This window comes from Cygnus atratus, chromosome 16 (genome assembly GCF_013377495.2).
Source record: "Cygnus atratus isolate AKBS03 ecotype Queensland, Australia chromosome 16, CAtr_DNAZoo_HiC_assembly, whole genome shotgun sequence".
NCBI lineage: Eukaryota > Metazoa > Chordata > Aves > Anseriformes > Anatidae > Cygnus > Cygnus atratus.
Genome location: NC_066377.1, coordinates 6,896,882 through 7,142,588, shown reverse-complemented (window position 1 = coordinate 7,142,588; position 245,707 = coordinate 6,896,882). Strand labels below are relative to the sequence as shown.

At 39.9% G+C, this 245,707-nt stretch overlaps 4 protein-coding genes across 12 annotated transcripts; 2 read left to right on the top strand and 2 right to left on the bottom strand.

The window, feature by feature from the left end:
* Positions 1-17,254: 17,254 nt before the first annotated feature.
* Positions 17,255-229,374, bottom strand: BCAS1 (brain enriched myelin associated protein 1). Of its 8 annotated transcripts, none has more exons than XM_050714069.1 (13): positions 229,371-229,374; positions 60,793-60,866; positions 60,597-60,678; positions 52,368-52,948; positions 46,679-46,837; positions 46,058-46,102; positions 41,856-41,996; positions 38,744-38,779; positions 38,219-38,422; positions 30,558-30,722; positions 27,610-27,675; positions 23,726-23,995; positions 17,255-18,348 (listed from the first exon to the last, which is right to left on the bottom strand). In XM_050714069.1, the coding sequence occupies exons 2-13, from the start codon at positions 60,859-60,861 to the stop codon at positions 18,274-18,276; spliced, it is 1,893 nt and encodes a 630-aa protein (XP_050570026.1). In that variant the 5' UTR covers positions 60,862-60,866; positions 229,371-229,374; the 3' UTR covers positions 17,255-18,273. The 8 variants fall into 8 exon arrangements, with proteins under 8 accessions (XP_050570026.1, XP_035404346.1, XP_035404348.1 ...); XM_035548453.2 differs by lacking the exon at positions 229,371-229,374 and adding an exon at positions 65,427-65,568; XM_035548455.2 differs by lacking the exon at positions 229,371-229,374 and adding an exon at positions 64,068-64,191.
* LOC118248976 (1,25-dihydroxyvitamin D(3) 24-hydroxylase, mitochondrial) lies at positions 96,844-104,437 on the bottom strand. The gene is made up of 12 exons (XM_035548477.2): positions 104,159-104,437; positions 103,822-104,012; positions 103,457-103,550; positions 102,639-102,735; positions 101,351-101,442; positions 100,495-100,606; positions 98,968-99,113; positions 98,532-98,698; positions 98,286-98,364; positions 97,665-97,859; positions 97,444-97,555; positions 96,844-97,245 (listed from the first exon to the last, which is right to left on the bottom strand). The coding sequence occupies exons 1-11, from the start codon at positions 104,435-104,437 to the stop codon at positions 97,445-97,447; spliced, it is 1,563 nt and encodes a 520-aa protein (XP_035404370.2). The 3' UTR covers positions 96,844-97,245; position 97,444.
* PFDN4 (prefoldin subunit 4) lies at positions 115,636-118,783 on the top strand. The gene is made up of 4 exons (XM_035548355.2): positions 115,636-115,969; positions 116,738-116,845; positions 117,228-117,371; positions 118,130-118,783. Exons 1-4 carry the CDS (start codon positions 115,946-115,948, stop codon positions 118,259-118,261), a joined length of 408 nt encoding a protein of 135 aa, XP_035404248.1. The 5' UTR covers positions 115,636-115,945; the 3' UTR covers positions 118,262-118,783.
* DOK5 (docking protein 5) lies at positions 177,884-220,543 on the top strand. Of its 2 annotated transcripts, XM_050714070.1 has the most exons (9): positions 198,214-198,317; positions 198,976-199,083; positions 210,043-210,157; positions 210,237-210,377; positions 211,121-211,310; positions 212,626-212,761; positions 218,160-218,222; positions 218,452-218,572; positions 220,034-220,543. In XM_050714070.1, the coding sequence occupies exons 1-9, from the start codon at positions 198,309-198,311 to the stop codon at positions 220,099-220,101; spliced, it is 951 nt and encodes a 316-aa protein (XP_050570027.1). In that variant the 5' UTR covers positions 198,214-198,308; the 3' UTR covers positions 220,102-220,543. The 2 variants fall into 2 exon arrangements, with proteins under 2 accessions (XP_050570028.1, XP_050570027.1); XM_050714071.1 differs by lacking the exons at positions 198,214-198,317; positions 218,160-218,222 and adding an exon at positions 177,884-177,949 and having other exon boundaries at positions 210,258-210,377.
* Positions 229,375-245,707: the final 16,333 nt, after the last annotated feature.

Genomic DNA, 245,707 nt, shown 5'->3' with positions numbered 1-245,707 from the left:
ATTACATTTCTGCAGAAAGTTTGACTTCAGTTTGGGTTGAGATATACTGGATTACTGGATTTATTCCAAATGAAAAAAAAAAAAAGGGTCACATTTTTAGAATTGAAAATTGTATATTTTTCTTTTTAGAATAGATAGCACTGTAGTCTAAGCCATAATATAGACAGTTAAATAAATACCATGTTTTTCATCCTAAAGATTAGTTGAAATGTAACCTTGTCGAACCTTTCCATTTTTCCCCTGATTTTCTGGTTACGCTGATGTGATCTCATAAACCACTTTAACTCCAAGAGTCTTGCATATAACCAGCTGTTGATTTCCTGCGGGTGAATTGTCCACACTGCAGATTAAACCGGACTCTGCCATCTCCAGCATCACCCCTTGCTGCAGAGTAAGAGGCACACACCACGTGCTGCTCTGCCTGGCTTCATCTACTGTGGGATTACTTACAGGTTTTGAAAAAGGGGAATGTAATGTATATTGTTCTTATATCCTGACTCCTACTGTATATGATGGGTTTTGCTTTATATACATTTCTCCCTCCCGCCTCTTCAGTCCCCTTAATTACCAAAGTAACTGAACGACATTCAGCGAGTCTGATGCTGTCTGAGTTTGCTGACAGACACTGCTTGAGCATTCACTTTTTTCCCCTCAAGTATTTTCTTAATAAAAGTACCTCCAAAAATGTCTTTCATTAGGAGGCACACAATTAGCCTAGTGACCTTTGTTTTCTGTGTTATCTTATCTTGTGGTGTTTCATTTTCAATTAAACCAACGTTAAACATTGTGGCTGAGATTATTAAAAGGCATGTTATTTAGATTGCAGGAAACAAATGCAGGATAGTATTAAAGACAGTACAAATGAGTGATGACTGAAGAATACTTTTTTATTTATTATATTTTTGCTCGATTACTTATAGACAATAATGCTGGAACAATAACAGCATACCCACTGCAACTGAAAGACACTATCTTATGTGGTGCAGGTCTGCAGTGTTTCTGTGGCATTTGCCACATAGTTTCATCTCTAATTTAAACACGCCAGTGTGTGCATCACTTGTTCATGTAGTTGCACAGTCTTTATGTGAAATCCTAAACTCTCTCTCTGCAAGGAGATGAACTGATGTGTTGATGCATCAGATGAATAACTGACCAGCTGTAAGGTTCTGATATAAATTTTAAACCGAAGATGTAAGTATTACCCAAAAAAAAAAAAAAAAGGTAAAAATGCAGAGAACAAAGATTTGTACATCTTTGTGCTCAAAAACGCTGAAGAAAAGCAGCTACACCACAAGTACTGATGCAAAATAAACATTGGGTACATCAGTCAGAAGGAAACGTGTTCTTGGGACAATTCTGAAAAGCTTTTTTTTTTTTAATTTAATTTGCATAATAGATCAGATAATTTGCAAGACCTGCCATCTCTTAGTTCAGTCATCAACCAGGAAACAGAAATAACAGTGTGACTTGTGATCGATCATGTGACAACAAAACTGAACAATGCTGAATCTCTTCCTAGACTGTTCATGGAAAAATCACAGGACACAGTTCATTTGCACAAGCTATTTGACGAATCATTGTGAACAAACAGATTTGAATCAGGTGATTTAGAAACAAAAAGGTTAAATTAGATTATTGGTGAAGACTGTGATTAAATTCATAAGCAGCTCATTTTATCTCATTCCACAAAATATTTCTTCCCACCTAAACAGGTTACACAATGCCTAGGTTTAAGGCATTTAAGTGTCTCAAAGTGAGCCACGCTGAGTATATTTTGAGTGAAGGATGAGAATATTTCGAGCCTCCTGCAGTTCAGATTTGGGTCACTTGTTTTATTCAGCCTAGCCTCATTCGAAACCCAAACTTGACTCTCGCTGATGTTATAAATATTGCTTGTCCTACTCCAGGTACTGCCAGTCCCTATTTCCTAAGCACACTAATATTCAAACATCTGTGTGGAAACAAAATCAGCGGTTTCTCTTTCTATACCTGTCTGTGACAGATAGCACCAACAGCTTCTGGCACCAACAGCTAGGAGCTTTGGGATAGGCTATCAGCAACCCCACATGGGCTGGGTATAAATCCCCAAAGCTTCCTACACGTATCAGAGGTCAGAATTAGGGTATCTGCCTTGATTCCATTCCCACTCAGTAGGACCTTGAAGAAGGAACTGCAGTTGCTGCTTCACAATGGAATAAATCATCCTGCGAGATATTGATCACTGGGTTCCAATAAACCACCCCACACCCTGCAAACTATATCCTTAGCTGTACTTGGGAGATCGTTCTTTCAGTGCTCTCTCTCCCTCAGGAGTTTTATCAACAAGGCTAAAATAAGTGATTTCTCAGAGCAGAGACATGCTCTTTCTAAGAACACAGATATCTCTTAACAAAATCTGCACCAAGATGTTCAAACAGCATGGGTGCATGTGGGAAGTTGCATTTCACAAGCCTCTCACGACACTGCCTCAGTTACACGTGCCAATAAAACCAGGGCACGGGCCTCAGAAATAAGTGCTGCATTTATTTGTTCTTTAAGCTTTGATAGAGTATTAGCTGCTGTGTGATCTTTATTAGAAGCAAGGAAGCCCGGCGCAGTGTGTCAGGCAGTGGCAGATGTGAAGAAGGGTGTGGTTTCTTTTGTTTTGTTTTTTTGCTCCAAGCAAGTTCTGACAGCCCTGCGAACATTTGACCCTATGCTGCATATTGGTGTGCAACGTGCATTTGTTTAGGCTTTTTATTTCAAGCTTTCATTCACTGCGGTGGGGTTACAGACAGACAAGAACTGTCTGTGAATATGTCCAGCCTTCTTCACAGGGCTCCTTACTGCTTGTTAACCACAACTGTTACTCCGTCTGCTTGTACCTCACAGGTATGTTACACAGAGGGGAGAGCACATAAATGAGATCTGTGCTGGTTGCCCACATCCACCCTGATGATGCTCCCTGTTTTACACCATGCCTTGATACTTCCCTGCGGAGGAAAACCTGGAAGTTTGTCACTGAGTGGTAATCCAGAGGCAAGCCGCTGTCCCCACTCAGCTGCTCATTGCTGCCATCTCAGAATTTGCTGGCAAGCTGCTTTTTATGGCTGGGTTTAATAAACTTAAACAAAAGCAAGGTGACTTCTGCCAGCCTGGCTCATTGTGCCCACTGCAGGCTGGGCAGGGGGCAGCGACTCTTGAGCCCCAGCAGAGTGAAGGCATCGATCCTGAGCCTCACCCACGGGCACCCACCATCCTGCAGTGGAAGCTGAAGCCCTTGTCCACGGCTCCATATGCCCCAAGCATCCCACAAGCGAGTGCTCTCCCCTTTGGTCCGAGCTCTGTGCCACCTTTCCTTCCAAGAGGATGACCACATTACAGGGATGGCACTACTGAAAGCATGGGCTGGGCAGAAAAGCAGTTGGAATACCAGAACAGGTTATCCCACCCTTACTTATGCCTGGCAGCGCTATAGGGAAATGCAATAATCTTTACTAGGCCAACTGACAAATTCTGTCTCAAATTCTTTGTCTTTCCAGATAACCTCCTAAGCAGAAAGCCCTTTTTCATAACCCCAAAGCAGCAGCATTCATGCTGAGAGACTGAAAACTCCTCTACATCTAACTTCATTATATTGATGACTGTGTTTGAGAGAACATAGAGATGCTTCTGGTGGAATAGAATGGGTTGCTGGTAGGGACAGAACACGGAGCACACAGCCTCCCTGCAAAATGCACTATTAATTACCACACGTGAAACATTTAGAAACTAGCTAGGTCTGGAGAGGGGAGAAAAGACAGCATACTTGAAGCACAATAGCAGCATCTACATGTCCATGATTTCCAACATCCAGCTGAATCATGGCTCCAACAATCCAAATTTCTTTTTAGATTTTTTTTTTGTGGGTTTCCCTTGAACATCAAATTACACAAGACAAAGAAGCGGTGATTGTGTTAAAAAAAGAAAAAAAAGCATGTCAGCACACATTCACACCGGCTCTGCTAACTAGGTCTTTCTTTATCACATAGATCAAATGTACGGGGAGTCAGAAATATATACCAGTATACACCAAACTTTTCAAGGATGAAAACACAGGAGGTATAAGTACAAGGGCCTCAAATTAAATTTATTTTTTCCTGTTATCTAAGTATCTGCCCCTTTCCAATAACTTCTGCTTTAACCTGTGAGTTGTGATTAAATAGTAAACTGCTAATTGCTTCAGCCAACAGGCTTAAATACTTGTTCTTATCACCAAAGAAATCTCATGTGTCTGTCAGAACCAACTAACGCACCTGAACATTTGCCTCATTTACACAAAAATTTGATCTGGATCCATGACTCATATCTGCCTGAACCAGAATGCTGACACTGAATACCAGGAACTTCAGACACCACTTGAGTAGGAACCAACCTTTATCTGTAAAAAGAGAGTTCAGAATACATTTTTCCGTTATTAAACTGAAATATGTATTAGTCAGTTTTAGAAGAGTTTCACCATTTTTGGTCTCAGGAAATACCATAGCTCCTAAGAGCTGCGGCTACAAATTAGAACCCCATTGTGTAAACTACTGTAGAGCAAGATACTTTACAGAGACAATGCCTTCTCTGATTTATAATTAAAGTAGGAAATTAAAAATTTTCCTTTATGCCAAAAGGACTTAACTGATAATGCACACTCTATACTTGTCCTGCTGAGCGTACTTTATAAACCCAGATGAATTTGCACTAGAAATAATACAGGAAATGCTGGCAAATTCCTTCTGAGCTTTAGTTTAGGGCAGGGACCACGAATACTTTGGACTGGTGCAGACTGCAGGATGAGAATACTTCCTTTTAAAAGTCACTGATTCTGCTGCAGCTATTCTGCTGAGGTTACACAGATGACAAGTTCAGTATCCCAGTTGTCCCAGTATGGGCAAGGCTTTCTCAGTAATAACTCAGCTGTCTGTGTAAACTCAGGCTATTGTGGCAGGTATGACTGCACTCCTATTTCACTCATGCCAGTTATGATTGCATACAGTATTTAATTAATTATGTACCTAAGTAGGCAATTATGTATCTCAGTAGGTAGTTATACAGTTATCTGACTTATATGTGAACTGAAAACACAGAACTAACTGTTCAACTGTGTATACATTTATGACAGCCTTAAGTCACAAGTCAGTTGTCTTTGCTCAACTGTGTACGATTGTCAGCCACCAGCCCTGTTTATATTTGGTACCAGGCTTCGGTTACTTCTGTTATATAGCAGCTTTCTTGCTTGGATGGCAGCGTTAGGTGGGAAAGATTTGAACTAACATTTTGTAGGTCTTAAGCAGGTTGCAAGTTGCTTTCTGAGAAAGATATGGTGAGAGTAAACAGCATAGGTTTGGTTTTGTTTTCAAAGCAATGTGGTAAAGTACACAGGTAAGCATATTTTCTCTCAAACAGCCATCCATCCCAGCACAGGCTTTGTCCCTCTCTTGTCATTAGCATTGTTTTTATTTCATTCTTAATATGAAAAAGGTAGTAATAGAAGAACAATAACACTTCCACAATAGCACAAAAAGTGACTTCCGTGTTATGATGTCGACCAAATCTCTCTTGACCTTTTTGTTTCTTCTGTATTTGAAAGAGAAAGAGAGAAAGGAGTGGGGAATGTGTCTTTTCATATACACAGGACGCTTATTCTCTTTAATTCTTTTATTTTTAAAAACATCTCTGTGGTGCTCCCTTAACGTGCCTGCCACACTATGCATAGATTTTTAGGCATGCTATTATTTTTTTTTCCTGTCCTGACCACATTAGTTTTTGAAAGGCAGCAGATTAAGAAGGCAGAGCTCTCTCATTTCCCCTTTAGCTCATCATCACCCCTCTCCCCTTCGGTGACCCTCCTTCGCTTTTGTCTGCCCCACGCCCCCATTTACAGAAGCTGCTCAGGGCTGCCTCCGTGCACACACATCACACTACCTTATAAATCAGTGGGATCCCCAAACAGATACCAACCAGAGCCCAGCCTTAAGTGGATCCTGAGCAGGGCTGGCCAAGAGCTCTCTTTTGAGCCAAACATCAAGAATTAACCCATCCAGTAACATTTCTCTATTCTTTATGAAGGAAGGTAAGGTTTACAGCATCCCTGAACAGAGATTTCTGGGCACAACATCTAAATAGAGCAGTAAGTCCCGAGGGGGAGAACATATCAACGAGTAAAGAGAGGAAGCAGCAGCGAGGTTTGGAGGTGCGCCCTGGTGTCCTGGGCTGCAGTCAGGGGATGGCACCATTACGCTGAGGCTGCAGAAGCATTATTTACCCAGAGCACCGCTGTGAAGGAATTACCCCAAAAACATTTTGGAGGGCCCTTTCATTTTGGGAGGATCAGAAGGATCGTCCCAAAGAAAACAGGACTTGGAGCTCACCAAAATGGTGGCCCCCAGCTCTCCCCCCGCAGTGACACCCGGTGCGGCTGCACCCCGGGCACTGCTCTTCCTCCACCCCTCTCCGCACAAATTTTGATCGTATAGGGTTTTTTGTTTGTTCTTGGTTTTGGTCTCCAGGATTCTATGAATGGGACGAGAGGAAAAAAAATACTGCAAGTGCAACTGTTTGAGTAGTTTTAGTGACTGAAACGTCCAAGAACCTAAATCCAAGTGCCCTCTACTGGTGCTGGCGAGAAAAGCGGGGATGGAAAGCGTGGGAGGGGAGAGCAGGGGTGGCAGAAAGAGGAGGGAAGTGAGATTAAGCAACAGCAAAAGGAAACTGTGTCAATAAACTGGGTATGGCCTGAAAAGTATAATCACGGAACAGAACCATTGAATTGTTGGCAGGCCGGGTTGCTCGTGTAATGAGCAGTCCACACCAAAAGGCACAGTGCTCCCCTGAAGGCGGTACATGCCACAGTGTCAAAACTACTGCTGCTTTGGGGTGGTGTAAGGGGACATCATGAAACCCTTTTTAACAAGTAAAGTATTGCCTGTAATTCTGACAAACTTTTTTTTTTTTTTTGATGATGATTTTTAGCTTTTAAATTTTGTATTAAAAAAGTGTACGGAAGAGAAGTTTGGAGTGTTCAGTACTTAATGTCTTTACTTTAAAGCTGAGACCAGCAGTTGTGCAACAACGACATTACCACATGAATCTGGTCCTGGAAGAAATTATATCATGTGTGCTTATGGGAGCTTAATCCATGAGGTCCCAGGAATGCCGGGATCGTATGTGTGTACATGCACGCACACACACTGACAAAGCAGCTCGTGGAAAATCTGTTTCAGACAAGTTTTTGGATAGAGCAATTCATTCTTGCCCTGTAAGAAAAGCAGTTTGTACAGTTTTTTTTGGTATCCCTGCACTGTGATATACTTGTAATATACACGTATAGGGCACAGGGATTTTATTGAGATAAAAATCCTACAGATTACTGATCCACTGCCTCACTAAAAGTTAAAACAAACCTAACAGAAAATAGAGGAAATTCAAGAGGCAAATTTTGACATACATACTAATAGTTAAAAATGTGTAATTCGGGGAAAGTACTTTCCAGTTCCTGCAATAACAGAAGTGATTTTTTCAGATTTAATGAAGAGACCATGTCAAGAATAGAAGAGTCACCCAGCATGCAGAAGACACCAAGACAGTGGGGAAGCGAAGCCAGAAGCAGGAGAGCTGGATGGAGATGGGATTCAGCTGCTCTATGAGGAAGCAACTTGGGGAAGTGACAAATTTGTTTTTCTGCCAGGAAGGCAGAGGAGGAGACTTCTCTGCGCAGTCTGAATGGAGCTGGATGGGATCACAATTACTGACTGGAAGACTGATGTAATGACTGCAGATCTGTGTACAGTATCACTTTTTCCTTGCTACATCCAAAATCAGTTTCAGAAACATCACATGCTAAGTAACTCACTAAGTAGCTACAATAGTTATAACTGGGAGAGGATGAGCACCATTCAAGATCTGCAGTATTGGATCTGTTCTGCACTGTGTTTCCACTAAATTCAGTGTAGGTCATCCTGACTTAAACCCATTCAATTACAGTAAAAGCAAGTCAATTTCTGACACATAAATTATCTTAACACATTGAAGCCGATAGAAATGGTGACAAGACCTCATGTGAAATTGGACTCATGCAATAAACCCTTTTTTGTAAAAAAGCTTTGTATTATACTTTTGTTAGACTAGAAGTTGATGCAAGGATTGAGTCCCCAATAACCACCAACACCAGATTGACCTAAAAAACTTAAAGCCTTGGTCACCTTTCTGATATAAAAAATATTTCCTGCTAGCCAGTTAGCTTACAATTTCTTTCTGTATGAAACACATGTTGATATTTGATTACTCCCTCTAATAGTGTCCATCTGTGGAAAGGGCTGCAGTGCTAATACACATGCATGAAAGCAGTAATCTTATTTTCAATACCAAGGGTTGTTTTATCTGCTTCATCTTTAATATTTCACTGCTGATAACAGGTTGTGCATATGGTTTTGCGGCAGCCTGTTTGCAGTCATTTCATCATGCACACCTCCCTTTTTGCACCTTCCCTTTCCACCTGAGCTGATTCTTTATACAGTGCAGCCGCATTAGTTTTTATATAGTGTTCATCATCTGGCCCAAACCTAAACCTCCTCATGGGCCGGATATTAAATCATAAACAGCTCAGGACTGGTTCTGGTAATGAAAGTTGAATATCCCATCAAATGGGACAAAAAAAGTCTATCTTGCCTAAACTTGGATGTGCCTCACTTGAACAATGACTGCACGTGTATCAGAGCTCCAGTGAGGCTGGAAACTTTGTACCCTAGAGGCAGTTACCAAATCTGCCTTGTGAGACACGTCTCAGGTCGTACACAATGAGAACAGTCAGCTTCATGCATAAAATGTGTTTAATCTATCTTGTTACCTGCTCTGCTGTTCTGGGAAGAGCCCAGCTTGTCCCTGCATGGTTCAGAGCATCCGCTGGGCATGGAAGTCTCCAGTACCGAGAGCTTGCACAACTAGTGAAAGACGAGCAAACCCCACAGCCCCGCTTTGTCCCCTTACACGAGGTGGAGCACAAGGCCTCCCGCCTGCCTCACACTTCACCCAGAGGAAAGCAGCCACAATGCACTTCATTTCCCAGCGCTTCCCGTGGGATGGCAGAGAGCTAGGAGGGCCTGGTGCATGGCAGAGGACACCTCTCACAGTCCCAGGCCTCCTCCCCAGGGCCCACCAAGAAGGCCAAAAGGACGACCTGTGGTGCTGAGCTCCCTCGTGCCCCACAGATTTGTGCCAGGCCCACGCACAGTACTCTCCCCACACCACACATCCCCCTCCCATAGGAGGATATTTCAACACTGTGTGCATCTCTGGCTTTTGGGTGAGGAAACCCAATTACATCTATGAAGTACAGATAAGTACAAGAACAATAACACATTATGTTACTGGGGTATCTATTTTTAAAGGTAGCCACTGCATCAGCTTTCAAAAACTGATCTTTCCTGACAGAGAATTGCTTTTTGCTCTACAGATAGCTAGCAGCAAGATACAAATTCAGACTAGCGACTGGAATGAAGATCTCATTTCAAATATCTGAGATGTTTGCTGTTGATGAGTGGATTACTCTCATTGGTCTTAATTCTCATCTCAGATAGCAAACTAAGATCTTTCAGAAATACTCAGTATTTCATATTCACTTGTTGGTAGGGCAGAGGTCAAGTAACCAACCTCTCAGGAACCTTCCTCTTAATACTCAGGAAGTATTAAGAGGAAGTCAGACCAAAAAAAAAAAAAGTATTTAGATCAATGCACTGACTCTCACAATATGCATTTTTGATCCTGAAAACAAGTAAATAAAAATATTCCTCAGAAACAGATAATATTAAGTCATCCCCAATGGAAGTTCAATTCTGAACTAACTCACCATATTTTTTCAACATTTATAGGATCTAACACTACACTCTCATGAAGAGAGAAATTGGGAGAATAAATTCAAAATAAACGAGAAGGTTGGAAGTATGCTAATAATGTCAGTCTAGGGTGATCTTTACAGCACCTCACTGTCAAAGCATCACCATTCATAAAAAGTTCTTTGAGAAATTACAAGCCGAGTACCCCCAAATTGAAGCACGCATAGTCATTAGTTGCTTAGGAAATTCTTGGCAAACACGTACCTAAGAACAAAGATACATCTGTGAACAAAAACCTTAAGGAACACTTTTTGCAAAACCCTAAATACTGTTTCTATCCTAGAATACAGACATTTACAAGTAATTTTGCCAGTAACCAGTAGTAATTTTAGTACAATGTTTGTTTCCAAGTACTTGAAAGCACCTACTCTTGTGTCATAGACTAGGAATAGTAACTGCCAACTTCACCCTCCCTATAGAAATTAGTGCTTGCTTCCCTCCTCCCCCCCAAGCTAGAAAAACAAGGCACAGATTTGACAGAAAGTAATTTTTTTTAAATTCTTCCACTTTCAGCATATGGTTTAGTTTCGGTTTCCTACAAGCTAGAACAATATGCTTTACAGGAGACAAGATGATGAATGCTTAATTTTGGGTTCTGTTAAAACAAACAACTTTCTCTAAAAGCACATGCTTTGTTTCAAAGTGACATTTGTTAAAAGTCTCAGTGTCCATATTGTATTACATAACTTCAGGTCGGCTCTGGTGACTGACACAATGACATGGGACAATAACAGAAGGCAGCTTTGCCTTAACCCTCACCTCTCTGCATCTCCCACATGCTCTGGACAAAGCACAGGTTTCAGCTTCCTTTCATACTTTTTCTAAACTGCTTTGCAACAATCAAGGCAGACTACAAACTTAAGACAAGTAAAGACCTTCCCTTGTTGAGAAAGGGCTAAAAAAAAGAAAAAAAAACACCAAGATTAACATGGTAACCACTTAAAAAATATACTAAAGAAGTATTTATTATAGAGCACACACAGAGAAATAGTGTTTGTAATGCAGACATGCCAAAATCCAGCATCATTCTCCAAAATCAAGATGTTCAGTGCAAGCCTTGCTAGGGCCTGTTGGTGAGGCTCTAAAGTTACACAGCTCCTACTTACAAAACACCAGTGCATTTTATGGGCAAAGTCACTGAAAAAAAAAAAAATCTTGTTATTTCTGTGATGAATGTGCCTATGTACTTCTGGGCTTCAGTAAATTTACATTTTAGCACAGTCATTCATCTTTAAATAAATATTGATTGAGGTCAAAACTGTTTATGTTTTCAGGGTTGAAGTGAGGTGGCTAAGTCCACGTTTAGACTTCTAACAAAAGGAGTGTATCACCTCCCTGGCTTACAGGTGCACAGCACTCCTGAAGTGTTTTTGATAAGTGCATGAGCTAAGACATTGCCACAGCATTTCCAAACCAACCACACCACAAACTCCAGAGGAGACTGAAACCAGAAAGGTTTTATCAAGGGCCGGTGTCTCCTTGGGAGACCACAAATGGACCCCCCCACACACACCCTGAAGGACCTAACACATACTCCAGATCAGAAGACAACAAAACAATCCTACACCAGTCTGTCTGTGAGCATGCAGCCCCTATCCAGTTCTCTTTGAATCCAACCTTTCTTCTGGCAGCCAACACACTACCTTTATCTTCCTTCACCATCCCTCTTAAAGGAGGTTAAATCTTCTCAGCAACTCCTATGAAAACCAGCTGGGCTGACACACCCCACTGCAGCAATTAACCTTTGCTAGGTCTCTGTGGGACCTGTGGACCCCAACATGACAGCAGGTTGATGGAAGTTTTACTAGCAGGACTATACGGAGATCAGAGAGTGGGATAAGGAAGCCAAAAATGATTTTCAAGTACAGTCGTGATGTTGACAAAAACATTAGCATGGATTCAGTCACACTGGAGTTAAATTTATGTAGCTCATGCCTCTGGTGGGGTCTTTTGCTAGCACAGTTGTAAACACTTAAAATCACCAAAATGCTTCTGTATGCACCACTAGTGGGTTCTTTGGGTACAGGGAAATATTTCTACAACATCTATGACCAGGTTCCAATGCATGATTGGGGAACTGAATATAAATACGGGTATTTTATGTTGATAAGTAGGTGCTAATAAAATTGCCTAGCCTTGATTGTGGAATTTGATCAAATGTGCTTCTGAGTTTGTGCTGCAGGCATTTACTGTCTCCACTTAATTGCTCTCCTATTCTTATTGCAGCTGACAAATCCCTTCAGTCATCTCTGTTCATAGCCAGGCATTTCAATTTACTCTGAGATAAGTATGCAAAGCTGTGAAATACTTCTGAATATATCCAGCACAGATTGACTTTTGCAAGTCTCCTATAGTACTTCCAGTAAGAATCACCAGGCTTTAGGAACTTTCCAGGTACCTATTTACCAAGGTATTTATATGAACCTGATCTCCTCAGCAACCAAGCATGATGTACATTCATATGTAACATGGCATCTCCTCCAGAGTGGTGGCAACAACCACATATGTTCATATATTTACTAGAAATACTAAACGATTTACTAAATGTTAAATATTTAAATTAATTTACTAAACTATGCAGAGAGAGGAATTTATTGTCTCCTGCACAAAGGCTGAGTGAGAAGGCTGTGAGAAGGCTTTGAGAAGGAACAGATAGATGCAGGATCAACGGCAGGCAGCGGGACATCTGCAACCTGAACTCCTACTCTTCCTACAGACCTCACATTGTAGCAGTGATTGCAGTGCTGCCCCCTGCCCTGTTAGCCCACACTCCCTTTCAGCCCACGCTCCCTCTCAGCCCACAGAAGTGGACTCTGAAGCCAGCTGCTGGCAAAATCCCATGCATTCTTCCAAATCCTCTCCTTGTGCCCTCGAAGGGAGGCGTTGCAGAGCCCCCTGAACACAGTGCTCTGTGACAACCTGCCTGCTGAGGAATTGGGACAGCAGTGCTTTGGTTTGAGTCAAATGAAAGAAGGGAAGACTTTCATTTCTACCAGACATATGTTCTCATTTCTATTCTCTCACTTATCAGGGATTATATGATCTATCTGTGGAGGAGCAGGTAATTTGATAATTGCATGCTTTTCCAATACTGTGAATTGATGCTAAAAAAAAAAATGTTTCAGAGTCAAACTGAATTTTACAAGCAAAGTTTTGCACACGCAATTATTTTCCTCCACTCATGACAGCCACCGCCAGCCCTCAAAAGCTGCCAAGAGAAAGTTTCTAGTGATGACAGTGCCTCAACATATTGGGATGCTTCAATCTCATTTACTCAAGTAATGTAATTTCAGTTTATACCAAGAATCTATTCCTCCAATTAACTAGAAATTGCTGACAGAAAAAAAAAAAAGTAAAAAATTTGAAACTTAATCCTTACTTCCCTTGTTCTCCAAACAACCCTAATGAAGAACTCACAAACATCCTTAACATTTCTGAAATGCTGCAACAAAGATGAGCCTGCAAAACTCTAATAATATTTTAAATGTCCGAAAGATTGTGTCCAGGGTCTTTATTGTTCTCTGTGCACTGCAATAGTCATAGTAGGACCCTACTCCTACTCTGTGTAAAGGTAGGTGAAGGGGTAGTGTCAAATGCTGCATCACCTGATTACATTGGGATGTGATAAAGAAGGAATTTGGACTTTGTATCTTTCCGGTACAAAAAGCAAATTGTTAATGCTTCCTGTGCAGTAGGTTGTTTTCCCATAGAGTTTAGTAGATGACAAATTTAATAGGAAATGATTAAGTAAAAACAAAGAATGTCAATAACAGATTTATTCTTCTTCTTCATTGCTTTTGATAATTTGTTTTTGAAAAAATAATGCAGTCTTTAAGGAATTTATACAGTTCTTCAGCCTCTGTCAAGGCTGGTGCAGAATTTCCTGTTTTTGTGTTCTCAGAACTGCTAAACTGCTGAAGTTGCCAGTAAAGACCTGGGTGTGTTATCCAGAAGAGGTGGAGCCTGTAGCAAATCCAGATTCTTCACTGATATTCTCAGATGAGTATAAAAAAAATTAGAACTATTCCATCTGTAACCTCACAAGTAGGGTCAGTTCCCACAATCACAACTCATCCATGCACTAACCCTTTGTGTTTATCTCCTGCCACACTATCTTTTCTGTGTATGAAACCATTGATTTTGTTGTGTAAGTCATCCCAAAACCAGCTGTAAACATACAAAAGGATATGGATGTAGTCATAAATCATGTTCTAAACGTGGGGTGCAGAGCTAGCAGCGTGACACACGCTCACACCCCCTTGGAAGCAGCTTTGTCCTTCCCATGGTTGGACCCTGGTCTCAGCATGAGCAGACCTTCCCCAGTCATCTCCTAAAGCACAGCCTTGTGCTTACAAGGGGCAGGATACTGCTCACATTCCCAGCTGGAAACCTGCTCCAGCTTTACACCAGGTTGGCGAGAGATACAGGCCTGGCATGGTCAGGATTTGGCTTTATCTTTCAGAACTGCATTTAGCAAACTGCCTTATTACAAATATGATAACAAGGAGTGCCAGAAATACTCCACAGACTTCTCAGAAAGAGCAGTCAGGCATTGGAATGGGTTGTCCAGGGAGGTGGTGTAGTCACCGTCCCTGGGGGTGTTTAGGGAAAGGTTGGACATGGTGCTTAGGGACATGTTTTAGTGGGTGATATTGGTAGTAGGGTGATGGTTGGACCAGATGATCTTGAAGGCCTTTTCCAACCTTAATGATTCTATGATTCTATGAACATGTAGAAAGTACAGGTGTGAGGGAATCTCTGGGGTATTTCTCTCTTTTGCTTTATGTGACTGATTGGTGCACACAATTCAACAAGAGGTTTCAGTAGGCAAGCAATCCCACAGGAACTTCAGAACACCATATTATGCAGAAACAAGACCATAATTAAGATATTTTCAGGCATATAAGAACAGCTAAGACAATCTGGAGACCACAAGAAGTAATGTACCTCGAAACTCAGTGCCCCAGAAAACTGTCCTGCCTGACAGTCTCGTGCTCCAATGAACTCCTCAGGTGGCAAGCAGGCCGAGGGCATCATGGTGTGAGAGGAACAGGGTTTTGAGGTGCAGAGAGTGTCTGAGGGGCCCGAGGAGGCACCCTGGGGCTGCCTGCCTGGCTGCTTCTCGCCCACAGGGCCTCCTCAGACCCAACAGGGCCTCCTCAGACCCACGGGGCCTCCTCGGGGCCTACTCAGGGCCTCCTCAGAGCAGCAGCCATGCAGATGCGCACAAGACAACCAGCGCACAGGGCAGGCTGAAAAAATGGGCTGTAGGCAATGCTTATACCAAATAAGTAATAGCTGCTGAAGTGCAATTACCTATTTTGTGTGTGCTGGTAATTAGCTGCTGGTTACATGCACGATTAATGGGTGGACTCTCTAATAATGAAAATTACATTGTTCTACGCAGGCTGTGTATTGTACGAGTCGGTGCAGGGCAGTTTTGCGAGGAATTATCTATAAAAACCTTCTTGAAGTGTAATGAAGTTAAACATCTGGACAGATTCCAGGGAAGAACAACTGAGCTCAGATATACTTTCAAAGGAGATAATTTGCTTTCAGGTTACAGAAACGCATGGCACCCAGGCTGGTGAGAAGGTGCTTGTCACTCTGTGCTTGGACTGAGCATGGCCCACCCTGAGCTCATCCCTGAACTGCAATCAGGAGTGGAGGCCAGGGTCAAACACCTGTCTATTGTAGAGAAGTGCTTGTTACACAAAAAGCAGCAGTTTAAACCCATTCCTGGGTTATTTATATATTCCTGAGATGGCATTTGATTCTTAAACTTTTTCAAATACATGTGCATGAAACACACCTTAAGATCCCGCAAAAAATCTGATCTGCTTCAGTTCCCCTCAAAAGATCCTATGTATAAAAACAGACCTTGTTTGCTGACAACAAAGCCTAAATGCAATGTCTTGGTTTGCCTGCTCTTTTCCTTTGTCTTGGATTGCAGCCTTTTCCAAAGCTTTGATTTCCAAATGACTTGTTAAGCTTTACCGGGCCTGAACATAAAAGCTGTACTTTCATGTTTCTTATACAGCATGTGGAATGCGGAAGCTCAACTTAACTGTGGATGCATCTCCTAAGACCTTTCTTCCTCCTGGGGCTCCATGTGTTGCTGCTTTATGAGAAGGCTGACTCGCTTCTTCAAAGCTTGTGTTGTTCCTGTTATCAGAGAGGAATCAAACAAAACGGGGAGTTTCTCTGTGGGAGGCAGTGCCAACTCTAACCGTTATTTCATCTGCAATAATAGCTCCGTGGCACAGGGGCATCCACGGCCAAACTTACTGTTTTTCTTGTTTTTCTGCCAAGAGGATTTCCTGATTCCTGAAATCAGCCCTATTGCCAAGTGATATGGTCAAATCACATGGTCACCAGTCCTAATTGCCTCAGGAATACAGAACAGCAGTCAGTACATGTCTGCTCCTAAAGCAAGGGCCAACAGAGTTTTCTTCTACAGAAGGCCTGAGCTATCCACAATATAATAATAACATCTATACTATCTATAATACACTAATAATAACATCTATAGGATCTATAATACAATTAGCTAGAACATTTTTTTTTGAAAATAGATTAAATACAATTCTAATACAGAGGCAATTACACTAGTATGAAGTCACGATATAGCATGATATTTTATTCCTCTTTTCTGATGGCACTCACTATGCTGATGTCTGTCACTTTTATACAAGCATGTAACCATGGCGGTTGTCTCACTGTATGTAGCTTTACATGCATTGCTCTAATTAAAACTGTATACTCTTGTAGTGTAGACAAAGCCTGTTTTTTTTTGTGTTGCAATACTGGATATGACGATCCCAGTTCTTTCCTCATGCTACTATAAATGGGGATCTACAGAAGTCGCAGGTCCTACACAGCTGTAGAAGTAGGTTGTTACAAGTCAGGTTTGAAATCTGTAAGCAGTCTTGATTGATATCACTTTGTGTGGCATCAAAGACCCATTGTGCCAGGGAGGAGAACAGAAAGTGCTGTTATAACTAAAAGACCTTTTGTCTCTGCTCTCTACATTTAGAAACAGTGGCAAGTTTTAGTGTTATGCCTCAAGTCCCCGTGTTTGCAAGGCAAGTGCAAAAATGCCATCTTTCTACAGTGAATAGTATCGAGAAAAATAGCTCTTTTACCTCTGTCTATGACTATTTAGAAATGTAGTTCTGCAGATTTTACAGAATTCTCACTCAATTGCCAGTTGTAATCTTTCCTCAAATAAAGAAAGACAGATATTCACTCCACAGGCAGGGCTTTCATATGTTGATTTATACCTTAATGTCACATCAATCATCAGAAAACAGGGATGCAAATAATAAACTTTGTTTTAAGATTAAAGCAGCAAATGATTTTGTGAAAGGATTAGTATGTTTATTTAATCATAACGAGATCAAAATATACAATATATATATTTCAGATGCTAGTGTGACTTAAAATGTCAGGCGTACAGTTCTTTGTCTGAGTAAAGGGCTGAATAAACCACAGAAATCTTATTTTTCTGTAAAATTTATTAACTACAGTTATTACAGGAGCCTTGTGAAGCAGGGAGGTGCCTGGACAGCCTTGATTTTGATTTTATTAGGATTAATTACAAGTATAGATATAAACAAATATCTGATGAAACAACTAACTTTTTCTTCCCTATCATCTGAGAAACATTAATAACAGGATTGTAGGTACAACCTCGGAGTTAGGACTATGGTGGGGACGTGGGTGCCCCCTTGTGTTCCTATTAGAACCTTAAATAATTTTTAATTTGTTATCCCACCTCATCAAGACAGGAGAGAAGTTGTCTCAATCATGTAAAGCTTTTGCATTTTAGCATTTTAACTTACATTAATAACCAATATGAAGCATAACTTTATAACCACTGATTCTATCATACCGCAGACTTTTTGCTAATTTTAGCACTATTTAATACCACAGAAGGTGACTTGTTTTTACATTTAAGTATAACATTTATCAAAAAAAAGATTTTTTTTCCTGGCTGCTTTGAAACTCTCTAAAACTGAGGATTTGTTGCTCATGCCTTGCTGCACAAACTGCATTCCTTTGTCACATACATTTTTTCTGCTATTTTTTTTTAATTCACTGCCCCTTTCTTACCTTACTACCCTCTATAGACTGAAAATCATCCACATGACCTTTCTTTAAATATAATACTACACATTGCTTCTTGATGATCTTTACAGTTGCTTTCTAACATCTAATGAACAAACCCTGTAAATGATATACCTTAAATGATACACCAATGTTTATTTTAGCCTCCGGCATCTGATGACAGCCATGTAAAGGAAAATAATGAGTCATCTCTATTGCAAGTGAGTGTAGAGAGAGCTGCTGATCCTTCAGCAGCCAATTGTATTCATTACTTGGATTTCCCAGCAGGTAGGATAGACACTGGATCTGTTTGCACTTCGGCATCAGACATCCTTTTGGAACCCTGTGGAATAAGATATAGAAATTTATAAAAAAAATTGAATATTTCTAAACAGTTAAGTGGGGAATTATGTGTTAGAGCTTTGCTAGTAGATGTTTTCCACTCATTTCAGTTCCCTGGTCTTCTTAATTTGCTCTTTACTTAGTATGTAAGTACATGAACACCATCTATATCACAACAATCACAGAATGCTACTGCCTGCAATTTTGCCTAAATGCATTGGTTCATTCAATACAATTTTTATATAATTTCCCCAATCGTCATGAAAAGTGATTGTGCTTAAGAAAGTAGACTAGCTAACATAACAGAGACATGTTCCTGCTTGCAGTATTGTAGTTTTGGCATAATTCTCACCAAAATATCTCTGGTCTAAATGCTTCACTGAAACCACACTAAGAGTCCATCAAGCATGATTAATAGTATATTATAGCCAGCGTTGGTCTGGTCTAAGTTACAGGAACATTAAATACTTTTATGCATGACAGGTATTTGACAATGTTAGAGTGATAAAGCTTTTCTACACTACAAATATAATTCTGGTTTTGGAAAAAGTTCAAGACACTAATCTGGTTTAGATGAAGGAAATGCATAGATCTAGCTCTACTAACAAAATTTTGGACCAGTAATAAATAGAAACTTGGTTTTAGTTTACAATGCCTTGGCCCAATTTTACTGGCATTGAAGTTGCAGCAGAATGGATCCACAAACACTAAGAGGTCACTGTTAACAGCGTGTATGGATGCCAATCCTGTTTGCAGCCAGATGCCTAAATCATCACATACTGAACAGAAAAATACAGTGACAATGCTAAGAGTGGCTATGTGCTTTTCCTACAACATGAACTTTGCAGAATCATATATGAATTGTCCTTTCACACAGTACACTTCACACTGGGAACCTGCCTCACAACTGCAGGTCACCATGGGACTATTTTGTGTCAGATTGGGAAAGGGAAAGATCTCAACTTCCTCATCCCTTTCAGGGAGGTAAGATCAGTGTTTTTGTATATCGATTAGACTTCACCTCAGTGACATGCTTCAACTTTTCACCTTTGAAAATCTAAGTTTAAAAAGAGCAGACAACAATCACAATGGACTGAAAACAGCCCCTGCCTTAACCTAATAGTAATACTGTGCTGGGGTGGGCCAAAAAAAAACCCACTCCATTGACTGCAGTGGGTTTGCTTCTGCTTACACTAATGTTGAGTTTTGAAGACACTCTGGAACAGATTTTTTTTTTTTTTTTTGCCACTTACATGTGGCAGTAAATATAAGGCATTAAAAAACAAACAAACAAAACTAAACAACAGTTCTAATGTCTATCAAAAAAAAAAAGCCAAATGAGCTAGTCATTCCAAATTTGTCCAGCAACCCTAAAAACTTGCTCAACACTTAGATTTCCTCCATTACAAGATTAGACTGGAGTCTCTCAACCATAGCTATAAGTGAAGACATTAAGCCATTTCTAGGTTGACCTAGGAAATAAGATGATACCATTTGCCAGCCTTCCTATAAATGATGCAGACTGGGTGGAGACTAGGGGAAGCTCATTTCACATAATCCCCATTTTGACTCATTTAGTACATATGCAGAAGTGTCTCGTTGTTATTTGCCTATACTACAATCTCCCTGCTGCACCCATTTTCATGGTGGTTGCTGATTAAAGCAGGAAGCTTTAAGAGAGACCAGCTGATGATTCTTGTTAAACTGGAATTTCCAAGCCTGGTGTGAAATAAAGAACTTTGTTCCTGCCCTTTTAACAGACAAATTCCAGCTCTGCCCTCAGATTCAGAAGCACGGGTACCACTGGTTTACATCTTGCTCTTGATTACTCTGCATAATCTCTTTCAGTGCAGTGAAAGTTGCCTGCATTTGTGACAGTTAGGCTGGAACATATTTTGGGCAGAACACTTTAAAGTACACATGCAGAAATGTCCTGGTATTGGAGTATTCTTTTTTTTTTTTTCCCCCCTCAGCTTGTGCTCAGAAATTTATGTCAGTGTACCAGATACACAGATCAGAACAGGTCAGAATAGTTTCCACATGCTAAGCACTTCCAGCTTCTGACAACTTCAGTATGAGTTATTCCAGCTCAGAAAACAATACCATTAATCTTCTGTGTCCCCCCCCCCGCTTTAAATTTCTAATCTAATCTTTCTAATTTTTACTAAATACCTTTGCATTTTATATAGCTTAGAAATTCATCTCTTTTCACATAGGAACAGCCACTGGACCTTACCATCCGTGCCAAAACCACACCACCAGGCCATAATACTGTTTGCTTGCATAAGTGGCTCCATTTGTATCAAAAGTTTCAGTATTTTTTAGCCCAACTGGGAGCAGATGCTTGAACTGAAGCGTTCTCATCAGCTGCATTCCTGCACTATGACATCCTCTTACTCTGTGCCCTTTCCCAGACGAATCAACAGATTGAGGAGAAAGTGTTGTTAAAATAGCTGCTATTGAAACAGCTCATCAGAATTTAGGAGGAGCTCAGTGGGCATGGGTTATGTGAGCAAGTAAGACCTCATAAGATCTCGTTAAACATCTTCTGCTTCCATTTTATCAGTGTAAAGCTTAATATGTATATATATATGTTTTTTTCCTGAGTTGTTACCAGATACCTGAGCTGTTATCTTGAAAGGAAATTTCTGGCATTGGTTTGTGTCTGATCTAATACTTTTAGATTAATGATTACACCTTCCTGGGTCTTAGTTTGATTACTTAGGAGATGTGTAGATTATTTTTTTCAAAGCATTACAGAACTAGGTTTCTTAGGTGCGGGTAATCTTTGTGATACTGAAAAAGAGGTAGTCATTTCCTGGGATATATTTTCCATAAACATACCTCTTTTTTTTTTTCCACTCCCTCCATCTACAATTGCAACAGAAGACAAGGGGCTATACAGCCGAGCTGGCTGGTATACTACTAGAGCAACAAAAATATCTCACAGAATACCTCTACTTCCTCTACCTTTATTCTGCTTTTTTTCCCTCAGAACGGTCTTTTAACCCCTGCATAACCTTCTCTCTTGATGAAAAAGCTTTCCCCCCCCCTCTGAATCACAGATACCTTTCCTGCATCTCTGACTCTTTCATGAACTTGCACTTAAAAGCATTTTTCCTCACTAGTTTATAGTTCCTACTATCTCTGGATCCTTTTTGGAATAATTCTAAATTAGTATCTACTTTTAAACTCTACAAAAAATTTTTGGGCACAGTTCATATGAATGACATTATACAAAGTGCAGTTGTCGACAGAAAAACCTTTCCTCATACATTCAATGAGAATCATGATAAAGGAAAGCTGTCAGTGCTTAATTACAATAAATTACCAGACTAGGAAAAGAAAAAAAAAAATCTCAATTGTCTCCAGAAATCATAGAGGTAGTTAGTTAACCTTTGTCCCGTTTCTAGATAACCTTTAACAGGAAAGAAAAAAAAATGTTACCATCACGTACAAGGTTTAAGCCAGGATTCCTGATTTTACTGCTGGGATGGGGGATGTTGCAGGTCTCCATGTCTGAATACTACACCTACACACCATGCTTGGGAGCGTGGATCAGGTGTTACACACATGCACTGATGTTGTATGCCATGGAAATTTCATACAGAAATTTGGAGACAGAAGGAGGTGAGGAAAGAAAAGTGTTCATGCATGTGAACGTGCATGGGTTTGGTAACTTCAATTAAATAGTATAATACACAGATACATATAAAAACTACATCCTCTCTTTCTCATGCTGTGCTAAGCAAAAACAATAATAATAATAATAAAAAAATCTCTTTTTGACTTCACTGGGACCCAAGATGAAAGAAGCCAATGGAAACTGGTGGTTATTACAGATGAGCTCCAAGACTTTCTTGCTCCACTGAAACGCACAGGAACATTCCAGTGGTTCATGGTGGACCAGGATTTTACCCCAGCCCAACAGGGTGAACTGCAGAAAGCAGAAATGTCTCAACTGTTGCTAATCAATGTTTCAAAAAGTTATTTTTCTTTTGTTCTTAATTCCCCTGATAATGCATAATTATTTTGGTAATGCAAATAGCCCTCTGTAGGATATATAGTAATTCTGTGAAATGCGTGTAAATTAAATACTTCTTATGATGTGGAAAAACATCTGCCTCAGAATGAGTCATATTGGTCTGCATGGCAGCCTGATTTTATAACCCCATGTCCTAATAGGGCTAATTTTCAAATGTGTGTTACCCTTTCACTCTGTATTACTTGACATTTCTTCTTTCAGACCCAGGAGGGATGACTGTCTTTTTCATTTCGTGACAGCCTTAGAAACAGAGTAGGGAAGGAGGAAAAAAAAAAAAAAACAACCACTATATATCTTGCAAGAGGAAATAGATTCACTAGGAATCATTGCAGGTAATGTAGTCAAATCAGTTGAGTTTTTTTTTTTTTTTTTTTTGCACCACTTGAATTTTGTGATGAAGCTCAGGTTACAGACATGGTTCCCAAAAGATGCTAAAAAAAAAAAAAAAAAAAAGAGCCTGTAACTCTGTATTCATTACTGTTGTAGCAATGGGAGGAAAGAGAAGCAAAATGTTTCCTTCCAATTGATTTATAAAAAGTAATGAAAATCTGTCCTCTTGCAGAGAGGCTCAAGAGGTAGTCCTAGAAAAATTGATCTATTTAGTGCTCTGAGGAAGCACTTGTTGCATCAGTAATAAGAAGTCTTACAGAAACTCAGATTTTTAGTGTCCTGAATTCTTTCATATCTCTACTTCAGGTTGCAGTGAAGTGGGGGAGGGGGGGGGCATATCAAGTTTAGGGTACAATTTGACAAAATAACAAAAAGTACCATGTGTTTTTGTTTCTTTAACTAGTCCATAATTAATTACTAATGCTAGGAGCTTATCTTGTGACATCTGTGCTGGCTCCCATCCATCAAGAGCTCTATCTTGATTTTATCCTGCTGTTGGTCTACCGCTCCTTGCAGGGATGTCCCAGGTGCTCTGGAGCAGCATTTGAGCCACCATCACAGGAGGCAGGTTACACCAGCAAACTGACATCACCCTCGCTTTTCCTTTATATACACACCATAATTTGTAAGTGGTTCAGCACCTGCTACCGGAGCAGCTGAATCATCCCCATAGCCAAAGTATGAACCTATAAAAAGGGCGTGGGAGCAATTATGGCTGTCCCATAGTAAATTGTACCTGCCTGTGAATCAGTGCCCCGAGGTCCAAGTTTTCTCACCTTTGCCAAAATTTTCTGTTTACCCTTAGACCTGCAAGCTGCTTATGAAATTCCAGTCCTGACACTAGAGCACTGTGCACCGAAGCACAAAACTCGCAGGGTTAACAGCTTGCAGATCAGGTGCTTAAATCAGCTGAGAAATAACAGATAGGATTAAATTAACGTACAAGGCCCTTAAAAAACCCTCCAAGTGACTGCCTCTTCTCTGTCCTCTTGTAGGAGGAGGGTTCCTTTGAAGCGTCTCCTCCGTTCTGGATGGAGTCGGTCTCGGCTGTTTGCTGCTCCCTGGAGTCTGGCTGCTCTCTGGCTTCCTGTTTGCTGCCTTTCTGCTTGCTCAGCTCCACTGTCGACTTCTTGTCTTTTGAACTCTCTTTGCTCTTTTGGCCCACAGGTTCACTTTCAGCTGTGGCAACTGGCCTCTCTGTAGAGTTTGATGTCTAAAGCAGTTTCAAACAATGGTTATTTTTAGAGGGAAATGTAAACATTTTGGAAGGCGATCCATAAATATATTTAGAAATGAAAGGCCACCTGGCAGGGAGAAATCCTGCTGTCCAACAGGTTTTCGTCTCCAGATTTCAGGACTGACTCCTGCAGCCTTGACTCAGGGAAGTACTCCCAGGGAGCTGACAGAGTTACTTACATGAGCAAGGACTGCAAGATCCAGCCATTGCCGCACATACTTATTTACACACATTTATGCTCAAGCTGCTTTAGGAGCCAGGGAACATGCATGCAGAGATGCACAGAGCCACAGGCATGCACTCCCACTGTTACTCCCCCAGCTTTTGCATTCCAGGCTGTGCAAACACCCAAAAAGTGCTAGGCAAAGGTCTGGGGGAGGAAGGAAGTAAAAGACATATTAAGCAAAAGATTATAAATGTCTCTATAAAACGGCAACACTCCACCAAAAATTAAAAACATAGGGCTTGGCTATGGAATAGCACATAGAAAATCCCACGTATAAGTGCAAAAGAAGAGATAGTAAATATTCCAAAGACAAACACAATGACAGTGTACCTATTTATAGTAAAGGCAGAGATTCTGAAACTTAGAGAAGTATGGGATATGTTTGAAGTTCAAAGGAAAAAAACATAGACCTGGCAAACAACTGATAAGTCAATGAAACTGTCACTATTTCCATAGTAGCAAACGACTAGATATGTTTTTTCCTTATGCCAAAAATCACATTATTTATTTTCTAAAATAATATTTAAAATACTGTGATAAATGAACATACAAATTTACCATGTTGAAAAGCTGGAAATCTTACATCTGCACTTACGGCACAGCTAAGAGCTTAACGATATGTAATTTTTCCAACTTTGTGGATTTTGCTGTTACTCTTGAAATGTTTAGTGTTCTTCTAAAAGCCTGGACTTATACACTTATGTGAAGGTTAGCTTTCATTCAAAACAAATACTTATTTAGACACAATTTCAGACAAAAACCTGAAAGCAGAAACTCTAGACAAATAGAATGCAAATAGATCTCAGAGGTGTATTTAAAAACAAACAGAAACAACAACAACACAACCCTCAAGACACACTAATTTTCTGGGAAACAAGAATGAGAATGGTTAGCAATACTGCTACTAGCTTTTTTTTTTTTTCCACTTGATTCATCTTTCTTCCCCACCTAATCTTAAAAAGAAAACCGCCAAACACATGAAAGTTATAGAAGTTGCAAACTTGTTTGTATTGCAAACATTTAATACATTCAGTCTTGACCAGCTATCTTAAGTCCTCAACAAAATATGGGCTTGTATTTAACTATTTCCTTTTGCAGAGAGCAGATGTGGGTGTGTGTTTGCTTACATCTGGATTTGCCTGTTTAAAGGACAATCACGAAGCTAGTCTTTACACTAGTTCTGCAGGCAACTCATGAAGACAGCACATGAAACGTGTAGATGCAGCCCTGTACACCATGGGCAGACACCATCTGAGTGCCAATAGTTTATCAATACAATTTCAGGAAGCCCAGAGCTCAGGAGAACAGTCCAGGGAGCCGCACAGACATCGCACACTGCCTGCACCTTGTCCACCTCGCTTGAGGAAAGAGTCCTGCTTGGACACACCTCCAAGTACCCAAGCGATGTAGGAGCTCTCCCAGCACAGGGACAAACAGAGCTTCATAAGCCCGAATTTGTGTCTTTCATTTTGATTCATTTTAACTATAAAACAGGAAGCACTCAGATCCTTCTTACTCTTATTTGCCTTAGCTTGCTTTTGAAACGTTTCCCTTTGGTGCAATTGCAAATGTGCACATTCAATCCAAAAATAACCACAGCACCCAAAATACAGCAATGAGACTGGATATGTCAGAGTTCAAAGGTGCCAAAACTTCTAGCCCTTATTAACACACTGTGAAATCTGTGGGTTTATTCTGTGGGTGTTAAATTAGAGTCAAGTCTTGCTCACCACACATTTGATTGTGTAGGTGTCTGATAGTTGCAGTATTGCAGCCGAATGCAAACTGGATAGAACAGGGCTATTTCTGGGAGCAGGTTTGGGCCTTTGATGTTAGTCAAACAAAACACTTAAAGAAATATTCGTAATACATTTTCCAGGCAAAATAATAATAATAAAAAAAATCAATCAGATAATCTCTTTGAGGTGTTTCATATTAACCTTGAAAGGCAGGAAATTGGCATATTTTATATTGATGGGAGCAGCTCAGGAAATACAAAGTGAAACCTATGAATAATGAAACATGCTAATGTTTCTTATACTAAAGGCTGATCTGCACCTGACAGATTGCTTTTACTCTCTCAGCTTTAACAGTGCCAATGAAAGAAAAAAAAGAATCAACAGGATAGTGTTTTTCCCATCATGTTATAGGAAGCCTTAATCCAAGGCTGCTTTTTAAATGCAAAAGATCAACCCCATAAATTTTGAGAGACTTTGGATAACTGCTGTAATGCATTTCTGCAGAGTGGCAGTGATGAAAAGTGAAGAATCACAGAATTCTAGAAACGGTATGGCAAAATTTAAGGGGATTGTTACACAGAAAATCTAAAAAAGGAAGTCTACAGCAAATGAAGCCTTCCTTGAGCACAAAGCTGTGCTAAGTTATACCAGTACAAATAAGCAGCAGGACTAATAAGTTGGTTAAAAAAAGGAAGTAAACTGACTGCTAATTAAAATAATACTAAAAATAATAGATCTGGGATGGTAACTTTTAGCCACTTAACCAGATCATTTCAGAAAACTGTTGTATGAAATAAAGAATAAATGTCACAAGACCAGACCTCCTGTGTTCTGGGATGTTTTAAAGAAAGAATTCATAAAATTTAACCTCGGTATCCCAGAACACCATGAAAAAAATAAATAAAAGGGAGAAAATCATTTTTGCTAATAATTAAAAAGAAATATAAAACTAAAATTCTGAAGTGTTACTTATCAGTACAACCTTCACAGACCCTGAGTCTTATCTCTTGTCACTGGATATCTCAACCTGAGGATTTGACTTTTTCTGAAAGTAATAATATTTCCATTTCCAATAAAAATTTGATTTTTTCTAGGACATCTTTAAAGCCATAAGTAATAAAATGCGAAGGTCATATTGAATTTTTGATTCAAATTTTATGAACATAGAACAAAGCAAAAAAGAAACAATAAGAGAAAATATTTTCATGGCTTTTGTTAAATGGCAGTGAAGAGTTTTCATTCTCACTTCCACTTTTCTTCTACGTGAGTTTCCACCTAAATGATCCTTTCCTCTGCAGACACATGTACATTAAAGTAAAAATCATTCTATTTAGTTTCACTGCCTATACCAGCAGAAAATAAATAACAAGAAAAAGAGAAAAGTAAGAAAAATCATTAATTATTTTAACAAAAGAAAAAAGCATGATTTTTAATCTCACAGTGATTCTTTAAAATCTTGTTTAATGGTATAAACAGATAAAATAGAGAAAAATAAATAAGGAAATATATGAAAGTGAGAATACAATACTTTTTTTTTCAGTGATTTTTTTTTTACATTTCAAAAGCTGCGTGGAATTAGGTGATAGCAATCCATCACCAGAAGATGAAAAAATCTAGGCACTTACTTGGTGGCTGGGGCTTGGGCCATTTACCTCTTCTGAACGGGTTGTCCCTCCATCACCCTTGCCTGACTAAAATAACAAAGGATTATAGGAATTCTATCTATGTTCTTGTCTGAAACATTAATCAATATGAAAACACACAAATCAAAAAATGCAAGGTTTGATTAAGGATACTCTTTACAGTACTAAAACAAAAATAGACATTTCAGGACCTCTACCAACATTTTTGAAATACCTACAATTCAAAGTATTTTTTGTTGTTTTGTTTTTGGTTTTTTGGTATATGACATGACTGCCTTTTGCATGGTAATTTTCCCATTAAGGAGTTAGAAATTTCAATGAAGTCTCAGTGGACCAGAGATCATACGCAGTAAATAAGACAGTGCTATCAACCCTGCCACTGTAATGTTGTAGGAAAGAGCTTTTGCTTGCTTTTCAGAGACAAACCTGCCTTATAAGGTCTAGCGTAACTTCCTTTCTAGTTTACCATGACACTAAGTGTATATTCCATGAATAATTAAAACACACTTAACATTACTTTTTTTTTATTTAAACATTTTATCAGCATCCATTCTCTCCACTTTTTGCTTTTCAGTTTTTGGATTCTCAGTTTTTGGATTCTCAGTTTTTGGATTCTCTCTACATGTGTCTATGTCACAGCCCTTCTTGGTGCCCACTCTTCCCAGCCAGGAGAATCAAAGCAGACCCTGAGGCTATAGCACAGGCAGAGCAAACCTTGACTCTGAAATACATTGTCAAGGTATGATCACTTCTTTCTATCTAGACTTAAAAATGAGAAAAACCTGTTTGACAAACTATCTCAATGAGTGAATATTACAAGGTTTGTGACAACTAGATTAAGGTTTAGTTACAATTAGTAATATGAAAGTAAAGGAATGGCCTGTACATGTTTAATTAAAAAGTGTTAGAGGTTTCAACACAGTAGTCTCTTGAGTACCATATAAGCCAAAGAGCTTAGCAGTAAAGAATAAAATAAACACCAGAATTTCAAAGTGCCCAAATTTAAATGTCATTTTTTATTGCATAAGTTCAATGAAAACAATGAAAGGATGTGACTTTTGTTCTAAAGATAGATCAGGAGGATTTGTGGTTTTCTGCTGCTTGTAGATTTGTTATTTGAAGCACAACATTATCTGCTTGATCCTAAGTATGGTGTTATTGCAAGGAGTTTTTTCAGTCTCTGATTTTCTCATAAAGCCACAGAAAAATCAATATGTAGCAGCAGCATGGTAAAAAACTGAATCACTATGACAATTAATTACTTGTCACAAATTGTGGGGAAGATATTATTTGTGAAACATGCCTGTGCTCGGTCTCTTGCATGTTTATGCTCGTGACTCTTTATCTGTGTAAGAGGTTGTAGAAATGGAGGAGAGGAAGCACAGTGTGGTCTGTCTTAACACTGCAGGATAGAAACTCAGTCCAGAGTGCATGAAGATGTGTTGTGATAACATCTAGCTTACATTTCTATTTCAGCGAGTCTAGTCTGAATGCCTTCACAAAAATTTACTAACATTAAGAAAATTTATGCTAAAACAACCATCTCTTTTTAACTTTTTAAAATTTTCTTGCCCGATATCAAAAGCAGCAAGACACAAATGTCTTCTGTCTTTGTAGAAATTTATAAAGAAACCTTGGGATCATCATCTTCATGCAGAAGAGAAATCCAGTAGACAATCATAATAATGTAAAAGAAAATAATAATAATAAAATCAAGTTTCACCAGCCAGATAGGTAACTGATATAACTATAACTTGCCAGAAAGGAGACTGAACAATAAAGTACATCTACAGCAGGAGCATTGGGTTTTACTGCAGAAGTCCTGCCACCTTCCTTCCCATACCCAGCACCATTTGTTTCAGAGGCCATAACTTGCACTTGTTAAGATCCTATCTTGCAAGGTTTCATGGCTTGCTTCATCTACAGCAAGGCAAGAGGAGAGCTCAAAGATGATACACCAGATGAGTCAGTGACCTGCATCATAAGGATGGTATGGTTTGTGCAGACTGATAGCACTTTGAGGTATTTCCCACCCCTCCTGGAGGAGCCTCCTGCCCCAGTACCCCTGGTGAGAGATGGAACGCAAGATACATGTAGGCATTGGGTTGAGGTTTGTCCAGATTTCCAAGTGAAAGAGGTTGAGTGGATCATAATATGAGGTTATCATTTCATCCATTTCATTCACTTTCAGCATTCGTCATTAGCTCACAAGCATTACAGAAGCTAGTTGTTTAGCAGTGTTCCTCTTTCGAGGAACACTGTCTGGCTGTGCTTTGCGCACGGATTCATTGGGGTAGCTCTTCATACCTACAACTCCAGGACACACTCCAGCCACATTATCACCTCAGTGCCTTCCTTCTGCTTTCCAGTTTTCCTCTGGGGCAGACGATTAGACTCTACTTTGTGCCTTTCTTTCATCTAATTTATAACATCACTGAAGCAGCAACTGCATCTTAGTACGTGCCAGCCTAGCTAACTGAGCACAAGCTGCAATAATGGGTTCCAGTGGTAGAAGCACGACTCCCAGCAGCAAGCCCAGCGCTCACAGCGGCGCAGAGACATTTCACCTGCCTCCAGGAGCAGCACCCCAAGCCTCCCATCCAGCAGAAGCAATCCGTGAAGCTGAAGGCACGGAGGCACTTCAGGCTGCTGGGTCGCCCCTAAAGGGCCCTGCCCCACCTGGGCAGGGGAGCTGGGGCCAGCTCGGAGCCGGGCGAGCTGCGGCAGCCCCGGGCAGCCCTCGGCCAAGCCGCCAGAGGGAGCTGCAGGATGTCGAATGCTCTGGATGCTTTGAGGGAAGCAGCATCCCTGGTGCTGCAAGCAGGCATGCCTGCGCTCTGCACCTCTTAGGGAGCTCTGGAAATAACTTCAAACCTTACCACCACCCCCAGACTCGCAGTTCAAGCTGCAATTCACAGCGTCCCGCTTACCAGTTTGAAAAACTTCCTCAGGTTTGCTTTGGGGGTTTTGCTTTCTTCTTTTCTAGGTTTCACTTCTGCTGCTTCTGGGCTTTTCTCGTCTTTGTCAGGAGCCGCAGCTTCTGAAGGTGCATCTGCTTTTTCATTGCTTATGGTCTCTGCTTCTTCCGATGTGTTCTGGGGGTTAGTTTGAGCAAACATTAAAAATGCAGAAAAAATGTCAAAAAAAAATCAAATTCACTCATTAAGAGATTACAATCAAAGTGTTTCAGCAGTACAGGAAGGTGGGACAAGAGGAACAAATATTGAGTGAAAGCATTCCCTTAGCTTCACTACATTTGTACAGGTTCTTTAGGAAGTCTATTCATTCCAGTTCAAAAAAGTGTATAAGCCAGTGGGATTTTAAGCACTCATTACATTGAAGAAATAGCTTTTCTTGAATAGTGGGGTAACAGTTCCTAAACACAATTTTAAAGGAAATTTTAACTGCAATTATTTATAGCAGTATGTGCCGTGAGTAGGTGACACTTAAGTAAAACCTTTAAAAAATGAGAAAAAGCTCATGCCCAGGTGTTCACACCCAGAAGCAGTAATAAGATTAAGTAATTCAAGAAGAAACACACACAACAGCATAGACATTAATTGTTAAAATTGTTTAGCACCCTTCTTTGACAGTGAAATATTGAAAGTCAGGATCACAGTCACAGCGTTCTCAGGCCAGCCACATTTGCCTTGCTAGCTTCCTTTCCCAGTTGCAAAGACAAATGACTTCTTGAGGTATAAGGTACTCACTTAACTCATTTATTATCTCACCTAATCCCCTGGGTCACAGTCATCCTCTTCAATAATCTTGACCCCCATTTGAGTTCAAGAATATCTGCTGGGTACTCAGCAATGTTGCTTTTATGGAAGGATTTTGAATCCCACCGAGCTTTTGTGCATTACTAGAAAGTTCCTTCTATTATAACAAGACTTCAACAGGAGGCATGCAGTTTGTAAACTCCTTTGAAATATGGATCCCCCTAAGACTTATTAATCTCCTGCCTGGCTCATTCCACAGCCTTCTCAAGGCTGTCCTGGGAGCCCTCAATGAGTTTAAGGGGAGGACAAAAGCTGGGCAGTGCACAGCATGCATGAACAGGAGGCTCCTTGCCGGAGGAGGTGGAAGCACACCTGGGCAGGAGGCTGGGCATGCCTTCCCTTAGCTGATTCTTCTGCCTTTTATAAATGCCCTGGTAAATAGCATTCTCCTGTGCCCACAAGAACCACTTATTAATTCCCATCCCACTGAAACTGTATGAAGTGTCTTCCTTTCTGCCATAAAGGAGCTATTATGTTAATAACAAGGTAATTTGACCTGAAGCTAGCACTTTGTCATTTTGCAGCCTACCCAGAAAGGTGCAGAATATTATAAGGGCAGCTTAAGTTACACTCAGCCTTCAATATCAAATCAAACAAAAGCAGTCGTCCTCATTATTGGTATTTTAAACACAGACTTCTGTTTAAAAGTATAGAAACTACAGCTGAAATGCATACTGATTACTATAAGAAAGAAGTGCTGTAAATAAATCTCAATAAATTATATTTTACAATTTTTACATGTACATACAGTAACTCACATTTCATGCATACTCATAAGAATTTTGATGAAACTAATTTTAGCCACGTGCACAACATGAGAACAATTTAAAGGATAAGACCAAAGATTCACCACAGCCTCAGATCTTATCTCTGTGGTCAAAAAATGGTGCCTCCTGTAGCAGCAGTTTAAAGTACTACTGCCCTCAGATACTTTTCTGATCATCTTCAACTCAGTTATTCCCATGTAGTATCTCTGGTTTAACAGCTCATGTTTTTTTCCTACATAAATTTAGCTAAACACCTTGAGTTGCTGTAGTCTCCTGATATCCAGCAGCACCCTGTGACTAAATAAATAAACAAACCTGCAGCTGAAGTATGCATTATCTGGGAAGTACTTTTTGTGACCAAATAATTCCATTTAATACTCTATTGATTTTACTTTGAGCAAAAACAACTGATCTTTCTTGTTCACATTTAATGTTACAGTAGTCATTCTGCATTGCTGTCACCTTTGTTTCTGCCAAATTTTTTGAGCCAAAAAAAATCTTAATTTATGTAGTTCTTCTAACAAAGCCTTTCAAAGTAATTATGCACTTTTTCACTCTTAGTATTATACCTTTAGTTTAATGATATTCTTTTTGAGTTGGGGGGACCAGGGCTGCACACCACTCACCACAGACTTCTAGAGCAACATGACAGATTCTGCTTTGTACTTTCCTCCTTCCCTTTTGTGGATAAAGTGACTTTGGGGGAGTGAGGGAGAGCAATAATGCAGGAATAAATATTCCTCTTCTCCTACTACCTGAGGTGACTGCATCACAGCACCCATCCCCACAGAATTGTATATTTAATTTATATTTATGAACATTTCTGAGATAATCTATAATAATTTTAGCCTATACTTCTGCCTCATTCACATACATATAATCAATTCACCATCTATTTGCTTGAAGAAAAGATTCATTGCACATGTTAGAACACTGGCTCAATAAAGCAGCAACCTAGCTTCTGGGAGCTCATCATTCAAAGATTACAGTTTGGCGTCATATTACTGCTATGCTGTTACAGCTGCAACCCAAATGAGTTTTGTCTCTCAAGCTACTTCTATGCAACGACATTAGTGTCACTACTAACAAATGCACCCTGAGAGGAAATGTCAAACTCTGAAAAGCACTGTCTATTTAAAAAATAAAATAAAATGGAGAGCTAAGTGATAGTCAATTATTCAGAGATGGATTTTTTTTTTTTTTTTTAAAGTAATAAGTGTCTTCAATGTCTTTTTATACTTCTTGCATATTACACAGAAGGCTTAAGGAAGGTTTAAATCCTGCTTTAGAATACCTAATTGGTATATATATATTTTTAAATAGATAAACCATTTACCTGTAGAGTTACTTTCATTTTTTGCTCTATTAGGCAAAGTTGTTGTAGAAGTTACAGGTTATCTTGTAATTAAAAATATCATTTTATGCTAATTTGCTTGTAATTATCCCCAGAAATCATGCTTGTTTACCCTTCTCTCTCTCCAAGATGGAATACTGAATATTTACTGCTATGATTTTGTTCTTTCAGAGATCCTTGGCGAATAACGACAAACGACCAAGGCATATTACTTCAGAGATGAAGAGAATGCCTGTGTATAGTCTTTCAGCAGAGGAGAAAACCTCTTCCTGATAAGAAGGTTTTCTGACACTTTTAAAATTAGAATTTTTATTTTTTGTTCCCGTTTCCCTTAAGAAGCTAGAAGAAAAATTTGCATTTGTGCATTCAAGAGAATCACAAAGGTGATTCTGGCAGGAATTGAAAGTGTTAGGAAGAGTCTGACAAAGATAAATAGTCAATAAACTTTGAATGATGTTGTGTTAACCTAAACTGTTCTCTAGAGCAATGGCTAAATTTCCTCTTTGCTTCACCTGGGACAAAATCAAATAGTATCAAAGTTGTGACTAGTTTTGAGAGGACACCACTTTTTGTATATAATAATAATTTGCAAACAGCCAAGTTCTATCAGCTTCATATATCTTTTATGCATAAGTGTCCTCATGAACTTGTTATCTGCTTATAAGTATAATTACATTAATTGAGGTTGCTGGATTCATAGGTCTAAATTCTGCCTCCAGTCTCCTTAGATATAAACTGTAATAAATTCAACCTGAGTCAGCAGCTATTGTTATGGTAGGTTGTTATTATTTTTTAAAAGGCACTCTATGACAAGCTTAGAATACATTTAATGAAAAATTTGTCTGAATTTACATGAGAGCCATTCTCTGCTCTTCCTATTACAGAGCTACCACTGTTTTCCAAAATATTTTAATCTATCTTTGCTAGATGTGCTTTATAAGAGTAGTTTACTAGGGTCTTTCTTTCACGATGTTTGTAAAAACATTCTACAAGTTATTAAACAATGGCGTCCCTAATTTTCTTCTAGTAATAAGCTTAAACAGTTACCATTGAAAGTGTTTGTTCACCCTTTGAGTTCTCTTTCTGGTTCTTACAAACCTTCCTGTTTTTATGGGTAACTATTACCACACCACTTTCTTGATCGTAGAAATTGTTCCCTTATGATAATATAACTTATTTTGTGATCTGGATAACTTTGCTAAGAGTTTTCATTTTGCTTGCTGCATCTTTCCTCAAAATTGAGGTAAACACTGTACCCTGCTTTGATCTTGTGCTGGAGTCCACTGCATAAGAATCAAGGTATGGTTCTTCTGTCTTACCTCAATCATACCATCCATCTGAAACATATTTTTAAGATAAAAGAAAAGCTATGAGAGATGACCTTTTGCTCAAGAAGTTTCCCCTTAAAAGAGCAGTCACGCTTGAGGTCTGTTCCTGCCTCTTGCAGACTCGCAGGCAGGAAGCAGAGAGGGTTAGCAAGACTTTAACCACCTTCCTGCCCTTCTTTGCCAGCACAAAGACAGCAAAGGCTGCTGCAGTGGAGGCAGCTCAGCCTTAACCATCAGTGCAGCCTTGGACCCCCAGCCTAAGCCTCTTCTCACCTGAGGCTGCTGCCTGACGGTGTCACCCAGCACATCAGGAGCTATCACAGTTCAGACTAATTAATATTCATCACTGCCAGCTGATGGTGAAAATCACACTATTCTGTAAACAAGCCAGGAACATGGTGCTGACTCAAGTCCTATTGTTTTTACTCACTGGTTTGAAGAGGTTAAGGCTTTTCCCACCTATAAGAACACCAGCCATGCCAGCAGTCATCGTGGTTAAAACCAGACAGGTTTTGAACTGGCCATCAAAAATCCATTGTTTGTCATACTCACTCTTTGAACCAGAGGGAATTCTCTTTAAATTTTTTCTGCATCCATCCATCCATCAAAAAAAAAAAAAAAAAGAAAGGCCATAATCTCCTTCCCTCCTGTCTACCAGGTGGTATATTGCAGGATGGGAGCAGATAAACTCTGTCAGGAACTTGATAAGTCCTGGGTAGTTTTAACATTTGCCTTGCACACCCCACCCAAATATTTACCTTTTCTTTCCTATGACAGAGTATGGTCTCAGGCTCAGCAACAAAAGGTGTTGTTCTGCTTCACTGGACAGCTAACTATTTTGCTATTTGTATTATCAGTACATAAATACCTTCCAGTAAAAAGAGCACTTTTTCTGTGTCTTGTGACAACAGAATTGCAACTGCTTTTTTTTTTTTTTTAATATAACTGTTTTTAAAGATAATTTTCAGCAGTCTTAGTACCGAGTCCCCTCCTGCCATCATTTACTTGCATACTTTGATCAGACATAAATGAAGTGTTATGTTTCTCTGCCCTGATCAGATATCTGCAAGGTCTTGAAACCAAGTTTCCAACACAGATATGTGAAATTATTATCTGTAATTTTCCCTTAATATCCCTTAGCATTTGCTAAAAAACACTTATATGACAAACATTTGAGTAACACTTATGAGAATTCTCTTGTGGACTGATCAGGAAGTGGGCAAATACAGTTAAAGTGGTTTCCATCTGCAGAGTTAAAAAAAAAATCCTAATTCAACATACTTATTCAATTCAGCATTAACTGCAACATGTTGACAAGCACTTCATTAGCTATACTTTGAAGTGAAAGCTCATCAGAAGATAGATTTCTGAGAGACTGCCTGGAAGGAAAGAAGTGGGTTCTGAATTCTGGACTATTGAGTACCGTAGCTGCTATTTGTTACTTCAAAAAAAGAACTACACATGACTGAATTATGTACCTATTTGGGACAGTTGTTAGCTTCAATCCTCTGTCCTAACAGAAGAGCAGTACATTAAAAAAATCACTGCAGGAGAAAAAAAGACAATCCTCAAACCAAACTGAAATTTGAGGTTAACCTGTACTCTGAGGACTTTTATACATCTATACTTTTTTTTTTTTTAAACCCTCAAGTTGAATGGGTCACCCAGGTCTTTCAAAGGAAATACAGTATTATTCTCTGTCAAGAAAATCCTGTGAAGTAAAACCAGCTTTTTATAAGTAAGGATTCAATGCTAAAGTTTTTTTTTTTTTTTAATTAAAAAAAAATCCCAAGGAACGAATTCAATTCTCTATTGCAGAAATTATTTACTTCAGAAAAACTTACAGAAACTCTGGGTCTCAGGGTGATTCCAGAAAGAAAAAGTTCATACTAAGAATAAATAAGCTCGTTCTACAAAGCAGAATGTCAGATTAATTTTCTAATATACTTCTGTGTATTTGGTACAGTGTTATAAGTAACCCTTAGTATTTTTGGTAGCAACCAAACTCAGCACTGTGTTGTACATTTTTCTCCACAATGCTTTCCATTCACTGAGGTAAAAAGTTTTATTTTGGTGATGATGTAGGTAAAATTAAATGCAGAATTATGAACAGAAAAGCAAAAGATGGAGTTTTAGTAAAAAGTCCTGAGGTGCTTGAGATTCCAGAACTTCCATGAAAGTTGTTGTAAAGACCTAGACCTAGTTTAACTTAGCTGTAATATGAAATATTAGCTATAATATTAAATATGAACTTCAAACTGGATTACTCAGTTTTACATTGAAACTTCATGCAAACATTTGCCAGAAGGACTCTTACTTATGATGCTCAGCATACATCCTACTTCCCATTTGTTTTCAAATAAGCCAGACTACTCAGATGGAGGAGAAGTTTTCCGTAGCAATAGTAACTACATAGAAAAAAATCTCCTTCTCCTCCTCCTTTACAGGTTTCCTGTCATTCTAGATATTTGATTTACCCAATTCCACAGGAAATGAAGCCCCAAATAACAAGCATTTACAGCTTAGATCATTTTCAAGATTGTTTACTCTGTAAATATCCAAACAACTTTTTTTTTTTTTAAATATGCAAGTAACAAACTCAAACCATCTCTGCCCAGTAGGGAAAATACTGCTAAAGAAGCTGTGCAGGGCTAGCCACTCCTTCAGCCTCTGTGTATTTGAAAGCATTTCATTTCTGGGTTTTGAACTTAAACAGAAGCCCAGAAAATCAATTATTCAACATACAACAATTCAGCAAAGTTCAACACAGCTCTTCTCTTAAATGAAATGAAGAAAACATCCTTCAGCTCATAAAAAGCACTAAGGATCATGGAAACAGGAACGATGTTTTTGAAGTTGATCTTTATTTTAGTTAAAGTTGTTTAACCTGAGGGAGAGCATCTTTCTAAACAATTGACCTCAATCTCCAAACTTAAAGACTGATCCACTCTTGTATGACTTTTTTTTTTTTTTTGGTGTATTGAGTAAGAATAGACCCACCAGATTCCAGGTTTTCAGATATTCAGAAATAAACCATTTCTCAAAAACCAAAACCAAACCAACTAGTATTTCTTCAGTAATATTTTTCAGAAATACTACAGACAGGTTTTAAAGACTATGATTTTACAAGATTTTTCCAGAGGACTAATTGCTGTTATTAGCCATGTGTACACATGGCTGCTCGAAGCTCATACAAGGACTTGCAGCTATATGGAGTATTTATGTCCCTACACACTCAGCACGCAGGATGTGCTCAGCTGCACAGCTGTGACTGCTTTACTGTTGCTGTGTACTTCACAGCAACTCTAGACGCTGTGTGAAGAGGGAGCTGTGGGATGGACTAGCTTTGAAATTCAGACATACCTTTTTCCAAAAGAGTTTGCTCAGTGGCATAGGAGTGGATGATGCTTTCTCCTTCGTCACCTCTTTGGGGGCTTCAGTGGCTGTTGCCTGCTGCTGGGCTGCAGGCTCGGGGGCTTTTGTATTCTGCTTAGCTGTCTGCAGCTCTTGAGAGGAAGGGACATTTTTGTCTGATTTCACAGAGCTAACAGGCTGCTGTTCAGTGCTCTAGAAATAAACAAACACACAGGCTGTTGGAAATGTGAATGACAAGATAATCACAGCGTGTTTAAGCATCACCTGATTTAAGTGGTAAGTGCACAACAGGCTGCCAGTGCGCTGGACACAAAAAGCAGTAAGGTGCAGCTTATGAGCTGGCTTTGCCCTGTCTTGAACAGAGGAAACAAATTACAGAGCAACCCATCCTCCATAATAGAGATGATTAATTGATAAAGAAATTAAAACAGTCTTTGAAACTGAAAATGACAGTGAGAATAATCATCCTTTGATGGCATTATTCATTCAGATAACTTGAATCACCCTACTCACTTTGGTGTTAGTTGTCTGTTGGGTCTCCTTTGCAGCCTGGAGGGAAACAAAACAGACAAGTCTGACAATTTCAGCACTCAGTTACACAGTTCAGGAATTTTTTTTTTTTTTTTTTTTTTAATTTTTAGTGAATGTTTGTGGAAGTCTTGGCTCCTGCAGCCATGGAAACTGATCCCTGACAGAGGCAAGGCTGCCTGTAGGGACTGCCAGCCCCTGTCCTACCTGCAGCAACGCTGCAGCCTTGCACCGAATCATTTCATGCTCATTCTACTGTGCTTGCAGTCCTCAGCTTGTTCTCTAAAAAGAAAACTATTTCTACATATGCGTTTTCAGTCTCTTTAGGTAAGACATGACACAGGGTTTTAAGACATTAGCAGAGATTTTTCTAAGCTCTGTGTGTCTTCAGTGCACACATACAAGCCAGAGCCAGGTCTTTTCCACCAAGGGAGCTGCACGCCTGCCACGGATGTGCTAATGTCAGCCTTTGGAGCAGTCAGCTCTGCTCTCCAGGCTGCACAGACAGACGACTGCCTGGGAACGACGGGCACAGAACAGCAGCAGCTTTGTAACTTAGAAGCAGGAGTTGCAGCACTGCAAAGAAGAGCTCTGCAGGTGCAGTAGGGTTGTTTAGTCCATCCATTTATACTTTTCTCAATTAGGTGTAATTTATTTTTCTTTAAAAATTAATTCATGCTCACAGGTCCCTTTCATCAAAATGCATAAAGCCAGGAGGAATACAGTTTGTTAAAGTCATTTCTGGCCAGTAGTACATACAAGTACCTATTAACCCTGACATCCATCTTCACTTATACTGAAGTATCTGTACAGTAAAAAATAAGTTTTGTATGAAAGGGCAGCAGCAAGCCCCAGACACAGGTAAATGTCAGCCCAGCCCACTGGGTTTTGGCAGCCTGCTACACTCTTTGCAGCCTTCTTAAAAGAATAGGTGAGAAATATTTTGCAGGAGCCAAGAACTTCTTTTTGTGGTTAGCTCTAAGGATCAGGATCTAGAACAACTGGTAAAAAGCAATGTAAATGCCACAAGCTAGCTTCAGTGCTAATGCTGAAAATAAGTGATTAACTCTCTTCTTCCCAGTCAAAAGTCAGTATAGTTACACTACAAAACTGGCATGCAATGCAAGGCAAACATACCTGGATGGGAATAAAAGCATGGACACAGCCCCAGCTGTGAAATCCCATCAAAACTCTGAAGTCGAATTGCCAAATCCTATTGCATCAGCTTTGTAATGAATGTATATTAGGATGCATACATTGTTTGCAAACGATATTTACAAGCTGTAAGTATTTATGTAAACAGGAGACTGAGAAACAATGCTTTTGGTAACCTAGGAGTCCATCTCTTCTTAACTAAGATAAGTGCGGTTCGGAAGACTTGAGAGACAGAACTTCCAGAAGAACCTGTGAAGTGCCTAAAATTAATGAGAAAGACTACATATACTTAAATAAAATGATTGTTTCAAACAAACCAATTAATTCCCTATTCATCTAGTTAACACACAAGCCATTTCAAAGATATAAGCAGAACTTGTTTTTAAACTAGAGGTGACAATGTCAGGGCTTGCCTGTCCCATCTGTGCTCTGATTTCTGATTTGAATTTTCACTTTCAATCAGCCTTACAAGCTAACTTAACACCATTTTAATCCATCATGCTTATTCCTAATGTCACAAATTATGTCCCAGTCGTTTCTGTATTGTGTGTGGAAAGAAAGTTGTGTAAATAAAATAGAGGTTTTATAAGACAAGTTTTATTACTACAAAATATTAGCGCTGTTGCTTTTCTTAAAGATAACAGCTTTCATTCCAGACCCAGATATAAAAAAAACCTCTATCAAAGTCTAAAGGAAAAAGTCATCTCTCCCTAGAATTTCTCAAGATTGAAATGTTTTAAAGAGAGGCTAGCACCTTAAAAATGATAACTGGTTATGTTTTTACCTAGAAGCAAGCCCTAATGAACAATGAACAAATAAATTTGTTTTCATTTAATATATTTAAAATACAATCAATGTAGTAGATACTTTAACTTTCCAAGTAGTTGGCAAGAATTGTAGTATTAATGCATTGGGAAGTTTATTCCTTCAGTGAAAAGCAGATGATAGTTTTAATTTCCAAAACGAGAGGACAGTGGAAAGAACATTGTTGTTTTGGAAGTGTTAAAGAATTCCCTTGGCCTTGTGCTCAAATATAACTGTCAATTATAAAGCCCCCTACTCACCAAAAACTCCCTGTGGGTGTTTTGAATGAGCATTAAATATTAATTACTTTACTCCCCCGGTGAAAGGGGCTCTGCTTCTCCATTCTTTGGGCTAAACAGCCTCAATTCTCTGCTTCCCTACCACAGAACATCATGGCATATTATCCTCTTCAGAAAAAAAATAGAAATGCCCATATATGGGCCTTGAGACAAAAGCTGGTGAAATGTTTTCAGCAATTTATTAAAAATAAAAATTAAAACCACTTGCATGAAAAGTGTGCTCTTTCAACATTTTTAAATTATCCTTGAAAACAAAGCTTTTTGCATTCAAACTAAAATTAGATATTAAATTTTATGTTTCAAGTGAAAGGTAACTATTTGTGAAGGAAAGTTCTTATTCCTTCCCTGTGTCATATCAGTTATGTCCCCATTCATCAAATCACTAATTTCAACCACATGACTGTGCATATTAAGTCAACATGAAACTTAAAGCCTTAATTATAGTTGGGCTGAGCTCTTAAACCTTCCCTACAGGAGATGTAAAGGAGATGTACATATCTGCACAGTTCATTGTTTGTCAGTACCTTTTATTTTTATTTTAAGAGACTAATGAAGCTTAGCAGGTGTTAGTAAGCATAACCTGTGCAGCATGAAGCTCGGCAGGTTAGAGGAATTGTTTCAGAATCCTGAATTCACAGATGGTACAACAACAAGTGAAACATTGCACACTAAGCTTGTTTCTATAATGCGCGTCTCGAAAATGCTCACATTGTTGGTTTTCAGAGCCCTGCACAGCACAGCTGGCCAGACTGAGTTCAGTTACCAATTAAATTCCACTCTGTGACAGGAACCATCTGTTACTGCTCAGGGTTCTGCTCTTTCTAGGGTTTCATACAGACCTTATGCCTAAAGAGTTTGCTAAAAGTACTGTGTCCTAGCTTGGGACTCTCTGCCTTCTTTTTCTTGGCTCCTTTAGTCTGGGATTCTGGCACCGTCTTCGGAGCAGGTTGCCCACCATGGCCTTTTTCTGCTTTTGATCCCTTTTGTACAACATCATTTGAAGTTCAGTACTTGTTACAGAACTTGTATAGTTTGTTCACGAAAAAAATTCAAACACTCATACTTTGTTTTCAAAACAAACATTTCCTTTTTGCTCTGGACATTCCCCTCCCCCCCCTCCCCCCCCAAATTACTCAGTGCAACAAGTAGTGAATGAAAAATAAAAGCTATGGTAATCCACTTGACTCAAAGTTAAATCAATTTGCCCAAATATTCATTAAATTTAAGCTTCGGTATTATTTTATTTTTATAAGTAATCAACTGAATTTGGGGTTATTTGTAAACTGGGCAGATAATATCACTTTGAATATACCTTTTAAACTTTTTCCCCCCAGTTTTATAGGGGCTTTAAAGTGTTTTACATAATGAAGTATTTATGAAGAACACAGTATGAATATTCATGATGTGCTACATAAAAATATTACAAATCTGCATTAATACACAAAATTAGCTAGAAATAAAAGTATCAGAAATATTAATGGTATACTGATATTAAGGGTGTTGAATTGGAAAGCACCATTTCTCTTTTACTCCATTCCAAGCGCCTACAAAAAAACCCACTGATTTTGGGAGTCAATACCCATTGAAATTAGAGACAGGACCTCTAAGCGCCTCATTGAAAAATGCATTACAAAGGGCTAAGTATCAACGAAAAACATTGACATTGATGTCTATATGGAAAAAGTAATATCAGGTTATTTTAAACTAGTGGTAGCAGACAACCTGCAGCTCAATGCAGATTAAATTACCCTGCATCAAGCAGAAGTGGGTCTTTTCAATTACATGACTTTTCTACAAGTCTTGGGAAAGAAATTGAGTAATGTTTTTAAAAAAATGTTCTATTTAACTTTTCACAACATTAGAAAATAATCTTTAAAAAGCCAAGAACCTCCTCAAAACATCATTGTTCAGTGTTGTCTTTTTCCCCCCCTCCCCAAAATCTTCAACACAACCCTCTGCAAGGTTGTGTATTAGTGCAGAAAAAAAAGATTAAGTTTTACTGTTATGAATAATGGCTTTTTTTTCCCTCCGTCCTTCCCCATCACTTTCATAATTTTCAATAAAAAAATGGAGGACAAAAACATATCGAAAGTTGCTTAACTGAGCTTCAACATCCAAACAAGTTAACACAGGAGTCTGCACTATGGTAACAGCCTCGTACATATGCCCACAATATATGACTAATCACAAATACAGGGTAGCATTCTTCCCTCTACAGTGTTTCAGTGTCAGGTTTTAAAGATGATGTATTTGTGATTACTTAGGACAAAGTAGGACGTAATATTCTTGTTATTTAATTCTTGGATATAATATTCTATTGTTACTTGCTAGTATGCAGGACTTCATCCTGATTCCCGTAACATTTTCCTTAGGCTATTTAGTTCCTGATTTAATTAAGAATCATCTATAGGCCTATTTATCTATCTATCTATATATTTAAATCATTTTAATTATTTTTAAATGAAAGATGAAGTGTTCACACTCAGGAGAGCTTCCAAAGAAGTTGACAAAAATTCCAGGAACCACAGAAACAAGTGACCCAAACTCCAAAGAAACAAATTGGCCTATAATATCTATAATATAAAGCATCAAGCATTGTGGCTGACTACAATGAACAGGATAGGAGGAAAGGTCCAAAACACAGAACATAACACTTCTGAGCACGTTAAGCTGAGATCTTGGTTTCAAGATTGTAAGAAGCATCTAATGTCACTGAATGAAGCAGAATGCCATGTACTATGGAGAGGCTGCGGCCAGTCGCATCAGAATTGGCTGTACTTCCCTGCTGTAGTGCAGCGTTCCCACATGTACAGTGTCATAACTGTCAGAAGCAGTTACGGAAGGCTCAAATAGGTGGTCTGGAGCAGATCTGATCCAAATGAATGCCATGTTGGTTAGTATAAACTTGCAAAGGATCGATTAATCCCAGGATGTCTGACTCAGCTCAGTATTATTTATTATGTAGGCTAAACTCCTGTGTTTACACGGATGAAGTGACAATCATTAAGGGTGTGCCCATGCTGCTGAAAACATAAATGTCTCTAACCAGCAGATTAAAGCCAGGGGCACCGCTGATGACAGCATATTGCTGCATAGACAGCAGGTTTTCTGCATCAGGCTGAACTCGGTGATACTGCACATTTCTGCATTTCACCAGGAGGGAGGGTGCTGCCGTGCTTTGCTGAGCTGTTTCTCAGAATTACAAGAACACTTGTCAGTCCTCTTAGCCATGGGAGAACACAAAACAAGTAGGTGCATAGGCAGCCAAAATGAAAGCATGACCAGGATTTAAATACCTAGTGGTCCCAGTGCCAACCAACCTATCCAAAAGCTGGCACTTGGTAAAGGCTCAGCCTGAATGAGGCAGAAAGCCACACTTGAGAACACGACTGTTGAAGACAGAAGTTATTTTTTCAGGGGGGAATTGACCATTATTTCATTATACATATCAGCTATAAATTTTGCAAATTTTCTATGGCTGTTGACATTTTAACTACTTTAGTGTATTTTTATTGAATATAGTGAAAACTCAATTGTTTGTGTCAGGAAAGCAGTAGTGAAGATAAAGAATTTCTTTGTAAAAAAACAACTCCCATTAACCTGTATTCAAAAAGTTTGCATATCCTGCTAGTCATCTGGATTTGTTTACCCTCACAGGTGTGATAGCAAACCAAACCCAAACAGCATATTTGTTTCCAAATTACGATACGCCTGCACCAGTTACCTGTTATAGAAGCACACGATAAATTATGCAAACTGTACTGAACAGCTGGATTTTTCAGAATGTGTTGAAAGAGATACAAACCTCACTAAAACAGTGCAATTTGATAACTACCTTTTCTGGACATCTTAAAGATCAGCCCTGATTAACAGCTTCCAGAATTGAGCTAAAAGCATTGAATGTACTTACAAAGTCCTGTAAAAAATATTCACCATTTTAGTACCACACTATGCGAAGATTGAATAGGACAAAGGATAAAAATGGGATAGAAAACAAATGTTGATGCAAGTAGTGAGTTTTGTTACCTAATAGAAATAACTTATTTTTAGGGATTTGTTCTTTGTGTTATTTAAAATTTTATCACAAACGTTGCAAGAGAAAAAGAAACATTTTAGTTCTAGTTATAGCAACATCTAATTTGGGAGTTCCCAGTCATTGAGACAGTCAGTGACATGCCTGTAGGCTAATGAAACACTGAAGGAGGAGAAGGCAGCTTAATACAGATCATCTGGCAAACTCCTGCTTCTGTTGAAGCAATTACAAGCTTTGGCACTAGCTTAACAATGGGAAAGAAGGGAGAAGGAAAATACTTTAAACACCTACATTTTTCCATTTTAAAAGATTATGTTTTCACCTTCATTAAAAAAAAAAACACCTCTGCCCACCCCTTCTCCCCAGCCCACTAGCTCTAACTGTAGCATGGTACAAACAAGGGTGCTTCAGCCAGAAGAATCCCAGAGAGGAAGCACTGGGACCTCCCTTCTGCTTCCCACTGCTCCTTATTGATTTCAACACAAAGATGATCCTCCCCATCTTCCCACACCCGGAGATGCGGGGCAGGATAGCTATCCTGCCCCTGCCCAAATAACCCAGGAGCTGCTGTAGGCAGGAGGCCTCACATGTCCTTCCTGCAGTGCTGCAGATGTACAAAGAGGTAACGGAGATGACCACATGCATTACAGGATGCAGAGAACGATACACTTTGCTCAGCTCTATGAGAAAACGGAGCTTTTGTGGGCTCAGGAGGGTTTCACTGCAAGGACTTGGACTCTTCAGATCAAGGGCAAGTCAGAGTAACAGCCAAAATCATTACCAGGTCATTAACTTCACAGAAATGCTACAAATCTGATCTTAACTGCACCATATGATCTGAGGAATCACACTGTTCATACTCATCTTCCTTTCAAATTTATTCAGAAGGAAAATATTTTAAATTGTGACTGCAAATGATATTATCAGTAGGGGAAGAGGCAATACAATGAAGAATAAATACCTGTGTTAAAAAACAGTGACCGGTAACGGAACAAGGAATTTGCCTACCTTGTCTTCAGGTTCACTTTTGGTTTCAGCTTTGCTTGGTGAGACCTTAAATATATTTGAGGAAAAAACACCACAAAAAACAGTCATACCCAACTCAATCTTTCAAAAGATCTGAAAGTTCATCTGTTTGAAACTAGCAGGTTTTTCCCCCCCAGCACAGAGGTGAAAGTACTTTTTTTTTCCTCTCACATATGAGAAAATTTCTAAGACAAATATTTCTTAAGAGTAACTTAAAGGCAGTGGCAAAGATGAAAAATATCTGGAGTAAAAGTGTTACTGAAGATTCTACAACCAAAAATCCATAAAAATGAACTTCAAGATTTTACAAATCAAAATTTAAACATGCAAAAAATATTTAAGACAGCTGAATACCTACAGGTTTACAAGTACTTGTGGAGCAGAGGAAGTTCTCAGAGTCAGTCATCATTTTATCAAAACTGCAACGTACCTACGTCTCTCTATCATCTCCTGCCATTCTCTAAAACATCTATTTGGCTTCATTATTCCTCAGTGTTCATGACAGAGAGCACATTACATTTAGCTAAGCACATCCACAAGGGGTTTTTACAAGCACTCATTTTGAGCCATAGCCTTAAGACGTAGAGGAAAGCAATGGCTTACCAGCGTTTTAAAGAAACTCATGACGGAGTGGTTGTCCACTGCAGCAGCTGCCCGGGGGCTGTCTTGGTTTACCTCTGCCCTTGCAGGTTGCTCAGCAGTGAGACTGTTGACACTTGCCAAGTCCTGCCGTAGGTCTCTTCGGTTGCAGTCATCTATCTCCTAGAAGGAAAAAAAAAAAAATGGGGCAGTTTCCTCAGTCCCAGCTTGCTTGATTTCCAGTGGAATGCAAAAGTAACATTTGTGACTTGCATTATGTTGCTCAGTCACAACCCTAATTCCAACCATATTTCTCCAGCCTACGTATTCAGAACAATTGAGCATTTATACATCTCTTTCCCCTCTTTTCTAATATATTCAGCATTTGCTGTTGATTGGAGGAACATTGTTCTGAGCTACCAAGTATAACAAACACAAGTGAAGTTGCACACAGCATCCTAAACAACACTGCTTTTCTCTTTTCAAGGCTGAACTTGTGAATAGGAACAAACACTGAGATTTTTAGCCTTTGATGGCTCGCTCAGTGTCTGATTGTACCATACAAAGATTGCTTCCGACACCCTATTATTCTGCAACTCCAGAAATAATTTATCTAGTAAATACCAACATGGTATAGGTTAAAAGGAAAAAAAAAAAAAAAACAAGCAACAACACAAAGTAATTCTTCTGAGACAGATAGAGTTGTCTCCTCTGCTCCTGGAATTACATTCACCAGAGCCCCAAAATAATTTCCCAGTGCTCAAGCACTCACATGTATGCAATATTCTTAAAGATTACTTAATTTCTATTTAGAAACCTAGACAAGGGTCTGTTTTATTTTTATTTATTTATTTTTAAAACAAACAACATTTAGACCAGTTTTGGAGAGCTTGGCACCTCTTTGCACTATTTTTTTCTGCCATTCTGGACACTTTTGCTTTCAGCCCGTGCAGGTAAAGCCAACACAAACTTTTTGCAGGAGAGAACAGCTTGAGACAAATTCTCATGTCCAGTTCAATATTTCCTCTTAAAGAGCACTACACATAATTATTAATATCCAAGTCTTATCAACAACGCTCTTCCCTTTTGTTTATCTGTTTGTATTATAACTGACAGATCCAGTCCTGCATTTATCATAGCAGTGAAGTGTGGTGACCTTGGTAGGAAAATTGAGACTTTACTGAATGGACCATCGTAGTAGTGCCGTATTTCTCCAGAACTTATCTTCAGCTAAACTGAAGCACACATCTGCTCAGTTAGGAAGCAGTGACTAGAGGAGCAGATTTTAGGACACTAGATGCCCCGATGACTGCTTTCCCTGTACCAAGGAATTTAAAAGCAGTATTCATATAGGATTTTTAAAGAACCTATATTTCTATAGGTCACTGAAGGAAGGAGAATAAACACATATAAATGAGTTAAAACTTCAGAGGGCTAATTTGGCATCAGGAAAGATGAGCGTGGAGTGACCAGTCTCAATGCAGCATTTAAGGAGTTAAACACACGTTTGACTTGCAAGAACAGAATTCTGTTTAGTTCTCCACCCACCATTTTCCAAATTTACCCATGAAGAAACACAGCACAGTAGTTCAGAAGGTTTCAACAGGCTATTTAGGAGTTGCTCGCAAGGTTCTAACACACCACTTTGTCCAGCTGCCAGCTACAGGCCCGAGCCGTTCCAAGAACAATATGTCCCATGCAGAACACACGCGGCCACACCAGCTCCAGCAGCCCTTCCTCCGGGGATGCCATCTAAAGAGCTTTGGTTCTATGAAAAATGCTGGCTCTATTTCAGATATTAAATGGGCAACAGAAGCACAAGGCAAGGGATCGAAGAAGCAAAAAGCAGAATATATATTGCTAAACAAAATTTCATTAACAAGGTACTTGATGCTATCAAAGAAAAATAAATTATTTTCACAAACGTACAAACCCTGCTGAGGTGCATGCTGTTTAGGAGGAAGGGCTCTTTTTGCTAGACACTATAGCAAACAGCTATTATTAGCAGCAGATACCACCTGGAACAGTTGCAGAGGTGACAGTCACCATGACTGGCAGCACTAGAAATGCATCTCCTGCTACTGCCGCACTTCCCAGATGTGGCAGCTATTGCAAACCATGCAGAGCTTCAAGCACAACGCCATCCAAAAATCCCTGCAGGCTTGCAGAACACAAACGGGCCATGTAGTGACCCATGGCACAAGGAGCCCCTACTCCAGAATTCCCAGGCCAAGACTGCTGCTCCACAGACAGACCTGGACTTTGATAGATACTGTGATCCATCCTGTGCTTTCATAGGAATACTACTGTAGGAAGGAATACAGGCTCAGGCCTTCAGCATAAAAATCAAGCAGAGATAGTGCAAAGTCCTACAATACCACATTTTCTAAGCCACAGCCAAATAACCACAAAAACCTCTGCACTGTGTAATATGCTGTGCAAAGTCCCAAAGGCAAATAATAATGAAAGAAAACTCTAGAAATAACAGAAGAAAGTCAACTTTAGAAGTTAACAGTTCCTGTGTAAATGCTCAATTCATTGCTTTGGGGAGCCAAATTTGGGGGTAATAAACACCTTAAATACTTATACTGTAGCTTTAGTTCAGTCATTAGAAAAACATATCAAAAGAATATATTCCTGCCAGCACTTTTGTTTGTATGAATCATGGCTCAGTGAAACATTTCAGGCATATAATTTATCTTTTCTTTGGCTTACATAGTAAATGCTTCATGAATTCATGAATTCTGTCCTTGTTTTAATTATGCTGTCTTCTGAATGTAGTTTTGTAGACCACAAAAATAAAGAGTGGTTCACCAAACACAGAATGTTTGTGCAGCTCGAGCTACAACTGTGGAGTCTCTCTCTTACTTACCAGCAATGTTATTTGTTATGTGCTGGCACTCAATTCAGGGAAACTTTCCTTTAGCTTTTACAGATACTATAAGCCATAATCCACCAAAAAAAAAAAAAAAAAGACAGTTGGCAGCAATATCTGGATTTTTAGCATGATTATTTGGTAACTGTTTGAAGTTACTACAGTAACAGCAATTAAATTAGATTTGGTCATTCCTCCATCCTACATGAGAATGAACAACTTTAGAGGAAACAGAAGGCAACTGTGCTGCAAGGCAGAGCCACAGCCTTTGTTTTAGGAACAGAGTTAAGATCTGGCAACATGTCAGAAGTGTTTTGCTGCTCTATCTTTCCCAGAAAAGGTCCTTATCAACTCTCCCCCATCCCCAACACATATTCCTTTGTATATTTGAGGAATGAAAGACAAAACTTATAGACAGAAAACTTTAGGATAAGGTTAAAATTTAACTCTATGTTGTTATATAGTTTTGTGACTCATTTACACTAACTTAAACCCTGATTTTGTGAGCTCTCAAACATTTCCAATACTCCAGCTTTAAGCATGCATGTGAAAGATGTACAGACACTTTTGTTAAGTGTGACACCTGTGCTCAAGCAGGCACCAGGCATAAAAAAGCTGCTGTATGTGCTAAGATCGTGCAAATACTTACACATATCAAACACCCCACAGCTGAATAGTGCTTGGGATTTCCTTCTATCCCCATTAGAAGTTCAGCATATGAATAAGATGAAGAACAGAACAGAATTCAAAATGAATCAAATTTAGATGTTATTGATATAAAAATTTGGGTCTGAACGAATAGTGCTTCTAATATTTGTCTGGACTAGCAAAAAGAGTTTTGATTTTCTTGTTCTGCCCCATCCCTTGACAGACACTTATTACAAACACTTGCTTGAACTTTTCAAACATCACTATTTGCTACCAGCAGATGTTTAGCTCAGACTTCTGATTAAAGTTAGTTTAGATTGTTATTTCATTAGAGAAAGTTTCATGCTGTAGTACTTCCGGAGCATGAACCATGACATTTCACAGTCTGTAGTTCACAATCACAGCAAAATTGGAAATTATGAATTTTACATTTGGTTATAAAAGTAACTATTCTTGTGAGCCACAGGCAAAATTTATTCTTTTTTTTTTTTTTTATTAGTCAGTAATATCTGTGGGGAGTTTATAAAGCTGAAAAACTTTAGTTTATAGCTGCAAATAGATGTGGCAGTAACGCACTGAATAGGTTACTCATTCTGAATTATTGACCCAGTTCTGTTTCTGTAGTGAAACACTCGGTATTCTGCTAGGTTGAGGCTATAGATTCTTTAAAGGCACATATATAGCAGAGAGACTGGTGATGGGTGCCTCCTTTGAAATGCAGGGGTCAAAAGCGTAACGTTTAAGTCTTACAAACTAATTTGCAAAAATACTGCAATAAGTTTATACAACTAGCAAAATCTTCAATTTTGAGGAGACAAAATAGGAACAACAAAGAATAGAAATTGAAGACACCTTTGGGGATAACCTGCAGCATTGTCAGTACAAGCAGTGAGCTCACCTCAAATGTTCAACACTATTAAAAGCATTAGTGATTATGCAGCAAATGTTGTTTAAAAGCCTGAACTAAGCTAATAAAAACAATTCTCATTAGAATGGCACTTACACACACATTCTGATAGGGAGGCCATGAAACTATTTCTTTCCTCCTGTTCCTGATATTGGACAGGGCTTGAGCTAGATCACCAGGTAGTTTGGCTGACACTATTCCAGTGAGACTAGTAGGAGTTATGCCACTTATTCACAATCCAGGGGATGAACATTTTCAGTGGTTGCTGAAAATGAATCCTCCAGTGCATTTACTGATATTAGACTCTACAGGAGGTATAAAAATCTTATCCTACTGTCCTTAAAAAATAGATTTTTGTTTTGGGTATGCATCTGGGCTGAAGCGAAACTTTACTATAGTCAATGAACTATACCAGTGACAGATCTGACAATTGAGATGTTACACTCCTCTATTCTAGTAACATAGGACTACTGTGGACTTGGATTAGTTCTGACAAGTTGGTTTTGATGACAATAGAATAAATAAGGAAGAAGTTGAATAAAATCTCTCCTCTATTACTACCTGCCATTCTGCTTTAGACAAAATGCTAGCGTTAGGGCTACAAAGTGGCTACTACTAAAAGCAGCAACAAATTTCCATGGTGCTTAACAAGCCACACTGAATTCATGCCTATTTTCAGGTCCTTTCTTTGACTAGCAAGCTCTCTCAGATAGGTTATTCTATATTGCATTCTCCTCCTGTAAAAATCAGTTCTAAAGACTGCATTTGTTTGACTAAGTCACAATGAGCACAAAAATTGTTACTGTATATTATTCCTTTTGCTGGTATGTGCGGGATGCAACAAGCAGCTATTGTTCAAGAAGAGTGACCATCTTACACTAATTTATTTAAACCATCCAGTATCAAACTCCAAGCTCATCAAGCACAAGAAACAATTTTGCTTTCAGGTAATTTTGCCTTCATTTGTAGCTGGCGGCTGTTCACTATTAAGACTATTGGAGCACAAACACAGCTACCTTGTCTACACCTTTCACAGCAATGCAAAAGAACTGAAACCCTCAGCCAGGTGCCAGCACTGAGCCATGGAGCAGGCATCAGAGCTGCTATTGCTCTGCCATGGGTTCTTCTCCCAGCCACCCCTCCAGGGGTTACCTACAATAATTTTAAGAGCAACACCAATTCACTCACTGAGCCACCACAGCATCAGCTTGTCCTGTGCTACAATTATTATTCCTAGGAGGTGTCATTAAGTGTGACATGGAAATTCCTATCCCAGCACTTGCCTTCCCCGGTGGGATGCCATTTGAAGTTCTCTGTGATCCGGTGGCTTCCTGCACAGCACTGCACCCGTCAGGAGCGTCTGAAGCCCTCGTTTCCTTCTGGGTGGGAGTCTGCTCTTGGCTCCTTTCCTTCCCCTTCTCCAGTTTGAAGATCTTGTCAAAAAAGTTTACTTGTTTTGGCTTCAGTGCGGCTGCAGCCTCTCCCTCAGGTGTCCCAGGTGCCGCTAGGCCGCTGTGGTGAGGCACTGGTGCTGACTGGGCCTGGGCCAGGATTTTATGGGCGCCAGGCTCTGGCGCAGCTGCCGCGGGCAAGGCCACGCTGTCACTCAGTGCTTTGTTCACGTCGGGCGCCTCCGAGCTGAGATCAAGCTTCGCGGATCCAACTGATGAGTCTGACGCTGGGTCTTCAGTACGCCCTGGTACAGACCATGAAAACGCGAAGACAGAGCGGGATTTAGCAGATGGCAAGGCCCTGCTGGCAGTGCTCCCAGCAGCCTCCCCACCCGCAGCGCCGGCGCTCTGCTCCTTTGTCTTCGGGGAAGAAGCGGCCGCATTATCCCGCGCAACACTTGCCTTCGCATCAACTGCAAACAAGCATAAAACAGCAATTATCCCACACAGCAAAGTTATATGGGTTGTACAATTAACTGCGGTCACTTCGCTCCTTAATAAACTAAATAGTTCAGAACGTGGAGCCCCAGGGAGGACCACACACAGTGTGGCTTGTTTCAGGACCCCGTTGTTTTCCTGCACTTAACACGAGCTGCAGCTCATCAATTGGACCTGCCCATCTGATTTTCCTTCCTCTGTCATTCCTCATTGATGCTGGCGCAAATTGTGTTCTACGCAGCCCCTGCTCAGCTGTGTCAGGTCGTGGCTGAGGTTTTGGAGCGCTCAGCCTGGCGGGTGTGCTAGAAGAAAAAAAAAACAGCCCTGATGCCTTCAGCATTTTAACCAAGTGGACTGGGTGATTTCATTTCATCTGAGAATATGTTACTTTCCAATTAAAGACATTATATGTGAAAGCATCAATAAAACTTAAGACAGTTTTACATTAATATTACACTTGCCTTTGTCAAAGCTAGACATAAATAAAGACTAGAGACAGAGAGGACTGATTTTGTTTCCTGGATTGCCAAATTCCCCAAGGCCTGTGCAGTCACAACATATTTCATTCATTTTTCCAACGCTGTTGCCTTGCTGCCTACTCTCTATAGTGCAGTTTCTACTTTTTCCCTCTATTTTCTCTAAGTTAGTTTAAGCCTGATTTGAATAGTTACAAATCACATTTGAGCAAGGCCTTTTGTCCTTTTGTTTTTGACTTTTTTCACCCACAAGCAATATGGCTCTATCACATTTCTCTCCTAAACAAACAAAAAAATCTCGCAAGTAATTCCTGCTTGTGGCCTCACATAGCCATTACACTTTAGATTTAAAAAGTCTTTCATCTTAGAAGTATATTTTATAATTTATTTTACAATGGCACTTTAGTAAGACAGTTAAGGTAAATATTCCTAATACTGTATGTGCAGATGGGAACAGTAGGCTCTTGCTTTATAGAAGACAAAAGGAGGACAAAAAATGAGAAAAAAATCCCTTATTACTGCTTTGTGTATGGGAAGCCAAATCAGACAGCTTATGTGGTATGAAACCCCTGAAAACAAGAATCTTGTACAGAGGTAAATCTTACATTTTCAGCTTCTATTCTCTGCTTTGGCTGGAATATGTATTTGTTTTCCCTGTCATTAACCACCACATATTTCACGCATAAATTTAGGTCTACTTAATTATAGCTGTGCTAAACTGTCAGTCTCAAACTGACTTGCTAAATTTCAATTTAAAAATTGTTAGTTTCAGTGTAAAATAGAAAATCATTTCAAATAATTGTAATTGTCTTTAGTCAATATTATGCCATTTGCAGTTTACTGTAACGGAAATGAAACGCTAGTTGCCAATAAAACTTGACTAAAATGCTTGTCTTCCACAGTACACACTTTCAGCATTGTTTCATTTCTAAAATTCCTTTTCAATATAAGGAAAACTGAACAGATTAATTACAGCTTCTAAGACTACTAGTTAGCTTTTCACAGCAGAATTACACTAACATTCTGATCCTCCCCACCAAGGATTTTGCATAACAGACAGCAGCAGGCACAGTACAACATATGTCCTTATCCATTTCATGCTCTCCTCCTGTGGCTGTGCTCAGGGCTCCTGGCCACATCTTTGTGCAGAACAAGAGCAGAGCCCACATCCACAAGCACTGCCCAGTTCCCATCAGCAAGCATCCAGGGACTGGAAGTCCCTGCTGGATTCCTTGGTCACAGCCCAGGGTTTGTCCCACCTATCAGGAGGTGGGGGCTTCCAAAAAAAAAAAAAGGAGAAGAAAGAAGATGTACTGTGTGCTGGCATGCCAGCATTTACGTCAAGTGAATTTACTGAAATACTCTCCAGCAGCAGGAGCAACAGCTGACAAAGCAAGGCCTGCTGCTGCAAGATTCATAACTGAAGCCGGCACTTCACCAGCCACCAGGAGGGCTGCCTCTCAGCTTCTCTGCTTCCAACATTTTAAGTCTGACATTTGCTTTCTTATTGTTTTTTGTGCATATGCAAGCATGCAGAGGGGCCAAAGCACCTCAGTACATCATGTTCTGTCCAGGTAAATACATTTTCATTTCTTTGTGCACTCTAATAGAGAAAATTTCTTTCCCTGGATTCTTTGTTACTATTCATGTAAGAAAATGACTCATGCTGGCAAGACTCCTTTGCCACTAATATTCTTCTACAATATTCCATGAACACCTATTTCAACATAACGACATGCAAAGAAAAGGTACAAATAATTAGCTATTTTACCACCACTGTATCTGTCAGTGCCACTAGGCGTCAGTTATAGTTTCCTAAGCCTCATGTAGTACTATGAAAAAATAACTGAAGCACTGACTTCTAATTATAGTTGGAAACTTGGGAAGGAAGTAAAGAAGCAAGCCCTTCCCCAGCTAAAGTAGAAAAAAACATCCACTGGAAAATAATTGTAATAAATGCTGAACTTCTGTTTTATGTAATAGATTAAAAATGAAGTACAGAAAAACTGTCTTTAGTATAAAAATAGACATATAAGCTCATCATTAAGAAAACCAACTAAACAAAAAGTAGCTCATGAACCTATCAAACTCCTTTTATCTCTAATTATCATGGAAGGAATGAAAGACCTGGAAAATATCACTGGCATGAGCTCTGCAGCATGTCTTTTGTGTCAAAACAGTTCAAACAGTTTCAGGGAAAGTCTGCTCAGACACCAGGCAAGGCAGATCCTACCACCAGAGAGGAGACATTCATGTGGTGGGCTGAACAGAAGGATTTGACTCATGCCATATTCTCAGCAAACTGTGGAGGAGAAAGTTTTTGAAATCACATTGTTTGGATGAAAACGTTGCAGTTTTGACAACGTTTTTCAACCCCTCAACACTTCCATTTCAGCCTCTTTTCATTTCCACAAAGGGTTTCATTTTTAACCAAGTTTTTACTATTGCCTGTAAATGCACAGTGTCCACAAGATTTGGGAACATCTTCACAGATGCCTCTTTCCAACTGATTTCTCCCAATTAGCTGATTGAAGCTTAACCCACCTCTTAGCAAGGTCACTGGCACTTGAACTCAAATCCCGACCGCTTGTTCCTCTCAGTTGTTTCTATTCTAGAGCACTTTAAACCTCTGTACCCCCCCCCCAGGAGGCTCCCACTATCCCATTTATCTGTCAGAGCCTTGATAATAAAAGCACACCATTTGTTGCATTCATTCATATATAGACAGCCATAAGCCAGACTTGAAAGTATTTTTTTTTTTTTTTTAAACAGAAGTACCATTCTTTTCCAAATTACTCTGCAAGAGGCAGTTAGGAATAAAAGCAAAGTCTCCAATATTCTAGGCCAGTTCTGCAAGTGGATCAAAGCTGTTCACTCTGAATAAGATTAATAACAGCTCTGAAACTAAAATCAACACACAATTTGCAGCACTGCTGTGAGATTACATTTCGTACCACTACTACACAAGCATTTTGCTGTCAAGTGTTTATCAACAGATAACCACACTACAGGTTTATCCTTCTTTCCCTTTACTTCAGCGAGATATGTAAAAAAAAAAGCAGCACTTAAGCTGCAAAGTCCAACTTGAGTAAGGACACCCTGGAGGTAAGGATATTTTTCTGAAATTTGCTAGATTTGACATATAATTTTTTGATCAAAAAACTGTGCAGCAACTCATTTTTAGCTGCTGAATGAGGTAGAGCTTTCATTGCCAAGGTCCTCACATAGATGTCTCTTGCTGTGGAATTACTACTGTTGTGTAGAACATGCCATAAACTAAATGCTATGAGAAGATGTTTTCTGCTATTTTTGCTTTGGACAACAGAAAAAAAATCCATCTAGCGTTTGCATGGGAGACATTTCCCCCCCCGCCCCAAAAAAAAAAAAAAAAACACCAAAAAACCACTGTTGTGATGAGACTACATGAATTTTCAGAAGCATTAGAGTTCCAAATATAAGACTTTCCCCCCTTTCTTAAAAGGAAAAATACATTAATATTCTTTTGCAATCTTTCTTGTCCCATGTAAATAATGTTGACAACATATATGCCCTAAGAAAAATAATTTCACAAAGTTAAATAACATTGACATTTACCTAACAGATTTACTGATATTAACAAATATGGAGAAAAAGAAACTAGCAATGAGAATTGCAATGATCATTCTTTAATAAATAAATAAATAAAATGTATCGCATTTCACACTGCATAGGTGGACAGATATTGCAGTAAGCTCACTTGAGTTAGATACAGTCTGGTAAAAAAAAAAAAATTGCTGAAACCAATTTATCCTCTGGACATAAGTTGCATCTAACTAAACTTTTCTTCCCTGTGCAACCTTTCTGTTCATGAGCATTATTAAGCAGGTCATTTAAGGACCTACATGTTAACTACCACCCAAATACAGACTTTTTGCCCCATTTTGTCCTCCTGTTACATTTCTACTCTGTGCAGTGCAAGTCCCAGAGATAAGCTGCTGCTAGTTCTGTCCTTCTTCCCTTCGCCTGTCCACCAAGCACTTTTATTAGTATTCAAAAAGGCCAGCACAAAACTTTAAGAAGTCAGGATCAAATTTGCTATCCGTTTGCTCACAAAGGAAGATGTCAAGAAGTAGCAGTAAGGGCACCACTCCTGCTTCAATGGCTTTACAGGAAGAGAAGGTGGATGATAGCACTGTGCAACGTCTGCAGCCCTGGTAATCAGAAGCAGGAAAGGCGAGCAATGGAAAGAATCCCTGAGCCCACACATCTGTCAGCATGTTTGAGCAGAAGCAGCAGAGAACCAGTCACCAATCTGCTCACCCAGATGTGAAGCAGATGGTTACAGGGCCCTTCCAAATAACCTTACTTCCCCTAGTCATATTAAGTTAGTTCTCTGCATTATTTTTTTTCCCATTATATTAGCAGATATAGATTTCATAGACTCATTTATCAACTATGCTATTTAACACAGAGCACATGGTCAGATCACTAGCAATCACAAACATGCAAGCTAACAAGACAAAGGCCACAAACACACATCTATTAATGAAATCCTTGCTTCACTTGCCTTTTGCAGCTCTGTTGTCTTCTCTAGAAATGCTCACTTTATGGATATAAAATAGATCGCTACTTTTTTTTTTTTTTTTTTAAATAGAATTATCAACTACATTTTCTATAAGAATAACTTCTGTTTTCAAGAAACACTCACACTTCTTTATCACCAACACCTTGATTAAATTATAGAAACTAGTGCAATTTCAGTGCCATCTACATAGTTAATGACTTAACTGCTGCTTAAACATTAATAAAATTAAAATATGAGTAATAGTATCATAGGCCAGCCAATTTTTTCAACTTGCTACATAAAACAGTTTAATAATTACATTAATTAGGTAATCCATTTAAGTAAAACATACTTCATTTTATGTATTTTAAAAAAACAAACCACCACACACTTACTTCCTAAGACTTCAGACAGTGTAAATCATCTGGTTTTTATTTACTGCCCAGAACCCTGCTAGCTTGCATGATCAGAAACACAACTACAGGCTTTTATTTTTTAGTGGACAACCATTTGAACTGATTTCTTATAGCTAGATGACATTAAGAAATTAGCCACAGAGTTGGGATTCTGAACTGTAATCAATACCATCTACATATCCCCATGCCTATCTTGGTTATTTCTCTTATTTTTTTTGTTTAAAGATGTAACAGACTGATAAGTTTCTCTTAGCAACAAATAGAATATTTTCTCTCCCTACAGAGATTGGAGGGAATAGTTGGCTTTCATTATATTCTGAGAACAGAAATAAATCCAATACGAGGAAAACACTGACAAAATTAACTTGGCTGGATCTTCAGTGTTGTAAAATGTAGCAACGCTGCTACAAATGAGCACTGCTGAACACTGGTCAAGAAGGGTCCAAAGCCAACAAGAGGTAGTAGGAGAAATTAATGAGGTGCTGAAAGACAAGGAGAGAGACACACACATCTGTGGCTGAGAGCAATTGCCCGCGAATATGTGGAGACAACTTCTTAAGATTGTTTGCAGCCCAATTTTTAGTGGTCAGGCCATATACTTCACACCAGACTTTCAAAAAGGATGTGAACATTTAAAGCAGGTCTCAGCTGCTGACAGGCACCTCTCCCTGGGGAGCCCAAGGTTCAGCTTTGCCATCACTTGAAAGTCTGGTTGGTGTCCTGTTATGAAATAGGACCATGAAATAGGTCTGAAGTGGGATGCACTAACTCAGCAGTGATGTACCCACACCCCCGCAGAAGTACCTGATATCTCTGTCCTTTTGTTCTTTGCAATGTATAAAAAAGTACTGTGGAAGAGCCAAGCCATGCCAGATACCATTCTTCTTCCAGACTAACACCCCAAGTTTACACACAAGGGCATATCAACATGATTTTGTTAATGCAAAGATAAAGAGAAAACTCCACCCTTATGCTCCAGTTACCCAGGTACTTGCTGAATAACATCCAAAACATCCTATAACAGTAGAGAGGTGGTCATGGTTACAACATTAGTCTTTTATAACAGGGTTTGAATAAACTCCTAGTAAATAAGACTAACCTCTGGCAGTATTTTCAGCTGTACTACATTCTCAGCTTTCACTTACCTAGCTCTCTAAACTACTGTGCCATAGCTCAATTCTAGAAAATTTAGGGTGACACAGTTAAGTTTTATTTATGAAGATACCACTGCAGATTAGACAGACATGCCCCTCTCTCTCCAAGGTGTACTACCTCTAAAATGAGAGCAAAGTAGACTTCTGTGTATGCTGCTCTGACTGAGAATGGGCTTGGCAAAGGAAAGCATCCTGACCAAGAGCACAGACATTTGCCTCCTGGAAGTTACTCCTCCACAGAAGCTGGGAAATGTTTTAAAGTTTAACATATTTACTTTCTAGCCTGCATAGATCTACATTCTTAGACACATTCAGTAACTTCTTTGTTTGTTTTTTGATAATCTCCTACATCCCCTCCAGACTATCAGTTTCCACGCTAGCAGATATTTCAGTCTGGCATCTGAGCACAATGACCTCACTTGGTAACTCCCTGCTAGCATCAGGAATGCCACGAAATTATTTAAAGACAACTCGTTCTCCCTCAGAAACATGCACTTCTGCCTCCTTCCATCCTGCAGGACAGCTTCCCATCGTGTCCCCCATAAACACAGAGCCTCGCTAACAAGTCAGCTCATCCTTGCATTAGTGTCATTGACACGTTATGCCCCAGTTTGTGCTCTGAGACTCCTCAGAGACTTCTCAGAGGCACAGTTTCCTCCAGAACTCCAGCAGAACCAGTTTATCACAGGACACCCTGGAAGAGACCAGTGTCAAACCGTGCCTGTCCTATCATACCTCATGCTAACCGAATTCTATGGTCTAATAAACCCTTTGGGGGACCAAAAGCAGAACCAAGCTCCTAGAATAATTAAACAGGTTCCAGAGGACTTAGAATTAATTTCCTATTTCATTTTTTTAAGTATTTTAACTCTCAAGCTTCTGAGCAGCTGCATATGTTGATTCATAGGTAAGAATCAAAATATGAGCTCATCCTTTGATATGAGACTGTATATCATCATTTATTGTTGCACCAGCATAAACTTCTCTCTCTCTGTCTGGTGGAAAAAGAGGCATAAATGCTACCCAGTACATACCTCCACCATTCATTGCAGGAGGATGAGTCTGAACAAATACAGCAGATCCATTTTTGACACTGGTAGGAGATTCAGGTAGAGCCTGAAATACCAGATAAAATGGTTCTTAGAGTTAGATACACCAGGGCATTTGAAAGATATTGGCTTCTCAATAAGTTGTAGTCAAGGAAGATGAGAATGGGCAGCTCTTGATTACCTGATAATTTATTACTGGGCATGCATTGTCTTCTTTAACTTCCACTGGGACACTCACTGTGTTGCCCATAGCTCCTGTGAGATGGGAGAAAAAAAAATGTACCTTCTTTCTCATTAATAGATTTACTACCTAACTAAAATTAAGAGACAGCCAATGGTGACAGACTTTGATAGCCTGTTAAATTCCTTGTAAGCCCCACCTGCTTTCCCCAAAGCACCTGCCCTTATCATCAGTCTGCACACATCAGAAGTATTCAAACCAGATTACACACAGGGGTCACAGCTGCTCACTGCAAATAGCACAGATTAATGAATTCTTCTTTCTTGAGGAAAGCTAGATACCATCACTGCAGTATCATTTGTTAGGACTCAGTAGATAGGAAAGACGTGTGGAGTTAGTAGCAAAATAAAATGACAAAGACCAAATAATATGAATGAATTACAGCAGCTTTGTGGGGTTTCACTTTATTTTTTCTTTTTTAATTTGAGAAAAAGATGAACAGAAAGGAGGCAACATGCAAAGAAATCACACACGTTCACATGTTAGTTCTGAAAATCTGACCCTGTGTGGCAGGCTATTCTGTATAACAAATCCCACAGAGAAACTATCCCTTTGAATGCGGCTGTGAAAGTATGGGACAGCTCTAGGCAGCTTCACAGGTCAGTTGCAGCTCACAGATGCACCGAGTGATGTTTTCTCAGCTAGCTGGAGCTGCAGCGAGACAGAGGCAACACAAACCAACCACCACTGACTTCATCTGTGGTCCTGGATGCATTTTTCAAGCATGCTGCATCTTGTGTTGCCACAACATTAACATCACTGCTACCCAAACTGGGCAGTTTAAAATAGCTTTCTCATGTTCACACCTACTGGAGTCACATCTCTGACTGCAACAAAAGCATAATTAACATCAAGTCATTAGATAATTCAACGTTTATTTAAACTGTTCTTATTTCTTTAAAGTGTGTTTAAGGAGCAGTATATTTGATTCATTTTTAGATTTTTATTCAATTCAATTTTTCCTACATAGAAGTATACATTCAACTGTGTTGTCTTTTTCCCCTTATGTATATTTATGTGCCCTGTGGACTGTAAATTCTTTGGGACCAAACACACTCCCTGCAACATGGTTGAAGGCTGAGGGTGGAGGAAGGCTCCTGTTGACTTTGGCTCAGGATATATATACATATGGAGCATTTAAAGCTGCACAAGCAAACAATAAGGGGAGATGCATCTGAGCCACACCTTAAATGAGGAAGGTCTCCAGAGAGAGGAAGGCTGAGGGCTGCAGCATTATCCTGCTGGATTTCCTGCACGGGCACCACGGGTGCCAAGTGCTCCTCTGCTCCTTGCTGCTGTGCTGTGTGCCTATATGGACCAGTGAAGCTGCAGAGGTGTGGAAGAGCATTTTCCTTAGCGCTTTGACTAAACAGCCTTTGACTATTAGAGAAAAGGAGGAAAAGAGCAGTTTTGCGAAATCACCTTCATTAGAATTTGAATCTTGGAAGTGGGGGAAACCTCTCATTTCAGCCTCCAGTTACTGCCTAGAGTTCCAGCTGGTTATGGTTTTTTTTTTTGGTAACCTCAATCTACAAACTTTTGCTTGACAGGGGTAGTTCAGATCTGGTTTCTATTTTATGCTGCATCCTAGCTGACATGAAATCCAAGCTGGGCCTCTCTTCCAAGCATGGTTTTTGTTCTTTGAGTGCCCAGTGCGGAGCTGGACACTGAACGGCCCCGCTGATGCTGAAACACAAATGGCAGCCACATGCTGCTGAGAAGCGCTGCAGAAATAGTGGCTGTAGCTCTGAGCCTTGATTTCAGACTGCCGAGTTGTTTTACAGGGATTTTATCTTCTCAGCTGATATTTCCACTATAAATCAGAACTTCTGATTTATTGTGGAAAAGAGCCAACATCTCCCCGTGGATGTACAATGGCCTCTTGTCCTTGCTATGTAGTTCTGTCTCCTAGCAACATTAAGTATTATCCTATCAGAAGGGAAGAAAACAAGATTCAAATCCTGCTGCTTAGTCTCAATGGTAAATTTAGTATCTAGTTGAATCTGGAGGATTTACTTTTGTTTTCCATTCACAAGGCCTCCTGGTTTATGCCAGGAGACAACTTAAGCAGAGAGTAGAACATTTGCAGGTTACGTGCTTCCTTTTTCACATGTGCTGTGAAATAAGCATATATCTGAGGGGAGTGGAGAAGCAAATTCCTATTTTTTCTTATTTATTTCTACAATGATTTGTAGCTCGATTCTCAGTTACTCTAGTTTCCTGTTGATGCAGCTCTACTCACGTCAAGTAAGTTATCTTTAACTGATACAGAGCAGAGATCACAGGCTCTGATTTCTGGCATATTTTGTCCTAGAAAAAAATTACCTATTTTCTACAGTCAAGTTTATAATTCTGACTGAAATAAAACATGCACAAAGGCCACATGGAATTTTAAAAGATTTTCACTTTACCAGAAGCTGGAAAAATCTTGGAGGCTATTTTTGATAAAAGACCAGGACTAACTTCCTACATAACCATCTCAGAATATGTCCCCAGAACACCGAATGCAGCGCTCCATCAAGCATGTATATTATAATTCTTCAGACTTTTACCTTCTTGCAGCAGTAGTCGATTATTGCATTGCATTGGTTTTTGTATGGTGTAAGTAGTTGCCTTTTTATCATGCTCTGAGGCAAAAAGTGGATACAGAAAAAAAGTGACAAGTCTGTGGCCATTTCTATGCATACAGAACACACTATCCTGGCCCAGATCCTCCAGTAAAATTAGTAAAATGTATATGCATGCATGCTTCTGCCTTATTTTAAAGAAAAATTGAAAGGTCACTGCCACCTATAGACAAAACTGAGTATTGGCAGAAATGATAACAAATACAAAATGGTATCAAACTGGCAGAGATTCAAGATGCCAAGCAAGCAATGTCACAGCTATTCATTTCTGCCATAGCATCTAGGAATTGCTGCTGCAGAGACTACTGCTTCTGACTGCATGCATATGTGGCTCCAGATTTGCAAAAAAAAAAAGAGCTCTGCTCAAAAAAAATAAATGGCTACATTTTTCCCAAAGTGCTCATGCCTCTAGTTTATACAAATAAATCATTTTTCTCTCATTTGAAACATCTTCTCAGGTCTGCTTGAAGCTAAAATTATTAAATGTGGAGCCACGAGGATTTAGGAAAAAATAAGCGGCTCCCAGTGCCAACAAAAGTTATATACACAACATCGGTCTTCAGGAGCTCTCAAGATCTGGCCACGTACCTGTTTCTAGTGGGCAGAACTAGACATTGTCAACTGCTGGAAACCTGTGTCCTGCTGTGAGTCTGTCCTGGTAAACTAGCTCGGTCCCAGACAAACCCAGGACAGAGTCCTACACTGTCGCTTGGGTGCTGACTCGGTCTGTCTGCTGGGTATTCTTGGTATGTCTCAGATATTAATCATGGTTATTTATGAGTGGTGCAACCACCAGGCAGCCCTGTCTGTGCTTTTTGTCCTACATGTGATAAACACAAAGCTGGTCTCTGTAGTAAGCAGTGAGAATGGAGCAAACCCTCACCAGACCTGAGAGGTGTTGCTGGCAAGATGTCTATTTTATTCACACAGGACAAGGCAATTCTCAGGGATTGAGAGGGGAAAAGAGAGGACCCTGATGCAAGAACATATATATATACATATTTTCCAAAATGAAAAGAAACCCTTAGAAATGAAGAGGAACCAGAGTAAGCACATTCTCATCCCTGGGCTTCCTTTCTAGATACAGACTTTCTGATTAGGTTTCAAGGATTTTATCCTCGTGGGGGGCTTACTCAGACCCACTGGAATGCAGCCTGACTGGTTTAAAAAGGAACATTTGCTACCAGCCTCCGGGTCAGACACAGCCCAGAAACAGTTCCTGTCCCAAATTATGCTTCACTGCTTCGATTGTAATGAAGAAGGGAATCCAAAAGAGAAATAGGGTTTTTATCATTATTTTTGTGTTACATGAACTGTAGTATGCCCCGAGCATGAGCTCAAGACTTGGCAAAATTTGTCTTTTTCTCTCACTTTCGGAAGCATTATTTTGGTCTTTGCAATGCGGTAAAACTTTTGAAAACTAAGAGAGAAAATTACAACAAAATCTACTGTGTACTCTGTCTAAAGCCAGATAAGCCTGACCTTTTTAATGTATTGACCAACCTACAATATTACGATTGCCTGTGTCGCAGTGTTTATTAATATAAGTACATACAGATTCAATTAATTTCACACCAGAACTTGCCATATGTTATACTTAAATGTCAGAAAATAAAAAGATCAACTGTGCCTAGTTCACTTTGTATATAATTTCATTATAGATACATCCACTCTGTAAGCATTGGAGAAAGACCTAAATAAATTTGTGTATGTTCTAGAGGCAGTGGAAGGACCTAGAGGCATCAGTTCATGCAAAAAGGTGTCCCAGGGCAAGGACTGGATCCTCAGCTCCCCAGTACATCCCTCTCCTAAATCCTGCCTCTTGGAGAACAGGTGAACATGGGGACGTGTCAGCCAGTGGCCAGCTAGAGGAGCAGATCCTGCTCTGATTCATGTGGAGCCAAGGAAGGACTAATAACAGGACAGGGTTTTAGAAAGTCTCCTTACCTTCCTTCCGTGCAGCTCTCAGTTGCTTTGTTGCAGGCAAAGATAACTTGGACAGGTATTGGGTGTGATGACACCAGTGGACAAAGGCATCTGAGGATTGTCAGTGGCTAAGGCAAAGAAATGGACAGACAATAGACAACAAAGAAGTGACAGGAGAAGGAAGGACTGAGATGACTCACCCAAAGCAAACAAGAAACACCCAAGAACAATCTGAGCAGCAACCAGGCAGCTGGCCGTGCATTCAGGACATGCAAAATTACAGTCCTTGAGGCTTTACAGGCAGTTTTTAACACAATTATTTCAGCCACTCTGCATTGTAGTCAAATGGGAAAAGCAAAATTGTTCAAACATTCACACCCCAGGCTTTCAGGGTGGGAACAGTCCTGACCTGGCTGGTAGAAATGCTGTCAGAAAGCAGATCTTTTTTGTCTTCTGTCCTTTTGTAGGAAATGCCAGTACACAGAAAGGGAAAACTTATCCCACATACATTAAAGCCCAAACAAAATGAGCCGAGCACTTGTAGGAGCACCTAGAACCATTTAGCGTGAGAGCATATGCAGGGCTCACGCATGGGACAGAAGTGAAGAAGGAAGAGAAGCGAAGCCAAGAAAAGCCCAGAGAAGAGCAGCAGCAGCAGCATGAGTTACCTCGGGGTGGGTGGCCAGGAACCAGTCCCCCAGGAGCCGGAGCTGCTCAGGGCCTGGTGCTGCTGGTGGCTCTGCCTCTGCTCCGGCACTGCTCACACACTGGGTGCAAACACACGGAGGGTGGAGTTGTCCACCTTCCCGGCCCTTCACAAAATATGTTCTGCTCTTGAGCCTTCTGGCTACCCAAACCTGTTCAAATGCGTATTTACAATTACGGCTCTGGGGGCAGCCCAGTGCGGTCACTGTGTTGGACGTGGTGGCTTTGTGCTGAGCACCTGAAAACTCCTTCCAAACACGGGTGTTTCCCACAGCGGCAGAAAAAACAAAGTGCATTTATTGACATGGCTGTTTGCTCTACTCAAAGTGGATCTTAATATCCCTCCATAACATGCAAACGGACCAAGTGTTTGTATCTGAAACCTGTTGTCAGGATTTACTACGCCCTCACGTGAGTCATGAAGCCCACGCTCAGACCGGGGTGCCTGCAGCAGGAACAGGATTGTGTTCTCTGCTTTCATACCACCTCACACAAAATAAAACTTGGTTTCATGAACTGGTGTTCCCAGAGACTCTCATAACACAAGCAACAAAAAGATCCTTTATTTGATAGCTACAGAAAGCAGCAGCAAAGAGTCTGCAGCAGGGCTTGAGGGAGCTCACACCTCCCCAGTGCAGCAGGTGGCCGTGGCCGTGCTGGTAACTCTGGCAGGATGTGAAGATACTAAAAGCATAATGGCAAATTCTCCTTAATTATTAATGAAATATCCCGAGGCCAGGGGTTCCCAGAAATTCTCTTTAGGCTTCCTTTCATCGCAGCCTGCTGTACGTAGATCACTTGACTGTCAGCTTCAAGTGTTCAAACGTATTAATCAGCTTGTTTCAGGTTGTGCATTGTCTGCACTGTGTGTCTCAGGATTCAACTACATTAGAACACTAGTGCAATCCCCTCAATCTTTTCCCCTGTTGACTTGCTCATATCATCTAGATGGCACTTTTATTTCTCTGTGGTGCTTTGTTTTTGAATATAATTCTGTTATTAAGCACGATAAAGAATCAGAAGCAGATCTGTAACAAGGGTGATGTGCTGGTTGTGAATGGTGTCAGCTGTTTCAGAAGATGATGAAGAAACAATATGCATGAAACCAGAGCTTCTGATTACTACCAGCTCAGCAGTGCATGGGAAGTTGGATGAATGTTCTGATTCTCTTATGTCTTCAAGCATTAGGTCAAGCATCTTTGTTATTTTTTTGTCATTTTTTTCTCCTTATTTTATCACTTAGATATTTCAAATCTTTGTCTACAAGCTCAGAAGATGCCCAAGTTCAGTCTTATAATCCTGTCCATCCTGTCTCTGGATGATAAACGTGGTGGTAGCCAGGAAACTTATCTGCAGGCTAAGGCACAAAACATGAACCTGATTGCAAAACAAGTCATCTGTTCAGTGTCTCTGGACTAGCTTCCACTCATTTTTAAAAATTATTATTATTATTTTATTTTTTGGTCTTTCTCGTTGTGTTTAATTATTATTGTTATGAAATAATTTTGAGATGCAAGATATAAATATTTCATTCCAGGAATACTTCATTCCCTAAAAAATGTCATTAAGATTAATTAATTCTTGGAGTATATTTTGCTTTCCCATGCGTTCATCAAAGGCAGACCAGAGGTGCCCATGGCAAAGCACTGCCTGCTTTGCTGTCCTGGAGGGGAGTTGTTTTCTGCATTGTGCTTGGGAATGTCTTTGCAGGATGCCAGCAGAGGGAAGAAGACTTGGGCACAGAATTTCCCCTCCAAAGCAGAGGAAACAGTGCTTTTTCATGATTTTTCAGTATATATTTTTTTTTTAAGTCCAAAATCTATAATGAAACTGTCACCAAATAAATCTTTCTCCCCTGCAGGGAATGCTCAGCATGTGCATCTGACAGCTGCATAAAACTTCCTGTTAATTAATGGCACAGAGCTCCTGACAATTATATCTGATTAGCCAGTTTCTTTTATTACAGTCCAGCATGAGAGCCAACAGCATTCAAATATTGACAATTGAAGAGCAGATTAATATTGGTTTGTATTTCCACCTGGTTTTGCTGTTTGAGGTCTAGAAGTGGGTGATGTCAATTTAAGGTGACGTCCATCTGACTGCTGTGGTTTATGTCACAGAGCAGGAGGGATGAGCAGCAATACAACCTCAGCAACACTAGGGAGAGCTGAAAGAGGGAACCTGAAGACCAGCAGAGGGAAGAAACAATTCGGCATGACTCCAGTCAAATTTTGACAGCTTCAGACAAAACACAAATGACGCTTTGACTCAGCCTTTCCCATTTCAGTCCCAGTAGGATGGATGAAGTGAGTCATGGGCTTCCTTCTTCTTTCCCATGAGGGAGGACCAGCCCAACACTTACATTGCTCGATTTGCCCTGTTTCCAAGGCACGGCAGCTGCCTCGAGCCCCGTGCCAGTCCCAGAGGGCAGCGAGGAGGAGCAGAGGTTTGGATGGATGTCCTGAGGGGTTTCACACAGCTCCCAGGGTCTGCAGGGCCTGCCCCGTGCTCGTGGCTGAGTAACAGCTGTAAACACCGATGGGTTGTGAAATAGAAGATACTTCACTTACAGTGAAAAATTCCAAGTTCATTGAGTTCAATTTCATTTCTGTTCAAGAGGACAGTGGAAAGGGCAAATTGGGTGCATTTTTGTCTTCTTTAGCCACAGAAATAGGCTAAGGGAGGAGGATTCAGCTAGGGTTACAGGTCTGCATTAGGTGATATGGGGCCTCCAGGCCAGCACCAGAGGGAAGTGGGCACTGGAATCAAGCTGGTGATGTGGAACTGTTTCTCTATAAATCCATCAGAAACTACATAACCACCTCCCTTTCTGTGGTTTCAGCTTAATCTAAATATCCAAACTACATTTAACATAATCTGACTGTTTCAGTGGGAATTTTCCCCAAAGAAATTGTTTGCCAAATGCATATTTTGATACCCTGTGTCAGGGAAAGCCATCCTGGCACAGTCCTCTCAGGAGGGTGGGAGAGACCCTATCCTTGCTAACACTTCAGTGAGCAAATGGCAAATGGCACAGCAAGAGTCTGAGTCTTCAGATGGACTGTGAGGTTCAGCTCTGTCAGATCAGTGAAGTAACTTCAGTAATGGCAGAGCAGGACTTCAGAAGCTCGCAGGCAGTGCGATATGTGGCTGAGGTTTTTACAGACCTGGGCATTCACAAACTGGGATGTTGGCATTCCTGCACCTGATCCCTGGGAGGAAATCCGTAATCCTTGGGAAAGACATGGGCTGGAAAGATGGGCACAGGTAGTGTCAGACATCACACCAGTGATGTGAATATCCCCTCCTGAAGAGCAGGTGCTCTCCCGAGCTAGGCCCAGAAGAGCACGTCTGAACTCCTGTCCCTCTAAAGCTTGCATGCCTGACTCAGAGTTACAGGGCAAGCTGTTTCTGCTTAAATTATGCCTAAGTTTTAATCTTTATTGGATCTGGCTTCTTCACAGTTAGTGCTTCCTATTCCCAAAGAATTATGTTTTCAGCAAGTAGGTTTCCCCCACTGTCTCTGACAGAGCCCATATTAATTGCTGAATCTGTCTTGTATTTAAGCCAACACGGTCTGAACGGGTAGTGAAAAGGAGTGAGTGATTGCTTCAGTGCAGGGGGCCCCGGGGAAGCAGGAGGAGCAGCAGTTAGAGAGTTAGAGCCGTGTACTCCCGGTATCTCAGGGGGATGGCGAGTGCGGCTGCAGCCGCAGTTGCTGTGGCCTCATGCTGAGCCAGCGCCACCGGGCTGGGTGGAATCCCGCAGGTTCCATGCGATCACAATGCAGAATTTGGCTCAGATGCTTCAGCTGAATGAGAAACATTTGCTCAGGCTGCTTACCAGAAAGAGCCTGAATGTGGTTTTTCAAGCTATGTATCACAGCCTCTGGTTGCTCCAGACTTTGATCGTGGTTCGGAGTGCTGATGTAAGAAGAGAACTGGTGATCTGTTATTGCCTCTGCTTCCCCCATCACAAAATCAGGCTCCTGCTGCAATTTTTTTTTTTTTTTTTTGAGGGAGAATTACAAAATATACACCAGCTATTTCTTCATGTGGGAGCTTCTAGAACAGATAAAAAGTTACTGTGTCAGGATTGAAACAGAGAGTTATTGTATACATAGTTCCTTAGTGGGTGGGACAGGCATTTGAACCACAATTACTCTCCTGTATGAGCATTTTATGTTTTCATCAAATATGCACTGATGATAACAATACTATGTTAAATATTTCACTTCATTAATACAGCTTCTGCAAAGGCTGGGTCACCGCTTTTGCCAGCTGTCACAGCTTTGGAGCCTGTTGGTGGTGTTTTCCCCCAGCAGTCTATCACCCTTCCTCCTCCCAAGCCCGAAATTTAAAATGTGAGGAGCTTGGATTATTGAAAATAAGAAAGAAGAAGAATTAAAAAAAAAAAAAAAAAAAAAAAGGAAAAAAAAAAGGAGGTTCATTGCAGACTGTGCATTTCTTTTCTTATTTGACAGAGACTAGCAATGCCACAAACAGCATGAACCTGCAGCAGCTCTAGTAGTAAGATAAGCAGTTATCTCAAAGTGTGCTTGACCCATGTGGATCATGCCTATGATGCTTTGCTGTCCTGAGGAGAGCCAAGAGTGGGGGTAAGATTGCCCCAGCAGATGATGGGATGGGATGGGATGGGATGGGATGGGATGGGATGGGATGGGGATCTGCCTTGGCTTTTAGGGGAAGTGTAAGTCCCCAAGTCAGGTTTTGGCTTGGCAAATTCCTGGTGCCAGCAGCCATGCAGGTGACGTGCTTCCAGCAGTCCTGCCTTTCTGCCATGGCTTGTAATTAAATTGTAGTTCACCACCAGCCCTCATGGCTTTGGGCTGGGATACCGCTGAGGAAATTGTCCAGGTTTTTTTTTTTGCTTTGCTTTGGACTTCTCTCAAGAAAACTTGTATTTGACTGCATTTAGGTACATTTTAGGTAGGTTATTTTATTTATTTTTTAATAATTCAACTTGAAAAAAAAAAGTTGTTGATATGAGAAAAAAAAATAGGAGTTATCAGATTTTCAGAATTCATACTGCTGTTCAAGAGCTCTACAGTATTACTGCAACTCTATAAATCCAGTAATATTTTACATTTTCTGTAGGAGATAATATTACCAGATAATAACTTCACAACTTAATTTAATATTTAAAACTGTAAATTCTGAATAGCAAAGTGAGAGTTATGCATAAGAAAGATAGCAGCTAAGCAAATTTCTCTCATCTGTAGCTCTCATATTGCATTTTAGCTCTAACTTCCCACTGCAATTCCTCCTCCAAGAGATCACTGCTGCAGTGAAAGCTTTCTGTTATTAATTTTGTAGTGAGTAGCAGTATTCCCTGGGGCAGAAATGAAACTGCATTCATTGTAATTTGTTCTATCTCGATTCAAATTTAGGAGAAAAAAAAAAAAAAAAAAGAAGAAATAAATAAAGAAAAGATTTCTAGGCCTGGTGCAGCTTGGAGTAATTATTTCTGGATTCAAAATCATGCCTCAGTTTTTGTGCTTTAAGTGAAGATTCACCTAATTTAAATGGAGCTCTCCAGGAGTGACAGGCTATTATTTGACACACTGTGCTTTTCAGTGACCATGACATGGCTTGATCTATTGGAAGTGGGACAGACCTCGAGGTGGGATTTGTACTTTCTGCATAATTTTCAAATCTGTGCTTCATTTTCCTCACTTGTAAAATATAATGACAACTTTCCCTCCCAACCACACACAGCATGATTTTGTAAAGGTTTGGGGAGCAGTGCGATATTACTGCAAAAAGACTCCCAAGTGTACAAAGAGAAGCCAAAACTCAAGTCCTTGCTCTTGGGTTTCAAGAAAAAGACATCCAGACTCAAAGAAATGCAAAGACTTGTGTTCTTTCTCCATTTCAAACATGTATCCCCAAACACTGCTGATGGCTTGCTCTCTAATAGCTTGTTAAACTGTTTCCCCTGGATGTAGTTTTTTTAAGGTGACAACTTAAATCCAAGTCTTTTTTTCCTCTGTCCTTTAGGACTGGTTGCGATGATATTCTCCTACCTGTTTCCCCACAGCAGTCCTCCTAACACCCCAAAATCAGCTGAGAGCCAGGCTTTGGATGGCAGAGGCGAGGTTCTGGCAGGCTGTGGCACCCTTCCCATAAGAGGGATTTCTCCAGGGCAAACAGCGGGGAGCCCTTCCTGCGCTTCCCGGTGAGCATCAGAGGATTGGCCCGAGTTCAGGTGTTGTGTTAATCTGTCAATATGTGCTACGTTACATTAGCAATTGGATTAGAGGTGCTGAAATAATTGTGACAGAGGGATTTTTTATGCAGCACAGGTTGTGGGATTCAGAAAACACATATTTTGCAGTCAGGTTCTTTGGAACCAGCTCATTATACAGACGCCTGACCAAAATGACTTTTGCTTGAATTTCATGGATTTATAATGTCATAAAGATCAATAAAACTTAAGGTTTGTTCCTATTTTGTATCTCTAGCTGATATTGTCCAGATTCTTAATGCTGTGGTATAATATCACAAAGTCTTGTGTGGCCCTAAAAATCAACATTGAGGAAATACAATAAAACAATCCAGGTGATAGCTGAATGAGTAATGCACATAAAAGTAAGCAAATTGCAGATCAGATAAATAAACAAAGCCCAGGAGCAAACGTGGGCTGGGTGAAAACACCTATTGGTCTTGGTACAGAGAGATTGCACTTTGCCTTTGGGACAAGTGCCAACGGAAATGCCCTCAAGGTGGAAAAGCACATCTGCTGGCCAGCTTCTGTAAAGTCTTGGGTAGATGCAGTGCAGAGGAAGCCTTGGCTGGTCTGCTCCTCCATGTGGGGGTGAGAACTGTTCTGCCAGCCCTCCTGCAGCTGCTCCAGGCAGGAGAGCTGCTGCTGCCACCTTGCCAGACGGTCCAAGGCACGAACAGGTGTTTAAACGTTGTTAAACAAACCGCACGGATCTAGGCATGGTTGACTGCAAGGCGTGTGAGCTAGCCCTCCCCTGGCAATAAACACTGGCTGATAACTGGAAATGACCTGAACTTCTTGGCCAGCAAACCACGTGCTCCAGAAGGCGATGGACCAGTCCACGGGAGCACAGGGCTGATGTCTTCCTGTCTTCCAGCAAGCCCCTGCGTGTATCAGGCTGCACTGCTGTGCTCCCAAGGATGATTAACGATGCCTAATTGTATAACTGTGCTTACAAAAACACTGCAACACAGAGTGATCAGTTGCCAAATAATTTCAGCACAGCAGGAACTCTACAAAGGCAAGTGTTGTGAGGTGGCGTGGTCAAAGCACAGCGATCCCAAATTTACAAGCAACTGCCTCTCTCTAACTTGTTGCCCATGCAGTTGCACACCTTTTCCTGAGACTGCTCCTGCAGGGGCTGTGGCAGAGTGGGAGGTGTGTGTGCCAGCCTCCTGTCCTGCTGCTGCCTCCTGCGCCCTGCCCGCAGCAGTTTTGCTGTGTCCTGCTCAGAGCAGAGATACCTGGACTGGAAGCCTTCCAGCACATGTAACTCTTGGGGAGATCCAAAAACCCTTTCAAGAGGTCCTTGGAGTTTTCTGCACTTTACAGTGAAAAAAAAAAACAACAAACCAGCTTTAAAATATCACATTGAGAGAGTTATATATACATTAAAATATGAAATACAGAGTGCAAATATTTTACTTATCTACCAATTCTTTTTCTCTCAATCAAAACCAGGAGTAGCTGAAGGGCAAGAGATGTGCAAGAGATCGTCTTGTTGACACCTTTCTCTTATTGCTTCTAATGAAGACTCAAGAAAGTCTTCTCACTCCATGATTTATTTTAATTTAACCCTCCTCTGATAACCACCCACCTTTTCATCTGATACTTAAACATGACTTTTTATTTTTATTTTTTTTCTGTGTAGTTTGAGTCCATTTTGAGTGTTATTCTTGAGCCTTTCTCTCCTTTGCCAATTTGGAAATGACGTATGTAATCTAGATATATAAATGCCATTTTAATTCCAAAGAGATCACAAGAAAGTTACCTTGTTTTTATGAATGTAGCTTCATGTATATTTGAAAGCCTTTTATGTAGTTACAATGCAAATGATTATTTTGTTGCCTATTGCTACTCTTGTCTTTTCATATTTACTGTATCCTACTTTTATTCTTCCCCATAGGTCTCTATGTTGAAACATGGTTTTCACCATGGTTGGGTTTGTTTATTTTTTATAGCGTGCACAATTCTTTATCCTCTAAATGACTTCTTCATAGGCTACCAGCAGTGGTGCCAGTAAATAATGGTGACAGCTCTCCACATCACTTTTTCCTCCTAATTCAATAAAACGAAAGTTTACCTCGAAGGAGGTGAATCACTGTCAGGTGAGTCAGGGCTGGTGAGAAATCTCACAGATGGAGCAAAGCTATCACCGGAGCCAGGCTTTCTACAGCTCTATTGCGACAAACAGGAAAAACGCTGTTTGCATGCCAAGGCTCTCCAGTTCCTGAATTCTGGGCGTTTACATGCCCAAGCCCTTTAGAAGAGAGCCAAGATTTCACCTCAGATTTCTGTTGAGAAATAGGCTAGAAGAAATTCATTCTTTGCTACCACCTCTTCCACTACAGAGCTGTAAGCTTCCTCCTTAGAAACACCTGTATATCTCCAGCTGCCAGTAGGAATATTTACTTGGGGAAGTGATAACCTTTTGCACCTCCTTTCACAATTAGAAGAGGCCTATTGCCTGCTTTGCACCTTTTATTCCTCTCTGCCTTATCCTTCTCTTCAGTCTTACATGGCATGGGGTAGGAAACCCTGGGGGCTGGTGTTTGTATGGCACGTAGTGTGGGGGAATGCAAGTTCAAACTGTGGTCTGCAGGAAAGACATTACAAACTGTAACTTCTCCTAATAACAGTTTTTAAAAAAGAGACACCGGACTTTATTCATTATATAGAGTAAGAAGTTATTATCAGAGATCAGGCTGTTACTGCTACTGGGGTAATTCATTCATGGATAGAAATTAATATACCTCATAGATTTTGTTTAGAAGCTATCAACATATTAAATTACTAACATGTCTTTTGTAGTGTTGTTTTTTGTTTCTTTTTCTTATTTCTTGATTTGGCAGATGATGGCACATTTGTATGAAACAAAGCAATAAATAATTAAATAAAATGAAATAAAATAATGAAATGAAATGAAATAAACCACAATTTCCAAACTGTAGCCATTCTGAAATGTAAAGCCGGGGTGAATTCCCCTAGCCCAAACCTTCCCCCCCGGTACGGGGCGGTTCCTGCGGTCCCTCCCCCGGCAGGTGGCAGCCTCCGAGCGCCGTGAGCGGAGCCCTCGGCCCAAGGCAGGCAGCAACCAGGCGGCCCCCGGGATCTCAGCTGCAGCATCCGGCAGAGAGGTGTTGGTCTGGGATCTGCTTTGGATCTCAGCTTTTCTGCTGTGTAACCGCCTGGGACGAAGTTCCTCAAAGGGCAGAGGCACAGCTGGGGATGATGCTCTGGGCTGCAAATGCTAATGTTGAGTTTCCCTGTCTGCATCCTTGTGCATCTCAGCAAGTACTGTGACTGAGTTTTAGTCAAAGTAAGGTTAATAGCAAAGTGTCTGCTCCAGCCTCCAGCATGAAAGAGAGAAGTATTAAACCAAAGCCATGTAAGTAATGAGCATTCCAGTTCATTGAGTGATAAATTACTCAGGGATGACTCAAAATGAAAATACTTCTCAAAAAAAGTGAAAAAGAAATCCTCAAATGAGCTAGGTCATCTGGAAGATTTTGTTTGACCAGAAACTATGCATTACATAGCCCATGTTGAACTCATTAAGAAGAAGGAAAAAAAAAAAAAAAAAGAGAGAGAGAGAGAAGAAAAAAGAAAACCTTTGAATTTATTGGAATACTTTTCTTTACTTTTTGTCCTGCTGCAGTTGTTCACAGGACATAAGTAGCTTCATCCACATCAAAGAACAATCTTCCTCCAGCTCTACATTCCAAATGAAAGAATTACCTGCTGAAAACAAATTGCCCATCCTCATTGAGCATAAGATGTATTTTTGGCTAGACACACACTCAATAGACATATGCCATGTAACCTTTGTGTTAATCTATTTGCAGAATGACTGAGCCCACATGTGGCAGCACAAGACCTAAACATCTGAGGGAGAGACAGACAAAATGTCATTCTCTATTACCACTGCTGTGATGACAGCCACATAACTGTCACAGTCGCTCATATTTACAGAAAGAATGCCCTAAATCAATGGGAGCCTGTTGTCTGGCAAAGCCTTTAGTAAGTGCTGCTACTGCAAATTCTGCAAATGGAATTGGGAAAATATGTGCCTTGCTCCTTACAGCTGCCTGATGTAGGCAGCTGGACTGATCTCGGTCTCTGGATTACAAATGAGGATTCCCAGGTGCCTGAGCTCTCATTGGAGCTGCTGCTGGCATTGCTGGCTTCTCAGGGAGCTGCTGAGAACTGCAGGAAGGAGCTGTTCAGAAGAACACATTCAGCAGCGTAAGAGAGATGTGCGAAGGGCACTGTTAAGGAAGCAATATCTGGGGAAGGCATGGAAAAGTGGCAGTCAGCATTTCTCATTGATGTTGCCTGCTGTAACAGTGACTCATTGGGGTGTGTTTTGAACGCTGCTGCTGGTTTGCATTTCACTTTCCCCACTGATCTGATTAGAAAGGTCAGCTACACATGTCACAGGGTAACCCATCACAGCGAATGTTTCTTATGGACTTGGTTTTTTTTTGGATTTAATCATTAGAGCAATACTTCAGATATACATAGCTGAGTCGTCATTTGCCTCTTATACCCCTGATAAGCTGTATAAGTTTGGTAAATTCTGTTCCTCCTGCCACACCTGTCCTTTCAAGCCTTTGCACCTTGCACTTTTAGACCAGGCATCTCTCTTTTTTATTTTTATTTTATTTTTTAAAATGCCAATGTGTTGGTGAAGAGCAAACGTTACAAATGGCATAGACTGGACCACAGCACACACAAAGCTAACATTTCAGAAATTTTTGAAGGAGATTGGCTGCACATAAAAACAAACAAAAAAAACAAAACAACATAAAAAAGAAAACCACCAAAACAGAATAACAATAGTCATTGCTGGTGGTCTTTTAAAATAGTGTTAAATAAAACATTTTAGGATTTAAGATATTCTCTTAACAGTGATTAAGAGACCTTAATAAGGAACAGAGTATTTGGTACCTAGCTAAAACCATCTTTCTCCTGTTTGCTTTGAAGATCATTCCCGGAGTCAGCAAGATCAGTGACCAACCAAAGGTCTCATCTGGAAGAGTAGTTCCAGTAGGTCCATGGTCTGATCAATAATTTAGGTAGGATCTAGGTAACCATAGTAAAGAAGAATATTCCTAACAACAAGCCATTTTCTGGAATCATAATTCTACCAAATGAGAGTACTCTATCCACCAAAAAGTTCCATTTTTCCAAAAAGCTTCAATCTTGTCCATTATTTAGTATTTTCTTCCAATCCAGGTTCAGGTTCCTGGGGGACATTAAAGTGATTACAATCTGAGCATGTGGACGTCTGGCCTTCTCAACTCATCCTGCAGGTATGACTTTGGAAGTTTGTCTTTCCAAACCTGTTTAGTCTGGTTCAAAGCTGTCCACTCTGTTTATCTTTGCGTAATAGTTTTTGAGTCAGTTTATGAATTTTTGATTAGAAAGAACTCAAGACCTCAAGTCAAGTCCTGTTAAAACCACCAGATTTTTTCCAAGCCAGTAAGATTTGCATAATTTCCCCAACAGAAACCACCTTTCAGCCATATGCTCTCCTTGATGCCAAGCTGAAGGCCATTGGAAATGTCAGACCTAAGATTATTGAAAACACAGATTTGGAGTGTCTGGGAATTTGGCAAAGGTTGCTCTGCAGTGTGATCTCAATTCATTTGGCAACTGGTATAGCACAGTCTGAAACTAAGTTTGCCTAATCTGTCCTCAAACCTGAGTGTCAGCAAGAGGTTGAGGTTGAGGATGTACTTTAAACAACTGTTTTGGACATCTGCGTACTGCAACTTCCATTGCCAGGAAGTCTCACTAGGTAATCAACCTCATTTTTAGGTTTCTGAACATTTCTGTGCCTGGAAATGGGATATTCTCATGCAGCTTTGTGCTTTACAGTACCTGTGCCTGGTTTTACAGTACCTGCTTTTTAGTACCTACGCACAGGTACTTAAAACTTGCAGGCACTTCCTTCTGCAAGGGAATTTTCTATCTGCTTTCTTTTGCTTTCAACAAACTATGAGCTTGTCTGATTAATTGCACATGTATGTGCATGTTTGTGCAACTCCTACTGGAAGTGACATCCCTACTATTTAACTGACAATCCCTGAAAAATACTTGTCTTTTAAAGCACTCTCTTTTTTTTTCTTTTTTTTTTTTGTGTGTGTGTGTGTGTTCATGCTGTTACAGTACATGCTGTTTCCCTTGTGTTATTAAAATAGACAAACTGTGGTGACTGAATTGAGAGTGTGGTTGTAAAAGAGCTGTTAATGCCACTGACAAATTCATGGCTAGGTTTGTTTCTTAGTTTCTGAAATAAATCCATAAATTGCAGCTGTGAAAATAATATGTAGGTGTCATCAAGACAGGGCCATACACATATATCCTTAAAAAATCAGGTAGTCCATTGTTAGGTAACATGTTATCTTTTTAATTGCCTTTTAAATAAAGAAATACAACTAAAACCAAGAAAAAGCTAAGTATTTTATTTCACAGTTGGTTAATTAAGAATAAGGTACACATTTATTTAGCTGACTGCTATCAGTTTTCCCTCTTTAGCATAGAATAGACAGGACATGAACGTGTTAGTTGTTATGATCACCTCCTTGGACAGCCAAATTATTTCCTATTTTAACTTTTTTTTTTTTCTTATTTTGAACAAAAACTTTCAGTTGAGGCAAGAGAAACTTTCTGAAGATGACTCTACCTCCTCCTGCCCAGCCATGGACATGCATACACCATGACGTGGCTCAGGTTGTCTCCCAAGCCCCACGACTGGATGTGTTTGGTCTGAACTAGTCTCATCCTAAAGTTAGCTTTTTCAGATCAAGTTTTTGTGCTATTGAAGTTGTTCCCGGGGGGGTCAGAGAGTCCATGCTGACATTTTCAGGTGGGGTTAATGATTTAATGTGACTCATATGTCAGTGCTAACTCACTCAGGTCTCACAACAAATCCAACTGATGACTCAGGAAGCCAATTCATCGTTGTATTTAGATGATGGGTGCTTACAGTGTCCAAGATTTCTAAAAGAAAGAGAGGTGATATATATTTGGCCTTTTTTTGTCCCTACTATCTCTTTGCAACTTTGCAAAGTGATTAGATAGCTCTTATCAGAAATAAGCCACATCTTCCAGAAAACACCAGGCTGTGGCCTCCCTGCTGCTGATAGTGGGTTGGGTTTAAAGAGGACATAGTGGTTAATGTTTTTGCAGTTAGCATGTGACTTCAGCCAGAAGGGACACACAAGTAAGAAGAGAAAGGGGAGCTGTGTATCATAGGGTACTGCCAGGGTTGCTGAGTGCAAAAGACAGAATCATTTCTGGCATCATCTAGAAATGCTTGAACCCAACAGAAAGGAGCACACCAATTTTAATGTTTTGCAAACCACCATTACTGTCCATGAAGATTGATAATGAACTTTACAGAAATATTGTTGTGTTTTGTGGGTGATGGTGTGCACAGCTCTGACTCTCAGATTCATGCTCAAATGAAGGAATGGCCCCAGCTTAGATATAGGTCCAGGTCAGAATGAAACCCATGCACAACTCACCCTGCTAATGGTTTTCTTGAGGCATGGTACAGAAAGGAGCCATAGGATGTTCCAGGCAAATAAAGTTGTCAGTCCTGCCCTGCAGTTTAGATGTAGCCAAGAAAAATTACTAGTTCCACAGAAGAGACATTTATTCAGAATAATAAGAATGCTTTCAAACAAATTTCCTTCTTCATTCTGTAAATGAGTTAAAACAACTTTTTCTGGACATAGCCAGAAAGCCATTGGATGTTGCAGCTAGACACTGAAAACTTTCTTAGCTTTTTCTTTTGAACAGCACATACAAAATAAGAGCTTGGTTAAGTACCATTGAACTAAATTCATTTTACAAATGGCACTGGAACTGCAGTGGATATGATTATCACACATCACTATTCCTGTTGGTTTGCCAAAGACAGAGCTAGTATAAACAGAAGCTGAGGTTTTGGTCAAAAGTAAAAAATGAGCTTGAAATCCTGAGTCATAAGAAGTACAAGATAGGAAAGGTACGGGCACAGAGCTGAGACCTGGAGGTGGTTTGTAAACAGCAAACTTATTTAGCAAGTATTAGTAATAGCTTAAACATAGTGTCATATAAATGCAAGTCTTTGTTATGCTGGTGAGACATAGGGACTAATTTTATATTTTAATTTTTTTAAATCAGTCTGGGAATTCTAAGACTATCTTTATTGTATTTGTGGACTCTGCAATTTCATATGAAAACAATTCCAAAGAATGATCTTGATATTTATACAGCTCTGTTTCTTTTGAGTTATAAATAACTGGTAGGAAGTACCAAGCGTACCATTATTTTATATAATATTTAAACTAGGTCAGTGTGCAATGAACTCTTCAGGTAACGGAGTCCAGTAGACAATTATTGCCTGACACTTCAGTTTTCTATTTGGATAATTTGACCTTTTAATTGAGCACTTAACCTGAAAGTTTACACAGTTCAGGGCCACTTTGGGGGGGACGGGGGAAAAGCCACACCTCTAGTATAAATATTATTTTCCAAATTTCCAATTAAAATTTAAAAAATGGGAAAAAAGTAACTGTTTTCATGTAACTGATGCCTGATGTCAAAGCTCACAGTAAAAATCCAGGGGTGTTTTTTACTTCGAGCAGAAGTGACTGTTTTCTCTGGCAGGGCAGAGTGGGTCACGTACTCACTTCAGCGTTGGGATAAGCTGCACTCTTTGGCCTCTTCCTTATCATGTAAGAGATTCGTGCTGTGTATTTGTTCTGCACACCCACAGCAGGCCCGGTGTGAGCTAGGTTTGCCATGTTTATTACAAACAAGACAGCATTTTGTGTTTTCCGAAAACTTGATGCTTTCCTGGAAGCACTGTGTTCGCCATGTCTGTGCCGTCAGTTCGCTCAGCAAATTCCTAAGGCAGGGCTGGGAAGAGGGGAGAGGAGCGCCTCAGAGCCTGCCTGCAGCCCACTGCCCCCAAGGAAAGGTGTTTCCAAACCTGGGCTGGGCACTCTTGTAAGCGTCTCGATGGTCCAGATACTGCCTGGAGTTGTAGGCTGAGCTGCATACCTAAAGCTTGAGACTGGTTGTAACAGAATTCTGCCGAAACGTCTTACTTGTTTGTAAAGAGAAGCCACATCCTGATAAAATATAAATATTTCTTGTGTACTTTCTGGGGCAGCTAGTTAATTTTATGGCTCTTATGGGCTGCCCAGCTGGTAAAACGGGCTGTAACACAACCAAGGAGCTAGCACAGGGTTTCTGAGACCTCAAATTCCAATGTTTTTTCTTTTTTTTTAAAATTTTTTTCCACCTTGATATTGTCTAATATGAGATAAAGGTTGAGAGGCAAACTCTTTTTCTTTAGATCAAGGACTGCTAAAAGCAAGGGCAGTGTTCTTACTCATAAGTAAACTTGATAATCCTGGTAAAAAGTCTCTCATCTATTCTCTGAATATCCCAGTTCAGATCACTCAGCTCATTGCTGGTAAGGAGGAGGGACAAACTTTTGCAATAAGTTTGTATGAGCTGGTAGTCAGTTTCTACTAGCTTTTTCTAGCTAGTTGCCCAAGAAAATTAAAGAAGAACACAAATCAAAATTTCCACACTGCTGACTACACAAAGTTTTTTTTTGCCTGCAACAAATCTGGGCTTGGAAAACTGTGTGCAACACAGAGAGAAAATGGGCAGCAGGGAGAACAATTGAAAATGTAAAAACATACCCAGGGCTTAGTGTGTGGGATTTAGGATGCTTCTGCTTTGGCTGTAAGACAGAGAAAGAAGGAGGGAGAGAGAGGAAAAAAAAGAAGCTTGACAAAATCAGTTGTAGCAGAAAATAGAAAGTGAAATTATAGGGGATTCAGGAAGAAATGCCTGTGGGAGATAAGAAAAAAAATAGAGATGATCATTTCCAGCACAGATAGCCATATCCCCTTTACCATCAAAAGTAGGAAAACAATGTTATATATCTGAGAGTGTGTGTATCACAATAAGACGAAGGTATGCTCTGAATGGAGACATAAGCTTTAAACGAAATTAAATGTAAAGAATCTTGTGGATCAAATATAGTAACTCTAGCTTCCTCCTGCTGGGGCTGGTGGCAACAACCACACATATTTCCTCGTACTTGATCAGCTCTTTTTAATAATAAACCATCAGCTAAACCGTACATGGACAACAGAGAAAATGACTAAAAAACACTTGTCAAAGAACATCACGTAGCTACATTCCTTCTTTTCACACACCACTAATAAATAACTTATGCTAACTTTCCCACTGGGAGTCGGGGTCCTTTGGGCTGGCTGGGGCAGGGGCTGGGAAGACTGAGGGGCTCCTGGTCCTCATCCAGAGGCTTGAGGGGTTTTAGCACCAGGACTGCACACCTCAGTGTGATCTGCTTGTGTCACATGCCATGGTGCACCGGTCTGGTTCCCTCTGCTCCTGTCTTGTTGTCCGTCAGCCCTCTGGGTGAGGGCTAGATCCACTCCTTAATTCAGCAGAACTGGAGGAGCCCCTACAAACTAGCAAGGGAAAGTCAGCCTAGCCCAGAGACACAGCCACCCCAAAACGTGTGCTCCCACTCTTTTGGCCTTTTCACCTTTACCCAAGTCATGGTATCTGTGTGCTCTGGCTGATAAGAGCTGGTGGAAACCTTTGCTCCGAGAGTGCCCGTGAGAAAGAATGTGTGACTTGTCAGTGCAGGGAAGAGCAACAAGTCATTCTGTGTTTTTATTATTGGTGTCTTATCCTGTCCAGTTTGAAAAAAAAAAATAAAAACAAAAGATACTTTATTTCTTATGTGAACATAAATATGGATTAATCCTCCTAGCCTTACAGGAAAACTGGGGGTGTAGAGAGATCAAAAGGAGGGGAAATCCACATGGGCCTAGAAAGATGTTGGTATTTTTTTACAAATAAGCATAACGTGTAGTCAGATGATCAAAGTGGCTGAATTAGTTCAAATATTATTCTTGGAACAGAGTAGCAAACACTGCATTTGTCTTTCTTCCTTAACTTTCCAAGTAAAAATATCATTAGACATGAGAGTGTCATGTGTATCTCTGAAGTAAATGCAGCTTTCCTGGCCTGTTTTTTTCTACTATTTTTTCTCCTTTCTTATGAGGTGAGATGGCTACAGTGAGATGGGTGGTTACCCACCCTGACCCCCAGCTGCTGCACGGTTTGGTTTATGCATTTTTGGTTTACACACACGGCCCACATTATCTTTGTGCAACAAGGTGTCTGGGAGTCATCTGGATCTTTTATCTCCTCTTGTCATGACCTGGTCCAACTCTTCAGACTCAAGCAAACCCCTAAGAGAGCAATATTAAGAAGTTGAGGAAAAAATCACGGCAGAGACTTGTGAGCTTGCATCCACCTGCAGAGGGCTGCTGAGGTGCGCCCTGGTGAAGGCACCTGTCCCCATGTCCCCAGTGGGGTGTCCTCGTCCCCACAACCCCACGCCAGTGTCCTACAACAACAGGCAGGTTCAAATGGGATCCCTGTGGCTGTTTGGCCCCGCAGTCCTGACTATCCTGGCTTTGATGGATGGGCCACCACCATCTAGGGCAGGTTTGGCACCTGGAGGACCCTCCTTCCTGCCTGGGCATCCTGGCAGGGCCCTCCTTGTTTTGTGAGTGGATGTCAAGTCATAAAGTTCACAGGAGCAGATCACAAAGAAGCATGAATATATTATCGTGCACCATGAGACGGGTTACTTTTTAACGCTTTTTCTATTAATAGTAAAGCACCAGCAAGAGGTCAGGAGAGCAAGTTCAGCTGGTGCATTTTTCAACTGAAGGAAGCCAAAAATAGACACACAAAAGTCCAATCCTGATAAAACTTTAATTTATTTAGTAAAAAACACATACTATACTAACTCTGTGAACCCTGGAGGCACTGATCCCTGATACTCATTTGCTAGTTCCTTGGAAGCTATAGAATAAATATGGTGTTAACAATGCAGGTGAACATTACCTACCTTATTTTTAATCTCTCGTTTGGTAGTACATCCAAAACAATAATATATATCTAAGTTTTTTTTTTTTTTTTTTTTTACTTGTCAGCCTATAGGCTGAAATGATGTTCAAGAGTGTTTTAATATATTTTATTAAGTACAGTCAAAGTGAATACAAAGCACCTGTTAAGTCAATTCTAAAGAAAACAAACAAACAAACAAACAAAAAAACACCACCACCAACAAAGTAAAATATTTCCGTTTCAATGTTATGAAGCTGCCAGTATTAATGCTGTGACTGCAGTAATCCCTGGTTTGGTATGTGCTGATGTAGCTGACGAACTAGCTGGTCCAAAGTATATTCCACTTAAGACTCAAACCAACATTTTCTGCACACTTCCAAACTCACAAGAAAGTCAACAGATATTTTCAGCATTCAAAAAGACAAGATTGAACCCGGCAGTATATAAAGAATAACCAAAATATTGTTCTACATGTCTGAAAAACAGTTAACCACAAGCACAGAGAAAATAACATCAGATAAATGAAAGAGAAATTGCAATAAAGCACTCAAGCCAATTAGCAAAGCACAACGAGGTAGTAAATTGTTGACATGAGGGAAGTCCTTCCTCCAGCTGGAGCTCAAAGCAGTTGCAGAAAAAGCTTTAGAGATGGCATTCCCAGATACATCTTACTTCAGGCCTTCCTTCACATTTGGCTGTGAAGTTGACTCACTCAGCAAATGAGTTTTGAAATTTTTGTCTCTTAGGACAAAAGAATTCAGCAGGTGACACTAAGCAGTGTCACAGGTTATTTCAGGAAAACATTTAACACAAGTCAAACCAGTTTAGTGAACAAGTCTTAATGGATGTGGAGGGATTTTTTTTTCCTGGAGAGGAAATGTACATCACCTTAACTCATCCAACCTTGCCTTATCACATGGGAATTATAAAGGAGCTGTTGTCTGTATCACTAGAGACATTCAGATAAGCTCAAAATTAAAAATACATTGAAAAGAGAGTATTTTAGAAAGTTTAAATAACTTTTCCATGCAGCCGAGATGCACAGGTCATTGGCTGGCTTTCCAGTCAGCAGCCTTTATCTCCTGTAAATAAGAATCCATGATAGGTAGCCTCTCACCCAGTAATTAATGCCACTACAGCACCTTCTGTGTTCATTCAGTTGTAGACCATCCAAAGGTATTTCATCTCAGTGGGAATACTTAAATGTGGAGTCATGTCTCCATTCTCTTAAAATTCAGTCAAAAACGGGGCCCAAATCTAATGACTAAGAGGTTATATTAGTACTAGTTCTCATACAACTGTTTCTTTTTCACCTGAACTTTCAGAGCTTAACAGTGAACGAAGGAGCTACATCTCCTGGGATGTAGCTGGGATATGCGGAACAGCACAAATATTTGGCATAAGAGCTGCTCCAGATCTCTGGATCCACTCTTGATGAATTTTTCTCCATGCCTTTCTAGAGGAAGAAGCAGTGTCCAAAACAAACAGCAGAAAGGGCCTGGAAGGACGGAGTCATGCTGGCTGTACCCCATCTTCCCCTAACAGCAGCAGTTGCAAGGTATTGCAGAGATTATGAATCATCGCTTTGTCTAGACACATTTTGCTAATTTTTCTTCTCCTTGAGGAAGATCGAAGAGATATTGTGTGGCGCATTCCCTTTTTTTGCATCTCAGCTGCTGGATGTCGCTCGTGAATGGTAAGGGGTTCATATTCCTTCAGACATCCTCTAACACCAAGTTTCTTGGGCAATACCTGTACTAGAACAAACATTCTAGTCATAATTTTATAGTCCAGTCATGGACATGGGCAGAATATGTTACCTCTGCTGCTCTGCCTGGTTTTGCTCAGCTTGCCTCAAGGAAGATACAGTGCAGGCTGAAAAAGCAGCTGAGGGAACGCCAGAAAGTGGGCAGTTGGGTGGAACAGGCACATGGGGATTATCCAGGAGCAAAAGGGAGGGGGCGTCTGACAGGTAAGCACCAGGGGTGAGGATTGATTGAACCTCGATTTCTGTCCAGTCACACAAGGTAAACTGGGAAGGTGCAGCATGAAAAGAGAGGATGATACTCTGGGGCAGAAGCATCTTACTTCTCAGCAGCAGCTAAGAGGCCAGGTTTCCCCCATGAATGACACTGCCTGGTTAAAGCGTGATCCTCAGTGCCAGGAACCATATGAGCAAAGCCCCAGTTCTGGATTCACAACCAGAAATAACCTAGCCAGTTCGATATGCACACCCTAAGACAAGAGCATGTAGGAGAGGGAGCAATATTTCTGAAGAAGCAAGTGGTAGCCACACGCCAAAGTAAAGTGCAACCCTCGACAGAAGCCCAGTGTAAGGTTGTCTGATGAATACCCTTACTCAGATCAGTGAATGATTTTTATTTTATTATCTTTTTCCTCATAACTCAAATAGGTTTGTGCAGAGCTTTGCATATGTCTGCAAGCACTGTTAATAAATTCTCAGACTGTTTCACCCGGGTCTTCTGAACCATATGAACAGAACAAAGCTTCAGAAGGCAGTCTTGTTATCCAGTCAATAGTAAGTTGGTGTGGAAGGAACTAAATAAACCAAGAACATATCCATGGAGCTGTAAAAAGTATCTGCTCTTTCCACACACACAGCATCAACAGTTAAATCACCAAAAGTATAATTTTCATGGCTGTCACTTATGTCCCAATCACTAATGAAGGAGAAAAAGAGTGTGTACTGTACAGCTTGCAAAGACCTAAAATTCTTTGGGGGAAAGGTGTGTTCTAAAAGCAGACATGAGGGTTTCTTGGACACTTGATATTCAGAGCAAATTTATTCAAGGTTTTTACCCACTCTAATGTTGCTGAATAGTGCCCGGCGACAGTGAGCCTGAAAATGTTTGGATGGAGCTCTTTTTAAAATCAAAACATGCCAGAAGATTTAGCCAGTTTCCATGAAATATCCCTTCAAAATGAAAATGAAGAGCTGTTGACATAATAATGTCAAAACCCACCAGTTAGGAGCCTGACTGAAAGAAAAAAAAAACTTTGTCCAGGCATAATTTCCTGTAACAGCCCTGCTGTTTCTTAAAAACAATCCTGTTTTCTAAAAGATTTCCTTTCTCAAACCATAATATTTGTATTCATCCTGAAGTATTTTCTCCCTCTGAAACTTGATTTTACAAAGAAAATCTTTCATTTCATTTCATTTCATTTCATTTCATTTCATTTCATTTCATTTCATTTCATTCTCTAAATGCAAAATGATTTCAAATTTAAAGTTTTTTCAATAAATAAATAAATAAATAGCAAGCCTGATTCCCATTCTCCCTGAGTTGCAATAAAAAGTGCCAGCCCTGCCAGCGAGGTGTAAAGGCAAGGAGCTGTCAGCTCCAGCACACCTCACACAGAAGTACGACGTAGCCCTAGCAAGAAGGATAGCAAGTGAATGAGTGTGAGCATGGACAGCATCAGGCACGTGGCTTTATGGGGTTGCATGGCCACTGTTGTGAAATTTTGAGCATGCTGAGAGACCTTTAGGGAAGGAGAGGGAAGAGAGAGATGCAGGTGCTTCAGATGGCGCATTTTGTTATGCCCATACAAGCACGTCCCTGTGCATTTGTGTCCTGCATGTCCCAGCTCCTGAGCCATGTCCCCTGTTGTGACACTGCTGGGTGCGTGGCTGGGAGCTGCAGGAGCTGCAGGACTCATGGGAGCTGCAGGAACCGTGGGAGCTGCAGGAACCGTGGGAGCTGGGTGGATGCTGCCCCGCTCATGGGCTGTGCCCCAACAGGATCGCTCAGGCTGCTGGCTGGGGCAGCCAAACACAGTTCCCATTCCCTTTCATAATCCCCATAATTCTTGTACACGATCTCACTCTGTTGAGACAGGCGCGTTAGCGATTGCTGTGTGATCTGCCTGAACACCCTCTGCTTTAACTTCCCTTATGAGCATGTTATTTCCATTACGCAGAATTCACGCCTTTGTTTATTTGCCCAGGAGATCCATTTTTCCCCAGAACTGCCCGTTGCTCCTTCTATTGTTTTTTCCTGGATCCCAATGACTTCTACATCTATCCCAATACTTTCCATGCCCTCAAAAATCTGTTGTTTTTTCCATTGAAGCACTGGGCACCAAACACAGCCCAGGCAGGGCCAGGAGGAAGCAGTGGCTTCCCGAGGGGCTGTTGAGTATGCAGAAAAAATGTGTGCTCTGCTTCTCTAAGGGCATCTGCCAGAACCCTGTTGGATCAAAGCACAGATAAAATATTTGGCATCAGCTGTATCCCCCCTGCAACATCTCCACCTGCAGGTAGTATAATATGCTATTTTTAAATATTTATTACGTTCATTTGCATCTACACATAAATAAAACTTTCCTGCCCTGCAGTGAAAGGTAAGTGTCTGCACACTGTTGGCTAACAACTGGCTCTTTGATTCCTCAAGCAATGAGCTGATCTGGTTTCTCTTTCAATTCCGCCTTTGGGCAAGAGAAACCTTGCAAGAGTTATGAATCAACTCTATTTCAAGATACTTTGCTTCCTGGAAAATGGCCTCAAGCACATCTTCCCATGCATTAGCTGCCAGACTTAGCTCTGAGTGTGCCTCTTTGTTGGAATTTTGTTTTGCCATGGTTCAGCAACAAGGACACCTTTTGCAATTAGTTCTTTTGTGATTTGTTCAAAACAAAGGGCAAGTTCCTGGAGATTCTCATGTATTCAGTGTGAAACTTTGTTATTTAGGGAAAAAAAAAAAGTCAACTTGGTTTTAGATGCTTTCATTTCACCTAAGTATTTAAGAACCTGAGGATCTGCATCTCAAATTTAGTGGCCCAGCATCCATCTTTCTCTTAAGTGTCATCTGGAAAATCAATCTCTGAGTCATTCTGTGCATAAAGCCACAGTTACCTCTTTCCTTTGACTTACACAAAGCTATGCTACTGCTAAAAAAGAGTGGCATTGTCCTCTCAAGTTCCATGGTCTCAGTCCCTAGGTACATGTTCATGCCACTTTCCTAGTGTTGACTACAGCAACTTTGCAGCCAAAAGGTGAGTCAGAGCAGTTCTCTGATCCTACTAAAATCAACCCTGCAAAAAAGTTTTTGTCTGGATCAAAGTCTCATGGTTGAGAGAGGTCAGGACACATTGTCATGAGAGGGGTGGAAGACAACAACCCATAATTAGTCTGTGAACCCACAAAGTAAGTTCTCTTGGGGTGCAACCTTCCCAGTGCTTTTATTGCAGGATAAATAACCACATACACAAAATTCACACTGCTCCCCTATCTATTAATCTGAACTCGTGTGAATGGCTTTTATGGCCCTTTCCATTTGGGGAAGAGGCTGCACATTGTAACTCTGACAGCTAGTTAATGCTAGGGAGGCATGTGATGTCTAAATCAGTGATGACAACATCATTTATAAAGAGGTCTCAGAAACAAATATCCTTACGAATGTGGCCTTCATTCTTCTTGTAACTCTGCTGTGCTTTGTCTCCCTGAAGTGTCTTTTTCCATCTGCATGTAAATAGGTATTTAATAGGCAGGTAGGCTGAGCAGAAGCCTCCACAAAAATGCAGTACTGCTTCTAGAGTTAGTAAAGCTGATGAAGCTATATTTCACTTTACTGCAAGCATTTCCTTCAGTCTGCATTCTTTATTAATCCTTTCAAGAAAATATACTTAAACATGATCTTTGAAATATTCAGTTTTTTTTAGGAAGAGCAAACGCCTGATATCTTATGGAGCTGAATTCCCATCAAAAGTCTTGAGTAACATATCTTTCAGTTTCCTGTTTTTTTATTTTATTTTTTTCCAAGGGGGTTGCAAGAAAATAATGTGGTTATTATTATTCTAATTAACATTTCTTTCTCTTTTTCAAGCTTTGCAATGGATAAATCATGTTTATTGAACTCTCATACAGTGCACTGTTTTGAATTGAGCTGGTTGCCATCAATAACAAAGTATGTTTGGATTCTTGTTATTTAGAACAGTATCTTCTTTTCACTGAATAAATCATTCTTGGCCAAAAATTACTGTTTTTTTTTTTTTTTTTTTTTTTTTTGTAGAAGTTCAATGTTTATTCTAAAACTTCTCTTCTGGGAGGTATACTTTTGACCAGTATTAAAATCTGACTTTTTGATAGTTTTTTTGACGACAACCCAGAATTAATTTGCATTATCTAACAGATTTCCATTCCTCTAATGATTCGCCTACATTCTTCAAAGCTAAATTTCAGACACAGGTTGAAGGGCTGAAAACCTCTTTCCTTTATAAAGTCAATGCAATCCAGTGGCTGATCTTTATTGTGAAATGTTTGGTTCACAGAGTTTCTTGAAAAAAGTCATCAGTGAAACACTATTATGGGATGCTAAAGTAAATGCGTGTTTGTTTCTGCCTGTAAAAATATTCAAAGAGAACATTGGTTTCAATTTTATTTTTAAACAGAAAAACCTCTATTTTTACAAAGCTAGAAAATAGAGTTAACACCCAGAATGAGTATTTTATTTAATATAGTAAAGGTATTCTGTTGTTGATCAGGTAACATTAACAATTCTAATATGTGAAGAATTAAAAAAAAAAAGTAACAATTTTGTCATCTTTGAAGTTATTTGAAGATTTCACAACTCTGCAAGTTGCACAACCTGCCTCCATCCAGTAGAAAATCCAAGATACTACAGAGTTTAGTCTTTAATGATTAAAATCACCTTTCTCTAGCATTTCAACATCTTGTACACTTATTGTAAAGGAGAAGCTACAGTGGAAGCTGCCAAGAAGAATATAATAATATGTCCAGGTTGTCCATTTAACTGAGAAATTTGTACCAGTGTGTAGGAGCAATGTGTATTTAAAGCTTTTTGTTTCCATTGCTCTTTCAACTATAGCCAGAAGGAAGATGGGATTGTTCTGGAGTACCAAAACTTGGTATCTCCTGAAATGAGTAAATGACATATGTGAGCTAAACTATCTTAATGTCTTGTTCCTAAGGTCTTTCTTCTTCTGCTTGTGCTGTGCAGGTCCCATTCAAAATGACTAAAATTTGGATTCAAGCTGAGGACTTCTCCTATGTATTATGGCACTTCATCAATTTAATTCTATCGCTTCGCACTCTTGACATAACGCATGTGATGACAAACTGCAGTGTGTATCTGCAGTTTGTGGCTGAATGTTCACAGAGAGCCGCCAAAGCAGCTCCCAGTTTTAGGACTGAGGATGGCCTTTGGCCATGGATTGAGCTGGCTCTTGGCTGATCCCTGGTCAGATATGTGGGTACCTTTGCCCTGAACCAAGGGAAACTGAGCTTGATGCAGGCATTGACCTCATATGCAAAACTATTTGTGATTTCCATTGGTGTAACTGAGATGAGAATGAGGGTTTTTTATGGTAACTGTGGTTTTTTTTTTTTTGTGGTCTAGACAAGCGTAACCCATATTGTCTGTGTATGCTTTTAAAATTTTTTTAAATACTTCCTTCCATTTTTTCCATTAAATGCAGAGAACATTTTTCCTTTCTTCACCTTGAGCAGCCCAGTGCTGCTGGAAGTCCATCTGACAGTGAGGATACCCTTTAGTTCAAGGTGAGCAAGATCTGCACCATGCCTCTGCTTCCCTCCTGTCTCCTTCATTTTATGTGGAACACAGTTCAATAGCAGGATGAATCAGATTATAGTAGTGATTTATTTGATTTACTATCAAGTTTCTGGGCACCTAAGTTGATAGCGGAGGGTAAAGTATCAGGTGTGTGCATACCAATTTGGGAAGACCAGGGGGTAATTCTCGTACTCAGACTTCCCCTTTATGGCCTTGTTGTGTTGTGTTGCCTGCCAGCAGCTGCCTCTGCTGCCTTTCCTTCTTCTCTGACACGTAGTGCCTGGAGTTCATTCAACACACTTAACAATTAAAGGCAAAGAGTTAGAACTTGTCGGGAGGAACATGCCCAAGAAAGCAAAGTATAATTCATCCTGATTATAAAATGCATTCCATTCCACACTTGTTTTGACATTGTCCCTTGGAGAAAAATATTTTGTCTCATAAAGAAGTCTCATTGTTGCTTTCCTTGTCAGGAGGAAGATTGCTCCATAAGTGTTCAGCCCCAACCAAACCCTACAATGTAAAGATTTCTAAACTTCCTTCTGGAACCAAATACTGTAGGTTAAGTTTTACTGTTTATGTGGTTTCATAGCCACAGACTACTGATCATACAGCTAAGAGGAGAGAGATCAAAAAAACTATGATCAAGAGATGAAAATCAGTGTAGTCCATCCTCTGCTAGCACAGGAGTATACAGGAATATAGAATACAGGGTCCAGAGAGCGATTGTTTGAGGTTGTAGTGCACTTCCACATAAAGAAACAAGAAAGAGGTGAACAGTAATATTCATGTAGAGAGTTGGGTTGTCTTGAAACCTGTACACCGAAACACACAACCACATCCCAAGTGCAGCCTCCATCCACACCAGTTACACCTCTGCGCAAAGTATCTGCAGGCACTGATTCTCTTGTGGCTGATACCAGTTTCATGCTTACATTTCTCAGTGTCAGCAAATGGTTTATTTCTGGTTTATACCTCAGAATGTGAAAGGGGCGAAAGCTGTGTGTGATTGCAGCCCTGAACTACAGCACAAGAATGTGGAGAACCAACAACACTTAGAGCAGAGACCTCAGGAAGGCGAGGCCACATGTTGTTTCTGTGACAAAACAATTTAGCACCTCTCTGTGATTTTTATTCTCTCAAAGCTGATACTCAGAAGTCCCAAAGAATAAGTTGTGGTGAGTAATTATAATGCTCAGTTTCGCAAGGCAACATTCATACTTTTTCCCAAGAAATGCATGGAAAGACACACCAAAAAAAAAATGAATACAGACGCCCACTCCATGGTATATCATTCCACAAATTATCATAACACACACAACCAACATAAGAGATTAATGAGACTGTTGCAGTTTCAACCTCAATAAACTTCAATAGGCTCTTTTGTTTAAATTCTCTGAAGTAAAAAGGCAGCATTTTCTTCTAAAGCTACACCCCTTACATGAATTTTCAATATCTGTGCCACAAATGACATGCTGGAAATTGTTAAGGGTCCTCCTTTTATAAAAAGTGATAATTACATTAAAAACCTACACATACATATGCAGTCCCACAGAGGTCAATGTGATGTTTCACATATTTAAAATTAATCATGTGCTGAATTGTCCTCCTAAAATTTATTCTTTAAATAAACTTTAGCCATCAACATTTCTTAGAAGCAATTTCTGCGAGCTCGGGTTATTTTGCCACATCAGTTAAAGCACTGACAAAGGCACTAATTCTACCTCTAGTTGTTGAGAACAAATATCCTCCCCAGTAAGGAAAAAGTCAAACTGGAACACTATCTGTGGTTTAATCAGAGCGTTGAAAAGTTGTATGTAGAGAATGACTCAGAAAATGCTATAGAATAGCCGGTTTGTAATGAACAGAACATATATGAAAAATGCCAGATTGACAGTCCTGAAAACTGGCGTTTGCTCTCCCTAAAAAAGCACAGACTTGGCTCCAGCTTGGTCTGTATCATTCCCACCAATACGCCTAAAGCCTGAACAGAACTAACTTCCTTTTGGATGTGTAAACATAGTTCATTTCCTTGTTGAGAAAGTTAATGGGGAGGCCAACTAATTCCACTCATTTTATGATCCATCTACTTTCCTCTAAGCAGTAACTGTAACAAATGGTAGCTGCGAAGTAATATTGTCCTCGTCCTCTGAATAAGTAGTTTTGACAGAGCATAGCGTTTCAAAGAAATAAAGAGCCGAGCTGAATGTATCCAGATGACAGTAAGTAAGGTTTCCTAAACATTTATTAATCTCAGAAGCATCATGCTGCTTCTCACACTTCTGAGATATGACAATAAGAAGACCAGACATGTTCCTTGATGTGAAATTTTGGCTTGGTCATTCATTGTCTGTGCAGTTTGATAATTACCTATTTCCTAAGTAAATTGCTTTGGACATTTACTTTGAGGTAGCAGATTAATGAAGTTCTTTGAAAACTTTAGGAATCTGAAAATGCACAAAGCTTCCGGAACAAAATTTTCCAGATCAGTGGTTTTTGTACCTTTAGAAATTGAGAAGACAGCACACATTTGTACAACAGTTCATACAGAGTTGGTCAACACCTTACTCACAGCAGCACTTGTGTAGATCTTTGGTTCCACTAAATCTAAAGAGTGAAATTAATAAGCAGCCCAGTAAGCATGAACCTGCTATTTAAAATACAGAAGCAATAAAAGATTTCGAAATGCCAGATTACTAGACTGTCAAGGTCAGTTCAAATTGATAACACCTCTTCTCTTTGGTTGTCTTTAAAGGTTAAATCAAAACATTTTAAGGCAATGTGATATGCCTCGAATTGAACAATAATCCTGACTTTCTGCTAACACTTGTTTATAGTGGCACAGTTCCATTGCCTCTAATGGAATAACATTAGTTTCTAATGCTATAAGAAGAGCCTTGGTGTATATTATTAATGTCATAGCAGCTTGGATAGATGTCCCCACATGGACCTGCATGTCAGCACGAGCTGCCAGCCCTCTCTAGCAGTCAGATGAGCAGCCGTGCTCCTCCAGCCCACCTGCCCCGGGCTCCCAGGCACAGTGTTCCCGGCTGTCACATTGGTTTCAGCCGCACAAACTGCACCCGCCATAACGTACACATTGCAATATGGGGTTCAGAAAAGGAACATTCTCATGCAGCACTGTGCAATTTTTGTTACACTATCATTCATTCAGCCAGAGGGAGGCTTAACTTGGCAAAGACAAGGTGGTTCTGCTAACTGTCAGCTCTGCTTTTTGAGGAACAACCAGGCTGTCTGTCAGAGTGCTGGCTGGGTGGCTTTTTTTTTTTTCCCCTGTACATCATTTCTTTTGATCCCACAGAGGTTCAAATTATTTTCATCCTTTCTCAAAACTTTAGATTGATTTTATCTTGTCATAGTGGAAGAGAAACGTAACAACCCTATCCCTTGAGCCCGCGGTGCTGTGCATGGTGGGGAGAAACGTGTTCAGACTGCGCCAGGGATGCAGAAAGCCCTGTAATGCTCGCGTTCACTGATGCCCGATAAGATTACACAGATGGAAAGGAGCTGTAGGGACAGAGTTACATTCCTGAATACCCAGACTAGCCTAGACTGAAGGAATAGCAAAAAGATTAATGCTACAAGAGGCATTTGGCATCAAAGATGGGTGCTGCGGGGCTTTGCCCATGTACTTGCAACCGGGATCCACATGCCCAGGGCTGGTCCTGTACCAGGCAGTGCCCACTGGCCCCTCCATCAGGAGCTGGGCTTGGTGAGGGTGAGACAGGTCCTGGAGGAAAATTTAGATGGGAAGTGCTTGTGGGGTTAGGTATGGGAATGCCTCAGAAAGCTTTGTTAATAGAAATCTGGGACATCATGGGGCACTTAAGTGGTACTTAAGACTTCAGTCTACCATGTTAAGAATCAAAATCTCTTTGAGACTTTGGAGGCTAGAGGGTATAGCTATTAATACCCTCATTATCATTTAGCTATGTAGCCTTAGCCTTCATACACTGCTAATAGACAGAACTGAGCTTGTGCTGAAGCTGTATTTGTTAGCATCAATGGCTGATATAAGACATATAGCCATGCAGATAGCAAACAACAGATGAACAGAGTACAAGTTTTCTATTAGTCTTATCCCAGGTTGTTTCTTGTGTTGCAATTATAACACACAAATCAAGCATTGAGGGAAGTATCATGGCAATTTTTTCTTCAAGAAGTTACTATGAAATACACATTTTTTTTGTAACACAATGAAGACTTTTATTATAAAACTGTGGATGAATGTGTATAGAAAATATCTTTATTACAAAACTGGCTATTACAAAATTGTCTAGAAAGATTCAAATAATGCATGGATTCCTTTACACATACTCAAGCATGTAAATGTATGACAATATATGACAATAACTAACAGAGGAAAACAAACAGGCAAACAAAACCACCCTAGAAGACAACAAATGCTAAGAATCTATATTATTTCAGAATATAAAAAAAAATAATTCATGGATTTGTATATAAACCTTCACTCAAAACTGCATCATAGGAAAAATACACTAGCGGCCATAATAGTTAACATCCAGTATTGTGTGTGCGGGGCAGTGACAAGTTTAACCTTTAGATATAGAAATATCTAAATATTGAATATTTAGATATTGAAATCTCCCCCCCCCCCCCCCCCCAAAAAAAACACCACACTCCTGGAAATATTTAGGTTCCTTATTTCCTGTGATGCTTTAAACATGCATTTTATATTACTCATCTGCTGAAGGAACTATCCTGTTAGGATAATCATCATTTTATAGTGGCAGAACCCATAGGATTCCAGTGATTCCATTAAAGGATAAGGCCTCTCATACAAAAAAAAAAAAAAAAAAAAAAAAAAAGAGATAAGGACTAAGCAAGTTTCTTTACCCTTAAGCTGACTTCTTGAAGCTCTTCAACCCTGAGCTAACAGGACGAGAGCAGTCGTGATTGCTGTCCCCCCAGATTTCCACTGTGATACCCACAAACTGGAGATGAGATGAGCTTTTTTCAGGCTAGCCTGCTGAACAACTTGCGTCTGTAATAGTTTCCCTGTGCACTAACAACCATATCTAACACTCCATAGCTCATGATCAAGCTCCGTCCTGCACAGTCCCTCCACTGCACTAAGCCAGTGTATTTGTGTAGGTATATGAATGTGCAGACTATTTTTCTTTCCTTTTAGCATTGCCAAGTACAGCTGAATTAACCATGCTTTCCAATAAAACATTATAGGAGCTTTTGTTGGTACTGTTTCTGTTGTTTGAGGCATGTGTGTTGCAGTTTCTCCACCATTACCACAGGTTTTGGCTTTCCCAGTCAATGTATATTTTGTTCAGGAAAGGCAGCAGAAGGATTCTCATTTGTCAGTTTGCAAGCTGTATTAAAAAGAAAAAGAATCTATATTGTGATCTTTTGCAGCACATAACATGTTTTTTGTTAAAAGTAATGAAGAATGATGGCATTTAAAAAATCTCACATCATGAGAGCATAGAAATATGAGTATAAGCGAACAGATGATTTTAAATGAGGTTCAAAGAAAAGTCTCATTACTCAGGAGACCCTTATGCCCATACCTTATCGCCTGTGAAACGCAACGGGGAGCTCCCGGCTGGGAATCAGTATTCCTGAATGGAGTGTTTCCACCGGCTTGTCATCCGTTGCCACTATTTGGTATTTGCGAATGATCTGAAACACAACCATTTCAGTTAGCATGTTTTAGCTTCCACATCGTCTGATGAGATGAAGTGTAGAACAATCACACGTTGTGTAAAAGATACCATGTGAGAGTATTTACCCAGCAAAGGGCCAAGTGAAGCTGCAGCTCTGCCAACCGACGTCCGATGCACATCCGCTTCCCAATGCCAAATGGGACATGAGAAAAGGGATTTATCGAGTTCTTCTGAAGCCAGCGCTCTGGTTTAAACTGAGTCCAGCCATTAAAGTATTCTTCATTGGAACCCAAGGCATGAGTATTTATCATTAGTACTGTCTACAAACAAAGCAATAGAGACAGTCTCAATTTAGAATTGGCTTAGAGCTACCAAGTGAATCAGCTCGTTAGTGGAAAAAAAAAAAGCAACAGTGAAGGCAAGGCAGTTTTCTCAGAAGAACTCATGCAATTCTCTGAAGATTAATCCAAACACAGGAAAGGTCATATCTTCTTCAGAAAAGAATTGAAAATTTTGGAAAAAAATCTTGAAATAGAGCACCAAAATATTTTTGGCTAAATAACAGTGCAGGCTGTGATGGTTTTCCCACTTATGGGAATTCTTGTCCTGACTTCCTCACTTAGGCCTGATGCCAAAACCCATCCTTTGGCAAAGTCATTCTGGGACTGAAATTTCCAACTAACTTCAATTGTTTACAGGATAGTTAACTGATAAAATATTTTAATAAGCTAAATTAATTGACTTACCCCTTTGGGTAGTACATAGTCTCCTAGAACCATTTCTTTGTCAATAGTGCGAGTGGTAAAAGGTACGGATGGTGTTAATCTACAGTGAAAGAAAAAAATGGGTCAGATTTCTAGTATTTTTTCTTCCTATATGTATATTAAACAATGCTAAACAACCCTAAACAATGAGGTGCACAAAGTTAGTACACACTAGCTGGTAAAACTTTGTGGTCATGTTGCTTTCTGCAAGTTATTTGAGAATTTTACCTCATGGATTCTTTCAGACATGCTTTTAGGTAAGGCATATTTTTCAAGTTCTCAGCACTTGGATTCTCATTAGCAGCCAAAATACTCTGTATTTCCTGAAGAAGCTTCTGCTGAACACGTGGATTGCGTGAAATGTTGTACAAAGCCCACAGTAAACTATTGGCTGTCTGAAACGAAACAAAAAGAAATGCAAGGTTTCCAATTAGTGACAGAAAAAAGAAGTTACCAGAAGTTCAAAGCCACATTCATAGTTGGCCACTGCCTTATGGTATTTTGTAAACCTAAGGGATTAGGAGCCATCCCAGTTGTTCTCTAGGAATTTAGGCCACCGAAGCAACTACAGCGTTACCTCACTCTCAGGTTTTGCGTTGGTTCAATTATGGAAGAAAGCAAGGACACTAACTTTAAAAACTCTCTACAAGGAAGTTGAATTTACCGTTTCAACTCCAGCAATCTGGAGCTCTGCGATGGCAGCATACAGCTCCTTCTTAGAAAGTTGTCCTCCAGAGTAGATGTCGCACAGGAAATCCTCCTGAGGGTTTGCAGAGTGTTTTTCCAGCCGACAGTCAATTGAGTGCTTGGCTGAGGAGGGAGTAGCAGGACGTAATTAATGAAATACAATACTAAAAATACTACAAAAATTAAAAAAAACATGGCTCACATGCAGGATTTTGAAAGAGGATACCAATGTATGCTCTTTTTTTCAAGAAAAGAGCGTTGTATGTATGTATGCTCTTTTTTTCAAGAAAAGAGCATTGTGCTGAATAAATAATGGTGTTTTCATTTAGACAAATAACTCAGCCACAAAAACAAAAAACAAAGGAACAAAAACCAACAAAACAAAACACTATGAACAGAAAGAGTTCCTGTAAGCCGCTGGGAATTCTCCATTCTAAAATTAGGAAAGGAAATCAGTGATGTGTGAAGTGACATACTTAGCAAACAAAAATACAAGTCTGTAAAATTTATTGACTTGGATTTTCAGAAGAGATCAAGGTGTTAATGAATCAAAGAACTTTTAGTACTTAATTTCCTGAGGGGAAGTGTAAGCTTTTCATTTACTATGGGAAGGAAACAATAGATGCCAAATGTTACGTACTTCTTGTATTTAAATACAGCAAACTAGATTTTACCCATCCTTTCTCATGAACATCCCAATTGTTAAACCCAGTTCCTACTTAGGGAACTATTCATACAAAGCAAAGGCAACAAACTTTTTTTCCTGAACAAAACAGGTTTAAGGAGTCTTTCTTAACAGCCATAGACTAAAGCAATAAAACAAGTGCACGTGTGGCTGGCACGACTAGAACTCCTGAAGTATCAACTACTTGAATACCTAAGAAAAATATACCCCTCAGCACTACAATCATCTGAGTGCCAAAGTCTTTCTTAATCTTTAGCTAGAGCTATCACTGTCAAAAATATTGACAATATAAGCTTGCTTCATATCTGGAGTTAGAGTAATTTCTGCAGCCTTGGAGGTTGATTCATTTTAAATAGACAGGAAATGTTATCAAAAAGCCAAACTATACCTTATGATTTAAATTGTTTTTGTTTTAAGACTCAGAATTCTTTTCCAGGTTGCTCAGAAAATCTGTTATTTCTTTAAGCACACTGTTACATGTAAAATTCTTGTTTCTCAACAGCAAAGTCCTCTTTCTAACTTGTATACCTTGCTTTAGAGACATTTATACAGTTTCCAGTGATTTATGACAGATTAAACTGGGCTCTGATTTTACTGGTTTCCAAATTTCTGGGGGTTCCCTGTGGACTGGGTATTGCCACACAACCAGCACTTGAAGAAAGTAGTGCTCCTATGATTGGAATAGGTCTGTGGTTAGCTGCAGGAAAGGTGTCTTAATCTGAGCTGGAAGTAAGAATTAAGAGCAGTGTAGGGCAGTAACAAATACGAAAAAAGTTAATTCCAACAAGAGGGACAAGAAGTCAAGGTTAAAGAACTAACCAGTTTTGAATATGTCATCCCATGCTTTAGTATGAGCTTGCCAGACTTTTGTGTTCAGACCCTTGTGAAGCTCCACGGGGGTCACCATCATCATTCCAAAAGTAGCCATCATCTGTGGTGAAGAAAGTTTTTGAAATCTTTAAAATCTCTTTGTAATCTGAACAAAATTAGACCGTAAAGTAGGAGGTAATTTTCACCAGGAAGTCAGAATCCTGGCAGATTTTCCATCCTGGACAGAAAAGATTGGATTTGTCCTACTTAAGACCACCTCCAGCTAACATTTAAGAACAGTTAGTACAGAATAAGAGGTTTCTGCAGTGGGTGATTCATCCCGTCTATTTTAGGCACCTGTTATAGAAATGGACAAGCCACCCTTTGGCAGTGCCTCTCTTCCTTGACAACAGATAGAGCTAAAAAACTAGGCTAGACCAGATGCCTCTCTTTTAGTTGGTTAAAATTAGGACAATAAGCATCAGAGGCCAAGTTGCAGCAAGATGCACAGCAGCAAATCTGCATAATCCCACACAACTCCGAGTCACCCAACAAACAGCAGCATTGCACAACAGGTGCCTTGGAGGGAAAGGAAAGTTAACCACCCAACCTGACTACTATATTTCTGGGATTACCCTGTTGTCCACACAACAGTTATCCCCTACAGATTTAGGCACTTCATAAAAGGGACAGTCAGATGCTCAGCACTAGCTCTGCACATTCAAGTGTGGCATCAGGTGTACAAGGCTGCCAATACACATGTAGCACAGAAGCTTGAGTTTCTTTTTCCAGCTGACCCATTTAAACCAGTACCCCCACAGCAGTAGAAAAATCAGTACAGCCCCAGGTAAAGACTCGTCCATACCGTTTTTACAGCCTTGATGAAATTCAGACTTTCTTCTTCTACATCCCGCTGTAGGAGACCAAACCTCTTTCCATACAGCACCAGGCAGATACCTGTTGTTAAGCAATATTATTATTCACCCTTTCACTTGTATAATTTTGTTTCCACCATTTATTTTCAGGCAGTGGCTTTGGTTATCCTCCTGAAAAATGTTCTCTGTCCTGTGATAAACACTTCTGAGAACAGCACTCCAAAATACCTTCTGCACATTTGCCTCATTCCTGGGGCACTTTCCTCACAAATCAGATTCAGTACTGATCCTCTCACATGAGCAGAAGACCGTTCTGCCAAACAGGGCTGGCATATTTGGAAAATAAGCTATTAGTCAACCCTACTGACAAGAACCAAGTTGCAGGAAAAGAGGGTCTGAAGAGCCCATCTAGTTCAGCATCTCCTAGTTCTTTCCACAGCCAGAAACCACTTGCTAACACTGGCAGCATCCCACAGCCCACCCGTTCCCACTTGCTTTTAAATATAGTATTTTTCTGAGCCATCACTTCCTATTTTTCACTTTCCAAAAGCAGCCATCACCACTGACAGTGGAGAGGAGGGGAAAAATACCAACCAAACAAAACATCACACGCACTTTTAGGAACTCAGTACACAAGTTGCCCGATGAGCCAGCCACAAGCAGGCAGGTCTGGCAGAGCTCGCTCAGTTAAGCACTATGCCTGACCATCCTTCCTTGTAGGAACCATTGCTGCAGCTTGTCCTGCCCTGTCATTCCTGGCAGGAGGCTTCTTAGAGAGCTCTGAAAGGTTTCTGAAGATGAAGGCTCCTGTCTTGGTAACTAATTCCAGTGCTTCTCAATCTCAATGCAAAACATTTTAATTAGGATTTTCCAACCCTTGTCTACAATGAAGACTTCCTCACTGTTATTGGATCCTTTCATTGATCTTGTGCTGCTGGCAGTTAACAAATATCAGACAGAAGCGGTCATGGGCTACCTTACCCCATTCTAGAGAAATGCACTGTGATTCCCCCGAGTTTTGGATTTAAGCCACTATTAGTGTTTGAATTTTCTTACAAGCCACATAGGTAACTGGCCAGAATTGAAGAATTTGTATAACAGCTGATGATTTTTACATATATTAATGGTCCCCTGGCTTTTCTGCAACATAATTTCCATGATACTGTAGTTGATAGTTTGGAAATAATTAGCTTACAGTCATTACTAATTAGATTTCACTTGAAATGTCACTGCAGGTACAAAATGCATACTGTTCTCAGGCAAAAAAAAAAGACTTACTTTCAAATGACCATTTGTTGAATTCTGAATATACATCTTCCATTTGTCCATTGTGGTTACAAACTTCATCTATTCTATACATGAAGTCCTCCAGGACCTTCAAGTAGTGGAGAGAAGAGAGAAGGGAAAAAAAAAAAAAGATAACACCAACTGATAAAAATCCTATTTAATTAACATTTGAACTGTGACTTAAATAGATAGCAATCTTGCATAAAATAGAAGTACTTACGTTTCCTGTTCCTTTAACAATATTGTTTCCCGCTGTGTTAATGTAGGTTTGGATTTTACACTACTGATGCTATTACTGTCTGTACTTCAGTGAACTGAGCTTTCCTCCGCAGGGACAAAATGCTTCAGTCTGACACTGGGATAATGCTGGAGCTTCACAATAAAAAAAATGCTTAAGCTGTTTCTCACAGATGCCCCTCAAACTCAGTGAGGAACGTGGAGGTTAAAGAGGTGGGTGAGGTGTTCCCTGGCAGGAGGAACCCAAAAATTAAGAGGTAAAGGCAAAAAAACACTGAATGCATAAAAAGTAAGCAAAATCCCTGTTTGCAGGAGCCCATATCATTGTGGAATAATCTTTCTGCTCTGTGGAGGTAGTGAGTCTCAGCTACAGATTTGTGTGGTCTCACGTTTGGTCAGACCCGATAATCAGTTTGCACTCATTATTCCCTGGGGGATTTCAAAGCATTCACTCGTGATTTTATCGCTGTAGAGCAGATGAGCAGCTACCCAGGTGAACTGGGCCGCTTGGTCTGCTTTGTTTTTCCCTAAATTTCCAGGGCCATCGGGGGAGAGAAGGAATGTGTCAGTACCTCATTGATCGTGGCGTCCAGTTTCACAACTTCGCTGGGCTTCATTAATTTCTTCTGGAAGGCGCTTCTCACCCTCTGCCAGTCCTTTCCTTCCCTGGAAGGAAAAGGCTGAATTAAATTCCCTGGCTGAATTAAAAACAGCCAGGCTGAAAAGAGAAAGAGAATGCTTTTTTTTTTTTTTTAAAAAAAAAAAAAAAGCAAGGCGGATTAGAAGACACCCCCGCAGCATGTGCAACAAGGCATCCCCGGCAGCACCTTCACCGCAGCCACAGGCAGCAGAGCCCTGGGGGGGTCCCGGTCCCTGCGGAGTTTTGGAGGGGGTCCCGGTTCCAGCCCGCCCCGTAGTGAGCCCCTCCGCCACTCACAGGATCAGCAGCCCGTAGCCCTCGTCGCGATAGTCCCGATAGGCTTTCCAGGGCTTGATCTCCAGGCGCTGGGGGCAGGCGCTCTCCCGGCGGTACAGGGCTTCCAGCAGGCAGGGGGCTGCGATGTGAACCGAGTCGAAAGCCCCCAGCTTCATGCGGAAAATCTTCCCGAAGCGCCTGTGGTACTCGGCCTGGGGGGCGCAGAAGAGTCCATCACCCCCAAACCCCAAACACGGTGAGTGCGGGGCGCTCCCCAGACCCCCGCCGCAGCATCCCCATCCCCATCCCCATCCCCATCCCCATCTCCCCCCATCCCCATCTCCCCCATCCTCCTCACCAGCGTCTCATGCTGCCTCTTGAGCCCCCCCTTCCAGAGGACGTCGGGCAGGCTGCCCATCAGGGGCCAGCTGGGGGGCCCGGGCAGGGCGGCCAAGGGGTGCCCGCGGCCCCGCAGGGCGCACAGGGAGGAGGCTGCCCGAGGCCTCCCGGCGGCGAGGCCGCAGGTGAGGGCGGGATGCCGGAGGAGGATGCTGCGGGCTCCCATCGCGGCGGTGACAGCCTCACCATCCGCCTCTATGTATTTATAGAGCGGCGGGGAGGCTCGCTGGACTTTCATCGGGGGCCAATGGGAGCCCTGGGTGGGGTGAGGTGGGGCCGGCTGCCGGGGCTCGGCCCGGCCCGGCCCGGGGAGGCTGCGGGGCAAGGGGTTCAAGCAGGGGTGAGGCGAGGCAGAGGGCGCCGAGCCAGCGCCGCCACCCGCGGGGGTCCCCGGGGGCTCTGCCGTGGTCCCCCGGGGGTCCCCGGCCCCGCGGTTCTGCGGGGAGCGCCGCAAGTAGCGGCCCCCACCGCTTGGAGAAGCTGCCTGCTCGTCTCCTAAACCGGCTTCTGTCTCTGGCTCGGGGATTTGGGAACTTCTATTTATTTATTTATTTATTTATTTTTCCTGGTGCAAAGTGGTCGGGGTGCATCTGCAGGAGGAGGAAGGGGGCTGTGGTGCTCGCACCGCAGCGCGCAGGTGACTGAACACTTCGGTTTTCCTTCAGATTCTGCGCTCTGAAATGATGGACTGAAAAGCGAAGGGACCAAGGAACATCAAGTTTTGGCAGTTGGGCTGCTCCTGCCCCATCTGGCTGACTAACCACCCACTTATGAAAAGGGCATGCGAGTGAATCACCTGAGAAGGCAAAATTCCCTTCACTGTTAGTGTTGGCAGCCCTTAAATTCTGACAAAAAAAAAAAATCATTTATTGCCACAAGTCTCTTAACTGCAATCTCCACAGTAATCCTCGGACACAGCCAAAGGGTTTCAAGCTGAGTGAAGGCAGAAGAGGGGCTTGCACAAATAAAGCAGCCCAGGACATCTGTGTGCTCAGATCTCTGCCCTCTCCCTGCAAGAGAAGTCAGACAGGCTGTGGATCTTACTGCAAGACAGAGAGCTACCTGTAAGCCAGAGAATATCCAGGAAAAAAAGGTATGCAAGTGTGAGAACTCACTCTACTCCTGCCCCACGCTACCTTTTTCATCTTGTTCCAGTGGCATTTTGTGACTCAGCTCCTAATCCCTTTTGTTTAAGTGTCTGATGGCGAGATGTGGAGCGTGCAGATGGGTGTGTTAGACACGGGACAAGCAGAGAAATAGACAGAAGGTGGGCTTGGCACTGAATCTGAGACCCAGAAAGGCACATGTCTCAAAGTCAAATTAATAACAACTAAAAGACCAAAGTGGCAGTGATCAACACAGAGAAAAATGTACAAAAGCATGACATCTCACTGCAGAGTGTTTCTCTGATTTTTCTACATCCTTCCCCTCCCAGTGATTTTCTTCTGTGGGATCATACCACATAGTCCACAAGGTCATAGCATTTCTAGGTGGGCTTTAAGATTAAAGCTGGTTCAAAGGTTTGCACATTTTTAGGGAAATATCCCAACCAGTTGTTATTTTTGTGATTTGTTTTCTTTGAACCAGCTACTGAAAGCACATCTTGCCTGTCCTTGTCAACTGAGTGCAGTTCAGACTTGGTTCAATGATAAGTTCTTCTGAGAAACCAAATGAGAAGAGACAATCTCTGTGCTCTGTGGACACCTGTCTATTTAAGGAATCCAAACGAACCCACGTGAAGGGTCACAGCTTGGTGCCTGTGAAATGATCTCTTTAGAAGTGTCTGGAATAGACAAGTCAAGACTAAACTGGGCACAGGTCAATTTTTCCATGTTCCTCACTGCTATGAGGAAGAAACCACCCTGTTAATACGAAATCTGTTCTATTAAGCTGTTTTAAAATTACTGAATGGAAAAGGTTTTATTTAACTTCTGTGGTCGTGGTGTAACTCTCTGGCAGGGAAGCTAGTGTATCTGCAGCTCAGTTAGGCCTGGAGCTGAGAGAGCTAATGATTGCCTCAATTTCTGGTAAAGTGCAGTTCTAAGGGCATTTGCAGCCTTCGCTTCTTCCTCCCCTCCCTTTTAAAAGATCTCAAAAACAAGCCTTTAATTTTCAGTGAGATATTTCATGTGACCTTTAGAACGCATCAAGGGTACTTTTAACAGTAAATCAACACCAGTTAGCAAGGTTCTTGAGATGAATTTTGGGGCCATATCCTCACAGCGTGAGGTGACCCCACTGAAGTATCTGTAACAGTGAGGATGTCACCATGTTCCACAGATGTCTACCCAATATTTGCTAATAATTCTAATAGCTAGAGCCAACTGTGAATGAAAAGCTCCCTTCCATTCTACAGTGCGGCAAGGAGTATTTCTAGGTCAAAGAGCAGATCAAAACTAAATAGCTTGTGATACATATTCTTCCATGCTTCTCTTCTGCTATGGTTAAAAAAAAAAAAAAAAGGTGGGGGGGAATTTGATTTCTAAAGTGCCAGATGTCAGGAGAGAATGTTCCTTGAAAAATGATCTGCCAGTGTGATGCTTCTGTAGAGAACCTGACATGGACCCTTGTAGAGGTACAGAAAGGCTATATGTTTTTTGGCACTTAAAATATTTAATTGGTACCCGAAGTCCAATTTTTAGAGCCGCTTCCAAAGCAGAAGTAATTGCTAGTCCTTCCTTTTGGGAAACAACAGTAAAATATTCTTTAAATGTAGCTTGGAATTCCCATCAAGTTAAGAATTTCTCACTGGGATGTAGAGACTGAGGTGTGATTGCAAATCTCATGGAAACAAAACAGCTTGACTTCAAACACATTGTAAAACACGTCAAAAGCATGGAACTAGTGCAAAGCGAACCGACTGCTCTTCATTTAGTACATTTCAAATATACTAAATATCACCAAAATAATCTGTTAGTGTCCAAGAGCTGTGGATTGGTACTGGATCTTTTTCCTCAATACCTGTAATTCCTGTTGGTTTGTTTTGTGATATATTACACAATTCCTGTCTCCTGACCTCTACTCTTTTTCCTTGTCGGAATAAGTTTTTTGCTATTTTGACCATAAAAATGCTTCCAAACTCTCCTGTGCTTTTTAAAATGCTACAATTTAAGTGTCATAAGAGAATAGGTGGACTACAAAGGGAGAATCTCTGTCATAGGGAAGGTATTTCACAATGCTGGGGAAGATAAGTTGATTGCAACTTGTAAACTCTAGTGGAAACACAGTGTTGTTATTCTAGTTTTTTTGCTCATGTTTGTTTATACACTTCTAAATCTGTGCCTCTTTCCAGCTGAGGATCTTAGAGTTTTGTAAATACTGATGAATTTAACCTCAGCTTAGGAAATGGGAAAGTACAGTAATTCCCATTCTACAGAAGAGAAACTGAAATGAAACAGAAAATCAAGACCTCAGATTTACTATATAGATTCTCAGTGTAAAATGAAAGCAAAAGAAACTTATATTTTTTGCTCAAATGTAGTTTTATAACACTAAAGTCTTCTAATTTCATTGCATTGTAGATGATTACACCTACAAGAGGACAGTAGCAGCGTGGAAAAATAGGTCTGCCAAGCAAACTGAGAACAAGATAATCCTCAGAAAGGGATCCAGAAAAGGAGATGAATAGCTCAAACTCCACAAGCCAAGGAATCTTCTAGCTGGCCATGACCTGTTTGAAGTATCTACCTCTGCAATAAAAGTTGCGACATTCAATTATGGAAGGAGTCTCTAATTAGTAAGTACACGGTTCAAGAAAATTAAGAGATTTATTGGCTTAAATTAAGCACAGTTAATGTTTACTTTACCAAAAAATAAGTTTATTGAAACTCAAGAAATTGAGGCCCATGGCAAGATGTTCTGATAGTCAGCTTGGAAATACTCAGGACATAATTGGATTTTCCCTTTTCTTTTGATAACTAGAACCACTCTCTGGTTTTCATTTTCTTGTCTCTTTTAGCAATTTTGTCCTCCTTGAGCAGGGAAAAGAGTTGTTGTAGCAAAGGATTTATGCATTAGGATGCTGTGAGGATCAGTTGATGCCCCAGACTGAATTTTTCTCTTTGGACAGAGCTGGCAGAAGTCTAGAAGTTTTCTTCACCTTCTACACAGCCCTGTAGAGAGACACATCCAGTTTAAGAACCAGTAGAATTCAGCGATCTGTCAGAACATTTCATTTTTCAGATCATATGGTTCATGTTGAAGAAGTAGGAATTTCACTAGTGGATATTGTGCCAGGGAAGTTGATACTGGAAATCCTGGTTTCTCTTTACTAGTCTTCAACACCCCCAGGGGGACAATGAAGGAATCCAGTGTGAACTGAACCCCTCAGGACAGCTCAGAACTTCCAGAGCAATAACTGCTGGTGGATTCCTTCATACCACACTAGTTTAAGACAAGTCCTGCTGTTTCTCTCAGTCTTGTTTCTCCCAGATGTCCATGACCCATCTTTCTCTTGTTGACTCCCATCCTATCCTCCATTCTGATATTATTGACAGTCTTAATGCATCTCCCTATATTTTATATTTGTTCGAGTGAGTATAAATGCTTTTTTTTTTTTTCCTTGCAAAAGAATGATGTGTATTTATGGCTCTAAAAATAACAGTGTCAATTTATTGCTGATGTTATCAGCATATCATGATGTTATGCATAGAACAACTTAGAGGACAGAAAAAGGTATAATGTAAATAGTATTCTCCTTACCACTGAAACAGAGTGACTTATCCTCTTTCATGCTTCCTAATGATCTGTGACACGTAAGCACTGTGCACTTAGGTTTAGTCTATACTGTAATATTTCACTTTAGCAGTATCAGCAAAAGCCTATAGATTATACAGAGATTATACAGATTTCACAAATTACCATTTTATCCCCCTGTGGTGGTGTTAGTGACTCTAGGTGATGTATCTGAGAAATCAGGCTAACTTGCATCCACTTGAGGTTAGACCTGCAGAGAGTCCTGTGTAAATACACAGTATCTAGATGGAGATTTATGAATAGATCTTCCAGCTACAGAGGGCCCTGGGAAGTATTAGGAGAGATTGTGAAAGATACTGCCTAAAGTCTACAGAAGCATTTGGGTGGTCAAGTTTTGCCCAAGATTCAGGCCAAAATAATCAGTTAAATTGTGCCACTTCACGTGGAGATGTGGAGTGTCAGATCTGTATACTGCTCAAAATGTAGATCCTCAGGCATCCCCAACTCAAAAGGCACCTAAATTCTATAAGTATTTAAGTTTCCAATTGCAAGAATCCCTAACAGCTTGCATGGTTGATGAGACGAATGTAAGCAGCTATCTGCATCCTGAGACAGTAATTCTTGGTGATTTCTCCCCATTGGGAAATTAATTTTAGCTCTGCTTCCAGAAACAGTGTACTTAAGAGCAATCATGTATATTTGTACTTAATTTTTATGTGCATTTGTACATGTGATTGCACAAGCGAGGGTGTATTTAACCTTTTGCTAATAAATTTTACAGGTGTGTGTTGTGCTTTTGGCTTGTTCACATGCAGTTAGCATGGGCAAAGTAGCACTTGTGCTGTGGTACTGAAAAGCTATGAAAATAATTTCAGTTCCAGTGGTCCTGATTCTACAATGTAAGTAAGTGATCCAAAACTGTTTGCCAAAAACATGGAAAGCTTTCAAAAGCAGGAAATGTTGAGGATCCCAAGTATCCCTTTATTTCAAACAACACTTGAAATCTAAAATAATGATCTATATTTATGAACTGAAGCTTTTAGTTGCTGTGTCACAGTCTTAACTGCCTGGAAAAAATGTTATATGACTTCTTGAGAGAATTTGCTGAGTTGATTATACAAACACTTGAATCAAATACAAACTCATGCAATTTACTGGATTTGTTGATTAAGCCTGTAACATTTGCACAGATTACTCTGTTTTACTTTCAGTCCAGTGCATGTGTTTCTGCTGGAATAAACCTGACATCATATCAAGTCTTTTGAAAGCAAAGTCTTACTACTTGCTAAGACTTTGAAGGCTCTATTTCTGATTTTCAAGTTTCTATTTCTATGATATGCTACTAGACGGTTTGACACAGAAAAGTATTGTTCCTGCACATTAAACTCATTTTATTTAAATATACATATCTATTTAATTATTTATATTGTTCCTGAACTGGCATGTTATAGAATTTCATAAAGCATAATTATGTTAATATAGACTTTCATGTTAATTTTGCTTTATGTATATTTCTAGAATTAGAGTTTCATAAATAACAATATCTGGTCTCTAAATTCCCCTGAAATACCAAGATAATAGGTGGTGCTCTCATGAGGTTAACATTTTGAACTCTTGTCAAAATACAGGAATGGTTTAGGAGGTTGTGTCAGTGACTACATCAGTGTTATCTCTCCTCTGAGCCAGTTCTGAACTCAAAGTCCCAACCTGCTATTAGCAGCTTTTGTGTTTGCTGCTAATGCCTTCTGAATGATATACAAAATGGTGGTTATTTGCAAGTCTTCAGAGGGGAGGAGTGCCAGTTACTGGTGCTATAATCATCTTGCCCAGGATTACAGTTTCGTAATAATATCTGGTCACTAAATTTTCAAAAAAAAATGGTGAATATAATGGAGTTTTTACATATATATATATATTTACCAACTATTATTTGTTTCATCTGGGTGAACAATCTGGGGCAACAATCCTTGCCTGTGTCCTTTAGAGTATTTTCTGATGAAAGACCTGATAGATATGTAAAAGATACTATTAATCCAGCAGTACATCTCTAAGATCACAAAGAAAAGAGTTTGAACTTTAACAAGTGAATTGGTGTGAGCTGAGTGTATTTTGCTTCCTTTGTCTTTATTAGAGCCATAAGAAAATATGAAATCTCTATCTCCCTTTACCATTAGTCAACCAAAAGGCACTTGGGCTATGCTTCGCTGAACTCAATACCCTCTGGGCCACATCCTGGTTACTCTTATTCATTGCTTTTGCAGGGATTAGAGCAGACTGCATCTGCTCATCAGATAAAGCCTTTGCCTGAAATCCTGCTGTTTATTTCAGTTCAAATGCCTGGCCACAGTCCTCTGTAGGGAAGAGTCGAGTTTCCTCATGTGTATGACTACTGAATGCAACTATTGCCCTTGGGAAAACACTTAATGTATTTATTGCTGTCTTTGGTAAAGTATCAGATGAGGACATCCGATATTAGGAAAATTCTTCTCCAAAACTCCACTGTAATTCTGCCAAAAAAAAAAAAAAAAAAGAAATTGTGCAGATTAAAAAATAATGAATATCAATACAGACTGGATATACTACTGATAGATCTGAGTTTAGAGCCATTCTCCAGATTCAGTGACAAATACATTTAAAATATGGTAAGAAAAAGAATCCTGAAGTGTCATGGTTAAGAAGGGAACTGGACTTTATTCCTTCTTATGTGTGTTCTTCCAAGAAACATAGTGACCATTGAAACTGGCACTGACAGTACTGCCCTTAAAACGGTTTTTACCTGTACAGCTGTAGATGAAGACCTAATTTCAGATACTTTGTGAGCAGTCCTTATTGGAGATGAACCATAGAATTTAAACAACTAAACAAACAAGACTGATGTCTCAGCTGTAGGACCTGCATAGACATGAGCGACTTCCAGCACGGGCCACTAAAAGTACCTGGTAAACTGAGAGATGTTCCATGATTAGAAACATTTTTGGAATGGGATAGACTATGGACTAAGAGAAATACATAGCCAATATTTTGGACCCTGGTATATTCCCCGTTGATATCAAGATGCCAAGTAGCGGTGAGGAAGGCAGGGTTGCAGAGATAACTCTCTATCAGCCATATACCTTTTATTTTAAACCACCATGTGGCAACAACTGTTCTGCTGAGCCAGAATTATGAGATTATAAAGTGCCATGTTTACTGCATGGTACATGTCCTACATGTCCTTCCCATGTAGGTGGAATAAGGTCTTCTACTGAGCTTCACCAGAAAGGGATTTCCCAGCAAAGGGGAATCTCTGGCTTCTATCTCTGGCAGAAAGAGCCAGCAGAAACTCCCCTCAGTTTAATGGGTCCAGCTGATGCTGCGGAAACTCTCTACAAAGCGCTACAATGAGGGCAAAGAGAAATATCCTTTACAGAAGGTGAAGCTCTATTTCCCTTTATTTATACTGGCCCCTTTATTTATAATGACCCAATTAAAATAGTACAACTTTGTGTGGCTTTTGCTAGTAGTGATTCATTTTATAAAGGCTAAATCTATACAAACCAACCGTTTAATCTCTATTGTGTTTTCTCATATCTAATACATCTTGTATTAACAAACATTGTTGATGTGTGGGTGTTTCAAGATGCTCAAACACAGAGAAGAGCTCTTCAGGGAAACTTCAGGAAAAAGGGTAAAGAGTTTGGGAATTCAAAACAATTCAATTAGGCAGCAAAGATCATGGGAAGACTCTATTCCACTGAGCCATATTGCAGAAGGCTACAGCAAGTAACATGAAGGGGAAACATGAAAAAGAACTCCAGAGAGGACGTAAGATGACACGTGTGGAGGTTATAAACCATAGAAGGCATCCCACCAAAGTGCAAGGTGAAGCTAACTGTGCTCACAACAACAATGAAGACCAGCACAAGAAAGGACAAGTACTTTTATGCAACTGAAAGAGAAATGAGGTCACAAGGTTCAATGAGTTTATCTTACTCCACCACTAGATGTTTGCACTCGTGCACTGTTTTCACTTTTATTTACATAAGAAAGGTCTACAGTAAGTTACTCTTGGCAACATGCTCACACCACAAATCTTGCCTGAGCATGTGGGAGAAAAAGATTTATTTTCAAAGCCTTCAAGTCATCAGATTCTTATGAAATCCACTCCTTTTCTCTTGAAGGAAATTACATTGGCTTGGACCTAACGTGCATTATTCACTTCATCCACCCGTGGAAATAACCATGGTTTAGATTACATCCTTTCATAGTAGGATCTTTAAAAAGAGAGAAGATATCTGACTTAGGGAAGAGTAGAATGGCCAGAGAGATGAAAGTTTATTCTTTGAGAAAAAGAGAAATGTATGAATTAGGATTATGTTTTCACATAAGATAAATTATTGTTAACATAGTTCTCCAGGCAGAAATTTTGTGATTAATTGTTCTTCTTCAGTGGGAAACAAGTCAAAATTATGCACCAAAAAAAATTACAAAAGTCAGCTTGAAGGCCCCTCAAAATACTTTTTTGTTTGTTTGTCTGTTTTCAAATAGTCTGCAACAGGAGTTTTGAAAGGAACGATAATTCTGAACTGACAACTTTTTAACTAAGTATTCAAAAGAGATTATTTTGATAGCACTGAAAGATTTTCCCTCAGCTGATTTTTAAGCTAGAAGCCTACTGCACTCTTTCCCACAAGGAGTACTGACCTTACATTTACTCAGCAAAAAGCAGGTACTGAAATAGAGGTCTCAAACCAGCTCTACTCTAGCATGAAGCTGAACACTTGTGGTGTCAGCTCATGGTAAAGTAGGAACCCAAACTTTCCATTCTTGCATGCTGTCAGTAGGGGTGCTATACTATTCCCACCTCTGATGGACAAAGCCAAAGCTGAAGGAGGACGGTGTTAGTATATGTGCTAAGACTTGAATGGAGCATGCCATATTTCAATTCTTCATAATAAGGCCCAATTGCAGGAAATTGTGTTCATCCTTATGGCCCCCAGCACAAGAAAGACATGGACCTGTTAGAGCAGGTCCAGAGGAGGGCCATGAGGAGTATCAGAGGGCTGGAGTACTTCTATGAAGACAGGCTGAGGGAATTGGTGTTGTTCAGCCTGGAGAAGAGAAGGCTCTGGGGCGACATTACAGAGGCCTTCCAGTACCTAAAGGGGGCCTACGGGACAGATGTGGAGAGAATCTTTATCAGAAAGCCCCATCTAGCAAAAGATGTCTCTGCCCATGGCAGGGGGATCAGAATTGGGTGATCTTTAAGGTCCCTTCCAACCCAAACCATTCTATGTTTCTATAAAATATATACCCATTTTTCTGTTGGGCATTGTCTTCTATTGCTCTTCATTGATCTCATTTTGAATGGACTTTTAAGAGCTGTTGGGGAGCAAGGATTCTCCTGTAGGACTGGATTCTTCCTCAGCAATGGGTTCTAATAAAATCAAATGATAACACCCTGTTCCACTGACTGTTCCTATATTTCTCATTAAAACAACCATTGGATAACATATATCTTGAGTTGTTTATAATTCAGGAACTACAAACGAAGTAGAAGATGTGAATTTGGATGCCACCAGGCAACAGTGAAGTGTACACCAGTCTCCCTTATCAGGGATAAGTGTTCTAAGAACAAGACTTGCGTGCAATCAGGCTATTACGCGTTTTAAAGCATAGCTTGAGAAAGAAAGGTTATAGATTTTGCCTTTAGGAAATGGTTTTGATCTTTGGACTCCAAACTGATGGAGGCAATTCTCAGCAGCTCTGAGAAAAGATTCAGCAGTTTTGGCTGCCTGGGACTGAATGTGCTGACCTCAGACATCTCCTTGCTCACAACGTCATCTGGCTTTCTTTGTGAAGCTTCAAATTCTCCCCAGAAATTGCTCAGAGAGCCATAGACCCTAACCCAGATTTCTGAAGTCCTTTCTAAAGCCAGGCACCTTAAAAGCACCCCTTTCAGGCCCTCGACTCTCTGTACCCAGGTGCTTTCTTTGTATCTGTCTCTATTGGATTTCAACTGCAACTCACAGGAGCACATAGCAGAAACATGAATCACAGCAAAACACCTGAAGATATTTTTAAAGACCTTTCTGAATCTCACACTGCAGGATTGTTGCCTTCCACACCTGACAACAGTGTTATCACTCAGAAATCTCTGTAGCTGATGCGTATTTAAATTTCTGAAGCCTCAGGTACCTGGGTACCAGAGATACTGATCTTTTTTTTTTTTTTTTTTTTTTTTTTTCAGAAAGGCGTTGTCAGACTGAAGCAGGGCCAATCACTGAGCCTCAGCGAGTCTTGTCTGAGCCACTCAGCCACTGTTTCTAATACCAGAGGTTATGACAGCCTCCATCACTGCAAATTCTTTAAAAGATCTTGTCAGCATGGAGCTCTAGCTCTGGATAACAACCACATGCACCCATTCACCAGGGCTTCAGGCTTTGGATCACGGGCCTCTCTTGTACCGGCTGCAGCTGAGGATCATGAACGTGCTGGTGCCAGCACTCTCCCCCGCAGTTGTGAAATGTTATGATGATCCCATTTTTTTTGTTTCGTAGCTGCGAGAGAAGCTAAATAAACTCAAGCATGCAGAGGCAATTATACAGTGTAAACGCCAGTTTCTGTTTAGAAACAGCCAACGAGCCAGTTCAGATTAAAAATAAATAAATATATATATTTATTGTTGCTTAAAAAGTCCCTCCTCGAAGACATGAACTCGAAGGCCTTTTCCAGCAAGGGGCTGGCTGCGGGGAGCAGACCGGCGGCCCCCGGCGCCATCTCCCGGCTCCCCCTGGCGGCAGCGCCGTGGCCAGGTCCCGGCCCCGGCCTTGGTTTCTCGCCAGCTCCCCTCGCCGTGCTGCGGGACGTACCAAGTACCGCGTGGAGGGAGGATTGAGCGTTGCTGTGCCCTCTCTGCGGGCAGCTGGCTGGCTTTGAGGGCTGTAGAGGAGGGTGTGAAGCCCTCAGCTCCGTTGTTTCGCCGCTGTCGGGAGGTTTTTTCGTTTTTCCTCGCTTTGCCGCCCGCCGCGCCTCTCCTCTGCGGGAAGGGTGAGTGGTGCAGCCCTCCAAGATGGCCGCCACCATGAAGAAGGCGGTGAGTGGGGTAGGGCTGTGTGGGGTCCGCTCCTGGCCTCTCCGCGGCCTCCCGGGGGGCACCGGCCCCGGCCCGGGGCTGTGGTGGCCGGGGGGCTCTGCCCCGGGCATGGCTGGGCTGGCAGGCTCGGCCTAGGCCCTGCCGGTTGCTGGGGGCCCGGCGTTGTTAGCGCAGCGCTGTGGGAGTCGTCAGTTGTGGTGTTGAACGTGCAGGTGTGGATCTGGTTACACGGGTTGGAGCTTGTGCTGGTGCGGGGTGTTGTGAAGTGGTAACAGGCTTCATCCCCTGTAAATGGGGGTGACCCTACTGGTACCGTTTCTGTGGGCCGAGAGCCTGCGTGAGGCCCGGTTCTGTGGGTGTGAAGTCTCTCATAGCCAGCTTCCATGGCTTTGAAGTCTCCCATAGCAGCTCACAGCTAACTAATTAACATAAAATGATTTTGCTGACAGATTTAGACGGATATTCTACGCTGTATATGGCAGTGGCCGTGGAGAAATGTGTGTAGTTCAGCTCTCTGAGCTGTCAGGGTCACAGCCTTTAGCATTACGATGCTGTGGATAGCTGGGGATTGAATCGCGTGTAGCTATTAGCTCTGTGGCTAAATGTGAGTGTTGCTGATGTCCTTGTGGAGGCCTTTTAAGGAATCGTGTATAAGTAAAATGTAGTAGCTGTAAGGTTTAGTTTTCATAAACTTTGTAGAAACAATCTTGTGGTAAGACTAAATTTAATGTAAGAAATGAAGTCTTCATTTAGACCTAATCTTGGCAGGCTGCTGAAGATGTCAATGTTACTTTTGAAGATCAACAGAAAATAAACAAGTTTGCAAGAAATACTAGCAGGATCACAGAGCTGAAAGAAGAAATAGAAGTTAAAAAGGTATATTTGCTTTAAAATTAGAAATAAGGAATTAACATTTTTTATTCTACTATTTTTTCTGTTTTCTAGCAAAATTAAAAAAACAAATCCTTTATGACTGCGTATCAGATACAAGTGAAATTTGTTTGCTTTATCTCCCTTTTCTTGATGGTTAATTTTTCTATTAATGAGAGTTAATGAGTGTTAACTATTGCCACAACTCCATTGAATTTAATATTTATTCTAAATTACATCTCTAGAACTACTTTATTAAATGTACTGGCAGGTGGGATTTTTGTCCAAAGTGCAGATTCACCAAGTTCAACTGATAGCACGACAGTGCATCTGTTCAAATAACTTATGTAGGACAATATGATCACCTTTCTCCTGTCTTGACAAATAGAAACAACTTCAGAATTTGGAAGATGCCTGTGATGATATCATGATGCTTGATGATGGTGATTCACTTCTGATACCGTACCAAATTGGAGATGTCTTCATTAGCCATTCCCAAGAAGAGACACAAGAGATGCTGGAGGAGGCAAAGGTTTGTCAGCACAAAAGGGACGTTCTTTACTGTAGTGGCCACTGTACCGTGGTAAACACTGCAAGGGGGTGTTCATCCCTTGAACAGCTTTTACTTCTTAAATATGATATCATGTAATACCACATGTTATTTTCCTTCCAAATCTGGAGCCTGTTAAATCAGCAGCAAGATTCAACAAAGAAATCTTTTGATAATTTAGCTTTGTGTCCTTTCTCGCTCTTGACAAGCAATCTGTTTAGGTCAGGGATAACTGAGCTGAGGTTTTTTTTTTTTTTTTTTTTAATGTCTGGTTTGTTGATGTCCTGTAATTGTTCATCAATACCCAAATGCCATGATCCAATTACATCCCAGAGCAACTGCTAATAACTGATTATAGTTACTGTTAAATAGATACAAATTTGCATCTTCCAACACAAAGTTCTGTCTGGTATCTAGTCTATAAATCTTATGTAATTTAGAATCTCTTTCTTGAAACGTTCTATGAACTTATTATCATAGTTCGCCTGTACAGTTCTTAAAATATGATATATTCATGTTTGATATATGATTTTGGGAAGGGGGACAGGCACAGACGGTAATTCATAACTGGACTGTCAGTATACCAAATCATGTTAAGTTTTGTTTGCCTCTCTAGTAAGGCTTACAGTGTGTCTTGACAAAAAGTTGGTAAAGAGGTACCTTTTAATCATTTATATGTTGCTGGCAAATATGATTTTTGTTTGCTTTATATAAGAAGATGATTTTTTTTTCTTTTTCAGAAAAGTTTACAAGAAGAAATTGAAGCATTAGAATCTCGAGTGGAATCAATTCAGAGAGTGTTATCTGACCTGAAAGTTCAGCTCTATGCAAAGTTTGGAAATAACATAAATCTTGAGGCTGAGGACAGTTAAAGGTTCTTTAACTATATCATAAACCTTTTCCTTGTTTTAGTAAATATTTTGATAGCTCTTCTCTTCCAATAGCATTTTTAAAAATTCCACTTTTTTTTAACTTTCCTGGGTTGGATTCCACCTATTTAATGAGAGCTTTCATATTTTGGTTATTGCAGTTATTTATTTGTTCAGGAAAGCATTAGCTTCATGCTGTTGATAAAGCACCAAGATTGGAATATATGCATTGTTTATTAAAGTAATAAAGTCAGGCACATATTGTAGTTTCCTTCGTCTTGTTTTCAACTCATGAAAATACTTGAAAAATATAAAAACAATAGAAATGGGTAATTGTTGATTTGCACTGTATTGACAGTTTGTTAGAAGTTTCTCTGTAATATTTAGGGCATGATTTCAAATTCAGCTGTGATGCTGTTGAACCTAGTCTGAGCAGCTCTCCTGGAAATACTAAATCTATCCTTTGTCTTTAAATCTTAGCTGAAATGTTTTGTGGCCAAAGAATAAACTGGATAAGGGAATCAACCCCAGCCCTGGGCTGTTTTGTTTTTCCAAGAGAGATCAGTGCCTCGGTCATTTCACAGACAGCTGCATAAACCCTATTAGCTCACTGCACAACGTCACAAGTTGAGAGGGGAGGAAGGGAGGGCTCTTTAAAGCTCGCGTTGGTATTGAAGAAATACTTTTGGAACCACAGTCTTATTCAGTCATTTACTACTGTATATTTGCGAACAACAAAAGATGTAAGTCAGAATGGTGAGTCTTAACCTCTTTAAATTTTCCTCAACAATCATTTCTAAATCCATGTTTATATACCGAATTAGTGCTGGAATTGTTCATAGATGCTGTTGCTATGTCAGCACCAATCCCTGGAATTATGCCTCCATCACTGTGTGGAGTTGAATGTAATCTTTAAATGCCTTAAATTGTTGACTTCTTACATTCTTTAAAAATTACTCACTGTAATTGTCTCACTGTAATTCTGCTTATGGTCTTTTGTCCACTTAATATATTGTTCCATGTAAATTTCTGTTCGTTATGACTTTGTTTTTAACAATTAACTTTTAGCATATTTAAATAATCTTTTAATCTATTCTACAAAACACTGTGGACAGAGAAAATTCAGGTGGCCAAATATTAATCTACTATTATTCTTTTTAATATAAAGGCTCAGAGTATGAGGTGTATTTTTATAAAGTGATTAGCTCCTCCTTATGTCTCAGTTGTGTAGTATCTTTTTCAACTGTTTTTTTTTTTTTTTTGAGAAAAAACAACACTTTTGGTTCTCTACTGCCGAAATAGTTCTTTGAACTAAGTAATGATACAGAGCTTTGTCTTAGTACACCTGGGAAAGGATCTCACCGATGCATTGTTATTTACAGATTACAGCATTGTAATTCACATGGTTGTTTATGTAAGTTCGTAAATGTTGCAGATCAATTTTAGCACAGCAATCAGTGAAGATGGTATTCAGCAGAGAGGATCTAATACCCCAACACAAGCACTTGTATTGCATACAGTGTAAATCACCTGAAGGCTGTAAGTCTAGGAAGCTGTGCTAATGTTCTGTTTAGCCCTGGCACTTCCTAACTTTCTTTTCAATAGCATTCCAACAGTTCATACACTTCTGCTGCTGGATGTGTGTACAAATACCTTGGCTGTAACTACAGATTTCTAACTTTGATTTTGAACTGATTGCAGTTCTAATTCAAGCCTATGCCTTAGCAAAGAGGTTAGGTTGTCGTTGTTAGTTTCACTGCTCCCCCCCCCCTTTCTTCCTGCACAAGTGACTACTTGTGCTAATCTTCTAGGTAAAATGGATTTATGGTAACCGTGGCAACTCTGCTGCTTTATCTGCCAGCCAGCATTTGGAGCAAATCAAGTGTGTTGGACCTTCAAGGAGATATAGTTGTTCCTGTACATAACTTCTGAACCTCTGCAGTTTTCTGAGTTAGGCAGGAGTTTGGCATCAATCGACTTGGAGCAGTTCTCGATTGACCCAGAGCTGTTATTTTGGATGCTAACAGAAGAATAAGGTCACCAGTTATTTAATAAATAGCAACTGATAGGAGTATTGTGAATTTAGGTGACTTAAGTCTGCCTTATTCTGCTTTCTCGAGTGTAGCTCTTAGTCCAAAACTCTTTCAGGAAAGTGCAGTTGAAAGCACAGTAACACAAGGTTACAGTCTCAAGAGGTGCCGGTATCTTGAGTGTTTTTTTTTTTTTCTTTTTCCCCTCCCTTCAGCAGCCATTATTTATTTGGTATTGTAAAGTAAAGCAACCAATGCATTTATGTTCATGATTATAAAACAAATGAAATGTGAAAGACTTTTTTCCAGGTTAAAACTGAGTTAGTAGTGATGGAGTTTGATCCATAATGAGCAGCATCCAGTAGATGGCATCAAACAACTGGGAAATCCATTTTATGGTGAGCTCATGCCTAGGCTTTGAAGGCCAGTGCTGATTTTAGTGAAGTGAAACTTTGGCTGCTATGATCATTCTCATTAATTCATTGATAACACTTGGAAATTAACTTCTAAGGGACTTCTGTGCCAGTTCTGTGTTCTGAGCATGTTCATGGTTGCGTAGCTTGTAGGTTTCATCCATTTAAAATTATTGTAATTTGCAGACAGGCATAGGATGGATATGGCTTCTTTAAAGGAAAAAAAAAAAGGCAGCTGGCACAGTTTAAACATGATGCTAATGGCAGTTGTGAAGCAGATGAGGACCTTGGTTCGCCAAAGGGAGAATGCTGGCAAAGTGCAGAGAGCTTGCGTTATTCCTGCTGTTCTTCAATATCCTAGAAATAGAATTATCCATATATGCAGCTGTGGCATTTAGGAAAAAGAAGACTGTTAGAATATTCTTGTGAATGCCAAAGGTTTTCCTCTACAGTGTTTGATTTCTGTCCTTTGTCACATGTATGTTCACCTTTGATAATCTAGATGCCTGTTTGCACATGTAGGGTCACAGTTTCCTTGTGTGCTTTGGACACTTGTGGTTGCCAGAAACTGTACAACAAACTTTTTCAGATTAGTCTGTGGATTTTTGTAGTTTACAGAACATTCTATTTCAGGCTATCGTTTTCTATTTTTGTATGCATAAAATAGAACATGCGGGAAACTTTTTTGTTTTTAAATTGTCATCGTGGAAATTAATTTGCAGATTGTCCATCAGTTGCTTTCAAGTATTTGACATAGTCCTAGTTTTTCCTTTTAATAATCTTTCTCCTTCATTGCGAATGTATGCAATTGTTCTTCAGTTGGCGTTTATTATATTTTAGCTCCCCATTGTCTAGGTACTTTTTATTTATGGTACATTGGAAATTTCTGTTATCTCTGATAACATTTGCCTTAGTTATCTTGTTTAGATAATATAAATATAAATCATCACATGCTCCACAAAAAGGCCCTGCTCTTCTATGCACCTCTGTATGTCAGCAATCACTGGCAATATACATCTTTAATGTCAGTGTCAGAATGCAAATCATTTACTGTCATTCTCTGTTGTCAAGGGAGTCACATTTGTAATGCACTTCAAAGGTGAAATGCGTCATAAAAATGCGAAGTATTTTAATCTAAGGGCTTTGTTTAGAGGGTTAGGACAATGATCTAGGGATTTGATTGAATTAGCTATTCAGCTCAAATTTGTATTAAAATACAGCGTCCTTACTGTTTTTGTTTTGGAAGACATAGAGCCACCAGAGGCTGGCATTCCACTTGGGTGCACCAATTAAAGCAGGTCAACTAGTGAAACTGCAGCCGGTGGAAAAACAGCTCATTTCAATTTATGATGTCAAGAAGACTTACCAGTTTTTCAAAATAGACTCTTTAAAACATAGTAGAACACAATTACTATATTTATTGTATTTTTGAGGGCTTGTTTTTGATTCTCTTGTCAGCTGATTGTAAAATGGCCGTTTTCTACGTGATGATCTCTAGCGTAACCTTCTCCAGTGGAACCTTTGTTACTGTTCGTCTGTCTTTATATAGAAGATCGTTATAGTCTAATAAAAGTGGGGTTGATAATTATTCAATAATCACAGGAAGTGGTATGTAGCTGAAGTGCAAATAATTTTGTGTTATTATATATCACTTCTAAGAGCAAAAAGAGATGGAATGCAGAATACTGGAGCTGTATTTTCTGTAGGAAGAAAAGAATTGAAGTAGTTTGGTTTGCATGAGTCAGTGGTTTGGATCATTTATCTAATGTTACACAAATAGTCTGATTCATGAAAGAGGAAAAAATGTGGATGTATAGGCATGATAAGGCCTGACGGATATTATTTACAACCAAGTTCATCTCTATATTGATTGGATGAGTCATGCAAGAAAAACAAATGACTGCTGTAATTAAATGTTAGCTGCTGATTGGACTGCACAGGGCGCACCAAACGCAGGCATAACTGGCTGTGAAGGATTTCCCTCAGCAAGAGACGAAACAGGTTTACAGTTAATGGGGAGTGGATCCAGCTGTTAGAGTTGTATAATAAAAGAATTTATAAACATGAGTGGAATAACAGCCATTTACTGCAGGGTTAAAAAAGTCTTTTTTCCCCTGTTGCTCTCCAAAGCTGCTGGTTAGTACACTGTGACTTTGATCTCCATTTATTATCTGCATGTTTTATTAGGTGTCCCTCTATACTCATGCCAACAAGCCCAGTACTGGGGGATGCTGAGTGGTGGGGTGGAGGGTCAAAATGCAAATTCATCAAAGGATTGCTTTAGGATAACCACTGTGATGTGCTTGGGCACTGTTACCACTTGTACAGGGGAAAGGAGAAAAAAGATGCACTTTTTATGCTGAAATACAGGCATGGGTAGTACTGCATCTGGCCATTTCCTTGACTTGGAAGAACCAACTAATCATGCAATTAAAACTGTAAAATAAATGTGTGATTAATTCAGAGCCAAAAAAAATAATTCATTCCCCTTAGCTGTAATGAACTTTGAATGGATCAATAAGAGAGGTGGCCTATAAATGCAACTCTCCTGAAAAATCTCATCTGCTTCCCCTGACTACCTCTTCATTAATGTGTGCATGTACATTTGTTCTATACTATTTATCAAATAAGGCCACAAAGTTGGTTGTTGTGCATCAGTGTGCCAGTTACACGTAGCTGGAGTATATGAATGAAGTTGTGTTGCATCCTATTCTGTTAATTGTGTAATGACGGGGAAAGTTCCAGTTCAGCTTTGAAAATGCTACTGTCTTGGTCTTTTGGTTGTGTAATAGAACTGAATTAATGAGCTATAGTAGCTTGCATTATTATACAGGAACTTTTTTTAAAATTACTTAAGGCACAAAGCAAACATGGAAATTTGCAACAACTCAGAAAAACAGTGATTTACATTTCAGAGGTTGTGGTTGGTTTGGGAAACAAGTGGGTAAGAAAGATCTAAGAACTGACTTAAAATTTGCTGTGAAAAGATGACACCAGCAACACTTGAAATTTCTATATTATGTTTTATAGTCAAGAGAAATGCAGTATGATTTTCTCTTCACTGTTCATTGATTATTTCCATTCTAGCCATCTCTAAAGGGGTTCTGATCACACAGAAAAACAATGCTTTGGAAAAGCACCTAAGCCTCAGTTTTCTTTTTTGTGTACTTGTGCAGATTGCCTGAGTTCATTGCCATTGCATTCGTACAAGATCCATCTGTGTGGAATTAGGGGTAGAACCACAATGAGAAAACTTTCATTTTTGTTTCCCATATTGTCTCCTGGGATTTTGCATTGGGGTTGGTAGCTTCATTAAGGCATTGGATTTCATGGTATCTGGAGCATTATCCAATGCAACTGGATAGAGACATAGAGAAAGCTGTGGCATTCTGTCTGAATTCTTCCTTCAACCCAGATGTTGAATTTTACAGAGTTTGTAGGGAATCTTTTACTGTAGTTAGGAACAACAGATGATATCTAAAGACATCAAGGCTTTTGTAAGATCATAAGCAAAGCTGTCTCAGGTGTAAGTCATTAAAGAAACAGCAGTGCGGAACGGGAAGATCCTCAACATCCTGCCCACTTTTCCCCATGTTTAACATTTCAGTCATTTCAGTTTTGCTGAGAGTTGACCTTGGTCTGATAAACCACTCTCGAGAGCCCCATACGTGCATTAGGCTAGGGGAAGGAAGCGAAGTGAATTAAACAAACTTTACCACCATCTATAATGTGGTGAATGTAAGACCACACGTGCAATGATCTCTGCCGTAGATGTTATTAATGCAAAGTCTGCAAAAGTTGGATGTAATTTGCATTAAGCAAATGGTTAAAAATTTTCTTAGATGTATTAAAGTTTACTCAAAATCAGTACTAAAGGCTGTGAGAAATAGCAATTTAGAACAAAAAGCAGTAATTGGCTTCATCTCTTAAGAGGACAGAAGCAGAAATTGAGGAAAAAGTGACTGCTAATATGCATACATGCACGTTCTTATGCCTCTGACATATAATTTTCAAGATTTTATTAGTATTTTTCACAGATGGTAAATCTGAAAAAGCACATCATCACTCATATTTTCATTCTTCCCTGTGGTTTTAAAAGGGGTACAATCAGTAGGCTAAGCAGCATTACTGTGAGAAGAAAGGACACAGACACTTTATAAAGAATAATGAGATGAAAAATACAGAAAAATACCTGTTTATCTGGATCAAGAAAAGCTGGATTTTGAGTGTGAAAGTATGTTTAGAAGAGCTGGGGGTTTGTATACCTGTTTTTTTTTTTTTTTTTTTTTTTTTTTTTTTAAACCAGGGTTTTCAAGGTCCCACCATGTTTGTAGAATTACATTGGCTGGAGACCTTAGCAAATACCTAGAGAGAATTAAAGTTGGAAAGGGCATGTAAGGATAGACTATGCGGTTCCTTGGACTGACAAGTTTTTGGTGTTTCTAATTATACACTGGGGGTAAAATGAGTACTTTTAAGGATATAAGCAGAAACGTAGGTCAGGCAGTTTTGTTTTCACAGTTCAATTTGCTGGGAAAAAAATACCTACCTGCAGAAGAGAAATGGTCTGTAGCACACTGAAAGTATCTAGATTATAGACTAAAGAAGTTTTGTCATAGGCAGCGCATGAGTGAACACCATGGGTTTTACAAGACAGGGTTTTGTTTACTGAACATAAATAAGTTTTCTTTATCATGTATCAAAGTAAGATTGTAATAGGGCTTTAGAAGAAAGTTCTCTGTCAAGCCTAAAGGGACTGTTAGTAAGACATAGTCTGCTCTTTGGAGATAAACTCTTAAGCCTAGCTGCAAGTATCAAATATATAGAGCCATAAAGAAGTAATGTTTAAGGTTAGAATTGAAATTAAGAAAAAAGAATCTAAATTCACAGGTTTATCTATTTTATCATACCTTTATCTGGTAACCAGAGAATTGAAATCTATGGATTTAAGTGGGAGGGATGGATCTTATTGGGTGGGATTCCTTGCTTCCTTGCAAATTAAGCAAAATCTGTTTGTAGATAATATGAACATCGGGCTGAGAATTACCATCATACAGAATTGGGAAAATTAAATTGCCAAAAGTGAAAATCTTTGTGGAAGGACTAATAATTACATCATTACCAATCCAATGAAACCAAGACTTGAAGTGCAAATAAGACGTTGAGCTCCTTATGTTCTCAGCAGAGGATAAATTCCAGCTATTTAACCAGGAGTAGAAGGGACAGGTGTATTCTAAAAGTTCAATTTCAATGAGAGTTTTGCCTGACATGTACCGTGATAGCTCTCTAGACAGTTTACCCACTGAGGACTCAAAAATATTGCAAACATTCTTCTTGGGACATAACGTACTTCTGATATATTTCTATCAGCCATTTCAACAGAGATTATCACATGATAACAAAAAACTTCAACCTTGCCTCTTCAATTACGGTAAATACAGAATTGGGATGCTTTAATAATATGCCTCCTTACAATTGAAACAGATGAAGAAAAGCAACCCCACGCAAACTGTTATTAGAACTGAATAAATCATGATGAACAGTTTATTCAAACACATCGTTACCCATTGTGTTCACAAATTTGCTAGTAACTTTTTATTTGATGAATTATTCAAGAAATACGCTAAATAATTCTTGGTCTCCACTGCCTCATGTCAGCGTTATTAAAAATGGGAGATTTGTAAAGCAATGTGTTCAGACACAAGTCTCATGCTATGGATCCTCTTTGAATGACAGCAACAGCATCTGATTAAACCAAGCATTCAGTTGATTAGAATTGGGATTTAGTTAAATGCCGTTTTTTTTAATCTGAAATTTATTTATTTATTTATTTATTTTGGTCTAGGTGGCTCTGTATTGTTATGTCTTGTTTGTAGAGAGCAGGGTGCTTCCCCTTGTCTTTAGTTTTCCACTGCATATAATTTGGCACTTAAAATAGAAAATTGAAGTGTCGCATTGCTCTTATGCATGGCTTTTGTTCTATATCATGAAGAGAGGAGCAAAGGAATAATAACGGAAACATTTTTAGCAATATCCCTTTTAAATACAAGAAAGATTCATTCAGTAATATAACCACGGTAACCTTTTCCACATTGCTTCTAGCTGCTGCCATATTTCATTGTTGCTTCTGGTCACTGCAATTCTGTGTAGGTGCCTGGTGAATCAGCATGGAGCTGAAAGATGAGCACAATGCAAATTCTGACTCACTACAATATTAACTGTTCATTTTGATAGGGTGCTATGAGAGTATCAAAAAGCTTAATTTCTCATTTTCTGAACATTTAAACAAAATCAGTATGCTCTTGAAAATACATAGTTTAAAAATTGTTTTTATGAACAATTTATTTTTCTCCTCAGATTAACTAAATGCATTTACTTACATTTTAGCTGTTGCAAGGGTGAACTAGCTGATGTTTTCAGAGCTATGTGAAGCATTATGTAGGTGTCAAGATTTTAAATAATCTCTCAGCATTTATCACTATATTTAATAGGTTTTCAATTAGAATGCCAATTAAAACTGATTTGTTTTAAAGAAACAGACATTTTTAATTGCAGCGTGCACATTCAGCCTTGTATTTAATTGCAACAAGATTGCTGAAATGCTGTCTTTATTCATAGATGTACAAGGACAAAGCTTTTACTCAATTCTCTGCAATTAGGATTAAATAGGAACATTATCTCAGCAGGTGCAGAATAGCTCTAAAGGGAAGAGCCAAGGAGCAGATTTTGTGGTCCTGCTGTCTGAATGGCTGTAATGTTCTAAAGAAATCTGTCCCAGAACAGGTTCTGATTCCCTCCATTTGTTGTGTTGAAGTCCACAAACAGGGTCAAGAGAAGCTGGAATTAGTTGTGGTAGCTAGATCTCCCTTTTCTTCTGTAGAGTTCCCCTATCATGTCTTGAAATTCTGCACAACCAACCTGACTAATGCCTCAGAAAAGTGCCATTGCTGCAACAATGCTGCCAGGGCATGGTGCAGATCCTTCACTCCGTTTCAATCAGTTCAGTGCTACTTCTGTGGACAGAAAGAAGGTGATACTCTAAGGCAAGAGAAGTGTTCATTTTGCTCATAAGGCTAGCATAATCTGCACTACCCAAGATCCTACCTCTTGATCCTCCTGGAAAGCAATGGTGGTCTGGAGGAATGGTTTAAATGAGTCTACTTGGGATATACCATGTTTTGCCCCAAGGGCAAGAAAGGCAGGCTCCAACCATTAGATTTTGATCCAGCAAAGGCCTGAAGCGTGTGTGATCCCAACATGTAAGCAGTCCCACTGAAATATTTGTACAGTCCTATGATTTTCAGAAGTTTGATAAAATGTTGTCCTAAGTCAGGTGTTTAATATCCCGTATTTACAAACCAAAGCCCATATTCACTATTATTTCCTTTCCATCATGATCTTAGATCTCCCTTTGCACGTTCTACCTGTATTTTCTTCTACCTTGGAAAACACCATGCGCTATGGAGGCTGTCTGATTTATGCTTTAGATTTTTTGTCCGTTGTAAAGCAGCACATCAAGTTTTAATATGTCATCAATCATCACTGTAAATCTCATCCTTCTAGATATTACGATTTGAACACAAACTGCATTCTTTGATGTTTTAATACTATAATCCCCTTTCCAGCTGAAGGAAAGGTTTTCAAGGTATCCATTTTCTTCAGTTTTTCAGTGTTAAACGCAAAAGCTGGGCTTCACTAACTGCAGTTAGAGGAAGTGCACCTACTGTGACACTTCTCATAGGTAGGGATTTTAAGTGCAGGTTTGGAATATAGTGACACTGATGTTAAGTCACTGATGTGATGTGAGTTATCCTGCAAAAATAGTTAACTATTGCCTCATAAACACAGGAGCCTGAGCTTGTCTTAGTGAGTTACCTCTTGTCAGCTAAACCAGGCTAACTATGCATGGCATTTTGCAAAAGCAGAATAAATCATTAGTTTAAACCAGCAGGAAAGCTTCTTCCATTAGTCATTCATATTAAAAGACACTTGACTTCAGGTTAATTTTCTTGCTACTGAGGGTCAGTATTCTCATATTCCTTTAGAAAATAGTGCCTGAATACCGACTTTGTAGGTTATTTGGACAACGCACAGCATGACGTTATGAATGGTAGCCATAATGGTGGTTCATTCCTGCACGAGTATTTTAGTACCTCTTTTTCTGTAAGATCTGATGTTAAAAAAGTTGAAGAGATTTTGAAGCAGAACGTGACAAATGTATGGACTTCGTGTGCCATATGCAAAATAAAACAAGCTTTTCAGCCGCTTCTATAACTAAAGTAAACAAGGCTAAAATAAACCCAGAGTGGAAAACAAATTGAGCTGAGGACACCTAATTTTCATGGGCTTGATGTCATTCTGCATTCACAGTATAATTCCCCTTTAGTACAACTGTAAACATTTTCTGTTCATCTGGTCATTGATTCCTCTTATCCTAAGGACCAACTTTATACATAAGCACCAAGAAAAAGAATATGAATGCCCAGCCCTCTCCAGGATAAACGTCATACATGTAGGGAAAAGCTGCATTTGAGTGCTTTATATCCCCTGCTGTTAAATTCTTGGCACACACTCCGAATTTAAGCAAAAAAAGATAGACCTAGTCTTGTGAGTCATTTTCTTGATTGATCTAATTTACCTTGAAGGTTAATGTATTCTAAACTAATTCAGAGATTAATAACCACTTAAAGGTATATGAAAGACATTTAATTGTATACAAGATGAGTGTTGTAACCAAGTTTATTATCTCTTCAATGACTTTGGGAGTTTGTTTGAAGAGATATAAGAGTGATTAGATTGATACAGAACAGCAGGTGCAAAGCAAAAAAGGTGTTTTTTTTTTCAGCACTCGCTAGTTAATTCTGAAAACAAGGAAGTAATTGTATTTGTACTACATATTTGAAATGAATTATCACCTTGAAAATAAAAGTTTTAAGTTCTTTCTTATGGCATTTTAAATAGTGTCTTCATTAAAATTCTTTCAATGATTAAATAAGTGGTTGGACCAAAACAATGCTGGATCTACATTCTCCAGCCTTCTTTTGACTTCTAGGACAACAGAATTGATGATGCTAGACTTCTTCCTTTCTTTTTTTTTCCCCCTGAAGACAACAGAATATCAGTGCAGAGGTTTGCCTTTGTCTGTAAGGGACAGTGTCAAGCTTAGGTGTTGCCATTTTTAAACAAACCAACACAAGTCTGCTGTCTGTCTAGTATTTTTGGATACGTCCTCTCTTTCTGCTGAAAAAAAAAATAATCCAGTAATTTTCTGGAGAATGTGTGTCTGACCTGATAGAGCTAGCAGACAGAAATATGAGACAGTATTGCTTATGCCCAGATGCTATTACTGGGCTGCCATCAGCTCAAAAGTCACAGACGTTTTCTTGTGTTAGAAAATGGAGATGCTAGTTGTTACCTAGAGGTATTTTGCTTTGACCTGCAAGTTAGGTTCTCTGAGAAAAAAAAATCCAAAACACCTGCAAAATTCCCTCAGGACCCTCGAGGCTTTAGCATGCCTCGGGCAGAAGAGGATTGTTTCCCAAGAACGCAACCAGACATGGAATCAGATGCAAGCCGGGAAAGCACCCACAGCGAGTTAAAATGAATAGCTGTGACAGTATCAGGAGATTGTTCTGTGGTGGAAAGCCTGGCAGGTGGTGCAAGCTGATCCTTGTACTGATGGGCCAGGCAGTGGTTGTGAACACAACTGAACAAGCTATGAAGTTCTATAAAACACTGTATCACATTCCTTTGCTGATAACTGCACCACAGAAACAAGTACGCACACAGAAAATCATGAGACTGATTGTGAGCTTCATTTGAGATGTATGGACTCGTAATAAGCTTGGAGGAAAAGGATGTTATGAGTGTCGTTTTGTGTAACAGTCTGTTCTTAGTTGTCATAATTCACAACATATGTTACTTGTGAAAATTTTTTGTTTTGGAATTACTTTATTGGAGGGTGTTCTCTTGGACAAAGAACTGTCAAATAATGTTAGCACAGCCCATCTATCTTTTGTATTTTTAAAGGAGAAAGAAAGCTTGGAAGCAATATGGTATCAGTCTCTAGATTAAATTAAAGGTCTGCAAAGTGGATACTTTATCTAATTCTATATACAAGAAAGCACAGACTTGCTGCTGATAATACATACAGCTCAGGAGAGGTTTCATCTGCTTACCACAGTGTATTCAAGGTAGGAAGTTTTCTCCAAAATCATTTTAGTGCATAGCAGACTTCCAGGCAGCTGAAACCACGAACATTACAGCACATTTCATGGGGCTGATCTTATATCTGGAACAGAAGGCAACTGCTTTAGAAGATTGCCAATTCAGATTTTATTTGGTGAACTGAAAGAAGGAATATCATCTGCCAGGGCAGCCAGATGAAAATCTTAAAAGTATTACTGAAGCACAACCTCAGGTAACATGAAATTGCTGTTGACAGCTGGGAAGTATTGACAGCAAAGACAGCACGCTGCTGTTCACCAGTTTTATTGCAATGATTTGGTCTGACCAGCAATATGTAGCTGATACCAAAGCAAGTGGCACTGAAAACTGACAGGTTCACAAGGCTGAGATTCCCAGATTTTCCGACTTACACCCTAGCCTGGAAAGGAAGAAATGCCATCCATATACTGGGCTTTTCAGCATTGAAATACCCAAGGTGCAATACAGCAGTATATTGTCTGTGATTCTAAAGTACACACTGCTGTAAAAGCATTGAGGATTGCCGTGTCTCAAGATGCAACAAAACTCTATATGATGCTTATCACAAATCCCTTCAGATGTCACTATTCACCTCTGAAGACTAAAAGGAAACTTACATCTCAAGGACACCTCATTTTTTTAGTCTTGCAGTGATCAGCATTACTCTGCACTTCAAGCTTCTCTTTGCTTTTGTGTTGGTATCTTGAATGGTAATAACAGCATCTGTAATGATCAGATAAGTATCAAAAGATCTGTAGTTTCTGCTTCCAGTTTATGAACAGAGTTTTTTTTTTGTGTGTGTGTCAAAAACATCTTAATTTATCAGTTTTATTTTCCCCTAGAATATCAATTTAGTCTTGATGGCAGTTAAACTAGATGAGGTTAAATCACTTTTTGAAGTGAAGACTGTGGAATTGCTGCATACAGAAGCAAACCTCTTCCCACTGACAGAAACATGATGAGATTGTACCTTTCATTCTGGCTTTGGTCATCCTCCAGATCTGTTCATACTTTTGGGTTCCTTATAAAAAGCACTCAAAGTTTTTATGAATAAATCACTTTTCAGTGAGAAAAGGGCAGCTTTTTTCTGAAAGTGAGATCTATTTTATCCCTGTTCTAATGATGCGATAGTAGCTGGCACCATAATTGTGACATCAAAGTTTCACTTCTTAGGCATTGCAGACCAAAAAAAGACTTTCACTGTATCAAGAAATTTCAGTGCCATATGTGTTGTAGTAAGATGTAAGACTTTCTTTAATATCTACGGACTTTGGCTCAAATTCTCTTGAGTTTTCTCAGAAAAGTTAGGTTGCATGAGATCTATGCACTAATCTACATATTGTACTTCTGATATTTCGGCATTAACACCAAATAAACTTGACTATCTTAGCTTCCAGTTTAAGTTCATTATTCGACAGACTTTGTAACATTTGTTTCCTTGGTGACCAGAGTCATTTAACAACTTCATTGAAAGTCTTGTAGTGTCAGATTCAGAGAGCCGGTGGCTAGGATTGATTTTCTGTTTGAGGCCAAGTTTTTTTAATTATAATGTTAAAAATCTCTCTCCCTTCAAGGGCGCTTTATATATATATATATATATTTTTTCTTTTTTTGAGCAGAATTTTCAAAAAAACAAAGCCAGCTACACAAAGTCCTATCTCTGTTGCTTGAGTTTAGCTGTAGGCATTAGGCCCCTTAGGCATTTAAGAATGCTAGATAAACAGAAAAATTTTAGACTTTTAGTTACAATAAGCTCACAATATTTAGCAACATGAGGGTGCTATTTACAGGGATCTCATACATCACCAGTTGTGCTGATAGATCGGAAAACAACATACCTAATATTTTCCGTAAAATAGAAAATTACTTCTTTTCTTTGTCTTTCCTATCTGATTTGCGTTGGTATCTTATGTTCATGGCATTTTTTTCTGCCTAGCTTACCAGAGTGATTCTGTAATTCTTATGATTAAATGTGCAATTAAGGCTTAAGCACTATTAGCACAAGGGATTTTGAAATTAGGATGGGACTATAACATTGACATCAAATTTAAATGTCAGCACTACTGAAATAGAAAGTGTGACTTTCATCTTTCAGTTAAGAGCTATGTAACTCTGCCATGCAAATTGCTAACGGGTATAAAGCATGATGAGGCATCAGGACTCAATGCACCCAGCAGCAGTACTTAGCAGACCAATAATGGATTTACCCACAGTAATTTTTGGAATTATGTGTGTGCTGACAGCATACAAATGACACAGTGCAAATTATATTATTTTAACTTGTTTATCAACGTGTCATCATAGCCCTTTCCTTTTTTTTTTTTTTTTTTTCCTACAGTGCTGCATTGTAAATCTGACTCATGCAGAGAAAGTCACAAAGATGCACTGGCCTGTCTAGATTTTGAGCAATATTATTATGAGAAATACATTAATTTGTCTGTATGGAAAGGATTTAAAGGCTGTTGCATTCATTTGTTACCAGAGATTGAGCACTTAGTCACACAGACTCTGTTCAGCAAGAAAATTATCTCTTCTTCTCAAGTCCATTAATAGTACTTTTACAGAGTCTTGAGAAATATAAATATTGGAGGATATTAATGAACATGACATCTATACCTGATGTATTAGTGCCCCCAAATGTGATTAAGTGCTATGTTAATTAACATTTTTTGCTATGTTACTTGTAAAAGCGTAGTCATTTTTTAAAGCTAACTGAACCTCCTAGAAAAGGACAGTGGTCTGGTCTGGGTGAGCTGTCGTCCTATCGATTATTTGATTATTTGTAACAGCAACATATAGTACACCCCAGATATGTTGCACTATATAAAACAAAATGCTGAAGGTAATATATTTTTATTGCAGCAGTAACTCCATGAACTCCTCCTCTTACTACTTTTCTACCACAAGCAAAACTTTATTACAACAATGACAAAGAAAAACCTCTATCTTCCTTTAAAAGATGTGAACTTGAAGTGTAGAAAAATTAAAGGTCAACAAAAAAAGCATTATTCATTAAGCAGCCTTGCTTTTCCTGAGATCAGGAGAGTGGAAGTGGAGCTTTTTAGAAATTCTGGTCCTCAGTGGCTTAGCCACGGATGCTCAGAGGAAACATGGCAAAGTACAGACCTCAGGTCTCTTGAGTGCAGTCTTCATGGCCATCCTTCTCTCTGGAAGTTACCTTAAGTCTGACTCCTGGTGTTGATAGACTTCTAGAGACCAGAGGAAACCAAATAGCTCTGAAATAACATTTTCATTATGAGATCTTTTGCTATTAATTCTTTACTCAAAGTTTTTGATGAGTCTAGTGGAAGCTGAGCTAATAGAAGTGGGAGCAGGGTTTGCAAGGTCAGGTGGCAAGATGCACATCTTTAGCCGATTACTCAACTGGCCCAAGGAGACCTCAGATTTGAGAGAAAATCCTGACACATGACATAATACAGTGTGCAACTAGTTATTATGCAGAAAATCATTCACGTTTTTCAGTAAGTTTTTCTGCTTAACCTCTCTTCTTGTTTGTCAGAGTTCTGTTAATGAGATAATCTCCATGAAGATAAACAGGTAGTTTATCCTATATTGCAACAGGACAAAAGGGGCAAGATTGGTACATTCTGAAAAGTATCTTTCAGAACAGCAGTTCACTCCCTTGTTTATTTGCCTGGTGGCTGAGTTTACTATTCAAAAGTGAAACAGTGATTCCTCTTGTTTTAATTTATTCATTTGTTTATTTTGGAGGGGCTTCTTTCCTTGGCAGAACCACTGTAATAGCAGTTGTAAACATAAAATAAAAAAAAATACATCAGCCCAGCACTGGAACATACTTCACAACCACAAAGACATTAAATTCACTATACCTCACTACATTTGCATTCTGCAGTTATTAATGAGTTAATGATCTGTACAGTTTTAATGAATAGAACATAAATGAAGAGACATGAAAGGATATTAGAGTGAAGTCCGTGAGTGAAAGCTTTAATTACACTCCCATCTTCAGGTCATTAGCTGCATAACTACCTGTGGACAATATAATAATTACTCTCTCATGATGCTCATGAATTTGCTTTTTGTTTGGATTAGTAAAATGTTAATATCATTTCTATGAACAATTAAACTCATTGATGTGAAGTGTAGAAAAAAGTGCAGTCAACATACATGACTATGGCATGTCTTCCTCCACCCCTTATGCTGCTACAAACTGGTTTTAATTAATACTTTTCCACAATGACTTCCCATTAATTTTACTGCGATTTGGAAACTATACCTTTGCAGGTCCTTGCAAACAGAAACAGCAAGCATTTCATTTTTTCCACAAAAAAAGTGTCCTGAAAACTGAAGTTTCATCACTCACTTAACCGGCATTACAGTTAGAGAGTATTTGACTCCTTTGATCTCACGTTGGATCTGTTAATTTGTAGATTAGAAAGGAGAGGAAAAAGGTGTGCAGCTAATCAAAGCAGGATAACCACGCTGTTGGCGGATGACCTGGTTGTGTTGAGTAACTTGTAGGGGAGCGTAAAGCACAATGTGATTAAACTATTAGTTATATTGAACATTTAAAAGTGTCATTTCTAACTCAGGAACTGGCCTTGTCAGACAGCTTAGTCTGAATTTAGAAGGCTTGCTGAAACCATTTCTGAAGCTCACTGTATTGAATCCATTTTACAATACACCTGTTTCTGTACCAGGGCAATTGTAACACAGTTGAAGCAAATACCTTCTCATCTGTCTCCGTTTTTTTTTTCTTTTTCCCATTTAAAAACCCTTTTCTGTTTAAACTCTTATTCTGCCTTTGTACCTAAGAATTTTGTAATGGAGCTACAAGTTAATCATGCTGAGTACGTCAATTCTGACTACAGTTAATAAGGCATTTGTGTAACACCAGTGATTCAAACAAGTCCCATCGGGAGTTCTACCACGCTTGCTACAATTTACACATATAGAAAAGTATTCAAGAAGGAAAATGCGGGTATTAACAGGAAGTTAATTAGGATGAAATTAAGCATATTAGGCTTTATTCAAAGACATTGTAAACTTTAGTGGTTAGGTTTTGACCCACTACAGAGAATATTTATCCTGAAATTACAGGGTTCAATTCCCAGCTTTGACTGCACTTTTAAAGTTTGACAGTTCATATGTTAGGCAGAGGAAGGATGGGAGGAGACAGGAATTGTTTAGTAGGTTGCTGAACTGATGATACATTTGTTATGTGGGTACTGGAAGCTCATATAAAAGTTTAATATTAACCTTCTCCCATAAAAAAAAATCATAAGTTATCTTGACATAAAAAGCCCACTGTGAGCAAATACCACTTTTATTCTTCTGAGACTTTGTTCTGCCTAATATTTTTATGGTTATGAAAAGCTAGCAGTTCAGACAGCTGTTTTCCAAAGAGCGTGTTTTAAGTCTGGAAATCTTTTGGTCTCTATCATTTACCTGACAGGTTCTGGCTGCTACAGAATTCATAATGGTTCAGTTCTATGCTGACTTTCTAATGTAGCAGATGCTTAAGAACACTGCTAAAACTTTGAATAGAAAAATATACACTCTCAGGAAAATCCCTGGGCAGAGTTAGTTTCAAATTCTATGACAATTAAGTTTTGAATCTGGGTTTTGTAATTCAGAACAGAAACAAGTTGCAGAGAATTACAGAAGCATCATTTTTTTTTAAATTTATTCAAAAAAAAATTATATGAAAAATAAATTAAAAGGAATATCCTCCTGTGTTTATCTATTTGATATCTCTTGGGGGTAAAGCCATTTGCAGTGTACAGACATACCTGACGTAGCTGACTACAGAATAAAATAAAGACATAGCTGTAGCATATAGAAATATAGCTGTCTTATGAATCCGCCTAACATAAGTAACAATAACAACAGAATGACATGAGATTAGGAGGCTCCTGAGGGAGCCCTTTCTCATTCAAAGTGTTGTGAATCAATAGTGTAAAACTCAGATCAAGAGAAGCTTAAAAATAAGGAAAACAACCCACTGAGATGAGAACAGCCACACACTTGGAAGAACATAAATAATTAGTTAATTAATGAGCTCTTGAAAAGAGAGACATATTGGTCTGGCCACTAAAATATCAGGGAACATAATCTATACACTTTCTATTGCTTTTATTGCTATAATTAATTCAGTACACATGCACAGTTCACTAGTGCTAGACAGGTGGTTTTTGCAGCCAGCTCCCACACAGTTATCATCATATACTGTGGAAGCCGAAAAGCTTGTGGAAGCAAGCTTTTATTATAACCAGCCTAATTAATAAATAAAAACAAGAAACAGTTTTAATTAAAGGAGTTGTTAATTCTCAGACTCCCTCTGCTCAGGGCCTGTTCAGTTGCACTACGTTTCTGCTGAGGCCTACTCCAGGCTCAGAGAACTGGAAAATAAACAGAATGGCAGTTACCACCCCCAAAACACAACACAATTGTCTTCACATGGCAAGTAAATGGAAAAACTGCTCCTACCAGCCTTCAAATCCCTCTCAAGGAACTCAAAGCACTTTGTAAGCATTCCATAATTGTTTATTGCATCATCTGATGCTAGAAATTATTTTTCCATTTGATTTCTTTGATCTTTTGTGTACAAATTACAGATAAACAAACAACAACAACAACAACAAAATAGTTACTTCTCTCAAGGTCATTCAAAACAGTGGAGAAGAGCTCAAAAGTTACAGCTCCCAAAACAACCTGTAAGCCAGTAGACCATATTCTCTACACTGGATAATACTGGAGAGGCTGCTTGGCAAGAGTAATATATATGATTAGCATTTATTTTAGCTATTTTAAAGAGGCTAGTTTAAGAAAAATACACTAAGGGTGAAATTTTTGGAGTGGTTCCAAACCTGCCTGATCCATTTTTCTCTACACTTTTCATGTGTAATTGCACTTGCATGCAAATAGCATTTGCGTGAATGCAGAGATCAAATAAGCTGACAGCTCACATACAAATCCCATTTGCCTCTAATAGAGCTATGGGGCTATGTATTTGCATGCACAAATATTTAACTATTTTTTAAATATGTACTGAAGTTAAACTGAAATCAAATTGTATCAATCACATTCTTAAAAGTTAGTCATCTCCTTAGGTCTCTTTTTATAAAGGGAAATGGTATATTTTAAAATTATCCCTACTATGCTTTTTTGTCATGGGTAATCAGGAACTGAGACAATTTCAAATACTTCATCCAAGGAAAATAAACACGCAGGGAGCCACGTCCTAAAACTAATCTTTCACCTCCATAGCTCTGTTGGTTACCCGAAGCAAATGTCAGGCCTGAGGTTACTGGCAGGAATTATGACGACAGAAACCAAAGCAGCAGCCAAAATATTCAATATACAACCTTCATTTTAATAAAACACAACACCAGCCACTGCGTGGAGAGACAGCCTATGCAAAGTGATTCAATTGTAGCATCATCTTCCCATCAATGGGGAAGAGTCTCTGATAACTAGGCTAACTGCTGATTGATTAGAGATCTAGTCTTTTCATAAAATAAATTTTGAAGCCAAAAAAAAGCCTTCCTTTAATGATTGCCCCATTAGTTGGTGCCATAATTTGTAGAGTTGGAAAAAGTGGTTAAGTTAGAATGACCATTATATTTTCCTAAGCTCTTTTTGGTTTGCTATGGCTTTGAGAAAGAAGTGATGCTCCAGACAATGTAGTTTAGATTTAGATACTTCTCTATTACTAACTTTTACCACAACATCTCCCCTGACTTTATCATACAAGTTATGTCCATGAAAGTTATCTTCTCTACAAGTTATCTTTTTCCTTTACTTACTTCAGCCTGAAATTATGTTTCAGTTGCCATTGTGCTGGGCATTGGAGACCACATATGCATTTAAGTGAAGCATTTAAAAATCAGAATCAGGTAAAATTATCCAGGTCATAATCTGAAACGTAAGGAGATAGGAATTCTCCAAATTATATCTACCTTTTAATTTGACTTCAAGAATGACACAAATAGGAAGCACTGAGATTTGATAATTCAGATTAATTGAGGTTAATGTTTAATATAAATTGAATATGAAGTACAGATGATGCTAAGCAGAAAAATGGGGAGACTAAAGTTAAAAGAACATATAAGTCAGAGTAAAATTCTTTTTGTAGGCTATGGCTTGTGGATTTGTATACTCTAATTCTGCCTCTGTTTTTCTCTTTTTGTACATTTTAAAAAACTCTCTTCTGCAATCCAAAGACAGAGGAAACAAGCACAAGTCAATCCTTAGTGAAAAATGTAGCCCACTAGAAAAGAGAGTGAAAAGGCTGTTTAAAAACAAGCAAGCTGAAGTATATTCTTTTCAGATACACTGACTTTCCCTTTTCCGTTTAAGGACAAAACAGCATGCCTATTGTCTGAATTTTAAAGAGATGCAGCTGCATCCACAGATGTATAACTTCCTACTACCAGAGTTGAGCGAACAAGAAGGAAAGCAGATCCCTGAGCCTCAACTCTTTCTACGGTCTGTTCTGCCCAAATTACTGCTTTTTGGCCACAAGCCTTAATAACAACAACCCTTATTATTATCTTTATAATGGAACTTCCTAGTGACCAGGAATAAATTAAGAATAACTCTCAAGAACTTCAAGAGAGAAGAACTTCATAGTTCTTCAAGAACTTTGTTGTCACTGTTTCTGACCTGTTTGTTAAAGTTGTAGCAGACCTCATAGCTGTTTAGGAAGTTTGGATAGAAGAGAGGTATTTTATTTTACTTTTAGTATTTGTTAATTGAGCCTGAAACATTATGTTAGTGAATCTAATCTGTTTAACATATACAGCACAGATCACATTTTCTAAGAGCATCTCTAAGTGAGAAGATTTAGTGCGTTTAGATTTTTGCATAGTGGAAGGCATGTATAGTTGATATAAGGATGATACAAATACAGAGTTTCAAATCGGCTTATTAACTATAATAATCATTTAATTAATATCACAGTTATATGCTACTAAATGTCCTACCTACACTTCTAACAATCAAATCCATTCAACATCCCCAAACAACATAGACAGACTATTTTAAAGTAAGATGTATTTGTACTTAGTCAACTCAAGGTAAGTGAGCTCAGCTGAGCTTATAACCCACCCACCTCTTTCATTACAGTCTCTATAAATTGTGGTGGGATAAGCTACTACAGTTTTTATTTGATGCTCCAATTTTTATTTTCTGAAGATGTATATTTCAAGATTCTGATGTAAGTCTTATTTTTTTTTTTTTAATTTGGTATAATGGAGTAGCATGCTACTTGTTTTCTCTATGTGGCTGTTTAATTATAGCTTTTCAGCCTTATGTAAATAGAAATATCAGATCAAATTCCTTTTATGTTTTTAACAGGCACAACATGATTTTTAAAAGACGGTAGTGTATGTCTTGGATGGGATAAAAATGACAGACAATTTCCTTCATGCTTATAATGATTTTGACTTCTGTCAGTGATGAAGTAGATTGACTATTTATTTGCAGAGGCTTTTTCAAGAAGTATTAGTAAGATGCTTTTCTATTGAACAGTCATTTATAAGTTCACTTCTATAAGCTGTCTTACTCTCTGAATTGCTAAGAAGCTCCTCTTAAGTTGCTCCTGAGGTTATTTAGTCTGCAGTTTGTGAATTAGTAACCAAAAGAGTAAAGCTAACAACCTGACTGTGGGGGAAGATGGTTCCAGATTATTCGATCTGCTTCGTATGTGGTTGTGATTTGCCTTATTATGAGATGCTAACAAATGTCTAAATATAAAAGTTTTCATCTAACTGCTTAGTACTGCCTTACACTTTAAGTCTAGTAAGTAGCTTGTCTGTGCCATCTAAACCCTTTATGTAAAATGTATAACCCTTCCTTACTAATTCCCCGGGTTATTTGTATGTGTTTCAATGATCATTGAGATATATATCCTGATACTTTGTATGTGTGTTCATTAATACTTTAAAACCTTGACTAAATAAACCTTGACCAAATCTATCAAATTCTTAAAATAGAAGCAAGTGGACTCTGAGGGATATGGAAGCAATACTTTCCACACATCTCAGCAAGGCGTTGCTTTGGTGACTGAAGGCACAAGATTTAATATTTCTAGCTTGGTTTGTACATCTGAATTTCTGTGATGTGAGACTAATGTCACTTTGCAGTCATGGTGGTATCTAGAGTTGTACATGTGGATTATGGTTGGCTCAAAGAGTGGAAGACTTCAATTTTGCTAATTTGAAATAAAAATGGATGGTATCACAATTTTGCATGTGCTTCAGCTGCCTTGTTGGATTTCCCTCAGTCATAGTTGGGACCCTTTGCAGCTGTATTGCATGTAGGATGAAAATCTGTTCCCTTCTAAACCTAGAGGTAGAATTTTAAAATCCAAACCTACCAGGCTTAAAAGATATAGTAGAAGCTGGGAAAAAAGGTGGAGGGGAGGTTGCCTGTGTCACAGAGTAGGTCAAAGTAGAGCCAGTAAGATGACCTAAGTCTCCTTATGTAACTTATTTACCAACTGTACTGATATTGGGAATTATTTTCAGTTCTGCAGTGGAGGCCTAATTACTCACTCAAGCCTCCATTGCTAGTGAATTATGAAGCCATCTGTATCTCATGAATATAAATTCCATTCTCTGGTATAGTTATATATAGTTATATCATTAGGGGGATGGCATATTCCATATATAGAGAAACACAGAGAGACATTCCTCTCTTTTAAAAAACAGGAACAGTTTTTTGGCAACACAAATAATCGTGTGTTGAGAAAGACAGATTATTTCATTTTACTCCTGCTGACATGCAATATGTCAATTAAAATATTAACATATTTTTAATTCAGCAGATTGATTTTCACTTTGCCTTACTTTTAAGTAATTCATCTTTGTTTGCTGCCTGAAAGAAATGTGGTATATTTATTCATCCCCTGAGCCAAAAATGATGACCATTGCATGCAGTACTTTCTCCTAACCACTACTATTTTACCCCAGAACTAACAATGCTGTAAGCTTTTATTCTTTGGAGACAGGAAGCATAGCAGAAAAAAAATGACTTCATATATTATATAAAGTTAAAGTTTCCAAAAAGTCCAATGCCTCTTGTGTATATAGGCCATCAGATGCTTCATTCCAGTTTTCCCTGCTGAGTCCATCAAAACTTACAATGGCTCCAGCCATTATGCTTGAGATGCACTATCTTCTGAAAAATAACCTGAAGAAAGGGCTGCTTCTATGCAGGCTTTTGTGTGGGAAAGAGGTTAATGACACTAGAAGCTTCTAAGTGTTAGAGCATGAGGCAGGGAGATGGGATTCTTGGCTGAAATTGCCTGGTTTGGGGCAAATGGGGGAGCTTGCTTTGGACCTTGTGTCTTGAGAGGAGGCAGACTTATCACTTCACAGAACATGTGAAAAAGGAAACTCTCTCTGCTCTCGTCTGCAGTCCCTTGAAATGTATGTGCTGCTCCCAAGCCTTTAAACTTGTTTATCATTGACTCACTAAGACCAGTATTGGGCTGACATTTTCCAGGACAGATTTCTGAAGCTGTGCATTGAGTTGGAACTGAAATAATTGGCCTAATTTTTCAGAAGTGATGAAGATCCCACTGACATCTTCATTACATCCTGAGACGTTTAAGAAGATAACACCAGGCTCCAACATCTGAAAATCCTTGCCTTTTACCTCACCAGAGATTTTTACCTCAGAAGGAATTTGTGAAGATTACCGTGTTCCTAATGCCTTTTGAAATACTTATTTAAAAGGTTTTGCAAGTGACGAGGAAGACAGCAGCAGTGTTACAATAGTGGCTCTGTTTACTTTCCAGGTCAAAAGCCATGCTAGGCAATCAAAGATACTCTAACCTCCCCCCAAATTTCTGGTTTTAAGGGAAGTATGATCTGCCCGCAGTATTCTGTGTACAAACAGCTGCAGGTTCTGTGAAAAATGGTATTTTGAACTAAATGTTATAGCAGTAATGCGGACTATACCCCTGTGTAAATCTGATTTCAAAGGCTTGATTATAGCCTTTTTCCAGACCTAGAAACTAATGAGAAGTGACTTGCTTCAAGTATGAGCAGAGCACACAACTGAACTCTGCTGTCTTTTATACAATAAAAAGGCTATTAACTGGAAATATCAACAATGAAATGAATAATATCCCAAGTTTTCCAGTCAGAGCTGTCAGTTATATATGTAGGGTTTTATTTAATGTCCATTAAAGTCAAATGTTTCTTTCCATTGGTTGGTTTGCACAGCCAAGTAGAAGCTTCAGCATTTGAATTATCTAAACCAGTTTTCATAAACTACAAACAGAAAACAAAGGCTGTTTATAATCTGTCCATTAGTATTTCTCTTCAAGTAACATAAAACTAATAAACATCTATGCCTATCACTTTTCTCACTTTGCTTGCATTACAAGCAAATCACTCTTTTAGACACTTGAAAAAGCTAAGCACGGACTCAACAACTGGCTAACAATTTCAATCTGAACCATACTTCACTTTGAAAAGCAATTATGAAAGTTCTTGACAGAAGTAATATTCTAGCTCTAATCTTATTAGTAGAAGCAGTAATGGTAAGACATGTTGTAGAGTGGATGAACTTACTGCCAAGGCTAAACTATTTATTTTCAGTAATACTCATTTTTCAAAGAGCAGATGGTTTAATTCTCTGAAACAGCTGGTAATAAATAGGAGACAGAAAATCAGGTGGGGAATGAAATAACTGTTATCTACCCTTCAAAATTCAGCAAGGTTTAAAGGTATGCTGGCATTCCAACCTCAAGTAAGATTTCTTTTCATCAGACCCTACAGCTTCAAGTGGTATAACATAATGAAGTCTGTAAAATAGCCACCTTCAAAGCTAATCTAAGGAAGCCATGAAAATACTGAATTTAGATGCTCAGAGTACCAGTCTTGGATTGTGATTTTGCAGGATTTTTTTGCATTGATTAATCAATTGTCATCTAGCTTTGGAAAAATTGTAAAGTTTTAACTGATCAATTACTGGTTGGGTCTTACAGAAGCTTACTTCTCACTGCAGTGATTGAATTGCAGCTTTTATCTGCAGTATTTGTGCTGACTATTCTGTTATATGGAACCTTTTTAAACAGTCTGGGATATACAGAGCATAATGGAATGGCATGACAGTTGAACATTAAACAAAAGCCATGAACTTCAAGACTTTGAACTGAAGAGTCCACCTTCATTGGCTATGTTAATCCCTCCATGTATGATCTCCTCAAAAAAAAAAATAAAAGCTGTTATGCTCTGCGTGTGGTCCAAGGCCTAGCTGCTAGCACTGATACAGTTTGGGTAATTCTAAGCAGACTTATTTCCTTCTGATCAGGCAAATAAAAACATCCTGCAGTGAATTCCAGCTGCATCTGTTTATGACTTTTGTTTGCTGATGCTCCCCAGGAAGCCTGCAAATGTTGATTATGTGTAATTTATACCTTGTTTCATGGAAAACAGTAGATGCTGTCAGAGGTTTATTTGCAAAGGTTTGGGAGTGTATGGCGAAGGCCTAGGATGTATGAATGGAGATTGCACCATTATGCAAGAGAAATGTATGTGCTGCTATCTGTGTGCATCTGCTTCTTTTTACATGGTCATAGAAGACTGGCTAGTATTTTTTCCCTTCTACCTGCAGATTTCTCCTATTTTTGTTCTCTTTGGATCCTAGAATCCTACACGCTGATGCTAGCTTGTCTACCATTTTCCTTTTTCTTATTCCTTGTCATGCAATTATTCAAGGGGAATATCTACAGTTCTCAATCCAGCTTCCATTTTAATCTTAGTTTGGCAGAAATATTGAACAGCTTCCTGAGGATGTTCCTCCATGGATTCTTGAAATGTCTACTGTCTTGAGTACAGGATCATTGAGTATTAAGCTATCCAAGATGGGAACTGTCTTGTTTTGAAACAAGTTATTAGAAGGAGTAGTTCCTATCTTGTATAACTTGTTCCGAAGGCTGTCAGAATGCTGCTTTGGTGAACATCTATTTCTGCTTCATGTCTTGTACCTCTTGATTTAGTGGTTGACAGGGGAGGGTACTGCTGGTACCTGTTAGGATGGTAACGTTGCTTATCCAGTTCCCTACTCTGTCCTTTTGGTAGCTGTGGTATTGGTGAATGTGCTTCTGCCATGGAGTGGAACTAAGTACTGCACATCTATATATTGGCAAGAGTCAACATGTAGCTGTAAATATTTCCTGTGTAGAACAAACCATAAACTGTAAACCATCTTTCTGAAACACTGATGGTAGCTGAATATGGCATCTTGCAAAGCACCACAGACCTGTACTGGATGCGTTGGCAGTTTCATGCTTTCCAGAAGTCATGGCATGCAGCTTATTGGCCCTAATCTCCATGGAAATAGACTTCATTCCTGACATTTTCATGTAGTTGTACATTTAATAACAAGTTGCTAGTCCAACAACTTACTAATGTAAGAGATCGGGCCTCCTTCATCCCCTTATTAATCAAATAATGGACTGGAAAGGAAATGGATGTATCTATTAAAACTTTGATGAAGCAGAAACAATTAAAATTTTCTGGCTTAGGAACAAAGACTAGCTTACTGTGAATATTTGGCAGTGATGATAATCCAGTCAAAGTAATGAATAGCACAGCCTGGATTTTAACACTCATGTGCTATTGAGGTTCCTTGAGGATTAGAACAAGACATGACCTAAACAATATTGATCATCTCATCACTGTAATCAAATTCATGCAGGTAGTCTGATGGTGCAAAATAAAGCTAATTTGGAAAAAAAATCAACTTTTGGAAATTAAGTCGTTGTGGTTTCCTTCATTGTTTTTAATAAAGAAGAAACTGAAATCATGCTTTATCATTGTCAGCTCAGGTGTTCTCAGTATTACATTACCACTTGGACTTGTTCTTCATTCCTGTTCGCATTTTTATTCTAGTTGGAGATTTGAATGTTCAAGAGCCTGGCATAGTTCATTTTCACTTTCTTTTATTTTCTCACTGTAGAGAAATATGTAGGAAGCAAGAAAATGGATTTCTTCACTGATACTACTCACTACTCTATTCAGTAAAATCTCATTACTTGAGAAAGTTGTACTTGTTGAATCATTGCCTCAATGGAATTTCAATGTGATTACGTACTTTTCTGAATTAATGTTCAGAATATTTACTCTTGAAGTATTGTTCATGGTGAGCAATGAAGATTCAAGGTATATACTTTCTTAGTGTATTCTTGAAATTATAGATTTCAGTTATATTGATCTTTCATAATTGCTTTAATATTACTATGACTTGTTGTCCAGGAGCTGGGTTTGTAGACAGATTTAGAGAACTAATGTGTTAACTGTCATTTTTCTTGGAGCAGAGATAGCGATGCAAAATTTTAATTCCCTTTCAGCAAGGAAATAACAAATGCAGACTGCACGGTTCTTGCTGTTCCTTTTTGCCAGTAAACAATATGGGAAATTGAGCAACAATCTACCTGCCTTACTGATCGTTCAGTTCTGTGAATTGTATTAGTCACCTTTTCAAACAAATTTAATCTAAGGCAGTTAAGCTACCGAAGACTTTCATTCCATTTTCTGGTTGCCTTTCTTCATTTAATAACACTCTACAATGAAGAGTAGTTTAACCTAAATAATGTTTCCCTATTGAACATGTGTCTGTGTCCCCTGATAATAAACAAACCTGGTAAAAGTGAAGATACGTTATTGTCCATTAATCTGAGTATGACACAAACATCAACCTGTGTTTTAATCATTTATTCAGATGGTGTGTTAACACTGCTCCAGATTACTTTTTCATACTTAACTCAATGGATTAGGGATGTTTAAGAAAATGAAAATGGGATTATTTGGTTCTCAACAGTTCTATTGAGACACTCCTTCAGAGAAGGGGTCAATAACACCATGGTTTCCACTATGCTGGTTGACTGCATCTCTGTATTCTGCCCACCTGGATGATAAAACTCATTTGTGGAGTAGGGCAGCGACGCACCCAAGTTTTAATAGCATCATGGGAAGTAGGGCTGAGAGAAGATTTCAGCTGAATTACGTGACAAAGGTTATTTGATTCATTATTCTCAATTTAGGGCTTTCATAGTTGGGTGCCTGTTATAAAAGGAGAAGGAAATTGGAAAGGGTAAGATCGGTTCAAAATGAGTATTGCAGTAGATTAAATTGGGACTTTTTCTGCTTCACTATTCTCAAATGCAGTTTTGAAGCGCAGTGGATAAGTTGGCAGCATTTCTTCCCCTTCTTCCTGAGAGCTAGAAAGAAAAATGGTCTTTAAATTGAGTAAGCCTAATTGCCATGAGGCAGACGAACATGGACCCAGCAGTAATTTACACTAACATACCAGTGGTGAGAAGTGCATTTTAGAGTTCTGTGCGAGATCGCACAGACAGGCTTCACTGGGAGGAAAGTTCCTGCTGGGTAAAATGTGTATTCATTCTTTCTCTTACCCATTTTCTTTCTGTTATCAGTGAATTTTTATTTCCCACACAGCTGGGTTATGTGTGCATTTACCCCTTACATAGTTTACCTGTCCTTGATCCTCATCCCATTACACAAATGGGTGTGAAATAGTTTGCGTAAATGTGAAGACTACATAGTTGAGAAGTAGCCACTTATTGAGCCTTTAAGTGTAAACTCATCAACCCACTCCAGGGTATTTTGGCCCTTTATCTCACTGGCAAATAGATCAAAGTTTTTTTCATCCCATAAATTAATTGAGCAACACATAAGCCATAACTGAAGCTTTGGTTTTATCCTTCATAAATCTTCCCATAGCAAACTAGTGTTTTGTCAGGATGAAACACGTCAGTGTGTCAGCTTCGCAATGTTTTTGGTAGGAATGTACGAAACCATACCGTCTAGGCTTCCTTATTTTGTTCTGGTAGTCTGTGGTTCCTTTTGTTTTCTTTCATATTTTAAATGCTAAAATTAATATTAATCCATGTCTATTGAATAAGAAAATGTTTTAATTTTGACCTTCTTTTAAGCATTCTTTACGTGAAGCAATATAGACTTTTTAGTATGAAGAACATCTGAATGTTCCCTTGTTTCTGAAACAGTGAAAATGTCTAAAATACAGTACAACGTGGAATGTATGGTTCATTTTCTCAAGATACAATGTAATATAATATCCCATAATGACTTTGAAAAATAAGCAGCTTCAGTTTGCCTTCAAAGCATTAAAAAAAAGATCAGTTAGACTTGTTACTCATATGCAGGCTTTAGCTTTTTTTTTTTCTGCTTATTTTCCTGTGATTTAGGATTGTTCAAAGGTTAAATCTCTACAACAAAACTAAAGGAACATATTTAAGCAAAATAAACCATGAATAACAAAGAAATTGATGGATTGGAGTAATGATTCTAATATAATGTACGTCTTCAATATAAGTAATCTAGAGTTTTAAATTTCACATGTACTGGTAGGGTCCTGTAATCAAAGTGTCAGGCAGAAGCACATACAGCCAATCTGGATTTGCAAATTCAAGTCTATACATACAAATTTTAGCTTCTGTGGACACCATGATGGAAACTTTTTCACAACTGCATGCATATGTGGATATTTGTCAATTTAAGATCTGAAACACTGGAGTAATGCTAATAATGCAGATATATTGAATATTTGAAAATATTTTCTTTTTTTTTTTGCAAGTGAAGGAAACCACTGTTACTGTAGGGCATATTAGAAACAAGGTGAGGGAGCTGAGCGAAAGGAGACAGATGGACTGACAGAAGGACTAACATAGTAAAGTTTTTTCTTTTGGTGGCTTATTTACTTGGCATCCAATAGTATTTGATTATTATTCCAATGCAATACAGGCTTTTTCCTTTTGAATGTCACTGCAGAGCATCTTGGCCTATTTTAGAAGTTATTTTCTTTTGATATTTGCTTTGCAGATTCTTCTCCATATCTGTGCATATTAATGGTTTTTATCAGTTTGAATATACATCATTTGGTGCCACAGCGTGAAAGTGAGGAGAATTACAAGTAACAAGTTTCTTTGAGGAAAAGGTAGTAATCATCATGGTGAATACTGACTTAGATGCCAGTAAAGAATGACTGGCGTATGCCAGCCTCATCTTTCACTAAAATATGTAAGAGGAGCACACTGTGAAAACAAGCTGAACATATGCCTGCTTGTGGTTGCACACAACCATTCATGTTACATCCCAGTTGGTGAAGGAGGTTTCTTGGTGCGTATCAGAGATTCAGGATCACCTCAGCTGAAGTAACTGCTGGTGAATCCCTTTAGAGACCTCCTGACATTGTGGTTGAGCTTATGCCGTGGCTTGAACAGAGTCCTAGAACAATGTCTGGAAATTATTCAGGTGGATCATTTAAACACAACCCAGTGTGTTGCTATGAAAAGATGCAAAATCCAGCCTGAGTGGTACTTTTAGTCTGAAAAATTATTTGCAGTCCTGGAAATCCTTTTCGTTACCAGTGTCTAGCATTCAGTATGGTCTTTACTATCAATGCTTAAAAACAAGATAGTAAAGTGCCTTGGCCCTATCATCAAAGGACAGATCATATGGTAGCATGTTCATTAAGGGCTAATATACTCCATTAGAAGAGGTGGGGAGGAAAAGATATTGAAGAGATGTAGCTGTGAGTCTAACTAGTGAGGAACACCGGGAGAGAGAAAGGGACATCCACCTGCAATTAGTTAATTTTTCATTTCAATATTTTTTCTTTGGCAATATCTGCAAAACCTGGGAGAATTCTGAAAGGTGTTGTTTTGATCCCTTTGTACGTTTGGAGTAGCTGTTTTGATGGTGTTTATCTAGATTTAGCAGGCAGCAAATGAAAGCTGTAATACTTTATTCTATTCCCACCTCTTCAACTTGCTACATGTGCTACATGTTTCAGGCTGTTTATAAAATGCTGTATGATTAGAAAATAGATTAACAGAAGTTAGAGAAATGAACATAGAATTCGAGGTCAAATTTGATCAGCTTACAAGTCAAAAACTGTTTTCTGCCATAACTGTAAATAAAGCTGAGATTGAAAGTCAAGCTGTGGTAGGAGAAAAAAAGCTATGGTCTCTTCTCATCTTTGCTTCATGCAGTTATGTTGCTAGCTAAATTATTCTTTCAGGCTCTTTGTAACTGTTTATGATACCAGCAGGAAAGAGGCAACTTCTTTATTTCAGAAGGCCAGGTCGTCTGAGCCCCAGAATGGTATGTGGCTCCTGTCATAGATCATCCTCAAATCGCAGCTCTAACTGCTAAGGGAAAAATGTATTTCTTTAGTGAAGCCAGAAGATAGGAACCAAAGACAGAGGAATCATTTTATTGTATAAGAAGGTATGCTTTTTGTCATGGTCCAGTTTCCTGACAATAATCAAAGTTGTCTGCAATATTGCACAATATAATATAAAGTCAGCAGAAAGTTGGTCATTTATCAGCAGTTTATCAAATTCCTCTCCTCACCTACACAGCCCTTTAGACTGGAAACCAAGAGTAGGAAAAGGATGCTGCCCCATCTTACTGCAAAAATAATTTCAGATTGGTAATAGTCCTAGTGTTAGGAGAGACACCTCTGTGCATTGGATTGTGAAGGTTTCTGACAAACTGTTAGTCAGGCTCTTCCATTTGATAAGGTATACTCAACATCTATATCATGATATTGGCTTTCTCTTTTAGAAGCTTTGAACGTCAGAGTACTGTAATTAATACCTAGTAGAAGGAAGGAAATAAGGCAGTTATATAGCCGAAGAGAAAGCTTGCTTTTGCTTTGGGCTGTAGAGAATTTGTGCACTTCTGTGTCATGTACATCTGAGCTTTCCTATTCCATAACAGAAATAAATATGGAAAAAAGCCTTTTAAATATTGACAGAGAAAATGGAGTGATACAATACTGTATCATCTTTCATAGAACTTCCTTAATTCTGACAAATTCAATGTACATTCTGCAAAAGGATCTGTTTTTCTCTTCTAAAAAGCTGGTTGTATTTCATGAAGGTATTTGACACTAAGATAATGTGCTTTTTTCCCAGATGTTCTATTGTGTTTTTAGTCATTTGCATTTCTGATAGCTTAATATAGACTTTCATTTTGAAATGAATGCTTTAGATGACTTTCATTAGAATGATTCAATATAATTATCATTTGTCTTTTATCTAATATATTCTTTTAATTGTCCCTTGAAAAAAAATACTTAGCCCTTTTTCTTCATTATGATTATCCAGCCATAGGCAATTTCTGCATTTTTAACCTCTGGCTTGGGTGCAGCCAAGCTCTGGAGGGTCCCAGTTTTGGCAGAAGCTGTGTCAGGCTTGATAAAACACTTGTGAACTTCTGGATCAGCAGAAGAAATGGAAAGATGTTTCTGAGCATGCTTACACTTCCATGTCTTGGCTTCCTGAGCAGCAGGGAAAGCACATGGGAAATGCAGCACATTCCTTAGCCCTTTTCTGTCTCTGTGGACAGAAGGCTAGAGAAGCAACAGATCTGAATGCAAAACAGTAAAAAAAAAAAAAAAAAAAAAAAAAAAAAAATGAAATGGTAGTGCTGGAAACTGAAGTAAACAGCCTTGTTAAATTCTCACCACCTAGCAAACTAACATGACTCCCACCTTAATTTTTTAAGGGTAAAATTACTTAGATATTTCTCCTTGACACCAGAAAGGAGCTGGCCTGCAAAATTACTATTGCTGCTTTTCCCTACATACACTTTTGGCAGGATTGCTTCTTCATTAAAAAATGAAGGTCCAGTTCATCCTATGGGCTGCCAACAACCTAAGCAGCAAGGCAGCCCAATTCTGTAAGCTTCGTCTCTGTGTTTCTAAAGCTGTCACAGCAGGAATTGACATGAATCTTCTAAAGAACCTTGTACTGAGTGAAGATCAAGAAGAGATCAAAAATCTTTTCCAAAAAAAAAAATCAGGCCTTTTTTTCAGCTGAGCAGCAGCATAGCAATATGAGTTGGGCAGGCTTCCTACAGTTCACACTTCTGTTCAGTCTGGGAACAGCAGGAACTTTCACCCTCTCTGGCAGTTGGCTGCTGCATGCTTGTATTTAGTACATGATTTTTGGCAGGTTTGTCGTGAAGCTGCTTAGATCATGTTCCCCTCTTCTTGGTGCAAGGAACTAAAGACCTTTCCTGCTCCAGTTTATTCCTTGTGGTGTCCCAAGCCACATACAACTACTGCTGCTTAAGTGGTTCTGGCTAAGCACCTGCCCTGATGCCTGTCATTGCCACAACCTGCCATTTAATCTGGGTTAAACGCTTTGGATATCTCATTACTTGAAGGATAATGGGGAGAAAATAGCGCAGGTAAACAGCTGTCCTCTGGCGTAACTGGTCCATGTAAAGTCAAGCCAGAACTCATAACCCCTTCTCGTGCTGTACGTTGCTTTCTTTGCTTTTGTGATAGTCCAGAGGAATCCAGGCTTCTGAAGACTGTTGGGCTGAGACCTGGGAAAACTGCATTTTTCATCTGTTGTCATTTGTCTCCAGGCACAGATGAAACGAAGCTGTTGCAACTTCTGCCCCTTGTACAATAGCTTTAGTCCAGAGAAACCAGGGTGTGGTACTATCTAAATAACTGATTTATTATTTATAACATGCAAAGCCTGGCTCCATCTACAAACAGCTGCTCTGGCATGTTTCTGAAATGCAGAACTCAGTGGAAGCTGCTAGAGAGCTCATAAATCATTCAAAGGGAAGCTATGATGCTGCTGCCTGCTGCGGAGCCTGTCCTACCTATTGGCCATCCTATCCCTCTATGCCGAGCAGTTTTCTTGTTGGTTTTGCCGTTGCATCATTGAAACCTGCCCTCATAATACCCCACCCCTCAAAAAGTTACCAAAATTATACTGCAGTGCAAAAAATTAAATGAAAATCTTATGCTGTAGTTTTTTAAATGCTCAGAAATGTAGACCTTTTCATTACAATGTTAGCACACCTTAACTGAAACAGAGCAAACAGGTTCATAAAGTACTACAGTATGAGTTACTACTGAAATGTTGTAATCAGCACAGTGAACACAAGTCTCATGGAATAATTTCACCAAAGTAATTAGGGTGGATTTCATTATTCTAATGTATTTTTTGCAAACTTCTGTTACTGGTCTAAATTAATCAAAAATAGAGTATAATTCTGATCATAACGTTTTTATAAAATAGCTGGTAAAAATAAATTGTACAGCATGTTCTGAATACTTCTCACTTGGTCAGAAGCCAGTAATAAAAAATATATAATAAGCTAATTTCAATTTGAAATGAACTCATTCCTATGCTGGCTGCTGAAAATGCATGAGCATTGGACTGGCAGAAGCTAACTTGGATTCTACCTGCTTCTGCTTGTCCCCAGAAAAAAAGTCTAAAATGAAATATTTTAAAACAAATGAGTTTTAGAACAAAATGAGCACCTGTTACAGTATTGGTCCAGGGCATTTTCTGGCCAGTTTCTCTGGCAAGTTCCTAACACATTCAGAGAGCTTTTAAAAGGTTAAAGAATAGACACAAACCAATGAGTATGATTGCTTTTATTGCATATAAAGTGCAAACAGGTTGTAAGATGCTGGAAAAATAATATTCCATTCCTGAGGGTGTGAAGGGTTCATACATTTTCTGGTAGAATAAATCAAGAGGACACAAAAAAGTGAAGCAATCAGTTTGAACAGGTGTGGGTTTAGCTGATGTCTGTATTTGATTCATATCTGAAACAGGAAGAGAGCCTTAGACGTAATTAAACTCTGTATAGAGTACCTTCATCTAAAATTTCATTTTGGGTACTGGTAACAGACCCTTTCCATGCTGAAACCTCTGAGCAATCTTTTATGCCTGGTGAACCTGACAAAGTGGCTTACCTATTTTAGCTTTTCCCAAAGGACAAAACTGTCTGGACCTCTCATCTAACCCACTTTGAGGCTTCCCATTTCAGATTGCCTAATGATGTGCCCTTACATGGGAGTTAGAATTGTTTGTGATATCCTCCCCTATTTCTCAAGGGGAAAGCTTTTCTAGTGCAATATCTGTGATTATCTTTCATAGTCACAACACCCCGATGACCTCAGTGTCATAAATGAGTCCAACTGAAATCTATTGCTGTACCTGCTGCCATAGAGGAAAAAATCCATCCAAAAGAGACTTCTAAACAGATTTGATAAAACATTGCCCTTAAATATAAGGTGGCTAAGAAAACTGTCTTCTATCATGAAAATTTCAATTTTTGTGAAAAACACCAAATGCCTTCATGCTTTGTTATTAAATTGCCAAGATTTGCGACTTTTTTTTAACTATCCCTCCCTTCTGCCCCCATGTTGCCAAACGATTTTGAGGGAATTTAGGGCTGCAACATTGACTTGAGTTCACATATAATGGATTTTCTCTTGTTTTTACCTTTAAAAATTTTGTGGCAATCCAAATGGAATGAGTATACTAACATAAGGCAACATAATCTATTGAAATGTTAGCAAGGTTGCATAGCATGAAAGAAAAAGTAACTGGAGCTCGTTGACTTGGATTGCAATTACAATCAATAATCAAAAATAATTTCTAAGCTAAATAGTCTGCACCAGGTTTCTCTTCTATGTGCCCCAGACAGTATTTTCCATTGCCCCCACTTTTTTACTTTACCAATTTACTTCTGAATGCTTTTAAATAGATATTAAATAGTTAATTTTCCTAAAGCATTTGACAATACAATTCATTATTCCCAACAGCCTCAGATTTTTCAAGCCAAAGATGGGAGAAAACAGATTATTTTTTGCTAAGCCAGTAATTGGAAAACTGATTATCTGTCAGCAGCCCCAGTTTACTCTGCTCAAGAAGAGGAAAACATTGACCTTTCTACCTGTCACCATGAAGTGAGTCACACCTGACAAATGCTTGAAGCCAATGTGAGCTATTTGCAAGATAAATCAGTATTGCAAGTCACCCTGTTTTATTTTTGTCTCTGGGCCCACAAAAGAGCCTCAGGCTTCTCTTGTCTCATCCAATTACTCACTGGGCCCAGGCACATTGTCTCAAAATAACTACTAGAGCATTCCTTGCTCTTAAGGCAAACTGAGCTGCCATGGCTGCGGCCTATGTCTCCCACCCAGCACTTAGGCTGAAGACACTGGCTGGGCACCGAGGAAATCTGAGATAGGACAGGAGAGTCCTCCTCAGTCAGTGGTGGGGTGCATGCAGACCCTTTCTGTGGTGTTGCTGTAGCCCAGGAGCTTCCATTTGACCTTTTGTGGGTGTCACAGTGGCAATGGTCAAGGAAGCTGAAGTACATCAAGGCCGCATTCGGTTGCTGCTGCTACCATCTTGGAGAACAGAGGCCTTGTTTTAATAGGGGACAGTCAAATTGTCTAGCTGCCTCTGCCAGGATATAGGTGAAAATTTGGGAAAGAATAGCAGAGAACCATCCACAGTGGCAGCACATGCCTAGAGCAAGCTGTAACTTGTAATCTCCAGAAGATGACAAAGCCATGCTGTGTCTTATCTGTAGCTGGTCTGAGTGGAGCCATCTAGGTTTGGAGCAAGAACCTGGCTCTGAATTTGTGAACCTCCAACATGTGACTGCTCTGGCCGGCTCCCTTTCTCCACTCCCAGTCTCTGTGGTGTAAATGTGACTGGACAACATGCTGAGGCTTAGAAGCTCCTTTTCTAGCCTAGGTGAAGGATTCTTTGCTTAATTTCTTCTAATGCAACTTAATTGCCAAGTATCGGCTGTGATATTAAGTTTGGTTTGAAGCTGATGGTATGGTAATGGTTTTAATTTTATCTCTCTGCTTGAGAAGACTGACTTGTAAACATTAACTGACAGGCATATCTTTCATCTCACTGACAGTAAACCTATCTGTCAAAAATTCCGATTAATGTTCAGAGAGGGAGAAAAGTAATGCAATTCAAATTAGGTTAAATCACTTGAGTTAGAATTTGGAAGTTTTCCCTTTGAATATCTTGGATGTTTCTTTAAGGTATTATTCTTCACATATGTCCAGCTGCAGTGAAATGGCTGTTTGAACACTATCCTTTTGCCTCTAGAAAGAAGTGTCTGGTTCAGGATTTTTGTTTTCACTGTCCCTGTTTGTGCTTCTGTCTTGCCAGTCAGCAGCAGTGCCTTAGATGGGGAAACTGCTTGTTTCTTGGTGCCATTCACTAGCATTTGTGCATTTTTCATTGGTGAAAATATTTCATTTCTACGCATTCTCTTAGCTGTAGCCATTTGAGTGTCTTATTTACATTTTAAAAGACAAAGTCAAACACACAGCAGGTCAGCAAGCACTGTCTGCACTTTTTGAAAAGTTTTCTATGTTCATATTTTAGCTGGCCTTCACAAATGAAGTTGTACAGTCCCCCAAAAGCATGCCTGAACAACCTCATTACAATGCCATTTGAACATGCAGCTTTGACACGCACACCAAAAGCCAGATGTTTTGCCCATTCAGATATATTAAACATATATTTGTGTTGATATTTCAGTTGAGGGTCATTCCTATTCATGTCTTCACTTGACAGTTTTGGAAATCAATATTCCGGTCTTAACTTGACAGGTTTAGAAATCAATAGGCAAATATCTTTGTTTTCCATTCATCTTCCTTTTGAGCCAGCCATTGCTCACATTTATGTAGGAGATACTGCTGAGCAGTTTCGATGACAGTATGGATGTGGACTGCTACATTTGTAGCTGGAAGTAGCTAGAGTAGAAATGCAAAGAACTCCTTGTCCTCCTATTTTGCTCGTCAGCCCTAATTCAAGTTTTGTGATAAGTGGTTGCTTTGTAATAGGGTGCCATTCCTTTAACTGTATCTATTTCAATGTCAAATGTGAAAGACTGTCACAAAAAGCCAATGTTCCCAGCTAATATTTCTCCAGTATTATGCAGCTAATGATATGAGCCATGTGGCATTAGGTAAGAAATGACAAATGGATGCCCTTAAGTTTGGATGTCTGCTATCTGCACAAATGGGGCTTGCTTGAATGAAATCCCTGTAGCAGAAGAAAATGAAATGAAGTGTTTATTCTTAAGTGGATTTTCTTGCTATAGTAAAAACTGTTGAAATGTTTTCAAGTATTCTAGGAAATAGTCTTTTTTTTTTTGAGATGGAGGTATTAGGCTTAATTTAAAAAAAACCTCTATTTTTATAAAGTATACAAACATCACGATTCTTATATAAATATAGTCTGATAGAGGAGGGTAACATGCTAAGAAGCTCATTTGTTTGACTGGCTTCAAAGTTTAGTGAGATCAAAGGAAGGCTTCTCAGCTCTTCAGAAGAGGTTAAGCACTTAAAAGCACTTAAAAACAAAGCCAGCTCTTGTGCAAGGGTTTTAAATATTTCTTGTAAAAATCTCTAGGTAAGAATTCCAGAAGCTCAGCTTCATTTTTGCTGCTACATTTTTCTCCTTATCCTTTTGGTTTTGGTGACCACCAAAGCTCTGCAACTTGTTAGCCCCAGCTCAGATTCTGCATTTACAAATATCACCTGCTGTGAAAGAAAGCTAGCATTTCTAGGTCGCACAGACATACTGTTTCAAAACCTTTGTGTGCTGTAGTATGGAGACATTTGCGTTTGGGTGTGATGTTCTTGCTTCTTTGCTGTGATTGTGAGGGATCTATTTACAGTTGTCCAGTTCTTTTTTTTTTTGAGCATGTCTTCCAGGCTCTAAGTCTCACAAATCTTAATGAGCAATCCGTTGCCACTTCTGAGGTGTATTTTGCTCATGTAACCTGTTAATGTCATCAGGCAAGGTACCACTCAGCTTGGCCCTGAGGGACATGCCCCGACTGACTGCAGCATCAGCCCAAGCATGGGTCCATTTTAATGCAGAGATATTATGTAAACTTTTGCTCTGCAGATTTTCATGATGATGACTCTAGATGCACTTTTTTCTTACCTTCTTACTTGCATTTGATGCTGCAGTCCTGGGTCAATGCTCCCAGTCAAGTGAACCAAAATTTGTTACATAGTACTTTTTGCAAATTTAGAAAAACATATACCTGGCAAGGTAATGGCAGAAGCAACAGACTGTTCTTTAGAAGAAAGAAATGTGGTTATATTCATTGCTGTATCAACAGTAGCTACAGTTTACGAACTTAAAAAAAAAAAAAAAAGCAGAGGAAATACAAGCTCATTCTATTCCAAATTTTAAAACTTGAGTCCATCATATACTAAAAAGAAAAAACAGGGAAAATAAACACCTGTACTTCTGCACAGTATAGCTTCATTAAATTCACATAGCACGTTACATAGGGCTTTCCTATGAATCAATCTTCAAAGTTGTCTGTACATCAGTACGCAGGTAAACTGGAAGATAAACAAAGCTCCACTGAAAGAACTTTAATTTGCATGCAAATTTATTGATGAAAGATGGATTCAAGCAACAAAAAACAAAACAGTAGTTCAAGGTATGAGACAAAGCATTTATATCTAGCATTAATAATGTATAATGTCTCCTAAAGCTGGAGGAGAGAACAGGTGTGCGTCCTCTCTGTAAGGATGAACTGTTTTAATAATAATACTGACTTCATATAAATGAAAATAGTAATTGATCTAATTTACATTAGCTTGCAAGTTAGTCATTAGTGAACTGCATAGAATAAAATTAGTCTAGCCAGTTGAAAGACTTATTATTTCTGAAAGACTTACTATTTGTCTGTGTGTGTTCCTGCCCTCAGTGTGAGATATTTGCTGTACAGCTGGTAAATTCTTAAATTATATATAATTTCAGCAAAGAGGAGCACTGTGCAGATGACGCACATGAAAACAACTATCCAAAATGTCATTATATTTTGTTACAGATTCTTGATATATTTCACAACGCAAAGTTCTTTGCTTTTAATTTTCTTATGCTTTATTTCCTGCTATTTGTAATTCATATATGGAAGCTTGAAATTAATCCCTATTTAATCTTATTAGTCCTCTTACATAGCAGACATTTAATTTACTCTCTGCAATGCAAGGGCAGTAAAATAGGATTGATATTTAGGTATTAGTCACTTGCCATCTCAGAAGAAGCAATGCTTGGCACACCATTTTTCTAGCTTGTTCTCACAAATGGACATGCACAGAGGTAGTCTGTGTGCATGTATGAATAACTATCCATTTCTCATTCATTTATCTACTTCACTGATGACTCAGTCCCATGGGAAGGTTGTTCAGATCAGTAGGAACTAAATGCCATTAGCAGTCCTTCAGTAACACTCTGCATCCATTTGGATCAGCCCTTCTGCTTACCGGGGGGGGGTGTACGGACCCTAGTGCTGTAGTTGTTCCCTACAATTCTTTACCTGAGATTTGGGGTAGTGAAAACCAGCACGATACTTCTGGGTGATAGCTCCTGAAGGACGTTATCAGAAGAGACATACTTAAAAGTTTCTCTGGGGACACTCATCCAATGTGCTGATGTTTTAAAATATACGACAACAGCGCTTTTCTATTGGGCTTTTCTTCAGAAATCTCTAAGGGCCTTGCATAACATTTGTATGCACTAAAAGCCCGGTGAGATAATTTCATCCATCACTAAGTATGGCCAGCAGACTGGGCTGCAACAACTATTTCACAGCGACAAGGTCACCAAATGGCTTTGGGAAGAGAATGCGGAAGAATCTCATATCCAGCTGAAATTGTAGGAGCACTTAGGCTGAATGCAATTACATGAAATAGTTTGGCCAGAGCACCAGCCACCTCCTGGAACCTGTCATCACTGCTAGAGGTGATGCTGAGGGGCTGTAGCTGCGGTGGGCTGTGTGTGATGGGGGATTCATTTCACTGACCAAACAACAGCTTACCATGGTCTGTGAGGAAAAGCACCAGAACAGGGATTAGAGAAACCAAGTGGGCCTTGTGCATGTGTCTGTGAATGTCAAAAGCACTCTAAATTAATCCCATTAAATCTTTGTAAATAGACTTTTTCCAGGAAACTTTATGAAATTAAGTAGATTTAGGTTGTGTCTCATGAGACTCAAGACTTATCAGACTGTAATACTGAGAAAACATCTTGATTTTTACAAACAACTGACTTTTACAAATGTTCAAATAAACTTGATAAAGCTTTATCATGAAAATCTCACCAGCCAAGCTTTCAAATTAAGTCAGCCTTATCGTGTCCTGGGGAGAAAATTCATATGCAAACAGGAAGGTTATGTGGGTGGTTCATTTTAGGTGATATTTAGTAAAACTCTACAACCAGAGGCAAAAAAAAAAAAAATAAAAATCCAGCAGCTAATGTGGGGGTGTGATGAAACAGAAGGAAGAGTTACTTGCATTCAATCCTGAAAATAACCTTAAAATTCAGTAGTCATCTCAGCTGTAGTTATAAATACTGTGATTAAATTTCCTTCTTTATTCCAGAAATTATTTGTAGAGAGAAGTGAACTATTTTCTAAATACTGCTGTTCTTCATTTCCATGAGGACTTTCATTTAGGAAATCTTGGAAAGAAGAGTGGCTGCACACTGAAGTGGGAGCTCGGGATTTATGGCACATGCAGGGTAGGCAAAGTACTTGTGAGCACCAGACAACCTGTGTGGAGTTACTGAAACCTCCACAATTTCTCACAGGTTAAAAAAAAAAAAAGTTTATTGACAGAAAAGGAGAATCTATGGAAACCTCTGTGTCAAACAACCCTGATGACCATTCGTCCTTCAGCAACATGAGCAACCTCCCAGCTACCTCTGTCACGTATGATTTCTTCAGAACTGAACTTCTGCTTCAGGAGGCTCCTGCTAAGCACCTTCAGTTCTTTTCCTCAGTGTCCCTGCCAGGGTTTTATCTACCGAGTTTGCATTTGGCCAGCAGGATTTTCTCATCAGAACCTTGTCACCTCTTTTTTTTCCCTTCTGTACATTTCACTACAGATGGAGTGGGCTCAGTTTATTTTTAACCTCACCTGCAGTTGTTCCAAGCAGCAAGGAATGACATTCAAATACAAAATCCTTTGTTACATTACATCTTTGCTAAATTGTCTGCATTTTAAATTCAGAAATTGCAATGGGCCAAATGCTAGAATAACTTCTGCTCTTGCAGAGCAACTGAGAGCAGAGTTTGGTCCAGTTTCCCCGTTTTTAATCACCATAATGGTAACAAAACCTAGTGTTATGAATGCATTAACAGTAAATGAAAAACAGCATTGTGAAGTAAAGTGGCAGGTGGATGCATTTGCTCATTATATACTAAATAACCCAAGCAGTTAACGCCTTTGCTGGTTAATTGCTTTGCCTTCTATTTTAGACCAGAAGAAGTCAGATTTGAATATAAATTGGGGTGCCATGTTCATCATGTCCCATTTTTTATGACTAATTAACTTTCTTTTACATTTAAACCACTAAAGACATTTTAATTTCAGACTCGCTAGCACCATTCTCACCATTTAAAATTCCAGCAAGGGATCGCAGATGATCTGAAATTCATTATTGGCTATTGCACCAATACATCAGATCACTGAAGAACAAAGTGTTACTGCAAAGATTATTTGTTGTTACAAGAGCTTTCAGAGCTCTCTATTTGCAGAACAGGCTAATGAAATATGGACATGTTTACAAAAGATTGCTCATAAGAGATCATTTTGAGCACTCTAGTCAAATCTTTCTATTTGGTACATTAATTGCTCTTTTACAATAACAGTGGGGGTTTTAAAAGAATAATTTTATTATTGAAGGTTCATTTTTTTTTCAGATTGGAGGGATTTTTCTTTCTATTTTTTTCTGTAAGTATCCACAAAGGTAAGTTGAATTACTGCAAATGATTTAGCCCGGAGGAAAGTATGCATTTTTAACAAATGGCAATTGCAAAACACATTTCAGTGACAGAGAGCTTTTGCACTATTCATCCCTTGAACATATTTCCTTATTTAATATTTTGATAACAATCTTTTGCAGCCCCAAATGCATAATGTTAAAAATCCTTTCAAATATGACACCTGCCACACATGATGCCTGAGTTTTGTCAGTAGTGAGTTTCGTTACTGGAAAGAAGAGCTTTTGCCCAACGAAGACCTAACGCTCTCCAGCAGCAGAGGTGTTTGGGGAGAGGCAGCATCACCCAGGGGTCAGCAGTCAGCCTGGTGCAGCTTCCTTTTGGTTTTGGGCAAACTGGGGTCTCTGCCCCAGGTGACCATCTGGTAAATAATTGCAACAGCTGGGGTGCTCAGTCTGTGCTGTGTTTGCACTTATTCAAAACCCCAAATCCAGTCCAGAACATATTGAATTGGTCTTAACCTGACTTGTTATTTTATTTTTCTCTCTCTCCTTGGGAAATAGGGGATGTGGGGAAAAAGCAAATTGCTTTTGTTCCATCTAGACTGGTGTTAGCTAAATTCCAAGGTGATTTGTGCCAGGTATTTCCAGCAACTCTGGGTGCTTATGTGGGACTCACCAACCTGCCTTTGCGTGCAGGAGTTGTGGTGACTGCATACCAACTTACTGAAATGTTTTCTTTCTCAGACTGTGTTACTAAGACAACAGTTCCACTCTGTTCTTTAATGCAAATTCATTTTTTTGAATGATCATAACCAGTTCTTCTGCCACTCCTTGCATTTCTCAAGTCATTTTTAGTTCCCACATTGCCTCAGGGTACTTGCAGGGTGCTGACTTGTTAATTATACAGTTTCTCTATTCTCTGCTATGCCTAAGAATATGCTGGCAGATGCTGCTGTACTCCTCCTTTACAACTGGTAGAGGAATGTAGTGGGTAGAATGTAGTGGTGTAGAATGACTGCATGATGACTGTCTTTTGGCCCAAAAGACAAGCACTGGGTTTCTGGTACATACTCATGTACATATTCATCAAAAGTATGTAGCATCATATTGTGGTTTCAAACCATTGTGATTCAATTCACTACCATGCTGTTGCTCATAACATGCACTGGACTGAAAACCAAAGAGTGGGATGAGAAGAACTACATTTGACTTGAGAGGAATTTAAGTGTGCTAAAAAAATAATAATCTATACAGTAATGGTCCTTAAGGAATCCGTGAATGTAGCTGAGATGCAGCATTGCTGAAATTAAGCATTAATGTTGAAATTAACTTCCTAGAGAATTGGCTATTGCTATAAATTTTGCATTGAGGGTGCTCCACTGTAACAAAGATGGTTGGCAGTAGAAAACTTTAAGACAGGGAGAGAGGTTAGATCAAGAAAACACCCTAATCACATAAATCATTACTCCAGGGCAAAATGTAATGAGTATTTCTTAAACATGAGCTGTCTGCACTGTGACATCCATTTAACATCGTACCATCATGCCACAGCAATAATTTAAGTTTAATGAAATCCTTCTCCCCCCTTGTGTCACCCATGCTTTTGATTAGTCTGAAGGTATTCACAACAATACTCAGTATTGATTTCCCTATAAAAACAGCTTCTTGGTCCCCAGGGATAAATGTGGGAGCAAGTGACACTTGTGACCGTACAGATTTCAGATTAATGGGCTGCTCTGCTATGACTAAAAGAAATGATAGGCACCTTGTGGTATTAATCACTTTGTGACAGTCTGTCCTAATTGAACCATTTTAAAACCTGTATAGAAAATTCAGCTTTCAGGGTTAAATCATTCTATCGTACATCATCCATCCTAGTAGTGACATCCATGTTTTCAGGAGAAAATGTATAAAAATGGTGCAGAAGAGCAAATGCTATGCTGAGGTATTTTCCAGGTCTTGTATTACCTTTTGACTTCTGAGCGCACACAAACAAGGTCCCATACTGAACACAATGATAGAAATGTCTCTGCAGTCACAGGCGAAAATTTGGAGCAAAACTAAAACTTTTTTTAACTAATGGCCTCATCTGAAAGAACGATTGCAAGAGAGGGATAGGGCTGAGAGGCTGTATTTACCCACTTGATGCATATGTGTGTTTACTTACATTTACATTGGAAAAATAGTCTGATACATTTGGCTTTTACTTTCCCATTTGGGAAATGTAAGTATCCATTTAGCTGAATAAAATATAGCCATCTTTGGAACTGCTTACATCTCTTCCTCCTGATCTCTCATTTATAACTCACTCTTGAACACCAAGGATGTTGATCACTGGGATCTTGTTAATTCCCCTGTGGGATGCCAAGCTTTACTGAGTTCCAGCCTTATCAGCCAGGAGACAAATGGAGCTTTTTGTCTTTTCTCTTTTATTCCATGAATTACAGGTTTGATCCAAATCCCATTAAGCTCCGTGTGTTGGATTGTTTTCCTATTGCAAAGCTGCTGTACTTCCTTCTGTAAGCTGTTAGGAAGAGGCAAGAGCCTCCACCAGCTGTGGACTGGGTTTGGTATCATGCTCTTAATGCTCCTTAACTGCTGGTGAACGTCATCTGCAGAACTGTAGTAATACCAACATAGTGAAATCATGCTAAAAAGGTGACTTTACTATTTTTGCCCGCATTTCTCTACCTGTGAATCAAAACAAAAACACAGCAATCTAACTACATTGCAGAGGTATTACAGGGATTCATAGAATGTTTAGTGCAAGAGAGATAATTACTGCAAATATATACGTAAATGTATACGGGTATGCATTTTGCAATATAAATGATGCTCTTAGCTGTCCTGTACTCTTTATCTGTCAGACAATTATTCATGTAAGGCATTTCTTGTAATCAGACATGTTCTGAACCATAAACTAGGTATGTCTCTATCATGAAGTATTTCCACCAGGACCTCACAGTGTGCTGAAGGAAGGAAATGCATGTTCTTTTTTCCCTATGAAAACTCTGAATCACCAAGAAGCTTGTTTGCACTGTCTTTGTGGCAGTAGATCCCATATGTTGACTCTCTTTCTGGCCCTTGCTTTCAAACAAGGTACTGCGCTGAAACTAGAAAAGGCTATAACCTTTTTAAAACCACAAGTCATCACCTTTTTGTTAGTATTTGTACCGATTTTAACATGGTGAGGTCATGGCAAGAACCAAGATTCCTCAGTCTCATAATAACAAAAATAATGATACTAGGGTGACTGTTTAAAGGAAAGACAGTATGCTTTATCAAGAAATAAAATGAAGCCACAGACAGTTCAGCCTCTGCAACATGTTTAATTGTGTCTGGAAGACTGGAGATGGTGACGGGTGTCCTCACAGCTCTTCTTAACCCCCTCCATGCTTAGAAGGGGTTGGCAGGGTGCCTGTGGGACTGTGAGCACACTGCTACCAGCCGTAACCTCTGAGCAGCCTAGTTGTTGCCTACAGATGACAGGGCTTTTCCTGGAATCAGATTAAGAAGAGCAGTGTGCACCCCAAACCAGCAAGTCCCTGCATGAACCAGAGCAGGTGAAGTCTGGATGCACACCAGGGGGAGAGCAATCATATGTCCCTGTACAGACCACATGCACTGCCACAATTGAGATGGCAGTGGTAGACGTGGGGTGAAATGCAAAGCTGGGGGTGAATGCTTCAGCTTGTTGTTTTGATGGGACACCAATAAAGCCATGTGTTCTTACATGATAGTTACCCATTTGCTGCTGCCACAGACTGAGTCAGTCTCATTAGCACACCACTGCATTCAGTTTTTCTCTTAATTTCTTCATTGGGTTAAGCTTCAGTAAGCATCTAAGTATATTTTTCCATTCAGCAATAGAGAAAGCAGATGTACAATACGCAATGTTTATGCGTTGTCAATGGAATAGAGATGGGAATACTTTTACTTTGACACAAAGATTTTTTTTCTTCCTATTTATGATTAAAAGAGCAAACAGCAATTGCTGTCATTACAATGAATGAGAGTTAGTGAATAAACGTGAGCCAGAAATATGATTTTAGACTCTTTTCCCCTTAATTTCACCAAAGGCTATGAAGATTGATCAGATCCGTAATATCAGGGGACATTAAGTTGAATAGTTCCATTGAAACTGCAGTGTCTACATCTTGCCAAAATACTGCTTTTGTCTAATTAAGAAATATATATATTTTTAATGTTTCTAAAATTCTTGTCATAAAAATCTTGTCATAAAAAGAATTGGGAGTTTTAAGCAGTAGTGTAATTGCTCTTATCTGCTTGTCAGATACATTCTCACTTGCTCTGTGTTAGTTTGTCACATATTTTGTAATTACTATTAACCATATGAAATTTTCTCAAAATGAAACGTACTGCCAACATGGTCATTTGCAGTTATTCAGTTTGAGTTAAACAGATCTTTGTAATAAGCCTAAAAAATGTCTTTTGGTCTTATACTTTGTTTCAGGAGCCTTATTAGCTTCAGCTTCATCACACTCGATTTTGGCTTCTAGTTCTCAGTAATGTTTGGTGAAATATCCTTAGGAATATTACAAAATTAACACAGGTTGATTTCACGATTTATTTATTAATTTTGCATGTATTAAATGACATTCTTGAAACATTATTTTTTCTCCTTTCCTATTTTTATCAGTGAAAGTATTTTCCACCTCAAGTCATTCCTTACAGTACTTGCAAGGTGTTATTTAGTTTCCATATATGCATGCACAAGTTATATGACCTTTTTGCATGGAAAATAATTTTGTTGGTGTAAAAGCTTTTATGTAATATAGTGTTCATCTTTGACAAATGAGGTAGCAGGTTTTCTTGGCTTGATGGAATTCTGTTACCTTTACATGAGACCATTGCAATGGCTTTTCACCAACCTAAGCAGATAAAAATTGCTGTCCTTGTAGCTTGAGGTGTTGGACAGTATTGCTCCCTGCTCTGCCGCTCTTTCCATGGTGTCTTTTATTTGACGGTATTTTATTGTCCCGCATGGCGCTTCTGCTGTAGTCCAGCATTGAAAACCTGATCTACTGCGTACTTAACGCTACCAGCTAAGCAGAATGCTAACTGAAAGTCCATAGAAAGATTCAGTAAGTGAAATCCACATAAGTATCATAAAAATTCTGCCTGTTAAACTATTTTTCTTCTTCTAGAAATCAAGATACGAGCAAAAAAAAATCCAAAAATTACAGAAAATCAGTTGTAATATGTCCAGAATTATTAAGGTTGTCTGGGGCTGAGATATCCATTACAAGATGTGCAGACCTGTTTGAGTTACAGATTAGAGTCAGAAGATGTATGACTGGAGTTTTGATTTAGGTTTTCAAAGATGGTACAAAACAAGCCATACTCAGGGTCATGTTATCACTCCGAACCTAAAAGGCCTAGAAAGTAGTTCACAACATGAAAAAATATTTAGTAGTGATAGTAAAGAGAGGGCTCTGGGGCATTAAAAACCTTCAAATTCTCACAACAGTTGAAATCCAGTCTTGAGAGGTGGCAACAATGCTTGCACATATAAAACAAACTTACAGATTCCATTTTATATATTTAATTCTGTGTTTTCAAGGAGCTGTTAACAATGCAATATAGTCAAGTTACTTAATTTAAGATGGATATGTATAAAAAAAAGCTCATGGGGAAAAATGCTGAAGAATTCTAGTCAACAGAATTAACAACTGCTTATGCTTTTAAAACTGGAAATCTCACAATTGGACCTTTTAAAATAAGTAACTGTACATGTGTGTTGCTCATGAAAATAACCAGTTGGCAAGAATATTTATGAAAACAATATGAGCAATTAGATTTTGCAATTATACATTTCATTTTATTGGCAAACATTCCTTCTGCAGTTTGTAACAAAGAGGAAAATGTGATGAGCAGCCTTAGGATGACACTAAATATTACACATAAATACTCTTTAGCAAATCTATCCCAAGCAAATCTAATGGAAACCACTGATTTTCATAAAAGGAAATAACATTTGGTTAAAGTTTAATATTAAGGAAATGAACTGTCACATAGTATAAGAATTGAACAGACTGAGAAGGGATGACAGCAACGCCTGTTTCAGACCCAAATGCTGCTAAAATGCCATGGTAACACTCATGCATTATTTATTTCCATGACTAAATATAAGCACTTTTGCTATCCTGAGCTGAACCACAGCTGGAAATTCAAGTTTTCTTTCAATACAGCCCATCAGACTTACCAATCTATCAGTGTTACCAGGCAGGCTTTTCAATTACCCAAATACTTCAGCCATCTTACACCACACATCGCCACAGCCGTGCCAGGCCCTGTGATGGGACACAAACTGTCCTAAGGGTCTTACCTACAGGAAACCTGGCAGAAGTTAAGGTTGGTGGCCAAATGGGTTGCCCTTGTAACCTGCATGTCATTATTTGTGCACCTTCTGTATTAAAGTTTTAGAACATATGTGAATTCCTGCAGTAAAAAGTTAGTTGTGGACAATTTCTTGTCATCCGAAGTTTGCAGCATGTGTTCGATTGGTGACCATGATGAAATCATCCAAGGCGAAAGCTAAAGACCAATGCGCCCACTGGTGCAGTATCATTCAGCTGAAGGGAATGGAATTCTGACAGTTTAGATTCACTGAGACACTAAACTAAAGCCCTTAATAAAATTACAATGAGCAGACACCAATTTCTCCATGAAAAACTCAGAACTAGTGCTGTTGATAGAGAATGAGACAGGCCTCAGAATTGCTCATCTGTCATTCAAGGAATTAGGCCCTGAAACAGCCTGAGCACACAGCAAGTGTTATTACATGAGTAACACCATTAATTTATAACGTCACTATGGAACTGCTTTAAATTAGGTTCACAGTTAAGGATCTTGGTGAGTCAGGGCTGTAGCTCAGGGTCAAAAATTACCAAGAGGAGATTCAAGAGAGAGAAACTAATCTTTCCCCACACAGACCCCATGTGAAGGCCAGACTTCCCTGAGGGGGCAGGAAAGGACGAGAGGTGTGGAAAATTAGGCTTCCTGGTCAGGCAGGTGCTTTCACTACTGCCAGAAGCTGCGGAGGCATACACATTTCTGGAGTAGGTTTGTCCCTTACCCTACTGATCGTACCTGATGGCCCTGCATAAAGCCTCCCACATCCACAGCAGAATGGAAAAATTCTGAATGCCTGTATGTTGTAAAAGCCTCCTTCAAAATGTAATAAACATGCTATCAGAGGAACCTGACAGTTAGGCATACAAATCCCACAGAAAATTCATTACGAGTTGGGCTTCTTTAAGCTCTTCTGAAAAGCTCAATACACACAACTATTTCTGAAGCATGAAAGCGATACCCAGAAGTTCTGTAACAGTGCCAAGAGCAGAGTATACTGCCAGTTTTTCACTCCTGCTTCAAGCTCTGGCAATCAAAAGCGACAGGTAATGTTCTTACAGCAAGATCAGACACCAGATAGAAATGACTTTTTCTCCCCCATCCATTGGCCCTAGTTTGTTTTGAACGAAAAAGATTGAGGTTGAATGTATAAATTCATAAGGACTCGCTCTGAATGACCACAATTTGAATTTCAATGCAGTAAGACAGATGGCAAGTGTAGTTTGATCATAAGTTGTACATGGAATCCTTCTATCCATTTTCCTGTTTACTAAAATGTATGGAAAAAGGTCAATATGAAGCTGAGTAGATAATGTTCAGGATGGCTGGTTATTAGCTAAAGCATAAGGTAGGGGAAAAGAGCAATACACACCCAAACTACCCATGTTGTATGGAAATTCAGTAGTAACACTCTGAAAGGAAAAATCAGTATAACCTATTTAAACAAAAATGTAATGTCATTTGGATTCATGCATATGTCAAAGAGTGACCAGACCCAAAATATAACAGACGTGCACAGAGGACATACTCATTTTCAGCTTTCAGATACTTATTTTGCAAAGAGCTGTGTGGGTGCTGTTCCTTAACCTCTGCGTACCAAAGGTTTCTCTCCTGAAGGGTAGGAGCTGGAAGGGTCACGAAACTGTGTATTGTTGTGCTTCAGATGGTGATCTGAGTGACCTTAACTAAACCATATATTTCAGTAAATGGTTTATTATTGGTTACACAGGTTATACAGGATGCTAGTAACTCTTCAGTACTACATTTTTTAATAACGTAACTTTTTAGCTTAGTGCTTTTTATCACCTAAATTCACATATTATTAATATCTACCTAACATTTTTAATATTACAAACTGCTTATTTAAAGAATGTTAAAATCAAGTGATAGATGAGTCTAGCCACAAATAATGCCAAAGTTAAATTTGAATTAATCTAACACTTGAATGTCAGTAAGGAAATAAATACACTGCTGACAAGACATGTAAATGTTGTGCAGTGCATGTTTCTCAAGTTGTCTGTGTTGTTTTTGTTTATGAATGAATGCTCTTTGCATGTTTATGCCTGGGCTTTTCTCCCCCTCTCTCTTCCTGCTAATCAATGTGTATATCCCCCATTTAGGACAACAGATGAGTCCCCAGAGCTAGCTGAGCCTTGGCAAGCAAAGTCACCTGTGTTAATGAATACTCATTTGAAATAATTTACATGAGGGATGCAATTTACAATATTTTCTGTGTAAACTGCATGAAAATCAAGGATAATTGGGCATTAAGTCATTCTTCTCCATTCCTCAGGGAAGTAGCTGCATCAGAAAGGTCTGTGTATTCCACCCAATACAGCCAGATGTTCAATTTATCACAGCTTTGTTAGAAAACTTAACAAACTTTGGGTAATAGTAAACAAATATTTTTACTGACACATCCTGCAGTCAAAAAAAAATATATATATATATAATATATATATATATACACGTTTTTGCATTGCTTTTGAGTGACCCGATGTATAATTGAAATTAACCCTTTGGCAACCTTTTGCTATTTTAGACAATCTAGGCCTTTTTTTGCATCTCCTTCTCAAAATCTTGAACAACAGCAATATTTACAGCCCTCAGAGGCTGAAGGCACGTGGAATGAAATCCCACGCTATTTCTGACCAAGACCATGGGAAATCTGAGGAGCCAAGCAGTCTTTGAGAAGCCTTTCCTATTCGTGTTCTAGACTTGTGTGTGCGGTTTGGGAAAAGAGACTAGGAAGCACTGTAGTTGACATTGCTACTGTACTAAGAACTGAACCCAGCCAAGTCCCCCTAAATCTTCAGCACTGTCAGTGCAAATGCAATTAATAAATTGTGTCTCACAAAGAAAGGTCACAAGTGAGTGACTCAGTTTAAAGCACTTGCAACTGCTGGGTAGTTAGCAGAAGTTTACAAATTCTATTTTCCATACAGAGCCTCTCACTATGTGATGTTATGGAGTTATGCAAATATCTCTGATCATTTCTTGAGGAGAGGGCCTGACATTTCCATTTTAAAATGCTGAAAATGTTCATAATACTTTTACTTCAATAGTAAAATACAAATACCAGATTTGTTTCTGTGTAATATAAAGAATGAACTACCATCCTGGTATCTGCTTTATTTGACCTAGTCTTTTGTTTTGTAACAGCTGTTTTGAATTTCCATCTTTAAAGTTAAGAAATCCGTAAATATGGGCTGCCTTTTCACATAAGTGAGATGCTGGTTCTCTATGTGAACTGAGTGTTCCCAGTTGCATGTGCAGGAGGGTGATTGATGCAGTCTTTTGTCTCAGCTCTAGTTAAAGACAGTCAGAAAGTACATCTTTTTAGTTAGCTATCTTCTCCAATACTTCAGTATAAAGGTACTGTGATTCAGTCATCATTCTTTCTCAGTCTTTTGTTTTTCTTATAAAGGGAAATAGCTTGCTTCTTAGTGCATCACAAAGCACAACCCTTCGTTCACTAGCTCCATGTAAAGGGATTGACATATTGGAAGAATGATGCCGAGAACAAAATCCATCCTTCACACCTTCCTCATTCAATAGCTCCAATGTGTAGGGCTCTGTGAGAGCTTTGGCTTTTCCAACCTGCAAGTCATACTGCAGTGGAGAATGATATTTAGTTTTGCATTCATTCATTTTATCCAGGTACCCCGTTTTGGTAAATGGTTACACAAATTTAACAGCTTAACTGCACAACGAAACATTAAAATCCAGCCCGCAAATCTACTGATTATAGAAGACAGCATACAACATCAAACTCTGCATTGCAAACTGACACTACTTGACATCTTTTCCAAATGCCATCTGCAAATACTATAATTAGAATACAGAGTTTTTTCTAACTCATTTAACAGCAACAAAAAGATCAAAAAACTTTCAGGCATAAATTTTCGGTAGACATGCAACAATAAATCCTTAAATATGCACTGAGTCAGGATAAGAATTTGCCTTGTAGACATATTGTTAACATAGACATCAAATTAGCTTGACATGAGCTCAGTAATTAGTACTTCGGGCAAAACAATTGAAAATAAATTTCACTGAGATCAATCACTATTGGAATATCCACGAATATGTAGATTGAAGTCTAATTTGGAAACAACTCGCATTTAAAATTGTGATATAATGTAAAGAAGTTTCTATTTGAATTTTCGAGTGAAAGTCTTAATATTTGGGTTTAAACTGAAACTTGGGGGATGCTTTTCTTGCTCCATGATAATAAAAAATGACTTATTTAAATACACTGCAATAGCAACCAGCATCCTATTATAGTACTGATGAGGCCTAGTACAGTCTCAATGCTAGTAGTAACCCCAAATTCTCTGTCTAGACAACATTAGCAGAGACAAGGTTTAGGTTCCTATAGATTTTCAGATAACATTAAATATAGGGCCCGGCTTAAATATTTCCCTGCCTACCATTAACACTGTCCCAGACAAGTTCCTCTGTAAGCACACAATAGGCAAAACATCTGTTTATGTCATGGTTCATACAAATTTGTCTGCTAAATCCCACTCACAGCTTGATGTTGGCAATTTGAGTCTTGAGATACCCTTTCACTGTCTTGGAAAGTGCTGCCTTGCCCCAGAAAGTATTTATTTTTAATCTCAGTGATGGCAGGGCCTGTTTTGGAGGATCTCTTGGAGAAATTGTTCAACTTTAGGCTGTCCTGGTAGCTCCAAACTGAGCTCTGGACTTTCTGCCCTACTGAGAGCCTTCTGCATGAGCTGCTAATGCTTTCCATGAGAGGGGAAACTAAGGACTTGCATCTTTTTTCTTTGATTTAGTGTCATGACTATTTCAAGAGAGGTTGTGCTGGGTCTGTGTGTCTTGGCAGCAGCAGCCAGTATGGCAAAGGGGCACAATTATAGAGAAGGGAGCAGTCAATAGCTGAAATCTGCTGTCATTTAGAGCTTTTAGGATGAGATTTCACTCCTTGACAGCAGAATCAGCCAAGAGGGCATGAAATGGGCCTGGGAGATCTGCCCAGCCCTCTTGACCGCACTTCCATTCCCTTGTCTGTGCATCTAAAGTGCCCTGAACTGGCACCGTGATAGCACTGCTATGTCAGGCAATCCTACCTAGCAGATATGTTTTAAAAAACATGCTGTCAGGTGTAGCTGGGCCGTCCCCAGTGAAACTCACCTCCACAGGCAGTGCAGCAAAGTCCAATTGCACAAACATGAAGGAATCTTGCCTGGGCCCATGGCATAACCTGAACTCAGCTGCTGCTGAGGTCTCGGTCTTTGGCACTGCTGCATTGCCTACTCGCAGCTCAACAAAGACTACAGTTGTGTATTTTGGGACCTCCTCTGGGAATAACGTTCTTGTGCTGGCTTGGACTGGAAATACCAAACAGGCAGCCAGGGAAGGCTGCGATTGCACAGATCATAACACTCCAGCTCCTCCATAGCCAAAGATCAGAGCAAGCTGTCAGTCCCAGAGCTGTGCTTTGATACACTGCAGACTCTGATAAATTACACATAGGAACAGGAAGGATGGATGGTGACCTCGCGACCTGCCACTCAGTCCTGCTTAATCCCTCCAGCCATGTTCTGCAGATGCAGGAAGGTCGCTTGATGTATGTCTTCAGGAGAGCGACAATGAAAAAGTTGCTTAAACGCTTGTAGCTGTCACAGAAATACAAAGCAAGCAAAATGAATGTTGGGTGTTTCAGTAGCTAATGTTACCCTGGATTCACTTTGCTTGCAGATTCAGTCAGTATATATTTATTTCTGTCTTAACATGCACTCTGTTGACAGTAATTTTGTTAGGGACAAAATATTTCAATCAGAAACAGAGTTTCCAGTAAACTGATGCATTTCATTTGCTGCCTTTTTTTTTTTTTCTCCTGCTATCTTTTCTGCCTCTCACCACCTTGGCCTACATGAAGCAAAATTATTTGAATGAATTGTGTAGAGGCAAGGTAATTTCAGTGCCTACTGCTGCAACATTACTATACAAAATTACATGTTAGCCAGGTTAATAGATTATTTATTTTCATTAAATATTGATTACCAGTTACTTATGCTGACAGGCACTTTCCTGTTTACTGTTAAAGTGTCTACATGCTTCTGTTATTTTATGGTGGTGGCGGTGGAGGTATAAGTTAACCATTTGGTCTCATGAATTTTCATGTTTTGACACTGACTGACATCTGCATGGTAATTCTGCCAATGACCTGTGAGTGCATTTCTCTAATGCAACTTTATACCTAATGTATTCAAAAATCCCTGGAGCGAATGAGGATGTTTTAACCAAGGGTCCTGCCCTCAGTTACCAGGAAAGATGCCTCAGTCTAGCCCAAATCTCACAAAGGTTTCCTAAATTCTGTGACACTGTTCTTCTGCCTGAAGCCTTTCTGTGCTGTGCAGCCTTACTGGCATGTTGGAAAAAAAGACACAAAAGAAGATGTAAGAGTAGAGAAAAGTATCTGAGAAGTCTCTCCATTTCTACAGAATTCATTCATTCAAAATCAACTAGTACGATGATACGTAAATGGTGAAGGATGGGAATTCCTGAGCAGTTTTGTACCGTGAATCCAGAGTATGGTTTTGAATTAGCACCAGCAGCAGAACAAGCTATGATTGTAAGACAAAACTAATCAAATGTCCACATTGGAAAATACAGTAAATTCAGAATAAACTTATTTTCTTTTTTTTTTTCTTTTTCAAAATGAAATATGACTGAGCAAGATTTGCTTCATGATGCAAGGCAGCTCTACAGATATGGCTTTAAATAAAAAAATAATAAAAAAACAAGGATTGCAATAGTATAGTAAAAAAATAAACACTTTTTAAAAGGAATGATACTTTTAAATTTTTGCTTGTTATCTGTTGTATTACTTGCAGTTAGAACTAGTCCAAATTCATAATTTCCACAGCAAAAATAAAAATGAAATATCAAAATTTATCTGACTCCAAAGTAAAATTAGACATGAGAACGTCAAAACCTTTTCACGGAGGTACTAGATTTGAAATATTGCATTCTGGTAATCTCAAAGTACTTGATAAGGTCAGAACACTTCATTGTGACGTTATCATTTCTAAACTACTCTGAAAAAATCAAAACAATAGTGTAAAAATGTTGGCATCTTGACCTTATGGAAACAAAATGTTATGGGAGCTTTTCATAAAAAAAATATTGATGCCTGTTGTACATTTCCAGAAAATCATTTCAGGGTGATCAAATCAGAAAGTTTTTTTGTCAGGCAATGCTTGACTAGTACCAGCTCCATCTGTTCAAGGAAATAGCTTTCACAGAAAATACTGCTTCCATAAAATGTCCTCTGCAGTTTCCTTACTGTTTAACCTGGTAAGTGTCAAAGATGTTTGTCAAATATTGCCTTTAGACTGTGATGAGATAATGTCATGGACACAGGGGATGACATGCTGCAAATATAATAAGGTGAATGTAATTCTTTTTGAAATGTTAGTATGGCATTTAGAAAAAAAAAACGGATACCTTCATTTTCAGTTGAAATGTGTATCAGTGATTTCTGTTTTCAGAGCCTTAAAAGCAAATGAGCTTGTACAATGACACGTTACTATGAGATTAGGATATAACAATAAACTACTGAAATTATTAGCAGCAGTCTAGTACTTCAAAGTGACCCCTGATTCTAGCTTCATAAGAAATAACAGTAATAACATTGTCATTAAAAGGAAAAGAATCTGCATTTCAATGAAAGCTTACTAAAAAGGTTTTATACAGTTTTGAGTACAGATAAACATGTGCAGCATTTCCTTACTGGGAGTGCAAATGGTCAATAGACCCTTAGGGAAAGGAAGGAAAGAAGGACTCCTGTCAAAACAGTGAGAGAACACATTTGCATTAGTATTGAAAACCTGGTAAACATTTTTTTTTTTCCTAGTGATAGTACTGGGCTGAAAACATAAACAATAGAGTTTTCTGGCACATTCTTGAAACATATTGCACACATGGAAATTAAAATGCATTTTTTTCTTTGAACCATAGAATGTGCAAGGGATTTATATTGTTCAAAGTAAAAACGTAAGTGGACACTAATATCCGAATTCATCAAAGAATAAGCACAGGCTTAAATCAACCTTTACTTAGTAAAGCTCTTAGGAATGTGTTTACCTGCATGAATATGCTAGTGGCTAATGAAATCAGCGGTATATGTTTATAGGTACTGGGAGGGATTAGAAAAGAAGTCTAAACTTGCTGAAAAAAAACATCTAAAGTGGCTCTGTAATTTGTTTCCTGCCACAAATGTCTTTGAAATCAAAATAAATGCTCTCTGTTTTTAGAATATACTTGATTCTTCCAGCATTAGTGTTTTTATGGTACTTGAGATTGTGAAATATGTTTGCGCACTGAATTCATACGTCTATGCAAGATGAAGCAGGCTCAGTGTCTTAACTCTTCTAGCTTTCAACCAGTAATGAGATCTAACAAATGGTGCTATGGAACTGGTATTAACAGTGTTCTTGGTTGTATACAACATATTTAAGAAGATTATATAACTTAGCAGTTTGGCAATGAGGTACCTGTGCAACTTCTGAGTTCTTTTGGGTACATTTTATCCTACTTCAATAACTTGTCTCAGAATAATCTTCTAATTTCTGGAGTATTTGGTGCAAGGGTGTTGAAGGTTTTTTGTTTCTATCTGAAGCTGTGTTATTTTATATGTTCTGTAGAATAGCTTAGTGAAAAGGAAAGTGTAAAATAATATCATAGACTCTGAAGCAAGGACTGCAGATTTGTCTCATTCATCGTAAGTGAATTAGCCCTCCAGCTAGAAAGTCTTGCTCTCTACCTTTGTAACCACCTGGTCAATTAAAGGTTTGTAAAGTCTCACAAAGCATAACCACCTCTTCAAGCAAGAGCAGAAAGCACCACACTGTTACCACAGCAGAGCAACCAGCGTTGTTTGTGGCTGCTTCTAAAATGAAGGAACTACACATCTAAACCAGAAAGGGGCCAGTTTTAATCACAGGTGAGTGTTGTAGTCATTGAACAACTAAACAAAAACAAGCATTGCTGCCACCTTGCCTTGGGCTTGGCACAGATGTGAGGCTTTCTTGCTTTTATGCTCCTTGGTGATTCTCTGCTCTGCCTTCCTTCTTGCTACCCAGTTTGTAATTTCCAGGGCAGGATGATTCTCAAAGTCAAAGTCCTCTGGCTGATCTCATCCTCAGACTGCTTATATTTGGAATGCTATTAAAAGATGTTATGATGTATGTCCCTCTTTCCAGGACGTAATATTTATAGCGTACCACTAACAGGTAACCCATGTAGAGCAAGCAGTCTCTGGAGCCCCCGCCTCCTGGGCTCACTGGCGTACTCGTGTTTGGCTGGCGTACAGTGTTTGCTTGTTCTTGGAAGAGGAGAACTTGGGGCATGCAGAAGGCAACCCCAGGGCCCAGTGCCAGAAGAAGGTCTTTCATTACTGCAACCGCACCTTGCCTGGAAAATGCCGCGTGTGCTCGTGTGACATTTCCACGACACGAAGCGTGCCAGAGGACAACCGCTCGGGTTACAGGTCTTTAGAAGGAGATGCTGGAGCCGAGCCACTTGGCAGACTTTCAGGCATCTGCAAGACTTTCTGGGAAACCCACTTTCCCGGGGAAAACCGCGGGTCCCAGCTTCGTTTCACCAGATGAGCAGATCTGATTATTCCGGGCTGCCCCACCTGCAGCAGCGCACCTAGGGGCCGGGCGCTGCGCGGGGTGCCAGCACCCACAGCGGGCAGCCTCGAGCCCCTCTCCGGACCCCCCCCGCCGCACCAGGCGCACCCCCCAGCCCTTTGCTCCCCAGGGCTGGATTCGGGGCCGGGGGGGGGCTGCGAGGGGTGGGCGCGGGGCGGGCGCTCCCGGAGCCCTTCCCCCGGCCCGGCCCGCCGCGGGGTAGGGGCTGGGGTGCTCCGCGGGGCGGTGCGGAGCGGGGCGAGGCTGCGGAGGCTGCTGCTCGCCATGCGGGCTGCCTGAGCCGCCGCCAACTTGCCCGGGGAAGGATGGCCTCTAATTTCAACGACATCGTGAAGCAGGGCTACGTGCGCATCCGGAGCAGGAGGCTGGGGGTGAGTGCTGGTCCCCTCCCGGGCTTACCCCAGGGGCACCTGCCTTGGGGTCTTTTTTTTCCCCCCTCTCCTTTGCCCTCCTCTTTTTGCAGACTGTGCTTTCTGGGTGTCTCCGCAGGGGAGACAAAAAAAAAATAATAATGTCTTGGCGGAGGGTAGAGAAGAATCAAGGCGCCGTAAACGCATACATCTATGCACCATATACATGCGTGTGTGCACATGTATATCTATTTCTTTTGTTTTTCCCTCGCCCTCCCGTTCGGAGATGGGGATGCTGCCTCTTTCCCGGCTCTGCCTATGTCCCCGGGGCCGGGGCAGCGCCCAGGGCTCGGAGCCCCCGCGAGGAAGGGGGTGGCCGGGGGCAAGGCGAGGGCTGGAGGTGCCAGGGCCCCCGGGGAGTGGGGCGCAGGGGGCTCGGGCTGGGCAGCGGTTCTGCCTGGCAGGGAGCTGGAGGGCTGCGGCTGCAGGAGGCTTGGGGTGCTGGGGAGGGTTGCTGCAAATCACAGGTTTGAGCTCGTGTGTGGGACAGGAGAAGATGTTGTTGATACCTTTTAGGGCTTCTAAGTTTCACAAAATGAAAAATCGCCCCCTCCCCCTCCCCCAAAAAAAACAAAAACAAAAACAAAAACATTCCCTCCTTAACTCCTTATTTCATTCTAAACTTATTTTAAGTCTCTCCATGTACTTCCATGACACATTCCTAGTTTCAGCTGCTAGGTGTGCAGCAGCAGCAGGCCAGTTCCCTGTGGTTCTTTGGCATGTGCTCTCTCAAAGCCCAGTCTCCTCCAACAGTCCAAGGACTGCTGCTCCCCTGAGCAAGCTACCTGTACTGCTCCAGCCATGGGGCTTGCGAGCTGCATGCCTCCCAGCTCCCTCACTGAGCCAGCAGGGCTTATGGGGGGGTCAAACAGGAGGGAGGCTTTGTGTATAAAATGCTTTAATCGATGTATCTGCCTTGCACAACGGGAGAGCAACTCATTTCTTGTGCTTACTGAGAAGTGATTAATTTGATAATTCCAAATCGTGCATAGCATGAGTTTTACATCAAGATTTATTATAGTGTGTGTGGTCATCTGAAAGTTTTTGTTGGCTCGTTATAATTAAAGTTTCATTCTCTTTATACCCATGTTCAATGGATTCTCTATGGTTCTGTTAACTTGCATCTCCCTGACTTGTTTGGAAAGTAGAAAGCATTTTAACATATTCCAGCAGGCATCGCTAAATGGAAGATGCCGCTTTTCTTGTACCTTATGTATGGGCATTGTTTATTCTTTAAGAACCACATGGTTCAGTGACAGATGGAGATAACGTCGTTATGAGAGAACTCATAGTAAAGTTGGCAGGATTAGTGTATTCTATCTTTTCAGCACTGGGTGTATGTTGTTATCCAGTTTGTCCCTGCATAAATAAAGAGGAAGATTAAACTTCAGCACATCTTTCCATACTGTGACAGTGAAACCTAACATGTGCATGAATAAGGTACATCTATTCTGAGATGGACGTAAATTCTGTTAATGCCTCTGGTTTCTGTTATTAAAGCTTTCCAAAATGCTCTGGGGGGTGGTGGTGTTGAGAAGATGATGTTCGATATCCTCTTAGCAGAGGCAAGTTTGTCATTTTAAAGTTTAAAAAAAAAAAAAAAAAAGGTGGGGGGGTGCGTGTGGGGAGGCAAAAAGGCATGGAGTCTATGAAAATGAAACTAATGTTAACTCTTTTCTTTGAAAAGACATCTGCTTTATTTGATCGAATTTCTTCTTGTTCCAATGGCTTGTGTTGTATCAATGGCTGGAAAGTGTTGAAAAGGTGGTAGGGGTGATGGCAAATGTTTTTGTCAAGTCTCAGGAAAGACCCGGAGAGTAGACACGGATATAGATTTCTTCAAATGAAGAGCCCAGAGTTCATTTTCCTTGGCTGCCCTGAGCTCTGGGCGTACTGTCCCCTAGACTTTTCAGCAGTGTGGAAGCGGTGAGGAGGGAAGCTGTGGCTGCTGTTATCTGGCTGTCACTGCATTAGATTTGGTGACAAGCATGAGGTGACCTACTCGAATCCTGATGCTCTGCTTGTTTGGGAATCGGTAGTTTAATTAACGGTCATGCCTTTCTCTCCTTCTGGTTTTCAGTTTAGGCTATTGCGCCTCTACTATGAATAGACAGTTGAACTATAGCTGCAGGCTTCTTTCTGCAACTTGCGTTGTCTATAAGCTGCTTAGGAGACCGGTGTCCTTATTTACAACATCCCAGTGGAAGTGGATACCTGGGCTGATTATGATTATCCTGAGTTCCTTAAAGGAAGGACAGGCTTGTTTGCGTGCAGCAGTGGTGCAACTGTTGGTGCCCACTTCTTAGTACACAGCCCCAGCTGAACTGTCTCCTTGCTCTGTGGTGGTTTCCTCCTTGATCAGGTGTGGATGTGCACAGCTGATGCTGAAGCTGACTGAGCACCTGGGTCTGCCACCTGAAGTTAGAAAGGCTTGAATTCAATATTACTCAGTGGCAAATGGGAGCTTGGCTCCTTCAGAGGAGATAGAACTGTGTAAGCAGCTTGTGGGTTTGTTTTTTCTTGGGTGGGGGTAGCTGGGGAGGGCTGTTGGACAACCAGGGGTTGGAGGTAGGAAACAAAAAATAGCGTAAACCTTAGAAGCCTTAATACAATAAGCTGGAAACTTTCAAAGAACTTCCCCATGCCCTGAAAGCATTAAGAAGGCGAAGCCTGCTCCAGCCCGGAGCAGGGCTCCTGCCTACAGAGAAGAGATCTGGTGCTGCGTGGGGAGGTGTCAGTGGGAGTTATTTAAATACATTTCAATATTATGGTGGCACAGCTGTAATGAGGGCTTTGTTTTTTCAAACTGAATTCAGCTCCTGGGTTTTTCTCTGTAACGCTATGGTAATTCCATCACCAAGGGAACTAGGTGCAGCACTTGTATCTACAAATTATCTCAAGAAATGATTTTTCTGAATAACTGGGGTGCAAGTGCTAGATTTGGAAAGAAAGGGGTGCAGAAAAGCAGCTTGCTCAAAATCGAACCTCTTTTGAAAGAAAAATCTCAATTCTGAGAGGCCTCACTTTGTAATTTCAAGATCAAATGTAGGCTAATTCGTTTTGTACCTGAACTGTTTATGTGCACTTTAAATATGTAAATTCTATTTAATATTATTTAATAGGATAGTTTCCATAGCAACATTTGTATCACATGTGTCTTCTGCAGAGCCAAATATATTCGTGAGAAAGAGCACTCTTCCCAATTCTTTCCATCCTTATAGGGAGAAAAATAATTCCCTCAGCCAATGATCTGGCCCTGTTTTGTTATTAGCGCTGACACGGCGGAGATTGTGTTCCAGAAAACTGCTGACAGTGCAAATGTGCGACCTTACAGAGTTCCTTAAAACAAAACAAATCAGCTTTGTTCTGTGAGCAGCACTTCCATCGATGACCAATGGACGTATGTTTTGGGAGAGGAGACACCGTTGCATGGAGGGCTTTTGCTTGCCATCACCCTTCAACTGATTAACTGCTCTGTGTCTACTTACATGAAACACCAGGGTTGTTTTATGGCTTCTGAGCCTGAAAAGTTTTTTTTTTTTTTCTTTTGCCATTGTGAATGTCAAGTAAGGTCTTGTTCTGTGATAGAGATGTGACCTTTTTGAGGGGTGATTATGTTACAGGAGTGTTTCCTCTGTCATGAAAAGGCCAGTCCCTGTGTTCTCGCCTTAAGGACAGGTGAACGTGCAGTGCTTGTGAACACACTCAGGCTTCACTTTTGGCTGAACTGGGTCAACTGAGTGTTCATTGAACAATTAAGAATCAGAACAGGAACGAATCTTTGAAATCAAGAACCTTTGTTAGGCTGGTGAGCCTGACTTGTAGCTGTTGCTGTTTGCGGGTCCAATGTTAACTCTGGCTTCAGCCTCTGATGTGGCCTTTCCCGCCCCCAGAGGCCAGAATCCTGCTTCTATGAAGAGCACAATAAAGCAGTTTAATATATCACACTGGGAAGGGTGTGTGTGTGTTTTTTTTATTTTCCCTCATGGGATGAAAACTTGCCTGAAGAGCATTAAAAGGAGAGGGGCACTTGATACTTTACTAGAGCAGCAGCCAGCCCACCTCTCCCCATGGGTGGGAGGCTCCTGGCAGCACATGTTGGTTGTGGCCTAACACTTTTATTGAGCTCCTTGTTTTTACAGCTTATTTACCCTTCCTGTATCCACACCTAAACTTGGGGATGCTGGAAGCAACATTTCAATTTGTTCAAGGATTACAGAGCACAGAAGCTGCTCTAAGGGTATTCTCTGGTGCCAGCATCAAGGTGCAGGCAGAAGTATGTGCTGGAGGCTCAAAATGGCGGCAGGTGGTGTCCCTGAAGCCTGCCCCTTAGGGTATAGGCATCAGCATCAGAAGTGCTTGTGGCATGTAACAGCACTGGGAAGTTTTGGAGGTGAGGCTGTTCCCCATGGAAGACCCAACCCTGTCCCAGCCTCTTGATGTATGGGGGACTTCTGGAGCAAGATGCCAAGGGGTTAGCTGTCAGCCCCCCTCCTTGGTATGCCAGTAACACTCTTGGAGTATCTTGTTGCATTAAGTGATGAAGTACTGTTGGCATCAGAGGGAAACAATCTCTTCGATGAACAGCAACTGCCTTGAGCTGTCTGCAGCTAAAAGCAAGATAGTGCTGATCAAACAAAAGTATCTCAAAGAACCAGCTGAGATGTGCTGGTGGTGTGCAGAATTGTCTATGGTAAGGAGTTGCACACAGCCAGAGCTACACAAAGCCTCGTGAAGTCTGGCTTAGCTCTGCACAACTCTCGATTGGAAAGCATTGGTTTCTGAAAACCTTTTCTCCCCTATGGCTTTCTTCGAAACTGAGCCCCTTCTCCCTGGGTTTTTGCTGCCACGGCTTGAGCTGTTGCCTTCTAGGAGGGCAGCATGCCTTTCTGAGTAGAATGTGGACCTTGAGTTGATACAAGTAGGACTATACTTCTTCTCCCAAGTTTTGTCTGCTATGAACACATCTGACTTCTGTGCAAGTATTTTCATTGTATCCCTCTTTATCTGTTAGCATCACTTTTAAACTTGTTAATAGAACAGGTATATCAAAATGTGAACTACATTCTGTGTACTGTGGTGCTTGATCTGCTGTGGTACAAGGCTGTTCAGAGCTCTACCTAGGCAATATGCAGAGCTGAACAGTCTTCCAGGAAAAATCCAGCAAGGATAGGCAGTATGCCTTAAGTTTTTAAGACTTAAAGAAAGATGTGGTGCCATCTACAGTAGTTTGTGCTCTCGTGCTCATCTTTCTGTCACAAACTTCCCTTTCGCAATTCCTATTGGTCTTCCTAATAAAGCTCTCAAAATGTCTTTATTCTGGAAGACTTTTTATGAGTTCTGTACCCTAAGCCAATATTTATCCAGTTTGAAATAAGTAGTGAATTACAGATAAAAACTTGAATGTGCAGTTGGGTGCATACTTGTGTTTATTTTTCATTATAAAGAAAAAGAAGTATAACAGGTGTGGTATGTTTTGCACCAGCAAGCTTCTCTTTAACGTTGAAACTACATATGTTCCTTGGCTACAGGCAACGTTTTTTAGGTTGTCTGTCTCTTAATTTTGTGGTGAAGATGCAAGAATTGGAGCGGTGCGTGTTTATTATTTTTTATTTTATTACAACTTTAGCTCACAGATTCCAGAAAACACTAAAGATCGTGTGTATCTAAAAGCACAATAGGAAAGACTGACATAATTTGTATCTGAACATTGAGATGACCTGTATTCTAAAAGAGGCTGAAGTTTTTTCCCTTCATAAAAAGCAGGGCTATTAAAATTAGGGTAGTCTAGGACAGCATATGCTGCTGAATAATATATGTAGATTACTGCTTCTGCATGAGAGAAGTATTTAAAACAGCCATGTCAATTTATTGTTTGCTAGAAAAGCCTTACAAAGTATTTATCTTTCTGGAACATATGCTATTGCTAACTAGCTACGTTGGATGTTTACAACCCAGAAAAACAATCTGCACGCTAACAATAATGCGTAGAACTTTCAAAATGGGGCATTATTAGCAGGCAGTCTGATTTGTTTTATGATTGCCATGATTTTGTGGAGGTATTTCCTGCATATGGAGGTCTGGGAGTCTGCTCTCCAGTTTGTATTGCTATCAAATTATTACAGGCTATTAAGAACACTCATTTGGGAGGATCCATTGACTTTAATGGAGCTGTGTGAACAGCTAAGTATCTGTTCCTAAAAAATGCAGGTCTCTGCAGAGACTTCCTGTATCTGTCGGAGAATAAAGCTCCTGGAGAGGAAGTGAGTAGTGAAGTGGAATTTTTTTACCCAACAATCTGTTTCTTGTACCTCTGTCTGGCAAAGGAGATGCTGCTAACAGATTTTTGCAGAAACCTGCCTCATGAGGTGTCCTCCACTTTGCGCTTACCAGGCGAGGCACGGAGCTGTTCTTGCAGTCATATCTGTTTAACAACACTTCTAATTAAATCCGCAGCCTGCTCTTGGGGTTGTGTGTAACCCCATCTGTTGGAGGCACCTCCTTGTTATGCAAGGAATGATCAGCTTCCACTGTCTATTAGAGTGGGTCCTCCATGGAAATCTGGGCCAGGTCCAAGGAAAAGATCTGAGGACCCCGTGCCAGGGTTAGCTGGATTTCAGCAGAGGCAGTCCAAAAGTGCAATTCTGACAGCACTTGTGTTTGTCCATGGAAGGTTCCTGAGGACACTGGGATCAGCCAGTGTCTCCTACAGTTTCAGTCACGGCAAGCATGGCTTGTCCAGCATCTGGCGCGTTCCTGTGGTCCTGCCCGGAGGTTTTCTCTTGCTGTCCTTTGGGGCTTGATCCGGTGGGAACAAACGCATAGCATGGAGTTTTAAACAATGGCTTTCACCACTTTTGTTAAAGATGGAAGAACTTGTGCCTATACCTCATCAGTAAGGTTGTTCAAAGAGCTAAAAATGACAAGCTTAGTCCAGACTTTTTCCTTCCAACCGCTCTCCTGGCTGTGCTGAGGGGAGGACCGCTGGGGTGCATTCAGCCTTTCCTCCTCAGTGTCCTTACTCTCGCCTATCCAAGGTGATCTTGCACCACTCCAAATCAACCTGGGCGTCATTAAGTGAGGGTGGCCTTGGGCAAGTGCTGAATCTTACTGGAAACGTGGCTGCCAAGTAGGACCCAGCTTTTAGGAATGCAGGGAAGAAGGAAAAAACAGAAGTTGTGCTTCTGAAAGCAACTCTGCTGATGGCATTGGTTTCACCACTGCAAGGGTCATGTTAACATAGGAGAAAATGTTTGTGTCGGTGCTGTTGTTCAGAACACTGTTTAACACTGATCTTAACCAAATTGGGTTAAGTCCTAATTATAGAGAAATCGGGGAAGTAAAACTTAGTGGGTAACTGTAACTGAGGCTTTTATGAAAGGTGTGACTACTGGAACTACAAGAGTAGACTTGTTCCATCTTTAGTATTAACCATGTTACGGACAGAAATGAGATCTGTGTCACCTCTTTGATGGCTCTGACTAGCCCAAAAACTCTAATCGCATCAGTGTGAAGGAATGTGATATAAGTGGTGTCCTCCGGTGCAGAACTAGGGCTCTCCTGGCCGACCCCAGAATAGGAACTTGTAATAGTTCAGCCTTTAGGAGGGCAAAGAAGGGAGCCAACTTCTTCACAGCTTTGTAACTAGGCGCTGGTTTCTAGGAAGCATGTAAATGGAATAACATGAGATGTACTTAGATATTTCTAGACTGATTTAAAAACTCAATTAGTTTTTAGGTTTCTGGGTCGCTTGCCTTGATTAATGCTTTATTTGTAATATTAAATACTTTTTTGATATTTAAAAATCAGAAAAAAAAGTCAGGAGAACTTTAATCTCTTCTGTATTTGAGTATTGCCTGAGAACTTACGTGTTGGAAGGTGGCCATGTGCTAGATTTAAGGAGAGCACAACAAAAGAACAGCCTAACAGACTGCAGACTGTTCCTCAGGAAGCATGGCACTGATGCATACATTTGCTTTAAGACTGGATGGGAGAACTCCTGTTTCCTACTTAGAAGTTTGGGAAAACTTTATGCAAAAGTTTTGGACTTGTACACTTGACCATTTTAAATTTCTTAGCCCAAAGTTTCATTTGTATATAAAATTATGAGAAACTGAAAATAGAGGGAATTTTCAGTGTTTTCTGTTCTTGATTTTAATAAAACTGACTTCTGTAGAAACTTCATTGAGAAGATTGGTATTGAACATGTAAAATGACATATACATTTACAAGTTTTGCATAGCAATGTTTCTGTGAAACCCTGTAGGAGGAGAGGTAAGGTGGGAGAGAGACAATCTGCAGGACTAGAACCATATGGTTAAAGAGAGTGGCGCTTGAATAAGCATGCCAGAGAGTTAGCACGAGGATTTTAGAGTAAGAGCTGTGAAAACTGGAAACAAGAATGATGTAAGAGTTGCAGGAGGCAGGAGAAGGAAAAGTTGTCTGCCTATATCTATCTACGCTTGAAGCAGCTTTAGTAATCAAACTCTAGCATTTCCCTATTTGGCTCCTTTCAGTCTGGAAGTATCAAGAGAGAAAAATTGAACAGATTTCATATGTACCAACTTCAACCTGCAAGATATTAAGCCTGTTGGATTTGTATTTTTAGAAAACTGTTAAATAAGGTGTTGGAACATATTCGCGGATATTAAAATTTCTTGCTGCTTGGAACTTGGTGGTGGTGGCAGGGATAGGATCCAGGACATTGCTTAGAAAGTGTGAGCCTCTGCCCCGGGCTAGGCAGGGAGGAGTATCAGCAGGCCAAATGCAGCTCTGTCTGGCTGCTGGCATTAGGTCTGTCAACCCAAAAGCAAGTCCCGTTTGGATTTCCTCTGGCACAAAGTTAATGTGACTTGAAGCCAAGGCAGTCACTGTCGTGATAGGGGTTACCTCTGGAGCTGAAGCAAAGATCCTCAAAGCCAAGTTGTGTTGCAGAGAGCTCATTATTCAGCAGCTGCTCCTCACCTTGCACAGTGTCCTGTCATCTCCCCAACAAAACAAACAAAAAGCAGAAACCAGGCCTAAGAACTTCTCCAGTGTTTCTCTGAAAGACAAGGTGGGAGACTGTGCAGATCATGATTTGGAGTCGGAAACTCCGGTTTTGGTGGTGGCCCGTTTTAGGAGTAGAAACAGCTTTTATTGTGCTTTCCAGCATATGTTTTCCACTAAATAACTATTCATGTCTCTCTTTGGAAGATGGGCTTAGCATTTTTTAAGCAAAACTCTGAGACTCCAAGTTTACCTTTTTCCATAAACTGTGGTAATTAGTAAACAAACTGTTCTTACCCACTTGCCACCTTGTTATGAAGTTTTCACTTTAACAAGTCTAATGCAAACCTGTCCAGAGCACATTTGTTCTTCTGCCTTTATCTTGAACAATGCCCCCATCTTCTGCCAGTTGTGGTTTCCAGTTCTTCATTCATATTTGCTCTTTCATTGTCAGACAGAGAGAGGTCTGTAAGTTTCCGGGAGGTGACTGCTGCTAGGCATGTGAAAAGGTATGCCAAGAATGACCGCAAACCCAGGGAAAGAAAAACCCAGTTACAAACAAGTGAAGTTCTAGTCGTTCCTGATTTTGATGCTGTTTCATCATGAATCAGTTTCAATGTGAAGATAATTCTCCTGCTGTGTGTATGTGCATTACTCTGAAGCTGCATCAGCGATAAATTAACATTTTGCAGTGTTTGTGGAGACACTTGAAAGAAAGTAACAGATGTAGGGTCTGCACCTGGGACTGACATCTTAATTTGAAGTTTCTGTAGTTTTAGGTATACCATTGAAGTTGATGGACTGCTCCTATTACCTTCTTGTCTGACTTCATCAAGTGCTGTCAGAAATACCAGTGAAAGTTCAAGCTATTAGAACGAAGTGGTTTTTTTTTCCCTTTACTGAAAATAACATTTCAATTCAAAATATCGATACTGTAAATTCAGTGGTATTTCTCCCCAGTAATGTTAATGTAGAAGATAAAGTTGTTCCTTTTCTTACTGAGTAATGTTTATCTGGGGAACTATCAATGCCCCATGGTCAGCAAAGGGAAATTAGTCTTAATGCTCTCACTAATGGCTGTACACCACTGAGGATGGATGATAGCTGATTGCACTGAATTAACTGCATACTAGTGAGCGGCGTACTCTTGGCACAGCGCTTATGGTAAAATACAAGTGGCTGTTCTCTGTTAAATGAAGCAGTGCATATTAGGACAGTATCCTGCTATGTTTTCCTAGATGCTTTCTAGGCAGCAGCCATACTTTCATGAGGAGGAAGTCTGCCTAAATGTGAATGAACTCTTGAGTTCTTTCCTTAATTAGCACTACACAGGTGGGCCATGAGAAATGACTAGAAGTTGGGTGTCTCTGAGCTGATGTGTAGATTTGCCTGGGCAAATGCAAGAGGACTGCAAGAACGAGAGGGAAGTTGAAATGTACCAGGGAAATACTGGTTCTGCAATCCTGCTTTTAATGTTTGTTTGGAAGTAAGATTGAACTAACAAAAAAACAGCTGGCCTCAGTTATGCTTTTACTAGAAAGTAGTCTGACTTTTGTTTTTATAACAGTGAGAAAAGCACATGTGGAAGTTCCAGCATATACTGTCTGAAAGCTGACTCCTCTGGAGAGAAGCAAGATGTTTGAGAGGAGACACTTTTGGGACAAATGGGTGACATTTTTTTATCTAGTCATAGCGTTAAAAGTTCTGGCAGGGCAACTGAGCTTTTACGTGGAGGATCATCAGATTATATGAAGGATAGAGTCCATTTACTTATCTTAGGCCCTTGGGCGGCACTCTGCTATGACTTAGATCCTTTTGTGCACATGCCTTCAGTAATTCCGAATACATTTAAGGTTATCGCTCTGAAGTCAGTTCACTAAAGTGCTTGAAAAGGGAAATATGTTTTGACTGCTGTGGGCTCTCCCCTGCAGCAGCTTTGAGCAGAGCATCAGTCCGTCTAGCAGTCTAGGCCAAATTACTTGAATTTTTTGCTGCAATCTTGTAAGGCAACGGTGAAGTGCTTGTTACTATGATTTAATGGGCTGTAATTCTGTCAATTCTAATGTAGCACTATGTTTTGGTGAAGCCCAGCTGCAGTGGCTCACTAGGGAGTGTTATTTGTTCTTTCATGTAAATTCACTTTGATTTTTAAACTGATCCAACCTCCAGAGAGGTTGGGGGAATGACCAGTGGTACACTGCATAATTTTGATGTCAGGAGTGAAAGAAAAATGCGGAATGAACAAGATAACTTTATCTCGTGTTGGGACAGTGTGATGGACTGATGGATATCTGTAGTTGTTGGTGAGATGTGTGGAGGATGTATATGGGGATGGGAGGTAATGCAAACTACATTTGTTGAAGCAAACCTGTGATGCTTTCCAAAGCTTGCAGTTAAATTAATTAGTGAATGGCAAAGAATGACAGCAGGCCAGAAATGGGCTTGCAGGACATTTGTCATCTGTGGCTCTCCAAGCAGCACTTAGCAAGCATCGTTAACTCCATTTAACAGGTGGGCAGGTGGCAACAGGTACAGCTGAATTGCTCAAGTCAGTCACTGAAGACTGAGAAATTAAAGCCCTTCTCCCATGTCTGGCTTTGGGATGCTGGCAGCTCACTGCTGAAGAACATTCTCCTGAGATAAAGGCTGGATCTGTGTGCGCTTTATGCCTTTCTTCTTTCTTTTGTGCAGTCTTAAAACTGCAAGTCCATCTGTGAAATACAAGTCCTATAAGACTGTGTGATACGGGAGGCTGAAGCTGGGGGTTTGTGAGCAAGTACAGTTCATCTCCAAACATGGAGCAAGTCCCATCTGGGCCTTCTGGACAGCAGAGTTTAGGAGAGCATATCCCCCTACCACTGCTTTAACAGGCGAGCGTGTGTTCTTGTTACAGCTGTGAGTGGCTGTTACTAAGGGTTAGCATGTGCGTTCTCTGCAGCCTCTTTTCATCTGGTGTACTAATTAGTGAGCCTCATGAACTGTTAATGAGCTATATCGATGCTGTTTTTCCCTGTATGCCATGTGATTAAAGTAACCAAGTCAGATAGCAACAAAAAAAATCCCAAACCATAATTCAATGCAGTCATTTCAAGTTACTAATCAGTTACCTAATTCTAATACAGTACTAAATGGTGTTAATTTGCTGGACAGCACTAATGGCCTGACCCAGTAGGGCAGCACATCCAATTGTGCTCTGCAGTGCTCAGCCTGCCAGAGCTGGCTGCACAGAGTCAGTGTGCAGGTTCCGTTGAAGCCGTTACTATTTTTTCTTCCTTTTAGTAGTTACGAGTCCTGGGCTGTTTTTTTTCACCTATCCAGTTTCATGCCTAGAATTAACTGTGTCCGTGTATAAAGATTAGCAGGTGTTTAAGGAACTAGATCAGATGCTTAGCTCCAGTCAGACTTTTTTTTTTAAGCTATCACTAGCAAGAGAGGGCTTCTACTGTAAATACTTCTTGGTGCTTGGAGGCACTCTCCTCTAATGACCTAACACAGTACAAAACTATCCCTTTTTGGTGTATTGGGGTCTGGGTGGGGAGAGATTCTAAACAAAAACCCAAACCACTATACTGTGAAAGGTGTAAGTCATTAAAGGAAGGCCTGAAAGTGGGAGGATATTTTAGGTAATGTTCTCTTTCTAAAGATACTGTATCCAGCGTAGGACTTTTGCAGGGAAGGTAAACTGGAAGTTCAAGTCTTGCTTTTAGTATCTTTCAGGCTATGAAACTCTAGATAGTCATTAGAGAAATTAAAAAAATGCAATCAACTTCTATATTGCCCTCCATCATATCAAGCAGCATTGCTACTTATTCCTTCTGCAGATTCAAGCCACCTTGCTCTGAGATGAGAAAGAAAATATTCCTTTGCAGAACACTTAGGATACCATTGTGGGTGGGCAAGTCCTAAACCCCAGTCCTGTCATCTTAATAGTCATTTTACATCGTGGCAGATACCACTGTTCTGCTACAAGTGTCCTGCTTTCTCTGAGCCCTTTGCCCACCCCTTGAGGTCCAGAATGGTCTTTTAGGTCTTCCCCTGAGTCTGGTGGCTTCTTTGCCCAGGCTGGGCTAAACCCATGGTACCCTTCCAAAGCCCTCAAAGATGTATGGCAGAGAGCACTGAATGTGCTTCAGCATCTGGCCAGGTTTTGTAATTAAAATACCTCTGAACTCTGGACCTTCTGTGTCCAGAGTACATCAACAATTTGAAGAGGGGATGTTGCTTCTAAACTACTGTATTGACATTAGCAGTGATTTGCTGGAAAGGGTTCTCATATGCTCCTGGGGACCCTTTCTTTAAACAAATAAATCTCTTACCCAGCTAGAATGTACTGGGAAATCACCTCTCATCCTCAAATGAGCACATCCCATCTTGAAATCTGCCAGAGGTGACCTGTGCCAGCAGGGGCAAGACTTTTGTTGAGCGTTTCTGCCTTTGTATGAACCAATGACTAATATATACCAGTTGTAAACAAAACCTGTAAAATTCTGCTCATGCTTCCCTGTCAACAACTACTGTCACAGAGCATGGTACAGACATAAGATAAAACAAAGGCTCCTTTTCTAGCTCCTTTACTAAGTTGTTAAGTAATCTTAAGCAAGTCATTTTACTGTCTGTGCTTAGATTGCACCTCTCACCACCCTGCTGTGACTCAGACAATGAACCCTAGATCACAACACACAGCATTTTGGTTACTGAGGATATTTGGCAGTAAGCAAATCTTGCATGTGGAATGAATCCTCTGTAGTCATGAAGGACCAAAAATATTTTTCTGTAGAACAAGGTTACCTTCTAACTAGTGTGCCAAGTGGGAATGCATCTGCAGGCTCAAATCCAGCTGTTCAGTGTTTTAAACTAAGGCTAGAGGAATGGCTTTGAGTTCTGAGCCTGAATCATTAACAAAAATCTGACTTCTGGTTGATGCAATTCCAGTTGGTTGGGAGGGGGCTAAGAAGAGAAGAGTTTTTGAAGAGGAAAGACTGATTAAAATGTCTTATTTTAGAGCAGTTGGTATTCTCTGTGCCTTGCATTAGTATGTTTGAGTGTAAAACAAGGTGTATAGACTCAAAGTTCTGTGATGTATTTTTTGTGCATGTCTTATAGCCAGTTCTGCCCAGTGCCAAAGTTGGATTTTGTAACTTCATGGAAAAAGCTTTGCAATACTGAGCAATATTGTACATTCTGAACAGGCACAGGGACAATACTGCTATTTCATTCCCTATTAGCAACTGTGGATGAATTCTTACTGTAAAATATTGTTTCTGGAGATGTATACTGAGTATGAAGGAGGAGTGAGGTCTGTCTCTATAAATGTGTTTCTCGAGGGAAGGTGAAATCTAGATTATTTTCTTTCATCCCCCAGAGAAGATAGCTTGATGTAAACCAACTTTGATTTATGTAGTTATTATAACCTGATCACAATGAATAATGCAATGTAGCTTACTCATAACACACTAACATTAAATGGGTATTCTGGGAAAGTGAAATTGTCTTGTTGCCAAGTACAGCTATATCTTTGCAGACAATGTGGTCAATTTTGCTCCTTACTATACAGAGCCAGTGAACTGGTCTGCATTTCTGTGCACTGGAAATGCAGAATACGTCATGCTAAATACATTTCAGTACAAGTTAGATATGTTTACAGCTATGTGATTCTTCCTAGTAAGCCACCTACTTGTAATCATTTTCTACTTACATCGTGTTTCTTCGGAGTTAAATAGAGCTGAACACAGCTGTCAATAGTATATGGGGATTAAGTGTGCAAGGGTCAAAGCTGGGTTGGAAAAGAAGAGTCAACTCACAACTTTACAGAAAGAAAATACACTTGAATTAAGCGCTTGCATTTTGTGATGTTATGGGAAAAAACCTAGATCCACACAATCCCATTCAACATGATACATAAGGCATCGTCATGATGATGTCTAGACCCTTTTAATTGAAAGCAGTACCCCAGTTTTACACAAACACCTACTGAATGGAGGCTTACTGCTTCAAAAGTGTCTGAGGGGTGAGTATAATTAAAAGAGTTATAAGCTATTATATATGTGGCAATATTTTTGTTGATGCAAAGCAAAACTCTAGGACCAGTCTCAAAATTTGCTTCTGGCTAGGAATTCTACGTCAGGTCTCTTTACCATAGTTTGAATTAAAAGTGAAATATTAATACATTTATTTAAATACAGGAATTAAGTTCCAAATAGTTTAATACTACCTGGCTAATTTTCTGTATGACCCTGTTGGAAGGGTTCTTTTATCTAGAACTAAGTCTAGTGGAGACTCCCTGGCAAAGTTCATCACAAACGTTCAGATGACTTTCCATATGCAGCTGAGGTACTTCAGTGGGTGAGCTATCTACTGGCCTTGGATAAAGTGACAGCATTTTTTTCCTACAGAAATATTGAGAATGTACTGTGAGAAACGTCTTGTTATTGTACTGTGCCTTTGCTACGTTTGCTATTTCTACAGGTTATCAGAGTCATAAAAGACAAGTTCCTGGCAATAGTCCAGGCTTTCTGATAGTCATCCCAAGCTGCTTGATAGCACTTTAATCCAGCTCTTTTTAAAAAAGCCAGGTTTGTGTTTACTTGACCACAAGTTCAGGGACCCTATAAATGTAGCTCATTGGAATTTGTTTTAGGGCAGACCAGAAAAAACAGCACAAATAAAATAGGGCAGCTTTCCCTGAAGGCTCACTTCTTGTTTGCAAAAGAACAATTTGCCAGATGAGACTTTTTACTACTGTCCCTGACTTCTATATCCCTGTTAAATAACAAAGAAGGCAGGGTATCATTTGGTCCAAGGGAAAATACTCTTGCTTTGCCTTAGTGAACTGGAAGGCATGCAGTTCCTCAGCTTAGTTTTTAAAAGTAGCCAGTGTTAAAGTCCTCTGCCCCAAGGCATGAAAAATAGCCAAATATTTAGAAATTTGGGGGAAGGCTATTTGCAGAAACTTAAAGTATGTTGCTGAACAAAATACTGAGGGGTGGGATAAAGTTGCTTTAAAGTTTGCTTGGACCAAAATGTAAATTTTAGTTGCTGAATTCAGAGACTTATTTCTTGTGTAGAATAATTTGTTCTTTGTGTAATAAAAAAAAATGGCATTTTAGGAACTCAAATCTGGTTCTTTAGCCTTGCTTCTCTGGTCAGTTTGGAGGCGGTGAAGACAGAGTTCTCTCTCCTCACACCCACTCTCTCTCCTCACACTTCCAGGACAGACCAGTGGTTTGGGCCTTCACGTAGGGCAGCAGACCTCTGGTTTCAGTTTCCATCTCTGCATGAGAGTATTCTCAAACCACATCCGAACCATGAAACTTGGGAAAGTCAAAAGAAATTTTTCCACTACAGTCAGCCAGATGCTGACCAGTTCCAGCTGGGGTTAATAGCTCTTTTGCTTCACAGTGTATTTCCAGCAGCTGAAGGAGCATGAGGACAGCCAAGCAATCCTGCCTGGTTTCCAAGGCGTAGCACTGAGAGGCAGGGATCCAAATACTCAGATTGCATCATTCTTTTGAAGTCACTCCTTCTTTGACTTCGGTTGTGGTAATGATTTATGTCAGATGATCCTTGGAGCCACAAATAGAACTGATTTGATGTGACCTTGGACATGCATGTTAGATCTCCTATATGGTTTCAGATGATCCACTTCATAAACAGCCAAATTATTTCCCTCATGTTTTGTGTTATTGTCCGCTCAATGGGATGTTGGAGGCTGAAATTTTCAGAAGAGGCCATAGGAAGGAGATGCTAATTTTGGCTGCTTGAATTAAACTTCAGGTCCTGCTTCTTGGAAGATCTTGCAGGGAGAGCTGTGGAAGTTTTTGGTGGTATGCAAATGACAGCTATTGCTGTTCCCTCTCAGCACATCAGATCCTGATTTGCTGTTTGGATTATCTAATCACTGTCAGCCCAAGTGTTTGGGGTGGAAGTAACTGCAGCAGTATTTTCAACTAATTCCTATTCATGTAGTAGTAGTGGAAATGTTGATTCAAGGGGTAAGTGAGCTAAGTATTCATGGCTGAATAGGCACCTGAGAGGATTTGGGGCCGGTTCTTGTTGTTGCTGTCAAAACAGCACTAACAACCTAAACAGTTCATGTGCTGTTGTCAACCTGAAGAAATACTGACAAGTTTCAGACACTTACTTGATCGTGATGGCATCAAGGACCTAATTACTTGCTCTGTATATGCTCATAACAGGATTTATGATTAGCTCTCTGTCTCGGGCACATCATCAGCTCTTCATTGTGTTGACTGCATTGAAGGGCTTTCAGTGCTTCTAGGCAAATGCTGCCGGATTTGTTATTTCTAGAGCTTTAGGGTATTATGAAGTTTATGCTCAGTTAAGATAGTGCTGGCTGTTCACCTGCAAGGTATTCATGCCATGGGGGCATAGAAATGATACAGTGATAATATAGGTTGTTGATAGCAATTATCTCAGCATCTTCAAAAATGAAATACTATGCAGGTTTTAAGTGAATGGATGCATCTTTTTGAATTTGTTTATATAAGCTCAGCAGGCAAGAGTTAACAATCAGATCACTTATATTAATGAAATACCAAAATATATATTCAGGCAAAATTTGTGCATTACCTTTAATAAAATCAAAATACTTTATACTAATTTTAGCTACTATTACAGTCCAGTATATAGCTGCATTTGAGTGCTGTCTCTAAATGCTTTACCTTGTCGTACTTTTTTCCACAACATTGAATAATGGTATATGTTTTGTTGCTGGAAATGCTGGAGAAAGCTCTAGTGATGGATGAATCACAGCGAAGTCAGTGGTGCAAAGAAGGTCTAACAGAGGCTATTGATGTTTCTAGTATTTCTTTGTATCATTTTGGAGAATTGAAAACTCTTCTTGTGAGAGACTTAAATGTCTTTCTATTAATTTAACATCCAGGAACCCTATTTGTGCCACCAAATTGCACGGTCAGGTACTATGCAAACATACAATTAAATTTTTCAGTCTGGAAAGAGGCAGATGTATGGCATATGAGTAATGACGATTCCTTAGACAAAGTGACTGGCTGCATAAAATGTATGGGAACTGAGGATTCATTGTTACAGCTTATCCCTTGAAAACTGTAGGCAAGCTTCCTGCTGGTGTTGAACTAGCTGTGTAAGCAATGCTTCATTCTTAGCAAGCATTTTTAGTGCAAATGTAACATTGGATAAGATGCAGTAGTAATATAGCAATAGTATTAACTGGGCAATGGAGTCTTTCTGATTACGCAGGTGGTCTGTTAATGGCTCACCTAACTAATTGCATTTCAGTACCTATGCGATTAATTCTTAGCTGCAAGCCATGTACGTCTTCTCTCATCAACTACCCCGTTCTTTGGGGAATAACTCTTCTGATGAGAATGCCACTCTTAAATGCAAAAAGAAGCTTTTTATTTTCTGTGCAGTACAGTATGAATAGTAGAGGATAAATTCAGAGGGATGTGAGCCTCAGCCATCTTTATATACATAACTGCAGTTCACATTAAGTGTTTTTCCTAATCTAGGACCAAAAAAACAGCTTAACACCTTAACCTGGCAGTACAAAACACGAATGCTCTTGGCCTTACTTTAGCCTAGAGATGCCACAGGGAGAGAGAGCTGATTCTCTGGTACTGAAAGAGGACGAAGTTCAGAGGAGGAACCTTTATGACCTGATTTTCCTCCAGTTTACTCAAGTTAGCATTATGAATGACATTTATTCTTCATAGGTGTGATTATTTGGGTTGGGATGACTTCGTCCTAAAGGCACTAGCATATTGTATTATGATAGAGAATTGTTGTAATATGAGAGCGGAACCACAACTCAAAAGCTCAGTATTTATATTGGAGGATGATTTGGCATTTGCATCCTTGGAGGTGCTTACATGTAACAGTTGGTGTGATTTTTTTCCCCTCCCAGCTGTGCCATGATCCTGATCTAAATCCAAGAATTAGTCTCGGGTTAGTCATTGTTGAACTACAGTAACAAATTCCAGTAGCAGCAATGTATAGTCACCAACCATGCTTGAGTGGAGTTGGGTGTTAATAGTACTTATGTTCCCTGTGGCATTTGGAAAGGCGATAACTGTCCTGGTTTCGTACCTGACCGAAGGCAGAACAAAGCTCTACTTCTGTGTTTTTATAGAAGATTGTTCTTGTTTGTGTCTAATTCCATGTGCTGCTGAGCTCTATGTTGCAGCCACAGCTTTGAGATGCTTACTGGCCCAAAGAGGTGATACTGAGTGCAAATTGTCTGAGTAGGACATCATCATGTTGTATTTCTTATCCTCATGTTTGTATAGTGACAAATTACTAAAGCATTCTGTTCACTAATTGCTAAACTTTAAAACTGTAGGTTTTTGGAAAGCAAAAGGTCTGAGTCTTCAAACTTTTGAAGAACTTTGTGGGAGGGAGGGTTGGAAAACTTTTATTGTCAGATGTGCTGAGATTATCTGGGCACGTCAAACAAGATTTTCTCAGAAGGCAAACCTAGAAAAGTATCTTCCAGTAGAAGTGGATACCTATCTGAATTTTTGGTAGTAAGCTCTCATTTTGGTCAGTGTCTAGTAATTCTTGAATAATTCAATTCAAACCCTTGCATTAAACAGGACATGTTGACTGGCCAATAATCTGGAAAACTGGAAGAAAGTCTTGATAGGTTCAGCTGGTGCCTGGCATCAGAGCAGCCTGTCCATATGCTAAATGCTTCTGCAGCCAAGTGGGCAAGGAGTATGAGTGTCCACATGCACGGCAGAATAATAAAGCTGGGGGGAATAATATGGTTCCCTGAACAGCTTTATAGAAACAGCTAAAAGCCAGTGAAAGAAGCACAACTGGTCAACTAGCAATCATTTTCATGCACAGCTACTTAGTTATAGCTACTTTTCATGGGCGTAATTGTTTTGTGCTGAATGCGTTGGTTAGAAACCCATCAAAGGATTAAAGGATGGAGTTACCTTGTTTGCTGGTTGCATGTTGGGTGCTGACTTAGTTGGAGGCAGTGAGATGTTTTGATGGATCTCATCACTGAGCAGTCCATTTGTGCTAGCCTGGAGCTCTGCCAGAGCTGTGCACTACTTGATAATGGCTGATCAATTTTTTTGTTTGAAATCACACTAATGTTAGTGGCAGTTTTATTTCTAACTTACCAGGTGTTACTTTTGAATTACTGATTAAATGTAGGCTGTGAACAGTTGGCAAGGTTTAAATTTTTTTTTTTCCCCCTGTGCAGACAGTATGTTATCTAAGTTTTGAATGTAACAGAATGATAGAAAGTGCAGCACAGTTAAGGACTAGGTGGGAAGACTGGAAGAAATGGGGGCAGAAGTTTGAGAAATGAATTGGTGTAATGCTCCAGGTGCGGAAAAGTTTTTTTTTTTTTTTTTTTTTTTTTTTTAAACCACTCTGCACAGACAGAATCTGTCCTGAGTGACTTGAATTTAAATAGCTGAACCTTGAAAACAAAATGTCACTTGTCGGAATTCTTGGTTCTACAGTTAAATGTTCTGTTGTCTTCATTAGCCAGTAATTCAGTTCTTTCTCCCTGTGTAACCACCCTTACTCTTTTATGTACTGTATACACATATAGCTTTATCTATTGCACTGATCTGGTGGAAGGTACACTCCTACATGTCGAGCTTTCCTCATGTCCGTCTTAAGCACAGAAGACTTCAACCAGTAACAAATTAACATGGAAAAGTGTTGAAAAAAACTTTATTTTGAAAAAAATGCTTCCTAGAAAGCCCTGCATGTATAAGCACGATGATTACAGCTCGCTCTTCTTAGCACCTTTCATGCAAGCATCCATTGTCTTAATAAGAATTTGTGATTGTATTGTAATTCAAAAGAAATATGATGTAACTGTCCGTTAGCTTGATCTTCGTTTATTTCTAAGCTACTGAAAGCCATTAATTTTAGCTCCAGAGCAGCATCTGATTTATGAGTCTAACTTCTATGCAAATATTAGTGATATTCAAGTCATTGGAGATGCCGAGTTTACTCTCTTGTGTTTCTAGATTTACCAGAGATGCTGGTTAGTATTCAAAAAAGCTTCAAGCAAAGGGCCAAAGAGGCTGGAGAAATTCTCAGATGAACGAGCTGCTTACTTTAGATGCTATCACAAGGTAAGGCTTGATTATATGTTTATTTCTCAGACTTGTTTTTGCATACAATCAGCAGCAAAATCTGAAGTTGTCACATATTAATTGGCCTGATTTTTTTTTAAGCAATCAAGGTTTTACTTTTTTTTAATGATCAAGGTTCTAAACCTATTGGTATGTTCCTTCATTTGGTAAAGCAGAGGCAGACTAAGCATTCGCTTTCCTGCTCTGTAGCAAACATCTTGCTAAGGTAATGGAAAATTACTATTTTTGGAGAAGATGACCTTTCCTCTCCTCATCTTGATCATTTCTCCTTTAAAATCAGATCTGAAATACTTCAGAGTGACTACTCTTCATAATTACAGTAACAAACGTGCACAGTAACATGTGAGTTCAAAAAAGCCATGTGCTTAGATGTTCCCATTTTACTTGGATTTTGCATTTGTGGGAAGACATTATACAGATACAGAAATGATGGGCAACATGCAAATCTATCTTGTGCAGACAGTGAACAGTGATGTGAAAACCTTTGCTAAATTCACTGGTATTAAAAAGAATGTAGTTTTCCCTCAAATCACTTCTCTGGAGTTCTGTGCAGATTTCATATTCATCTGAGACTTTACATGTGTAATTCTTCTGGGCACAGAGATGAAAATGAGAAAGCCTTTAATTTATAATCATTGTTGGCAAAAGCTTAATATATTAGAAGATTAGGAATTATGTGCATAAATTGGTAGGAGTCAGTGAGCACAACTCAGCTTGAGGCTGATCTGCACTTATTCACTTTGACGTACGTTTAGGAGGAAATCTTGAGGGAATACTGAATCTGAACTCAAGACTTGTCTGTCTACATGCCATGTAATTTGTAATTGATTGATCATAAAACCTGTGGCTATTTGTAGTATGTCATGCCCAGAAATACTTCATTCAAATTTTTATTAAGGAACTTTCAAAAGTAATGAGAAGTGTATTTTTTCATTTGATGTGTGAGAGGGTTGCATAGTGTGTATAAGACAATTTTCAGCTGTGTGAAACATTGCATTTATATTAGTACAGTTCTGTCAATTATTGATGCAAATCTGTATTTCCTCCGTTGTATTAATGCAATATATCAGCAGCACTCACTGGCTTGAGGTTCAGATTAGGTAATGGATATGAAATCCAAGAGGAGTCTAAATCAGACGTTTTTTTTTCTTTCAAGAAGATATGTAGTGTAGGTGATTGCTTATTTGTCACGTGTAAAGTAACAGCAGTTTCCTGCATCTGGACCAGCAGACCAAAGCACCATGAAAGTCCCATTACCTTTTAGCTTAGCCTATAGTTAAGTCAATGTTCAACTACTGCTGCTTCTATATCTGGAGTTCTCTGTTAGCTTATTTAACAGGAATAAACAATGATCAAACTCCATAGCCATTCCCTGGGAATTCATTGTTTATTTTAGTAGCTGTAAAGTTTGTACTTATAGCTTTCAAAATCTGAAAGTTCTGAAACAATACATAGTTGGATCTGTACTATTAATAGGTATTGTAACAAACCCTAGTCTTGGCTGAAGGTTTGAGAAACGTTGTCAAAGCATAAGACATCTTTAAAATATCATGTTTTGCACCTAACCTCAGCCAAGTGCTTTTTATCAGAATTTAGCCCAATCTAGGGCTTGCTTTAGGATGAAGGCCACAACCTAAATGTCTTGAGGGGAAGTAAGCAGAGAAACTTCTCTGTTGGAAGAGTAAAACACACTTGAATGTATGTTGCTTGAATGCAGTGTTTGCTCCCAAGAATATTGTTTCCAGGTAGAGTGAATTAATAGATTACTTTGTAAGTTGCCTTTTTTGTGTGTGTGTGGGGGGGAGATGGTGTCTTGGAGTCTGAGTCTTGTGCTGAAAATACCTGAGATGATCAGTCTGAGCGTGTATGTATGTATGTATATATATATATATATATATATATATATGTATGTGTGTGTGTGTATATATATATATATATATATATATATATATATATATAAAATATATACACATATATTTTGTTTTGGACTTGCTGAGCTAGATTGCCAGCTTCAGTCACTCTGAGCCCTTCCCCTAAGATTCTGTCTACTTCAGGTCCTGGGTATGCAGATCTAACAGCACACAATGCTGAGGTTTCTGCCAGCCTCGTGTAGGAAATGGAGAGGTGTCTCTTCCCAGCACCGTGTCAGCCTGCGGGTGATCTTGCTGGGAGCCCCTGGGGTGCAGGAGGACTGGCAGCGAGGTGGCTGTTCCTGTGAGCTGGTCTGGGAGCAATGCCACCAGTGTTTGCTCTCCACACTTAGTGCTCTTCTGGGCAGGCTGTAAATGAAACGGTGCTAACCAAGCAGAGCTGTTCAAGTGTGATTGCTCAGGGCGGTGGGTTGGTCCTTCTGCAGAGTTGCTATTTGGCAATGGGCCTTTGCGGTGTCCCCATTTTTTTTTCCACTGTGATGGAAACTGAGGATGTCTAGTTCTAGAGTCATCAGCTGTAAAAGTTGACAGGTCCTGCTTATTTTTAACAAACCTTACTTGAAGTTAATGAGTATTAGTATTTTCTGGCTAAAATAAAATGTGTTAACTTACGAAGAATACACGTGGCTTAAAATGACTTTCTCTTTTTTAAAAGCTTTGTAAATGTGTGAAATTTTAAGGTGATGAAGGATGCAACTTCCAGCAGTTTTAAATATGAGGTGTTGGAAGAGGAGAACGTGTCACTGCTGCTCTGTGTTGCACTGTAGTTGAACTAGGTCTTGTAAAAAGCATAGTTAATGATTAAAAATCAAACAAAAAATTAATATGGCAGTCTTCAATTAACATTATTTCTCACCTCTTCCTGATGTATCATATTAATGGGACTTTGGTGCTCATGACACCATCCGGGGGTCCAGAATAGTCACTGCTATTGTCTTTACGTACAGCTGGTCAGCAAGAGCAGCTGCTCTAATAGCTTGGTGGTGTGCAGAGCCTATTGGTGACTATACTAATTCTGTCAGTTTTGGACAGAAGGCTGCTTCTTAGCATCTCTGACAAAATTAATCCTAAAAATGAGGAGCCCAGGCAGTCCTGTTAACATGCCAAGTGTCGCTGTGTCAAAAGCTGCTGCTAATGAATTTAAGGATGAATGTAGTTCAGTCTGATAGATTATGGTGTAAGAGGAAAACCTTACTAACAGATTACCAATGTTTCAGAAATACAGTCGTTAACGTCCTACTTGGGTTCTAAAGTAGTTCTCAAATGCTGTTGAAAGCAACATCAAATCTAGAAAACTGAGGAGCCCTTGCTCACCCCATCAATCTCTGGAAGGGTTTAATCCATCATCAAACTGTAACGGGTAAAAAGTGAAAAATGATGAATGCAGCTAATATTTCAATAGCACCTGCCTCTTTCACTGAAGTGTTAAATTGTTTCATTTCGTTGCTTTTTTCTGTGATGAATTCAAGTGCAAATATTACTTCAATTTATTAGTGGAAGGGGTCTGGGGCATTTGTTCTGGCACTATGGCAGTACCAGTCAGTGATTCGGAGTAGGCACAGGCTGGGATGTACATCATCTTGTCAACTTTATTGAGTCGAGATTTCTCCCTTACCCATTTGAAGCCTGGGTCACAAGCTCAGCAGTGTTTCTGTCATACCAGGGGGTCCAAGTTGTTCATATCTGGACATGTGATTTCTGTGTCCTGCTCTGCAGCCCTGTGCCGGAGGCTGAATTTTGATATCCTTGCCACTCACATCTTGCTGATGTGATGCCACTTCTTCTCCCTGCCCCATGGCTGGTGCCTTCCTCAACTCACTTTTTGGGGGAAAGATTTTTTTTGCATTGCTATCATCATTCCATTGCCATACCAGTAGTCTGAGGACTCTTGACGCATCTGGAGGGTTGATAACAATTAGGTTTAAGAGGTACATTTTAGAACAAAGGAAATTCATTCATTACTTCAGGTCCAGTTGGTTTGGACGTTCACCTCTTAAATTGTTTTAACTTTTGCTTGTCAGGGTATATGCTTCCTTAGAAATCATATATGTATGTAAGACATCTATTTTTATGTAAAACATTCCAGTCATTATAAGTTAAGCCCATCTATATCTGGCTCTCTTATTAAATGTGATCTAAAGTATCAAGACTTTTACTTAGTTGGCAAAGTCATTATCCAGGGAACTTTGAAGCAACAAAAGAAATAATACCTTTTGTGTAATACTGACCTTTTTATACTTTCTAACGTCATTTTTTCTTTTTTTTTTAAACATGGAAAGGTTAAAGCGTACTAAAATACAGGTCATCTGAGAACAGTCATCTGTAGGTTAGGAAGTGAACTGGAAATTTGCATACACAAAGCAAATTGCCCACTTAATTCATTTTGGACCCACAAGGGAATGAAAATAATTAGGATCCGGGCTACAAAATCTGGGCAGAGAATTGCCTTTCAGGTAATTGTCTAGTTTTCATTTGGTAAATATAAACAATCATCCACAAATTACCATATGCTTTAGCAAAATAATATTGGGGATATGAAGAAATTCTTCTTTCTCCAAGTGAGTTTGGATTTTGAAATGTGCCAGAAGAATCGTTAATATTCCAATACAAAACCAACTAATTGCATACTGCTGACAGGAATACACTGATTCCTCGAGGGGGTCTAAGTTTTAATCCGATTGTATTAATCTTGCCTTGAAACAGCAGAAGCAATTTAAACAGTCGTTCTGTCTAGTTATGGAATAATCCATTTGGAAAATTGAATTGTGTAATTTGTAATTGTTTTCCAGGCTTACTAATGCAAAACTGTACCAGTAGCAAATTAAACGTTTAAAGTATGACCACTCTACTTATAACTGGCTGTTAAACATTTGTTTTAATGAATGCTATCACTTACTATGAATGAAATGTCTGGTTTGAGGCTTTAAAAGAATTAAAGCAACTTGTCAGGGTATTTTGGTATCTTCACTGTAATGCCATGCAGCAAGGCTCAGCACAAGTCTGGGGGGCAGGTATGACGAGGACAGAAAGCTGGTCACCAGCAGCCGTGGGTATTGTGTACAGCTCCTCTGCTCTGCTGAGGTAAGGAGCAGCTTCTGAGAGCGGTGGTAAAAACTGAATCCCTAGAGCTGGGAGTTGTTTCTGTCTTCAATTTCTTCAAAAAGGCAGCGCTGGAATACGGTGGGGTATGGTGGGGTGTGTGCAATCCTGTACCTGAACAAGTGAAAACTAGCAGCTTTTCTAAACTAGAGATTTTCCCACTGAATAAATGGAGATACAGGCATGGCTGTAGATTTTATATGTATATATAATCTCTCTATAAAATTTTAGTATGTTATGTATATGTAGTAAGTTAGATGTGCACAGGCCAATCTTGCATCATAAACAGGGCTGGGCTGGAATTAGTGCAGCAGCATTTACCACTAAATATTCCCTGGGGTGTCCCAGGAAGCATTCTGTCTGCAGCCCTCACTGAGTGAGTTTCCAGCAAGCTGAGACAGAAGCATGAAGTCCTTAATTAAGATTAAAACATGAGATACTTGCAAACCATTGAATGTGGCAGTTGTGTAGGCAATAAATATGATCCCTTGTGTTCTGTTCTGAAAGGCTACACATATTTGAGAATTACGTCCTAATTCAAACAGTCATTTGAATTCACAGTGCTGCTAAGATCCTTTTTAGTCAACTGTGTGTCTGGCATGTTTTAGAAGGGAACAGAAGAATTTTTACTTGAGTGTATCTGGTCAGGGTGAAGCTCTGTCTGTACTGTTGGTTGAGAAATGAATGATTAATCCCTGAGCCTGATTCAGGACTCTTACCACGCAGCTCTGCAAGTATTTTAGTTTTTAATCTGATCAAATGTACTTCAGTTATATGGATTTTCATCTTAATGTAAAAGAGTCCTGAAAGTAAAGAGGAAGGTAGAAGTATGGAAGGGAAGGTACTCTACTTACTAATCTCAGACAAATAAAACAAACATGTATTTAACTATGAAAACATTCTTTTGCAATAGCCTAGCAGGAGGAGAGTTATTTCAAAAATGCAAAAAAATAAAACTTCAGCCTCGAATACTTGCAGGTGTTTGGTGTCTGTTTCTGACTCCTTTCCAAAAGCTCAGCGGAGGGGATGTTAGCAGCCTGCCACTTAGTGTGAATTTGGTGCATATGTGCCAGACAATTTGAACCATCTGTTGCATAAGTGTGAGCAACAGGGAAGCTATTTAGGCACCTGGGATAATGATGGCATTTTGCAGCACCTTGCTGGGTGACACAGCAGGTCAAATAACAACTGATCTTTAGACAAGCTCTCCCTCAGGAGCACAGGTGCACTGTTGAGCCTTGGCAGCAGGAACAGCGTCTTGGCTGAAGATGGGTCTTGCAAGAAGGGGCTGGTACTGTTTCAGAGTACCTCTGAAAGGTGAAGACAACTCCAGCAGCTCAGCCCCCAAAAGGAGGAGAGAGCAGCTGCTTACTGACTGTTTTTGCCAGCCATAAAAATCAGGTGCCACAGGGTTGTATCCAGGACCTAAAGCATGCATGAGCCAAAACACTGAATTTGTCTGGATGCTATCACTTGTGCCATAGCCTTCAGAAGGGTTCCTAGAGGTCCACATTTGTCCATCTGTTGTTCTTTGTGCGTGCTAAATCATGTACTGCAGAAAACCTTGGTCTGAAACCAGCTGAGAAGAGACAAAACTATGTGCATGTCACTGTAGATATTTGGAGCTGGGCAGAGGTCAGACTTGAGGCCTGCCTGTCCCTCACGCTTGAGGGAGATGTTTTGGTCTCAGCCCGTGAAGTTCTACAGAAACAAGTGCCATCACGAGGTTTCCAGATGTATGTGAAGACTTTCAGATCATGTGGTGTGAAATGCCATTATGCAAGAGCTCTGAAGCAGTCAGTGCAGCACAAAATAATCCCCAGGCTGCTGATTGTTGTAGCTAGCAGTTCTCCAAATATAAATACCCTTTCTCCCAGTTCATGGCTAAAACATGAGTTACAAATGATTTGATGATAAGTGAAATTAATGACACAACGCTATTGGTTTCAGTACATCTTCAGGATATCACTCAAGGGATGCAATCACCTGCAATTTTATTTGACTAGGCTGTGAGCCAGAGCTCTCAGGAGGAATGTGTTCGTGGTACATGGCAGCAGTGCTTTTCAGTACAGTCACTCTGCATTCACACAGTACATGAGGTGATTCCTGGAGGCACTGACTTACCACACCTGTCTGTAGTGTGCGGGCTTACACTGGGTTAGTCTCCTTTGCCTCTTCACCTATCCCAGCACATAGCACTTAGAGTTAGGGACAAAGTGATGAGGAAGAGCCTTGAGTTAGAGCCTTGAAACAATATAAAAAAATTCCATATATAATTTAGCTGTTTTTCAGGGTATGGCTTCAGTCCTGTCTCTGCAGCCCTTCTTCCTTTCTTCCTTCCCCACATGCCCACCCTGCAGGCCAGGGACAAGCCCCTCAGTCTGAGTTGGGCCCGTGCAGACGCCACAGTCAGTGGCACGCTCGTGGGCTCTCTGTTTTCATCCTCTGCCTCATGTTAACGCAGAGACAGTTTTCCCTTAGAAAGATGAATAAACTGCTGGTTGATACCTCAGAAAAGCAAAAATAGACCTCTGTGAATACCGTGAAGGCAATGTATAAGGGATAAGTAATGTCTCCAGTAATCTGCATTGTCTGCCTCATAACACAGTGTGGTTAGAGGGAGTGAAGAGCAAGTAGGAGAAGGCATAATCAAATGAAAATAAATTTTTGTGTTCAGAAGGATGAACTTTGGGATTTCAAGCGTGAGCTGCGTCTTGGAAAATCTCTATTGGAATATATTACTCTGCCTTTGAGATTACTGTAGGAAAGTACTTCTTTGTAACTACCTGGTCTGTCAGGGAATTTTATAAGAAGGATAAAAATATTGCTATTCTCGGCTCCAAAACAATGAGGCCATTATATTCATAATTCTATATTTAGTCATTTCTAAAGGAGAATCCAGTTGGGTGTTATGCTGTCTTCTGGTCAAGACATCTGCCCTCGTGCTTCTATTCGCCTTGAGTTATGGATAACTCCTTAGTGGTCCCTTGAAGTGATTATAGCATAAATTGACTGTCCTCACGCAGGGAGAGGAGAAATGTCTGCTGTTGTGGGCTGGGATGAAGGAGGAGCTTCTGTGTAACGTGGTGAGATTTTCTTGACTGGGAGAACTAAAGCAAAAGAAAATTTGTGGTTGCTAGATATGGCTGTGGCTTCTGTTCTACTCCATGTGCTGAGTGGATCTTATTGGAATGGCCAAATTGGAATGACCAGCAGCTGCTGATGTGAAGCCGTAGACCAGAGGGCAGGTGCAGGTATATGAGATATTGGCAGGAGAATATCTCAGTCCCAGTGGCCATATTCAGAGATGTTGCAGTCCAGGAGCTGCTGCATAGACACGTCACAGACATAAGCAAAGGTGTACAAGGCCAAGAGTCTTTGGGTATGTAGGGGTGAGCTGGAGATTGGGGTGGAGCCCTAGTAAAAGAAGATGGGATCAGGAATGACTCTCCTTTAGTGTCCACTGACAGCAAATGCTCTAATCTTGTCCTTCTTGCATTCCCAGCAGTGTTTTGAACTGCTCCCATCTGGCCCAGAGGTGCATGACTCAGGCTGAAGACAGGGTCATTAGTGATACTGTTTGGTTGGTTTGTTTGTTTTTCCTTTCCCAGCACTGTGCAAGAGCCAGCAGCATCCCACGCAGCCCAGTGTGCTTTGCCTCCCTTGCCAGGCTGCCTGGGGCTGAGGGGCAACATGCCCTGCATAGCCCCAGGGGCTGATGGGGAGCATGGGCAGTAGGAAACCAGCTGGTCCCTCTGAGCCTCCTAGCTGGCCAAAGGACTTCTGTCTCCTGAGCCAGCAAGGCAAGGCAGTTTTCTGTTTCCCCTCTGGTATAAACCTTTCTTCATCTCACTGAGCCCTGCCACTGCATCCTCAGGATTCATCACACTAGAGACAATTACTGTGATATCCAGCAGCGGGAGTGTTAGGCAACTGATTTTTAAGAAATGAGCTTTCAATTAGGACAAATCCTAGGTAATTAAATGATTCGTTACCAAAATGTATGGCCAAATTCTGCTTTTGCTAACTTTTGTGTTCATAGGTACTGTGTCACTGGTACCAATTTCATTAGTGTGTCCGCTTGCAGAAAATGTAAATGTGCTCAGTATAAATGTCAGAGTAGTTACTGTCCTGAATGAAAAAGACATTTTTTTTTCCTCTTGTATTTGCATATTTTCTTGGCAAATGGGAAGGACGGGAGAGCTGAACCTGGCAGCTGGCAATTTGTGCTTGACCTGTCATGTGCCTGAGTATGATAGGAATAAGCTATGACAGATTTGTCATATTTAGCAATGAGTTTGTCAGTGTCTTGTTAGCACTGGGGGATGTGCTTCCATCATAGGATTTCCTGGAAGAGTAAAAAATCCTCATGCGAAATTAAATACAATCAAGAAGTTTCAGTTTTGACACTTCTCAAAATTTTGAACTTCTCAAAATTTTGAGCCCGGAGGCTAGAAAAACCTGAGTTCTAAATTTGGCAGCTATGGAGAAGGTTGGTGTGTTCCCTACAGAATGTTTCTTTCATTTGTTATTCCTTTTGCTACTGCACACAGAGTGAATTTGGGGACATTGGGTGTGTTGCTTATTTTTATTTGGTTGCTCAATGACTGCCGTTCCTTCCATACACAGATTACCTTTTCAGGGTCTTGCTTGAAACTGTGATTTTTGACTGTCTGTACTCCTGTGCTGGAAGGAAAAAGCAATAAATGGACTCCAAGGAGAAAGTGACTTTTAGGATGAAGGGTCAGAGAGATGCAATGAGTGTGCTGGTTAACCCAAGGTCCTTTGGAGAAACAGTCTCTTTTGCTGGACCCTACAACACTGATATCTCTTTGCAGTTCCTGAATCTTCCAGCTAAGACAGTTGCTGCATTTCTTTGTTTAGAGATGATGCCGTTTGATAGAAGACTATTCCGCAGGACTACTGAGACAAAAGTAATGAAGTTGTTAAGTTGCAGGTTACAGCTTTGGAATGTTTTTGTTAAATTCCTACTCCGTTCAGTCCTTACCATGTAAAAGAATCAGCGAAACATTTTCTAATAATGAATATTTAAATATAGCTTCCTGATTCCATGTTGGAGTATTAGCCTTCGTATTATAACGAATTTAAATAATGAAGAATTTATCCTCAGTCAAATTTAGGAATGTTATTTATGGGGGTGAGCGTGAAAACTGAATGTCAGAGAAATGTGAAGGAACTATAGTAGGTATTCATTAAAGCTGCATACTATATATATATATATATGCTCATTTTTCTTGGAGTGAAAGATACTTTTCCAATCAGTTTTTGGCAACCAATTAACAGAAATCTGTGTCGACAAGTCTGTGAATTTATTTTGTGAATCTTTAAAGCTAAAAAGCTTTCTAATTACTAAAAAAAAATTTTAGTGGACCATTCTAACAAATCATCAACTTTCCATCAAAAATAGTTTAGACAACAGCTTTTCACCAGTTTTGTCCTCCACGATGAAAGCTGTTCTGGAACTGGATTTGCTCCTCCAAATGGGTGAATCTGTTAGATTTTTGTCTTGAGCTCTTTTTGCTTTTGTTATAACCGATTGATCTTTCTCATGTCTTACAAGCGTTTCTTAAACTGGAGTGAACTTTGATTCTACCTGCCTCTTGGCTTAAATTCTGTTTAGATTGGATTGCACCAAAGCTTACATGCAGGTGGGGAGGGAATGGAGAACATGGCTGCTTCACCATCCAGGGTCTTCAAGTTGATTGCCTAAGGTGATTCGTATCAAGGATACGTTTCTTTAAGAGCAATCGTAGGCATGTTCATGCTCTCTGTCTCTTTCTCTGTCCTATGCAACTTGGTTTAGTTCCTTATTTCAGCTTCTCCAGTCAATAATGGATATATATATTTTAAAGTCCCAATTAAATGTCCAAATTGTGTTTATTTTCAGGTCACAGAGCTCAATAATGTGAAGAATATTTCACGAATGCCAAAAACCACAAAGAAGCATGCTGTCGGGATTTATTTTAATGATGACACCTCCAAAACCTTTGCTTGTGAGTCAGGTGGGTAAAACGGCAATGCACATGAGAAAACATAAGAGCATTAATTGTGAAATCATGAATGTATTATACCTACACACAGATTTTCTGGGCATTTATACAGAACTTGAGGCAGATGAGTGGTGCAAGGTACTGCAGATGGAGTGTCTTGGAACACGGATTAATGACATTAGCCTTGGAGAGCCTGACTTGTTGGCATCAGGAGTGGAGAGGGAGCAGAGTGGTAGGTACATAAAATATAAAATATTGACCTTTTAAATTTTTAATCGCGTTATTTTAGTCATTTGGATTGTGCATATGAACATCCAAAATAAATTGGTACCAAAAATTGTTTTTCCAAACTATTCGTTTATTTATTTATTTCTGTTTTATTACCGCCAAAGATAATGAGCATGGTAATTAAGTGCTGTGATTCAGGGTTTTAGAATTATTTTGGAATAACACTTTTATTTCTGAGACAAGTTAGCTGATTTTGGAGATGGAGACTGTATTTTTTTTGTGTTTCCTTGTATCATGTCTGTACAACACTTTCAGTCTCTGACTGAGGCTGTTTATCAACATTGTAAAGCGAATAATAAATAATAATAATAATTGCATGCAGAAGCTGAGCCCATGGCTACTTCACTTTCCTATGCAAATTAACTAATTGTATGCACAAAAGCATTTGCAATGTATTCATGCACACAGTTATATTAATTGTTTGCAAATATCAAGATTATGTTGGTGCAGTTCTCTTTTGTATCTCAATGCATGCCCAAATGTTTGATGCCCTTGAAGTGTAGCATTCTAACTGCTCCAAACATAGAATTTATTGAGTTATTGGAAGGAATTGAGTCTTCGTTTTTGAATTAATTGTTCAAAATGGAAATAAAATCTTGTAATAGAGGTGGAAAGTAGGAAATTCCTTTAATGACTTGTACAGTTAATGGGCAGGGATTTTAGACTAACCTTTTGTTTTTCTCCCAGAGAGATTCAATGTGTATTTGATGCCATCCCCTAATTTAGATGTGCATGGGGAATGTACCTTGCAGATAACATTTGAGAATATCTGTCTTTGGGACATCCAGAATCCCAGACTAAAACTCATCTCTTGGCCATTAAGTGCCCTCCGACGCTACGGGCGGGACCCATCTTGGTTCACGTTTGAAGCAGGGAGGTAAGTGTGTGTTTGCTGTAGTGTGTTCCTTTCCTTGCTGGTGCTCTGGACCACTTCCGAAGGCTGTCAAAGGATGTGAGAGCTTATCTTCAGACAGAAGCTGTTTGTGTACCCTATGTTAAAATAAAGGATTTAATATTAATATTTAAAACAAATAAAAATAGTTCTTAAATCCAGGTTGCATCTTGAATGGAAGAAATGGCTCAACACAGGTGCCTGAGGATGGGGTGGGAGAGCTGTGCTATCCCAGGGGATGCCAGGTGGAGGCTGACAGCACTGTATATTATGTATAGGATTCTTCTTAAATCAAGTTGTATATGAGACAGTGGATTGGATAGAGAGGTTTGTGAAGAAAAGGTGAACATCATTCCAGAATTTGTACAACATGGGCCTTTGGGCATGGAGTTACGGGTTTTAAGCAGTTCTGTGCAAAGAGAATCATTTGAAGTGTAGAGTAGTGTTTCCAAGTTGTTTCCCAGAAGCAAAATAAAGTAATGGAGAAGGGATTCCTGTTTTTTATCTATTTGACAAATGGGTTTATAAGAAATTTGAATGCAGTTCCTTGTTTTAGAGATGTTGTTCTCTGTCGCTTCCTGTAGCTTAGGTTTAATGAGCTGAAGTCTTTGGGTGGCTGAAGTCGGAGCATTGGTTCATTGAACTAAACTACCAAATTCTTTCAAAGGGTTATGGTTGCATTATTTTAAGTAAGTAAATTAAAGAATTGCAATAGCAAAAGAGAATCTCATCATACAATTAACTTATCTGGAGAGAGAAAAGGCATTTAAATGCCTATACTCTGTATTGCTGCAGAACTTTGTTCTTTCAGGAAAAAGGATATGATGTTTTTAATTCACTGATCATGCATTAGTCATTGCAAGACAATGCAATTGGGATGCTAAGGATAATGTATCTAGGGTTTCAAGTGGAAGACAAAACTGCAAAACTCATTACAGGCAACATTAAAAGTCTGAAAGGGAAAGAAGGCAAATTAATCCCACCTTTTAGTCTAAAATTTATGAACCTGGGTGTTGTGCATGAACTCTCTAGAGTTAGTTGAGCACTTTTGAGAATTTAATGATACTCACCTGAGTCTGTGTTTGAGAAGAGTAATACCAGTATGGATTAAAATAGTGAGGTTGGACCAGGGCTGTTAAAGCCCATATAGATAACTTTGTTCCATATTTCAACAACCTTTTGCTTTCCTATTGCTTGTGCAATATTGCTTCTAGAGCAGCAAGGTAAAGTTAAGTGTTACAGATCACCATGAGCAAGCGAAAATCTCACATGTGGATCCCGTCTGTTCTTGCTTTGGCAGAATGTGCGACACAGGAGAAGGACTATTCATCTTTCAGACACGAGATGGAGAAGCAATCTATCAGAAGGTTCACTCGGCTGCTCTCGCCATAGCAGAACAACATGAGCGCCTGTTACAGAGTGTGAAAAATTCAATGGTACGGCTACTCACCATGCTTGTTATTCTGCACTGGGCACCAGTGAGTGGTGTTTCTTCACTGTGACTTTGTCTTTTGATTCACAGATAGTAAGCAGTCTGATTATTTTTCTTACTAAATTCTGCTTTGTTATTATGTTTAGGCCAGTATATATAACTGGGATTGCTTTTCAAGAATCTGAACAATAGGGGAACTTATAGTCCATGATTTTTGTGTTTGGAAAACTTTAAATAAGTGTGACTTAGTTCAGAGATGATAAGCTCCTGTCAGCATAGTCGGCATTCTCGTTATATTCTTTTAATCAATCACCATCATAAGTTTGTTGTTTGGAAACATTTCTCATCAATCTATTTGCAAAATGTTATGGCTCATGCTCAGTTTTTCATTTGTTAATTGATGTCTACATTTGAAGGATGATTTGGAAAGAGTCATATGGTTCAGATTAAACTGTGGGGGAGGACTAGAAGTGTTTGTCTGATCCCTCAGTGGATGTCTGTTTTCCGCAAGTGCTTTTTGTGTCTAAAACTCATTTTATGACACTCATTACTGCTAGGAGATGTAGGAGTGTAAGATGCAAACTAACATACAGACTGAGAACTGAGATAGTGTGGGATCTCCAAAAACATTCCATTGAAGAATGGCAGTTTTATGGCACTTGCACCTAACATGTTTCCAGATATTACCATTTCATTTATTTGTTTTCTTATGAAACCTGTAGAATGAAAAGGATTTTCTGTAAACGACATATCAAAATTGATCTCTGCTTGCCAGGGCTCACAGGTTGACTCTGACAGCAAAACTAGTATCCTGAAGATAACAGACTTTCTGGAATATATAAAATTCCCAGAATGGAAAACTGTGGAACAGCCTCGCCATAAACATCATCTCTATTCCATGCAGTAGTAATTGATTTGTGTAATCTGCAATAAGAATTATGTCTTTCCATTTTTATGAACAAAAACACATGCACATCCATGTCTAATCCTTTTAGTAATTCTATTAATATCTTGGTTTCAGGGGTAAGTTGTAATGATGAGTTATCTCAGTATTAACCAGATGACTCAGTGGAGATAAAACAGAAAATGTCATTACTACTTGTGGAAGTCTTAAGTTTTTCAACCCTTCCAGGCTTGCTAGGAAGAAGCTTGACACATTGCTTTCTTTCAGTTAAAAATGTTAAAGCTAGCAGGTGATCTACAGCCAGCATTGCTGGTATTTTTCTCTTTCCCAGTAAAGTATCATCTAACACCATTTTTGCTATCTTTGACTTTTGTTTAAAACAAAGAATTTTCTACTTCCAGTTAGAGAGGGCAAATTTTATTCAAGAATATCTAAAATTATCTAATGTGGGACAGATGAGTAGATGATGAGTACTCATCAGTAATTAATTTAAGCAGATTAAAATTAACCTAGCCTAGGCCAGCCTAACTAACAAACATTTGTAGCACACCAGCAGCAGAACAACCTGCTGAGAGTACAATTTCAGTTTCAAAGAAGAGATAAATTCCTTAATTGTAGCCTCCTGAAATGAAAGGGGTTTTTGGGCAATTTCATATATGGTGGTTTTACATTCCTGTAATAGCATGTAATAGCATCTTTAATATGTGGCCTCTGATGCTGTGCTGTAAAATTTCCGACTTACAAGTGCCAATAAAGTCAACAGATGCACAGTTTCAATAGAGAGCAGCTGTACAACCTCGAAAAGCTTTTTCATGAATATTGTCCAGCCACCACCACTCTAAAATCTAGTTTTATAGACCCTAGAGCACTAAATGGGGAAGAACATATTCCTGTCGAACTGGAAGTCTTGTAATTTAGTAGCTGAATATAATTGTTTCAGACAAGTCCATATGCCCCTGAATATGAGTTTCCCAACTCTGTCATAGAAGTGTCTGGTTCCAAAATACTCAGAAAGACTTAGTCCCTTCTCTGGGTTTTAAGGATACTCAGATTTAGGGCTTTAGATAGAGGATCATTACATCAGTGTACAAATCAGGTAGCTACTTTTGCAAATTACAAAATACTTTGTAAAGATCATCTTCGTCATTCAAATTGATTTATTTCCCCTGTATTTTAATTTCTGTTTGAAGACATCAACAAGGAGTTTATTTTAGATACTTGCACTTCATGCTCGGCTATCTGAGCTGTCTTACGTTGTTTTTATCTCTAAGAATTATTAACCCTGTGTGAAATTTTGTATTAGTGAAGCTTGAGCTGCTATTTACTGAAAGGGTGAATAAAAGTAAAAGGTAGGAGACTGTGGTGGTGAGAAATTAAGTCTTCACTGAGCATCTTCTGTTTTCTCCTGAAATCCTGGCGTCTGCTACCACTGATGTGATCATCTGAGGTGGAGATGAAGATGGTATTAAGCTACCTGAGGGCTCCTGGAGCCTGTGCAAGAAATGGGAGTTGAATGTCCCATGCTGATAGAGCAAATAAAGCTGCCAAGTACTGTTGAGAGCATGGGCTATGTCTGTCACCTCCCTAGCAGTCACTTGCTCTATAGTTCAGTTTGTGACTATAACCGACTCTGACTGCTGAAACGCACGTGGAAAATTGATGTGATAGGGGTTCCTCAGCTGAGAGCCTCAGCCTGACACTTTCTATTCATGTGCTGTGGCTTTCTGGTGAGGTCGGAGCATATGCTCACTGGAGTCTGACAGACGTTCACAAGTGGGTTTTATTTATTTTCCTTTTCAGTGAATTCAGAGATCTCCCTTTTCTCTTTTAAAGGCAAAAAAGAGCTGGCTCTGCTTAGCGATGCATGAAGCCGTTCTGGTCAGTGGTAACTCACCTCGCCCAACTGTTCCTTTCCCTTTGCTTTTGCACTGCCAGACAATGAAATGAAAATATCTATTCAAATTGTAGACATATTGTCATGAATATTTGGTTGCCATGAAAACTGACAGGAGTAGTGCTGTTACTTGACTGCTGTCGTCTCTGCCTCGTCGCAGTTTAGGTTGCTTTAGAAAAAGACGTTACAGCCTGACATCTCGCTAAGAAGTAATAATAGTGAACTTCTCCGTTTTGGCAGCTAAAGCTCAGTGCTTCAGAGAAAGGTATTATCAGCCAGTTTACCGGCAGCTTTGGCTGACTCTTCTTCCCCTCTCCATAACCAAGGAGTGCACTTTGTGCTAGATCCATCTGATGTACGAGTGTGTCAGTCTTGGCTAGGGTCTGCTGTCCTCCCTGACCATTTCCAGAGAGACTGATAATTAGGAGTGGAAAAGGTGGTCATTAACTTCTGGAGTGAGAGAATACTGAGTAATAGTGTAAGATAGTAAAAGAAAGCTACTCAAAACAACAGCAATGTGTTAGTGCCCTTTAATTTCTGAAACTGTTTATTTTTGTTAATGTTGAGTATTAATAGTTCTAATAAATTTACTTCACTAGGAAGAAAATCCCCTCAAAAACATAGCAACCCTCCCCAGGTGGGTGTCCCAAGATGAAGGTTTACATAGTGCAAATTGTTTAAAAATGACATGCTCTGCAAAATCTTTGAGAATTGTGTATTCCACCTTGAGAGAAAAAAATCTTTTCTTTTTTTTTCCTTTTATTCCTCTTTTTTTTTTTTCTTTTAAAGAAAAGTGTGTGTCTCATGCTAGTTTTGCTGCTTGCTAAAGCAGGACCCCAAAAAAAAGATACTTACTCTTCCCTCCCTGGGACTTGTGTGGGACTTATGGGAACCAACTGCACCACGCACCTGACCCAGCCCCAGCGAGCTGCCTTAGTGTAGCTCAGCACCTCTCTCACTCAGGTGCCAAGAAGTGACAAGAGGTGGCACCAGTTCCACGGCTGTTTTCAGCTCTGGTTGCTGCTGCTTGGGTGTGCAGCTTCTCCATCCCCTTTCTCCATGGATCGCTCGTAGCCAGCAGAGCTGTGAGGTGGCTTTGTGTTGGCCCTCACCGCTTCTTGCCTCTTTGCTTCTCCTTTGGTTTAAGCGTGACTTAGCATAATTTGATCCTTGACATGTGTGGATGGAGCTGTGTCTGAACTGCTTTGGAGATCCTGATATCCTTTCAGCACCATCTCCTGGGAGGAAGAGTGTGAGAGGCTATGGATTAGGTGCCCTCCAGTTAACAAATTATTTATTATATTAATGATACGTGGTGTTACATGTCTCACTTGGTCCTCTGCTTGCAGCCAATGCTCGTGCGTGTTCTAGCATACCAATTCTGGCAGGTTTTGACCAGCTTACGGTGCTGGGTGCTTCCAAGGAATAAAGCCAGGTCATTATCAAGCTATTCCTACTTCTTTGGTTGCCACAGAGATACAGTAGGTTAATTGTGAGAATGAAATCAATCATCATTTAAGCTGCTTTAGCTCTCAGTCCGAGGTGTTTTGATGAAGTACTGTGTATTCAGGACATAGCATACTAATTCTTTTTTCCAGCTGCAGTTTTTAAATTTTTTTCCCATGCTGATTGAGTTCAGGAGGGGCACCTCTTCTGGACCTTTTCTGTGTCTTTCATCTTCTTTCTCTAGCTGCGTCTCCTTTTTCTCTGAAGATATCCTTTTGGTTTTTTGCTCTCCTACTGAGAGCAGACCTGTTGCTCCAACCACCTTAGCTTGCTGCTCAACTCACCAGTAGGTGGAACCACCCAAGAAGCATCTCCAATTAGGAAATGCCATCCTCACAGTGCTCTGCTGGTTCTGCTCCAGTAGGAGGTTGTTGTTGTTTGTTTCCGTGGTGCTGTTGTGCGTGGTGACACCGCAGACGGTGCTGGGCCTTCAGTGAAGGAGCTGTGATAAATACACTGCGTGGTGTAGGTGGAAACTTGCATTGTGCAGGGACTCGCACACTACTGACTTGGGGGTGGGTGTTTTAAGAGCAAAGGTTGGTCTGGGTTTGCTTTTGTTTTCATGTGTTTTACCTTGATATCACAGGTACAGCATCCACAATACAGAGAGGAGGTTGAGGGTTGCTGGCACCTCTGAAGAACTTCAGAATGGCTCTCTTCAATGATATCTCTCATCTGCCTCCTCTCTGTGCTTGCTTCACTTGTTTGTGTTTGCTCCAAAATATGCTGAAATTCTTGTAAGAGGTTCTTTCACCTCCGGTCTTGTGAAACTAAAATGTAAAAGCTTGCTGTTTTTGTAAACAGCATCTTTATAAATTAGACAAAAACAAGTATAGATTTGGTATATTTGAACTAATGTTTGCTAGAGCTTTGGAAAGAGAATTTTAGCTGTACTGTGAAGCTTACGATAAAATCCAAATATTTGTCAGCTTGCATATGTGTGTTAATGAATTCACATGAAACATGTCAGGTTCTTGGTATGCTGAGGTTGTACTTAGCTTTGGAAGTTGGGAAGTAGTTGGGAGACTCTCTGATGGCTTTGTTGCTGAAGGGAGGAATACTTTCCTATCTTCCACTGACTCCCAGTTTCTGTTTCAGCTGCTTGAGTTAAAACTCCCCTCAGGGGAAGCAGTGCTAGCACAGGACCAGGGGAGCATAAAGGTGAGCTTTGGTGTGCGACAGTAGCGTGGCCTCCTAACCCGAGTGCTGTGTGCCCGTGGGGACTAACCCGGGTTAGTCACTGCTGCTCACGTAGGGCGGGCCGATGGACAGAGGGAGAGGCTGTGTTGACAATATCATTAGAAATCTTTGCAGACTGTGGCTGTGCCTTTTCTCTGAGGATGTGTGTTAAGCACAACTGTCACCTTCACATCAGTTTACTGCTTTGCAGCTTCAGATGAAGATGAGCGAGCGAGCCGTGTCCCTCAGCACCATGGTGCCCTTGCCCCGCAGTGCCTACTGGCAGCACATCACGCGACAGCACAGCACTGGCCAGCTCTATGGCCTGCAAGGTAAGGGGTTGGGATTGGAGGGGGTCAAGGCACAAGTCGGACAACAGCACTGTTGTTTTATGAGCTTTTTTCAGATAACTAGGGAGACATTACCATTGCGGGGTGGCCAGCGAGGGGCACACAGGCAGTTATGCAGAAAAGCCAGCAGGAAACAGACCGAACACTTAATAGAGTTGGGACAGGCACCATGCTGTGGAAATCTTTTGGAGGTTTTTTTTTTGCTTCTTTTTTTTAGCCCCTCAGACGTTAGGAGTTTCTAAAGGAATAATGAATCTTAGATATTTACTCTTTTAAATAAAGCTGGAGACTATAAAGGTCAGAAGAACCTCCAGAACACAAAATATAAGAAATTGTGATTAAAAATGGCAGGCTCTGTCACCCCTGACATATGTGGCCATATTCCATTCTTATCCTCTGATTTTTCTGCAAATCTGAAAAGTAAAAGCCAACCATATTTTTTTCCTTTTCCTGTTTTGAACACTAGAGGGGGCAGGCAGCACATAAAAAGCCTCAGCCAAACACCTTACACGTTTCAGCTGGAGGAACGAATAATAAAAGCAGCACTTATATGCCTGTTCAAATTTGTTCAATAAATTAGGGCATGGGAAGATGACCTGCTGGTGGCAGCCTGTGACACACAAGAAGAAAACTGCTTAGAGCACTCTGACACAATCAGGAGATTGGTCTTACTGTGCCTTACTATAGAGTCCTTTATTAATACAATAATTCAGCATGGTGTTGACACAAGATAAATAGATTGTATAGTTACAAACCACTTGTTTTGTATTTAGAAAAATAGCTTGCTTGTTAAACTGAAAAAGGGGATGTCATGGGGATTCTAGTTATGAGAATGTGGTAAAAGTCTTTGAAAAATCCTGGCCCTGGGAGGTGGGTGGGCGGGAAACCATGCAGACCTTATTGTAATTAGGAAAGACACTGAAGTAATTGTCTTATTCAGCAGTCACGGTGACTATTTCAGTGGGACCCTTAACATCTCTAATTAGATTAGGTTGCCAAAATTTTGAAATGCTTCAATTATCAGAGAAAAAAATATTGAATATAAAATAATTGTTATACTGAGTTACATAATTTTTGAAATATTTCACTCCCTGAATGGTAGAGACACATGAAATTTTGTAAGCAGAAACTTTATTCTACCTCAGTTGGAACTGATAATTTTTGAATTGGCTTTTTTTTCCCTTTTCTGATGTACAGAAAAAAACAACAACAACAACAAACTGATGCTAAATAAAGTATGCTTTTCATTCAACATGCAGTCAGATCTTGTAAAAAAGAAATAAAATTGTTTTGTACATCTTTAGATTCTGAAGCGGGGAAAGCAGGGATAGGTATAATTAAAAAGCTGTAATTTGTACTTCACATAGTCCTGTATAAAATGGTGAGTATGATACCTGTGCCTTACTGAGCATTGTTCTGTTTTTTGCATCTGACTTGGACAAGATGTTTCTAGCCCAGCAAAGCTTCATCGGACGGACACTTTTCCAACGTACAGATCAGACCATCGATAAAGGACTGTAAAAACTTTACAAACTCTGTCTTCTGACAAACTGCCCCAATGGATGACACCGATGACAAGCAAGGATAGAAATGCTGAAAAGTTCCAAGTTGGATGAAAAATTCTTGCAGTACAAATTTATTTTTTTTTCAAACTTTGTCAAAAGTTAAAATGATTCTGTAGATAGTGAGGAGGAGAACACAACCATCAGGCCCTCCAGTGTTTCTTTTGTATCTTACAGCTGGACAGAGAAGTCACTCCCTAAATATTTCCAAATGTTTTTTGTATAAGTATGTTGTAAATATGAGACTCTCCTGTTGTGGTGTGGTTTCATTTTGTCTGTTACGGCTGTTGGTTCCCTGATGTCAGCTGTCAACTTTGTCTGTTGTAATGCTTATCTTCAGTTATTAACATTACAGTTCAGCATAACCCCTGACCTTTGAAATAGTGGCCAGTTTTAAGCAGCTATTGGATACAATTTTTTTTCCTGTTTGAAGCCTGATGGAGACTTGATTGATTTCTTTTGAAAGCACACACTATATTTCCAGTATTTATTTCCATCTCTGTAAATGTTTAAAATAAAAATAATTCCCACTTAATCTGTGGTACAGCACTTCTTGTCATTGTCAGCGTCATGAACAGGGCTACTGTGCAGTCACTGGGGCACTAGGAGGGAGGATGAAGTGGGGCAGTGGGTTGCTTTGGGTTCCTCTCCTATCTGAGGCAACACCATCACTTGTCGGGGGGCTGGTGAAATAGAGCAGTGATTCAACAAGAATCTCACAATGCCACAAATTGCTTTGTGGCAGAAAACAGATTTTTCTGTTTTGTGACAGCTTCCATGTTAGGTACTACTTTCATAGATTGGCACCAGTATCTTCGTTTAACAGGAAAAATATGTTCAAAAATAGCTTAGTTGACTTCTGGATGCTGTGCAAGATGGTCAGAAACATCTAACAGCTGTAGATAGAAAGCTCTGATTACCCTGAATACAAGTGAAATACTGTGTTCAGCTGAGCATAGTTAAATCATTTTGTTAAAAGGCTTTTGAGTTAAGAATGCCTTGTCAGGTTAGAAGTCGAGTTGATCATCTCTAACCATGTTATTGCTGCTCAGTTTACAAGCTTAAGGGCTAGCTCTTATTTTGGTTGCCTGTCTGGGGAATTTGGTCTCTGCATATTTTAAAATGAAAAAATGAGATAAAATTCTAATGATGGTTGCGTTTATTTAGGTATGTACAATGTCTGCAGTTATTCTTTCAGCAGATATCCTGGAAGAAAAGAACACAATGGTTGCAGATGTGTAGAGAGTGAAATGGTTCAGGACAAGCTAATTTTTTCCCATGAGAGAGATAGTAGTCTTACTGTTTGAGTAAAAACAGCAAATACCTTAAGCTTGGCTGAAGATATTCATAATTCTGAATATGAAGTAGACTGGGAGTATGGGGTATTGATCATGACACACATGAAGTAGACTTAGTTTCAGAGAAATGCTTTTAGTGTTGGAGAAAAAGGACATCCAGACTGAATTCAAAATGATCTGGACAAACTGGAGAAATTCAATAGGGACAGGTGCCTAAGCAAGGCAAACTGACTACCCAAATACATAATGGGAAGAAAACAAAGGCAGCAGCCCTTTAGAAAGTGATGTGTTACAGCAGACTGCAAATGGAACATGAGGCAACAAGACTATGTTGCTGCAGAATATGTAGATGTCATAAGGGAATGTAAAAGCATTTAGCCTTCAAGACAGCTGAAATAATTCTTCAGCTCTGCTTAAGCCTTGCACGGTCTCAGCTGGAGCCATGTGTGGTGGTTGGTCCTGAGCTAACCTGCTCAGCTGCTACAAATAGCCCTGGTACAGTGCTGACACTTGGGGATAGTTCAGCTCTTGGGTTCACTGTGTGCTATGCAGTATCTTTAGCTTTCTTTATGGGAATAATGAAGGAACAAGCGTTTCCAAGTCAATTCAGCTTTTCTGTTTATTACAGTGTCCTGATGAAAACAGTCACTCTAGTAAGTGTTTATTTATTTATTTATTTATAACTGGCATGGGCTTAATATCAGTGAATCAGTTTAATAAACTCATTATGGATGAGTTTATTACATCTTAAAGGTTTGTCATTAAAGAACTGAAGGTGAGGGAGCCTTTCAGAAAAGCAAACCAATAAGTGTAGTGAAGGTAAATGTATTTCTAGAGAGAGAAAAAAAAAAAGTCATTATTGCTTTACACCTTAGTGCAAAGATAAGCTTAATTTGTGAATAAGGATTATGTTGACTTTATTTCAAAGCTGAGCTGCTAACATAAATAAGTGACTGGAAGGCATGTTATGACTAATAGGTCTTTATTTTTCAGGTTTGCTCCTGCTAATGTATTCCCTTTAGAGCTGACAGCAACACCATCTTTTGTTTTATCGTGGATATGACAGTTCGGTAAATGCTTTTATTCACCTCTCACTCATGCTGTGATTGATACAGTAAGACTTCTCCTGGTGAACAGTCAAATTATGAAGAAAACAACAACAAAAAAAATACTCAAACCTTGCCCTTTAAACGAAGGGTCATTAAATCAACTAACTCTGATATTATTCTTTCTCATGAAGCTGTTGGTGAAGGATGGGGGGAAAAAAAAAGTCCTAAAAGTAACTTTGCTTTGGATCACTCTATGTATGATATGATATCAAGAAATTGCTTCATTTTGATTTGTGGTACTGACATTAATTTTGCATCATCGCTGCCTTGCTTAGTTAGCAAGGTCATTAGCTGAAGAAAGGAAGCCGGTTTGCTATTCCCATCATCACTGGCTTTCTGGTGCAGGAAAGGTTTTCACTGTATTTGGAGTTGTTCAGACTGTACAGCAGTCGTGTGTGTGCAGCGGGTGCCAGCGGTATCTGGTGCCCTGGTGAAGATGGATGCAGAACTGGAGTGGAAATCTTCCAGGTAACTGAGCTGCACTCTTCAGAGATGTACATCAGCAAACGTGCTGCAAATCAGTTTGTAGAGCTGTGGACCTCAGGGTTACCACAGATTCAAGGATCAGTGTGTGAAAAGCCCATGATTTTTCTCCAACTTTTGCCTAATTTTGCAAAGTAGTTTCAATTGCTCCACCAAATTCCAGCATGCCCTTTTGTATCCTTCAACCTCGTTCTTTCTCAAATGTGCACAGATCTTCCTAGATAAATGTTTCAAAGATGCAAAAGTGTTCTGCAAAGTCATCCTAGAGAGCAGCTTTTTGGCTCTCTATAACCTCTCCCATTGATATGACTCCAAGGAGTGCTGTGCGATTTCAAAGACCAGGCAGGAATGTCGTCTTCTCCAGCCTCTTTCATCCCACAAAAGACCAGTGACCGGTCTGTAAGTCATAATAGTGGAGAAGGAAGAAATGTCTCAGGAGTAAAAGAAGGGATCTGAAAAGCAAGTGTAGAGGTGCTTACCCCACTTTTCAAATCCATGCTAAGAAAAGTTCCTCTGTCTTCTGAGCGGGTACGAACCAGCAAGCAGATAATAGCACAGTGGTAGATGGAGACAGCCCAGGCAGCTGCGGCAGAACTTGGCGGGTAATGATCTTAAAAGGCTAATCTTGGAATCAAGTACATTAGGGGAAATGAAAAAACACATCATGTCAAGACTTCAAATTGCATTTCTTTTTCTCACACGTTACAGGTACCAGAATGCAAATGCCGTTATCAAAAATAGCATAGAGGGCAGCGGGAGGTACTGCACATCGCTGTGCTGCTAGAGAAATGGGATGGCTGACACTCTCCATGTTACAGAGGGACATAGTGTCAATCGAGGCCTTTGAGCTAGATGAACAGCCTGGCCCACCCACCTTACAGCTCACCATGGTTCCCATCCCCATGGCATCCTTGCCCAACAGTTCTAGCTGGGGGGCTCCTCAACTATTTAGATATTAAGAGAAGGTTGAGGCTGGTTTTTGTCTTTGGAGGTAGGCCCAGTGCAAGGTAAGATCTCTTCTAAAGTACTAATAGGATTGTAGAGATCCCTTAAGTTAGTCATCACGTTTTCTTGAATCGGCAATACATTTTTTTTTTTCCTCTTTAGCAACTACATCGGAATCTAGTGAAGTACCAAAGTCTTTCTGAACAGGTACTTGAGCATCATCTGTACCCTGCAACTGGAAATGACTGGCTTTGGATATGCAGATATACCAGCTTTTTTTCAGTATTGTTCACGAAGGTTTCTGAATTGTGAAGTAGAAGCCTTTTTTTTTTTTTCTTTTTTTTTTTTTTTCTTGAAACTATTTCAAATGACCAGCCAGGGGATGTCCAAGAGGCTGCTTTAAGCCACCGTTGAAACAAACACCTGTCCCCTGTACTCGCATGAACTTTTTGGATGGAAGCAGATATGCTGTGGCCGTGCAGAGGGGCACCTCCAGACTGCCCTGCACAGCCCTGGGAAGGCTGGCTGCTGGTGGGACCCTTTTGGCTGCTGCCCCCTCATTAAGGGAAGAAACTGTGTGATCAGCGTTTCTGGCCATCCCACGGAGCAACAGCAAGTAGCTTTTCTGACTACTCAAGGCCATATTTTCAGAACTGTGTCTTCTGCATTTCAGGCAGCTTTGTGCTTGATAAGCTGGTTGTGTTTGGGGATAGGGCTGAGGCCTGGAGCTTTAAAAAAAAATAAATAATAATAATAAAAAAGTGAGTATTTTCATCGTATTGCATTTTTTCCTCCTTTTCTTTATGTAGAAGTTCTTATGCTTTTTTTTTCTTGACCAAGATTTAACAATGCATGTTTTGATTCCTTGAGGAAGGGTGGGTAGGCGTTTAAGTGTGTTGTTTCAGCACTCCTCTGAGTGAAGTGGTTGTGTTTCTCATGTTTGGGCTGTTGCTGATATGTGTTATTAAAACTGTTAGCATTTAATTCTGCTTACCCTTATCACACCTTACAGCAGAAAAGCATGATTAATTAATATTTAAGCAGATGAACATCTCTTGAAGTTTGTGACTCGCAGCCAGAATGTCATTAATTTAAATAATCACACAGATGAAATTAATGCAATAAGTGTTGTATCTGAGTCCTGTTGCTGAGCAATCCTGGATAGTGCATAATAACACTGGTGCCTCAGGCACTGAGATCAGGGGTCGTGATGTGATATTTCTGTGTATTCATTAACTTTCACAAGGGCAGATTGATCTTCTGTTTCCATGAACACTAATGAACCATTTTCTTATTTTTAGGGAATATTCTATCACTACCCCTGGCCATGCAGTGTTTAAAGAAAGCCTGTTTTCAAACAGAAGGCTCTAATTAGAACTCAGGCCTCAGCTGTATTGATTGCACTACACTTTCTCAGTGGATTTACAAATGCCAGCAAATAAACTTGCCAGGAAGAAGTTTGCTGCCATGGCTTTCTCTTCAGTATTTAGCCTATGTGTTGTTCTATTTCTTGACAAGCCTGTAAGAGGGAATTAACTGCTGAGACATTATTTTTGGATGGTTGGTTTTGTGCAGGAAAATTTTTCCCTGCTGTCTGTCTTTTGAATACCCTGGAAATCCTAGAAATAAAAAGTGTAAGGTGTTAATCTTGCATTAAGCTGCATTAAAAAAAATGAAAAAAATACAGAATTTAATCTCTGGTGAGATTAATTCCTGCTCTTAATCAAGCCACACACGACCGGGGGATTTACCAGACGTGGGGAAAAAAGTGGCCGGAGCATCCCGGGCACCCCAGCGCAGCACCAAAGGGTGCGATGCCCGCCGCGGCCGCCGGGTGCCAGCCTTGCCCCGGCAAAGGCCGGGGAGGCCGAGGGGCTCCTCCTGCTGTTTCCCCCGAGCCCGTAGCTCGTCCTCGTCGGTTCTTGGTCCTTCTGGTGCCACCTTCCAGCGTTTCTTCCCCACCGAGCCCATGCATGCGTTGCTTGCGCAGCAGTAGAAGCGAGGTGAAAAGTTTGGGTTGTTCCAAATAATCTCTATAGCTTAAACCTTATGGAAACGTGCGGGAGATCTCTGAGTTCTTTGTACAAGCAATAAACATAACTAAAAATGCTTTCACAAGCACTGCTGGTGCCCTTCGTGCAGCAGGGGAGCAGGGCTGAGGGGCACTGCATTTTGCGCTTTACTGCTGACCCGAGGCAGGTGTTTCAGATGTGTGGCTGAAACCCTCCCTGGCAGGTTTTGCCCAGGGAAACAGACGGTGGATGAAGCTGATGAACAACTGAATTTGCTCGGATTTCTCCTGCCACTTATGTCAATTCAAGAAATCAGAGCCTGTAAATGAGCCCCAACCCTCTGCTTTCAGCTCCAGCCGCATCTCGCCAAAGGGGGCTGAGGCTGTTTGTTTGCTTGCTTTTCTTATTAAATTATTCCTGTTTTCTGGTACTATTTTATTATTTTATTTTTCTCCCCACACAAGGTCAAATGCTTCCTCTGAATCTGGATCTGCCTTTGGAGGCAGCGCAAGGTGCAACCTCTACTCTGCGCCTCCTCACCTTCTGTAGCATCCATGGCTGGGTGCCGCAGCATCCTCCCCACCTAGGTCACAGCCACCCAGCTGCAGTGGGACATCTTTAAAGCTGCCTGAAATCCACCTCACAGCAAGAGGAACAGCATATTTCTGAGCAAATTCCTCACAGCTGAGCAGAGAAAACAGGGGATGCGGGTGATTTACCTTCCCCTTGCATTTCAGGTACAGGTTACAGCCCAAGTGAAGATTTTTAAAACTGCAGGTGAGGAAAATAGGGGTGTCTGGATAGGTTTGTTTACAGCTCAGGCTCTATTTCCAGTACGAGCTGGGCGTCCTGCTTGGTTTCCCTTCCATATTGTAAAAATGGGAACGGCATGTCTGCGGGCAGGAGTCCCCAAAATGACCGTGTAGGAACAGCCGTGCTGTGCTCAGAAACAATACAGGAAGGACCCCATAAAGCGGTGTGAAGAGGACCTCTGGTCCTATTGGGCAAATTATACTTTAAGGGAGGCATAAAAAAAGAGACTAATTACCTGTGCTCATTAAGGTACTTTTGGTATTTTTTTGGAAGAGAATTGCACCCTAGCCACAATTAAACTCCCCCTTAAACTGCCTCAATCTTCTCTCTCATTTTTTCCAGGTTGACTTTCCCTAACCTCCTATACTTTTATATTCTGTTGTGAACTTAAAAAATTTGGCATGCTCTACTGCAGAGGTGGACGGGCTATCTATATGTAGTGCATGCAATTACACTTGTATGAAATTATAGCTTCTGATAAGATACTGCCCATATTTTGAGATCACTAGATAAAAAGATATTACAAAACAGAAGAGTGATGACAAAGATAAATTCACTTGCTAATTTTATTTATTGTATTTTTCTTTTTGACTGAACAGAGTGCTTAATTTTACAGAATGAGATAAAATATATACAGACCAAATGATATAGAAAACCTTTTGTGCTGAAGGCGATGCGTCCTTTTGGAATATATCGTCCATAAAACTGAAGTAAATAGTTGCATAAATATTTATTTCTCCATAAACATGTAACGATTCATCTGAAAGCCACACAGTATTAATGATGTATGGTCTCTATTTTTGGCACATTTAGTAAAATTAAAGTATACCTACATTTAGCATAAATGCAACACACAAATATAGTTCTGCAGTGCAGGAAGGGAAAAAGCAGCAAAGTGAGATTTACAGCTGCTCTGCCAGCTGTGAAAGACAGGGAACCGGAGGGGTCTGTCATGGCTAGAGGTGCTGGAGAGCTCTGGGGTCCCCTCAGTGCCACCAAGTAATCTGTATTTTTCTTCCTGTATCTGTCCTGAAATGAAGAGTAGGACAGAGTTTCATGTGCCTTCTAAGTGCACTGGCATGGTCTCAGAGAAGCTCAGTATGCTGGGACGCTGGCACATCCCAGGACACAGGCAGCAAGGGTAGCTGTGGTGGAGTGATGCCCACATAAAGCCACAGGTGGAGCAGCATTTTTTTAGCTGGAAGATAAGTCTGATTTGGTGCACCACCCAGGCAGAGGTGTGCTTTACTAAAAATACTGTCGGGTGACATGCTTTGACCTGAGCTAACTGCATGTTGTTGCTATTTTCTCTTCTTCCTTCCCTGAGACACTCACAAGTGTTACAGAAGGCCTTTTCAGCATCAAACCAAAGAAATGCAGAATGTATCATTTTAAGAGGGGTTGAGTCATCCTCCTTTCCAAAAGCCATGGCAATTCTCCAGCATGGTCTAGCCTTGTCTCTATTCTGCAAAGGTAACAAATATTTGTAAGAAAAAAGTATTTCTGTAACAGGCCCTTGCTGACCTCTTGCAGTGGGCCAATAAGGATCGATAAAGGCAAGGGCCCTTGCCTTGCCTATATATCGCCCTAAAGCGGCGATATATAGAATAAAAATTCCATTTGGATTTGTTCTGAGGGGGCTGTTATTTATAGTATTTGTTTATCCCATGTATTATTCAATTTACTTGCTTACAGAGTGAAACAGTCAATCAAAAGTTGCTTTTCCTTTGCCATACGTGACTGTCAAATCCTTGTGGAAAATTGCTTCAATTGCATGATCTATGGATCAAAGTGAGAACAGAATGCTTAATTAGGGTTTAATTATTTGGGAAGATTTGAAGCTCTCTGATTGCTTGTGTTTTATTTCTTTACTTCCTCAGTTCTCTCTGTTGAAGAGTGCCTTCATTTGTAGCAGAACCAGGTGCACAGGCTGAAGCTGTATAGTTCACCAAAACATATGAATTTATTTTCTCATGCTTACCCATATATCTGTCCAACCAACAATACACCATCCTTAAAGGTGGTGCCTATACCAAAAAAAAAAACAAAAACCAACAATCAACCAAAACCAAACACACCAAAAAATGGATGGGTTTACACACAACCAAATGTTATGTTCTATTTCAGTCAATGTTTTTAAGGCAAAAAATAGGATTCACTGAAGAACTGTGGATTTTGGTGTTGAAAGCCACCACTTTCCCACCAGTGCCTGATCTGGTACCAGCTGACCTGGAGGGAATTTTTTCCTATAGGACATCCTAGGTACCTACAACTCAGGTTTCCATTTCAACCAGGCTCCTAAGATGCTGATGTGCTGCCAGATATTAAGAATACTTCAATCCCAAAACACATTCACTTGGGTGCTGGAAAAGAAAAAAAGGGTATGTGCCTTGATGTAAATCTCTATTTCTGTCTCACGTTCTGTCTCTGGCCATTGGTATTTGGTCTTCCCCAACAGAAATCTGCTCTGCTTAAAGCTGCACTTCGGTTTGGGGACTGTTTCATCTGGGTAGGGTGTTTGTTAGGTCTGTTTAACTTGAATGTAGATCCCAGGTCACCTTCCTTCCGGGGCTGCTGGCACAGAGAACCCCAAAACAGAAGCGGGAGCAAATAAAGGCAGACAACTTCCTTTGGTGTTGATGCTCAGCTATTTTGGCTTATGAAGGTTGTGGTGTGAATCCCTGTCTGAATCCAAAGTGAAACAAAGAGAAGGCAGGTGTTAAAATTCAAGGACATATTCTGACATGGAAAATCTTTGCCTCTGATTTGCTATCAAAAGCATTTTGGGATTTGAGTTTTACTCAAGTTATGGATTTTTTTTTTTTTAAGTTTCACTTTATTTTTAGGATTGTTCATTATCTTCTAACCAGACAGGCTCATGCTGTTTTATTGTTGACAAGATTTTCTCTTGTCAGATGGGGAGAATTTGGCTGGAAAACAATTGTTACATGTTAGATAACTGGAATTAAGGACCCATTAAGTAGATGCATTTGTAGAAAATTGTTTGGCTCTTTTGCGTGTCTTCTTTCCCCTGGGGATCCTCCTGTGGCAGCATGTTGTTTTACTGAGAAGCCAGTATTTAAATCAGAGAGTATAGCAGATTACATAAGAAAAGGTTGTCTTCAGTGTCAGAGTTCCTCCAGGCTCCCTCCTGGTGCTGCACAGCCCAAAATAAAACCTGACATTTGAGCAAGCCCAGGTGATGTTTGTGTTATTTGCAATAGTCACCTCTTGATTCAACCTTAAACTGGGAAAGTGAACAACTGAGCTACTGAAGGCGGCAGGAATCCTCCCCATTGATATCGCCGGGCTTGGCTCAGGCAAGCATTTATTAGCACTCTTGGGATTATAGGAAGTCAGCATCCAATGACAATGGCATTATTACCGGCTGTCATTGCTAATGTCAAAGTGAACATCAGGTCTGAAACGCATAAAGTGAGTCAAGAAATCCAAGTCCAGTAGAAATAAAGAAAGAAAATCTTAGGGGAGGAAGGTTCACAGTGCTATTTTTAATGTTTGAATCTACTAATAGGCTGGTAAGAGTTTTTAATATATTATTTGATTATATCGCTGTGCTATTTAATTTGTTTGGTCAAGGTTAGGTGATTCTGAAAAGTAACTCTGCCTTTTTATTAATAGTACTTATTTATTTATTCAGAAGAATCATTGCTGATGAAAGACTGTGAGCACTGCTTCTGCTGTTGACATATGTTCATTTGTCTGAACCTTTTCTACTCCATGAGTCCAGAGTGCAAACCCTGCTACCCAGCAGGTACTTGCACATGTGGTTTCACCTGCTTTACAAAATGTGGGAAAGCTTTACAGATTTAGAACGCAAAATACATTCTCTGCTTTTCACAGAAAACTAGATTTATAGCATCTCCTAATTGTATTGATTTCTAGCGTTGAGCTGGGATGCTACTTTTGTTCCCAGGAGCAATATGTCATCCAGACCTGTTGCAAATGAGAAAGAAGACAAAAATAGACTGGTCGGAAAGGGAGAGGGAAATCATTCAAAACACGTCTAAGAAAGCTGGACATAATCAAGGACTGAAGCTTGTACCGAAAGTGGTATAGTAAGTATATAGCTGGAGACAAGTTGTGTTACGATTGTAAAATATGAGCAAGCTTTTTTTTCTTTCATTCTTTTCATTCCTTTTTTTGTTTTTGTTTTTGTAGCTACTACTGTGGTGGCTCTCCAGCAAAGCAGCCATCTGGATCCTTTGGATGCCTCTGTCAGTTCCCCCCCACCAATGTGCAACCTCTGCTCTTTGACTGCTTGGAGTTATTAGAAGCAGCTGCAGGTTAAATCAACTTTTGGCTTGCGCTAAGTTGCATCAAGCACTGTTTTGCTACACAAATGTGTATAGGATAGGAAACCTGGCTGCTGCTTCTGTGGGCAGGGAAATACCCTACAAACCAGCAGACAATTCCTGGGAGAAAGCCAGGAGCTGAAATGCACAGGCTGCGTGTGAGGTGTCTGCTGCCTGTTCATGTGGTTTTCTGCAGATTGCAGTGTTCCTTCTCTAGCTTCCTAAACTCTGACATCTCCTTATTTCCCCCTCACCAGAGAGAATAACCTGATCCAAAGCACTTTCTAATGAATGTCATTAGGAAGGAGTCATTTAGCAGAGTTTGTTTGTTTTAACTGCAATAAGACCCGAACCATCATCACTTTATACTTTATGTTCTTGCATTTTACTTTTCATCAGTTCTGCAGCTTGTGAACAGGCCGATGAACAGTTGCTCTTCCAAAATCCGAACTAACTGTCTCTGACGTGGTATAACGTGTGTTTTCACAGCGCTTCAGTAACAACATCTTGATGGGATACGAAGACCCGCTTTTCTTCCAGACAGAGCAGTTCGTTTATCAGATTTACATGCTTTTATTTTTCCTGTGTGAAAAGCCTGAGTCAAAGAAGTCAGAGAGTTACTCAAACAGATAATTGTGCCAGCTTTCCTGGTCAGGCAAGTTTGAGCTCTCTTGCTGCTGAATGAAGCAGAACATACTTTTTGACATTGCACCACATTCAAACTCGGCTTATTTTGGTTCTTTCTGCAAGGGAACATTTCTTTTATAACTCTCCTGATGCCCTCCGAAAGGAAACTGTCAGCTGGAGCTGGAAGTACTTTAGTTGTCCAAGTGCCAAACCCTGATTAGGGTAAAGAGAAATGGGATGTAAGCAGGTGAACCACACAGCATTAACGTTTTAATGACTATCTTGGTAGCTGGGAGTGCTGGCATCAGGAGTGTCCGAGCTTTGGGGCTTTTCAGTGACCTCTCCTTACTGACCAGCCCCATAGGGAGGGAGCACTGTCGTCCTGGTTTGCAGATCAAAGACTGAATCTGGGAAATTAGACCCTACAAGGGCATTCCTTTGGTAGTTCCTAACTCTTGGCTAGCTTGCTTCCATAGGAAAATTGAGGAGAGGATGGAAATGGGAGCTGGGTACCCAACATCAGGCATCTCACCGAGCTGTGTGGCTTTGGCAGTGGTGGGAGAGGGTGCACCTTCCTCTCTCATGCTTTCCCTTCATATGGCACTTTACAACCTATTTTTTCCTATGAAAAAAAGGAAGAAAGGGGCTCTCCACACATTCTGAAGAGCACTAAATCCAAGAGCAGTAAAAATTGTCTTATTTTATAATTGCCTGTCAGAACCACGTTCCTACCCCTCTCTCATACAAAGTGGGAACTTCCCAGAGACCAAGCCAGCCTCAGCGGTGGCAGCTAGCCAACGTGCCATGCCACACACCTGTTAAGAACACAAACTAGACTAACTGGCAACTCAAATTGTTTTCCTTAAAATAAAGAATGAATCAGCTACCTCGGAGTGAAAGAAAGCCAGAAGGTTTTTTCTTGCCCTGATGATAGTGGAGTTTTCTGGCTGAAATATTGCAGTATCACTTGTTTTCCCAACATGTGCTGTCATTTTTCACAAACAGTGTTATATTTAAGAATCGGAAGGTCTAGATAGATTTTATTTTCTTTATCTCTTACTGGCAACTGGCAAGGTCCTGCTGAAATGTGCTTTTAAGCTGTCCTTTGATGGTACATCAGCAAGCTACGTAATGAACACCTATGGTCTCACCTGAAGTGTACAATGATGTAAAAAATACCCAAATGTATCAGAATGTCAACTTCCATCTAAAATACTGGAATTTTCATAATTCCTTCCATTTTTTCCCATTTCACAAGCATTTCATACAACACACAGAGATAGATATATTGTATTAAAAAAGATTTTAGACTGCAAACCAGTGAGTTTGTGCACACCATCAATATGAAGAAAAATGTATTTGTGATGTACTGATACCGATCCAGAGATTCAAACTTCCATGGAATCAAACACTTTTGTCACTGTCAGTGGCTTTAACAGCCCTTTGGAACATACTGGCTTCCCAAGTACTTTGCTTTACAAAATTACACTGAATTTTGAAGAACCCAATCCATTGGAGTTGCTTACATTATAAATATGGCAGATTAGGGTTCAATTTAAGTAGCACAGGACTAGCCCAGGGGACCATCCCAAATCTTTATTTCATTTAGCTGTAACTGATGTGTCAAGAAGAAGCAAGAGCTGATTTACATGCTTCGTCTTTCATTATGGTATATTTCTGCTGTGCAGGGGGTCACAACACAGTCTGTTAACAACCAAGGCAGAACCAGCTGATGTTCTCACAATCACATCAGTTTCTCTTCAAAATTACGGTTAGTTGCTTTTCCTCTGTAGTCGTCTCCAAAGTTTGCAGTCTGTTCTCCCAGCCATGACCAGAATGTTAATGGCCTTGCAGTCTGTTTGTCTATTAGGGTTTTTATTAGCATTAATATGGTCTATTTTTCTACCTGTCTGTTTCACTGTGTTTAATTTCAAAATGTTTCTGAAGTACAGGCTAAAGGGGTGCTCCCAAGGCACCGTTTGCTGAAAGTCCATTTTAAAGCCATTAATATATGCCTCCAGCAAACTCGCATGTTCAGCTATGCAGCAAAGGCTCTAGGAGCCACTTCTAAGGACACATCTGATTGACTCCCAACTTACAAAAAGATATTTTGAAAAGATCTCAGGACTCTAGTAAATAACAACAACAAAAGAAACAGAAAGAGAGAGAGAAAGAACAACAAAAAAGAAAAAAAAGGAAGGATTTGTCAGAACAGAGCACCTCACTGTTCAAACATGCTTGCTGTAATCTGCATTTGAGTTTACACTGTGGTTATGGTTTCAGAGATCATTAACTTCCTGCAGACTTCATGAAAAGCAGAGGATTTCTACAGAGGCAAAGGCTGAAATACAAATTCACCCTTTACTGGGTGCCTGAGAGCTGCAGGTAGGCAGAGGTAGGTGCTGCAGAGCTCGCAGACAGTAATTACCCCCGGGACACATCCCTGGGAAACAGGTCCCTGCTGGCTCTGTGGTGTGTAAGGCTATGTGTTTAGCCTTGCTGACCCCCTCTCCCATGGATGAGTTAAGTTAAGGAATGAAGAGAGATACAATGCTGGAACCCGTCTGGCTTCGGGCTACCGCAACAAAGGGAGCTTTCCTATTGCTTTTATTAAATAACCATTTTTTTAGCCAAGAGTGCTCTTATTGTCTCTGTCAATGGCTGCCAGGTGGATGGAATTACAGCTGCCACTCTTCTCTGAGCAATAGAAATCTGTGGAAGGCAGGACACATCGAAAGCATGACCGAAATGTGGAATTCCTGCAACGCGTCTTTTCATCTGGTATTTAAGAAGAAAAAGAGAGAGCTCTGTCATAGCGCATGGGTTTCACCAGCTGCATCTCTTAACATGGCAATGTGCAAATATATGATATCAAATATATGATATCAGCAGGAATCCACTTCCCAACATTGGTGGCAGGGGCCCTGCCTGGGCAACATGCCTGCTGGTTCCTGGCATCTTGAGAATTGCCTGGGGGAGACCTGAGAGCTGTCCGTCCTCGTCCTGGTGCTGCCTGAGTAACGCCTGCTAGTTTAAACAGGAGGCTTCGTTAATTTTATCTCAGCCCTCCAATTCCACCTTTCTCAAACAGCAGTTTCTTATCTCTGTAATGGCTGATACGCCACAGCCTGAGATACGAACTTTTTGCCCCAGGGTTGGATGAGTGAGCTTGGGTGAAAGCAAAGCTCTGAATGGCATCAAACCAAACCACAACACAATTGCATTTGGAAATAGCTTTGACATTCTCTGCTGGAAAGCCTAGTTTCTATCTCTATTTTTGTGATATTTGTCTTGTGCTGTATTTCACTTAGTTAGCAAAAAATTTGTCTTTGGCAGAAGCTCGACAACACAAGAAGTCATCTTTTACAATTTATACACAGTGTGGAAAGCTTTATTTTCTTGCTGGCTGTTTTTCACCAGCTTGCAGAAAACATTTATCTTCCGATTCCTCTAATAGGATGTGACTTGTTGTGACATCATATTTTGAAAGACTGCAATTTAATGGGTGTGTTTCATCCCCCCTTCCCAACACACATATATTATGCAGAAGAATCATTTAAAATGCAGTGCAACCTCCTGGTGGCTGGAATTGCAGCCAGAGGCTTCTCCAGTGCACTTGCTCAGTCGTGACTTTGCACAAGCCCATCATAAATAAGCACCTTCTGTATCAGGCATGCTCAGGACCACTCAGGTCCTATGATAAAACAGTGCAGCGTAATGCACGTCGCGCTGGCAGGGTCTGTGTTGTGGAGAATGAGCCTTAGCATGTGCACTGAAAGCCACAGGAACAGGAACATTGAGTTCCCCACATTATTTTACTCGTATCAACCACAAAAAGCCAGAGCAACACACTGATAACTTAAATATCTGTTTCCTCCCCTCGCAGTACAGATCGAAGATGGAATTCATCGGGGAAGCACCCTAAGGAAATTCCAAGCTGTCAGCCAGGGAAGGGCTGTGTATAAAACACCTCTGGATCTATTAGTATGTGTGCCGTACCTGATGAGAGACTATAATCATCCCCACCTGATCTGGGGAGACAGGGATCTATGGTATTTTCTTTCCAGAATGAGCAGTGCAGACATCTGTTGTGTTTCTTTTTTTTTTTTTCTTTTATTTTTTTCTTTTTCCTCTCTCTCTTTTAAATTTTGGTTCATTATTTTTAATAAATAGAATCAGCACTGAGTAAACTTTATGCAGCTGATTTCAGTGGGATTTACGTGCCGGGATAGATCTGTACCAGAAGAATTAGCCCCTAGAGAGGGGGCTGCTGCAGGGCCAGTGCTCCCTGCGGGGAAGGCTGCCTGCTACGAGAGCCTCGGGGGCTGCAGGGACATGGCTCTGCCATGAGTGGGGCCAGATGCTTTTCTCCAGTCCATCCTGCACAACCGTCCCCAGCAGTGAGTGATCTGGGAACATCTTACCACCCAGTTTTTGTTCTTGAAAGTGATGCTCCATGGTAAAACGAGGAGGAGCGTGCAATGAAGGCATAAGCATGTTGATACAGCCTTTCACAGAGGCTCTGTGGATTTCTGAGGATCAGGAGATGGCTTACATGATGGAAAGTGGAGATGAAGCCTGGAAACTGCTGATGCCAAAAAAATCAGCTGCTGGCAGAGGCTTTCAGCCCACGTAACAGCGTGCGGGGATGTCCTCAGCTGCCATTCCTGGCCTCACCAAAGACAGCACGTGCTTGCTGGGTTTACAATGGTACCCCTTTAGAAATGGCTCAGGAATCTGAGAGTTGAAAAAGGGTTAAAAATTGGTGTGTTGGGGGGTTGGCAGTGGAAGCAGGGCAGGAGAAACAATCTCACATCAGCCTCAGACAGCTGTTACTGGGAGGGAAAAAGTCCTTTGCAACCTGCCTGTTTCCCTGCTGTTGCAAAGAGATGAAGCACTGGGTGCAGGAGTATCTAAGTGAAGCAACATTTGGGATAATCAGTAATTAGCTGTCATTGCACCTGACAGTGTGACTTAACTATCCACCAAGCAGTGGTCGCTGGTGGATGCTTTTAGTTTTCCTCCTGCTGTTTGCTCAGGTCTCTTTGTTGCCTTTCTGATCTTCCAGAACCCTCTGTGACCTGGATTCAGATTTCTTGTTCTTCAACCCACATTTTCACTGTTTCTCATTATTCATTGCCCACCCCTTTTGTTCTTTTCCTCACCTGCCGTTAGACCTACTTCCCACTCCTTCACAGCCCTATTGCTCATGGAAACTTTTTTTGGAAAAGCGTGCGCAGTACCAGAGGTACATTTTCAGCCTGTAGTTTGTGGTGGTAGGCATTCACAGGCAAACCTAAAGCACCTGACTGTAGTGCTTTGGCCATCTCCCTGGCATCCTGAAAGGGAGAGATGTCTCAGGGGTGGCTCAGAGGAACCTGAGATGTTCTGCAATGTCATCTGGAGAAGCATCACGTCCTCCTTCCAGTGACAGCACAGGGTGCCTGCTGGGCACTTTCAGTGATATGCCTCAAATCAGATGGTGTTATGAGCACTTATCAAGGTACAAAAATCAGGGGCTCACTGCCACAGAAATAAATTAGTTCACTTAAATCCATCTTGATCAGTCCCTGATTTCCTGGCTGGGCCAACTGGGCAGTGCTAAGTGAGCGATGGACCCAGGGCCACGGCCACGGGGCTACCAGAACCTAGGTCACAGGCGTTCCTGTAATTACCTCCACACCTTCGCTGTTCCCAGGCAATTAAAAAACACCAGGCCAACAATCCTTAATAAATACATTTTATTCAGAGTAGCTGGAGGTTATTCAACAGAGTGACCCCATTATTGTAAGTCCGTCCATTCCTATTCACCAGCTGAATTGGCTTTTAGCTGTTCATAAGTGTGAACGCCACGCACAAGCCTGACTTCTCCCAAACTCTTTCTCATGGAGTCATTGTGGTTTGTTCTTCAGCATGTAGAAAGGCCTGATGTCTTCAAAAAGGGCATGTTAAAATTCAGAAGAAGAGAATGTACTGTGGAACAAATTGTCCGGGCAGCTTACAATGGAAAACCAGCAAAACTGCACAGCTGTTGGGTGCATGCAGTGTTAGGTCTGCACCTGCTGTTGGTGGGTCACACAATTAAAAGAGCACATTAAAGTGGTTCTGCCATTTCCTAGGAAAACAGAAATGCGTGTACTTTTATGAGGGCACCCAGTCTTTCTAATCCTGCCTACCTGTGTCTAATTGCATAGTTAGAAAAGAACAATGCTGCTGGTTTTGGCTCAGGTATGAAGATTGAGTTCAGCTGAGAGCATCAAGGAAATAGAATGGGAAAAGTCAAGAGTCTTGCCTTTTGAAAGCTGTGGAAATATGGGTGCTGTTTTCTTACTGGGGTGAGTTTGTTTTCCCTAAAAGCAGAAGTAAATGGAAACATCTCTATGGCGATGTCCTGAACAACAACAGGGTTTGCTGCCATTTCTCCTGCTATTAAAACCCCGTTGCGTGTATGCCCCGTAGAGCAGAAGCAGTTTGCAAGCTGGCCTGGAGCCTCTTCTCATCTCAACTGCCTGCTGCCTGCAGGTAGTGGGAGCACTCGTAGCCCATGCTTAACTCTGCATTTTATATGAAAATTTGAAAATCTCACTGCTGACATCTGAGTGAGGACCTCACCTCTGAGAGGGCTGCCAGTGCCTTGTGCTCGGACTGAGCATCTCCCGTGCTCAGCAGCTGCTGAACAGAAAAGGTTTTGTTGTTTCTGTTTCACAGAAAATGCTCTGTGAAATCGAGCATCTTCTTCCATTTCCCTGTCTGTAGAGAAAGAGAGAGTTTTACAGAAGTAAAATGCTCTTTGCCAGGCTAAGGAGTTGTTTTACAGACCACAGAGGGCACAGAAAGCCTTGGTCAGTCTGGAATCTTCTCAGCAGCATCTGTGTAAGCCAGATCATGCACGTTGTGTGCCTGCCAGCTCTATTTATGTTGTCTACATTTTCCTGTATGAGGAGTATAAGGCCTATTTAAACCTCTTCCAGGCACAAGTTATTCCTCATATCTATTTTGTAATATAAGTCCTTGCAAAAAAATAAACCCACAAGACAAAAAGAAACAAAACAAAAAATGGAGAATTCAAGATTGAGTGTAAAAAACATTTCTTTATCTTGTGATAACAATGCAATTTCCCCACCTAATATTAATATTTAAATTAATACTGAATTAATCAATTAATTAACTAAAAAATGTGGAATAGGAGTTTGTAAATATCACACAGGAAATTTAATATATGTGAATTAAAATGATACTGGTCTCTGCTGTAAACATAATATGCACTTTATTTTTGTACATGGTCAAACATGGAATGAGGCAATTTAGCCAAAGGAAATGATAAGCAATGTAAGTCATCACTACCCCATGGAAATCAGCAGAATGCCAATAATTTAATAAAACATGTGCTTGCTAGATCAAATACTCCTAACTCTCTTTGCTCTGCAGTGAAACCGTGAGATCCAAGCAGAAGGTATGCTGAGATACTGTGCTCTCCGAATCAGTAAATTGCTGAGTACCTAAAATCATCAGCTACTTCAATTATTTGTGGTGGCAGGAAGTATCTGTGTTTAAATAGATGTTAAGGTTTTGACTGTAAACAGGAAAAAAAAAAAAACTATGCTGGAACAGAAAAATAAAAGCTGATGATTTCTAGCTAATGTGAGAAAACTGTTTAAAACTGTGAAACTGAATTTTAAAATGTAAAATGGGAAGCTTGTACAAAGAGCTGTTCTTGCTAGTGGCACTGCTGAGGCTGGCAGGATAGCTGATTACAGGCAAATGGCCAAAGCATGGCAAATATATATGTATCCTGTACATCAGAGGAATGTGCATTATGTGCATTATTATTGTGACTTCACACGGGGAGTAGATGATGTAGTGCATCGGTATGTGATATTGACACCTTTCAAATTACGTTCATCCCAATATTTATGCATATTGGTTGCAGAATGAGTACTTTCAAATCTGAATTCCCATTTTGGTTGATATATGCTTAAAATGCATATTAAAACGCATATTGAACATCACAATACTTCTCTTGTTCTTATTGACTAAACTGGGAAAGAAAAGCCTGTAGTGTAGGTGTGTAATACCTAAAAACCTGAAATGAGCACAAGGTCCTGCATACCTCCATACCTCTGCGGTGATGAGCACCCTCAGCTTCTAGGGCTGCAGAGTTAGCTCTCCCAGGAGGAAAGCAGTGCAAAGGTAGTACAGGAGAAGGCATAGAAACCATGAGAAATGCATGCTCAGATGTCTTGATCCAAGCCCAAGCTGCAGAGGGCTATCACAAGGAGACAATTTCCCTCTCCCTTTATTTCTGCCTCCTCAGGAAGGCTGTGCCCTCTCTGCCACATCTCTAAGAGCTCACTCACTGTTCACACAAGAAATGCCAGCACATCTGAGGGACCAGTACCGAGGTGTTCCTCACCTCAGATAAGGAGAAGTCAGCCCTCCTGCCTGACAGCTGTCCACAGTGGGGTGCAAGCTCAAAGAGATGGTTGGCAAGAAAGCATTTTTACTTTCATGTTGAGGGAAGATTTCCTGGGATTTCCCCCTCCTGTTTTGCCTCTGTTGCTACTATAACTGTGCATATAATAGCAGATTTTCCTCCAAGATGAGTGCAAGATATTTTAATTACCTGCCTTACTATTATTTTTCATTTTGAGCTTGCTTTGCTTCTATATCACAAGAAAAAAAATGTTCAGAAACTTTGAGCACGAGTGATGGAGGATGCTCCAGAGGCACGCTGTTTGAATTTTGCATGAATATCAGTTGTCTGGTCTAGTCAGTACTTACATTGGGACACTTCTCACCATCCCACTCCTTGTATTTTCCATTAGGTTTGTTGTGATAACATTCAGATGGCACTGCAAAGTTTTCCGGAGTTTGGTGAACAATATCATCACCATCAATCAGAAGGACATTTTTTTTTTCCTAACACATGCCTGCATTTATCAGTCTAATACTTAAGATGCACAATGGATTGCCCAGATATTTTTTCTGTTGCTGTTTCCTTTCCTCCCAGCTCTAACAAAAGGCAGCAGATGGTTAGATTTACTGTACCATCTCCGAGCAAGGAGGAAGGCGCTGACTCTGCCATTATGCTCTGAGAACCGCATATGACCCAGAGGACTGCGGCAAGAGCAGAGCCAAATAGGAGCCCCATTCATTAACGTGATCTTTGTCATTCCCACAAGCATGAAGCATGATTTTGCTGTTTCTTCCCTGGAATTTGCAAACTTTGGTTTCACTGTAACCCATTGGTTTCTGTAGGGGAGTGGTCTGGGTGGAAGTGGTCGCTCTTACTCCTAACGTACACTCTTCTTTTGGTGAAGTGTCCCGAGATCTCATGATTTGTTTCAAATGAACCCATCCTAACTTTTCCCTGTGACATTTTGAAACTGCTGATTAGCTCAGTTGCTCCTGTCCAATGCTAATAAAAAAAAAAAAAAAAAAAAAAAAAAGGTGGTATTAGCAAAATGCATTGTGGAGAAGGACTGATTTCTGGAGAACTGCCAAAACCAAAACTGTCCTGGGTGTCCTAAGAAATGTGCTCAATATTTATGGCATCTCTAAGCATTGCCAGACAGGTTTGACTAAGGAACGAAGCCTAGTATGGATTAATAGAGCAGCTGTTTTCTTTTTCTAGCTGCTTTTTTGTAAAGTGACTGCTGTCAGGATATTTTGTAGAAACTATGTACGTGTTTTAAGAGAGAACGATGAAGTTTAAAATTAAGGATTTTGAAATGTTCTGCTTCATCTGTAAAAATCAAAGATTTTTCTTTCAAATTTTACTATTTATTTTTATTTTTATTTATCTGCTGAGGCCTTCAATGCCCTGACCAGGATCACCTGGGACCCCCAGGAGACCACCTGGGACTCACCCCCACCCACTGGCCCCGCAGCCACATTTAGGTCAGCCAAAGCACCTTGCCTGGGCTTTTTGTATGTTGTGGGTAGATCCTTGCTTATCCCTGTCTGCCACTGTGCTCTGCTTCTGGGGCTGTTCCAGGTTGCTCTTGGATCTGCTTGTCACTTTCTGTGCATCTGGTCACTGCTGGACCTGTTGGTGCCATTGAGATGCCCCTGCTCTGGTGCTGTCCATGCAGGTGAACATGTGGCTTCGTTGTCTTCTTTGACTCCTACCATGTCATCCTCTACAGAGCTGCTCTGCTTGTGCTGATTTGGCTGGGAGCCCCCTCACCTTATGAGCAAGGTAATTGGTGCTTATTGTGTTTATGGGGCTCACTGTGCCTGATTGCCTTGCAGTTTGTGATTTTTAAGTTCCTGCAAAGCCCCTTTTGAGTTACGGAAATTGCAATCTCTGTTTTTAAAAATGTAGAGTTGAATCAATTAAACTTTAGCCCAGATACGTAAATAATTGCTTCCTGAATCCTGCAGGAGCTGGTTGCTTTGCTGTCATCTGAATTTAGCTAAATGAGCTAACTTTATGCTAGAAGCTGTTGGCAGACAGAGGTTGGGACATAAGTCTTTCCATTCAAAGCTTATTGCTGTGCTATGCCCTGCAAGAGATTTTCACATACAGTAGAAAGGGAGAGGTGCCACCATACTGAAGCCTTTTATCCTTTCAGACACTAGAAAAAGACTTTTGGCATGGAAAATGTTGAAATTCTTGTGCAGAAACAGGACATAAAATCTTAAATAACTATTAAATAAATAGCTATTGACAGTGCTGCATGCTGCACCTTGCTTGCAGGAGGTGACAGTCAAGTAAAAAACTTTTACTTTCTTGGCAAGAAACCAAGGGCTTGCCAGGTCTTTGCATGAGCTTGAGACAGACCAGATTTATATGATACAGTAAGCATTAAATTCCATTTGTTAAGAAACATAATATGCTAATATAAACAGTAATTAAGTATTCCAATATCACTGCTTAATAAAGGAGGAGACTGTCTAAGTTCTCACAATGTTGGCTAGAATATAAGATTGAAACTACTTTTCTTCTGGTCTTGCTTCCTTGTAATGCTACCCTTCTCTAAGTCACTTGTAGGCTAGGGATGGGGAAATGCTCACGGACCCAATTGCATGGGCACATGAAAACAGTCCTAGAAAAGAAAACCAGCTTAATTTCCAGCGTTAGTGCATGCTCCCAGCTCTGTGAAAGTGTGTTAAATCCTGGGAACGCTCTACTTTATGCATACATAGAAAACCAACTTCTTGTCCCCTTGTTCAGTTTATAAGGTCTTCAACCTGAGATGGGATTCCTGTTCTGCAAAGGACCACATTGCCTGCCCTGCTGTTTGGGTGCTGCTTGGCCAAAAAGTCCCTGAGGGAGGAAGGTTGCTGTGCCCCACAGCACCCAGAGCAGCCTCAAGTGCCTCTGGGCCCCTCTGTCTCCTGCAGAGCTGAGTCCCAGCAAGACTGTTTGCTGGGGGGAGCTTGGCAGCAGTTCCTATGGGACTGCTGACATGTTCGCACTGAAATCCCTCGCAAACTGGAGGCGTGTTTAACGTGCTATTGCTAAACTTAAAAAGAAACCTGTGGGGAGGCTGATGTGCTTTTGGTACCTTGGTGTTTGGAAATTGAACTATCCTGCTGGAACTGTTACCCATCTGCTGCTTTTCCTCTCTCTTTCATCGCTGGTATTTTTCTAAGTGCAACAATGCATTTCAAAAGCCTTTCTTGATTCAATAATTGTAAACTGATAAACAGAAACTAAAATTAACATCAGAGCACACGTTGATGTGGTGTAAATATTCAGCAGATAGAGTCCATGTGCTAAATTCAATAGAGAGAACTCAATTTGCAATATTTGAAGATCTAAACTCCCATTTCAATGCAAAGGCAACAGTATCAATGAAGTACTATAGTTAACTTGGTAGTGCTGTACAAAGGGCAAAAAATAATTAATTGTAAACAAACAAACAAACAAAAACTTGTATAGCCTTTTAGCAGCTTGGAGAACGATTTTAAGCTTATTGGATCTGAAGTGAATTCATGAAGGTTCTTCTTTTCATTCTTGGATTTATTGCAGATAATGTTCAAGCGTATTTGTTATTAAGATTGAGGGAGGTTGTTTTGTGTTTGGAGACATGGCACACCTTCCAGTCCTTGAAAGATGCACATTACATATTTTTTTTTTCACACTGCAGTCAAATTTAATGGGCTATACAGTGCAAAAAACCTACCAAAAATAACTATATCTCAGGAAAATATCATGCTGGGGTCAGGTAAGGTTTTCTCTTGGTTTTGCTTTCATACCTGGGTATTAGAGTAACGGGTGTGAATTGCACTGATAGTAACACCATCAGAAAAATTATCCAACTTGGAGCCAAATAATGGAAAACCAGAGCCCTCAGTGCGCATGGCAGGAACGAAGTATTGCACATGTGGGCTGTGGCTCCAGGTGACCATCTCTGCACTGATATATCTGCCTTCAGGCAGCAGAGATTAGATGTCTGAAGTAATGAAAATGCCAATTGCAGAACTGTTTAAAAAAACAAACAACAAAACACCTCCTGTTATCCTGATAGAAATGTGCCTGGGAAGGTTAAAAACCTGGTTGAATGATCAGCATGCTTTAATGCTTACAAAAAGGTCCCCAGCAGATACCCAGCTGTCAGGTGGAGGTTGATGGTGGGGAAGGAAGGAGTCAGTGTTGCTTTTATAGACTGCTAACAGGACTGCAAGTGTGTTACTTCACTAGTTAGCTCACTAGACAAAACTTCAGAAACACGTCAGGGATAAATCAGATGAAATCCATTCCCCAGTAAACTTCAAATGTAGTTATTTGTACTATGGGTGGAAAGATGCCATTACTTACCAGTCAGTTTGAGTCTCTGCCTCTCTGTGTCTCTGCAGATCATATTTTCTTCTTGTGTTTTTTATCTGATTTCTGTTCTGTCAGTGAGATGATTCCCAAAATACCTTGGGGTACATTCTTCAGTCTGGATGTTCATTATCTGTAAATGCCCCGAGCCCCATATATTTATTTTCTGTAGACCTGAGTCTGGAAACAAAACAATAAACTCTGCAGCTTGTTGTGGCTGTGCAACAATCTGCAATCTGACTTATTTATTAATTTACTTGTTCTGAGATTTTTGTTTTCATTGCTATCTGCTGTGGTTCAAAGGGGTCTTCTGTGTTTCCTTTTCAATACTTTTCTCCTCCCCCCAAAGCTGAAACTTTATTTTCCCAGATGCAGGTCACCTTTCATGTCATTCACCTTTCATCAGCTCTTCCACAACCCTAAAAAAAACAACAACAAACCAACCCTGCATAAAAGCAAAGATCTTGATAGGTATAAATTATTATAGCTTTTCTGAAGTCATCTTGGTTTGCTCCTGATTTCTAACCTAATTAAAAATATTAGGTTAGAAATATTTCTAATCTAATATAAATTTATTTGCAGCTGACATATAGAAATAGTAGTGAAGCAAATGTCCTCTTAGCTATTTGGGTTTGTCCTTAGGATTTATCTTTGCTGTAGGTTTAAAGTACCCTTGCCTACATTTTACCCAAACTCCTCTACCATCTCCACCCAGGCTTATACAAGACTGGAACCCAGGGCTGTTTTATGGAGGTATAAACTAGAGTCCTTCTCATTTTCAGTGTGGATGATCTTCAGTCTTACTGTGTAGAGAAGATTTGAAAGCCCTCCAGTCACCAGCAAGTCTGCACAATTTATTGCACTGGCTCTGTGTTAAGCCATTACCCCCAAATTCTGGCCCCTAAAGGTAAAGCTGGAAACATGCAATGATGATTGTTTGAAGGAGGAAGAATCAACACCTTGGTGAAATTTAATCAAACAACAACAAAAACACACAAATATCTGGACTTGGTCCTGGGCAACCAGCTCTAGGTGGTCCTGCTTTGAGTAGGACTGTTGGATGACATGAACTCCGGAGGTCCCTTCCAACATCCACTGCTCTGTGGTTCTCTGAAGAAGTTTCTTCCAGCTTTCCAGTGGAAAAAGAAATGTAAAGGCAAATCATGTAACTCGTTACATC

Bases quoted from the DNA above. Each gene is read 5' to 3' on its own strand.
- BCAS1 (XM_050714069.1), bottom strand. From the start codon at position 60,861: ATGGGCAACACAGTGAGTGTCCCAGTGGAAGTTAAAGAAGACAATGCA. The intron at 52,949-60,596 runs GTATGTACTGGG...GCTTGTTTGCAG, and splicing joins TCCTGCAATGAATGGTGGAG to TTGATGCGAAGGCAAGTGTT. The intron at 38,780-41,855 runs GTCTGTATGAAA...GTTTCCCTCCAG, and splicing joins GCAAACTCTTTAGGCATAAG to GCTGCAAAGGAGACCCAACA.
- LOC118248976 (XM_035548477.2), bottom strand. From the start codon at position 104,437: ATGAAAGTCCAGCGAGCCTCCCCGCCGCTCTATAAATACATAGAGGCG. The intron at 103,551-103,821 runs GTGAGTGGCGGA...TTTTCCTTCCAG, and splicing joins GGCTACGGGCTGCTGATCCT to GGAAGGAAAGGACTGGCAGA. The intron at 99,114-100,494 runs GTTAGTTCTTTA...CTCCCTCCTCAG, and splicing joins GGATGACATATTCAAAACTG to CCAAGCACTCAATTGACTGT.
- PFDN4 (XM_035548355.2), top strand. From the start codon at position 115,946: ATGGCCGCCACCATGAAGAAGGCG. The intron at 116,846-117,227 runs GTATATTTGCTT...CTTGACAAATAG, and splicing joins AAGAAATAGAAGTTAAAAAG to AAACAACTTCAGAATTTGGA. The intron at 117,372-118,129 runs GTTTGTCAGCAC...TTTCTTTTTCAG, and splicing joins AGATGCTGGAGGAGGCAAAG to AAAAGTTTACAAGAAGAAAT.
- DOK5 (XM_050714070.1), top strand. The intron at 199,084-210,042 runs GTAAGGCTTGAT...GTTTATTTTCAG, and splicing joins ACTTTAGATGCTATCACAAG to GTCACAGAGCTCAATAATGT. The intron at 210,378-211,120 runs GTAGGTACATAA...TTTTTCTCCCAG, and splicing joins AGTGGAGAGGGAGCAGAGTG to AGAGATTCAATGTGTATTTG.